This window comes from Ursus americanus, chromosome 24 (assembly GCF_024610735.1).
Source record: "Ursus americanus isolate L20-20 chromosome 24, mUrsAme1.1.p, whole genome shotgun sequence".
In the NCBI taxonomy this organism is placed as follows: domain Eukaryota; kingdom Metazoa; phylum Chordata; class Mammalia; order Carnivora; family Ursidae; genus Ursus; species Ursus americanus.
The window spans coordinates 19,396,642-19,653,563 of NC_142150.1; the positions used below are offsets into that span (position 1 = coordinate 19,396,642).

Consider the following 256,922-nt stretch of genomic DNA (forward strand, 5'->3'; position numbering starts at 1 on the left):
TCATACTGTATATGTAGCTAGAGATGGACGATTCTTAAACTTTCAGCCAAGATATAAATCAAAACTCACTCCAAACTTAAAAAGTCATTGCCTAGCTTAGAATCTATTGTTGTGGACTGGATTTCATGGATTTTTCTTCTTTTCTCTTTAGAGGAAGAGATATACTAATCTAGACAGGTGGAAAACTGGCATCTCTGTTTTCTCTGTTTTTGTTTTCTGTATTTTTAAAAATTATAGATCAAGGGAGCTGGCTTCAATTTTCCACTTCACTTTGAACATGAATACCCAAATTAATGAAAGAAAAGACTTCAAGAACAGTCATGTTATATTGGATAAATGTAAGCGGAAACAATTTTTAAATCATTCAAGAAATCACTTTTTGTAAAATTTCCAAAGTATTTGTGTATGATAGGCCTGAGGTCAGATCGTTTGAACTATTCAGAGACCAAAACAACTAAATTCATAGGCTTTCAGACATAAATTCAAAGGCTTTCAGCAAACGGACAAAGCAAACAAACAAAACGATAGAGGATAGGGCAAGGGACAAGGAAGGGAAGAGCAGGATAGAACTGAAACGACTGTCTCTCCCTGGGAAGGTTTCTCTTTGGAGAACATTTAGAGCTGTGAGGGAGGAGGGGAATATCAGCTTAGCCAGTATAACCTATCCAAGGGATCAACAGTAGAGCAAATGATGCAGGAGGATGACCTCAGTTCCAGTTATTTACTGCTGTGTAACAAGCTATCCTGAAACTCAGTGGCTTAAAACAATAGCTCTTCTTATTGTATCTTGTAATTTTGTGGGTTAGACTTTTGAGAAATGCTTGACTATTCCATGTGGTGTACAGAAGTCACTTGGGGGTATTCGTCCAGTGGATGGTCTTATCTGTAGGATCCAAGATGGCTTCCCTCCCAGGTACGGTGACTGATAGGGATGGCTGAAATGCTAGGCTCAGCTGGGATTTTCAACCAGAATGACTTCACGAGGTTTCTCCAGCATGGCAGCTTGAGGGGGTCAGACTTCTTACAAGAGCCAGTGTCCCAGTGAACAAGGTGGAATCTGCATGGCCTTTTATGACCCGGTTTGGAGGTCACACATATCACTTCTCTATACTCTTTTAGTTGAAGCAGTCATAAGCCTGCCTACTTTCAAAGGAAGGGAACATAAACCCTAACTCTTAAAGGCAGAACTGTCAAAGAATTTGTGACCACTTTAAAAACCGCTACACCCTACATGAAATACTTCTAGAAATGGTAGAAATCAGTATTTAACTACCAGCTACTGTAGTGAATGGAAACTTAAGCAAATGTGCCTTTTCTGCATGCAGGTATAAAAGGCTGCATTTGAAATGAAACCCTCATCTCCTTATTCATATTATATTCAGATGTATGAAGTCAATCTTCTAAAACTTTATTATTCATTTTGGGAATAACCCAGTTACGTTTTTTTTTTTTTTAAGATTTTATTTTGGGGGCTCCTGGGTGGCTCAGTTGGGTAAACATCTGCCTTTGGCTTAGGTCAAGATCCAGGGTCCTTGGATCGAGCCCGACTTCGGGCTCCTTGCTAGGCGGGTAACCTGGTTCTCCCTCTCCCTCTGCCTGCCACTCCCCCTGCTTGTTCTCTCTCTCTCCGTCAAATAGAAAAATAAAATTTTATTTAAAAATATTTTATTTTTAAGTAATCTCTACACCCAGCATGGGGTTTGAACTCAAAACCCCAAGATCAAGAGTCACAGCACTACCGAATGAGCGAGCCAGGTGCCCCATCAGTTACTAGTTTTTACATTACCCACTACTGATATTGTATTCTATTGCCGCTTACTTTGTAAAGCACGCAGATATTGGTAACCATTGTCAACTACAAGACAATATATTGTAGCTCTTGCTAATAACATACACTGTCAGTGAACTATAAGGTATTTTTCACATTAGGATTTTTACTCAATTCTCCTGAAAAATAGACAATAAATGGTTTGCAAAGTCTTTTTTTTTAATTGAAGTATCGTTGACACACCGTGTTACATTAATTTCAGGTGTACAACATAGTGATTCAATAAGTCTATTCATTATGATACAATCTTTCTATATCTATGAATTCAATATTTCATGGGGACACAAATTATTATTGTTAGTAATGTGAAAATTAATAAAAGGAAACCTTGTTTAAAATGGGAGGCTGACAGGGGGAGCTCTCACACCCCGCCATTCGTCATCAGCCGCAGACCCCACCGGGAGAGAGAAACTGTGCCCTTGAAGAAAGTCTCTCCTCCCCCACCGTCTATAGTCCAGCCACTGAAAGGCCGGCACAACTCAGCCAATGAAAAGCCCTTATACTTTGAACTCCCCCTTTACTCCAATAGACTCTTTGTTTATAACAGCCCCGCCCCTTTTCCTCTATAAAAGAGCGGTCCTCACCTCCGTTCTGCGGGCTTAAGCTATGATTTTGCCGTCGCTTGCACTTCTGGGACTGCGGTTTTCTGCTATTCCCAAATAAACCCATTTTTGCTACTGAAGTAACTGGCGGTTTTATTTTTTAAGGTTAACAGAATGGTAGTCATTGTGTGTTTGGTAGCTTTGTGCCAGATACTGTTTTAGATCATTGACCTACGGTTTCCAAACTCCGGCCCACAAATGTGTAAGTAGGCTATTAAAGTGTTATCAGTACTAGTAACTAGTAAAATAAATAAAATCCAGGGAAGATTTTTTTTTAATGAAAGGGAATGACATAAAATGATATGTGGAACTTTTTGTAAACCACTCATTATCTCGTATTGCTTTTCTCTGTTCTGGCAACAGCTGGGATTTGCACGCAGTTAAAAAAAAATGAAATTGGCAAGAATGTGAAAAACCAAGGGCCTGGCGCACACTGACTTATCAGAGAAAGTGGCACCCTCACACCGTCTTAAAAGTATGTCGTAAGCCCCTGATTCTCATGGGTGACGTATTCCTAAACAACCTCTCTTTTTATTTGTAAGTCAATGAAATATAAATATATTTGGGGAATGACTGGTAATGGGTACTGGTGATGGTTTCACAAACTTTGGGGGCAACCCTCCCAACTGAGCTGTATATTTTAAAAAGGTGAATTTTATGGTACGTGCGTTGTATTTTAACAAAAAATGTAATTATACTACTATAAATGTATGATCCTTATAGAAAAATTAGGGAAAGGAATATTATTAACGACTGAAAACCTTAAAAAATACTTTAATTAGCAAGTGGAGTTACTGTATACAAGATGTGGTAGAGCTTTAACTGATTTATATTTTCTATCATTGTGTTGACAGCCACAGTGGGGTATTAAATTCTGCAGAAGGCAAGATGAATAGTGAGTTAATCTTTGCCACTTGTCCCCACTTACTATCACCACACCAGCCACACTCCCTAATCTGCTCATTAAAATGTCATGGAAAGAATGTGACCCAACCTTTTCAGCCTGGCTCTAACAAGACTTCGAAGGCTACCAAATCAATATGTAAACTCACTCACTCCATTTGATCAACTATTCAAAGTAAGTTTTACTTTGTAACTCATTTGAAACCAAAGCACCAAAAAACTCCCACCAAACTGAAAATTGCTACTTACAGTTGCTAGGGTTTTCTTGTTTGTTTAATACAGACGGCTTCTTTTTGTTGTTGTTGGTTTTATCCCTTATTCAGGCTCATACTATATTAAAAACACAGTTTTTATTTGACCCTTTTTTCTGAGATGCTTGCCAATAACTAGTACTCAGCGGGTATGACAGTGGTACTAAAGTACTGAGATATTACACACAAAATGCCCTTTAAATTCCAGACAAATTGGTAAAGAAAAGTTCTTGCATGAAGTTACCAAATAGTAGGGTTGTAGCTGTAATTCAATAGTCCCCACCATATTCTACTGCAATAAAAATATTGTCCCAGATTTTTGCCCCTGGAATCAATATATGACAGATTTGCCTCTGAAAACAGCTGTGGTCTGGTAGGACACAGAGAGAGTAGGTCAAAGTCCTAGCAGAGCAGCAAAAAGAGTGTCAACAAACACCTCCCTCTGAGTTGTGGGGTGCAAGACACTCGAGCAGTGAAGTCATCTAGCGCGGGCTCCCCTCGACAGTGCCCGCTCTCCTGGGCTTCTCAGGCCCCTGTTGGCCCCGAGCGTCCTTGTGACGCCTGCAGCCCTCTGATGTGGTGCGTCTCTCCACTCAAGCTGTCCCCTCTGACCATGCCCTCTGCTCCCAAATTAGTCCTCCCGTATCTCTCCATCAAAGCTCCTCTTTCCATCCCAACCTCTCTCCATAAATGTTAGAAAAACGATATGGAATATTTACAAGATGATTCTTTGAAAACTGCACAGCTCTCTAGAAAAGGCCTTTGTTATTATCACTCAGTATGGTGTATTTGCGTGTTAACAGAGGCTGCTTGTGGTGATGTTGTGGCCCAAGGTAATGGTGGAATGGTAAGTGAGATAGAGGTTTTGGGGAGGTCGAGGTTTCCCACCCATCCATCCAGACATTACATCATATGGCCACTATCTACTCTGCGGTATTATTAAACGTATAAGGCTTCTGAATTTCTGAATAGTTAGAGGCTGAATCTTGCATCTTTAATGCTGAATTGCTTATTATTGTATGTTCACGTCCATGTGACTGAGAAAATGTGGATCACTCACTTCAGTGAGTTTCTGTGTTTATCAGAAGCTTAGCATTACACCAGGAGGTTCATTGTCCCATTCATCTGACCCTTTAAATCGCCTGTCCCACCAGGCAGCACACCCTAGCTCTTCCTAAAACGAACCCACAAACAGCAGATGCCTCCGGGACCCTCACGAGCACCTTTCCCCAGATTCTGTCGTCACCGTGTTATTTCTCTACGGTCTCAGATCCCTGGCTGCACACCCTTCCTTCACCCTGACTCCCCCTTCTGTTTGAAGACACATCACATTCCCTTCGGGCTTTTTGAACTTCAGATTCTCACCAGATTCTAGACTCTGGTCCCTCTCCCAGTTTTGGTATCCCACTTAGTTTCAGAGGAGGACCTCCACCTGCACAGAATCTGACGGCCCAGCTCAGTGTCCCAGCAAAGGGGTGGTAGAATTCACACCTCCACACTAGTAATTGCTATATAAGGTAATCCTTTGTTATCCAATGGCTTACTTAGATTCAATTTTGCTGAGACAACTTGAGAAAATGATTCTTTTATTTTGTAAGACTACGAATCTCATTTAGCCAACCTTACTTAGATGATGCTAGAAACAGGACATATTCTTGTGTGTCTTAAAGAGAATGTATATTCCACAGCGTGGTATTCTATGCCTTACATTTCACTTCAGGAGCCATACTGCCATGTGCCGTCAAAGGCTGCTGTGCATATAGCAGTAGAAATGAAGAATACCCAAGATTTTTTTTTTTTTTACAAATATAAGATACCTTCTGATGCTTCATAAACTAAGATTAATTTGGACAAGTTAAACATCGCCCAAAACATTGTTCTTTAAAAAGGAAGGACATTGCTATTGGCACCGCACATTACATGTGTGCAGTTGCTGTGGATCCATTTAAGGGCATGACACGAAGGCTGGACCTGTAGACTTTTTTTTTTTTTTTTTAAGATTTTATTTGTTTATTTGATAGAGAGAGAGACAGCCAGCGAGAGAGGGAACACAAGCAGGGGAAGTGGGAGAGGAAGAAGCAGGCTCATAGCGGAAGAGCCTGATGTGGGGCTCGATCCCAGAACGCTGGGATCACGCCCTGAGCCGAAGGCAGACGCTTAACCGCTGTGCCACCCAGGCGCCCCGATCTGCGTCCTTTCTATTTCCAAGTGGTAAGCGTGGTAGATTAGCCCTCGGCATCCATCCACCCTCCTTGTAGGAGTGTTCTTAGATGGCAGAGGCTGGAAAGCTGAAGAGAAGGACACTTCTTAGAGTCACTTGAAGCTAGATGTATTGTTTCCTAGGGTTGCCATTACAAATTGCCACAAATTAGATGGGTTAAAACAGTGGAAATGTATATCTCACAGTTCTGGAAGCCGGAAGTCCAAAACCAAGGTGTTGGCAGGGCTGTGTTCCCTTGAGGCTTAGGGCAGAACCCCTCTTCTGGCCTCCGGTGGCTCCAGGCGTTCCTCGGTTTGTGGCCGCGTCACTTGCTCCCATCTCTGTCTTCATCTTCTCATGGCCTTCTCTTCTCTGTGTCTCTTACAAGGACACTTGTCATTGGATTTCCAGTCCCTCCAGATAATCCAGGATAATCTCATCTTGAGATTCTTAACATAATGATTTCGGCAAAAACCCTTTTTTCCAAATAATGTCACAGCCTCAGGTTCTGGGTGGACATATCTTTGGGGGAGCCACCATTCAATCCATTACGCCGGAGTTTCTGGATGTGAACTAGGTTATGTCCATTCGATGTATCGTGTAGAAGTTGGAATGCAGAAGTGAGGAGGGGGCCATCTCTCCACTTCCTTGGGTGCAGCTGTTGGTAGTCATAGTTACAAAGATCTTGGGATTTACTGCAGCAAGTTAGGAGGGGACAGCCTTTGAATGTGTGCAGATCAAGGGCAGTTCCTGTGCAGTGGTTTCCTGATCTCTAGCATGTAGCTAGAACCCTGTGTTCTCGAGGGCAGCAAGAAGGAAGGTGATTCCCACCTGCCCAGCTGGGGCAGAGGTAACAGTATTCCTGGTGGGTCAGCTCTTTGGGGGTTGTTCTGGGAGTAATTCTGGGTGTCCAACCTACAACCTTATATTAAATTGCTTTCTGTTTCAAGTATCAACTTAGGCAACTAAACCCTGCCAGTTCATTCCTGTTTTGCCAATACATTCCTATAAATTTTTTGAAAAGAAAATACTATCATTCAAAATGGTATCACTTAATTGAGCCCCATACTATCTCTTACGTCTGGCTCGTGGTGACTAGACCACAGTCATTTGGACAGAGAAGCGCGAGGCATTTTTTTTTAGGGCAGTGAACTAGTCTGTCTGATATGGTACTGGTGAACAACTGATACAATACATTTGCCAAAACCCATAGAACTTCACGGCACAAAAAGTGAACCCTAATGTATGCAAAATTTTAAAAACTCATTTAGGGGGCTAGGGGATTCTCCTGGAGAATCTGACAAAATTATCAACTCCATTACGATTGTATGAGACAACCTTGCTGAAGGAATGGGGGAGGAACTTGCTGACCCCAGTAACTTTGGAAATGAGGAGTCTGTAAGATCAAAGGCCAAAAGGCCTTTTTAAAAAAAAAATCACTTAAAATTCCCTTTTGAGTGATTATTTTCCTTCTTCATTCTTACCTGGGACATTCTGTATAGAAGATATAAGAGAATCCTGGCCTTTTCTTATAAATAACCTGCATATTCTCAAAAAGGCGAAATTTGTTCTAAGCTAATGCAAAAGATATCAAGTGGTGGCCCCAGGGCCTGATTCCGCCCACAGACACATTTTGTTTAGTCTGCACAGTGTTTTAAGAGTACTGGAATTAGTTGTTTATATTTAAAAATCTCAAGATTACATATAAAAAATATGGATTTCCGGCTTTTGAAAAAAAAATCAGAAGCTCTAGCAAGACTAAGCCCATATCTGCATCTGGCAATGTGCATGGAGGCAATGGGCTGCAGCTAAGAAGACGGCTTCTTTACAGAGACCTGTTCTCCAATTTGCCATGGTCTTCGCCACCCACTTACGTTACCTTGTAATTTAAGATGCCGCCGGGACACCAGAGTTTGCAACTCCTGAGATGATGGAGAGACTCGGGGCAACCCTCTGAAATCCTGTGAACAGGATGAAGCTCGTCCTTTCGGCCAACCTCCTTGCCCCTTTCCACACCTTTCCCCATCTGTCAGCCTCGCTTTACCCCTATTTCCCAAGTCTTCCCAGCTTGCTTCCTGTTTCCCCAGAGAAAATTAACCTGACCATGTGTGACTCAGCATGGCGTCCTATGCATTTGCAGAGAAGAGAATCTAGAAAAGTCCGTTTTTAACGGAAAGCAGTTTGTCTTTGACGGCACGGTTCTAGGCACCAGGAGGCACATACTTGGCCAAAGCCTTTACATCACTATTTTACCCATTCAGACAATAGGTCTTGAGACGGTCCATTAAAGCTTGAGAGGTATGTCAGTTAGCACTGAGATTCTTTTGTTTGTTGTTTTCAATGTGAACATAGTAGCAGTGACACATGCTAGCTAGTGAGTCTGGAGTGTTGGAAACTACTCATTAAATTTATTGGTTCTTTGATGTCCGGCTCATGGCAAACTCTCATGGTTATTTTGCCAAAGAAGTCAAAGTCATCAAGTCAAACACATCAAGTTGTGTTTTTTAATGGGGATTGATACACTTTTATGAAAGGGACTTTGTGGAATTTTAAAAGGACGTCCATTTCCCTTCTTCCTAAGTACAGTAACCTTGCCGTGGCCCCTTGAGGCGGCTCAACACCAGCGTGAGTCTGCTGCTCTTTTGTGAATTTCACAACCCATCCCAGAGAATGTTCTGACTTTTTCACCTAAATATCAAAAACTTTCAGTTAGCCAAGAGAAGGAAACATCATTATCAAAAGCCTTTCTCATTCTCGATTCTATGGAAACCACTGACCATATATAGGAAAAATAGCAGGCAGCCGAAGTTGAGATTGGGGCATTCATCTTTCCTTTGCGATAAAAAGTTAGGCTGGTGACTCGGGACCTCGCTACACGCTTCATTGGCAGAAATGCTCTGTTTCTGCTTGAAAGCGTGGGCACTTCAGAAGTGCCTCCCCTCGCCAGGATGAGTAAAAACAAGATCATTTTCCCTGATAGCTGCTGAATTGAAGTGAAGGATTATTTATTTAAACTTTTGAAGCATGAAGCAAAATGCCGCCAGTGTCCGTCCCAGAAACCATAAGTCAGAGGGAAGAGTTTACGAAGCGTTGGGTCAGCAGGATGATTCCCACTTTCTCGCGTAAGCCACACACACACACACACACACACACACACACACACACACACACACACACGCATGCAGCAGCAGCCTCCGAACCCCTATTAAAAAAGCAATAGTTTCAGCTCCTTAGTTTCTACTACTGCACAATCCTATTACCTCCTCTTTCCTCACAAAAATACGTTTTGAATTACTCCACTGCTGATAGGTGATGAAAAGCTCTTTTATTACTTGTTAACAGTCATTGTTATTACCCAGAACAGCGCGTCTGAAGCCTCTGCAATCCCCACCTCCCATCCTGCTGCCAGCCCCAAGTAACGCCTTGGGTTTGCCAAACCCCATCACCTTAGCCCCTCGTTGCTCCTGTGAGTTGCACGCGTTCCTTAAACCTGGCTGTGGCTCCCCGCATTCAGACCTCCTGCCCTGGGGCCTCCAAACACCTTCTCTCCAGAGCTGCTCCAGACAAGACAAATGTGGAAGGTGAAGTTTAACAACTGCCCTGTTAACTAGTCCTTTTACTTTCATCTAAGCACAAGCCCTTCCCCCAGATCCCAGAAGCCTCCTGAGGCTTGCAACTTTTCTGATTTTCTGTTATACTCCAAGATGTATGGCCCTACTTCCTATCTCTCATTTTAAGATGAGGCTCTGTGTTTCCTATTGTCGATCTAACAAATTACCACAAATTTAGTGGCTTCAAACACAGAAAATTTTTTCTCTTACCATTCTGGTAGACAAAAAAAAAAAAGCCTTATGGAGCTAAAAATCAGCGTCAGCCAGTCCAGTTTTTTCTGGAGGCTCCAGAAGAAGGATCTATTACTTCTCTTTTCCAGCTTCTGGAAAATAATAATATTGTTATTATTTGTGTCTAGATAGTATGTTTTCTTTTTAAATTTAGATGTTCCAAGAATACAGTGCTTCATCAAAGTAGTGACTCTTTCAGGGGAAAAATCATCGGGAGTCTCGTGAGCTGCTTTAAAATGGGTGGTTCTCTAAATATCCACTTTTTTTGATATTTGAATCTACAAAGTTTTTTAGTGTTTTTTGGTTTTTGGTTTGTTTTTGTTTTTTTTTTTTTTACATTCAAAGAAGTCCTATTCCCCATAGTTCTCAGATTATGGTTTCTAAATACCATTTTGCTCCAGAATGACTCAGAGCTCCTTGAATAAATAGTTGATGCCAGGAGTAGGGGGTGGAGAGCTACTAGATGAGCTGGAAACATTTCAGATAAAAGCTAGAAAAGACTCCTGAAGTTGTCAAGGGCCATTTGCCAAAGCTCCCACTGGCCAATAATCACTGGCCAATAATTGTAAATATATCAAATGTATATAAATCCATGAGTTTTAGCTGATATGTAAAAGGTATCTCCCTTGTCATCTTTAGAGGATGCTAGGGAATCAACTTACTATTTTAAAATCTGGTAAATGGAAGGAAAGAATCAGACATTTGTCCTGCTTTTCTTATATGGGCTGCATCCCAGGATAATCACATAGTTGAACAGAGAGAGTTTGTTTCTCTTTGCAGGACGATTTTAGCTGATAAATAATGAAGGAATTCTGGAATTAAGAAAATCAAGGTAACCTCTAGGGAATTAGTGGATCGTGCAGCCCCAATGAATTAATGGATCTATGTAATGATGACCCATGGTTGCTAATATCACAAAAACTAAATAACCGAGTATAAATGCCTGCTGATAGAACACACTCATGAACCACTACTTATAAAACATCCTGCCAAAATGAATCTAATCAAAACTCTAGATCTAATAACCAATTCACAGGAAATGGAAAAACAAAAGAAACTCGTTAAATAATAATAGGTTAGGTACACTTTGTAAAATCTACATGCGAGATACGCTATAAAACTAAAATCACAAGAAAAAAGCACTGGGTGTTATACGCAACTAATGAATCATCGAACTTTACATCGGAAACCGGGGATGTACTGTATGGTGACTAACATAATATAATAAAAAATCATTAAAATGGAAAATAAAATCACAAGAAAAAAAAAAGATGGGATGGGTTGTGAAAGTCACAAAAGAGCGGGGAACCCTGTAAATTATGCCTGTAAATAAATTGCCATGTCAGTCAATCACAAGGTATGGAATCTGGTTGCATCTTTATTCAAGCAAACTACAAAAATCAAACAATAATAAGGGAAGCTTGAATTCTGACTAGATATTTGATGATGTTAAAGAATTAGCATTAGTATTTAAGGTGTGATCAGTTTAAAAAAGAAGTTCTCATTTACAGCTGTATACTGAACTATTTATAGTCAAATGACAAATAGGATTTGCTTCAAAATAATCTGGAGTGGAGTGAGGATCAATGGATGAAACAAGATTGGCCACAAATTAATAACTATTGAAACTGAATGATGAGTGCATAAGAATTCATTGTACTCTTCTCTCCACTTCGGTGTGGGTTTGAATTATTTTCACAATCACCTTTTGGTTTTTGCGGTAAAATCTTGCTTTTGCTTTTAGCTTTAACCTAACTATATCAATAGCAATAATACTAAACACAGAATATTTAGAGTATTTTATTTTAAATTAAACACAGTCAAATGTCCTTAGCTACAGTTCCTTAGTAGTCCCAAACTCCCCGTGGACTTGTTAGTAGGGAACATACGTTCCAAGTTCAAGCACTGGGGCACTAGCTAGCTATTCTATGCACCTTACATCCTACGTGAATTTTTCTTGAATGTCCCACTGTGTTTAGTTATATATCAAGGCTAGACACAAGATTTAAACATGCTATAAATCCTACCAAGTTCATAGATTGCTCTTATTACCTGTTCTCAAATATCTTGATAATATTCAAGGCTGTAAATCTCAGATTGCTTTCTGCCCTAGTGCACCTTGCCACTGGAGAGAAAATTACAAGCAAGATTCAGCCCATCTCCTAAGGCAGACTTTTCTGGGAAGGAAGGCTGAGAAATGTACACATTTAAAAAAAATAATAGCATGGTTATTGGTCTGTAAGGATCGTCCAGCTAAAGAGTTAGCTTTGTCTCCAGAGCTACGTAATTCTCAGTAAACCAGATTCAACACCTCGGAGTCATCACCAGTGTGTCCCGTGTGCTCTTTTGGGTGACTGTTTTTGAGTGGCTGCTATGGGCAGGGCATTGTGCTTGGCGCTGAGGATATAGGGCATATACGACACATTCCTGTCCATGAGGAAATCAGGCTGGTGCATGGGAGAGAATGAATATGAATGAACATATCTGGTCAGTGCTCTGATGGAAATCGTCAAGTTCTCAGCTTTTGTGTGTCTTCTTTCCCTTCAATTCCCAGTGGACCTTGTCTGAACCATCCTCTGTGACTGTAGATGGCAAGGTCCAAGAGACATTAGAGCTCAATAGTTAAGAGCAGAGACTCGGCTGCCAAACTCCCTGGGCTTGAGTCCTGGCTCCACTACTTCCTAGATGTTTTGGAGGACTTAAATTTCTCTGTGCCTCTGTTTCCTCATCCGTAAGCAGGGGTAATAATGCTGTTGCAAGGATTAAAGAGTTCATGCCTACAGAGGTCTCAGCATAGTACCTGGTATAATAAGGACCTTATTTGCTTAAGTGTCTTACGCAGTGCTTCAGACTCCTGTTTTCCCATCCTTCCGTAGCCCTTCCAGCAGTCACACTTGCTTCCCTTAATCCCACAGAGCACTGCTAATAAATAGCCTCATGTTTATGAAAACACTGCTAGACCTAGCGTCCCTTAATGACGCCCCTTTCCGGGAAGCCACTTACAGTACCTCTCTCTGCTCAGCCCTCAGTCCGCCGTGGCCTTGCCTCAGCCAGCTCTTAAACCTCTACAGCCTGTCCTCAGCCCCCACCCAAGTCAAGCACCCCAACATCTCTCCCTTGGCCCCAGCAAGCAAAAGCCCTATGTAAATAATAATTTCTATAGAAATGCTCTCTCCTCACAGCAAGACTGTCCTTTACGTGTTGTTCTGCAAAGTAACTCAGCAACTCACTCTGAATTGCTCTACCCCAGGTAGGATTTCCTTTTACTCAAAAGGAACATTATAAGTTGCTTTTCTTACAAATAAACAAGCCATCTTCCCTCAAAGAAGAATTCTGCATAGGTATAAAATATTATAAGCACAGAGGATGAATCCAGCATGGAAACCCAAGAAGGCTTCCCGGAAGAGGTGACCTGTAAGCTTTAAATCATCCTTATTTCAATATTCTCCCCCAAATGTCTATTAGGGTAATGAATGTGGAGGGACTCAGAAGAAATATGGCAAAACATAAGCAATGAGTATCTCGGGGGAAGGACTTTGGGTAATTATCTTCTCCTTTATATTCGAATACTTCCCAACTTGCTACAACGCATGTATTACATTTGGCATAAGAGGACAAGATGGTACTTTAAATGTCACATATCTGGTTTTTCCTTTCCATTTCCATTGTGCCCACCATCTCCATAGTCTGTCACTTTTACCTGGACTCTCTCCCCTGCCCAAGACCTAACAGCGGCTTCCTCCTCCTTTCTCCTCAAGCCCTCTTAACTCTGTCAGACTTTCGTGCTTCTTCATAATTCATCCCTCCCTACCCACCTCATCATATTCCCTGCTGCACCCTCTCATCGCCCGAGGATAGAATCCTACCTTTCAGCAGGAAAATGATTGCCTTTTCCCTGTGTCTGAGGGCTCTCAGGAAAATACCTCACAATGGCTAAAAATCCTTTCTTGGGTAGGTGGTAAGAAGTAGAACTGAATACAAGGATGTTGGCATGTTTATCTTCTTTCTAGGAATTGCTGTTGTTTATTTTCGAGAGTCCTAATTGCTGCAATTAATAGCTGCATTTCATGGATGGGGTTAAGTAATTTCCCACGGTCACATGACCCTGAAAGGTATGAGGGCCCAGATTAGGACCCACGTCCGCTGGACGCCAAAGCCGTGCTCTTGTCATGTTCCAACACGCCGCACCCTTGGCAAGGAGAACTCCTCATATTTATGTTCACACATTGACACATTGGCATTGAAACTGAAAAATGGTTTCTAGCCAAGCTCATTCACTCCCATAGCTCTTTTAGCTTATGGCTCCTCATTTTGCTCTTTTTACATTGTACTTTTGCTAATTGTTTCTTACGTATCAATCTTGTCTCCTTAATCAGATCACTGGTTTCGGGAGATGATGGCCATGTGCTAAGCACATACTAAGTACATACTAAGAATTCAGAGACTAAGAACTTCATTTCAGTTGAAATCTTGCTTTATCAAAATAATATCTCAAAGGTTACATAATTCCTAACTAAAAACCTTGAGTAAAAGGATAATTTACCAACTTGGGACATGTTTAATAAATGAAAGAATATTTCTGCAGAGGCCAAGAAGAAGCTAATGTATCCCTTCTTAAACTATTTATTATATCATCCTTTCTCAGTCTTTCCCAAACATTGAGGGTTCTGCCAGTCGTACAAAGATATACACCTTGTCATTGTAATCTACAAAAGAAAGTACAGGTGGACATAAAAATTTTCTTTTTTTAGGGGTGCCTGGGTGGCTCAGTCGTTAAGCGTCTGCCTTCAGCTCAGGGCGTGATCCCAGAATCCTGGGATCGAGCCCCGCATTGGGCTCCTCCGCTGGGAGCCTGCTTCTTCCTCTCCCATTCCCCCTGCTTGTGTTCCCTTTTTTGCTGGCTGTCTCTATCTCTGTCAAATAAATAAAATCTTTAGAAAAAAATTTTTTTTTCTTCTTTAGATTTAATTTAATTTTTTTGGACAAAAAATTTTAAGTGCTATATATTTACAGAACAATGAGGGCTAGCTGGAGATAGAAAATTACCATTCAAAATGGGTGAAACTAACTCAAACTTGCATTCAAGAAGGAACCTAAAGACATAATTTCATATGCCTAGGATCTGTTTTTACCCACCAAATACCTGGAAAGGGAACAGCACTTGGTAGACTGACCCAAGATATTTCTGTAATGAGGCTTTCTCATGCTGGTTACCAAGTAATTCATAATTTTGAAAACGTCGAACTTCTGTAACTTGTTCATTAGCATTATTTTTGGGGAATAGATTGCATGCTGCCACCAAATATGAAATAAAATTTTCTACCTGGAGAAATATTTTCCTGGTTCCTCTACCCATTCTGCCCCATAAGAGGGAGTGGAATGACAGATGGGCTGTTATTAGCAAATCGTCATCTCCATTAGGACAAATTTCATGAGTGTCTTTTCTTGTAGGGAGTCTCAACTCCTTCAGTCTCTGCCCCCTTCCAGCATTTTCCTTTTGGATTGGATCATATTTTCCTGCACTTGTTTTCATTTCCTAGAAGGATTATGCCTCTCCAGGTAGACTCTACGCTCTCCAGGAGTGGTTTTCTTTATATTCTGTAAGCCCCCTTAGCTCTTTGTAGTGGAGAGCTGACATCAGCAGTCAACAAATTAGAGCCTTATTGGATTTTATTCTTTTAGGGAAACAGAAGTGGGGTCATCCCTCTGCTTTGCTCCTTGATTCTTTGGGTTTCTGTAAAACCGCATTTCCAAACACAGCACAGCTGAAATAACAACAGCTCCAGCTTGCCTTTTTACAATACCATATACTTTTCGAAGTGTTTCCATGTCTCTTATCTATTTCTCACCGAAATCCTAGGAGGTACGTGAGCAGATATGGCCCATCTCATTTGATAGATGGTAAAACAGAGGAAGAGGGAGGTTAAGTGACTTGCCCAGACTCTCACCACTCCAGTACATCTGCCAGAATTATCTTTTTAAAAATAAATATAAACATGACATTCCCCTGCATAAAATCATCAACAGGACCCCGGCTGTCTACAGGGTAAAGTGCAAACTCCTTAGTGGGGCATGCAAGTCCCTTCACATCCTGGCCCCGTGCTCCTCACCAGCTTCATCTTCCACTCCTTGGGCGGGCACCCCACACTCCCCAGCCCCCCATGACTGCCCCCCCTCCCACATACATATCGTTAGCACTCAAGACTGCGTGCCTTTGGGTATGTGGCTTCTGCCTGGAATGCCTTTTTGGGTTTAAACCTCTCGCTACACCTGAAATCCCTATTCAGGCCCCCACATGTAAGTCCCATGAAACCTCCTTTATAATCTTGCTTCTGGCTTCCTTTCTCTTGGGTAAATTGGTCACTCTTTGCAAGCCACCAGCCCCTACCTGGTTGCTCCCCTTTACCCTGCTCTATTTTTTTTTCTTTTTTATCTCCATAAAACTTGTTACCTTCTAACGTACTATGTGATTTGCTTATTTATGAAGTCTTCCTATCTGTCTCCCTCTGCTAGAATGTCTGCTCCTCTCAGGCAGGACCTTTGCTGATTTTACTTACCAATCTGTATCCCAAGCAGCCAGGACAGAATCTGACACATGGTAAGTGCACGGGAGATTCAGAAAGCATTAATTAAGGGACCATTGTTCTGACACCGAGGCTGCGGAGTTGAAACACAGTCCCTGGGCTAGGAGAAAGGGAAGTGAACTACAGCATTGCGGGTCAAGGGTGGGGAGTGCAGTGATGGTGATATGTGGGGGGGTGAGATGAGAACACAGATAAGCGGCAGCCAATGTGGCAGGAGCCTGGCAGGTGTAGAAGAAAGCCGCAGACAGGAAAGGCTTAGGCTCCATCCAGTGGGTGATAGAGAAAAAAAGCCTTGACAGCAAAACGCAAGTTCACCAAGTTCAGAAGGAGGTGGGGGAGAATCTTTGCATTTGAGAAATTACAAGTCACTTTTTATAGCTTGGTCTTAGGATGCATATGGGGGTAAGATACAAGGCCAGAGAACTAATAATTGTGTAGGAGAAACGTAGAGCTCTCGAACATAAAAAACTACATCTTTGCCCCAGATTCAAATGCGACTAGGTGGCTTATGCGTCCCAAACAACTATGCTTCAGAACACACTTTTTCTGCAGTGAAAAATTGCCGACGTTATTAATTCCGATGTTAATAGTTTAGAGAGGAAAACAGTCTGGAGTCTGGACATTTCACCCCGATCTCTTGAGACTGTAGAAGAAAATTCTAGAGTACATACCTTGAAATATTAATCCTGCTCATTCATGGAGCTTCTGGATCAGCAGAAATTTGATATGTCTTTCCTTATTAAACCTATTTTTTTTTTTTTTTGCCCTTTCAGAGTTTGAAAAGAATTTTTGTAGCTAGAGTATATCCAGTTAGAGATGAGTTGTGGTACTTGGCTTAACTTCAGGAGAGTAATATTTTTATTCTTTGAGTGGCTCACTGTTTTAAACCATCTAATAATGTATCAAGCACTGTGCTAGGCCCTTTGCTGCAAAGACTAATAACACAGGGTCATGACTTTTCAGGGGCTCGCAGACTGGTCGGGATAGGCAGACATATACATACAATATAATGTTGTAGAGGTCGATTATGGAAGTTTGCATGGGATACAGAGGGCGGACAAAGAAAAGAGTCCTTTATTTCTCTAGAGAGAGGGTGAGGAGTAAGTGGGCATACAAGGTTTCCCAAAAGAGATGATGCTTGATCAGAGTCTTGAAAGTTAGTGTGTGTTCATCTATGGACATTGGACAACAGACATTCAAGGTAAATGGAGAAGCATAAGCAAAGGCTCGAGGATATGAAACTGGCTGGTGAATTCAGGAAAGTACAAATAGTTCAATATATCTGAATCTGGGCTCTGTGTGCCTGTGAATGTGTGTGGGCAGTGGGGCATAGGACTCTTTATATGGCATGGTAAGGAGTTGGGATTTCACTCAATAAGCCAGTGTTTCTCAAACTGTGATCCAAGGAACACCTGTCTCAGACTACTGTAGAGCTTCCTCATTAAAATGCAAATCCCTGGGCTCTTAGGATTCCGAATCTCAAGAAAAATGATGGGTGAGGTTGAAAAGACCTCTAGGTGATTCCTATGTACAATAAAGTTTGAGGACTGCTATTATACCCATGTAAATCATTCATTCTCATTGCATATGTTACAATGGGAGACATTCAAAGGTTATAAACAGAGGACAATCAGATCTACTTTTTTTCCCTTAAAGATTGCACTGATTTATTTGACAAAGAGTGAGAGAGCACAAGCAGGGGGAGTGGCAGAGGGAGAGGGAGAAGCAGTCTCCCCGATGACGTGCGGCTCCATCCCAGGACCCTGGGATCGTGACCCAAGCCAAAGGCAGACGCTTAACCGACTAAGCCACCCAGGTGCCCCAATCAGATCTACTTTCACAAAGATTTTTTTTTTTTTTTAAGTAGTATCATGAAAGATCCTAAACACAGGTGCTTCCATGGCCTAGGCATGTGGGATCAATGACTCAAGCAGGCCAGGTGTAACAACAGGGAGTAGCAGGCCCAGTGGCAAACGCAGAAGCATAAGCCTTGGCTAAAGGAACAGCCTTTGTGCAGTTTCAGTCAATTGCTGACAAGCAGGAATTTTAACCCAGTGCTGTCAGATTGTTCACTTTTCAAAATAAAGTGGATCATCTATATTTTAATGTAAAATTCCCTAGTGTTTGAATGGCAATGTTGTCAGTAAGGTACTTAGTTAGCTGCAAGGAGTAGAAAGTGATTCTAGATCATATATATATATATATATATATATATATATATTTTTTTTTTTTTTTTTTTTTTTTTTTTTTTTTTTAAGTAGACTCCATGCCCAGTGTGGAGCCCAATACAGGGCTTGAACTCATGACCCTGAGATAAGGCTTGAGCTGAGATCAAGAGTGGAGCGCTTAACCGACTAAGCCACCCCAGGTATCCTGAGAAAATACATTTTTTGAAAAAGATATTTAGCACAGTAAAGCCACTTTGGAAAATTGTTTGGCAAACATATATATGCCTTGTGTTCCAGCAACCTCTTCCCTAGATATACACCTAACTGAAGTGTGTAGGCATGTTCCCTACATACTAGGATATGTAGACTAGACACATACTAGGATATTCACAGAGCTGTTGAGAGATGGAAATTACTCAAATGCCCATTAACACTAGGAAGGATAATACAGTGTAATATGTTCACGCAATGGCACACTATATATAATGAAAATGAATGATCTAACTCCATGCAGCAATATGGATAAATCTTACAAAAATGTTGAGGAAAAGAAGCCAGAAACTGAAGAGTACATTCTGTGTGATTCCATTTATATTTAACACAAGAACAGGCAAAACTGATCCATGCTGTCTGAGATCAGAATAGTGGTTACCCTTGGGAAGGAGTGTTGTGACTGGAGGGAACACAACAGGATGTTTTGAGGTTCTCAAAATATTGTCTCTTTATCTGGCTCTGGATATATTGGTATATGTTCAGTTTGTGAGCAGTTATTGGGCCATACGTTTATGATATGTGCAGGGGTGTCCCTAGTGTATTTATTTGTTTTAAGTATTTATTTATGTATTTATTTATTTAGAGAGCACAAGCTGGGAGGGGTGGGCACAGGCAGAGGCAGAGGGAGAGATGTGGGGCTTGATCCTACGATCGTAAGTTCATGACCTGAGCTGAAACCAAGAGCTGGAAGCTCAACCAGCTGAGCCACCCAGGCACCACGCCCCCCCCAGAGTATTTATTTTAAACACCTCCCTCCTCTACGTGACAAAATCATTTTCAATAATAGTCATGAAATAAAACTAAAATAATCATAGCTATAAAAGAAACTTAGACCGTGAAATCTTTTTGAGTTAAATTTTACGTGTGTGTGTGTGTGTGTGTATGGGTGTATACACACATACACATTATATATAAGGTTTTAAATAATTTTGATATTGTGATTTATAGTGAAAAACAAATGTTTTGGTCTTCATCCCCCTTTCTGGCACAGAGCTCCTAAAACCCTTGGAATTTCCTGTGATCAGAGGGATGAAGGTGTCTCTTGTTATGTTAATGAGGTGACCTACTGGCTAGGGGCTGGTTGCTTGGAGAGCCAACCAAATGATTAAAAGATGGAAACTTCCAGTCCCCCCACCCGTCTCCTCTCCAGGAGGGGAGAGGGGCTGTAGATTGAGTTCAGTCATCAATGGCCAATAGTGTAATCAATCACGCCTTTGTCATGAAGCCTCCATAAAAACCCAAAAGGACTGTGTTCCAGGAGCTTCCGGTTTGGTGAGCACGTGGTGGTGCTGGGACGGGGGTGCTCCGCATGAAAGTTCCCTGCCCTTGCCCCCCCCACCCCCCTACCTTGTCCTACACATCTCTTCATCTGACTGCTTCTGAGTTATATCCTTTTATACCAAAACAGGGATCTGGTAAGTGAAATATTTCTCTGAGTTGTGCGAGCCACTGTAGCAAGTTAAAGCTGAGGAGGCGGCTGCTGGAAACTCCAGTCTCCAGCTGGTTCAGCAGAAGTGCAGGTAACAAGTCACCTGGACTTGGGATTGGCGTCTGAAGTGGAGGATGGGGGTGGGGGGCAGCCCTATGGGACCGAGTTCTTAACCTGTGGAATCTGATGCTGTCTCTGGGTAGGTGGCTGGTGTCCGGAATTGCTTGCTGGTCTAGGGAAACCACCCCCTACACACACACACACACACACACACACACATTGGAAATGATCAGAATTCTATCAATAATTAACCAACTTTTTAAAAAGAAATTTCAATGTTAAAGACATTATTCAAATTCAATAAAATATATTACATATGAAGTAAAATTTGGAAAATAAAAATTTTTATGAAAGTATCTTGCAGTCCCCGTTTCACTGTTCAAATTTTGAATACAAAATAAAACTTAAAGTAGTCATAGATTGACAGAATTGAAGTAATTTCAGTTCTGTTTCTCTGTCTTTGCATTCACCACACCATTAGTTGTTTATTTTGAACCCCTTACTTAAACAGAAATATGTAGGACCACGGGGGTTAGAAACCCAATCTGTGCAGAAAGCCAGCTCAAAAGATTTCAGACGTGGAAGAGTTACTTTCGAGATGTACCCACGTAGCTGAGCCCACATATGTCGCGGCCCAGCTATATCACTGGATGGCCTCCAAATTCAATTCCTTATAGAATATGATGCTTATTAAAAAATAAGAAATTATAGTGTGCTAATTTGATTCTCATATGTATGGTAGAAATATATATTTAATGTTTTATAAATATATATAATTGCATCAGAATAATATATCAATGTATTTTCCTATAAATTAATATAGTTATAAGAATGTAAGATAGCATCAGATTCCACAGGTTAACATATATATTTATATATTTTAAAAATATTTATATATATTTAATTCAATAGTAACTGCACTGATTACTTAAAACTTAACCATCAAAAGGTTTTTTCAGGGAGGACTATTCTATCCTCTACTTTATTTATTTATTTATTTATTTATTTATTTATTTTTAAAGATTTTATTTATTCATTTGAGAGAGAGAGAGAAAACACAAGCAGAGGGAGAGAGAGAAGCAGGCTTCCCACTGAGCTGGGAGCCTGATGTGGGGCTCCATCCTAGGACCTGGAGATGGTGACCTGAGCTGACCATCTGAACCCCCCAGGCGCCCCTGTCCTTCACATTATTTAGAAGGAATTGTGCATGGCGGTAGTAAGAAGCGGGATCAGCTTTGTTACTGTTTTTAAATGATCACAGACAAGGTACCTCCATATTGTTTGTACCTGGGGGCGGACCCCTCCCAGACCCCACCCCTGTTTTGCTGCCAAATTTGTGTGCTTTTCTGTATGCAAACTATGTTTCAATAAAAAGGTAAAAAGAAATAAAAGGAATATCTGGGGCCGCTCACAGAAATGTTGGGTGAGCTGGACAAATAGGCTTGAGGCTGTTCTTAAAACAACACCCCAAACTACATGGCCCGCCTGGCCTACAAAAGCCATAACAGCTGCTGCTGCCCCAGGGGACATATGGGGACAGGCCACCGGCACTGTAGCGCCTGAAAGCCAGGGGCCTCTGCTGCAACCTTTTCCAAGCAGGTTATGCATAGATTTCTCTTCTTCAAGTCGCTGGTTCACAAATAGTAGATTCAAGTGGGTCCATCTAACTGATGGAGCCTGAGGTCAAATGTTGGGGAATTTGTTTCCTGAATTCCCCCTCAGGGGAGATAGCCATCAGAAGGCTGGAAATCACAACAAGGATGTCCAAAAAGTGATAAATAGCCAAAAAACATGAGAAAGCCCACTACAACATCCTTCTTAGCTGTTTAGTATCGGTACGTCTTTGTTCTATGCTTAGTAATGACACATGAACAATCATACTAAAATTCTCAGGAGAACATAATGCAAATATCTCTCAGGCAACTAAGCATGCTACCTCTCCATCCAAAAGGGAGACCACCTTAAAGAAAAAAAAATGTCCATCCAAGTACTTCATACAGTTCAGAATCTTAGCCCCGGATATGCACAGTTCCAGATGTGTCTCCTCCTTTGGTGACCTTAACACTAAAAGACACGGTGACTAAATGTGCAATAGAGAGAGACCAGGATTTCAGTAACAACTTCAGTTCAGGAAAGAGGAGAATGGGAAATATGGCAGACAGAGCAGACATCAAACATGGTGTTCTGGTGGCAGGACTGAGGACTTCTTGCCTTGGTGGTGGTATAAGACCTTGGTTAGCACATCTGATTGCTTCTGGTTCTGCTTTCTGGAGAAATCGTAGTCCATTATCCTCCAGGGCATCCTATGAGAAGAGCTTTGGAAAGGATGCCTTCCCTGGGGACCTCACAGAACCTCATAGCCCATTTCTATCTCATAGGTGTGAGTTTAGGGTCCTGGGGTGGCCTTAAGGGTTGAACACTTAGTGGCTGTTTCCAGACAAGTCTGGAGTTTCTTTGCCGATATACTGCTGAGACAACTTTCCTTGGGCTTCTTGCGTCAGTACACGTCTTGTATGCTGAAGCACTGATAACAGCCTTTAGTTTCCAACTCTCTTTCCAAGAATGTCTGTGTAGAAGACAGTCCCGTGGAAGATAACAATAGTGCTTCTCTCCAGAACAAGGGTCAAGCATGCTTACAGCCCCTTATCAAATATTTGGGTTCCCTAAGCTTGGGGTTCCTTTCCTGTGACACGTACGTCTGACATACATCTGGGCCCATCCACACAGTCTGAATTCACCCCTACCCTTTGGCTCTTTGTAGAAAGTGGCAAGAAGTCACCAGCATATGTCAATATGAATTATATCTACTCTTTTCCTCTAACAACAACCTAAAACACCAGGGTTTATGTCCCAAGAAATAGGAGAGAGTTTTCCATGGGGAATGCTTTGATACCATGCAACAAGGTTCATGCTTTTTCTAGCCTGCAAAATCTGTCCTCATCGTCAAGGGCTTCTTTCTGTAAGCCACTGCCATATTTTAGGTTCTCTTAATTAAAGCACTCTACTTCTGGTACCAAATTTGTCCAGTGAGATTGGCTCCAAGTAATAAAATAAAACCGCCATACTGTGTCTTAGGCAAATAAGTGGTGAATTTCACTCACAAAACTAGAAATCTAGAGGTGATTTTCCCAGGGCTGAGAAGGGGGTTCCGTCTAGCTGCCTTATCCAATGCTGTTAGCGTGTGGCGCTAATCCTCAGCCTGTTAGCCCGGGGTTTCGAAGGGCTTGCCCCACCTTCGCCTCAAGTCTGCAACCCCGGTAGCAGGAAGGGGAAAGACAAAGGGGTAAGGGCTCCTGCCAGTGAGTATGCCTCCATTTAAAGAACTCTTGAGATAGCCCCTCATAGTAACTTTCTTTTCATCTTATCAGCCGAAAGAGGTCACATCCCCACCCCCAGCTGCACACAGAGGCTGGAAAACAGTTCCTTAGGTGGTCATGATGCCACCCTGAACCAAAGCAGCATTCTGCTAGTAAAAGTAAACAGAGAAAACATGTATTGGGTAAATTACCAGCAGTGTCCACCACAGCAATTTATTTTAAAAAATGTTAATGCTACCTGGACAGAACCAATCCTTCAGCTCTAACTGTCCTGTGGGTCCTAGGAGTACAGTCTCCGAGGGTCAGAGGCAGGGCAGTGAAAGTGGATACAGGGAGAACAGACGGGAGATGCCTTCAATAATCTAGACAAGAAATAATGAGTCTGAATAGAAATGTACATAAAAAGGATAGAAAAGCCATTCAGGGGACACCTGGGTGGCTCAGTAGGTTAAGCGTCTGCCTTCGGCTCAGGTCATGATCCCAGGGTCCTGGGATGGATCCCACACAGGGCTTCTTGCTCGGCAGGAAGCTTCCTTCTCCCTCTGCTTGTGCTCTCTCTCTCTGTCTGACAAATAAATAAAATCTTAAAAAAAAAAAAAAAAGAGAGAGAGAACAGAAAAGCTGTTCAGAATTGCGGGATATGGTCGCCTCCCTATCCCCGATGTTTCCTTCCATGTGAAGAGAGCTTTACAAAGTGTCCCTCTGGTCTCTGCCTATCTTCCTGTGCCTCTGCCCAATGGGAAGTGGAGTGATTTCTCTGATCAGTGCTTGTGGGAAGAACAATGAGGCTCATTTCACATCCACCATTTTCCACTCAGGAGGAGCGGGTCTCCCATAGCGTGCAGCCTTGTACTAGGAAATTGGAGGTGTCTTTCTCCACTAGCCCCGCGTAGTGGGGACCCAGTGTGTTACTGCCTCTTTTTCCCCTGGGGCAAGTTGGCCACAGAGAGCATCAGTTCAGTCCTCTTCCAGGATCTAAGTCTTAACTAGTGTCCGAGGCCTCCCTATCCAGCCTTGCCTGTGGCCAGGTAGGTAAATCTGCTAATTCTGGAGTTGAGGTTTACCCAGCATATCTAGTTAAGAGGTCAAAAGCCATATGACCTACTTCTATCAGTAATGAAGATGCTATTTTGTCCCCCATCTGCCTCTGCTGTGCATTCTTTATTTCCTTTTAAAAAACAACTAACTCTATTGGTATAATTCACATACCATAAAACGTACCCATTTCAAGTCTGTATTTCAATGGATTTTAGTACATATACTCACAGTGTGTGTAGCCAGTACCACAGTGATTTTGGCAACACTTCCATCACCTCACAAAGAAACCTCTCCCCTTTTAGTTATCCCTCCCCATTCTCTCCCCTGTGCCCCCCTCCATGGAATTGTACAGTATGTGCTGTTTCTGGTTTCTGTCTTCTTTCACTTAGCATCAGACTGTCCACGTTCATTCATGTCGGAGCATGTATCAGTCCTCCATTCCTTTTTACTGCCGAATAAAATTCCACTGTATACATATACCACATTTGGTTTATCCATTCATCAGCTGATATCATTTGGCTGTTATGAATGTTTTCGACTATTTTGAATAATGCTGGTATGAATATTTGTGGACATGTTTTTGTACATAGTTTTCAATTCTCAGGATATATACCTGGGAGTGGAATTGGTAGGTCACCTAACTGTATGGTTAGCCTTTTTAACGAAACTGCCAGACTGTTTTCCAAAGTGGCTGCGTCACTTTACGTTCTCATCCTCAGCGTATTGAGGGCTCCAAGTTCTCTACGTGCTCATCAACACTTGTTACTCTCTTTTTATCACAGCCATTCTAGCGGATGCACAAGGGTATCTCGTTTGGGTTTTGATTTGCCTTTACCAGACTAATGACTAGTCTTCCGTTGACCTGGACGGCGGTGACACGTGTGTGTTCCCCGTGATGATTCATCAAAGTGTGTACTTATGATTGGTGCATTTTTCTTGGCATTATTACACTTCAATACAAAAGTTAATTTAAATGTATATATTCCACATCGGGGAAAGACGTCTTACATTTTATTTTAAAAATGTAATCATCACCAACCAACAAAAAAGAGGAGATAAGAGCAGTGCTTCTAACGTGAGAATCCATGCTCGCCGATGCTCTGTGTCTCCTGGTGGCAAAGCTCCCTAACTCTTCTGAGCTTCTGTGGCTTCATCTTCAAATACAATTATTTAAAAAAGTAATAATACTTTACAGGATTATGGTTAGTGTGGTTCATGTAGGAGCTCAAAATAATGGGGTTTTTCTAAAAACATCAAACTTATTAGCTCATAAAGCTCGTCTTGCATTCGCATTGTCTATAGCTAATAAGCCTCTTGAGTAGTGAGTGCATTTCCCCCCTCTGGTGTAGACATGCCTTTCTGAAGTCATTCAAAAACATAAATGATGAACGTGTCTTCCTTAGATTCAACAGATTTATGAATGTTTCGATGATTGGTTATGCCATGGGAAGTGAAGAAGTTCACCTTATGAATTTTCTCTTACTACAAAGACTAATGGGAAGATTAATGTTTTCTATTGGTCAAAGTGTTTGAGATTTAAGGCACTGTGTTGTTTCACTGCTCAAGCTACAGCTCAGGTGCAGTATGTCCCAGTGAGTCACCAATCAACTGGCTTCAAAGGTTGTTTCACCTATAAAGTCACTATGATCGTACATTGCATCACTAGCGTAAAATTTAATTATTAGCTGTAAATCTCTGAGATCCTGAGATGACAGTTGCTTTGTAAATTCAATGTTACACCACAACAGCACGAAAAGAGATTGCAATTCCCATCACAAATACACGTTATAAAAATTTGTGAATTTACACTTATGTAAACTTTTTTTACTTACAAAATTATGACTTTAGATTTTAGGCTTTTCTCTTTGTGTCGGTCAGGATTAGGTTCCGCTGCACATAAGAGAAATCCAACAGAGTGGTGGATTAAACCAGTTGGAGGTTTATTTTTCTCTTAAGTAAAATAAGTCCAGAGGTAGTCATGAGCAGGCACCGCATCTTCCTGATGTTATCGGGGACATGGAATCCTTCCATCTTTCCTCTCCATCATCATGGCTTCCATCATTAAGGCCACCTCTTGGTTTTCGTTTGGTTGCTGCAACTCTCACCATCAAGTTTCTGTTTTAGGCAGCAAGAAGGAGAAAGGGGTAAGGGCAAAAGAATCAGCTTCCAGGCCAAATCTGCTCCTTTATTAGAGCTTTCCAAAAAGCTACTCTCAGAATCCCCAGTTACATCTCATTGGCCATCCCTCGCCATAATCAGGCTGATAACTTTAGTTGCACAGAAGGGTACACTGCCATGCCTGTGCCACAGGGAGGGCTTTGCGACCAAGGAGGAAGAAGATGGGTAGCAGGGTGACAAGTGGTAGTCTCTGCCACACTTTTTTTTTTTAACTCTTTTATGTCTTTCTAGAATGTTATAATTATCTATTTTTCATTCACAATTAAAATTTGAGGCGATTATCAGGATTTATTACAAATCGGTTTAGTTAACTTTTAAAGTATCATTCACTAATATAATTATTTATCGAACTTTCTTTTGTCTGACACTTTGATAAGTGAAGAGATGCAAGAATGAACACATCTCACCTTCTTAAAGGTCAGTGTAATCAGTAAAAGGATAATGATTATTAATTTAAATGATGCCCGTTTCAAACGGGTTATCCTTGATAATATAGCATTACTATTAGGTAATCAACTACGTGTACTATTTTGACATAAAAATATACTTTCCCTTATCAGATGAATAATTCCATGGTGTTGAGATGCCTGATATAGACTTGAAGATAAATTTTGGATATAATATGCAAAGCATTCTCCTTATAGAAAAATGATAGTTTTGGTCCAATAATAAAATTTCAAGTGAATATATTAATATGGCCCTTGCAAATAGAATAATTAAAAATATAACTAAATCCACATTTTCCAGAATGCTTGATCAGAACGAACAAAGAGATAGCACTAGAGGAAAAGCAGATAAATTAAACAATAAAGAAAAACTATAAAAATTTGTTAGTATTTTTCAGGTAAAAAATCAGCTAAGAGAATGTTGTCTTGCAGAAGATCGGAGCTTTGTTCAACTTCTTGGCAATTCATTTTTTGAAAGTTCCTAGATATGTTTTTAAGAAACTCTGAAGTCCATGATAACAGGATGTTAATGTGGTGGTATAAATGACAACTCTTATTTTATTGCCTTTAACACACTAGTGACATGTATTTTATTTCAGGCATAGGATCAAGTTCAAATCAGCCAGCTCCAATTTCAGCTGGCTGCAGATTTCTTCAACTGGCTCCAAATTTCTTTATCTCAAATATTTGGAACATATGGAATGTGCCATGTATAGAATCTTGTCTAAGTTAAGGAGACCTAAGTGAAAAAGAAAAAAAAAGTCCATAGAACTTATTTTATTTAGCAAAAATGAAGCTAAAAATTTTTCCATTCCTGTAAAAATCAATTTGACCTGAGACATCATTCTTTTTTTTTTAAGTAGGATCCATGTTGGGCATGGAGCCCAATGCAGGGCTTGAACTCATGACCCTGCGATCAAGACCGGAGCTGAGATCAAGAGTCAGCCGTTTAACCAACTAAGCCACCCAGGTGCCTCATTTTTAAATGACTGTAAACCATAGGAATATACAACATACACTTTTTCACATGAGGTTGGTCCCTATAACCCACTTGAAAGTGGTTCTCCTACCCAGTAGCTATTAGGAATGGAACCCAATTCCCTGTTTTGAAAATTAGGAAGAAAGTTTAGAAAAATGGATTTCAAGCTGAGGCACATAAGCTTCCTATCCCCATTCAAGATGCATCCTTGAGTTTCACTCTTTCTGGTATCCCACATACCTAAGCAGTACCTAGTACATAACAGAGATAAATATGTCTGTATGAAGGAATGAAAGGTTAAATTTAGTTTCAAATGATTTTGCCCATATCCTTCACCATCTCCCTCTCAAGAACTTCCCTTGAAAGGATGTTCTTTTACTTCCCAAGGACCATAGAATGAAGAAAAGTGGTAAAAAGGATAAGACTTAGAAATGTTTGACTTAATGGCACGTGCATTTTTTGTATTCTTAGAACTTAGTTGGTATTCTTAGGACTTGGCTATAATAAGGAGGAGGAACTCAGGGATTATTCCTTCAGGACCAATCTGCGGACTACCTGCTGGGTGCTGGGCGCTGAGGGTGGGAGCAGGGAATGCAGTGCACACATGACACCGAGGTTCCCTGCCCTCAGGTTCAGTTTCTACATCATCAAGGGTATTCCATGCAAGAATGAATCCTTTTAAGTTTGGTCTAGCCAGACGGCTCTGCACTTCCCAGCCCTCTCTTTTTTCCCTCTTTATGTGCCATTTTTTATATTGAGATAGACTCATAATATCAACAAACTACATTTTTCAAGTGTACAACTTGATAAATCTTATATATGCTTACAACCATGACACAATCACCACAATCAAGGTAATGAACATGTCCATAACCTCCCCCCCCCAAAGCTTCCTTTTATGCCCGTTGGTAATCCGTCTCTCCCTCTCCTTGCCTAGTCCCCTGCACCCAGGCAATAACAATCTACAGAGCCACTACTTAGGTTAGTTTGTATTATCTAGAATTTTATATAAATGGAATTATATAGTAAGTCTGGCTTCTTTCATGCAGTAAAAGTATTTTGAGATTCACCCATGTTGCATATATCAATAGCTTATCTTTTTTTTACTTGCAGAATAGTATTCTATCACACGGATGTATAACAATTTTTTTAATCTATTCGGCTATTGTGGAACATTTAGGTTATTTCCCATTTTTGGCTATTACATAGAGAGCTGCTGCCTTTTTGGAAACTAGTTCCTCAAAAAGCTTAACATAATTACCACATAACCCAGCATTCCACTCTTAGGTATTTGCCCAAGAGATATATAAAACTATGTCCACACAGATTCTTGTGCATGAGTGTTCATAGAAGCATTATTCATAATAGCCAAAAAAAAAAAAAAATGGAAACAACCTAAATATGCATCCCTTGATGAATGGATAAATAAAATGTGGTATATTCATAACAATGAAATCCTATTAAGCAATAAAAAGGAATGAAGGACTGATACATACTACAACTTTGAAAGCATCATGCTAAAAGAAAGAAGCCAGACACAGAAGGCCAAATATTGTATGATTCCATTTATATGAATTGTCCCAAATAGACAAATTCATAGAGACAGAAAATAGCGTAGTGGTGGCCAAGGGCAACTGTTTCAGCACCATTTGTTTAAAAGACTAAAATTGCCTTTGCATCTTGGTCAAAAGTCAGTTGACCATGTGTGAGTCCGTTTCTATTCTCTCTATTCATTTCCTTTCATCTGTTTGTCTGTCTTGATCACTGTTGCCATTCTGCATTCCTATTAGAGCTCTAGTTGTTCCACATCCTTACAGCATCTGGTATTGTCAATGTTTTCTTTTAATTAGCTATTATAGTAAGTGTGTAGTGGTATCTCAGGTTTTTAATTTGCATTTAAATTGGGTTGTTCTTTTTGATTCTCTCATTTTAAAAATTTATTTTTCCCTTGCTTCCTAAAAAATAACCATCTCAGGTGTGTACCGTGGGCTTCTTGTGTTTTCTTGCAGTTTCAAGGAATAACCATAAATAGTTTGCACCAGAATATTAGAAGGCATTGGCTTGAGTTCAGGACAAAACTTTGGAGTCACTTTGACTGTGTCTTTCTCTCACACCCCACATCTGATTGTCATTAAATCCTAACGGCTTTACAACTAAAACATCCGAATTCAGCTTCTGACCGCCATTCCACCATCTTCTCTCACTCCACCTTCTATACTAACTTCCTAACTGGTGTCACTACTTTGACCTTGGCCCAGCTTACCTCAAAGAGCAATACACCTGCTAGAGTGATCCTTTGGAAAAAAAAAAAAAGTTAAGTTTGATCTCCTCACTCTTCTGCTCAAAACATGTCAGAGGCTTGCTAATTGATTAAGTGTTAAAGCCAAAATTCTTGTTACGGCCTAGGGGACCATGATCTGGCTGACCATGGCTATTTTCATTTTTCTTTTTTTTTTTTAAATATTATTTTCATCTTTTCTTTCCTCTTCTCTTACTTAGATCAGCCCACAGGCCTGCTTGCCCCTACCTTGCATCCCTACCTTGCTGTTCTTATGAATGAAATGCTTTCCTGCAGGTTTCTTAATTCATACTTTCCTTATTTTCTTCGGTTCTCAATATGAATTGAGCTATTTTCTTTCATCACCCTACCTAAGAAGGCAGCCACCCTTTTCTCTCTGGTTTTCTTTTTCTCTTTTTCCCCTTCCCTCTTTTTCTTTTACCTTTTTGGTAATGCTAGTTAACATATTACATACAGTAGTTCTTTAGTAATAGCTAATACATTCAGGGCTCACCATGTTTTAAGCGCTTTATATATTAATTTACTTAATCCTCACAACATCATCGAGGTAAGCACTTAATTATTCTTGTTTTTCCAAGAAGCTGAGACAGGGATGTTAAGCAATTGCCGCAAATCACACGTCTATCAAAAGGTACAGCGGGGATTCCATCTCTAGGAGTTCTACTCTGGAGACCATGCTTTAAAACACGCCATCCAGGGGTGCCTCTCTAATTTGAAATATTTGTGTTGTGTGCGCCCGCTGCAATGGAAGCCGCAAGCGGGAGCTCCTTTTGCAAAGTACGGCTATCCCTGGCTCAGAGAACACTGCCTGCCAGCAGGTCCCTCAATAAACGCTGAAATGTGGGATAAATTTTAACTCGAAAAAAATTGTCGGGCTCAGCAAAAAACGTAAACCCTGAAGGCTCTTCTCGTACTGCCAAGAGTCAAAGCTCGGCGGCTGGGGGAAGCAACAACAGAGGCGCGTGCAGTGCAGCCTGAGAGACTGGCTGGCAGAGGCGGCTGTGGCTGCAAAGAACAATTTTAAGCAGAATTTTCGTAGACCGGACTGGCTTAAGATTTCAGGGAGGAGGTGAGGTAAGGTGCAAGAAGTGAGTTCACGCGAAGGATAAATAGGCGACACCATTCTAAAGGTTGGAAGCGAGAGGTGGTGTCAGCACCTGGCCCTGTACAGAGCGTCCGCGAGACTCGCCCTACCGCGTGCGCTCCGTCCCCCGCGCGCCGTGGGATCGACCCCCTGGCCCCGCCTATCTCGATGACCCCGCCCCGCAGGGTAACCCGGAAGCGGTTGTGAGGCACCCCCGCGAGCTGCCGCTCTCTTTCCGGTCGGCGTGGTTTTGCGAGTGGAGCGACCGCCGTGCCCGGGCCTTCAACATGAGCGTCCCGGCCTTCATCGACATCAGTGAGGAAGATCAGGTGTGCTCTCAGGCCCCGAGTATCTCCGGGGTGGGATTGGGGGAGTCTCAGGAGGGGCTGAGCCAGGACCGGGCGGGCGGAACGCCGCCCCGCGGAGCCCGCTCCGGGGCTGAGAGCCGCGGCTCCCTTCCCACACACTAGAGTAGGGAGGCTGTGGGGCTAGTTTCCGGCCTGGAGCTGAGTTAGCCCGCCGACCGTCGGTTCCAGCCCTTGGCCCGAGACTTTACGGCCAGCTTCGTGGTTGGCGTCAGGACTCTTCTAGTCCGTGTCACTTCTGACGACACCACTTTTTGACTGGGAATGGTGTCTGCTTCCGTCTCCCAATTGCAGCCACATCCGGAGTGGGAGGTTGCGAATCTTTAGACGACGTAAGCAATCTAGGAAAAAATTATTTTGTATTGAAGCTGAAAATAGTTTTATTTTGTGATCACAGAGGCAAAGGTGACCCTATTTTAAACGGAGGCCATATTATATATTCTTTGTTGTGCAAGAGTGAGAGTTCTGAAACCTGAAAAAAAACGTCCCTTTCATAAACCTCATGCTTTGAGGCATACATCTGGTGAACCATCGTAATATTTTAAAATTTTTTATTTCGGGCTTGGTCTTTTGTATGCCTGGCTGATACTTCTCATTTTTCCCATAACAAAAGTTAAAACTTCAGTTGATGGAGTTAAGCGAAACCTGAAATTATTTTCTCTAAGTTAATTTTGTAGAACTGAAAACCATATTCTGTGAAGTCGTAGGTGTTGTTTTGTATTTTTTGCTACTCCACTAACATGGAAATTTGGTTTTCATAAAGGAAAACACCATTACTATTATAAGATAACTCTCAGAATTACAGACGTTGCTCCCCCCTCCCCCCCCCATGGCAGAAGTGCAGATCCTCAGTCCAGAAGGACCAGTAAGAATGGGAAATGAATGGCCGGGTGGGTGCAGTGGATAAGGTTGGGAAGGAGTTGAGCATATTAGAAAGGAAAATGTGGAAAACAAGGAAATAAGCATATATGGTTATTAGCGGAATCATGTTACCAACAAATTGGCTATTAGATTACCCCAAAAAAGAATTTGATTTTAACATAGGAAAGAATTTGTAGATGTAGGAAGTTGTTGGCCTTATTTTAGTTTTAAAGAGTCATTTCTAGTTAGGTTATGCTGCTTTTGTAATACATCAGTTTGACACCAGCCATTCCTTTCAGGTAGATATGTGATTGCTTCAGAAGTTCAGCTTTGGTCAAATTCTGTGTTTGAGTAGAGTAGGAAATGGAGTTCAGAATTTCGTCTTTTCCTTTACTTGTCCTACACCACAACTACTTGTAGCCAGTGAGGATGACAGATAAAAACAATAAACTGTTGATTGAATGGTTCTTAGGAAAAGTTTGCTTTCTATCGACAAAGCAGAAGCTGAAAAAAATGCTTTCTTGTGGGGTTTTTTTCTTTTTTGACCATATTGTGTTTCCTTCATAGAAAAACATGTTCCCCACTAGCGTTTTTATGCTCTTTGATATGGTGATAGTTGTTCCATGAAATCTAGTTTATAATACCAACTCATAGGTGAAATTACTGTGTTATGTGAAAGGATAGCGTCATCAGATCTACAGATTTAACGTACCTTTTGTAGGTAGCCAAACATATTTGTGGGTTTAGAAAATGTGATACCTGTGCATTTACTAATGGTATCCTTTCATCTCCTTGCTTAGGTTTTTCATTTTATTACCTTAAGTACCATCTACATTCACATTTGGCTGCCATAAATACCAAGCCCTCAAAAGAGCACCTTACTAAATATTATGTATATGCTTTAGAGTATAAAATATCTCAATACCTGGATGTGGTACTGTAGTTATAGGTCCCAGGATGCTCTCAGATCTAGATAGGTATTTTGCATTCTAAAAAATTAATTACAAAGTAGATCCAATTTGAAAAGTACTATATTCAAGACAACATTCAAAGGCATCACCTTTTTATCTTTGTGTGTTCCAAAATGCTAGTCTTGTATAGGTTCTCAAACATTTTAACAAATGATTACCTTCTTGCCAAGGTAATGGCAAATGTCTGTAACTTTTTAAAGTAGCTCCATTATGTATACTTGAGAGCAATAAAATTTCATTTCTTTAAAACAGGTTGAATTTGCCAGGTGAGATTAATTATCCTCCACACACAACCCCCTCAGAAACACTTTGGTATATATTAGAAGTTTTTGCTGTTTACTGGAAGTTCAGCAGCATATAGGTGATGAGAGAAATTCTGAAGGTGATCCTTGTGGGTCATAGTGGGTTTGTGTAGCCGCTTGGTTTTGTAGAGGAAAACCTGTGGCTCCTGTGGGGTTGTGATGGGACTGAGGTGAGGGAGAGGCACTTCAACATAGTAATTTAAAGTTGTTAAGTATAGTATTTTCTTCCTACTTTTTCAAAGAAAGAATGGTTTGAGATCTTGAATTTTGGCATTGTTGGTTTTAGAGACGTATAGCAATCTTACTTGATTCAACAGGCTGCTGAGCTTCGAGCTTATCTGAAATCTAAAGGAGCTGAAATTTCAGAAGAGAACTCCGAAGGTGGACTTCATGTAGATTTAGCTCAAATTATTGAGGCCTGTGATGTATGTCTGAAGGAAGATGATAAAGGTTTGTTTTTAATTTTTTTGTAATATTTCTTACTAATCAGAAAGGATCTACTTTTACATTTTTCTTATAAATTATATTTGTCTTAGAACTGTTAAGCCCTGTTTTTTTTTAATCTTTGCACGTAGTTTCAGGTTATTCTAATCTGTTACACCTGTGAAGTAAGCTTATTTTGAGAAAACATCTTTTTTAATAGGTCATGTTTTTTGAGTGTTAAGTGCATATACTCAATACTGATAATTTCAGAATGAACTGAAGAAAAGTGAAGCTCTTATTTCCTTTTCATAGGTTTACACTAATATCAAATGGGATATAATTTCAGGTAATCTAAAAGACAGTTATTTAAATAATTTAATTATTTGGCTGATTCCCTATTTATTTACATAAAATGGGAAATTTTGAAAATTCGGAGTCCTGTAATCTTAAGTTAAAGTTTGAAATTAAATTTGGTTTGTAGTTAATATCTTACAGTCAAAAAGCAATCACCCAGCCAGGAAGTTGACTGCTTTCATTTCTCAGTAATTTCCTATTGATATGTAAAAGTTTTCTTTACTTGGGAAAGCATTCTAACTTAAGACCGAACCAATAACTTCCAAATGATTGAATATCTTGCCAGTAAAAATTGAAACCATATATATAGACATGCATATCAGTCTTCTGTTTTACAGGTTGAAAACCAAATCTTAGATAATAATTTCCTTTTTCTTTAATAAAATGTACACAGCCCTTTCTGAATGTTAGCTGTACAACAGAACTGGTTTCATGTATAATATATTTTTAGCATAATGCACACCATTGAAGGAAAAGTGTCCTCTGGAACTGTTTTACAGTAGCCAGATTACATCTTCCTAAAGTGTCTTATGTTTAATGGTCTTTGATATATTAAAACACTGGAAATTCATATTTAATTAGACACATTAAGTATGATAGTATCACTGTTGTGTTATCCATACATGTGTAGATGTTGAAAGTGTGATGAACAGCGTGGTGTCCCTCCTATTGATCTTGGAACCAGACAAGCAAGAAGCTCTGATTGAAAGCCTGTGTGAAAAGCTGGTCAAATTTCGGGAAGGTGAACGCCCATCTCTGAGACTGCAATTGTAAGTTAAGAACTGAAAGAGGCTCGGTTTTTCAAGAGGCTCTTTTTACGTCGCTGTCATTTAATGGTTAAAAACAAGAATTATGGAACTTGACTGTCAACTGTGACTCTTAACTAATTGTGTGACCTCGGACAAGTCATTTAACCTTTCTGCGCCCCATTTCCCTCCTTGTAATGTGATATTATTAATGGTGTCTCAGGTTTCTTGTGAAAGCAGATAATCTCAATCATCATAGTTACTGATCTCAAACACTGTTTTGTTTATTTGTTAATCAGGCTAAGCAACCTTTTCCATGGGATGGATAAGAACACTCCTGTAAGATACACAGTATATTGCAGCCTCATTAAAGTGGCAGCATCTTGTGGGGCCATCCAGTATATTCCGACTGAGCTGGATCAAGTGAGTTACTATGTGGAATACTACTTGTTGTGCTTATAAGAAGTGTAGAATATGTTATAACTAAAATAACAAATATGTATGTTCTAAATGTTACCTTTTAAATGACGAAATTGTATTCAGCTGTGTCATTAAATTTCCTCCTCTTGTCAACCTTGTAGGTGAGAAAATGGATTTCTGATTGGAACCTCACCACTGAAAAAAAACACACCCTTTTAAGGCTCCTTTATGAGGCACTTGTGGATTGTAAGAAAAGGTATTCCGAATTAACATACTAACTTAAAACTTCACAGACAGTCTAAATTGGGGCTGTTTTTAAAAACAAGTAGAGTGATTTGGCTCTGTTTTGTTCTCCACAGAGTTGCTGTAAATGTATTTCTGTAAATTTCACCTACTAAGTTAAACACACCTACAAAGTTTAAAATAGTTTTCTATTTTCTATTTCTCTAAACGTTTTAAAAGCAGAACTTGCTTTTGTTCTAAAAATGGTACAGCTGATGTCTTAGTACGGGGTAGTGCTACCACTTTTGTTTAGTGATAGTGAGGGTCTATTAGTCAAAGTTTCCACAATCAGTCTCTTATATAAACAGTGCCCCCAAGATCAAATTTTGCAATAGACTCTACTAAATGAGTACCTCTTGGGCTTCTGCAAGGTCTTGGGTTTCTAGGGTTTGTAATTCAGCCTAGCAAAACTTCATGCCTGAAATACGTATTCTATATATCCAGTTTTAGGATGCTTACCAAATGATAGGTTTGGCTCAGTTTTCAGAACTTGGGTTAAAAGATAATCTTACCTTTTTGACCTAGCTTTTCAATTTCTCTCTTCAGATAATGGATAAATACTTTTAGAAAAAGTAAACAGTCTTCCCTTTAGTTTTATTATTGTGCAGTTTTTATACTGGCTTTTAGTGCTGGGTATTTAATGTATTAGAGATGGTCAACAAGGTTAATAAGTTTCTGTTATAAGTAATGTAAACTTTTTGCAACTATTTAAATTTAACAATATAAGAGGAAATTTTTGTTGTGAAAGTTGGAACATTTTATTATAGAAGAGAAGCAGTGGGTATTGCACGAATAGCCTGTTTCATTCTGATCAGTGGCTACCACCTATTGTATGTTGGCAGACTTAGGACAGCATTCTAGCCAGTAGTCAGTAAAGTATTAAGAGTAAATAGTTTATAACAAAGACCATTTCAAATGGAGAGAATAAAGCTGTTAGAGAAAGAATCCTTATTTTCATTCACACTTCAGATGGGCAGGCTGTGCATCCAGACTACTGGGATTCAAATCTTGACTTTCCTACTTGTATGACTAAGTAAATTTCTTACCATCTCTGTAACTCAGTTTCCAGTTTCAGAGTGGAAATAATAGTAATACTTACCTCATAGGGCTGCTGAAAAACAAGATGATAATATTCATAATAGTTTTCAACACAGTGGTGCAATATTGGGATAGCACTCAGTAAAAGTTAGATATTCTTACTATCCTTTTCATTTTTAGAGCTCACCTTTAAGAAGTTAGTCTTTTTTCTGGTAGAGTATTTTAAAATGATGAGTGTTATGGTTTCCCTCTGAATGGCTAGTGCTTATCAGAGATAATGACTACTCCCTGGGTGATTTCTCTAATTGCTGTTTAGTAGGTCCTCAGTCTGGTATAAGTAGAAGGGAAGTGACTAATGTTCTAAGGAATTCCAAATCTAATTTTCAGAGAAATTGAAATAGGACGTCAGTACCCATCAATGCTCTGCTGGACATGTCCTAATGTTAACATACTAGAAAACACTTACAGTATTTGGCACAGATGATCACTTTTTCCTTCTTGAAACATTTTCTTCAGCTGGTTTTTGGGGACTCCTCCCCCTCATTTATTGAAGTGTAGTTGACATACTATATATTTCAGGTTTACAGCATAGTGATTCTGCATTTATCTACAAGGGGCTCCTCTCTCGATTCTTCTCTCTCTCTCTCTTTTTAAAGATTTATTTGAGAGAGAGAGCACACATGAGTGAGAATGGGGGTGGGCAGAGGGAGAGAATCTTCAAGCAGACTCCCTGCTGAGTGCAGAGCCTGAAGCGGGGGGCCCAATCTCAAGACCCATGAGATCCACCTGAGCCAAAGTCAAGAGTCAGACACTTAACTGACTCAGCCACCCAGGCGCCCATCAAGTCTTCTCTTCATTCACAACTTGTTTGTGGGTTCCTCCTTGGGACTTTTTCTGCTCAGTTACATTCATTCCCTGTGCACGTTGTTTGTATTTTTTTTTCTTTTTTGCTGAGGTGAGGCTGAATACATGCAGGACCGTTTTTTGTATTGTTGAGTTATTAAAGTTCAGTACGAGATACTTCCCATCCCTGTCCTCACCTACTAAAATGCCAGTGGGGCTTCCCAGTCGTTAGAGCAGCTGCAGCAGCTCCCGAGCACTTGCAGAGGCTCTGGAGGCCACCCGGTTGAGAGCCACTGCTGCCTAAGTGCTTTCATTCAGTCGCGTGCCTTTAAATACTGTTTGTATGCCAGTGATTTTCACATGTTTATCTCCTATATTTCTCTTCTGGACTCCAAATATCTTATCTATTCCTGTTTAACATCTCTATTTAGATACTCAAAAGACATCTCGTACAACTACTGCAAAAGTGAACCTTTTTTCCTTCTAAATCTTTTTTTACTTTCTCCAACTCAGGAAATGCCATTTCTGTGCTTCTAGTTGCTCAGAACCCAAAACTGGGATTCCTTTATGGTTTCTCTTTTTGTCTTAAACTCCATATCTTATCCAGTATCAAATCTTGTCAGCTCTGATAAATCTAAAGTCAGTCCAACTTCTCACTATTTCCATTGCCGCCTTGTGGTCCAAGCTCTCATTATTTCTTATTTAGATTTTTGAAGTAGCCTCTTTAATGGTCCCTGTTTGAGTCTTGTCCCCCTACAGCTTGTTCTTAATACAGCTTAATAGCTAATACCACTGCCAGAAAGTTCTATTTAATATGGAAGGTCAGATTGTTTTTCCCCTTTATTCAGAACCCTCCAGTGGCTTCTTTGGGAGTAAAGGCCAAGCTGGCTCCAGAATCTTAGTGTACTGGCCTTTCTGCCTGGAGCACTCTTCTCTCGTTAGCCATGTGGCTCCCTCCCTTCTTCAAATGTGTTCCCTTGTTATTTCATCAGAAAAGTCTTCTGTGGCTGTCTGTGTATATAACAATATCTTCCCTACACCCTTGCGTTGTTTTTGTTTCTCTCATCCCTATTTCATTATTTCCCCCTTGTGCTTCTTACTAACAGACTTACTATATTTTAATGTTTATTATCCGTCCCGACTAAAATATAAGTTCATGAGGGCAGGGACTTTAATTCATTACTCAGCATCTGACACATGGTAGATACTCTGTATTTGTTAAATGAATGACTGTTTATGAAATATGTTGCAAAAGCAGTGGCTACAAAAGTAGAGATGTACAAAAGCACATGAAGTGGTGATTTATGGAACTAGAGTGCATGCCCTTCCCAAAGGCTCTCAAAGGCTTTTAGATTAAAAAATGTTAAAACACTTTGCAAGTATAAGATTCCTGGCTTTTCCCCCTATTTCTGATGTTACGGAAATTAGTGTTCAGTATTTGAGTGTTGGCTCCTTCATTTCTAAGAATAGATGCAGTCCAGTGGTCACTGTACAATCCCTGTTTTCCTCCACCTCTCAGCACCATGTGACCATGGTACCCCTTCCCTCATAGAAACTGCTCTTGACTTGGATGATGCCTCTCCTTGTTTTTCTCCAATCTCTTTGGCAGTTCATTCTCAGGCACCTTTGTAAATTATTCTTTCTCTGTTCCATTAAATACTGTTACTCAAGATTTTGTCCTAGGACCCTTTTCTCACTCTGCCTGGGTCATCTCATCTATTCCCATGGCTTCTGTCATCTAATGAATGGGCATCCATGTCTTTTTTTTTTTTTTTTAAGGTTTTATTTATTTGACAGCGAGAGCGTGCACACGCATACACGAAAGCAGGCAGAGGGAGAAGCAGGCTCCCCACTGAGCAGAGAGCCTGACATGGGGCTCGATCCCGGGACGCCAGGATCATGACCTGAGCCAAAGGCAGCCGCTTAACTGACCGAGCCACCTGGGCACCCTGACATCCATGTCTTTAACTCAGGCTTCTCTTCTGTACCTTGGATCTTTGTGTTCAAGCGCTTTCTACCTTTTTCTGCATGTTTCCACTCAGACATGGCACATAGCTGCCTCAAACTCAGTGTGACCAAAATGAATTTGTCATTTTCTCTCTCTAAATTAGTCTCTTTGTTTGAGTGAAACATCTTGAAGTGTAATCTGTTTTCTCCTGTCTGCAACCATAATGATTTTGTGAAATAACAAGTTTCAGCAAATTTTTCTTTAGGATGTATTACAAAATTCATAGCATGTAAGACCTTTCTGATACGGGCTCCTAGGTTACCTACTGAGGTAGCTTGGGCTTGGTGAATGTGTTGATAATCATCATGCCGTTTCTGTGTGGTGTGTTGACAGACTACAGAAACTTTGCTCTGTTTAATGGATATTCCCTCCCTCCATTTTCTCCCAGTACACAGACCTTTCGTTTTGTTATCGCACGCAAGACAGTGAACCTGTGTTAGCTGTAAGAGCACCCTGCTCTTTCCCAGTCTAGACCAGGGGCTGGCACCTTTTTGTATGGCCCACAAGCCAGAAATGGTTTTTACTATTTTAAATGGTTAAGAAAGAAAATGAAAGGGAGAATAATATTTCATGACATAGGAACATTATACAAAATTCAAATTTCAGTGTCCATAAAATTTTATTGGAACACAGTCATATTTACTCATTTAGGTATTGTCTGTGGCTGCTGTTGCCAAGACTAGAGTAGTTGAAGCAGAGACCATATGGCCTGCAAAGCCTAAAATACTTACTGTCTGGCTCTTCATAGAAAGTTTGCCTACCCTTGGTCTAGATGACCTACATTCAACTTCATTTCTCTGCCTAAAGTACTACTCTCATGTTTAGATTAAATGCCTCTCTTCTACAGCACCCTCTACTTTTATCATGGCGCGTAACAGCCTTTGTTTTGAGAGGTTTGAAAGGTGTACGCTCAGTGAAGGGTGAGGAACCTTACCTGTCAACCATTGTGCATGCCCAGGGTGTTTGGCACATTATGGGCCCTGGATGGATAAATGCTACCCACCCTAAGGAAGCAGAAGAGAATAGCTACTTTATTTAAATACAAGTTTCTTTAAATAAATAAAGTTTCTGTCACACTGCTGATTTAAATCTTAAGATTTGATTTTTGCCCAGTATAATAAAATGTAATTTTCTTTCCTGCTTCTCAGAATTCTGAGATTCACTTTGCCCTTTTAGTAAGAATACTTATATTCTTACTAATACATAAATATTTATATACTATGGGTTTCCTCCATTATTTTACTTATATTAGTGGTTGGTAAGTGCAAATCGTGGAACATTTTTTTGAGCCCTGATTGTATGTCAGATACGCACTTTAAATGGATTCTTTTATCTGATATCTGTGAATTCAGATTTCTTTACCTGATAAGATATATCAGGTTGAAATATATTGTGGCTGTTAAAACTGGAAAATGAAATTCACATGTGCTTGTAGAGTATCACAAGATTATGAACAGTGAGTAAAACAGGTTTTCATTAAAATTTTCTTCAAATTCTTATAGTTCTATCACTATATATAAGATGCTGGTTACCACGTAACCACTCCTATATTTACTTTTTTTTTTTTTTTTTAAGATTTATTTATTTTAGAGAGGGGGAGCAGGAAGGGAGAGAGGGAGAGAGAATTCCAGGCTGACTCTACACTGAGCACAGAGCCTGTCGCAGGGCTCGATCCACGACCCCGAGATCACGACCTGAACTGAAACCAAGAGTCAGACACTCAACTGACTGTGCCACTGAGGCGCTCCTACATTTGTATATTTTAATAAACCTTAGGTTTGTAGGGAGTTTTAAAATACTTCTTAACTCTTTAAAATAAATTATACAGCTCCTACTGATTTTACCCAAATTGAATTGAGATGTTTGCGGGGGGGAGTGTTTCTAGGAAACAAAAAAAGAAAAAAATTATTTTTCATAATTCAGTAAGTTTTCTATAACTGTCAAGTGATTCATCAGTTTAAAGGAGGAAATAAAGGGTGAAGGTAAACATTTTCTAAGACTTCAAATCGAATGAATACATATTGTGCTTTTCACTGCAACTAAAATCGATCATCTACATAATTTTAAGGATAGTGTAATTGGAAGGATATTTTTAGTAGAGTTATTTAAATATATGGTGTTGGCTCAACTTCAGCCATGCTGTTCTAATAATTTCTAGAACACAAAACTGTTTTCCCACCCAGGCTCTCTGTACTTGGTCTTCCCTGTGCCTGGAAAGTTATCCAGCCTTCCACCTCCAACACACTGTGGCCAATTATTTTACATCCTTTAGATATCATCTTATATGTCATTCCTTCAAAGAGAGACTTTCCCTGTGTACTTCCCTGTCTCTGTTTCTGTTACTCTTTTACATTACCATTTATTTCCTTCATTGCACTTGCGGTGTATGTGTGTGTGTGTTTTTTTAATCCCCCCCCCATCATAATAAGTGTACTCTAATCCCCATGTCCTGTTACACCCATCCCACCACTCACCTCCCCTGTGGTAACCATCAGTTTATTCTCTGTGGTTAAGAGTCTGTTTCTTGGTTTGTTTCTCCCCCCACCCCTCCGTTTTGTTTCTTAAATTCCACGAGTGAGATTATACAGTATTTGTCTTTCTCTGACTTATTCACTTAGTATTTTCTAGCTCCGTCCATGTTGCAAATGGCAAGTGGGTTTTTTTTCTTTTTTATGGCTGAATAATATTCTTGGTGTGTGTGTGTGTGTGTGTGTGTGTGTATATGTATGTATCTTTCTCTTTATCCATTCATCTATTTATGGACGCTTGGGCTGCTTCCATAGTTTGGCTGTTGTAAATTATGCTGCTGTAAACATAGGAGTGTGTGTATCCCTTTGAATTGGTATTTTTGTATTCTTTGGGTAAATACCCAGTACTATGATTGCTAGATCATAGAGTAGTTCTTTTTAACTTTTGGAGGGACCTCCATACTGTTTTCCATAGTGGCTGCACCAGTTTGCATTCCCCCCAACAGTGCACGAGTTCCTTTTTCTCCACATCCTCGCCAACACTTCTTTCTTGTGTGTTTGATTTTAGCTATTCTGACAGGTGTGAGGTAACATCTCATTGTAGTTTTGATTTGCATTTCTCTGACGATGAGTGATGTCAAACATCTTGTCACGTGTCTGTTGACATCACCCATTTTTTAATTGGATTATTTGTTTTTTTGGGTGTTTGAGTTATATCAGTTCTTTATAGATTTTGGATACTAACCCTTTATCGGATATGTCATTTGCAGATATCTTCTCCCATTCTGTAGGTTGCCTTTAGTTTTGTAATTTGTTTCCTTTGCTGTGCAGAAACTTTTTATTTATGAAGTAGTTCCAGTAGTTTATTTTTACTTTTGTTTCCCTTGCTTTGGGAGACATATCTAAAAAAATGTTGCTATAGCTGATGTCAGAGAAATTACTGCCTGTGGTCTCTTCTAGGATTTTTATGGTTTCAGGTCTCATATTTATATCTTTAATCCATTTTGAGCTTATTTTTGTGTATGGTCCAGTTTCATTCTTTTGCGTGTAGCTCTCCAGTTTTTCCAACACCATTCATTTTTCCCCATTGGATATTCTTTCCTCCTTTGTCAAAGATTAATCATCCATGTGATTGTGGGTTTGTTTCTGGGTTTTCTGTTCCATTGATCTGTATGTCTATTTTTATGCCAGTAATGTACTGTTTTACGTTTTTATTTTTATTTTTTTAAGTACCGTACTGTTTTAACTGTGTCTTTGTAATATAACTTGAAGTCTGGAATTGTGACACTTCCAGTTTTTTTTTTTTTCAAGATTGCTTTGGCTGTTTTGAGGTTTTTTTGTGGTTCCATACAAATTTTAGCATTGTTTGTTCTAGCTCTGTGAAAAATGCTGTTAGTATTTTGATAGGGAGTGCGTTAAATGTGTAGAATGTTTTGGGCGGTATGGACAGTTTAACAGTGTTTGTTTTTCCAGCCCATGAGCATGGAATGTCTTTCCATTTCTTTGCGTCGTCTTGAATTTCTTTTATCGGTGTTTTATAGTTTTCAGAGTAGAGGTCTTTCACCTCTTTGATTAAATTTATTCCTAGTTATTTTGTTTTTTTGTGTGATTGTAAATGAGATTGTTTTCTTAGTTTCTCTTTCTCTTGCATCATTATTAAATGTATAAGAATGCAGCACATTTCTGTACGTTAATTTTGTATCCTGTGAATTTACTGAATTCATTATCAGTTCTAGTAGTTTTTTGGTAGAGTCTTTCGGGTTTTCTGTATATAGTATCAGGTCATCTGCAAATAATGAGAGTTTTACTTCTTCCTTACCAATTTGGATGCCTTTTATTTTTTTATGTTGTCTGATTGCTATGTCTAGGACTTCCAGTACTATGTTGAATATAAGTGGTGAGAGGTGGACATCCTTATCTTGTCCCTGGCCTTAGGGGGAAGGCTCTCAGTTTTTCACCATTGAGTATTTTGTTGGCTGTGGGTTTTTCGTATAAGGCCTTGTTTATGTTCAGGTATGTTCCCTCTCGATCTGCTTTGCAGAGGGTTTTATCACAAATGGATGTTGTACTTTGTCAAATGCTTTTTCTGCATCTATTGAAATCATATGGTCTTTATCCTTTCTCTTATTGGTGTGATGTATTACACCGAATGATTTGCAGATATTGAACCACCCTTACATCCCTGGAATAAATCCCATTTGATCAGAGTATGATTTAATGTATTGTTGGATTTGGTTTGCTAATATTTTCTTGAGGGTTTTCGTATCTATATTCATGAGAGATACTGGCCTGTAGTTCTCCTTTTTTGTGATGTCTTTATGTGGGTTTGGTATCATGCCTCATAGAGTGAATTTGGAAGTTTTTGTTTCCTATTTTTTGGAATAGCTTGAGAAAAATAGGTATTAACTCTTTAAATGTCCCGTAGAATTCACCTGCAAAGCCATCTGGTTCTGGACTTTGTTTTTTGGGAGTTTCTAAATTACTGATTCAATATCATTGTTGGTAATTGGTCTGTTCAAATTTTCTATTTCTTCCTGCTTTAGTTTTGGTAGGTTGTATGTTACTAGGAATTTACCTATTTCTTCTGAGTTGTCCAATTTGTTTGCATATAAGTTTTCATGATGTTCTGTTACAATTATTTATTTTGTGGTGTTGTTATTTTTCTTCTTAGTGATTTTGTTTATTTGGGTCCTTTTTTTTTTTTTTTTGATGTGTCTTGCTAAAAGGTTTATCAATTTTGTTGATCTTTTCAGAGAATGAGCTCCAGGTTTCATTAATCTGTTTTGTTGGTTTTTTTTTAAGTTTTTATATCATTTATTTCTGCTCTCATCTTTATCATTTCCTTCCTTTTCCTGGGTTTGAGTTTTATTCTTTTACCACCTCCTTTAGGTGTAAGGTTTAGGTTGTTTGTGATTTTCTTGCTTCTTGCGAGATAGGTCTGTATTGCTATAAACTTCCCTCTTATTACCACTTTTGCTACATCGCAAAGATTTTGGACCATTGTGTTTTCATTTTCACTTGTTTCCATGTAATTTTTGATTCTTTGATTTCTTGGTTGACCGATTCATTGCTTACAAGCATGTTATTTAACCTCTATGTACTTGTGCTTTTCTCAGATTTTTTCTTATGGTTGATTTCTAGTTTCATAGCATTGTGGTCAGAAAAAATGCATGGTATGACTTTTTTTTTTTTTTTTTTTAATTTGTCGAGACTTGTTTTGTGGCCTATTCTGTGATCGGTTCTAGAGAATGTTATTTGTGCACTTGAAAAGAATGTGTATTCTGTTTTAGGATGGAATGTTCTGAATATAGCTGTTAAATCCATGTGGTCCAGTGTGTCATTCAAAGCCACTGTTTCCTTGTTGATTTTCTGTTTGGATGATCTGTCCATTGATGTAAGTGGGGTGTTGAAGTCTCCTACTATTACTATATTATTATCGTTTTTTTTTTTAATGTTATTAACTGTTTTATGTATTTGGGTACTCCCATGTTGGGTGCATAAATATTTACAATTGTTATATCATCTTGTTGGATTTTCCCATTGATGATTATATAGTGTCCTTTTTTGTCTCTTGTTATGGTTTTTGTTTTTAAGTCTGTTTTGTCCAATATAAGTAAGTATTGCTACCTAGGCTTTCTTTTGACATCCATTTGCATGTTGAATGTTTCTCCGTCCCGTCTCTTTCAGTCTGTGCAGGCATCTTTTGGTCTGAAATGAGACTCTTGTAGGGAGAATGCAGATGGGTCTTGTTTTTTTTTTTTAATCCACTCAGTCACCCTCTGTCTTTTGATTGGAGTGTTTAGTCTCTTTTAACATCCAGAGTAATTATTGATAGATATATATTATTGCCAATTTGTTACTCATTTTGTGGTTGTTTCTGTAGATTTTCTCTGATCCTTCTCTTTCTTTCATGGTTTGTTGGCTTTTAGTGATATACGTGGATTCCTTCTTCTTTATTCTTTGCATATCTCTTCCTGGTTTTCATTTCTGGCTGCCGTCATGGCACTTACTTGTTAGTTGTTATTTTTCCTTAGTCCTCAGTCTTTCCTACTAGAAGGAAAGTTCCATGATTTTTCCCATAGGGCAGGACATGTCTCTTGGTCACCATTGTATGTATCATCAGCATAGTATTTGGCATTTAGTAAATATTTTTGAGTGAATGAATGGCAGTAATGATATTCTGAAATTCCTAAAGCAATATTTCTTTTTAGTGATGCCGCTTCAAAAGTCATGGTGGAATTGCTAGGAAGTTACACAGAGGATAACGCTTCCCAGGCTCGTGTTGATGCCCACAGGTAATGTTGAACACGGTGTCTGTGTGATGGAAGCTACCTGCAGTTTGGAGATAGAGCTACAGCAGAAATTATGTTTGTGTCTCCCAGTGATCCAGAGCCATTTGATACTGTGTGCTCTGTGGTGATTCCAATGTAGATACTAAAATCCAGGGCTTGGTATTGGAATAACCACGGATTGTATGTGGAATAGCCACATAATATTTTCTGTTTAGGGTATTGCTGAATTGGTGTGATGACCCCAACCTGAGAAGTAGAACCTAATATTGGGTTGATTTTATCTTGATATTAAGGTATAGAGATGAGGAAAAGTTGGCGGCATGCTGAAAGTTAGCCCATTGCTAATGAGAATAAGGGCTTCAAACCATCAGTAGCAATATTAATGGAATCAGTTTTTTAAATCTGTGAAATGGAAATAATAATTTCTCTATAGGGTATGGCTTCACAGGGACCTAGGTGTTGCTAGAAAGTGTACTAGTGTATGGGAAAGATCTTTAACTCTGAGGTAAGACTGCCTGCATTCAAATACTCTATTACTTAATTAGTACTTATCAGACAAGTTCTTTCTGAGCCTGTTTCATCATTGATAACAGGTATGATAATATCGTATGTCAGGGTGTTGGGAGGATTAAGTAAGGTAACACACGTACCGCACTTAACTCAGTGTCTCGCATATGGGAAGATGCTGCTGCTGTTTTAGTTACTCTTTGATTATTTTGGTCATGTTTTCTCTCCTATGTTTTTGTCTACAGATACTTTATTATTTTGTTAAAACAGATATACTTGATAAAGAGATTTATTGGCCTATTTTAATGGCAGTCCTGTAGCTTTTTTTATGTTGTGTATATTGACCTCTTAGATATTTTACTGAATTAAATATATTTTGCAATCTGTAAAAATTGGTGAAAAGTTCCTGAATCTCAGGAGTCTGAGCTTGCATTTTTGTTTTTTAATAAAGGTGTATTGTACGAGCATTGAAAGATCCAAATGCATTTCTTTTTGACCATCTTCTCACTTTAAAACCAGTCAAATTTTTGGAAGGCGAGCTTATTCATGACGTAAGTACTGTATCTTTAATGTGGAAAATGTTCTCTTTTCCTAAATACAATATACTGAAGCAGAACTCTTTTTCTTTGTATTCATGAACATGACAATTAGATCTGGAAAGAGAACTGTTTATTTTTTTTGTATCAAGAACAGAATAAAATTTAGGACCAGCCTTTTTTCCCAATCACTGAGCGTACCTGTTCTTTCTCCCTTTCGTTCATCTCCATACTTGCCTGGCTGTTAAGAACTTAAATAATACAAATTTCTTTTTATATGTAGTATCAGGTAGCCCCAATTAGGAAGATAAATCCTATACTTAAAAACACATGAACACACTTTTCAGGTATAAGTATAAATACATTTTGGATCAGTTTCCGTTTGTATTATGCTGTTCCCACCATCTTTCAGGGTCAGCTCACTTAGAGCTCACTGTATTTACTGATTCTTCATCTAAGTGAGTCTTAATGAAAGCACATGGTTTAGATGGTAATTTGATCAAACCAATTGCTGTTTCTGCACTGAAGGAGAGCCTTACTGCTGAGTTAATAACTTAAAAATATCTTGAGTATAAATCTCGATTCTGTATTGAATATTATATCTTTATTTTCTGTCTGTAGCTTTTAACCATTTTTGTGAGTGCTAAATTGGCATCATATGTCAAGTTTTATCAGAATAATAAAGACTTCATTGATTCACTTGGTAAGTTTTGGAGTTTATTCTTTGTTGGGGTATAAAGAAAGATGGGAACATGCTGTTCTAGAACTCTCATGTACTGTAAAATCCAACAAATAGGACTGGCCTTTTGTTTAGAGTACCCTAACCAGTGGTGTATGATAGAACAGCAGCAAACAGGTGGACAGTTTAAAAGATTACTCGGAATGAATTGGGAATCAAAAATACAAGGGTAGGAAGTAGCATCTGTAGTGGAAAGAGTATAAAACTAGAGTCAGAAAACCTAAGCCATTTTTTCTCTAAGAGTTTGTTGGACTTTAGGCCCTCCTTCCAGGTCTACTGGACCCTGCTTCTTTGAGGTAAAGTTCTAGCAAGAAGCAGGTGTTAGAGGAGATTCGGATAGAAATAGTTCCATTGATACGTGTGTTTTTAAATTGTGGAATGGAGGGTGGAGCAGAAAAGCAGCTTAAAGGATCACCATTACTTTGTTCATAATGGCGACTTTTAGAAGTACTCATTTTAACAGCTGACAAAATTTGATGAATAAAAGCTGCTTTATTATTTAAAATACAATTATTTGTTTGTAAAAGACCCTTATTCCTTTTGTTTTTGGTGATTTTTTTTAAAAAGCCGTAGTTACATAATTGAAACAAATTTTTTTCCCCTGTAATATATTTTATGGTTGGTGCACACTTCCTCCCCAAAATTAACAAATCTAGAAGTGTACATATTGTTAAGCAGATCTTAGTGAAGCTGTAGGTGGAATTAGAAATGGAATTACGTGATGGGAGAAACTTTCTTTACAATTTGTTGAAGACAGCGTTGTCTTAGCTTTATATGATTTTAACCTTTGAATTTTCTTTCTAGAGCATCAGCCTCTGTTTGCCAAACTGAATTTAATCTTATCTTCATTGAGCAAATTCCATATCTATTCAGTATTTATAATTTCCTTCTGGAGCATGTTTTTAACATACTAAAATTACAAAGAGAAAAGTTAGAAAATCTGTAGTTGAACAGATTTAAATTGTTCTAAAACTACCAGTTTTTTGAAAGTGAAGTCAACTATGAAACTGAAGTGCTTTGTTTTTCTGCTAGGCAATAATCAAGACACCTTAGAGGTTGGTTATATTTTCCATGTTAATATTGAATTGTTAGTCTCCTGGTTTGAGAGATAGATGAACTCATTTATAATCTATTTTGATTATTACTATTAGTCCTCAATTTGGCAATCATTAATTCCTATCACCTGTATATTTTGTGCAGCCATTGGAATTGGGGAAGATTGAATTATTCTGAACATAATAAGGCATTTAAAATATACCAAGATAAAGTAGATGCAAGTATGTTTGTGTAGAATGCTTTGCCAGGTGCACTAGACCCAGAAAACCACATTCTGTCCCAGTTAATTTGTTTTGTGGCATGAAGCTATGTGATGGAATGTTAATGTCAGCAACCTCTTTATTTACGCACCAAGGAAAAAGGAGTAGTAATTAACACTTTGACACTCCCCCATTGATGTGTAATTGACTGTTTCAAAGGAGCACTGGTTCATAAGCTATTGCATGCATTAAAATTACGTTTTCTATATTGGAGCATTTTAAGACAGGGGTCAGTGACAATGCAGAAATTGCTCAATGATGCACATTTTTTTATTACTGCATTAAGGTTTTGACATATTAGTAATGAATAAATGTTTCCATAAAATTAGATTTTTTTATAACTTTAAAATTGAAATATGACACAGAACACTGTGACTTCCTCTTTGAAGGTAATGTTCTAGTTTCATGAAACAAAGCACATCTTTCTACTAGTCTTTAACTCATACTTCACTGGCTTAATAGTTTTGATTTTGAGAATGAGTTCTAACGTGCAGGTTTCCACACGTAAGATAGATAATGGTTTTACATAATTCACTCTAGAAATAATCTTCATTTCTCTGATAAATTCTTAAATGTGTGTTAAGCTTGTAACTACACAGAGCAGTAAAACAGTATTTTAATTATATCTTACAAACTTTAAGAGTGAGTATCATTTTATCATACTGAAAGCGAAGTATATATGCCGAGAGAACTGCGAATGTTAAGGAATTTTCTTGTATATGAAAATACTGAGAAAAATCTTAAGTAGTTGTTCTCTGTGATAGGAAAAACATAACATTTCTAATTTATGGTGCGAACCGGAAGTCCAGTTTCCTGTTTTGCCTTTAGTTTCTTGAACATGTATGCAAAAAGCTATCTTTTATTAGAAATTTATAAAAGATGCTTTCGGCAAAACATCTTATTAAATGTGTGCATTTTTGGTTTTGCATGTATTGCTAACATTTATTAAAACTGAAAGTCTGGTTACAAATGTCTAGACTCTACAGGTGGCATCACTTTATCAAAACACTTTGTTTTATTAACACTGACAACTTAGGCCAACAGTAAGCATTCTCCTGTGTCAACTGAATTGCCCTAACATGTCTACATGTAATCTGGTGTTATACAGTTGCTACCTTCTTGCTTCAGAAAGTTAATCAGCATCTAATTTGCATTCGTTAATTAGGGTTAATGTGCACTAATTGATTTTTTGATGCTTGTAGATTTCCATTAAACCCAGTTAGCAATACTTACTTGGATACCTCATTCATTTGAGTTATGATGATCATGTTTTTGTTGAATCTGTGCCAAATAGAAGGCCTGCATCATAATTACAGCTAATTAACAGATGATTATGTCCTGTATTAATGGGCTTCCCTTGTCTTCTGCTAATATGTGTTATAAATTTCAAATTTATTTATGGAGTGCTTAGAACTTTTTTAACAATAGAAACTTGGGGCTCTTAATTATTAGAGGGTACATGATCAGTCATTTGCTCAGTTTACATAATTTGAAATTTTAGAGAAAAGGAATGTGTAATTTTAGATTAATTTTTAGAAATTTGTTTTTATAATTAATAAGTTAGCATCAAATCAAGTATATATGATATATTGTGTTATAATTCAGTTTCCACTTAGGAACTGGTAATAATTTAGATAATCAGGATTTGTAAATATGTGTATTACTAGTCATTTATTTTATAAGCAAATGTATTTTTTAGGCCGAGTACTGCCACTTGACTAATGAAGTCATTTAATCTCTTTGCTCTTCACTTTTCTTATTTTTTAAAATGAAAGAATCAGGACTAGGTAATTTTTCTTTTGCGTCTAACAGTTGTTTGTGATCTGAATAATTGTAACAGCATGTTTCACTAGAAGGTATAAGGCAAAATTTGAATTATTTGTACTGTTTTCTACTTTAGGTATCACTGTTAACGGTACTGTTTAATTTTATCTGGTACTAATCAGTGCAGCCTGTAATTGTTAAGTGATGAACACACTTTTGACTTAAGTATTAAATCCAAAGTGAACTGGGAAATGGAATGTTTTCATAACTAAATGTATATGGAAATATTTTAAGGGTTCATGTTTACTAGTAATACACCCAACAAAAAGATAAGGAATCCTGTGTTTAAATGGAGAGCAAATAGCAAAAATAAGCTTAAGTAATTAAAAAAAATGTTCTTATGAAATGAACTCTGTATATTTTATCTCCTAAAATGTGTGACTATAAAAAATGTAAAATGTGCAGAAGTTCTAGGGCTTAAAAAATAGCATTTTATAGGCCGTTCTTAACTTTGAACCTATGACTTGTAGCACTGTAGCAAAGAAATGTAGTTCTAGAAAAATAATTGTAATATTCTGTAATTTTATTATGGGGTCAGTTTATGGTTTGCAAATATAAGCAGCTTTGTCAGAATTAACGCTGTAAATGCTCAATGATTTTTGCCATAAGAGTTGTAATTGTGCGGATCTTTAACTAGTATGGGTGTTCATCAGGCTTTACCCACTGTGTTACTCAGGTCTATTACATGAACAGAACATGGCGAAAATGAGACTGCTTACTTTCATGGGAATGGCAGTGGAAAACAAAGAAATTTCTTTTGACACAATGCAGCAAGAACTTCAGATTGGAGCCGATGATGTTGAAGCATTTGTTATTGATGGTAAGCCAATTAGAATATTTTCATTTTTTCCCTAGAATTTCTCTTTCACCTTGTGGAATATAAGATTTTGTATCTTGGAGTGCCTGGCTCACTCAGGAGCTCATGCAACTCCTGATCTTGGGGTCATGAGTTCAAGCCCCATGTTCAGCATGGAGCCTGCTTAAGAAAACAATAAAAAAAGATTTTGTGTCTTGAAACTGAGTCGTATTCTAACAAAGCTAGGTTCTCTTGTGGCAGATGTGTATGTTTAGACTTGCTTATATTTGTAGTAGAGTGAAAATTCAGTGGAAGTACAAATTGCTTTGTGGTTTTGGTGTTCAGTCCCTCAAAATCATACAGAAGAAAGGCCTTTAGGCAGTATATTATAGTGGTTAAGAGCCTTGATGTTAGTTGGGGCACCTGGGTGGCACGGCGGTTGAGCGTCTGCCTTCGGCTCAGGGCGTGATCCTGGCGTTGTGGGATCGAGCCCCAGAACAGGCTCCTCTGCTATGAGCCTGCTTCTTCCTCTCCCACTCCCCCTGCTTGTGTTCCCTCTCTCGCTGGCTGTCTCTATCTCTGTCAAATAAATAAATAAAATCTTTAAAAAAAAAAAGAAGAGCCTTGATTTTAGTATCAGACCTGGGTTTGAGGACCACGCCTTCCTCCGTGAAACAGGAATGGAGGAGTTACTACGTGGTTGTGAGGATTAAATGAGTTAATGCAGGTAAAGAGTACTTTAGCCTAGTGCCTGGTACATAATGAATGATCTGTAAATATGAATCATCAGTTTTTTATCATTGGCTAGAAGCAGGACCTTTCCTAACAATTACATTGTAATATATGATTTACTTGTTACTCAGATTTTTTTTCTGGGCTTTTTAAAAAAGTTTGAAAGTTGGGGGACTTGTCCAGTCAAGATTAATAAAATGTACAGAACTATTGACATGGTTTCTTTTTAATGCGCTAAGTCTCAAACTGCCCTGCAAAGGAGTAATATTTTATTAGGAAATTAGTGTTTTCCCCCATATGCAATTGTAGGGGAGAACATTTAGAATTCTTAATAAAAACTGTATGTGGTATTTAGTATAGATTCACCCGGCAACCATAGCACAAATGCATAACCTTCCTCTTGGTTCCATCACACTGCTGTGCTTGTTATTAGATTCAGAGGGCCAGTTGATAAAATGTTTGAAAATTGTAACGTTTATTATGGTTTAGTTTTATATCTTAGCTGTTTTTCTTGGGAATTTTCCATATAACATATCATGTAAAATATCTTTTTTCAGCAGTAAGAACTAAAATGGTCTACTGCAAAATTGATCAGACCCAGAGGAAAGTAGTTGTCAGGTAAGACACTTATTAAGACTGCAGCATTCTGTAGAACAATTTAGTTCCGATTATTTCACTTAAATGTTTAGAGAACCAAGGTGGTGTTCTTATCAGTTGACTGTAGTTAAATAGTTGCTATTTATCATAATTTTATTAAAGTTCAGACTGAATGTGATTAGCTTATTTAATGAAAGAGTCCTATTTTCCAGCACATTTCATTTAATGGCTCAGCATTGGCCAGAATACTAATGACTTCTGTGTCTGGTTTATGTAGTTCGGGATCAATATGATAAAAGATTTTTTAAAAAATAATTTAGAATTGTAAGAGAAGAATTAGAAGCTTGGGTCTTCCGTGTATATTTAGCCTTGTTGTTTAACTAGATATGAGTGTGTAGTACTGTAAAAGAGTGCAGGAGGATAAGAAGTTGACTAATAACTTTGTTTCTAATTTTTCGATTTTTAGTCATAGTACACATCGGACATTTGGAAAACAGCAGTGGCAACAACTGTATGACACACTAAATGCCTGGAAACAAAACTTGAACAAAGTGAAAAACAGCCTTTTGAGTCTTTCTGATACATGAATTTTTATGCTATATATAAAATTTTGTTTTTTGGAAAAAATCTAAATCATAGTAAAACAAACTGAAATTTGATTACAGTCTGGACATTTATTGTCTTAAGTTGAAATGTAAAAAGTCACAAGTTTCAGAGGATATAAAGTAATCCATTACAAAGGGGGTCACTATCTTGTGTAATTCGGAAGTTGTGTTCTGCAAGGAAAGGGGTTAAAGGTGCAACAAGAAAGAGCTTTGATGAAAGGATATATGGAGGAAAGCAAATTTAATTAAGGGGAATTTGATGCTAACAGCCATCTTAGCTATCTTACCTGAAGCATTTGTAAAACCATAATGGTAGTATAATTTTATCACATCAAAAGAAATTGGAAAAGTGAGTAACTAAAGCTTTAGGTGCAACATTTTGTTCTAGTCAAAACCTTATTACTGGTATTTCAGTTAACTCAGTTCACCACTGAAAGCATTTATCAACATTCTTTTAATCTGTCATTTTTTCCAACATCTCTTCTGCTTTTCTTTTCTTAGGTTGGTTGTCATTTTCTAAGCTTAGGAAGTTTTCGAGTTCGTTAATTTGATTTCTTACCAGGCTCTGCCAGTCATCTTCACCAGTAGAAGATGCACCCACATCAGTAGGATCTTTAACCCTGGTTGCCTGAAAATGGCTTTGGAGCGGAACTGACTTCAGAGGCTTTATTTTCACCTAGGAAAGACCAAACTTGTTTTGCTTACCATTGAAATAACTTGTTTTTTTTTAAGTTATCAATATGAGTTAAAAGAAAATCCTCACGGCTCTGCAATTATGAGTGTGTGATAAAGCCATCGTTTTTCTTGACTAATTTTCAACAACTACCTTAATTTGGCATGAAAAACCAATAAAAATGTGAATCTGGACGCTTACGTCTATGTAATAGTAGCTCCTTAAGATCCCTAATAGAGTCCAGGGATACCATGAACATTTTCTAAAAGGTCTTGAGCTTACACTGAAAGAAAAGATAATTAAAACAATTGCAAATCAAAATCTGTTTTGTCTGCTGCTCTTCCCTTCCCAAACATGTCTATGTTTTGTATCTTCTGTCAAAGCCAGGGGAAAATTAAAAATGCTAACGGAGGTGAGGGCACCTGGGTGGCTCAGATGGTTAAGTGTCTGCCTTCAGCTCAGGTCATGATCCCAGGGTCCTGGGATCGAGTCCCGCATCGGGCTCCCTGCTCAGCCGGAGGCTGCTTCTCCCTCTCCCCTTCCCCCCTGCTTGAGCTCTCTTGCCCTGTCAAAATCTTTTTTAAAAAATGCTAATGGAGGTAAACTGCAATATAGAAGCTGCCTTTTACTTCGTTTCCTCCTGCTTCAGAGCACCACTGGTGCACAAACAGGAAAGGGCAGTGAGGTATTTAGAAGTTGGCATGTCTCCAAGACACTGCATTGGGTCATACACTTACTTTTTAACACAGTATTATTTTTTTTCCTGATAATAATTATATGTTTTCCTCTATTATCTAAACTTCCAATAAAGAAACTAAAATCACTAGTAATCTATCCAGTAATCTATCCAGAGAGACTGGTCAGCATTTTGGTATTGTTTGCTATTAGTCTTTTTTTCTATTTTTAACATATTTGATCATTCTATAGAATTTTATATCTTGGTTTTTCCCTCTGTGGGCTGTTTCCTAGGTCGTTAAAATTTCTCATAAACCATTGTCAGTGGCTGCACTGATTTTCTTGAAAAACATCTTCACTGGTCTTCTCCAATTCCAGATAAAATCTGGTAAAAGGTTATTATATATAAGAAATAATAAGAATTAGAAATAAAGAACAGGGTAAGAATTACATTAAAATTACTTAAAATCTCAACTACTATTAAACATTTTGCTGTAAATATTCTGCTCTCTTCTGTGGGTATATATACTTTCAAAATCTGGATCATAATTATATCATCATTTTCTGTTCTGTGTTTAAAACATTTATAGCATTTTCCTCTGTTTTTAAAAGTCTAAGAACATGGCTCCATTATATTCCATGTTCCATGATGTAACATGTAATATGCTGAACATTTAAGTCGCTGGGAAATGCTTACTGTTGTGAATTAGGCTATAATGAATATAATTTGTTTACACATCTTTGTGAAGATCTTTGAGTATTGCCTTACATTAAAATCTCCCCATTAGACTGGAAAAGGTGGCATATGCATAACATTGTTGTTTTCAAAGTGAGATTAGATAGTAATAATTTTTCAATGAGCTTAAATGTTTACATTTAAACCTCAGTTCCCTAAGGGTTGCTCCTTTTGGGTGGGTCTATTTGGCTCCTGAGAATCGTACAGTCAGCCACAGTCCCCTTGAACTCTTAGCCTCTGATCCTTGTGGTGATGCTGTGTTCATAGCTGATTGCTTATGGTCTTATGAAATAACATAAACACGAAAGTATCAGCACAGGACTGCCCAGAGACCATAGGCAAATCATTTAAGTTTTATGGCCTCACTCGTATCAGCACTGTTTTGTTGCAAAATGCTATTGTAGAGTAACTGGTAATAGATAACAATGTGCATAAATGTATATTTCTGATAATGTCTGGCATGTAAGTACCCAACATATGTCACTTAGCTCACAGGGCCAAAATGAATGTCAGTCATCCATGCAATATGGATCTAGAGAAATATATCAAATCTAAATTTAGGTTGCTGATTTTGAGGTAAACTGATGGTCTATGATTTAATGGGGTCTCTCAATGCTTGATGCATTTTGGTGCATTTGATATCAAGTTCACATTACCTAATTTTCCAGAGTCCTTGACTTTTTATCTTGATGAAAGAGAAAAGAGACATTTACACATATCTGCTTTAGTTTCTTTCCCCTTAACTACCTACTTGGTGGGACGAGCAGGGATTGGTTGGAGAAACAAGATGTAGTGTTGATGAAAGTTTACACTCGTCATATTTGGCTTAATTGAGGTTTTGCAGCCCACAGCAGTAATTCTAGTTCCAGACATGTTGCTACCTATCTTTGCTCTTTTCCTTTTCTATCACTTCCTTTTAAAAATCACTTCATTACCTCTGTACCTCCTCTTTCTGCCTAAAAGCTCTACTCTCTTGGCCTAAAATTTCCCCAGGCCAGGTTACCGTCTTCTTTATTTCAGCCTGGGGTTGCATTTTAAAATTTAAATGAACTTAATGGGAAAATAAAATACATTGTTAAAAGCTGTTATTTGTTAAGGCTGTGTTAGTGCGGTAATTTTTGTTTTATAGGTGCTAAGGGAAAGTTACTTAATGTGTACCTCTAAAATTTTAAAAATACACAATTACTTTAAAATCTGTCACTGTGCAGTTGGTTTTTTTCTGTAAGTAATCTTTCTTTAGGTGATGCCTTCTAGCAGTTAACACCTATAATTGTCTGTTTTTAAGATTTTGAACAATACAGGCTTTTTCATGCTTAAGTTTTGCATGCTAAGATAAAAATAACTTGTAAATTTTTCCAAAAAACTGGTCAGTTATAGTTGCTTTTCATGACAAATGGACTTGTGGAGCCATGTAATCTCTACACATACTTTGCTTAAAATATATATACATCCATGCTTGATATCACATATATTAAGGATATTTGATCCCTTCACATACTGTGTTCTAACGGAAATAATTTAAGTTTCTTTCTTTGCACTAGTTTCCCAAAATGATGTAATTAAGCACTATCAAGAAAAATGGAACTTAATTGCATTATTTTGAGGCATCTTTTATTAAGATAAAATTTTAAATGCTCAGATGCCACTACTCCTAAATTTAGGTGACTAAAAAAATAGAAGTACATACATAATACACTACCTCACGCTGTCCTTCCTGAAACAGGCTGGATTATATCTATTTGATTTATACACTGTGACTTTTTCCTGCTGTTTTCCATCAACCTTAATTGTGAAAAATGGTGCCATGTTGCCCTCTTGATATTATTTTGGAGATCAGTTAGGTCTTAAAGCATCCAGATGCATACAGTTCTACACATATCTGTAGAATTAGCTCACTAAGGTCTGCTCGGCTGTATTTTTAATTGACTTACGTGTTCTGTGGGAAAAGAAGAATCGTAAAAAGTCTTTGCAGTTGCATTCCTCTCTTCACTGGGCTCTCCCTTGGGATCTGGATGGATACTCGAGTTATTCAAAGTGTCAGCAACTCTGTTAACGCTGGTAGTATCTGGTTGACAAAGAGGAAATGGCAACAACTGAATTTTATTCTCCAGGCACTCATTTTAGTGACTGAACTTGTTTTTCTCTGATCCTATCTATGCTTTTGTATTTAAAAGTAACAATTTCTATTTTGTTTTTACTTTGAACATTTTACAGTTTTCACTGACTTTGCTCTTAATATACATTAGGTATTTCATTTCAGAAAACATTTTATTGCTACTTTCTAAAACCTGCTGGTTTTCACGCTAAAATGAGTGAAATGGCATAAATATCTTCTAAAACAAAGTAACTCCCATAAAATGTTACCCTTATTCCCCTGGTTATTGCATTGCCACAGATGTAAACATATTAAGTGAGCCATCTTAACAGTTAAGATTGATGGAGAAAAGTCTGAATCAACTAAAAGTCAGATTTATAAAATATATTTAAAGAAATTGGCCGCAGTAAGAAACCCAACAAACGGGCTGACTAGTAGGGGTCACTGGAATTTAATAAGTAGATAAAAATGATTTAGAGAAACTTGTCAGCTTTCAAGGTTAAAAGATACAAGTATCTTTTATGAGTGGATATTTTACAAGTTGAATTTCTACAGAATTTTAGATCTCCCCTTCCATCCTTATTTCTATCATTGAGATTTAACTTAGAAGAAAGGCCCTGTGAGAAAACGGTGAACATGAGACCAGCGCCTTAACTAACAGCACTTGCCTAGCTGCAGCATTCAACAGATTCCAAATGAATGCAATCTGAAGTTAATACATTTTATTAGGAAAGTCATAGTGTGCACAATGAGCTTTTACTGTATTTTGGTGGGTTCTGTTTTTCCCTGTATTACCTCTCCATTTATGCTAGTAAACCTGATATGCTTATTTTGCTTTTAATTCCCAATTTTTCTCTTCAGAGTTCTATCAGTTGCCCTTTTTTTAAAGAATCCGGTAGCTCTGAGGTCCATTCAAAGCTTTCCTTGTAATCTGCATTTCTTTAATGGGTCTAAAAAGCACACTGTAAAACAGGCAGAGTTCCCTTAAAATCTAAGAATATCTTTAACAACCTCAATAACTTTCGTTATGAGATTGCTATTAGCAAAGTAAACTTTTATCATGATAAACTGCTGTTCACTGTTCAAATTACATCTGTACAGCATTTATATGATATCTAGTATATTTCTACTTTAAAATATTTTTGGTAGGAAAAATTTCAAATACACAAAAATAGAGTATGAACTTAGGACCGTCACCCAGCTTCAACACCCATCAATGTTATAAGTCCTATGTATTTCATCCATTTACCTCTCCCCCCTTTCTGGAATATTTTTATAAAGCAAAACTTGGGCACTGTTATTTCATGTGGTGGTTAGAATACACTGTTCTCTGAAATGTTGAATATTTTAATGTTGGTACATAACTAAGGGATTGTGTTTAAAGTGTTTGACAAATATCTTTATATGAAATGTATTAATGTTACACTTCAGCAGTGCTTGTAAAATGAAGAAAGCTGGATTCTAGAGCTAGTGAAGGGAAGCTTAGAAATAGAAAAATCAGGAAAAGGAGGAGAAAATTGGGAGAAGAAAATGAGGGAAGTTTTTTCAGTATAGAATGAAAAGGAATAAACGTGCCCACTGGCAGAAGCCTCATCAACAACTGTGAGACTCCAATTAGATAGTTGTTGCTATTTTAAAATTAATGACCTGGACCTGTGGTTGTTTCTGCTATTTCCCGTTCCTTGGTGAAATTCTTTTTAATTTCCAGTATGCATCTGCATGCACCTCAGTACGTGTTGATATTAGTGGCTCAGATTTATGTGAAAAGAAATCCACTCATTTAAATAAAACCTTTCCTACTTTTACATATATACATGTGTAGAGTATCCTGGGCTTAGGTAACAAAAAATATATATAAATGGTTTCATTTTAAACATAAATAGCCCCTTTATCAGGAATAAGGTGTAGAAATTCAAATTTTAAAAGCAAACATAAACATTGTTTTCTTACCTGGTCCAGTATCCTTCCTGATATCATCATCGTTTTTACACAGTGTTACTGAAACGATATTTTTGTTTTCTGATGGGCCTGCTGGTCTCCCCTTCAACAAAGGAATGCTCGAAGTAGAAGTGCCCAGTGTTTGACTTTCAGTTTGATTTACTTTTGACCAAGGATTGGGGTCTAAGAAATTCACATATACTGGAATTTTCTCAGTTTTTTTATCTGAAGTTGAAAGATCAAAGGCTGACCTTCCACTTCTGTTTACTAAATCTCCAGATGGCTTTATGTGAAATGAACATGATTCTTCCAGCTGTCCTTCACTGTAAATTTTTCCTGAAACGATGTTGTTTAATGACTCTGTTTTCTCTGTATTTAACAATGAATGCTGTCTTTCACTGACATTCACAAAAAGGAAGAGGTCATTTTTTGTGGCGTCAGTTATCTGATTCTCATCAATCTGACTCTCTTTATTAGAAAACTGTATTTCTGTGCAAGTCTGCGTAGGAACAGCAGTCTTCATGTCTTTGACTTCTGAAGTGTGTATATTTTCATTTTTAACCTGAAGACGGGAAGTGGTCACACTGTTTTCTAAATATCCCAAACAGTTCTTCAGTTGACTAGTGTGCATCTCATTCAGATTTTTCCATATAGTTCCTTCACCAGGGCTTGAATTGGGTTTCATCAACATAGGCATAATATTAACATTTTTATCTGAATTCTTAAGTACTTTCAAATTCTCACTGAAAGCAGCCGATGAAATGGGATGGTTAGCTGCTGTATCAGAGGGAATACTTAGTTCAGGTTTCTCTGAAGGATCATTACAGATTTGCTGCAAAACTGAAGTTTGTTTAAATGGCGATACACTGCACTCACTATTTTTATTTAACAGTTGCATTTGGTTTGTTTTACATTGCTTATCATTACTTGACTCCTGTAAACTGTATTTCTGACACTGAACAGCATTCTTGTTTATATTTAGAGATGCACCCAGATCTGCTTTGGTTTGGTCAGTATTTGTAATTTCCTTGTCTGTGGCATTTTCTTGAATCCCTGGAAGCAATCTGAATCGTTTGAATGGTTCATCTTCAGAAACATCTTTCTTTTGATTTGTATGGTAAGCCGTCTCACTTAAGGTAGTGTTAGATGGTCTGGTATTTTCAACCTCCGGATGGACATCTGCATGGTGAAGATGGAGCCCTTCAGTGCTTTCTAAGCGTATCTTTCCTGTTTCTGTTGATCTGTCTGCCACTAAAAAAGAACTGTTTGGTGATTTAAATTCTGTACATCCATTGTCTTTTCCTGAACCCACCTTGTCTTTTATTTCTGAAGTAACTGCTTTTCTGAAGTCAGTAACATTCAAGGTTTGTCCTTGGCTAATTAGTTCATTTTCTGTGCTGAGGGTTTTGCTTAGGGAGGTTTCACTCTGATTTTCAGCCTGAGATATAGCAGGATCAATTTCATTCTTGGCGTTTTTTTCTAAAAGCTGTAAATCTGTCATGATGAGAACACAGTAAATTTTTATATTACACACTGAAACCTGCTTTTATAAGACATAATGTATTACCTATTTTTGTAAAAACATATTTAGGCTTAAATATTTCAGTGGCCATTACACAAACATTATGATACCAATTTTACTAAATATTGAGTTCCCTTGGTCATAATATATATTTAGCATGCTAAATATTTGGCTCTACTCATATTAAATTTTTATTTCATAACAGCAGAGGTATTTTTGGTTTAAAAAGGAAAGTAACTTGAGGGTATTAGAAAATGGTTTTTAGTTTTCTAGTCTGTTACACTTCCTTTTGAGCATACAAAACAATTCCATGTAAACACAGCCGAGTAAATAAAAATGAATTAATCATAACGAGTTAGATTCTAATTATTACTACTGTCAAATATTTAACCAAGGAAATCTGAAGATCTAATTAGCTTTATTAAATGATTCACTGAATCAGACAGCATCCTATCTAGCAAATAGAAAAGAGAGCTACAGAGAAAAGGAAAGGTTTTTAAAGGTAGAGAATGAGTGGAAAAAGGAAATTATTAGCAAAGAATACATTGTTTTAGGCAAGGTTGCCCTCCTAAGGGGAAAGAAAGGTCTATCAATGTATTTCTTATTTCTGACCAGGAAATTCCAGGTTGACTGGCTAAAGGTTATATTCCTGGGGGTTGAAGCTGCAGTTTAGTTAGTTAAAGTTTTGGTTTGCTGACATGGGGCTCTTAACATGAGTGACTCCATTTTGGGCTTGTGGTTTTCTTTTTACCACTATTTAGGATCCAGAATTGCTAGCTGTTTCTTCAAGACTGACAGTCATCTCTTTTTATTCCTTACCTTCTAAGTATTTTAAAGTCTGGGGATACTTTTGGGCAAATGTATAGAATACTTAAGACATATATTTTATTCATCTGGGTTTTAACCATAGATTTCAAAATTTCCATATATTTAAAATAACCTAGAATACAAAATTCAGGACTTGAAGGGCTTTAGTCCATTCATTCTCTCTACAACATCTCCACCAAGTGGTTGTTCAGCCTAGGTTTGAACACCTTCATACAATAAGTTTATGGTCTTTATAAACAACTCTTTTTCAAGATGGACAAATTAGTAAATTATTTCATTGGTTACAGAAAGGCCGTTTGAACTAAGGGAAGTGTTTTAGGTCTGATCAGAAGGTTATCTGTAGCCCAGAGAACATTCCACAAAACAGTGACTACAGACAAGAGGATGCAAAAAGCCATGGAGTAAGTGATAAGGGAAGGCAGAAATAGAATTTTCCCCAAAAATACTGACTGTAAAGAGTAACTCAAAAGAAGCCTGTCTTAAGACTAATACAAATGAAAAAGTTTTTCTTCAAATACAGTACAGGATCCTCAAAGCAAAAACTATAACTGACATTCCCCTAAATCCCACAGATAGCCTAGCACAGCACTTTGACAGATCCTTTATTTGTGGGAGAAATGTGTGGGGGCTCAAACTATGAAATTAGAAAATAGCAATATGCTGGGTACCTTCTATAATGCCGCCTTCTATAAACGGGCCTTCTTTTTTCTCCTCCTTTTCTCTATAGTTAGTATCTGAATGAAAACTCAAAGTATCTTCCTTTATTTCTTGCCCAGAGTTGTATTTCTGTATGATGATGTTTTCTGATTTTTCCATTGACAGTTCATGGTTTTTAGTATTTACTTCTGGAATATTCTAATGGAAAATGGAAAAAAAATACCTTTAATGTAAAAACATATTGTTAAATAGTATGAGATCTGAACAAATTTTGCTGATAAAAGTAGAGTCTGTTTCAGGTCTTACCATTCAGCAATTTCTATTTGAAAGCCAAATGACTTACTAAATTTAATATGCTACTCTTTGTAACAAGACCACTTTAACCTCATTTTGTATAATTTATCATATTTAAACAAAATTGAGACCCTTTGAGGTTTTCAAACATGCGTTCCACATTATTATGTACTCTCACACTATATGTAATAAAATAACTGCTTTTTTATTAAAAGCAAGGTAGTCATGGCAAGCAAACTGTTTTGAGTATTTGGTATTTTTATGTATCTTTAAAATAGTGAATCGATGCAACATCCTTTTATTCCCCCTGTGTATTCAGCACATGCTCCATGGAAACACTGCACTAAGCTTTTGGATACAATGATGAGCAACCTACAGACGCTAGCCTCAAAAAACAATCCAGGAGGAAGACAGGAAAAGAATAATCTAGATAAGGATAAGGAGGCACTCCAGGGAAAACAAATGGCATATACAGATGCTAAAAGCGAGCAAGATTATAGTCTTTTCATGGAACTACTCGGGATTTATTTCATCTAGAGCTTAGATTGCTGGGAGAATGGAGAGAGATGAGGCTTGAGGTAAGCTACGCCCAGGTCATTAAGGGCCAAATACAGCTTGCAAGAAGACCATGAGAAGTCACTGAAGGGTTTTAGACAAGGTAATAAACATGATCTGATTGGAAAGACCATTCTGGCTGCAGCATTAAGAATAGATTGATGTTTTCTAAACTTTATTGATAAAGACCTGCAAGGAGAAATAAATGTTCTACAACACAGTGAGCATACCAGATATCTACTCGTGATGAGATTACATTGTTTTCTATGCTACTTTATTTCATTTTTAAAGGAATGCTGGTCACAAACCACTAAACTAATTTCCGTGAACCACTAATAGGCTGCACCTAGAAGTCTGAAAGATAATTAAAGGGGGGAGACAACATGAAGCAGAGATGCTTCAGAAGAGTGTCATAGTGCCATAGTCCAGGTGATGCCAGTAGAGATGAAGAACTGAATAGATACACAAATTATTTATGAGCTAATCAATAGCACGTGATGAATGATGGCATATGAAGGAGAGTCAAGACTGATTAGCAGAGTTCAGATTAGGTATGTAGGTGACTGGGGGTGTTATTTATTCAACTAGAAAACAGGAGTAGTAGCAGGTATGAATGAAAATGTCATGGGTTGTTTGAACCTGCTGAGCGAAAAGTCAGTGAGATAATGAGGTGGAGATGTCTAATGAACATCTAGATCTATGAGTCCGGAGCTTGGAAGCAGATTAGAAAACCATTGGTAGATAGATGGCAACTGAAGATGTACAACTTGATGAGACTAACTAATGAGAGTTTATTTTGAGGGCAAAAAGGGTAAAGGATAAAATGTTAATGAAATCCACAAAAGAGGCAGAAGAAGAGAAACTTGCAAAGGAAAAATGTAAAGGAGACTGACAAAAATAGTATGGTAGTTACCAGGAGCTTTGTAGTCTTGGATAAATACGGGTTCAAATCCTGCTTGCAGTACTTAGTGTGAAATCTTAGAAGAATATATTAGTTATCTATTGCTGTGTAACAAATTACCCAAACTTAGTGGTTTAAAACAGCAAACATTTATTATGCCATAGTTTCAATGAATGAGGAATTCAGGAATAACTTGTCTTGATGACTCAGGGTCTCATGAGGTTCTAGGCAAGCTGTCATTATTGGAAGCCTTAACTGGGGCTGGAGGGTCTGCTTCTAAGAAGGCTCACTCAATGGCTGGCCATTGGTGCTGGCTGTTGGGTGGGGTGCCTAAGTTCTCTTCTATGTGGCCTTTCTTCCTCCAGGACCTCTCTTCACAATGTGGCATCTCTAGCAAATAGCCTGGACCTTCCATAGGCTCAGAGAGGAAGAGTGTGTGTGCACCTAAGACAGAAACCACAGTTATCTTAAAACGTAATCTCAGAAGTGATACCACATCACTTCTGCTGTATTCTATTAATTAGGAACAAGTCAACTAAATTCAGCTCAGACTCAAGGGGAGGGGATTACAAGAACATAATAAATGGAGTAGGAATCACTTGGGGCTGTCTTAGAGGCTGCCTACAATACTTAAAACACCGTGAGCCTATTTTCTCATCTATAACATGAAAATGTGAATATTAAGTTCAGTTATGTATATAAAGCATAAAACTCATGGTTGCTTAATTAAGGGTAGGAATAACATTATTTCCACTTTAAAGAGCAGTTTGAGAGGTAGGAAGAAAACAGATGAGTGAAATATGACAGAAGAAGAGGAGAAACGGTATTCAAGAAGGAGATAGTATCAGTGTATTAAAGGGACTGAAAAATGTCCATGGAAGTGGTGTCCATTGGATGGAGTGGGAGGGTGAAGCCAGATTGCCCTATGTTGAAGGATGAATGGGAAGGAGGGGAGTAAAGAGTACGAGTTTAGACCACTCTTTTCAGGTTTAAAGAGTATGAGTTTAAACCTGACTCTACAGGTGGAGAACAGACTTGTATTTACAGATGGACACAGGATTAAAGAAGTTTTTTGTGTACTTTGTGAAGTGGGAGAAACCTGAGCATGTTTAATTGTAAATGGGAAAATATAAACTAGTAACTCACAAAAGAAATATAACTGACAAACATAAAAAAAATATGTTTAATATGAGAAAAATGCAAATTAAAACAAAGTAATCAGAGAGTTTGGGTATACAGATATTTTTATATGTGGTTGGTGGGAGTATAAACAATCTTTCTGGAAGGCAATCTCGCAATATGTGTCAAAATGATAAGTGAGCAAGCTCTTTGATCCAGCAATACTATTTCTGGAAATTTATCCTAAAGAAATAATCACAAAAGTACACAAAGATATTTGTATAAGGATGTCCTACAATAAAGGAGTGGATAAATTAATTATGGCACATCTCATTCATACGATTGGAACTGTGATATATGTCAATTTCTACTGACTTTGAAAGATATCCACTATTTAAGTTAAAACAAAAAAAGGCAGTTCCTTGAAAGGTTTAATATAGACTCAAATCCACTCCTAAGTATGTACCTCCCAAAAATTGAAAACAGAGACTCAAACAGATGGTTGAATGCCAGTGTTCAGCAGCATTATTCACAATAGCCAAAAGGTGAAAACCCAAGTGTCATTAACAGATGAATGGATAAACAAAATGTGGTATATCCATACACTGAAATATAATTCTGCTATAAAAAGGAATAAAGTTCTAATACAGGCTGTTACATGGGTGAACTCTGAAAACCTCATGCTAAGTGAAATAAGCCAGACAAAAAGGAGAACTATTATACAATTCCAGTTTCATAAAATGTATAGAATAGGCAAATTCACAGAGTCAGAAAGTAAATTAGAGGTTACCAGAAGCTGGGGAGAGGGGACGTGGGGAGTCATTGATTAATGGTTACAGTTTCGGTTTGGGATGATGACAAAGTCTTGGAAATAGTGGTGAAGACTGCACAACACTGAACTTATAATTAATTGTAATTAATGCAATTGAATTGTAATTTTAAATATCAACAGAAAGGACAGAGATGATGGATTTAGCCAAAAAAAATTTTTTTTAAACAACTATTATAAATGTTCAAGGATTTAAAGGACAACATGAATGTAATAAAAAGAAAAAATATCCCCCCAAAAGAATCAAATGGAAATTCTAGAGATGATATATACACTATCTGAAATAAAAACTCACTGTATAGGCTTAACAGCAAGATTAAACATATTAGAACAAAAGATAATTGGACTTCAGGGCACAGAACAATAGAAAATCGTAATGGGAGAAGACAGAGGAAAAAAGCCTGAAAACAATGTGCAGCACCTGATAACCTGTGGGACACTACCAAGCAGTTTAAAGTGTGTGTAGTTGGTCCCATAAAAGGAGAGGAAGGGGACAGAAAAAAATCTTTGAAGAAGTAATGACCAAAAATTCACCAAATCTGATGAAAACTGAATCCACAGATTCATGAATCATTCAATAAATCCCAAGCAAAATATGCACAAAGAAAACCAAACCAAGGCAGAGATTAAAAAACACACTTACAAAGAGGGCTGTGACTATAACAACTGTAGGCTTGACAGAAGCAGCAATGGAACAGCATCTTCCAGTGAATGGAAAAAAAACTGTCCATCTGGAATTTTATATCCAGTGAAAACACCCTTTAAAAATTGAGAAATAAACACTTTTCCAAATAAAAGCTGAGAGAATTCCTCACCAGATGTACGCACATGTGAACACTTGCGTGCGCGCGCACACACACACACACAAATACTAAAGGAAGCTCTTCAAGCTGAAGTGATAAGATACCAGCTAGAAACCTGGATCTACACAAATGAATAAAGAGTGCTCGAAATGGCAAATATGAGTGAACGTAAAAGACTTTCTCTAATTCTTCATTTTCTTAACCAGGTAATTAACAATTTAAAATAAAATACATAACAATATATGGTGGAGTTGATAACATATGTAAAAGTAAAGTGTATTATAAAAATAACACAAAGACCAGGAAGGAGAAAATATAGTTTTGTAAGCTTCTTACTAATCAGAGAATTTGGCATAATATTATTTGAAAGCAGACTATGATCAATTTCTCTAGAAAAGTACTTGGCAAACTATGGCCAGTGGGCCAAATCTGGCCTACTGTTTTGGGAAATACACTTTAATTGGTACACAACCATGCTCATTTATGAATGAACTTAATGCCGCTGAACTGCACACATTAAAAATAGTTTAAGTAGTAAATCTTATATTATGTATACTTTACCACAACAACAAAAAATACAAGAAACAGTTCTCAAAGAGAAAATAGAGGACTTCCTCATGTTATTACTCAACATAAAGGAATTATGAATATTCCCATTAGAAAAAGTCACAGGATGAAAAGGATACATAATGCAAACACTACTGATAAAAGATGGAGCAGCTGTATTAATATTATACAAAATAGATTTCAAGACAAGAAATATTACTAGGAAAAAGACGGATATTTCATAACGATAAAAGGATTAATCAGGAAGTCATAGCAATCATAAATGTCTATACACCTAATAACAGAGCTTAAAAATGAAGTTCTGACAGAACTGAAAAAAGAAAGATAAATTCACAGTCGTAATTAAAGATTTCAATATTCTTCTCCCACTAATTGATAGAACAAGTACACAAAAAAATCAGTAGGAATAGAAAAGACTTAACAACATTATCAACCAGCCTGACCTGACATTTATAAAACATTCAACCAACCAATAACAGAATACACATTCTTTTCAAGGGCACCTGAAATATTCACCAAGATAGGGGCACCTGGGTGGCTCAGTCGTATAACTCTTTGCCTTCAGCTCAGGGTCATGATCTCAGGGTCCTGGGATGGAGTCCTGCGTCTCTCTCCTGCTCCCCGCTCAGCAAGGAGTCTGCTCCTCCCTCTGTCTCTGCCCCTCCCCGCCTTGTGTGTGCTCTCTCTCAAATAAATAAAATCTTAAAGAAAAAAAGTATTCACCAAGACAGATAATAAGCTTCGCTAAAATACAAGTCTTTTTTAAAAGGATATTTATATTTAAAAGGATATATTTATATTTAAAAGGATTAAAGTCTTACAGAAAATGTTCTCTGACCACAACTAAATTATATTTGAAATCACTAACAGAAAAATATTTGGAAAGTTCTCAAATACTTGGAAATTAAACAACAGTTATAGGTCATACCCATATAATTTATGCCCATATCAATGGATCAAGGAAGACCTCACAAAGGAAATTTTAAAATATGAATAAGGATGAAAACACTACATATCAGAATTTGTGGGATGAAACTGTACCTGTGCTTAGAGGAAAATTTAGCTTCATATGCTAATATTAGAAAAGAAGAATGATCTAAGTTTCCATGTTAAGCAGCTAGAAAAAAGCATATCGAATCCAAAGTAAGTAGGATGAGGGAAATAATAAAGTTAACAGTAAAAGCCAATGAAATAGTAAACGAACAAACATGAGAAGGGAATCAATGAAGTCAAAACCTGGTTCTTTGAAAAGACCAATAAAACTGGAAATCTAGCTAAACTGATGAGAGAGAGAGGAAGAAAGAGGGGGAGGAGGAGTGGGAAGAAGAGGAAAGGCAGGATAACACAAATGAAAGAGAGGACATCAATACGGATCCTAGAGAGGAATGTAATAATAAAGGTATATCACGAGCAACTCCTTGCCAACAAATCTGAAAACTCAGATGAAAAGGACAAGTTCCCTGAGAGACAAAAATTGCCAAAAATGACTGCGGTGTAAGTCTCCAAGATTCTCCCCTGGTTCCCTGATTTGCTAGGAAGGCTCACAGGACTCAGCACACAGTTGTACTAATGACTAAGATCTATTACAGCAAAAGAATACAAAGCAAACACAGCACAGGGGAAAAGGCACATCACGGTGAAGTCTGCAGAAACCCAGGTACAAATTTTCAAGGGTCCCATCCCAGTGGAGTCACACAGGACATGCTTAATTCCTGCAGCAGTGAATTGTGACAACAAATGTGAATTTTCGTCCACCAGATAAGCTCATCACTCAGTGCTCAGGGTTTTTTGGGGGCTGGTCATGCAGGCACCATCTGCCTAGCATGTGCCAGAACTCCAGACTCCTGGTAAGAAAACAGATGTTCAGAGTAAACCACAACGTCTGACTTAAGGTTTAGGCACAGTGAGCCACTCCTGGTAGTTAGGAAGCAGTGGGGAACCTTCTCCAGATCTAAATTTCCAGGTATCAGTCAAGGGCCAACTTTATAAGCAGGCCTAAGGATAGCATTCACAGGCCTCTCTGTTAACTATTTTCTTCTGCACACCAACACAAGAAGAAACAGAGAGTCTGAACTGCCCTATAAATAATTAAATATGGAATTTGTTACTGAAAATATTCCCACTTGGGAATGCCTGTGTGGCTTAGTCCGTTAGGCGTCTGCCTTCGGCTCGGGTCATGATCTCAGGGTCCTGGGATCAAGCCCCACATCAGGCCCCCTGCTTGGTGGGGAGGCTGCTTCTCCCTCTCCCGCTGCAGCTCCTCCTGCTTGTGCTCTCTCGTGCTCTCTCTGTCAAATAAATAAGTAAAATCTTTTAAAAAAAATTCCCACAAAGAAAAAGCCCAGATAGCTTCACTGGCAAATTCTATCTAATATTTATTAGTAAAGAAATAATACCAATTCTACACAATACTCTTTCAGGAGGAGGGAACACATTCTAACTCATCTTATGAAGTCAGTATTACTCTGATACGAAAACCGGACCAAAAGAATACAAAGAAAAAACAAACAAAACCTACAGATCAGTATTCCTAATCAATGCAAAATCCTTAACATAGCATTAGCAAATTACATCCGGCCATCTATAAAAAAGATAATACATATTCCACGAATGCAAGTTTATTTTAAATTTGTAAATCAATTAATGTAATTCATTGGTTAATAATAACATTAACAGAATAAAGAAAAAATGATTATCTCAATAAATACAGAAAAACCATTTCACAAAATTGAATACCCATTCATGATAACAACTCAGCAAACTAGGAACAGAATGAAACTTCCTCAATCTGCTAGAAAACATACACAAAAAACCTATAGCTAACATCATATGAAATGGTAAAAGACTAAAAATTCTCCATCTGAGATGGAGGAACAAGGCAAGCAAGTCCACTGTCCCAACTTTCATTCGACCTTGTACTAGATAGGGTCTTAGCTACTGCAATAAATTGAGAAAAAAAGTAAAATTCACACAAAGCAGGAAAGAAATAAAACTTCCTCAAATTCACAGATGACATGATAATGTACACAGAAAACCCAAAAATTAGAAAAAAACCCTACCATTACCATAAATTTACAAGATAATAGGATATAAGGTCAATGTATAAATATCAAATTTTACTTCTATATACCAGCAAGAAACAATTAGAAAAATTAACTTTTAAAATACTGTTTATAATAGGATTCTAAAACATGAAATATTCAGGGATAAATTTCACAAAACATTTTAAAGACTTACAACATAATGAAAATTACAAAGCATTTTTTAGGAAGATATTAAAGAATGTCTAAATAAACGTAAAGATATACTGTGTTCATGAATTGGAGAACTCAATATTGTTAAGATGTCCATTCTTCACAAATTAATCTACAAATTTGACACAATCCAAAATCCCACAGACTTGTTTTTTTAGAAATTCACAAACTGATTCTGATCCAGAAATACAAAGGACTTAGAACAGCCAAAACAATCTTGAAAAAGAAAAAAAAAAATCAAGGACTTGCACTACCACATTTTAAGACTTCTTACAAAGCTACAGTAATAAACACTTGTATATTGTATTGACTTGTATTGTATATTGACTTGATAAGCATAAAATCAATGGAACATAATAAAGAATTCAGAAATAGATCCACACATATATTAGATCAACTAATTTCCAAAGAACGTACCAAGGTACAATGAGAGGAAAAAAACTCTTTCCAAAAACTGTGTGTGTTGGAACAACCGGAAATCCATGTCCAAAAAATGACCCTCAACCCTTATATCATACTGTGCACAAAAATTAACTGAAAATGTATGAGACTACGTGCTTATACTCATCTTTTAAAAGTTGAGACACTGAAAATATAAAGCAGAGAGAAAATCATCAGTGATGGTCCTAATTTAAGTTTTGTACCCCCCAAACGCTTGAATGTTACCTCAAACTTCTGGTCTTCCTCAAACTTCTTCTGATCACATAATTCATTGTAATGTTCTTGTAGCTTAATATGAGTTTCATTAAGTGATGATAGCTCATTTTTAATTTCATTAATTTCTCCATTAAGTTCTTCAACCTAATATAAAAAATTCAACCAAAATGAACAGTTACGTAAATGTGTCTGTATGGGGGCGCCTAGGTGGTTCAGTCAGTTGAGCATCAGACTCTTGGTTTAAGCTCAGGTCGGGATCTCAGGGTCATGTGATTGAGCCCTGTGTTAGGCTCTGCACTCACTAGGAGTCGGCTTGAGATTCGCTCCCTCTGCACCTCCCCCTGCTGGCATGCGGTCTCTTAAATAAATAAGTCTTTAAAAACATATGTTTAGTATGAAGATATTTTATTAACACAAGTTTTTGGAAATAGTAAAAAAATAAAAATGATCCCAAAGTAACTACTAATATTGAGAGCTACCATTTATTAAACTGTGCTGAACACTTAATAAATATAGTTTCATACTCATAAAAATCCCCAATTTACAGGTGAGAAATGTGAGGCTCGCAGATGTTTAAGTAATTTCCCAAGATCACGTGGGTGTAGTCAGGCTCCAAACCCAAAGCTAAATCTAGGGCTTGTATTCTTAACTACTACATTAAATGACCTTTTGTTAGAAATGAAAAATTATTATTTTTAATCATAGCAATTCTCTAAAAGTTACGACTTCATTACTTCCTTGAAGTTTTATTTTCTTGTTGCAAATCAGACATACAGATTTTAACTCCACTCAGTGGCAAGTACTGAGCACTAAGCAGTGCAAAAGTAACGGTCACTGCAGGCTAATATTTACATCTATAAACCGGGCTTTCACTGACGATTTAAAATTTCATCATCTTTTTTTGGGGGAGCATCCTTTATGGGAACCTCAAATATAAGATAAAGTAAGTGCCACTGAGTCCCAGAGGCTAACAGATATGAACTCATCTATTACTTTCCCTTATCTCATCTATTTTTAACCTTTTAAAGATCTATCTGTGTAAGGTACTTCTCTTCCTAGGCTCAACTCTCCATGAATTTTTATACCATCCTTTTCTATCCCCCTCAAGGCCTAGTTCTAGCACTAATCTCTTCTCTGCTGCTTATTTACAATCCTTCCCGCTATACTGGCGTGTTTTCTTCGGCCTTACAAATAGAACAAGAACAAGGACAAGCCTTATAGAAAGAACAAATGTGCTCTTCTAATAGTCTTAATTCATTTTTCTCCTTGACCCAATTACTGTCCCTCTCTCCTCTTTTTAAAAAAAGATTTATTTATTTTCGAGAGAGGAGAGAGAATGTGCATGGGTTAGGAGAGGGACAACAGCAGAGAATCTTCAAGCAGACTCCCCACTGAGTGTGGGGCATGACACGGGGCTCAATCTCACAACCCATGGGATCATATGACCTGAGCCGAAACCAAGAGTTGGACACTTAATCAACTGAGCCACCAGGCATCGCTCCCACTTCTTTAAAATAAAAGTCCACACTTGGCTACTTTCAAATTCTAACTTCCCATCACTCCTTAACAACCTGACTCGTGCCCTCATTGTTCTTCAGATTCCCCTCCCCCCCATATCACCTGCAAATTAGCAAAAGGATTTTTCCCAAGTTTCATACTATTTAACAGCTCAGCAGCATGACTATGTTGACTACTTGTTCTTGAAACAGCCTCTTTTCTTTGTTTTCATGGTATTACTCTTCCTTTATCCTCCTACCTTTCTCACTGTTCTTACCAGGCTCCCCCTCTCACCCTGCCCCAATACACAAAACCCTACTCTTTCTTCTTTAGCCTTCTTCTCTAGTCCTCCACTCCTTCCATACGTAATTGTAACTATACCTTCAAATTTCATCTTTATGCTAATAAAACTTAAATCTGTATCTCATCTCCCAACTTCTCTCCTAAGAGCAGATTCACATTTCCAAATGCATGGTATGCATTTCAGGCTGGATGTCCTGCAGGCACTATACATTCAACAACTTCCAAATTAAACTCATTTTCATCTGCCAAATCTGCTTCTCCCTTCACATTTCTTATGTCAGATATGAACAGTTATGTAAAATGTCAGTTATGTAAAAATGATAATGACATTATCATTCTACTAGTAATACTACTCTCAGAGTCATGTTTGACTCCTTTCCTCTTCCAATACTTGTTTTATATAAAATATCACTAACTCTCCCAATTCTACTTTTAAATGTTTTTTTTTGCATCTATTCCTCTTATCTGTTCTATTACCCTAATTCACACCCTCATGGGTTCAAGGTTAGATTATTTACAGTATTCTTCTTGCTGATCTCTCTCCATAAAGCCATCCTCCATATTGCTCCAAGAGTTATTCTTCTAAAACCTAGATCTATGTCACTTCTCTGCTTTAATAGTCTCAGTGGCTTTCCATTACTTATAACATTCAACTTCCTTAGTAAGGAGCCTTTTGGAAGATGATCTCAACCTATTTTTCAATGTCACATTCCACATATCATATGCTTTATTCAAATCAGACTGCTCACACCCTTGAAAATGCAGCTTCATGCTTCCATGATTTTTCCCATTCTTTATTAAATGGAATGCCAATAAGATGAAAAGAGAAATGCAGGAAATGGGCACATACAGTGTGGTGAAATCTTATTTATCTTTCGAGGCCAAACTAGTGCCATCTTTTCTCTAAAACTTTCTCCAACCTAGCTAACTGATTTCTTTTGTTCTTTCACAGTAATTTGTTAACACCACTAAAACCACCCCATGCTATTGTGGCCAATTTCATAGTTATCTGTCCATTTGAGTGTGAGCTCTTCATTGATCTTTGTATTTTAGGCATCTCTGAAAATCCAGTACCCAGAATAGTGCCTAACACGCAGTAGATGCTCAACAAATGGTGCGAACGGAATTCCTTTTGTGACCTGCCCTTTCCTCTAAATAATTTCTGAACATCCTCATTACTGTCTTTTTGTCTATATATACCCATTAGCTATATAACTATTCAAATGAAAACAGATACACGTAACACTTTTCTTTGTAATATTTCAATGAATTTTAACTATACTGTCTAAAAATATTCACAAAATTTTGTTTGTACAATATCTCTTTCACGGTTTGCTTTTCGGGAAAATAGCAGTTTGTATGATTCCATCTTATTTTTGTCTGTATCTTTTTAAGTTTTTAAAAACCCATTTCGATCCAATCTCAGTAGCAATACTTTCACTGTTCTTCACTTTCCAAGAATGGTGAAAAACTTTACATAGAGATAGAAATACAATTAAAGAGATCTGGCCTCCCATTCAAGAAAACTCTTACATAGAACCATAGTAGCTTTTTCCTTTTTTCTTTTATTAGATTATTTACTTATTAGAGAGAGAGAGAACATGCACGAGAGAGAGAGAGAGCGAGCGAGCATGCGTGCGCCCACGCACTAACAGGAGGGAGGGGGAGAGGCAGAGGGAGAGAGAGAAGCAGACTCCCCATTGAGCAGGGAACTGATGCAGGGCTCGATCCCAGGGCCCTGGGATCATGATCTGAGCTGAAGGCAGATGCTGAGCCACCCAGGCGCCCTCAGCTTTTTCTTACTTAACTATGTTCTGTTTAGTACTAAATCATATAGAAGTGAAATGACTGTAGAAGCTGAAAAATCCTAAGACAAAACCAATTTCATACAAATTTATAGACTGAGGCCTCACCAGTGAAACTGAATGCTTACTTTTCTTAATTCAGTTGACTTTTCCTTGTGGGAGGAGCATGGTTAGCTTAATTAGTATAACACTCCAAAATATAATCTTTCTTTCCCAAAATATAGTTTTGATAAACTCATAGTGACTTTCTACTGTGTTAATTCTTTTAGAAAAATTGAAAGGAAATAAAATACATATTAAAATAGAATAATCAATTTTTGGGTCCACCAATCTTTAAAGTGAACCTTTATATTTTACGACTTTATACCATTTCATACTTTTATTATCTACTTTATTAAAATGAAAATTTAGTGTAAAATAAATGGATGTGGGTTAAGGAAATAGCTGCATTTATAACATATCAACTCTTTATGTTAAAATGTTAATATTACAGAAGTCATGTTCTAAACATGGCTTTAATACATCTCAACAAAACTGCTGAGGAAAGCTAAATAGATCAGCTAATAATAGTACCTATATAATTATTTTAATCATTTACTAAAATACTATGCAATTCTTTTATGAAAAGGTAAATTAATTTTTCTTTGTCACATATGGGAAGTCATTCAAATTATAGGTATATATCAATATTTATATTAATATAAATATACACACACATATATGTGTGATTTTTCATGCAAGAAAGCATTACAGGCAATTTTATTAAATTTAGCTTTTCAACAGCATTTACTTCTTGGAAATACAAGAAGAATATGTGTCTGACTTTATTCCTATATTATTTTTGCAATATTTTCTTAGCATTTAATAGTTATTTTAAATGTCTACAACTACTTAAAATATTTTAATATTTTACTATTTAATAAACCTACATGCTTTTTCCAAGTTCCCAGTGCTTTCTCATGCTCATTTCGAAGATTAAGGAACTTTTCTTCATTTTCTTTTACCTTCTCCCTTTGCAGCTCATTATCTCTTTCAAGGGTCTGCAATAAAATTAATTATCCAAAAAATAATCAATACCACATTAATGAATTTTGATGTGTTTTATGTTGCTTGGACCTTTGCTTCTAACATGCTGAAAGTGCCATACAGATCAGTGATAATGTGCTATCTCAACAATAATTTTCATAAATTAACAGAAAGGTGCTTATAGTTTAGTTAACAGGAAATAGGGGGAGGTTATGAAAAAGAAATGGCTATAAAAGGGTATAAAAACATTGCCATTATTCAGTTTCACTGCATAAGTTTTAATGTACTGAAAAAGTAATATAAAGTACAGCACTGAAAAATCTGAACTGTAGCATAATCCAGCCTAACTCTACTACAAAATTTTAACTACCTCAGAACATTTTTTCCGTATCCGTTTATTTTAGAAATTAACTGGCTAAAAAACCCTTAAATACAATTTTAATTTTTAATTTCAGATTAATACTTTTTTTGTAGAGCTTGGATATTTACCATATCAACTTATTACTTCATAAATTAACATAATATAATCACCACTTCACCACCCTCTCCCCCAAAAAACCTTTAAGAGTAAAAATACTGTTTTCTAAGACAAGGGTTTTAAAGCTATTAAATTATTGTCACCAATATTATTAGGTTTCTTCAATGTCTGCTGATAATCCAAGTAAACTTCCTTAAAAAGATAAACAGTTAAGAACTCTACCCACATGTCTAATATATCTGGAATTTTTAAGTTCATTTGTTCTATCATTACGAAAGCTATTTACATTCAGGGTAAACATTTCAAGCCACACAAAGGACAGAGAAAGAAAGGTCAAGTGTCCCTCTATCAACTCTCTAGTTCTCCGCCGCCAGAGGTAACCACTCTAGCAGTTTCTTGTATAGCCTTCCAGAAATTGTCTCTAAGCATATAAGTACACATATCTTTTTAAATACAGAAGAGACCATACCATACATACTGTGTTCTTCTGTAATCTTTCTTCTCTTAAAAAAAAAAATGAGTATTTCTTGTTTACTTTCCAAACCATTAAGTACAGATCTATCTCATTGTAAAGGCTTCACAGTATTCCATCTATTTAAAGAGTTCTCAATTATATCTACAATACCAATATACAATGACAAGTAATAATGTAAAACTATGGAAATATCTAATAAAAAGCATTTTACAGTTTTAACATTAAAATTCTCCTCTAGCACATAAAGAACATTATTGTACTTTGATAGCCTGCAATGAATACCTATTTTGACTGCTTTTACTTCAAGATAATGTAAATATTTTTACAGAAGTCATGTTCTTCTTAATTTATAGGCAAATATAACAATAGAACAGTTTCTAAATATTTACAATGTGTTTATTTAATAGATGCTTACTATTTTAATATTCTAACTAATACAGTATATTTATACTGATAACACCATATTTTGGAAGATATACAAATCAAAGTTTAAAGGAGATGTGAGAGAATATATTATAGTATCTATTTAGTAATAATAAATGACCAAGAACATTATTTTCTTAAAACAGTGTATTAGATATGTCAATCATTTCCTGTCCTGACCCATACCCTCATCTAAAAGAAACTGCCTATATCAGATACTGTTTCCACAGTTTGGAGACCTTCCATCCTTCCATTACAATTTGGACCTATTGCTTTTTCTGTCTGATACACTGATCAGGTGACCTCTGAGGGTTTCCTCCTCTCTTCTGGGGTTGGTCTCTTGGTTCCTAGATCCTATTGTTTCCTCTTTCCTGGTTTATTCCCTTGTCTTGGTAAAGCAAACCTTCCATTACTTCTTGATAAAGGTGGCACAGATGGCACATTTCTTGAGGCCTGCATGTCTGAAAATATTTTTTTTCTACCAATATATATAATGATTCACTTGGCTGAATACAGTACAATTCTGCGTTAGAAATCAATTTCTCGGGGGTGCCTGGGTGGCTTGGTCAGCTGAGCTTCCAAATCTTGATTTTGGCTCAGGTCATGACCTCAGGGTCCTAAGACTGAGCGCTGTGTGGAGCTCCACACTCAGCGAGGAGTATCCTTATTCTTCTCCCTCCCCCTCAGTGCCCTCCCTTTCTCTCTCAAATACATTTAAAAAATGTTTAAAAAAATCAATTTTTCTCCAACCACTGAAGGCATGGTTCAATTATCTTCTATCTTCCAAGACTACCAGTGAGAAACCTGAAGTCATTCTGTTGCCATTCTTATTCTTAATCCTTTGTATGTGACCTAATTCTTTTTTCCACAGCGTTTTAGAATCTTCTTTTAGTATAAAATTTCATAATGATATGCATTGGTGTTGAGCAAAACAAACTCAAATTCTTCAGTTCTAGGTTACATCCTAATATTATTTCTTTGGTTTTCACCTCTCCTTCCATTTTCTGTTATCTCTGAAACTCACTAGACTTAGACTTGGACTGAACCCCTAATATTCTTTCCCTTCTGTTTTCCATATTCTTGTCTTTTGGTTCTACTTTCTGGAAAACTATCTCAATATTACCCTCCAAACTTTTCATTGTACTTTTTATGTTACTAAACTATTTTAAACGTTCTTTTTTTTTTCTGAGTGTTTCTTTTTCTAAAGACTCCTAATTTTTGTTTTTTGTGGATTAATAAAACTATTTCTCTTAATGGAGTATATTTTCTTAGTTTCTCTAAATTTTTTTCATTACCCTATCTGTTTTGTCTGATTTGCATGGTAGAGACTTTGTCAAGTGCCCAGTGATCTTTAACTGCATGTTCATATTAAAAATGAAGTATTAGGGCACCTGGGTGGCTCAGTCATTAGGCGTCTGCCTCTGGCTCAGGGCGTGATCCCGGCGTTCTGGGATTGAGCCCCACATCAGGCTCCTCCGCTGGGAGCCTGCTTCTTCCTCTCCCACTCCCCCTGCTTGTGTGCCCTCTCTCACTGGCTGTCTCTCTCTCTGTCAAATAAATAAATAAAATCTTTTTTAAAAAATGAAGTATTAAAAAGTTGGTTGAAAGTTTTGTCAAATGATGGGCTTCACGGTAGGCTGATCTGGTTGAGTAATTTCACTGGGAGAGTTTAACTGTAACAGCCTGTGCAAGTTAGTTCCCCCAGAAAGGAATCTTTTTTTTTTTAAAGATTTTATTTATTTATTTGACAGAGAGAGAGAGACAGCCAGTGAGAGAGGGCACACAAGCAGGGGGAGTGGGAGAGGAAGAAGCAGGCTTCCCATCAGAGCAGAGAGCCTGATGCAGGGCTCGATCCCGGGACCCTGGGATCACACCCTGGGCCGAAGGCAGACGCTTAACGACTGAGCCACCCAGGTGCCCCCCACCCCCCAGAAAGGAATCTTCATTCTCCTGTCTGGAAGTGGTAAGGCTAGCTGTCCTCTAAATGGGGAAACAGAGCAGGAAGATCTCAGATTTCAGTATTTAGATTTTTCACCCTGTTTTCAATATAATTCTCTCAGGAACATACTGGCAAACTGGCTCCAACAATTTTTTTTTACAGCATTTGCCAATTTTAAACATTCCAACCATGGGCAATTTCAAGCTACCACTAGTTTCACAACCAGCTCACAAAATGACAGCAGCTTTAACAGATCTCCCTGGTATAAGCTGTCTCGAGAACACGACTGGATTTCCCAATCTCAGCTGTCCCTCAAACTCTCCAACATAAATCTTCTGCCAAGTAGAAGACAGGCAGTGCCTCTTTGTGCAGGGTAGGGAAGAGAATTCGGAGACATGAGAGCTTCTACCTTCTTATATACACCTTCTAGCTCTTGGCTTCAGTTGCACATCCAGCTTCTAGAGGTGATGCTTGCAATTCCTGAGCATTTCTGCACCTTTGACTTGGTTTCTACTTTCTTTAATCTGCTAAGTAAATTACTAATTTTCCACCTGGTTCCCATTTAAAACTTAATTTTTATTGTTTCCTCTCTTTATTTACTTGTCCTTGAGGATTTATTAATGTCATTTTATTGCAGTTTCAGGAGGAAATCGGAAGTTAATGTGTAGGCTCAATTCAACATGTTTAACCAGAAGCCCAGATCTGACAATATCTGAGCTTAACAAAGATTCTGAATTTATTCATTCATTAATTTAATACAATTTAATGAGCTCCTACTGTGTGCCAGATACTCTTTTAGACTCTTAATGCTACATGCATGAAACTGTTACTGTTCTCATGGAATTTAGACACTATCAGAAAATTATTTGCATTTGGATTAATAAACCCCAAAACCATTCTGAAAAATTGGATACTGCATCAAGTCAAAATAGAATCATCTGTTAATGTTTTAATATACCAAAAACTAAGTAATTTATCCTGGTTAATACTATGACTATAGGAGCAAACTAAGTACATTATTCTTGTGAACACGATGACTACAGCAGCAGAACTACACTTAGGTTTAGACTGAACTATGATTAAATCATAGTAGAAAATATTTTCTATCATGGAAATTCAGGTCTCTATGCTCCAAACTGTACTATTAAAAAAATGAGACAGATGGACAGCATGATTGCACGGCACTGAAAAAAAGTAGGCCATTATGAAGAGTAATGATCCCTTTTAATACAGGTGGAATTAGAATGCTCCTCAAGAAAACACTTGAGATATCTATGCAGCATAATCCTCAGCAACAGTTCAACATTAATATTTTGTTATACTATATATCAGTAGTTCTCCAACACCAGTCTGTAAACAAGTACTGATCCATGAAAAATTTCACTAGTTAATGGCAAAGTCTATACAAGTCACCAAATGTCTTTTCTTGTAAAGAACTGTATCTATTCTGAGATTATATCCTTAATATGTGGCGTTAAAATATTCTTTTTTATAAGATGAAAGTGATGACAGATGGTGTTGCTTATTTTTAATGTCCTTATTTATCAAAATAAAAAGCTGACAATTCTATCCTGTTCTTGCTAATACTCTGCATGAAATTTCCATATGAAATCTAGTTTTTCTGTGTACTATCGAGGCTCAAATAATAATGGTGCTAGTTAAAGAGGCATCTGGATTATACAAGATATTGGCACTTACATCTAAAAGATCCTGGGACCATAGTTACAGGCCCTGTTAACTCAAAGCAACACGTGACTGTCTGTCTCTGACTACTGCACACGCCGCAGAATTCAACAACACATAAACATTGCCTTTAGAGCTCATGAAGGGTAATTCAAAAGTTGTGGTTTTCGAATAAGTGATCTAACAAAAGTTGGCAGGTCTCACAGATCTAGGAAGAATACACTAACAATGTAATGTTGTAGAAATAGTGCTAGAGCAGAATGAGGTCAAAAATTTAATTTGGGGTTTGCCGCTAATTAAGAAGCCTTGATTACACTTTTTGGATCTCTAGTTCACCATGAAATGAAATGAGTGGATTGGCTGATAACTAATATTTTGTTCATCCTAAAAAATCTGTTTCAACTCCTTTAAATGGACAAGAAAACAATCCTGATTCTAGAGAATCAGGGTAAATTCGGGGGTATTCAGGGTAATTCAGGGTAAAGAATTTGGGTAAATTCTATTCTATGTTTCTTGGGAGAAGGTTCAAAATGTTAGAGAAAGCCCCAGTCATCTATCTGTAGGGTGGGTAAAGGAGGTGGGGGGACACTTACTTATGGCTGGACTTCCAGAGAAATTTTTTTCACTAGTCTTACTGGAGGAGGTGAAGGGTTAAGAGGAAGGAAGAGTTTGGGGGCGCCTGGGTGGCACAGCGGTTAAGCATCTGCCTTCGGCTCAGGGTGTGATCCCGGCGATCTGGGATCGAGCCCCACATCAGGCTCCTCTGCTATGAGCCTGCTTCTTCCTCTCCCACTCCCTCTGCTTGTGTTCCCTCTCTCGCTGGCTGTCTCTATCTCTGTCGAATAAATAAATAAAATCTTTAAAAAAAAAAAAAAGAGGAAGGAAGAGTTTGATCCAGCATACTGCTTCCCTCTCCCAGGTCTAAGTTTTACAGTACTGGGGGCAGGCAAAGAAGGCAAAACTCTCTTTACATGATTAGTCAGAGAACATCAATGGTGAGGAGGCAGATCTTGCATTGTTCAGGTTAAGTGTGGTTCCATTCAGTGATGATGAAGTCAGCATAATTTGTGGGGCCCAATGCAAAACAAAAAAAGCAGGGAAAACACACTATTGAAGGTACTAAAATACAAAACCTTTTCCTTCCTTCATGGTTACTGCACCCCCCCCCCTTCTCTCTCTCCCTGTCAACTTATCAGGGTGCTTTTTATTTTCTATTTAATGTCATGAATCTCTGGGCAGGCGGATACTCACAGGGCAAATGCAGACCCTCACAGATGCCTAAGAGTCTCACCACACAACTCAGCACATGCAAGATCCACCTGCGATGGGGTTCTACCTCCTGTAAGCCGCTAGACCCATGTACTATGTCCAGGATGGAGGTGGGGAAGTCAATCTTTCTGTCCCATGGGACCTCTGCCCCAATCCATGGCAGATGGGTAACCCCCAACTGATGGCAACTGCCAGGCAGGGATATACCTCAGTATCTGGATTGAGGACTCACTCCCTGCCAAGTCATCTACCCAAGGTGCCAGCGCATGGCCACCCTGAGACAGAGGGTGCCGCAGGGCGCATGCAGTGGACCCAGACCCTCCCTGTTATATTCAGGCCTGTTATATTTGTTCCTTACCACCAAAGGTAGGAACAACAGAACACAGACCTTTCCCCATCAATGTGACCACAACAGTGGTGGGGCAGAACCAGAGAGGATGAGGCCAGGCAGGGCCCAGGATAACAAAGCCTGGAAGAGCCAGCAGTCAAAAACTGGTCCTAAGAGGCAGTAGGAGACAGGAGAAAGCTTAGGCTCCAAACCCCCAATGCTCCATCTTTCCATCAGACTTAATTTACAAAACATAAATTCAAAGATAAAAATTAATAAACATTTCAACAGCGTGAACACAGAACATTAAAGCTGAAGCACAAAGCCCTTCTGAGTATGGGTCCCTATGCAACTGCACTGATTACATACCCAGGAAGGTGGCCTTGGCCTCTGCGGATAGTGGTCTTTACATGGGAGGCAACTGTAGTTTTCTTGAGGAATGTTCAGCTTCACCTTCATTACCAAGAATCCCTTCAGAGGAGCACAAATATCTTCCACTGGTCACCACAGTGGAACCCGTCCCCAGCTCCTCTTGAACTGGACATCTCATCACTTGGCCAGTGGCACACAGGACAGTTTCTGTCCTTCCTAACCTCCATGTTCCATCATGTGGAGCCAAGAAACCACCAAAGTTCTCTCTTCTGCAACTTTCCTGGGCCATATAGCATCAGACAAGTGTAATACACTTCAAGCCCCATTGGTACATATCACTCCAAAAACCTGAAATCTCTGGACCATAACTGTGCATTAGTCTATATGTCCTTGGTATAATACCAAACTTCAAGAAACATATGCCAAGTTCTTCCATATGAACTTACCACAATTTACTCTACTGGCAACACCAGAGTGGACCGTCAAGTTTCTACAGCATCTCAAGCATCCATCTCTAAGACAAGATGGCACTTTCCCCTTTTTGTACCCCAGTCTTTACATGATTTTCACATAGAGTCCTTCATTTAGCTTATGCAGGAAAATGTACTCCCCCTCCCAAGTAGGGATGTAACAGAAAAGCCTCTCTTATTGAACTCTCATTCCCAAGACATCAGTGGTGATAACTTCTTCCCCCCTCCAATCATTTGTTTGGATCTGCCCTCAATTTGTGGAAGTTCACTAACTGCTCTCTTCTACTTTCAGTTTTGGTCTTGGTCACAATTCTAAGACAAAGAAAAAAAAATCCTATCCAATCTGTTACAAAATTAAGTCAGATACTTAATAAAATCGAATATTAAACTAGTAACTTAAATGTTAAAAAAATATGTTCATTACTTCAGACATTGATACCAAGTTGATGAAGAAGGCCATATCTTACCCCTAAAATTCAAAATTATCTCAGATAAAGTTGGGCAGATAAATGCAACTAGACAGGTAAAGCTCATTAAATGGAAATATACTATCTGTATCTCTATATACAACCTGATTATTTTCTTTTAACATCTTCAACTTTGCTTCCAGTTCAGTACTAACTTGAGTTTGATGCTGAAGTAACTGTTGCATATGTTGGAAAGAAATGATGATACCCTTTAAAAAAAAAAAGTACACATATATCAGTTGAAAGAATTTTAAGTTAGTAGGTATGTTTCTAAATTCATTCTTAAACTACATTTTCTGATTTCTTCACTTATTATCTTTATAGTTTAATTTCAACACCATAATAAATAAGACAGTGAAATAAACTACTAGCACTTTTTACTAACTTAATATATAAAATAATTACATTATATGACTTCTTTCAAAGTACTATATCTAAGAGTTTTTCAAATAACTAACAGTTTTTTGAAATGGACCATGAATTATGGGACACTACTGGAAAATGTGAAGAATTTAAAACCAAAACTTTTGTTGGCTTGTCTTAAAAACAGTAAATGCATCGCTACTGAAATGTCATATTGCTAATGAGCTAGGATGTCATGGTATATATTCAGAATGAAATGGAGGAAAAACAGAAAAGAAAAAAAGAAACAGAAGAACTTTTCTTTCACAGACCTTTTTTAAATAGAAGAATTATAAATATCGAATAGATCCAAATGAGAGCATAACATCCTATAAATGCATGCTCTAAGCATACAGACCTTTCAATAATTATCTGCTAGGGTACCAATGGTCTAAACCATCAAGGAAAAAACTGATTTATTTTTATTCTTTTTATTTATTCATTAAATATTTTTATGTAATACTTTTCCAACTTTATTAAGATACAATTGACAAATAACATTCTGTAAATTCAAGGTATACAACATGATGATTTGATACACATATATGGTGCTAAATGATTACCCTAATAAGATTAATTAACATTTCTATCACTTCACATAATTACCATTTTTGTGTGTGTGGTGAGAACATTTATGATCTACTCTTAACTTTCAAATATATAACACAGTTTTGCTAATTAAAACCATCATGCTGTACATTAACTCCCAGAACTTACTCATCTTATACCTGAAGTTTGTACCCTTGGATTTATTTTTTAATGGAGGAAATGTCCGGCCCGGTTAAAAAGGTACACATGTATCCATTCAATAGACCCTAACCAAGAGCTTACTATGTGCCAGGAATTGACCTAGACATGATTCCATTTGTTAATTTAATTTTTTATTTCCCACATTATACCCGGTTTTAAAAATATTTACTGGCTCCCAAAATGTCTTAAGATTGCTTGCCTTTTTTTCTTCTTGAACATGTGCGATCTCTTCATTAATCTTCTTATTTAATTCCAACTCCTTTAAAAAATTGAGTGATTTTAAAGTTATGATATAAAATTTAGCAAATTCTATATTTAATTCAGTGCTCAATACGTTTAGGAGAGTCATGGCCCCTTCCTGCCCGAGAGTACCAACGTTTGTTTGCTGGTGAAGGAGTGGCACCTAGTGAAATAGAGGTGGTACGAGATACCCAGCACAGGCTGCTGTGCAAATTTTAAATACTCACATTAAAAAATCACAAAATTCCTCATCTCCAAAAGCTTTTCTGGAGACACCACTGTACCATAAGATTACCTACATTATATTAAAGTGGAAATAAAATGGTTATAGACAAATTGTATTGTCTTAAATTCTTGCTGATAATGGCAAAAAATTACCTAATAATGAAAAATAATTGGCAATACCTTTTTTTAAACTACGTATATTAACTTTACAAAGGAACGTTTTTATATTATAATTCTGAAATTCTCATTTTACAAAAACAATTATATAAACATGAATACATTTAATTAAATACCATGTTAAGTCTTTCTTGAAGTTCTTGAAATTTTTGTTCTTTAATTGTTAAATGGATGTTTTCTTCTCCCATCTTATGTTGACATGTGACCTTGGACTTTATCAAGTCTGAGGTAACTTTTTTTAGTTCCTAAACATAAGAAATATAAACAGTAAATTCAGTATAAACAGTTCATCAAAGAAAGGTACTTTTCTGACAGCTTTAAAGTCCATTTTAAGCCTATCATTATAATTTACTGCATTCCACATATCAAGATAATACTACTGGTCCACCAAGGTCTATTTCCCCTAGTTCCCTTGCAAGACAATTAGCCAAGGTGGGAATGCTACAGGGATAGAATTCATGATTTTCTTCCCCTTAAAAAGTGCATAATACTAACCAAATGAACTAACCAGCCAGAAGCAGGGTGTTTTCATTTATTACTTATTTAACAAAAATCTTCTGAGATAAAAAAATAATAAAAGATTATCAATTTCCACGTTCATTAGCATCTAGTAAAAAATATATGTGAGAATCATAATCTAATATGATGAGTGATATATTACAGAAATGTACAGAAGCATAAAGAAAAAGATTGGTTGAGGGCATCAAGAAGGCATTATTAGGAAGAGTGGTTTCTGAATTGGGTCTTTAAAGAAAAATTTGCAAAGAGGACAAAAAAGTAGACATTCCAGACAAAAAGGTTGTACATGCACAAACATATACAAACATGAAAGAGTATGATACTTTTCAGGAAAAGAGATTAGGATACGGTTGGAGCTAATATGTTATGGAGGAGGAGAAAGAGCAGAGTATTCATGGTTGTGGCTAAAAATCTGACAGGATTCAAATACTGAAAGGCATTTGTAGGCCAAACTAAAAAGAGCTTTAATTTTATCCTATAGGCAATGAGGAATTAATAATTGAAGGATTTTGAGTAGGAAAAAGACATAAAATTTGTAATTCAGAAAAATAACTCTAGCATCATTACAGATTATTAGAATTGAGGAAGATATAAAAGAAGTCTTCGTTGTAAAGCTACATGTCCACTGAACTTAAAAGATGTCACCCAAACACGTTATAATTCTGAAATACCAACTTCTGAATTGGTGTGTAATTTATTATTCTGCTGTTCTGTGTATACTGACTATATTAAATACTTAAGAATCTGATTTTTCACATTCTTAACTACACAGTATCTGAACTCCCTTTGAATTTTGGAGGAATTCTACATTATAAGAATCCACTGTCCACTAGAGGACCCAGAAATGCCAGATACTAGCTTTATAAGCATGAGGCCAGATTCGGCTAATCAGACGCACCTGTCCCGGATATTGGATCAGGAAGTAGTATCACAAAGAACAAGAACTGCTGCAAATCCTTCTATGGGTAGGCTTTAGGGGCAATGCTAGTAATACCACGTTTCCATGGACAACAACGGTACCACTGGAGCAGGAGCAACATCCACCACAGTCAGCAGTGACAGTACAACCTACAACGTACAACACTCAGGAGTGGAAGTTGCCTTTATGGTATGGTCTTGGATACTGCATAGCTTCCCTTGTTTCTGACCATTTTCCAAGTCTGAGATGACCAACATCCAAATTCCTTTGCTGACAAAAATCATCTTGGAGTTAAGAGTCCTAATATACTTTACTTTTTAAAAGACTGTATGTAAGAACTGAATAAATAATAATAACAAACAACTCTTTTGTAGAAAAAAAGTTAATTCATTAGGGTGGTGAGATTACAGGAAATTGTTATTTTCTTCATTGCACTGATTAGTATCTTTTTTTCTAAAGTAAACATGTATTTCTCAATATCAGTGCATAGGAGATACATATATATAGTATATAATAGTATATAAAGCTATGGAAACAGGGGCAATCACTTAGAGTTATTAGTTAGAAGAAAGAAAATGGCAAATGCCCGAGTCCTAAAAAACTCCAACACCTATGGATTACATTAGAAGCTCATACAGAAGGCTGAGAAGTACGGTCAGCTAAGGTAGGTGGAAAATCAACAGTGTAATATTCAGGAAGCTGAAAAAGGAGCAGCAGAAAATAGGGCTGTCAACATGTCCAGAGTTCTACATGTTATAGCTTCAGGTGCCACATTAAAAAGTCACCCAATTATAACTCAATACCTAGTTCGAAATCCAGGAGAAAGGATGAACAGTTTTGGTTCACGTGTCCCTCTCAGATATGTACATTGCATAAGAGGACTGCTAAAGTAACCGCACGTGGGTCAAGAGATAGGACTTGACACTTAGAAAAGCAGGCAGACAAATTAATAGCCGGTACAAAGAGAACAATCATTATGAACTGAATAATGAAAGAAGTCTGAACAAAGTAGGTAGGCCTTGAAGAGTGAGTAGTTTCCTGGATATCCTCCATTTGTCTGTCCTCACTCTCCACCCTTTCTTCATACTGCTCTGTCCCCTGTGTGCTGATATCTGTGGATATAGCAAACAGTTTTTCTTGCCCTCTGGCTCCTGGTTGGGTTCAATCTCTGGATGGCACCAGCAAATCAGTATGCTGGGAAGACAAAGAGATTGAGGTATTTCCCTGGTTCCTCCCTACAGGGCCACAAAATGACAACAGCTCTCTACCAAAGGTCACAGCTTCTGAATTCCGCTTCTTCTACAGCTGTACCTACAGCTGTCTCCAGGTTCCCAGTATCTGCTTCTTTCCCTTACCCCCTCAGGTTTATGTGGTATAATCATTTCCCCATTCTTTCTATCCCTGTGGTGCTTTAGTACTCCTCATGGTTTCCCTGAACTCTGAAAACTTACCATAACTTTGTAAATAGCTTCTGCATCAAACTTTTCTCTTTTACCCGTTCCAATGCGCCACCTGTTTCCTGACTCAATCCTATTTAACACAAGTAAACTGAGAGAAGGGATTTTAAGTGTGGGAAGGGGATATGGAGGAAAGCAAAGACAAAAAGGAAGGAATAATGAAGAATTATGACAACCGCAGCAAAGATTTTGCATTAAGTAGAACAGAAGATGCTTAAGAAGTAGCAGGAAACGATGCTGAAGATATAGAATGGGGCCAGACCATGGAAGCTGTGAAAAACCAGTTAAAGAAGTATGGGACTAAATCAATATGTTGTACACCTAAACTTACACAATGTTATACATCAGTTATATTTCAATAAAGCTGGAAAAAAATTGGGACTTGATTCGGTAGGCAAAAGAGAACTATTCCATCTACCATTCCTTCTATACATACTAAGTATCTAGCATGTCAGGCACACACAAGCAATGTATCGAACTAATGACCTAGTAAAGTTAGTTTGGCAACAAGAATGAATAAAAACCAAGGGAGCCCAGGTGCTTCAGTCAGTTAAGCATCTGCCTTCAGCTTGGGTCATGATCCCAGGGTCCTGGGATCGAGCCCCATGTCAGGCTCCCTGCTCAGCGGGGAGACTGCTTTTCCCTCTCTCCCTGCTCATGCTCATGTGTGCTCTCTCTTGCTCTCTCTCTCTCTCAAATAAAGAAAATCTTTTTTTTAAAAAAAAGAATGAATAAAACACAGATAAAAGAACACTGGCTAAGGGGCTATTTTATTAACACAGGCATGAGATGATAAATGTCTATACTATTAAGAAACAAAGAATGGCAAATATGAGATATTCTAAAGGAAGTTATAACTGAGTAGACAAAGGGAATGAAGAAAAAAGATTATTCCAGAGTGTCTAGGTGAAGCTAAAAGAAATGAAAAGAAAAACCACGAAATATGAAAGAGAAAGCATGACAATGGAAAGGAAATGGGAAATCTGCCTCACTGATAAAATAGATGAAAATGTATTAAAACAATAAGAAACAAGAGATGAACAATGTTCTCAGACTGACTGTTAAGAAAGCCAAAAAAGCACAAATTACTATACCTGAGCCATAGGTTGTTATTTAAAATTTTAAAAGTCCTTCATTCATATTTTTTCAAATTATACAAGGCTACATGTGATGAATTCCCTCAAATGAAGTTTCAATGTCCCAGCAATGGTTCATCTTCATAGCCAGCAAGAGGACTTCTTTGGAAGGAGAGTTGCATGAATTTTGGGGGATGTGGAGGGAGAAAGGAGGGATATGGAGAATGAATAATTAATCCAATGTGTGCCCTGCTGACCCTGAAATTACAGTAAGTCATAAAAGGAGAGGACCTGCAGGCAGTTGAAAATACAGAACTGAGATTAAGGGAAATGTGAGGCTGGAAATATAAAGTCATCCGCATGAAGTGAATGACTGAATCACAGAATATGAGAGCTCACTGAAAGAGACCTTAGGATAGAGTTTTGGATGAATGGATGAAAAAGGATAATCAAGGAGCCAAAGGAATTTGAACCAAAAGACCCTTAAAAAGTGAGCTATCAACAGATGTTATAAAATGAACACATTTTATATTTTAAACATCTATTATTTCATACAAAACACAATATTCTGTAATTAAAAACACAAAGGGGCAGTATCAGGATGCTTTGGTTACAAGTACCAGAAAACCATACAAATAATGACATTTATTCTTCCACATAACATGAAGTCCAAAGTTGGGTAGGTTCTCCACTTTTATTCAACATAGTACTAGAAGACCTAGCTCCAGCAGTCAGACAACAAAAAGAAATAAAAGGCATCCAAATTGGTAGGGAAGAAATAAAACTTTCACTATTTGCAGATGACATGATACTATAGATAGAAAACCTGAAAGACATTACCAAAAAACCACTAGAACTGATAAATGAATTCAGAAAGTCACAGGATACAAAATCAATGTATGGAAATCTGTTGCATTTCTATACACTGACAATGAAGCAGCAAAAAGTGACATTAAGAAAACAATCCCATTTACGATTATACAAAAAAAAAAAAAATCTAGGAATAAAAATAACCAAAAAGGTGAAAGACCTATACTCTGAAAACTATAAAACATTGATGAAAGAAACTGGAGAGGACACAAAGAAATGCAAAGACATCCCATGCTCATGGATAGGAATAACAAGTATTGCTAAACTGTCTATACTACCCAAAGCACTCTACAGATTTAATGCAATCCTTATCAAAATACCAAGAGCATTTTTCACAGAACGAGAACAATTCTAAAATTTATGTGGAACCTCATATACTCTGAATAACCAAAGATTCTGAATAACCAAAGCAATCTTGAAAAAGATAAACAAAACTGGAAGTGTCACAATTTCAGATTTCAAGTTATATTACAATGCTGTGTAATCAAAACAATATGCCACTGGTATAAAAATAGACACAGATCAAGGGAAGAGAATAGGAAACCTAGAAATAAACCCACAGTTACTTGGTCAATTAATCTTTGACAAAGCAAGAAGGAATATATAATGGGAAAAGGACAGTCTCTTCAACAAACGGTGCTGGGAAATCTGTAGAGCTGCATGCAAAACAATGAAACTGGACCACTTTCTTACACCATACACAAAAATAAACTCAAAATGGATTAAAGACCTAAATGTGAGGCCTGAAAATATAAAAATCCTAAAAGAGACCACAGGCAGTAATATCTCTGACACCAGTTGTAGCAACATTTTTCTAGATCTGTCTCCCAAGGAAAGGGAAATAAAAACAAAAATAAACTATTGGATCTACATCAAAATAAAAACCTTCTGCACAGCAAAGGAAACAATCAACAGAACTATAAGACAACCTATGGAATGGGAGATTTTTGCAAATGACATATACAATAAAGGGTTAGTATCCAAAATATATAAAGAACTTATAAAACTCAACACCCCCAAAACAAATAATCCAATTAAAAATGGCAAAGACATGAACATACATTTCTCCAAAGATGACATACAGATGGTCAACGGACACATGAAAAGATGCTCAACATCACTCATTGTCAGGGAAATGCCAATCAAAACTATAATGATCTGTTGTTACCTCACACCTGTTAGAATGGTTAAAATAAAAAACTCAGGAAACAGCAAAGTGTTGACAAGGATGTAAAGAAAATGGAATATTTGTGCACTACTGGTGGGAATGCAAACTGGTGCAGCCATGGTGGAAAACAGTATGGAGGTACCTCGAAAGTTAAAAAGAGAACTATCCTATGATCCAGTAATTGAATTCCTGGGTATTTACCCAAAAAATACAAAAACACCAATTCAAGGGAAATGGATACATGCACGCCTATGTTTATAGCAGCATTATTTACAATAGTCAAGATATGGAAGCAGCCCAAGTGGCCAATGATAGATGAATGGATAAAGAAGATGTAGTGTGTGTGTGTGTGTGTGTGTGTGTGTGTGTGTGTGTGTACACAATGGGATATTCAGCCATAAAAAAGAATGAAAACTTGCCATTTGCAATGATATGGATGCAGCTAGAGAATATAATGCGAAGCAAAACAAGTCACAGAAAGACAAATACCATATGATCTCACTCATGTGAAATTTAAAAAACAAACAAGCAAAGGCAAAGAAAAAAGAGAGAGAGAGAGAAATAGAGACAAACCAAGGTAACTGATGGTTACCAGAAGGGAGTTGGGTGGGGGGGATGGGTGAAAGAGATGAAAGAGATTAAGAGTACACTTATGACGATGAGCACAGAGTAATGCACAGAATTACTGAATCACTATATTGTACACCTGAAACTAATAAAACACTGTATATTAACTATACTGGAATTAAAAACTTAAAAAAAAAAAGTTGGGCAGGTTCTTGTGTTGGTTGATTCAGGCACTCGATGATTAGGTTATTTAATAAAGACTGGGTATTACCAAAGACTAGGATATTTTCATTTCTCCACTTTCCAGTCTTGGGACCATCCTCTTTCTTCCATTGTTGGGACTATAACAAGAGACCAATTTAGGTACTGCATAGCAACTGTCTCTTCCTGGAACTCTTCTAAAGAGTAAGAAAATTTTTCTTTGAACCACCTCCTACTGTCCAGAACCAGATCACAGGCTCATTCCTGAACCAAACACTGGAATGAAAAATGGATCATTATATATATATTTTTAAAAGATTTTATTTATTTATTTGACAGAGACAGTGAGAGACGGAACACATGCAGGGGGAGTGAAAGAGGAAGAAGCAGGCTTCCCGCTGAGCAGGGAGCCCAATGCCGGGGCTCAGATTCCAGGACCCTGGGATCTTGACCTGAGCCGAAGGCAGATGCTTAACAACAGAGCCACCCAGGCATCCCAAATGGAGATTACATTAACTGTCTTAGAGACACACTGATCATATAAGGTGGACTGAATATTGGGGGAATTATCACAATGGCCACTACAAGAAAAATTTCAGCTAACATTGTATAATACACAGGTTGTTTAGAATATTACTGACTACAAATATTATATAGTATAATAGAAGATAAATGGAAAATATTTTTTACAAGTTGATTGACAGTAATTCACCTACTCTTTTCTTTTTTTAAAGATTTTATTTATTTATTTATTTATTTATTTACTTATTTATTTATTTGAGAGCAAGCAAGTGAGGAGAGGCAGAGTGAGAGGGAAAAAGAATCTGAAGCAGATTCTGCACTGAGCCCAGAGCCCAACACGGGGCTTGATCCCATGATGGAAAGATCAGACCTGAGCTGAAACTAAGAGTCACTTAACCAACTGAGCCACCCAGGCGCCCCTCATCTACTCTCTTTAGGTTTCGGTTCTCTTTACAAAAAAAGAAGAGGTTGGATCCAGTTACTGGTTTTTAAATTGTGCTCCAAGAAGTCCTAGAATTTCCATGGAGACCAATCATAGATGCTAATAGAGGAGAAAGAGCCCCTAGGTATAGCGCCAGTGTTCCTCCAAGCCTCCTTTCAAGCAAAACCAGCCCTACCTTACTCGTTTTAATATTGAGCTTCCACATCTTGAACTGAGGGTTCTGCAGCTCAAAGAAAGACAAAAAACAAGATTAGACGATCTCTATGATTCTATGAAATGTAGAGATGATCTGAAGAAGATAGTTTGGAGAGAAACAGATGCTGTAAAAATAGAAAATAGTTCAAGCATGAAGAGAGAAAGAGCAGTTGATGAGTCAGAAGGAATTTCAGACTTTCCTATCTGATAGGGGAATTTAAAGGCAAATGAGTCTGTGTTTCAGTTGTCTTGAAAGACAATACATATAAACCCCCTACAGTCTGTGGGGCAGAAAAGCTGAATCTAATAAAACTGCCTTAATCCTAATCTTAACTTAATTTTACTTGCAAGTAAAAATAATGCCATAAATGTCTATGGCATTTTTAACTTTCTGAAGTGCTTTATTTAATAAATAAAATATATTTATTACACATATATAAAACAAGAAAGGCAGGGATCATTCTACTCATATTAAAAACAAGAAAACAAAAGGGGGAAAAGAGAAAAGCAACACCCATATAGGTTTGGGTCAAGCACCTCTCTTGAGATGACCGTAGTTGAAAGGTTTAGTTTTAAAGAAAAAGGTAAAGTGATGAGTTAAGATAAACAGAATAAATCAGAAATATTATGCAGGGAATGATGTGTAGGCAGGAAAAGACTAAAGGACTGGGTGAATTACTGGGGACTGAAGGACTAGAAGCAGAGACAACAGATTTGAGAGTATAATGGTACAGATGGTAGAAAAGGATGCTCTGGCTGGAGAAAGAGGAGGGCCGAATGAAAGAGCCCCAAAGAAGCAGTGTTTCACGGTAAAGTTTCAGGGTAGGGACACTGTTGTCTATAGATCTTTAGAGTCAAGGCATATAAGGAATTGGTATTTCAGGAGTATGAATAGTTAACAATTTCCCTTTTTAATAAATATATGCTTTCTAATGGGGAATAAGAAAGAGAAGAAGCTTATGCAGATGTAAATTGCTTATGCTACTATCACTATTAGAATGGTTAAGATTGTAGGTTCTGGAGTCAAATTTGTCTAGGTTCCAGTCCTGATTTTATTTCCTTGTTATGTAACTTTACGTAACTTATTTAACTTCCTTCTGTCTCAAGTTCCTCATCTGTAAATTAGAAATTTAATTTGTTTAAAGGTTTTATTTATTTATTTGACAGTGTGAGACAGTGAGTCTTACACAAGGGGAGTGTGAGAGGGAGAAGAAGGCTTCCTGCTGAGCAGGGAGCCCCATGCAGGGCTCGATCCCAGGACCCTGGGATCATGACCTGAGCCGAAGGCAGATGCTTAATGGCTAAACCACCCAGGCACCCCAGAGATTTGACTTTTTAAAAACAGTGTGTGTGATACTCCACACAACAAGTATTTGTTGAGCATCTACTATGTGCCAGGCACTGTTACCTATTATTACTACTAAGGTGAATCCAAGGGAATTCTAGGAATATTTTTTCTACTTTCAAAATAGTCTAAAGTCTTAATAATGATATAATTAAATATCCTTTTATTTATTTAAAGAATTAAGATTTCCTGAATATCCTGAACTTTTAGTACATTGTCTGTTTTCTAACCATTTTATTCAAAGTCTTAATAATGATATAATTAAATATCCTTTTATTTATTTAAAGAATTAAGATTCATTCTTTCATAGCTAAAAACAATAAAAATTTTCTTGTAGACCATGAGCTCCTCAAGGAAAGGTGCCATGTTTTATACTTATCCCATAGCAGCTTAATATATTCAAGGAATTTAAAGGAACTAAACATTATAATGCCTATAAAAAGAAAAGTGATTAACATGATTATGAAAACAAATGTGACTTATCTTTACCTAAAATAAGATTTGATGAAAGCAAAGGTTGATTTATTCAGGATAAAAAAAATGGCAATAAAAATACTTGGTGAGAGCAGTCGATGTCAGCCAGAGTATTATTAATGACACAATAGTTCACAGTCAATTTGTAAGACTGAATAGAAAGTGGTAGGTTTAAGTATAGTGCTGAGGGTTTAGTCACTGGTTGAACCAGCTGGTTTCACTCCATTCAATGTTAACAGCCACAGCCCTACAGATCACCATGTTATATAGACAGATGCTCCTGGTTTAAATGTGAACAGACTAGTACAATAATGGAAAAATGAAGCTTAGTAAGTGGTGAGTCACTAGCATTATGTTAACTTTAAAAGAACAGTATTTTTTTGGCTAGAAAATAACCTCGACTGTTATAATCAACAGCCCTAAATTTGTGAATTTAAAATAGGTTAATTCTTCATTATAAGTACAGATCCAAGAATATGCTAGAAAACAACAATTACAGAAATAAGACAGTATACTAAAACATTACTCTAGAACTAGAGAGTCTTTGACTTAACAAACTTATTGAACAAATGAATGCACTGACCTTATTATTTCCACCCTGGAGAAACATTTAAAAACATGGGATGGTAGTCAAATTGACTATGGCTATTGAAGGATATATATTTTTAAAAAATCAGTAATTTCAGCAATTACTTTAACTTCTTAAAAATTTAGGAGAGTAATTCAAAGGAAAAAATGTCTGTTAGAGGAGCTCAAAGTTTTAATCTCAACTCAGATTTATAGGATGTTCGGCTAATTTTTATAGTTACTCAGTATTTAGTCAAGTATCATCTGAGTATTAAAAGCAAATCTTTTGTACTCAACTAATTCTACTTTTTATTTTTTATTTTTATTTTTTTTAAAGATTTTATTTATTTATTCGACAGAGATAGAGACAGCCAGCGAGAGAGGGAACACAAGCAGGGGGAGTGGGAGAGGAATAAGCAGGCTCCTAACACAGGAGCCTGATGTGGGGCTCGATCCCATAACGCCGGGATCACGCCCTGAGCCGAAGGCAGATGCTTAACCGCTGTGCCACCCAGGCGCCCCCTGATTCTACTTTTTAAAAAAGCCACCAATAATACTGGGCTTAAAATAATGTACATCTTTCTTTACACAATGGTGTTTCCAAAAACTTCCTTTCAAGCTGCTTTTTTTGTGTACTAAAATGGTAGTTTTAAAACTTGTAACTTTGAACTTTTAATTTTTTTATATTGGGTTTTTCTAAAGCAATATACACTTGTCAGAAATAAACATTCAAACAACTTAGAAATTATTAGATGCCTTTTATACTAATTTTATATTAGTGATCTATTCTAGGTTCAATCATAAGATGAAATGTTCTATTGATAACAGTACAATTAAACTGAAGTATATGTTGCTGAAACTTCTATTTATATCAAGGGGCTTATAATTCTCTGAATTAATAAAAGCGGATTCATTTTTCTAAAAGTTATTTTTTCTGTCAAGGTTACAAAGTGCAACAAACTTCTATGACTTTCTACACTTTCAACAACTGAAAACATGGAGCTGTTGTAATCAGCTAAGTTTTCCAGGAGATACTCTAAAATGCATCAATTTCTATTACAAAAATTGTTATGAAACAACAAGGAAGTGGGAAAGGGGACAGTAAGAGTGAAAACTCAGGATATGGCTGACAAAAGTAAAAACTAATCATTTCTACGTCTTTCTTTTTCTCTTACATATTAATTACTTAATCTTAAGAGCATAATAAATTAAAATCAGAGACCTCCACGAAATGATTTTCCACTGAAAATATGCTTTTGATTTTATAGCCCTTATAGCTTTTAAATATCCTGAACTTTTAGTACATTGTCTGTTTTCTAACCATTTTATTCAAAGCTGTTAGTGCAGCAAGTAAACAGCACATGCTTTGATCTCATTAAATTACAACTTATAGTTCCTAGAGTCATAAATATCGTGTTCTTTTTTCCTTTACCCCTCCCTTTTCTGGTACAGGGTAGTCTGTTAAATATCACTATCTCCTTGAGTGCTCTGACGTTTACTCAGACAAATAGCAGAGGTTATGAATGCTGTTCACAGATAGTATCAGGAATTCTTCATGATTGCCATAATGCTGAACCCAGCATTCGGAACTGTAATATCTAGTTTAATCTAACAACTAAGTTTGGTCTGTTTAACTTCGCTCCAAAAAAAAAGAAAAATCCATCTTATCACAAACCAATAGCTTAACTGTTCTGAACAAAATCATAAAACAGAATAAAAGAAAAGAAAAATTATCTTTGGGAAAATTAATGATTAAAAGTTTTAAATGAGTGATATAACCAATGTTACTAGACTGGATTAGCTTCTAAAAAAGACAATAAAAAATGAAAAAAGCTTTCTTAAAGTTGAAAATTAAGACTACATACAAAATACAAAATACTTATATCTAGAATGTCTGAAGTATTAAAAATGGCTGTTAAAATATATTTTAAAATTTTCACTCGTTTAGCTACTTAGACTTGGAAATCTCAAGGTAAGAAAATTCTCTCACTTTACCCTTTCATACACTCTCTCTCTTCCAAGAACTATTTGGTAGCACAGTCACTGACTATAATGCTCTCTAGAGAGACAGGCCACCACTGCATGACATATCAGTACATTTAGTTAGCCCTGGCAGGGCTCCAAGACCTGAGGAAAAAGGGGTAAGTGTGCTCCTGAGCAACACTATTGTACTTGTGCAAAGAAAGAGACATTCTTTTTATCCTAATCTGCTAATGGGATCTCTCCAGGGATTTACATGAGCACCGTCTCCATCTACAGGTCAGTCTTAAACTAGACGTTATTAGAAATATAATATTATAATGAAACATTTGTCCTTACTTAATGAAAAAAACTACATAACTTAGTACAGAAATTTAGGAGGTATAATCCTTTCATAATGATGCAAAAACAACTAAAAAGCATATGAAAATTTTAATATAACCACTTAATATGATTAATCAGTTAACTCATGGATAAAATATTAAAAAATAAATGAATGTGCTTATTCACTGAATATGTGCTTATTCACAACTATTCAGTCTCAGTATTTAGTTATTTATATCTGCATTTGAAGTTTACATTGAAAAAAATGAATGGTTCTTTTCACAATCCTCTAATTTGAGACTACAGGCAAATTTTTAAATTACAGCTTTTCTCTTTATATTAAAAAAACATTTGTAATATTCTAGGATGTGACTGAAAATAAATATTTTCTACATAAAAACTGTCTAGTTTGCTAGGGATAGGAACATATGCTTATTACCACCCATTCTTTTTTATACTGAGCTACTCCTATGCTCTTCCTTTCTGATCCTTCAGAATATAAAATCAATTTATTGGCAGTTATAAGACCAAAGAAATAGATAGAATAGTGTTACAAATATTAATGGCCTTGGGACGCTGGCTTAGCATTTAGAAGTCACTTCAATCTTTATCCTAAGTAATCCCACTTTCCTTGAAATGATGCTAAAACAGAATGTAGTAAAATTTCCTGATTTCTTGAATTATGCATAAAAGTATATGTTATTTATCTCACAGCACAAAACACTCCTCTCCAAAACTTAAATCTGTTACTCTAGATTCTTCATAAAGTTTTAATTTCAGTAAAATTATAGATAAATATAAAACCAGGGGGACTTATTTCCAGTCTAGCAAGTAAGGAGCTTAAACTTTGTCCTGACAGCACTTTGTCCTGCCAACAAGTAAAAGCCGAACAAACTGAAAATCAACAACTCCTCTTAGATCTGTCAGAGAAATGAGGTCATAAGGCAAACAGCTACCTCAATAATTGGAGAGAGAGACTGGTGAATATAAAGAATTATAAATTACCAGAGCAGAAACCCACAAACAGAAACCTCTGCAGGAAATAGTGCCAGTGCAGGAAAGCATGAATTGTGATTGACTAATTGCTAAAGGCTCAATGTAGAAAACTCTGGGAGTTAAAAAAAAAAAAAAATCAGGGGACACAGTCATAGGGGGAACCCCCCCCCCACTTTTGTGAATTTCACTTCCAAGTCTTCTGACAGTATCAGAAAAAAATTCCCTCCTGCTTCCAGGAGGAAAAGAGGAAAAGGAACCATTTTGAAATATGCCGGGGCATTCTGTTCTTCTTAACAAGGCCTGACGTAGGGAAAATTATTGGACCTGAGCCTAAACTACTTCGGGAAAGGGTAATACTGAAATCTAGCCCCCTCCAACCATGCTGTACCACCAAAGAGAGGGAAAAAACTGAGATGTACTGTGAAGTTCACAGTCCAGTGACACAGGCTCACCAAAAGACTGAGACCTAATCACAGAACACTTCACACACCCATCCCGACTGAACCTTACCATTACATTACTAAAGGCTATTTATTACAGGTCCTTTCATATGTATGTCATGTCCATCTTTCAACAAAAAATTACAAGGCATACTAAAAGGCAAGAAACACAATTTGAAGAGACTGAACAAGCATCAGAACCCATGTCAGATATGGCAGAAATATTAGAATTATCAAATCTGGAATTTAAAAAAAAAACCTAATATGCTAAATGCATTAATAAAAAAAGTAGACAAAACACAGGAGAACAAATGGATAATGTAAGTAGAGTAATGGAAATTTTAAGAGAGAATCAAAAAGAAATGCTTTAGATCAAAGCCACTGCAACAGAAATGAAGAATGCCTCTGATGGGCTCAACAGTAGTATGGACAAGACTGCGGAATATCTGTGAACTTGATGTGATGGCAAAAATTCAAAAACTGAAAACAAAGAGAAAGAAACTAAGGAAAGCCGAACAGAATATCCACCAACTGTGGGACAGCTACACAAAATGTAACATATGCATAATGCAAATAACAGAAGGAAAAGAAAGAGAACAAGGAAGAGAAGCAATATTTCAAACAGTAAGGACTGAGAATTTCCCTAAAGTAATGTCAGACACCAAACCGCAGATCCAGGAAGCCCAGAGAACACCAAGAAGGATAAATGACCAAAAAATTTATACCTAGGCATATCATATTCAGAATTCAGAAAATCAATAGTTAAAAAAAAAAATACTGAAAGAAGCCAGAGGGGAAAAAACACCCTACCTACAAAAGAGCAAAGGATTACATCTGACTTCTCAGAAACCGTACAAGAAATGAGAGCGACATGAAATAAAGTGTTGAGATAAAAACTACCAATCTAGACTTCTGTATCCTCTAAAATTATCCTTCAAAAGTAAAGGAGAGGGATGCCTACATGGCTCAGTCAGTCAAGTGTCTGCCTTCGGCTCAGGTCATGATCCTGGGGTCCTGAGATTGAGTCCCACATCACGCTCCTTGCTCAGTGGGGAGCCTGCTTCTCCCTCTGCCTGCCACTCCCCCTGCTTGTGCATTCTCTCTCTCTCTCTGACAAATAAATAAAATCTTTTTTTTAAAGTGAAGGAAAAACAAAGACTTTTTAAGACAAAAATTGAATGAATTTGTTTTCAGTAGGCCTGCTTTGCAAGAAATGTTAAAAAAAAGTTTTTCAGAGAAAAGGAAAGTGATATAGGTCAGAAACTCTGATGTACCTAATAAAAAGAAGAATATCAGAGAAGGAATAAGTGATAGTAAATAAAATATTTCATTTCTATTATTCTAAATTGAAAAAATAATCATTTGTTCAAAATAATAACAATGATGTATCTGATTATGTAAGCTTATGATACAAGTGACAGGAGAGAAGAATCAGGACTGTTTTGTTGTTATAAGGTACGTGCACTACCCATGAAATGGTATGTTATTTGAAAGTGAACTTGGTTTAATGCAGATATACTGTGAACTCTAGGGGTAGGACTAAAAACGTTTTTTAAAAAGTATGATTGAAACACTAAGAAAGGAGAGAAAATGGAATCATAAAATGCTCAACTGAAGCCACAAATAGCAGAAAAAGAGTGGAAGACAAAAAAAGAGGAATAAATGAGGCAACAAATAGAAAACAGCAAAAAAATATGGTATATATTAATCCAGATTACATCAATAATCACCTCAAACATCAGGAGTCTAAAATACAACAATTAAAAGATGAATTATCAGAGTGGATCCAAAAACAAGACACAATTATATGTTGTCTACAAGAAACCCATTTTAAATACAAAAACACATATCGATTAAAAGTAAAGGGATGGAGAAGGATATACCATGCTAACATTAATCAAAATAAAGTAGGAATCACTATATTAATTTCAACCAGAGTAGATTTCAGAGCAAGGAAAGTTATCAAGGACAAAGAGGGGCATACATAATGATAAAGGAGTGAATACTCCAAGACATAAGAATGTCTTAATGTGTATATGCCTAGAGAGTACCAAAATACAGGAGGCAAAAACTAACTAACAACTGCAAAAAGAAATAGAGAATCTACTATTATATTTGGAGACATTAATACCCCTCCATCAGAAATGGACAGATCCAGCAGGCACAAAATCAGAAGGGTAAAGTTGAACTTACCACCATCAATCAAATGGATATAACTGACATGTATAGACTACTTCATCCAAAACTACTTCATCCAAAAACACATTACAAATTCTTCTCAAGGTCAAATAGAACATTCACCAAGATAGACCACATTCTGGACCACAAAACACACCTTAACAAATTTAAAAACATAAAAATGACACAAGTTCTGTTCTTAGACCACAAAAAAATTAAACTAGAAATCAATAAAAGGTAGCTTGAAGAAACCAAAATACTCAGAGATTGAGTAGCACACTTCTAAAGAACACATGGGTCAAAGAAGAAATCTCAGGAGAAATTTTAAAATATTTTGAGCGAAATGAAAACATAACTTTTCAAAATCTGTGGGATGCGATGAAAGCAATGCTTACAGGAAAATGTATACCACTGAATGATGATATTAGAAAAGAAAAAGGACCAAAATATAGAAGTAACCCAAGTGTCCAATGATAGGTGAATGGATAAGGAAGTAGTCTATACACACAATGAAATACCAATCAGCCATAAAAAAGGATAAGATCTTGCCATGTGCAAAAACACAATGGACCTAGAGGATATTATGCTAAGAGAAATAAATCAGAGAAAGACAAATACCATAAGATTTCACTTATATGTGGAATCTAAAACACAAAACAAACAAATAAAAAAAGAAGAAACAGACTCATAAATACAGAGAACAAACTAATGTTTGCCAGAGGGGAGGGGAGGGGTGTGGCTATGGGGAAAATAGATGAAGGGGAGTAGGAGATACAGTCTTCCAGTCACAGAACAAGTAAATCACAGGGATAAAAGATACAGCATAGGGAATATGGTCAGCGGTATCATAGTAGCATTGTATGGTGACAGATAGTAGCTATAGTTGTGGTGCACATAGCATAATGTATAGACTTACCAAATCACTATTTTGTACACCTGAAACTAATGTAACATTACATGTCAACTACACTTTAATTAAAAAGAAAAAAAATCTAAAGTCAAATATCTAAACTTCAAACTTAGGAAATTAGAAAAAGACCAAAGTAAATTCAAAGTAAGCAGAAGAAAAGAAATAATAAAAATTAGAGTAGAAATCAATGAAAATGAAAACAATAAATCAATAGAGAAAATCAAGGAAACCAAAAGCTGATTCTTTGAAACAATCAATAAAATTGATAAGCCTCTAGCCAGGCTAAGAAAAAGGGACACAAATTACAATATCAGAAATGAAAAGGTAGATATAACCATAGATTCTATGGACATTAAATGGAAAATTTTAAAAATGCTATGAACAACTCTATGCCCACAAGTTTGATAGCCTAGATGAAATGGACCAATTTCTTGACACAATATGCCAAAACTCATACAAGAAGAAATAGACAATCTAAATAGACCTATATCAATTAAAGAAATTGAATCAATAACTAATAATCTAACAACAGAAAGCACTATGCCCAAATGGGTTCACTGGTGAATTCTATGAAACTATTAAAAGAAAAAATGATACCAATTCTATATAATCTCTTTCAGAAGACAGATGCAGAGGGACTACTCTGAATTCATTCTATAAGGCCAGCATTATCCTAATAGCAAAACAAGACAAAGACATTACAAGATATAAAAATCCTCAACAAAGTAACAGCAAATTGAATATAACAATGTATAAAAATAATTATACACCATGACCAACTGGGATTTATCCCAGTTATGCAAGGCTAGTTCAACATTCAAAAATTAATTAATGTAATCCATTACATCAATAGGCAAAAGAAAAAAATCATATAATCATATCAAAAGATGCAGAAAAAGCATTTGACAAAATCCAACACCTATTTATGATAAAAATTCTTAGCAAACTAGGAATAGAGGGGAACTTCCTCAACTTGCTAAAGAGCATCTAAAAAGAAAACCTACAGCTAACATCAAACTTAATGGTGAGAAACTTCACACTTTCCCACTAAGATCAGGAACAAGCCAAGGATGTCCCCTCTCACCAAACTTTTCAACACCATACTGGAATCCCCAGCTAATGCAACAAGACAGGAACAGGAAATTAAAAAAAAAAAAAAAGATATACAGATTTGGGAAGGAAGAAATAAAACTGTCTTTGTTCACAGAGGACATGATTGACTATGTAGAAAATCTAAAAGAATCAACAGAGACCTCCTAGAACTAATAAGTGACTATAACAAGGTTGTAAAATATAACATTAATATACGAAAGTCCATCACTTTCTGTACTGGAAAAACCTACAGTTCTTCCCTCTTGTATAAGGAAAAATCCAGTTCTTCCTCCTGTGTTTTTTTCCTGTGTGTCTCCTTTAAACGGAACACTTCTGACACTTCTGGACACCAAATGTGTGGAGGCTTTCCCCCACCAAGCAATTCTCTGCAACAACACCAGCTGAACGTCCTACAATTTAACTCACTTCTGACACCATCTACTTGAAGGCAGGGTCAAATCCCAAAGGTTAAGGGCTCAGTCCCATAAGACTGCTCCCATCCCACTTCAGATGCCAATTCCAAGTCCAGATGTTTCTGACTGATTGGCTATAAATAGAGGTTCCCATGATCCCCCTCTTAGGTTCCATTAATTTTCTAGAACAGCTCACAGAACACTGGGAAACACTTAACTAGTTTTTTAACAGATGTGATAAAGGATACAGATCAACAGTCAGATGAAGATATACAAAGGGCAATATCTGGGAGAGTCCTGAGCACAGAGGATTCTATCCTGGTGGAGTTGGGGTGTATCAAGTCTGAAATGGTACTATTAGGATTTTATGGAGACTTCCTCATGTAGACATGATCAATTATTAACTCCATTTCCAGCCCCTTTCCCCTTTGTGGAGTAGAGGGAGGTAGGGGAGATGCAGGGCTAAAAATTTTAAGCTTCTAATCATGACTTGCTCTTTCTGGTAACCAACCCCCATGCAGGAGCCATCCAGGATTCCACCCAGAGTCACATTATTGAAATAAAAGATGCCCCTAGCGCTCTTATCACTTACGAATTTTTTTTTAAGATTTTTTTTTTTTTTTGACAGAGAGAGAGACAGCCAGCGAGAGAGGGAACACAAGCAGGGGGAGTGGGAGAGGAAGAAGCAGGCTCCCAGCGGAGGAGCCTGATGTGGGGCTCGATCCCAGAACGCTGGGATCACGCCCTGAGCCGAAGGCAGACGCTTAACCGCTATGCCACCCAGGCGCCCCCACTTAAGAATTTCTAAGGGTTTTAGGAGCCCAGTGTCAAGGACAGGGTGAAAGACCAGATACTAGAACAAGAGATATTCTTAGTGCTTTTACAACTTAGGGAATTGCCAGTGATAGAAAATGGGGGCAGATATTTTCTATGATCTCACACTTTGCTATACACTAACAATGAATAAATATAATTTGAAAATAAAAATGTATTACTGTTTATATTCACACACCCCCAAAACTAAATACTTAGGTAGAAAATCTAACAAACTATATGTAAGATCTATATGAGAAGAACTATAAAACTCTAATGAAAGATATCAAAGAACTAAACAAATGGAGAGATATTCCGTGTTTATGAATAGGAAGACCCACAATTTTCAAAATGTCAGTTCTTCCCAACTTGATCTATAGACTCATTACAATCCCAATCAAAATCTCAGCAAGTTATTTTGTGTGTATCAGGCAAACTAATTCTATGGAGAGGCAAAAGGCCCAGAATACCTAACTCCATACTGAAGGAGAACAAAGTTGGAGGACTGACACTACACAACTTTAGCACTTACTATAAAACTAAAGTAATCAAGTCAATGTGGTATTGGTAAAAGAATGGACAATTAGATCAATGGAATAGAAATGAGAGCCGAGAAACAGACCCACATAAATACAGTCAACTGATAGTTGACAGAAGAGCAAAACTAATCTTTTCAACAAATGATGATGGGACAACTGGACATTCACATGGAAAATAACGGGGGGTGGGGAGACCAAGACCTTAGACCCTTCATAAAAATTAACTCAAATGGATCATAGACCTAAATGTAAAATACAAAACTATAAAACTAGAAAATAACACAGGAGAAAATCTAGCAGACTCTGCATAGGCGATGACTTTTTAGGTACAATGCCAAAGTTACAATCCACACACACACACAAATTGATAAGCTGCACTTCATTAAAATTAAGAACTTCTGCTCTGCAAAAGACAATATCAAGAGAATGAGAAGTCAAATCACAGACTGGGAGAAAATATTTTTAAAAGACATATCCAATAAAGGACTGTTATCCAAATTATACATAGAACTCTAAAAAGTCAACAATAAGAAAACAAACAACCCAACTAAAAAACAGATAAAAGATCTGAAGAGACACCTCACCAAAGAAGACATACAGATCACAAGTAAACATATGAAAAAATTTTCAACATATGATGTCATTAGGGAAATACAAATCAAAACAATGAGAGATACCATTCACACCTATTAACGAATGTGCAAAATCCAAAACACTGACAACCCCAAATGCTGGTGAGGATATCGAGCAACAAGAACTCTCATTCATGGCTGGTGGGCATACAAAATGATACCGCCACTTTGGAAGACAGTTTGGCAGTTTCTACAAAACGAAACATACCTTACTATACAATCCAAACGATCGTGCTCCTCGGTATTTAGTCAAAAAAGTTGAAAACTATGTGCATACAAAAACTTGTGCATAGATATTTATAGTAACTTTATTCATAGCTGCCAAAACTTGCAAGCAACCAAAATGTCCTTCAGTAGAATGGATAGTTCCTGGTAAATCCAGGCAATGGAATATTGTTCAGGACTTTTAAAAAAGCTACCAAGCCATGAAAAGACATTAGACAAAACTTAATGCATAATACTAAAAAAGCTGATCTGAAAAGGCTACATTCTATATGATTCTTTTCCTTCTGGAAAAGGTTCCAAAACTGGAAATAGAGTAGTGATTTCCAAGAGTTGGGGGAAGGGACAGATGAAAAGGTAGAGCACAGAGGATTTTCAGGGCGGTAAAACTATTTTGTATGATACTATAATGGTGGTTACATGTCACTAAACATTTGCCCAAACTCAGATTGAGTACAAAACCAAGAGTGAATCCTACTGTAAACAATGGAATTTGGATGATACTGCTGTGTCAATGTAGGTTCATCAATTGTAACAAATGCATCACTCTGATACAGGATTTTGATAGTGGGAGAGACTGTACATGTGTGGGTTAGGTAGTAAATGGGAACGCTCTATACTTTCCATTCAATTTTGCTGTGAAGCTAAAAATGCTCTAAAATATAAAGTTTGTTAATTTAAATAAATAAAAATAGTGAAATTCAATGGACACATATAGCTGTAAATGCTTGGGGTGTTTTTTCTTCCCTTTTAAAAGCAGACTCCATTTAAAACTACGATGAAAATACTGACCCAAAATTTAAATTTTCCTCAAAAGTTATGATGTATCTGAACAATATCATCCATATTCATTTATTTATTAAATCTACAATATGTGTTGCAAAAATGACTTGTTGAGGTTTGGGGCGTAACTCTTGTAAAAAAGAAATTTCTCTGTACTGAATGAACCAACCAGCTTATACAAAAACTGAACTGAGAAACTTGGCCTCACTAATATTAACACTCTAACCAAGTGTGTCATCAGATCCCACAAGAAATAGATGGTACACATAAATTAGGATAATTTGAAGATGATTTATTTGCAAAAGTGTGGGCACATTATAAAGGAACCATAAAATACGGTGCAAGTTCCAGGGGCTAACGGTAGACTGGACCCCATGCTGGACCCAAAAAACAAGAAGGTAAGTTACTGAACCCAAAAAGAGAGCATCACGCAGGGTAGGCCAATTTGAGAAAACTAGGGATAGGTTGAGGGACAAGGCCACCCTGAAGTGATCTCAAAGGGAGGGAATGGGTGGCAGGGGGAAATATACTGATTCACCCTCTTTCTTTCCTCCTGTCTCCTGTCCAGGCTGCTCCCCACTGGCCCAACTCAACGGGAAGCTGGAAGATGTGGGACCACTGACGGAATCCATATAGATAAGCCTTACATGGAGAAAAGGATGTATACATCTGAATCTGGAGGGACAAATGGAAGGTATGTTGCACACTGATAAATTAACTATTAAGTGTAATTTATTTGTAAGTATTTAAGTGGCACTTAGTAAATGTTAGTTTAAAGCATTTATTCATTCATTGAGTGTCAGTAAGGACAGGTACTCAATTCTCTCAGGGACAGGAAGATAGTCCAAAGTGGTATTATTTCAGATGGGGCTTTGAAAGGAGTAAGGAAAGGAAACAAGGTCATTCTCCGAGAAAGTAAGAACAAGGCCTTGCCTACTTCTTCCTCTCATACCACTCTCGCCTTGTATCAGTGAAGATATTTTTAGTTGCAAATACTAGAAAATTAAACTGGCTCAAACCAAACTAACATAAATAAAAATGGAGATGTACTGACTCACATAACTGAAAAGTCTAGAGGTGGGGGAATGGTAGGGTTCATCAAAGAATAGGTTTCTTTACTTCACACCAATCTGACATCCACATCGTCAGGTTCCTCCTCTTTGGTTTCTCGTGTAGAGAAATGACTGACAACCACAGTGGGGGTCATATGCTTCCTGGCTTATAACCACTAACTAAGGCCACTTGTCTACTTCTGAGCTAATGACTGTGACATGAGGAATAAAATGTTTATGGCCTTCTGCCAATTTAGATCTGAATGTCCAATGTACTCCTTCACTCATGATGCTCCAGCCATACCAGACTTTCTCCTGTCCCTCACATATACTAAATTCTTTTCTATACTTAATCTTAGCCAAAAGTCTGAGAAGTGATTACTAAAACTCCTTTCTGCCTCAAGGCTTTTGCACATGCTGTTCTCCTTGTCAGAGTATTACCTACTCTGTGTGATGCTTGCTCTCTGGGTTCCAGTAACTTATCTTTTTGTTGTTTTTTTGGGTCCAGTATGGGGACATCTCTATTGCCTGAAACATTATTCTCTTCCCTCCCTATCCCTTTACCTCTAATGTAATAAATTCATTGATTATAATGTCATCACATCCTTTACTTTTTCTTTAAATCATTTGTAAGTTTTAAATTATTTGGTCTATGTGATTATGTATTTTGTGTCTAACTCCTCCACTGGACTACAAACTTTAAAAAACCAGGAAAATGTTTTATTTTCTTCAGACCTGTATCCTCAGTGCCACATAGTACCTGAGACATACAGTCATTCAAGTCTTGAATGAATGAAGAATGAACGAATAAATGGTGCTAATGAGACAGACATACAGTAAATATTGGCTATTCATGTCACCACAAAAAGGCATGCCACTGGTGACATAGAATATTTTGAATGGGTTAGAACAAATTCATTCATTACATTAATTGGAATCATAACTCACAGTTTATGAATCTGTATTTAAAACATTTTTTCTTTATACCAAAAAATATCTACCCAACTTTTTCTAATACTATTTCATAAACAAATTAGACTATAATTTTACCCAGATACTATGAAACTGTATAAATCCTACCTTTTTTAAACTGCATATTTCAGATTCTTGTTTTTTATTTAAAGCCGAAAGTCTTTTGTTTAACTGTATTGCTTCCTGTACTGCAACATGAAAAACATTTAGAAAAATATTATATTCAACACCCATTTTAAGGAAAGTATCACTAAAATGGACAGGGAAAATAGCCTTAATGCAATGTATGTAATTATTATTGAATTTAAATAATACTAAAATGCCACTTAGTATTACCGGTAGCAGATAAGTTCAATTTATTCATTATAAACAAGCCCATTTAATCACTCCCTATTAAATATATGTTGAATAAGATAGTACCTACCATTTTGCTCTAACTTTTCATGATTCTCTTTTACCAATCCAAATTGACCTGTTATTGTGCCATAATATTTCTCAATTTCGTTCAGTTGCTTCTGATGATCTTCTTTAGCCAGAAGATGTAACTGGACTTTTTGTTCCTATTTTGAAGTTATTTAAAATGTTATAAATATATAACACACATATATACAACATGTATGCACACATATATTTAAACATACATAAAAATTGTTTTTAATAAATTTTGTTATGAAATAGGCCATGAAAAAGCGCTGAATACACCATAGGGAGGAAATGTTAAGGAGATATTTCTAAACCTATGTAAAATTAAAGCCTTTTTTGTCTTGTAACAAAATAGTCTTTTAAATTTATACTGCCCTTGTTTACAATTTCTTTTTAAAAACCAACTAGCTTCAGGCACGCCTTGGTGGCTCAGTCAATTAAGTGTCTGCCTTTGGCTCTGGTAATGATCCCAAGGTCCTGGGATCGAGTCCCACATCAGGCTCCCTGCTCAGTGGGGAGCCTGCTTCTCCTTCTGCCTGCTGCTCATGCTCTCTCATTCTCTCTGGCAAATAAATAAATAAAATCTTTAAAAAAAATCAACTAGTTTCATTTATAGAAAGTTAATTAGTCCAAGCCAGCACTAAGCAAAATCACGGGAATATTAAAGCAGTACTTGATAATTTAGGAAAGAAATGATTTCCTCTAATTTGGGGGCACAAATTATGAGTGCAGTATTGAAACTCAAGTAATTTTTCTGATTTTAATGAGTATAGCCCCATCTCATTGCATTAAAAAATTGAATTATGAAGATAATATCCATCAGAGACAGGGAAGAAATACAGTAATAGCAGATAGTCTACTTAGGCTGAGAAACATACTTGGTAAAAACTGGACCCAACATATATTTTAATATGGGCATTCACTGCTTTTGGCTAAAGCAGCTTGTTTTGTCATACTTAGAAATTTGACCTTAAATTTTAAAAAGAAATACTATGCTGATAAAATCAGTAACATTTTTTTTAAAGGTTTTCATCTTGACTTGGCATTGGTAGAATCACTGATTGGTTTCACAACTTTCATTCATTTTTGCCACACACTTCAGCATCCGTAATGAGCAGTGATAAAGAACAGTGTGAGTCCATTCGCCGGCACTGATTGTTTTCTGAATGAATTGTTGTCCTGTGGAGTTGCAGCAGTGTAAATCTGTTAGATTTACCTGGCCTGTATCTGTTTCTGTTATCCAATATTATCACAATTTCAAGTATTTACTTGAAGTATTTCTTCCTCATTACAATCTAGTAGAATTGAAATTCACATGCTCTATTTTCCCCTCGTCAAGTGAAGGGCATATTACTCAAAATAAACCAATTGATTTCTACTTTTTCGGAATTTGAAACTTGAACAAAATGACTATAAAACTAAATAATGTCAGTAGTGATTCTATCCAGACTGATGAGACTTCTTTCCTGGGTTCCTACATCCTGCTTCACAAACTCTGGAATTACCCTGGTCTTTGCTCATTCTTGAACCCATTCTTCACTCAGATTGATTCTCAGTGCCTCCACTAAATTTCCCTTTGCATGAATTAAACAGAGCCAGTTTCTACTGCTTAAAACCAAAGTACAGGCAAATATAGCAAAGTAGTCAAAAACTAATCTGCCTGTGTTTAAATACTGTCTCTGTAATTTAGTTGCTGTGTGACCTTGCAGAAATTATCCACTGTATCTTTAAAATAAAAATTCTCAAAGTATCTCCCTTATAGGGTTGCTCTGAGGATAAAATTAATTAATACACATAAAAAGCAAAGAACAGATGCTTGCCACAGAACAAGTACAATATGTTGTCATTATTATTCCTTAAGTGATAAAATTACCTTCAATAGTTTTAACTAATTTTATTTAGAAAAAGAAAAGCCTTAATATTAAGAAAGAATACACATTACAATTTAAATTGTACCTAACTATATTCTCTTGGCAAATTTGATAATAATGTTAACTTTTCTTTTTTTAAAGATTTTATTTATTTATTTGACAGAGAGAGCGAGCGAGAGAGGGACCACAAGCAGGGGGAGCTGGAGAGGGAGAAGCAGTCTCCCCACTGAGCAGGGAGCCCAACACAGGGCTGGATCCCAGGACGCTGGGATCATGACCTAAGCCGAAGGCAGACGCCTAACGACTAAGACACACAGGCGCCCCCAACAGTCGTAAGTTTTTCGAAGATTTTAAGCAAAGTGATAATATTGTTAGTAATGATCACAAAGGATTAATTGAAAGTTTCTCATATACTTTTATGGGCTTTTCAAATTCACAACTTAGTCATTTGAATTAATCAAGTAATAGTTACAAACACAAACAAGCTGACAATTGTACTTACCCTGAAGATCTTATGTCTACCTGGGTAGTTACTATTCTCAAAAACTAAACAATGAAAAATAATGAACCATATTCCATTCCTCTAAAATACCACTTAATTCTTCAATCTAGAGAATTATACTTGCTTTCAGCAGATGTGTAGAAACCTAACACAATTTCACTTAAATTAGTCTAAAAGCATTACTTCAATCCAAGGAATTTTTTTTAAAGTTTTTATTTTAATTCCAGTTAGCTAACATACAATCTAATATTAGTTTTAGGTGTACAATATAGTGATTCAACAATTCCACACATAATCTGATGCTAATCATGACAAGTACACTCTTTAATCCTCATCACTATTTCACTCCCCCTCCCCCCACCTTCCCTCTGGTAAATCATCAGGTCTCTATATTTAAAAGTATGTTTCTTGGTTTGTCTCTTTTTTAACTTGGCTCATTTGCTTTCTTAAGTTCCACATATGAGTGAGATGATACAGTATTTGTCTTTCTCTGACTTATTTTGCTTAATATATACCTTCTAGCTCATCCATGTCCTTGCAAAAGGCAAGATTTCCTTCTTTTTTATAGCTGAATAATATTCTATAGTATGTGGAATATTTTACATATAGATAAAGAATATCTCACATCTTCTTTATCCATCTATTGATGGACACAGGCTGCTTCCATAGCTCGGCTATTGTAAATAATGCTGCTATAAACATAGGGATGCATGTACCTCTTAGAATTAGTGTTTTTGTATTTTTTGGGTAAATACCCAATACTGTGATTTCTGGATCATACAGTTCCTTTTAATCTTTGAGGAAACTCCGTACTGTTTTCCACAGTGGCTGCACCAGTTTGCGTTCCCACCAACAGTGCATGAGTGTTCTTTTTTCCACATCCTCCCCAACACTTGTTGTTTCTTGTGTTTTTGATTTTAGCCATTCTAACAGGTGTGAGGTGATACCTCATTATAGTTTTGATTGGCATTTCCTTGATAATCAGTGGTGTTGAGCATCTTTTCATGTGTCTGTTGGCCATTTGTATATCTTCTTTGGAGAAATGTCTTTCATGTCTTCTGCCCATTTTTTAATTGGATTATTTGTTTTGGGGGTGTTGAGTTTTATAAGTTCTTCATATATTTGGAAACTAACCATTTATTAGGTATGTCATTTGCAAATATCTTCTCCTATTCCATAAGGTTTTAGTTTTGTTGATTGTTTCCTTTGCTGTGCAGAAGCTTTATTTTGATGTAATCCCAATAGTTTCTTTTTGCTTTTATTTCCCTTGCTTTGGGGAACATATCTAGAAAAATATTGCCACAGCTGATGTCAGAGACATTACTGCCTGTGTTCTCTTCTAGGATTTTTATGCTTTCAGGTCTCACAGTTAGGTCTTTAATCCATTTTGAATTTATTTTTGTGTAAGGTGTAAGAAAGTGGTCCTGTTTTGCCAACACCATTTGTTGAAGAGACTGTCAACAGTTGGATATTCTTTCCTGCTTTGTTGAAGATTAATTGACCATGTAGTCGTGGGTTTATTTCTGGGTTTTCTATTCTGTTCCATTGATCTGTGTTTCTGTTTTTATACTGGTACCATACTGTTTTCATTACTACAGCTTTGTAATATAACTTGAAGTCCAGAATTGTGATGCCTCCAGCAATTTGCTTTTCTTTTTCAAAATTGCTTGGCTATTCAGGGTCTTTTGTGGTTCCATACAAGTTTTAGAATTGTTGGTTCTAGTTCTGTGAAAAATGCTGTTGGTATTTTGATAGGGATTGCACTGAATGTGTAGATTGCTTTGGGTAGCACAGACATTGTAACAATATTTGTTCTTCCAGTCCAGGAGCATAGAATTTCTTTGTGTCTTTCCATTTCTTTGTGTCATCTTCAATTTCATTCATCAGTGTTTTATAGTTTTCAGAACATAGGTCTTTCAACCTTTTTGATTAGTTTTTTTCCCTAGGTATCTTATTTTTTGTGCAATTGTAAATGGAATTGTTTTCTAGTTTCTCTTTCTGCTGCTTCATTATGGGTGTATAGAAATACAACGAGTTTTGCACATTGATTTTGTATCCTGAGACTTTACTGAATTAGTTTATCAATTCTAATAGTTCTTGGTTGAGTCTGTCAGGTTTTCATTTTATAGTATCATGTCATCTGCAAATAGGGACAGTTTTACTTCTTCCTTGGCGTTTTGGATGCCTTTTATTTTGTTTTGTTGTCTAATTGCTGTGGCTAGTACTTCTAGAACTATGTTGAATAAGTGGTGAGAATGGACATCCTTGTCTAGTTCCTGACCTTACGGGAAAAGCTCTCATTTTCTCCCCATTGAGGATGATGTTAGCTGTGGGTTTTATAAGACTTCTATTATGTTGAGGTATGGTTCCTTTAAACCTACTTTGTTAAGGCTTTTTTTTTATTTATCATGAATGGATATTGTACTTTGTAAATGCTTTTTCTGCATCTATTGAAATGATCACATGGTCCTTATTCTTCTCTTATTGATGTGATGTATCATGTTGATTTGCAAATATTGAACCACCCTTGTATCACTGGAATAAATCCCACTTGATCGTGGTAAATGATTTTTTTAATGTATTGTTTAATTTGGTTTGCTAGTAACTTATTGAGGATATTTTGCATCTATGTTCATCAGGGATACTGGACAGTCATTCTTTTTTTAGTGGTGTCTTTATCCAGTTTTGATATCAGGATAATGTTGGCCTCACAAAATTGAATTTGGAAGTTCTCCTTCCTTTTATTTTTTGGAATAGTGTGAGAAGAATAGCTATTAACTCTTCTTTAAAAAGTTTGGTAGAATTCGCCTGAGAAGCCAGTTGGTGCTGGACTTTAGTTTGTTGGGAGTTTTTTGAATTTCTTTGCTGGTGATCAGTCTGTTCAAATTTTCTATTTCTTCATGCTTTAGTTTTGGTAGATTATGTTTCTTGGAATTTATCCATTTCTTCTAGATTGTACAATTTGTTGGCATATAGTTTTTCATAATAATCTAATTGTTTGTATTTCTGTGGTATTGGTTGTTATTTCTCCTCTGTCATTTGTGATTTTATTTGAGTTCTTTCTCTTTTTTTCCTGATAAGTATAGCTAGAGATGTATCAACTTTGTTGATTTTTTCATAGAACAAGTTCCTGGTTTCATTGATCTGTTCTACCGTGTTTTTTTTTAGTTTCTAGATCATTTATTTCTACTCTACTCTTTATTTTTTCCTTCATTCTGCTGGTTTTAGGTTTTGTCGTTGTTCTTTTTCTAGCTCCTTTAGGTGTAAGGTTAAGTTGTTTGAGATTTTTCTTAGTAGTCTTATATTGCTAAACACTTCCCTATTTGAACTGCTTTTGCTGCACCCAAAACTTTTGGACTGTTGTGTTTTCATTTTTATCTGTTCCCATGTACTTTTTTATTTCTTATTTCCTGGTTGACCCATTCATTATTTAGTACCATGGTATTTAACCTCCATATATTTGTGGTCTCCAAATTTTTTTCTTGTGGTTGACTTCCAGTTTCATAGCATTGTGGTCAAGGAATTTTTCACTTTTTTCAGCTTTGATCAATTTTTATGTAGCCTTTATGAGAATACTGTCCACTACATATTAATATAGGCCTCTTTAACCTTTCAGTTAAAAAATGGTAAATATAGTAGGCTGTCAATGCCTGTAAAGATGAATAATCCTGATAACTAAAACTGTAGTAAAGATTAAAGTGATTTAATTGGTTTTCTCTACATAGAGCTCTATACACATTGGAATAATTTGTGATATACTCTTATTCCAACATCCTTTGTTCAAAGCCAAAGTCAATTCAAGTAAAATGAAGTTTTATTTGTTTGCATGACATAATTCTGATTTTGAAATACATTAACCAATTCAATGGCCATGATATTATAAAGACTTTCAAATTACATGGGCACACATAGCTCATTAGCCCATACAGGCCCATACGGGACTGTTCATATATGAACCTACTTGGCCGCTCTGATTTCGTTTTGATAATAAGATGAAGAGGCTAGTTGTCAAGTTTGCCACTAATTGCATGTCAGAAAATAGCTTACATTCTTTGGGAAGCAACAACAAAAACGGATTGGTATCACTTGCCTGAGAACCCAAGAACATTTTAAAGAATAATATAAATAACTGTATAGCGTTGTTATTAAAACTTTAATATTACATACTATATCATAGTAAAGATAATTTTATTAAGATGACTAAGAAATAGTTAAGTACATACTGGTTTTGTTCTTTTTACCTCTGTGAATTGGCTCAAGCTATTTTCTTCTTTTACAAAATTTTGCTACTAAATGCAAAGACTCTATACACAGAAAATGTTAGGATTCACTGCTTTCCAAATACAAACTTAAATTTTAACAATCTATGAAAAACAAGATTAGAGGAAAAGAAGACAGTATCTGCATAATTAAAAGTGAAGTGTACAGGCACATGTGTGTGCACATGTGCGTGATCTAAAGATTATATTAAAGCTTTGAGGCATTTAAAATAGGAATAATTTTTAAATAGTATTTACAAACAACTTTTTACAATTACATTTACTAATAAAAGGTATAGCTGCTCATTTCCTCTTATCTCCATATGGAGACCGATTTGAAAACCTTTGGGAATAAAATTAATTTCCCTTAAAATAATTAATTCATTAAAGTAAATTTTAGAGAAAAAGATAAAAACTCAAAAAGAAACTTCATACATTCTTCAAATCTATTTTGCAACTTACCTTTCAATTTCTTCAATATGACCCCGAAATAAATCAATGGGGTTATAAAACTCATTTTAAAAAACCTATGGCATCTTTCTTAAGATATTTTTACCTTTTTTAGTCATAAAGATAAGACATATAATACTTCAAAAACCAACTTAAAGTTACACAAATACTTTGTGTGTACAGATACAAATTATCTTTATAATTATGAAGATTATTTCCAGACAAGTCTTTATTCTAAAAACTTTCTACTATGAAAGGAAAAAATTTGGTAATTTTAAATCATATGAAACCTTCATATTCAAACTTTATTTTAATTTAATAAAGAAAAATAAATCTTATGTCTTTTCTCTAGAAGAAAGTGATATACAAAAAAATAAACTATAACTAAGAAATGGCTGAACTAAGAAATGGTTGGATTTGTTTTTACTTCATTAATTAAGTCCTATCAGCTACTCATTACAAAACACAGTCACCTAATACAGTAATGATGAGAACACAATAGGAAAGATTTTCATCAATCACCAAATCACAATAGTTAATTTGATGTTCTTTGGTTTATTTTTATTTTTTATTTTTTTGCATTCCTTCTACTGGTAATGATCAATGTGATCATTTGTTCAATAGAAGGTTAGGGTACTTTTAGAGCTAGGTGAATCCTTCAATTCATAATTGTGTTAATTTATCTAGAGACATATTACCACCTTTACAGAAAAATCAGCTTACTGAATTCCCAAAAGACAGAAATTCACTAATAATTAAGGGCTCGCCTATAGGAGATCATGAACTTCTTTACAATTTTCTTAATACTGTTTTTTAAATTATTTCTTTTTGGACACTTAACTTTATCAGTTGCTTCCCAAAATCCTGCCTTGACACAAGTGACCATTTTATTTCCTGTCTTGCCCATAGAATTAAGTTACATAAAAGAAAAATGATTTGAATAAAATAAGGTTAACTTAAATAACGAATAAATAAGGTTAACTTAAGTACCGAGTACTTTGAATAAAGGTCATTTGAATTATATAGGAATAATGTAAAAAGAATAATGTAAGAATGTTTAGAAAAAAGATTATTTTTAAATCTTAAATCAATTATCTAAAACACATTTAATTTGTTTAGAATGGGCATAAAATATTAATTGTACGTATCAGTATATAAATTATTTTAATGCAAAATTTAATGCTTTGAGTTGTCAGAAAAAAATGTCACTATAACTCAAATATCGTTTTAGAAGGTTCTTAAGAGGTTGTCATTCACATTAACAAAATACTCAGACGTGACTAAAAACTTGTTTTCATTTTTTCTAAGACTATAAGTATCTGTTTGATGAAATTTTAAAGTGGAATAAAATAAAACACATTTTATGTCGCTTTTGATCTTTAACTTGTAGCCTTATCTCCCAGGTCAGAGGGCACATTATTCAATTTCACTATATTTTGTGTAAAACCACTGTAGCGTTGAAGATGACTTTCAGTACAAATGTCATGGTACTTAAAGCTAAACCAGAATCTAGTTTTTCAGCTTCTTAATTAAAATCATAGTTTAAAATAGTCTGACAATATTATCTTTAGTCTTTCCAGTTGAACAGCGACAGAATTTTCACATCTTTTATCCAATCAAGCTTAGCAATCTAAGGCTCTTTTATTTTCTAACACACCAAAAACAATTTCAAGAAGCAAAACAGTTACTTTATTTTTCTGTAGTTAATAAGAAGTGATCTCTCGTTTCTTACTTCTCATACATACAATATGTAAACTTCACTCAAAAATTACTTTTACTTGTCTTATAGTCTGCTCCAAAGAAGGAATATTGAAATAGCATAAGTCCACACAAAAAGCCCTCAGAGAATTTAAGTGGATATGGGAGAATTTTGCTCAATCAAAAATACAGGAAAAAAAATTCTTCTGAATTAAATAGGAATAGGAAGAGAGAATATCAAAGTAAATATTCCATAAAATATTATGCTGTAAAAATATAAATATTAATTTTTAATATACTATAGAAGTGGAAGGCATAACAATCACTTGTTGAATGATAAAGAATGAGTACCATATCCCAAGTGACATATTCAAATGCAACTTTGTATTATTTTAATTTTTCAGGCAATCAATAATAACTACATGTTTGCATAAATACCTAGAAAAGATAATAAAATAATAGGTTTATTGTTCTTATTCCCTTGTTCTTTGATATTAAAATAAAACCTCTATCAATAATCTGGGAACTGGGTTAAATTTATTTTATAATATATAAACACCATGTAATCCAGAAATAAATTTATGAAGTAAATTCATTTAAGCCATATTTGAAATTGTAATTCAGTCCTTTAAAGGGAATATTAATATCCAGTTTCAACTTTCTTTAATATAAGTGCCACATTTATATTGACCAAGATACTACACACATTATGTGCTAATCTGGGGAGTGGGTGTATATTTTGTAATCTCCTTACCATTTCACTTATTTTCTTCTGTAAAGAATATTTAGAAACCTTGAAAAAACAAAGAGAAAATTCATCATAATTCTGCACTCATCTGTTACAAATTCCTTCTGATATTAAAATTGTATGCTATAAAATGTGGTGTTTATTTCCTATGTACTATTTTTTCCTTGGGACATTTTTTTCAAGATGGTGGTTACAATAACTTTCTTCTGTATAACAAAAACAATATATTCATTAATTATTCAACACATATTTATGGAGCACCTACCGTCACTTTCCTTAGGACTCTGGGATACAGCACTGAACTAAACAAATCCCTGCCTTTAAGAAGCTTTCTGTCTTAGTGAGGGTAGTGGTAGCCAGACAATAAAATATAGGTAAAAAGTAGAAAGGCTAGAGAGTGACAACTACTATGAAGGAAAATAAAGCAAGCAGGATAGCAAGAGCAGTCTAGGAGAGTTTGCTACTTAGTATCAGCTCCTCATTGAAGAAAATTTGGTAAAATGGAAAAGCATAGGGAAAAAAGTTTTAAACAAATCATCTCACAACCCAGAAATGACAATCATTAATAATTCAGTACTTCTGGTTATTTTTCTATGCATTTATACTTTAAAAGAGAGCCAGTGGGGAGTGGAATAATAACATATGTACTATTTTGTGACCCATTTTTACTTAATATAAAACAAGCACCTTTCTATGACAAATTGATCCATAATGCAACTTTTTAATGGTTACACAGTATTCCACTGTTTACCTTAATATCATTACCAAATCACTCTCATTTTTGTAGGTTTACCCAGTTTGTAGTTTTATGACACTACTGTGAAATAAACATGCTTGTACCAAGAACTCGTAGCTACTCATTTTAGCAGAATAAATTCCAAGAAGCAAAATTCCTAGTATTTGTTCCTTTTCGTAGACTTTTAAAATTTCTTACATAGTCCTCTAGAGTAGCTGACCAAGTTAAACTCCAACCAGCTGTGGATGAGTGCTCATTTTCTTAAACTGTTTTTGTTAAATTTTAAGCAAAAATAATTACTTCACATTTCCTATGAAATCAATCTAGCATACAGCCTTGAATAAGCTGATAATTTTATTTCATTTTTGTGGAATAGGTCATATGTGTTCTATTTCTTCAACAAATATTAAATATATACCATAAGTAAAATATTAATATACACATTAGGGGTATAATACTGAACCAAAAAAAAAAAAAAAACCCTGTCCAGATTAAATTCTGGGGATTGTAGAAAATAAGCAATATAAATAAGCTAAGATATACAGTCTATTAAATATTGATAAGCACTAAAGAAAAATAAATCAAGGAAGGAGATTACATAAGATGCTCAAGAAAATCCTTCCTGAGATGGCATCTTTTGAGTCAAGACTTGATAGGAGTGAGGAAGATAATTTCAGCAACTGCAAAGACCACAAGGTAGGAGGACATGTGGAGGGTTCAAAGAACAACAAGAAAGAGTAACTGGAGCTTCTTGCAGACGTGTGTCTGCCCTTGTTTCGTGGGCTTTCCTCATAGCATGACCCCCAAACACCAGTATTCAATCCTGCCTCAAACAAAGAAACTGAGACTGCCTCCTGCCCCCAAGCCAGAGGAGACATCGACCTCTCAGCACTTGCCGAAGGGAGAAACAGAACGGCAAGAAGCAACTGAACATACTGATGAAGTACAAGATGAAATAGACAGACTTAATGAACAAGCCAATGAGGAGATTCTGAAAGTAGAACAGAAATATAACAAACTCCACCAACCATTTTTTCAAAGATTGGAACTGATTGCCAAAATCCCAAATGTTGGGGTAACAACATTTGTCAACCATCCACAAGTGTCTGTACTGCTTGGGAAGGAAGATGAAGAGGCACTGCATTATTTGACAAGAGTTGAAGCGACATAATTTGATGATATTAAATCAGGTTACAGAACAGATTATTATTTTGACGAAAACCCTTACTGCAAAAATAAAGTTCTCTCCAAAGAATTTCATCTGCATGACAGTGGTGATTCATCTTCAAAGTCCACTGAAATCAAATGGAAATCTGGAAAGGATTTGACAAAACTTTCAAGTCAAACAAAGAATAAAGACAGCAGGAAGAGACAGCCTGAGGAACCGGAGAGCTTCTTCTGGTTTACTGGCCATTCTGATGCAGGTGCAGATGAGTCAGGAGAGGTCATCAAAGATGATATTTGGCCAAATCCATCACAGTACCTGGTTCCTGATATGGATGATGAGGAAGGGGAAGGAGAAGATGATGATGATGATGATGATGGATTGGAAGATATTGATGAGGAAGGTGAAGAAGATGAAGATGATGATGAGGGGGAGGAAGAAGGGAATGAAGGAGAAGATGACTAATGAAACACTGACGGATTCCACCCTTCCTTTTTGAATTTTCTCCAGTCCCTGGGAGCAAGCTGCAGTCTTTCTTCTCCCCCTCCTCTTGTGTTTATTTGCCCTGTTTTTTGAAGTCTCTTTTCTCTCCCTTTATCCCATGGTTCTTAACTTACTTTGGGGGGAAATACCTTGAGCAGAATACACTGGGAAAAGAATCTCTCCCCCTTTCTGTTCCAAATTCATTTTTATTCCTTCCTGTCACAACAAAAATTTTATGGAATCAACACCCCTGTGCTCTGTGGGAAAAAAAAAAAATCTTCTGCTCTCTTAGCTCTGCTGGAAACTAGAGGGTGTAGGCCCCTGTGTAGTAGTGCACAGAATTCTAGCTTTTTTCCATCCTTTCTCTGTATACTGGGCTCAGAGATTACACTGTGTCTCTATGTGAATATGGAGAGTTAGCACTTACCAACATGTATCTGTCTGCTTTCTGTTGTTTAAAAAAAAAAAAAAAACTTTAGGGGCGCCTGGGTGGCACAGCGGTTAAGCATCTGCCTTTGGCTCAGGGCATGATCCCGGAGATCTAGGATCGAGCCCCACATCAGGCTCTTCTGCTATGAGCCTGCTTCTTCCTCTCCCACTCCCCCTGCTTGTGTTCCCTCTCTCGCTGGCTGTCTCTATCCCTGTCAAATAAATAAAATCTTTAAAAAAAAAAAAACTTTAAAAAATGGGGTTATAGAGCGTCAGCAAAAGGTAAGTTTGAGAGGTTTGGGTAGGTTAAGTAGACATTTTGACAACATGTCTTCTCCTTTGGCACATTTAATTTTGATGTTTAACGACATCCTGGAGTTAAAGTTGACACTTTAAAAATAAAATTCTCTCCTAATGATGACTTGAACCCTGCCACTCGATGGGAGAATCAGCAGAACCTATAGGATCTTATTTGGAATTGATATTCTCTACTATAATTTTGTTCCTGTTTATTTTAAATATCTTTTTGTTTCACTGGAAGGAAAGATGATGCTCAGTTTTAAATGTTAAAAGTGTACAAGTTGCTTTGTTACAATAAAATTAAACGAGTACACATACACAAAAGAACAAGAAAGCCAATGTGGCTGGAAGGAAACAAGCAAGGGGAAGAACAGCAATAGAGGAGTTCAGAGAAAAGGAGGCAAGGGGGGCAAATCACTGTCTGTCTCATAATGCATGATATAGATTTAGGTTTTAGGTTTGTTTCTATTTTAAGATTTTATTTATTTATTTGACAGAGAGAGAGCACAAGCAGGGGGAGCAGCAAGCGGAGGCAGAGGGAGAAGCAGGCTTCCCACTGAGCAGGGAGCCCAACGTGGGGCTTGATCCTGGGACCCTGGGATCATGACCTGAGCTGAAGGCAGATGCTTAACTGACTGAGCCACTCAGGCACCCTAGATTTAGGTTTTCACACTGACTGAGACAGGAAGACAATGAAAATTCCAAGCACGAGTGTAACATAGCCTGACTTACTTTTTTTAAAGGATCACTCTGTTAACACTAACAGGGAACACAGGTGGAAGCAGGAAAACCACTTAATAAGCTACTGTCATAATTCAGATGAAAGAGGAATGAAAGAGGACTAGGGTTTTAATAATGAATGTAGTGAGAAGTGGTCAGATTCTGGATATACTCAGAGGAGAATGCTGAAAAAAATTGCAACTGGAATAAAGGAAGCTAAAATTAATGAGGAAAGAAAAGACAAAGACGTTTTCAGGAGGGGGATATTTTCTAAAGCAAAAAAATCATGTTCATGGTTTTGAATATATCAAATTTCATGTCAATCCAGGCAGGATTTGGGGCTGGAGATATATATTTGAAAGTCCTTTGCAGCACGTAGATCCATTCTGAAAGACACGAGATGGTATGAGATCAGAGTATTTTTTAAAGCATACAGACAAAAGAAAAGTAAAAGGGTAAGAAGTCATCTAGAAAAAGAAGAGGAAAACAAACTTCAGAATACTTTCACTTCAATCCTGAATTTATTATTTGTTACTGTAATATTTAATTTTATGTGGCAACTTGACTAGAACAAAAGGTGTCCAGATAAAACATTATTTCTGGGTGTGTCTGTGAGGGTGTTTCTGGATGACATCAGCATTTGAAGCAGTGGAAACAGTAAAGTAGAATGTGACACTTCTCTGCTTCTATAATTGGGTAACCCGACCCCTCATAATAAATCTCTTCCTGTATCTATATACTATTGGTTCTGTTTCACTGAAGAACCTTCACTAACATAGCTACCATTTGCCAAAAGGTAAAATTCACACATCTAGAGCAAATTTACAAAATTCTTTCAAGTCACTATTTTTCATACATTAACAACTCTGCATTTAATTCTTTCTGAATCATAATTCACAGCTACATTTTTTTTAAGATTTTTATTTATTTGACAGAGAGAGAGACAGCCAGCAAGAGAGGGAACACAAGCAGGAGGAGTGGGAGAGGAAGAAGCAGGTTCCCAGCGGAGCAGGGAGCCCAATGTGGGGCTCAATCCCAGGACCCTGGGATCACGACCTGAGCCGAAGGCAGATGCTTAACGACTGAGCCACCCAGGCGCTCCCACACCTACATTTTATCAACATCTCTAGAGCACTTCCCAACTTAAAAAGCTACCACACAGTGACATTCCTATGAAACATAAGTAGAATTTGAAAGTAATATAACTAGACTGACATGAAATCATTTTATGGAGGCTATTATATACATTTTTTTTCATCCTAAATTTACACAGAAGTAGATTACAGTATAAGATACAGACATCTTTCTAATATAGAAAAAAAACTATACTGACACTAATTACTTTATTAAGTACAGAAGACAATTTCAAAAATAAAGTACAAATGTCTTCCTATTATAGCTATCCATCACTTTATGAAAAATTTTATTAAAAGACTATAAAATACATTTCTTTATAGCAAACCTTATTTTCCCATTAATTTTCCATTAACTGGCTTTATGTTTTTGGGGAATAAAACTCCTCAAAACTATGTTTAAAAATATTTAATCTTGGGGTGCCTGGGTGGCGCAGTTGTTAAGCGTCTGCCTTCGGCTCAGGGCGTGATCCCGGAGTTCTGGGATCGAGCCCCACGTCAGGCTCTTCCCCTGGGAGTCTGCTTCTTCCTCTCCCACTCCCCCTGCTTGTGTTCCCTCTCTCGCTGGCTGTCTCTCTCTGTCAAATAAATAAATAAAATCTTTAAAAAAAAAAAAAAAGAAAAATATTTAACCTTTTCCCCTTCCTAAACAATTCAGTCCTAAGTCCATGGGGCAGGATAGGGCAGGGTAGGTGTCCACAGGGAAGGGATGAAGAGGTCACGGTGGCAGCATTCCAGAACAGGGTATCAGGCCTGAATGAGGAAAAGAGGATCCCAGTGAGAAGGAGAGAAATCTACTGTGGAGAGTAAGAAGCTGAGTAAGGTACTACTTGCAGATGACGTGATACTATATACAGAAAACCTGAGGGACACCTGACTGGCTCAGTTGGAAGACCATGTGACTCTTGATCTCAGGGTCATAAGTTCGAGCCCCATGTTGGGTGTAAAGATTACTAAAGAAAAGAAAAAGAAAACCAAAAGACTCCACCAAAAACTACTAGAACTGACAAATTAATTCAGTAAAGTCTCAGGATACAAAATCAATGTGCAAAACTTGCTACATTTCTATACACCATAATGAAGCAGTAGAAAGAGAAACTAGAAAACAATTCCATTTACAATTGCACAAAAAATAAGATACCTAGGGAAAAAAACTAATCAAAAAGGTTGAAAGACCTATATTCTGAAAACTATGAAACACTGATGAATGAAATTGAAGATGACACAAAGAAATGGAAAGACACAAAGAAATTCTATGCTCCTGGACTGGAAGAACAAATATTGTTACAATGTCTGTGCTACCCAAAGCAATCTACACATTCAGTGCAATCCCTATCAAAATACCAACAGCATTTTTCACAGAACTTGAACCAACAATTCTAAAACTTGTATGGAACCACAAAAGACCCTGAATAGCCAAGCAATTTTGAAAAAGAAAAGCAAATTGCTGGAGGCATCACAATTCTGGACTTCAAGTTATATTACAAAGCTGTAGTAATGAAAACAGTATGGTACCAGTATAAAAACAGAAACACAGATCAATGGAACAGAATAGAAAACCCAGAAATAAACCCACGACTACATGGTCAATTAATCTTCAACAAAGCAGGAAAGAATATCCAACTGTTGACAGTCTCTTCAACAAATGGTGTTGGCAAAACAGGACCACTTTCTTACACCTTACACAAAAATAAATTCAAAATGGATTAAAGACCTAACTGTGAGACCTGAAAGCATAAAAATCCTAGAAGAGAACACAGGCAGTAATGTCTCTGACATCAGCTGTAGCAATATCTTTCTAGATATGTTCCCCAAGGCAAGGGAAATAAAAGCAAAAAGAAACTATTGGGATTACATCAAAATAAAGCTTCTGCACAGCAAAGGAAACAATCAACAAAACTAAAAGGCAGGGGCGCCTGGATGGCACAGCGGTTAAGCGTCTGTCTTCGGCTCAGGGCGTGATCCCGGCGTTCTGGGATCGAGCCCCACATCAGGCTCCTCTGCTGTGAGCCCGTTTCTTCCTCTCCCACTCCCCCTGCTTGTGTTCCCTCTCTCGCTGGCTGTCTCTATCTCTGTCAAATAAATAAATAAAATCTTAAAAAAAAAAAAAAACTAAAAGGCAGCTTATGGAATAGGAGAAGATATTTGCAAATGACATACCTAATAAAAGGTTAGTTTCCAAAATATATGAAGAACTTATAAAACTCAACACCCCCAAAACAAATAATCCAATTAAAAATGGGCAGAAGACATGAAAGACATTTCTCCAAAGAAGACATACAGATGGCCAACAGACACATGAAAAGATGCTCAACACCACTGATTATCAAGGAAATGCCAATCAAAACTATACTGAGATATCGCCTCACACCTGTTAAAATGGCTAAAATCAAAAACACAAGAAACAACAAGTGTTGGGGAGGATGTGGAAAAAAGAACACTCATGCACTGTTGGTGGGAATGCAAACTGGTGCAGCCACTGTGGAAAACAGAATGGAGGCTCCTCAAAAGTTAAAAAGAGAACTACCCTATGATCCAGTAATTGCACTATTGGGTATTTACCCCAAAAATACAAAAGCACTAGTTCAAAGGGATACATGCACCCCTATGTTTATAGCAGCATTATTTATAATAGTCAAACTATGGAAGCAGCCCAAGTGTCCATCGACTGATGAATGGATAAAGAAGATGTGATACACACACACACACACACACACACACACACACACACACACATAATGGAATATCATTCAGCTATAAAAAAAGAATGAAATCTTGCCATTTGCAACGACATAGTTGGAGCCAGAGTGTATAATGCTAAGCAGAATAAGTCAGAGAAAGACAAATACCATAACATCTTTATATGTGAAATTTAAGAAACAAAACAAGCAAGCAAAGTTTAAAGAGAAAGAGAGAGAGAGAGGCAAACCAAGAAACAGACTCTTAACTATAGAGAATAAACTGATGGTTACTAGAGGGGAGGTGGATGGGAAGATGGTGACGTGATTAATAGGTGACTGTGATTAAGGAGTGCATCTGTCATAAAGAGCACTGAGTGAGGCATGGAATTGCTGAATCACCATATTGTACACCTGAAACTAATAACACTGTATATTAACTATACTGGAATTAAAATTTAAAAAGAAGCGGAATAAGGTGAGGAGGCAACCCTGAAAAAGAGCAACCCAGTTCATGGTGTCAGAGTTCAAGCAGGGAAAAGAGGGCACCCATATTAGGAAAGAAGGCATGGCAAAATGGTAAACTGGTTTTATACAGGGTAGTTTATCAAAGAAGTACATATATTAAGGATAAAGAATGTCACATTTCTCACTGTAAGAGGAAAGAAATGTATAAACACAGAAAGGAAATAAACTAAAATTAACCTCAGGGTTTTATATTGAAACTGGGGGTAATGTGAATTCAGGGTTTTTGATATACATAGGTTGTTAGGGAAATAAACATTATAAATTATAAATAAACATAAATTATATTTGTATGTAAATACGTAGATCTCCGTTCACCAAGAAAGTCTAAGAGCAGTGATGTATCAATAGTAATGAGCACAACAGTGCCCAGATCTTTGCTTCTACATACCATTTTCCATGGAGAATGGAGAAATGATTCATTCCAGTGCAAGGTCATCACTACAAAATGATCCTGGCACATTTTGCTTTTATCTAAAAGCAGGAAAATGCTGAAAGAATGAAGACATACCCAAAGGACTCAGTAATCAGCTTTATGGACTCTCACTAGCCAAATCAAGGATAATTTGAGCAACAAAATAAATGATAGTCATAGATTTTAATCCGTTGAAAAAAACAAACTGAGTCTATACTGATATAAACAAATAAATGAATATAGTAAAAGTCTGGTGAGAAACAGAATATTTACATAATTTCAATTTCAAAGTATCTCCTTACAAAATACTCTGATTACAAAGGGGAAAAGAGTACGTTTTTTTTTTTTTTTTAAGATTTTATTTATTTGACAGAGAGACAGCCAGTGAGAGAGGGAACACAAGCAGGGGGAGGAGTGGGAAAGGAAGAAGAGGCTCCCAGTGCAGGAGTCTGATGCGGGGCTCAATTCTAGAACGCCAGTATCACGCCCTGAGCCAAAGGCAGACGCTTAACGACTGAGCCACCCAGGTGCCCCAAAAGTACATTTTCAATGGAGAAATTTGTCAGATACTACCTTAATCAAATGATCAAAGTGGACATCACCAATAGTGAAAATGAAATCATGAACCATCTGATAGGATTCAGTTAAAAGAACAAGACATTTCTTCTGTAATATTACGCCAAAGATATACAACTAATTCTAATCATGAGGAAACATCATTATAAACAGACATTGAGGGACATTCTACAAAAGAACTGGTATGTAATCTTTTAGAGCAAAGTCATAAAAATTACTCAAAGACTGAGGAACTAGTCTAGATAAAAGAGATTAAAGAGATAAGACAAATAAATGCACCATAAGATTCCAAACTGGATCTTTTTGCTATAAAACACCTTATTAAGATAACTAGTAAAACCTTACTGGAGCATGAGAATCAGATTATAATTATGTATCAATGTTAACTTACTGATTTTGATGGTGTTGTTATGCTTTTGTAGGAGAACATCCTTGATTGTAGGAAAGATAAACTATAGTTTTGGAGGTAGTAGGGTATCAGAGTAGCATACTACTCTTAAATCATTCAGGAAAAAATAAGTTCTTTATATTGTATTTCCAACATCTCTGTAAGTTTATGATTCTCCAAACTACAAAAGTATCCAAACGTCTAAAAATTCCTCAAGGATAAATTTACACACTACAGGAATATAATTCCCTTTGTCACTGTGGTTAAGGCCTAATAAAATTATGTTTCAATGGTACAAGCAATACATTATGTATTAAATATGCCCTCGGTTCTGCAAGAGTAATTACGATCTTAATTTATAAATTCAGTAAGTTTAAAATTTAGTGAAATAACATTACGTCATAGAACTATAGAGCTGAAAATCTGACAGGTCATTCATTACTCCCAATCCAAGTTTTACCATTTTCTATCTATGCTCTCTTATTCATGCCTCTACTGGGTGACTGAATGAAGACCTCTCCCCAAATTCCTTACTCCTGACATCCAGAGTAATGTACTTATGTTACTGGTTAATAAAGTAAGTGATCTTGTTTGGGAAATTCTTTTTTTTATTGTTTGGGAAATTCTAATGTTTTCAATTTCTTTTCCCTTTTACCTGAAGGGAAATTGAGGCTCAGGAAGACAAAGTGCCTTACCAGAGGATCATGTAATAAGTCATTAATAGGAAAAAACAATTTACTTAAAACCTATAGATAGAAAAATCAACAAAATCAGGAAAATACTCTGCAAAAATAAATTCAATACAGAAATAGAAATAATTTTTAAAAGAACCTTCCCCAAAATGTAGAGCTGAAGAATGCAATGAATGAAATTTAAAAAATGCTAGAGAGAGCTTTAAGGCCACTCTTTATTGAATAGAAGAACCAGTGAACTCGAAGACAGATCATTTGAAATTATTCAATCAGAGAAGGAAAACAAGTGAAGGAGGGTGAAGAAAGCCTAAAAAATTTATAAAACAGCATCGAAGGAATCAATATAAGCATTGGGGTGTACCAGAAGGAGAAAAGACAAAGGGGCAGAAGAAAGCTAATTCAAAGAAATAATGGCTGAAAACTTTCCACATCTTGGGAGGGAAATGGACATCCAGACTCATGAGATTCAGAGGACTACAAACAGAATGAACCAAAAGAAGAATATGCCAAGACACATTATAATCAAGTTGTCAAGTCAAGGAGAAAAGAGACTTCTGAGAGTAGCAAGAGAAATGCAGTTTGTCAAATGTAAGGGAACTCCAATAAGATTATCTGAAGACTTCTCAGCAGACATTGCAGGCCAGAAGAGAGTAGGATGATATATTCTAAGTATGAAAAGAAAAATCTGCCAACCAAGACTACTATACCTAGCAAAACTATCATTTAAAAGATGAAGGAGAGAGAAAAATCTTTCCCAAACAAACAAAACTAAGGGAATCTGTTACCATTTGACTTGCTTTATAAAAAATAATGAAGGAAGTTCTTCAAATTGAAACAAAAACATGCCAAACAACAATGCAAGAGCACATGAAAGTATAATTCTCATTCGTAAAGTATAGAGACAAACATAGAGAAATTCAAGACTGAATGAGTAGTACATAAATTACTTTTAACCCTTATATAAAAGTTTAGAAATAAAAATGTATTAATGAATACACAATATAAAAAGATGCAAACACTGGTTATGAGAACACAAAGTTGAGGAGGCAAAGTGTAGTACTTTTGTATGCAGTTAAAGTTACTATCAACTTAAAATAGTTATAAGTACAAGATATTTTATGCAAGACTTCAGATAACCATAAAGATAAAAACCTATAATGCATACACAAAAGATAAAGAAAAAAATCAGAGAAAATCACTACAAAAACATCAAATAAAAAAGGCAGACAAGAGATGCACAAAACTACCACAAAACAGACAGAAAACAATTTACAAAATGACAACAGTAATTCCACACCTATCAATAATTACTATAAATGTATATGTATTAAACTTTCCAACCAAAAGGCACAGAGTGACAGGATAAAAAAAACAAAATCAAGTGATACACAGCTGTTCCCACTTATCTGTGGTTTCACTTTGGATGGTTTCAATTACCCATGGTCAACTGCAATTTGGAAGCAGATGAGTTCTCTCCTGATGTGCCATCAAAAGGTTAATAGGAGCCTAACACTATATCACTCACCTCACTTCATCTCATCACATAGGCATTTTATCATCTCACAGCATCACAAGAAGAGAAGAAGGGTGAGGTTTTTTTTTTTTTAATGTATTTATTTGAGAGAAAGAGAGCAGGGGGAGAGGGAGAGAATCTTCAAGCTGACTCTCTGCTGAGTGTGGAGCTTGACGTGGGGCTCAATCTCACAACCCTGAGATCATGACCTGAGCCGAAATCAAAAGTCGGATGCTTAACCGACTGAGCCACCCAGGTGCCCTGAAGGGTGAGTTTAGTATAATAAGATATTTTAAGAGAGAGAGAAAAAAAAGAAAAAGAGAGAGATCACATTCACATAACATTTATTATAATATATTGTTTATAATTGTTTTATTTTATTATTAGTTATTGTTAATCTCTTACTGTGCTTAATTTACTTTATCATAGGTATTTATGTATAGGAAATAAGCAGTATATTTAGAGTTCAGTACTACCCATGGTTTCAGGCATCCAAGGGGGTCTTGAAACATACTCCCCATTGATAAAGGAGGACTACTGTACTATCTACAAGAGACTCACTTTAGATTTAAGGACACAAATAGGCTGAAAGTACAGAGATGAAGTAACCAAAAATAGGCTGAAAGTACAGAGATAGTAACCAAAAATAAAGCACAGGTGACTATATTTATATCAGACAAAATATCCTTCAGGTCAAAAGGAGACAAAAAAGTGGAGACAAAAAAGTCATTATATAATGCAAAGAAGTCAGTTCAACAGGAAGCTATAACAGCTGTTTATGCACCCAACATCAGAACACCTAAATATATAAAGCAAATATCAACAGATCTGAAGGGAAAAATTGACAGAAATACAGTAATAGTAGGAGACTTTAATACCTCACTTAAATAATGTACAAAACATCCAGACGAAAATCTATCAAGCATTTAATCTTTAAACCTCACTATGGATGAGGTCCTCAAATAGACCTAACAGATGTACACAGAACTTTTCACCCTACAGCAGAAGAATACATTTCTTCTCAAGTACACATGAAACATTCTCCAGGACAGATCATGTTAGGTCACAAAACAAGTCTTTGCAAATTTAAGATCAAAATCATTCCAAATATCTTTTCCACCTACAATGGAAACAAGAAAAACAGTAAGAAAACAGGAAAATTCACAAGTATATAGAAATTAAACAACACTCTTGAATAATCACTGTGTCCATAAAGGGGGAATTTAAAAAGTATCTTGAGACACATAAAAACAATAATACAACATAACAAAACTTATGGGATGCAGCAAAAGCAGTACTAATGGGTAATTTGATAATGATAAATGCCTACACTAAAAAAGAGAAATATTTCAAATAAACAATCTAATCTTACATCTCAAAGAACTAGGAAAAAAGGTAACAAACGAATCCCAAAATCAGCAAAAGGAAATAATAAAGATTAGAACAGAAATAAATAATAAAAAGAAAAACAATAGAAAAAAATCAACAAAACTAAGAGTTATTTTTTTGGAAGGACAAATGAAATCTACTAACCCTTAGCTAGACTAACAAAAAGAAGATTCAAATCAATAAAGTCAGAAACGGAAGGAGACATTACAGTGATGCCTCAGAAATAAAAAGAAACAACTATATGCCAACAAATTGGACAACCTGGAAGAATGGATAAATTCTTAGAAGCGCACAACCTGTTAAAATTGAAGAAAGATGACATGGAAAGTCTGAACATACCCATCACAAATAAGGAAATTGAATCAGTAATTAAAAACCTCCCAAGGAAGAAAATCCCCAAACCAGATAGCTTCATGGATAAATTCTCCTAAATATTTAAGGAATTAATATCCCAAACCTTAAATTCTTCCAAAATACAGAAGAGGAAGAAACACTTCCAAACTCATTTTATGAGGCCAGTATCACTCTGATACCAAAGTCCGAAAAAGACAATACAAGAAAAGAAATCTACAGGCCAATATCCATGATGAACATAGATGCAAAAGTCTTCAACGAAATTCTAGCAAACCAAATTCAACAGCATGTTAAAGGTTCATACATTGTGACCAAATGGGATTTATCCCTGGGCTGCAAGATGGTCTGGCATATGCATATCAATCAATGTCATACATCACATTAACAGAATTTAAAAATCCATATGTTCATCTCATAGATGTAGAAAGGGTATCTGACAAAATTTAAAATCTATTCATGATAAAAACTCTCAACAAAAGAGGTACACAAGGTAACTTACCTCAACACAATAAAAGCCTTATATAAAAAGCCCACGATAAACATCACCACCAATTCAGTAGAAGGCATGGATACTCATTCTTACCACCTTCTTCAACACAGTGCTGAAAGTCCTAGCCAGAGCAATTAGAGAAGAAAAAGAAATAAAAGGCTTCCAAATCAGAAAGAAGTAAAATTTTCTGTTTGGAGATGACTTGATCAGATACGTAGAAAACCCTAAAGACTCAACAAAAACACTGTCAGAACTAATAAATGAATATATTAAAGTTGCAGATACAAAACCAACACACAAAAATCAGCCATATTTCTATACACAAACAACAAACTATCCAAAAAGGAAATTAAGAAAACAATCCCATTCACAACAACTAAAAAAAATATGTAGGAATAAATTTAACCAAAGAGGTAAATTATTTGTACACTGAATATTATAAAATATTGATGAAGGAAATTTTAAAAGACAGATAAGTGGAAAGATATCCTGTGTTCATGGATAGAAGGATATTGTGAAGATGTATATATTATCCAAAGTGATCTACCAATTCAACGCAATCTATCAAAATCACAATATGAAACTCTACAGAAATAGAAAAAAATCCTAAAATTCATACAGAACCATGAAAACCCCTAAAACCAGAATAGCTAAAGTAAACTTGAGCAACATGAACAAAGTTACAGGCATCATGCTTCCTGATTTCAAAATATATTTCAGAGTTACTGTGATCAAAACAGTATGCTATTGGTATAAAAACAGAGATATTGGTTAATGGATCAGACTAGAGAGACCAGAAATCCAGGCAACTACAGCTAACTGATCTTTAACAAGGGTAACAAGAATATACAATGGGGTAAAGATAATCTTCAATAAATGGTGTTAGAAAAACTGGACATCCACATACAGAAGACAAATCAGACCCTTATCTCACACCATATACAAAATCTCATACTATATAGAAAAATCAACTCAAAATAGAGTAAAGACTTAAACATAAGACCTGAAACCATAAAATTACCAGAAGAGAAAACAGAGGGGAAAAGCTCCTTGACATTAGCACAAGCGGTGATATTTTTTAATATGACAACAAAAGCACAGGCAATAAAAGCAAAAATTGTCTACTGGAACTACATAAAACTAAAAAGCTTCTGCAAACAAAGGAAATAATCAATGGAGTGAAAAGACAACCTAAAATGGGAGAAACACTTGTAAACCATGTATCTGATTGGGGTTAATATCCAAAATGTATCAGAAGCTCATACACTCCACAGCAACAAAACAAAACCAATATAAAAAATGGGCTGAGGACCAGGATAGACTTTTCTAGAAAGACATACAAATGGCCAACAGGTATATAAGAAGGTGCTCAAGATCACTAATCATCAGGGAAATGCAAATCAAACCCAAAGAGGTTATCACTTTACACCTATTAGAATGTCTATGACTAAAAAGACAAGAGATAACAAGATTGGTGAGGATATGAAGAAAAGGAAACCTTCTTACTACCTTAATCAACTAAAGAAAGAAAGTTTATTATATGCTTAACCATGAAGGAAATCCACACTATGATGTGAATTACCTGATTAAGGTAGTGACCATCAGGATACTTCCATTATAAAAATATATTTTGGTCTTTGTAATTAATGTTATCTATAGGGTGATAACTTCAAAATCCTGTATCTTCTCCCCTAACAATCTTTATTTTACTTTGTATCTCATTTTATTGCTTGTCTTCCCCCCACCTTGAATGGAAGCTCCATAAAAGTAAATTATTTTTGTCCTTTTTATTCATTGCTATATCTCCAGTGCTTGGCACATTGTAGACCTTCAGTAAATACGCTTAACGAAACATCATTAGCTATATACGTCTGTATTCTATAGGAGACTGTGTACAGCCTAGAGGCAAATGTGATGCTTTTGGCATCTCTGTATTTGCAGAAAATAAGCACAGTACATAACAAATAATCATGACTAGCTTAATGCTATTTTATTTTCACTTTTAAGGACCACAGGTAATCAGTTATAATATATAGGTCTGACTTGGTTTGTTCGTTAATAAAGTGTTAAAAATAACAATTATATTACAGTAAGAAATAATGAAGCTATTTTAATATTTCCTTTTAAAATAAAAGATGAGGAAAAATCCTACTAATTTGAAATTCAAGGCTTTCAGGAAAAAAATACAAAGTTACATGATATATGAATTTTTGTCAGCTTTGTTTTGCTAACTTACATGTTTAGTGGACATTTTACTAATATAATGCTAATATGCCAAATTATTTTTTAAGCAATACTAAGTTACTTTACCTGTAATGCTTTTAATGTTTCCTTCAATCCTTCTATTTCTTTTTCTTTTATTTCTGCAGCAAGTTGGTATTTTCCCTTTAAGTAAAAAAACTGTATTTCAGTACTTTCCAATGTAAGTGATATTATTAATGGGGAAGATACAAAAGCTCAAGAACCAAAACCTCTTCTTTACAAAACTAACACTCCACAGCTTTAAACTTGGATCTGCAACACAACTTACATTCCCAATGACTTCAAAAAAGATCATGAACATACAATAAGGCCTCTATAAGATTACAAATATCATGAAATGAAAATTATAACAAAACATTTTATCAGTATAATATTATAACAAATATTTATGGTGGCTTCAGTGCATGATAATCATTTTATCAGTAGGGCATTCCTGAGAATTTATGGATACTATGAAATTATTTAATTCACACAGCTAGAATAAATGTATTCTAATTAATAAGTTACAAGTATATTTCTCTTATAAAGATATGGGAGAATTTTTTTAAAGGGCTTTGTAAATAGTATACCCACTGACATAATAAAAACATGTATTAACTATTAAATAATTAGAGAAAATATTTAATGCTAGGTGAATTTCTAGTTCAGAGTTGTGTCTTCTTTTCCAATTGGTCTGCATCCAGACGCAAATCATTTTAATGTTTAAACAGGTAATTACACTGAAAAAGCACTAAAAATATACTTAATAGAAACACTGCAGTAGAATAGAAAAAAACATTAATTTGGGGGCTGAAGAGATCTGGGTTCTAGTCCCAACTTCACCACTTCAGAATGAGAGCTTCAGCTCAGCAAGTCATTTAGTCTTGCTAGGCTTTAGTATTCCAACTGTAAAATGACAGAGGCAACATGATTTCCTTGGCTCTTTTCAATTTCTAAGACTTTAAGCAATTAACAGTCTCCATTAATCTACTGCTAATACTCCTTTTCATTGTGGTAAACAACTGATAATTAAATGCATTTAACTATGCTTTAAATTATTAAAAAAATTAATAAATACCTTTTCTTCTTCCAAGGCACACATCTTCATTTGCAACTGATAAATAATTTTAAAAATGAAAATACAGGTAAGTAAACTGTTAGCAGTGATTTACACTGGTCGGTAAGACTATAAAAGTATTTTACATGTCTATCCTGTTTGAACCTAATACAATGTGAACGTGCTACCTCTACACTGAGAAAATAATAAAAGATATACAAGAGGGTAAAAAGCCAGTCACCAAAAGAAATGAAAAATTTAATCACAGGATTAGGAATACCAATCATCCTTGAAAATTTAGTTTTTCCTTCCACGAGTTTTTTTCTTGTACGTGTCAGTACTTTGCCATCTACTCTTAAATAATAACATATAAAGTTTCCTGAAGGCACACTTTGATGAAATCAGTATCATCTGTATTAGCATTGACAGTATTTTCTGAAAATTTTTTTAAAAATGCATGTAGGTGTCTCATAAATAGTGGTATTTTAAAGCAGAGTAAGTAGGGTCAACATGCCAAAGAAAACAAAATATTATAAACAACACAAGAATAGGTAAAACTGTCAAGAAATAAAATTTTTCTTTGGAACTTCTCCTTCTCATTTTCCACATCCCTCATTCACATTCAAGAATCAGGAAGAGGAGAGGAGTAGTTGAAGGGAGGGGAGGAAAAAAGGAAACAAACAACAACGGGGTGGGGGGAGAGCCCAAGAGCACTTTCTCCATTACCCTTCAGATACCCAGATATTCTTATTTTGCCCAAAGTCCCTTGTGATAAAAGAGACACAGACTTGCCCTCTCCTAGAGAATACTATCTGGCATATTTGGCTTCTGCTTCCTTAGTCTTCAATTAAAGCCCCCATACCTTTGGTGAGGCTAATCTCAGACTAATAGGAAGAAAGTTTATCCTCTGCTTAAACAAATCTGCACTACAGTGTGGACTACAAACAACCTCAACCAACTAGTGATTTACCTTACATAGGTGTATTTCCCTTTCTAAACATACACACTTGTGTGGAGAAAAAGGCAAAAAGAGAGGGAAGGAAAAAGGAAGAAAAAATGGTGATGCTGGAATGACCATAAGGAAAAAATTTCTTGAGAATATTTTTCAGGAGCACATTTCTTACACTTATATTTTCTAAAGAGGGACTGAAGAAAAATTTGAGGTAGTAAAGAAGAGCTGTATTACTCAAAATAACTGAAGAAGTTGTTATTCATTATATATATATATATATAATGTTTTTCTCTGCTCTTAGCTGCTGATAGTATTTATGAAGGCCTCAGTGCATGATAAATGCATCTCGTCATCCTTCACATCTCCCCCCTTGCATCTCAGCTTTTCATCAGTATTCTATTTCTTGCTTGGGTAAAGGAGGAAAGCAGAAAAGGTGAGATCCTAGGATATTCTAATCAAAGGGAGAAAGGGGAGAAGGGAGAGAAAGAACAAGAGCACACACATCACTAACCTTATTTATTTAGAACAGATGAAAATACATCTCCAAGAAAACAGTTTTCCCAATTTCTCTCCTTAACTAACTCATTCTACTAAGTGTCAGTTGTGATTCAAAATAACTTTATCTCCTGCTTCCATTAATACTCTGTTTGTCTTCAGTGAGTATGCCGTAATAATTCATATGGGGCAGAGGGGGTGAAATATTTGAAACTGTAGTGTTTGTCTATACTTATAAAATTACCTGCTTTTTGAAAGCTGCCATTGCTTCTTTGTGTTGCTTTGCTAATGTTTCCTTTTGATTCTGAAGAGTTTCCTATTTTACAAAATTATGAAAAGTTAAAACATAAATTTGAATAACTTTCAGTTTTAACTTTTAATTAGGTTCATAATTTAAATAAAAGTTAAACATTCATTGCATATATTATTGTATGCTCTTGAAATGCAACTTTAAACAATTCTATGATTTTTTTACCTGATTAGCATACAATAATTATTCTTTCAGTTACTTCTTTATGATAAAACACATTTCTTTAAAATTTTAAACTCTAAACATGGCTCAGGGTACCTGGATGGCTCAGTCGGTTGAGCATCCAACTCTTGATATCGGGCTCAGGTCATGATCTCAGGGTTATGAGATAGAGCCCCACATGGGGCTCCGAGACTCCATGCTGAGTCTGCTTGAGATTCTCTCTCTGCCTCTCCCCCAACCCTGCTCGCACGCGCACGCTCTAATAAATAAATCTTTAAAACACACACACAAACACACACACCCACACACACACAAAACTCTAAACATGGCTGACTCCAACACTTTCTTCAAGAAAATATTTCATCGAAAGTTATTAAAATTAATAGTCTTTTTTTTTTTAAGATTTTATTTATTTGACAGAGACAGCCAGCAAGAGAGGGAACACAAGCAGGGGGAGTGGGAGAGGAAGAAGCAGGCTCCCAGCAGAAGAGCCTGATGTGGGGCTCGATCCCAGAACGCTGGGATCACGCCCTGAGCCGAAGGCAGACGCTTAACGACTGCGCCACCCAGGCGCCCCTAAAATTAATAGTCTTAATATACAAGATGTCTATAGTCTTTTAGAGTTCCCAAAGAAACCCATTTTATTTTCTAAGCGCAAACGTTCACATGAGGACACAATTCTTTAAATTCACTGAAGCAATTTTTTTTTTAAATAAAATCAAAACCACCACAGGGCATTTTTTAAAATCCATATATATGATTCTATTTCTTTTTTTTTCTTCTCTCCCTCCTTTTTTGATAGAAGTTGTGTGTTCTGTTCTTCAGATTCAAGATGACTTCAAACTTTTTTTTCTATGTTTAGTGAATAATTCTCACAATTGAAAAAAATTAGATCTAAAAGTGGGAACTGCTTCAAATGTTTCTGTTATTTGACTCCGTGTTTCTAGATATATGTTGATTTACCAACTTAAAAATTTTATCGGACTTCTATTATGATAGTTGGGAGTTTGTCTTTCTTGTACAACCATTACCTAACATCTGCTCCCTCTATTCTTCCAACAGAGTTACATAAAAACTGACTTAAATCAATCTTCAGTATTTATACTATCATGAGTATGCAATTTTTATTCAATGCTCAGCCATATAATATACCGTAATTACATTTCTATTTAACAGAGCTTTTTATTTTTTCTGAAGTTAGCAATTACTTTAAAATATTTTCATTCTTGGGGCACCTGGATGGCTCAGTCTGAAGAGCATGTGATTCTTGTACTCTGGGGTGTGAGGTTGAGCCCTGTGCTGGACATAGAGAATACTAAAAAATATATAATAAAATAAACTTTAAAAATATTTTAAATCTTATAGCTAATTTTTAAAAATAGTACTATCAGTTCCCAGATCTGTACCAATGGTTCATATTCTCAAATGAAAAAAAAGAATGGAAAAAGCATAGTGAGAAAATCCCAAGAATGACAAGAAATGACAAAATGCACAGGAAACCAGACAGGTTTAGAAAAGCTATAGAGTTGGAAAAAATCTTTCAGAGGTTATTGTCCAGTTTTCTGTGAAAATAAATTAGACTCTATTCCACTCCTGCAAGCAAGGAAAGAATTTATTGAAGACCTCGGGGATAGGTTCTCTGAAGAGTGCATTCTCAAGTAAATGTGACCTCTAGCTTTCTCCTTACTTTTTGTGACCAGCCTTAAACCTGGAAATAGGAGATTTAACATGCAACAAAAACTGGAATGGGAAATAACCCATTACTAGATCTCAAATCCAGATGTTCAAAAAGCCTTTGAACAAAAGCAGAATAAACTGGAGGCCTTACAGATAAAACAACTTAATGCTCCCACTCCAGTCATCAAGCACTGAAGGAGTGAGCCTTTTGGTAAAGACACTTGTAGATATTTATTATAAACAGAAAGGACACTGGGGAAAAACTTTCCTGAACTAGCTAAGAAAATGAAGAGGAAAAAAATCAAGTGGGCAAATCAATGATACTGCTCTGAGGGCAAATCATGCACCCAACTTCCCATTTTATCCTCAAACTGGCAAAGAGAAATTTCTCTAAATATTGAAAGAAATTTTGCAAATATTTTACTCATACCATAAATCCTGCCACCATCACATAACCTCTTCCTCAGAGTCAATGAGCTAGTCAGATAGTGAATATCTCTAATAATCCAGAGATACTCCCCACTGTTTCAGCCTCCAATTGTTATCTCGGATCCTCAAGTGAGACATATTATTTTCTCCTTTGTGACACCACACCCATTAGCATAAGAGAAAGAAATCTACTATGTAAACAGAACTGCAAAATTAAATTCTTCTCCGATTTTTTTTTTAAAGATCCCTGAGGATTTTTCTATTGTAATCAGATCACAGCTAATTTCGATACTAACTTTGTGGTACTTCTCTGTATGATCAAACCAAATTAAGATTTCTTTGAAGTGGCACTCTTTGTGGGCAAAATGTCTTTCTGATACTAGCAGAAAACCTCTATCTAACTTTACATAATATCTCTAAAACCAGAAGAACTAAAGCCAATAATAGTCTAAAAGCCTAAAAGAGAATGGTTCAATCACATTTTATACCCATCTTTGAATACTGCTGTTTCCCAGTCAAGAAACCCAATGGGTGAAGATAAAGATCTGTTCAAGAAAAATAAATAACTGTGGCCCCAATTCTTTGTAGTACTGAGCCCAAATACTATTTTATCTTCAGTGCTCTCTGACTCTACATTTTACCACTGTAAATATAGGTCTGCTTTCTATAGTGTTCCTTTAGATCAAGATGGTGTGACCTGTTTGTTTTGTCCTGGGAAAGTCAACAATTTACCTGGAGAGCTATGCCTCAAGGGTTTACTGAGGAAACTTAAGGAACTTAAATTTCTCTGTAACTCCACTCTTATACAGTATATGGGCACGTTTTTATTGTTCTAAAGATGACAGCTTTAACACTCACTCCACATAACTACTTACTGTTTTAGATCAAAAAGGACATGAAAATTCTGAAGAAAGTTTACAATTTTGTCAGAATAAAAAAAAAATGCCACCTTTATCACTCACTAATTTATCTTAAAATTTGGATCTATTTCTAGACTCTATTATGTTCTGAGGAATACCTATCCATGTATGCTACACCAAGCTACTTTAATTACTGTAGTTTATAATAATATATTTAAGAACCTAGTGTAATTATTTGGCCCTGTTCTTTTTCAAAAATTTCGCAGACACTCTTGTACATTTATTTCTACATAAACCTTAGAACAGCTTAAGTACAGCAAACACACTCTTAGTACTGGATTGTATTAAACATACTGATTAACTTAAGGATTTGGATAACTTTATACTGTTGACTCTCTCTATCCAAAAATAAGATATGACTTTACATTTTGAAATCTGTTTGGAGTTTCAGTTTGTGCTTGGTGTTTATCTGTTTTTCCTTTCTGCAGAGAGATTTGAGACCTGTGCCTCATAAAATCCAACTCTAGTTTTACTTCCACATTCTACACAACCTTGTGGGCTTGTCTGGTCTCAAAATTCCCATCGTTTCTAGGTTGAGCTATCCTCTGTCGCTTGAATTCTGATTCTGATATGTTACCTCCAACTTCCTGTTTCAATATTGCCAAACAGTGAAAAGAAGGGGGCCACCATAATTAAGATTCAATTTTTAGCTATTAAGATTACTTTAGTGGAAAGGCATGAGAAGTACTATCAAAAATGCTTCCATATAAATAAGGCTAGAGAGAGAATCAGATCTGATGATACTGGTGATTGTTTTTCTCTTTATTTTAAGCAGTCTCCACACGCCACACGGTGCTTGAACCATGACCCTGGGAAAAGGGTCACAGGCTCTACCGACAAAGCCAACCAGGTGTCCCTCTGATACTGTTTTTTTTTTTTTTAATATTTGATTACAGTATGTAATAACAGTCTGGGAAAATAAAGAGGTTTCACTTCTTAAAAATATTTTGACTTCTTTGTAATACATAATGTGTGTCTCAGACACTAAATAGATCATAGTAGTTTTCAGCATTATTATCAGAAAGCCTGGGAAAAAATTTCATTCTCAGTGTTCTGGTGGCCCAACTATTATTAAAAACAATTGTAGTCACAACTCTCTTGAGACTTTGTTTAAAATGATGCACACCCCCTGCTTGTGTTCCCTCTCTCGCTGGCTGTCTCTATCTCTGTCGAATAAATAAAAATCTTTAAAAAAGGGGGGGGGGGCGCCTGGGTGGCACAGCGGTTAAGCGTCTGCCTTCGGCTCAGGGCGTGATCCCGGCGTTATGGGATCGAGCCCCACATCAGGCTCTTCCGCTAGCAGCCTGCTTCTTCCTCTCCCACTCCCCCTGCTTGTGTTCCCTCTCTCGCTGTCTCTATCTCTGTCGAATAAATAAATAAAAATCTTTAAATAAAAAAATAAATAAATAAAATAAAATGATGCACAATCCCCAAATATGTTTAGGAAATTTAAAAATTCAAACTGCAATTAAGGATTACAATACTTCTTTAAAAGGTAAAAAGATGCTAAAGATGCTAAAAAGACTAATATGAAATAAAAATTAAAAATACTTAGTTTGAGGATACCTGGGTAGCTCAGTTCATTAAGCGTTCAACTCTCGATTTTGGCTTAGGTCATGATCTCAGGATGGTGAGATTGAGCCCCACATCAGCTCTATGCTCAGAGGAATTGGCTTGAGTTTCTCACCCCTCTGCCCCTCCCCAACCACTCACGTGCACTCCCATGTGCACTCTCTCTGGAGTAAATAAATCTTAAAAACAAAACAAAACCTCACCTTTTGCCATTTGAGTTCCTGTGTCTCTGCAATAATTTTACTAATCTGCTCTTCATATTGAGTTTCTGCTTCCTAAATCAAAAAGAAAAATGCAAGGGAAATTAGGACTCTAAAATTTTACATTTCAGCTCTTTCCAGAGCGATAAAAAGAGCATCCTCTCTTGCTTACAACAAGAAAAGAATCTGGACAAATTGTCAATTAAATAGACAAACCCATCAGAGAACTGAGGTCCCAGATCATTCAACTAATCCAAACTCTGGATAACTCTCTACTGCAGGGAGAAGAGAACCACAGCATTTGCTTACCTGGGACATAAATCACTGAGTCCTGATAAGAAAATTCAGCTGAAAGTTCTTAATAAATTGCTAAAGGCAGAATGTGGACCAGTGTAAGAATGTGAATTCCCAGGGACCCCAGAAATAAGGAGTTTTTATATTTTTTACAAGGTCTTTCTTCCAGGAAGCCCACAAAGGGCTTACAGGGAAGGATGGGAAGAATCCAACAATCTTAGAGGCTCTCCTCTGTAGGACTGGCTGGAGAAGAGAAGAGCAGTCACAACGCATCTTCCCTATTTCCCCTACAGACCAAGAATCTTAATCTATAAGGGAAAGGGAAAAAAAAACTATACTTAAGAACACTAGTGGAAATCCCTGTACAGCTGGGAAAGGGGACCAAGAGCCACCACTGAAAAGTCTACCTAGACAGACCAGTCTTCCTCATCTCCCCTAAGGAGCAAGAGCTTAATCTACAGGGGGAGGGGCAATAAAAACTACAGTGTGAGAGCTGTGGAAAGCCACTGCAGCTGGAAGCAGGCCAGGAAAATAAAATAACAGCTCTATCACGGGGGGAGGAGCAGAAAAACAGCAGGAATTAAGGAATACAGTAGGCCCAGCATTAAAAACAAAAGAAGGATCAGAACTCTTATGAAGACCTCACACTGAGACACGGTTTCACCTAAGAACTGAAGCTTAATGAAGTCAGAGAATGCCCGTATTCCCCCTACCTGCAGCCACGACCTGACAAACAAGCCTCAAATAAAAAGAACAGGGATCAGCTGGGAGGCTGCAAAGACAGACTCTCTCTGGGAGGCAGCACAAAGGGAAGACCCAAAGTCAAGGAACAAAGCCAAAAGCCAAGCAGGAAGCAGTTATTTAGAAAAGTCCTCTGATTTTGTTTAAAATCATGGAATACTCCTGAATTAGTCTACACCATAAATACAAGGTATCACTAGAGAAATCTGAACCTTCTGTTGAAAAATTCAACAGGTAGACTTAAAAAGTGCCTGTATACAGAGCTGAAGCTATGCCCCAACACACAGAGAGAGTCCTTCTGCAAAGCCTGGGAGGTTTTGTTTTGTTTTGTTTTTTTCTTTTGGCTCCAGGTATTTAAGGAAATCTCTGCCAAACAAAGCACTAGCTGATCGTTAAATTAAGAGCACAATGACTTCAGTGGCCACACCTGACAGAAACAGCCGACTTCACAAAATGTTTTCAGAAAAGTCACTAAACAAAAAATGACAACAAACAGCAACCCTGGGAGAAAAAATATCTGATTTCCAGAGTTACCACATATTCAAAATGTCCATGTCCAGTTCTCAACAAAAAATACAAAGCATAAAGAGACAAGAAAGTGTGATCCATACACAGGCAAAAAAAAAAGTTAAAAAAAACTGTCTCTGAGCAAGTGCAGACAATGGACTTACCAGACAAAGACTTCACATCAACAATTTAAATATGCTCTAAGAGCTAAAAGAAACCATGTACAAAGATACTGCACCATTAAAAAGTTAGTAAGGGAATGCTACAAACAAGTTTATGCTCATAAATTTGACAACTTACAGAAATAGACCAATTCCTCAAAACCCCAAACTACCAAACCTCATCCAAGGTGATACAGACAATCTAAATAGCCTTATAACCACTAGTTAAGAACTCCCCCCCCCAAAATGTCCATGCCCACATGGTTTCATCTTTAGAGAATTCTACCAAACATATAAAGAATTAACGCCATTTTTACAGTCTCTTCCAGAAAAATAAATGAGGAAGGAGCACATCCCAACTCATTTTATAAGGCCTGCATACTGTGACACCAAAACTAGATAAAGACAGCACAAAAAAAGAAAACTAAGACCAATACATCTCACAAGTTTTGATGGAAAAATCCTCAACAGCATATCAGCTAATGGCATCCAACAATATATAAAATGTGATACACCACCACCAAGTAGAATTTATTCCAGATATATAAGGCTGATTCAACAACAATATTGATATCTCACCATATCAACATGCTAAAGAAAAAAAATCACGTGACCATAACAATTGACGCAGAAAAGACAATTGACAAAACCCAAAACTCATTCATAATAAAAACCCTCAGCCAGTTTGGAATAGAAAGAATTACCTCAGTTGCATAAAGAGCATTCATAAAAACACTATACTTAACATCATATGTAATGATAAAAGACTGAATGGATTGATATGTCTATCATTCCTTGTCAGAAAAGGCAAAAAAGGAAAGAGAGAGGAGAGAGAAAAAAAAGAAGGAAGGAAACAAATCAGACAGAAGTAAATGGTCTCTATTTGTACATGACATGATTGTATACATGGGAAACCCCAAGGAATCTATAAAAAAATCTCCCAGAACTAATTAATTGAGTTCAACAAGGTCTCAGGATATAAGATCAACACCCAAAATATCATGTTTCTATACACTAACAATAAAAATGCAGAAAATAAAATTAACAACACATTTTATAATCACTCCAGAGTAAATGAAACTAATAGGTACACACTTAACAAACATGAATCTGTATGCTGATAGACACAACAACATGGATGAATTTAAAACATGCTGAGTGAAAGAAGCCTTACCTAAAAGAGTACATATGTATGATTCTATTTATATGAAATGTCAGAACAAAACAAAACTAATTGACAGTGGAAAATAATCAAAAGAGGGGTTGCTTCTTGGGGAGAAAGTAGGACAGAACTGGCCTAGGTGGACGGAAACATTTTATATCATGATAAGGGTTTATATTTCACAGATATATGCATCTTATCAAATCCCAAAGCAGTTGGATGGGAAATGTGCAAGATGCTGCTTTCTTCATGTGAGCCTGGTTATACTTTTCTCTTTTAAATGGATTCTGAGATCTTACTGTGATTTAGATACTGTTCTAAGCACTTTTTATGTATTAATTTAATCATAGGTATAATTTTTCGAGGTAAGTACTCTTATTATCACCATTTTATAGATCAGGAAACTACATTAGCAAGAGAATAAGTAACTGCCTAAACGCACATAGCAGCTAAACAGCAGAGCTAGTATTTGAACTTAGATGATCTGTCTCCAGCGCCTCTTAAACATGCCATTTTATTACCTATAAGAGATTTGGGTGCTGTAGGACAATACGGATTGTTATGATACACCCCTTTCCTTCAAAAACCTCAGAATGTAATCTTCATATCCCACAGAAGATAGAAAAGCATTCAAAATCATATTACCTATTTTAAATATACAACTACGTTCTGATATTTGGTAAAACATTTCAAAATAACAACTAGAAATATTTGTTGAATAGAAAAAGAAAAGCATTAAGAATTGCTACAAATGTTCTAAGAATATTTCTCAGAAATCTTTGTAATAGACTAAGTTGAATAATATGAAAACAGTAGCTTAAATACTAATTAGGAAAGAGGTTCTTCAAAATATGAACTTCTAGGCTATTCCATGCATGTTAGTGATATTTATCTTGAATACTTTGTAGCTAATCAAACTAAAAAATTATCTGAAAGAACGATTAGTATTTTAATTGATAACATGAGAAACTGAATTGGACAATTTCGTAGGAGGTGGATTATGAGTTTGAACAGGAGACTAAAAGTACCCAGTTACAGTTTTGGCTGCTTGGACATATGCCTGCTGTATGTACTGTGTCCCTAAATCTGTTCCGGGTCAAGAACTGAAGAGGCCTGACCAATACACAGCACATCTTGTAAAACTACAGCCTGAAGCAAGCATTTTAAAAAAAGCATGACACGTTCTAAAGGTTATAAAGAGTAAATAAACCATCAAATTACTCTTCTTTTATTGTTTTTGTAAAAACACTTAAATCCTTGTAGTCCTAAGGCAGATAATAAAAAATAAACACTTTTAAGGTTCTATATTCTTGGATACTTTATTGAAGTTACAGATGGGATTTTCTTATCAAATTTAATAGATTTTTTTCATTGACAGTAAGGATTTTTGTTAATTTTTGAAAGCTGCTTGAAGAACTAATGAAAGATGAAAATGAAAAGTTCCAATAAAAAGAGAATGATGCTTACTATAAAGCATGTAGTTAAATTAAAATCCTAATATAGTAAAAGTGTATTATAATATTACCTTTCAGCATTGTAGTAACACCCATTTTATCAGTTTTCCATGTGGTATAGAGATATATATTCTAGAAATCATTATAATTATAAAGGGGTATGATTCTACCCATAACATAACTAATCTTATGGGGCACTGAAATGCTGCTTAATGTTATGTACCACATATTATACCATTATTATACCCAGTTTTCCTTCACAATTTCCTTAGCAAATCATTGCTATTTTAGAATACCCAAATTTCCTCTGGCTTTTATATATTGCTAATTCAAAATTCTAAGATTTCCTTCTGTTCACATATTTAATAAATTTAATGTGTCCTTTCCCTGAACTCCCATACTACTTTCTTCGTAATTCTATTATCATACATAATATATACGATGTGAGAATATAGTAATTAATTTGCATGGTATTAGGTGATGATTAAACTTCAAATTCTCTTAGGGCAAGATTGAGTAATGGTTTTTCAAAGGTTATCAAATGAATGCATATTTTAAAAGTGAAAGTTCTATGGTAGAGTTCTTTTATCCCCATCGTATAGATGATTTGGCTGAGAAATATAGTTTGTTTAAAAACTTTCAACCCACTTCCTATTTTTACAATCTAATAGATTTCACGTTAAAGTCTGGATTTCTAGTTTCTCTTCAGTAATTGGAAGAACTGATAATATGGAGCCCATTATTCTTATGGCAACAAGTTTCTGGAGCTGAATAGCAAATATAAGATGAACCGAAGACAAAGGCAATTCCTACCCTATTCATATCACATGCCAACTGTCTAAATCCTGAAGGGAAATGAATTTGTGACCCCTCTGTCATTTGTTCACCCCCACTCATCAGTTATTATGTAATCTGATAAGGGAATCACCAGAAATGTTGCCTAACTTCTAAAAAACATACATTATGGATTCAATGTAAACTTATCTGTTGCCTCAGATTGTTTATTTAAAGATCATTAATTTAAAACATTCAAATTTTTAAAAATGTCATTACCAATTTAGGTCGATATGGAAAAAAATGAGTAACTTCGCTAAACAGCATAGTTAGGTACTTAAATACAGTTTGGTGGAGTAAGAAAGTCTCTTCCTTTGACTTTTATTGTCTATTGTGTTTTGCTTCTTTAAAGAAACTTTACTATCTAACCCTTTATAGTATGGCCCAATTTTATGTTGACTGCATTAGTCAGTCCAGTTAATTTATTATATATATTAATGGAAGAGCTTTAGACAAGGAGTAGAGTGATCAGAGTACTAGTATCTTAAAAGCTCTGGGCTTTAGGTTGGACTACAAGTTATCTCAAGTCACTTTCACCTCTAAAATTCTACTATTTCATGATCCTGAAAAAAAGACTGATCATTAAGAATAAATCTCTGGGGCGCCTGGGTGGGTCAGTCTGTTAAGTGTCTCACTTTGGCTCAGGTCATGGTCTCAGGGTCCTGGGATCAAGCCGTGTCAGGGTCTACGCTCAGTGGGGAGTCTGCTTGTCCCTTTGCCGTTCCCCCTACTCGGGTGCGCTCTCTCTCTCGAATAAATAAAAATCTTTAAAAAACAAATCTCCAAGATCATAGAGAGAAGGAAGTACAGAAAGATGATCCTGACAATCACCATTTATCAGATCACTAGAGGCTGACGAATTGAGGCGGATCCACCAGCAGTCTTATGGGGATTGACTTACTGTTCAGGATACACCAAGAAGGAGGGATTCTGGAAAATACCCTAGAATTTTAGATGAAAGGCCAAGGAGCTACACTCTTAGAGTAGAGAATGGAAATAAACTAGCCCTCAAAGGATACTCAGCCTCTAATAAGCTCAGTCTCTGATGGGTAAGATTATCTGCCCCATCCTAACTTCCAAAAGCAAAAATTAAACTCTCTGGATGAAGATAACATCATCTAAAGCCTCAAATTTTCTTTGCAACTTTTCATGCACAAATGCAGTCATTCAATCAAAATTTACCCTACAACCTGGGGGGTAAGTTAAATGACCAAACTCAAGAGGAAAAAAGAGACAACAGAAATGGATCCATAAGAGGTCCAGATATTGGAGTATACACAGACTTTAAAATATATAAAACTAGGGGTGCCTGGGTGGCTCAGTCGTTAAGTGTCTGCCTTCGGCTCAGGGCGTGATCCCAGGGTCCTGGGATTGAGCCCCGCATCGGGCTCCCTCATCCGCTGGGAGCCTGCTTCTTCCTCTCCCACTCCCCCACTTGTGTTCCCTCTCTCGCTGGCTGTCTCCCTCTCTGTCAAATAAATAAATAAAATCTTAAAAAAAAAAAAAGAAAAGAAAAGAAAAATGTCTTTAAAAAATAATAAAATAAAATATATAAAACTAATATGCTCAATAAATTATATGACAAAATTAATTTCAGCAGAGGACTGAAAATTATATAAGAAAAACCAAATGGAAATTTCAGAACTGAAAAAAACAAGAAGTGAAATTAAGAACTCAATAGATGGACTTTATCAGCAGATTAAATAAATTAAAGAGATTAGTAAATTGACAGAAGAAAATAACCAGATTGAAACATGGGCAGAAAAGGAAAAAGGAAAATAAAGACAAAAAACTCAATAATGATATAGGAGATTTGAACAAGATTGACAAAATTGCCCAAATTCAAATTCATAGAATACTGCATGCAAGAAATATAGAATATGTATTGTTTTCAAGTTCATTTATGTTGGCATATTTACCAAAATTGATTATATGCTTGGATATGAAGCAAAACGCCACAAATATTAAATTATTGAAATTATATAAAAACATATTATCGATATAATAAAATTGGGCTGAAAATCAATTGTTTAAAGTTAACAAAAAGTAAAATATTTTTAAAAGAAGCAATACACTTCTAAATAACTCATGAATCAAAGAAGAAATTACAGTGAAAATTAGAAAATAATTTGAATTGAATGGTAACGAAGATAAAATTTATAAAAATTTGTGGGATCTAGCTAAAGCAATGCCAAGAGAAAGCTTATAGCCTTAAATGTTTTACGTTAGAAAAAAGTTTCAGGGGCGCCTGGGTGGCTCAGTCGTTAAGCGTCTGCATTAGGCTCAGGGTGTGATCCCAGAGTCCTGGGATCGAGCCCCACATCAGGCTCCTCTGCTGGGAGCCTGCTTCTTCCTCTCCCACTCCTCCTGCTTGTGTTCCCTCTCTTGCTGGCTGTCTCTCTGTCTGTCAAATAAATAAATAAAATCTTTAAAAAAAAGAAGAAAAGAAAAGAGTTTTAATTAGTTAACTAAATATCCATCTCCAAAAGTTAAAAAAACTAACAGCAAATTAAAAAGGAAATAGAGGAGATATTAATATAAAACAAATATGCAATAGAGAGAATCGGCAATGCCAAAATTTAATTCCTTAAAAAGACTAAGACAATTGATAAACCCTTAGAAAGACTGACCCAAAATTCCTATTCATTCATAATGTCTCTGCATGAGTTACCCCTTCCATGAAGCCTCCCTCACTACCCCCCGGGGTAAAGCTAACCATGTCCTTATCCATATTCTCAGGGTATATTGTACACCCCTTTGTTATAAAGTATTATAATCTCTAACCTGGCATAGTAAATGCACATTAAATGTTAATGACCAAATACAGTCTTGCATGCCTAATATCTCTAAAAATTAAAAAGAATCAATTTGTACTATAGATTTTCTTAAATATTCACTGTTTCAAAGTCCTAATTATTTTTATAAACTTTTTATTTTGAAATAATTTTAGGTTTGCAGAAGACTTGCAAAGATAATAGAGTTCATGTATACCCTCTACCCCCCTTTCCTAACATTAAAATCTTACATAAGTACATTTACCAAAGTTAAGAAAATAACATTGTTACAATACCATTAATTAGACTACAGAGTTTATTCAGATTCCACTAGTTTTTCCACCAATATTAGTTCCCGAATCCAATCTGGGACACCATGTTACATTTAGTCATCATGTCTCCTTAGGCTTCTCTCGTCTATGATAGTTTCTCAGTTTTCTTTCTTTCTTTCTTTCTTTCTTTCTTTCTTTCTTTCTTTCTTTCTCTCTTTCTTTTTCTTTCTTTCTCTTTTTCTTTTTTCTTTTTTTTTTTTTTTTTTTGAGAAAAGGAGAGAGACAGAGAGAGAGGGAGGGAGAGAATCCCAAGCAGAGTCCATGCTCAGGGCAGAGCCCAACACAGGGCTCAATCTCACAACCCTGAGATCATGACCTGAGCCGAAATCAAAAGTCACCCACTTAACCAACTGAACCACCCAGGTGTGCCCAAAATAGACTTTTAAACAAAGACTGTAGACAAGAGACAAAGAAAGGCACTATGTAATGATGAAGGGAACAATCCAACAAGAAGATATGACAATTATAAATATTTGTGCACCCAACATAGGAGCACTTAACCACATAAAGCAATTATTAACAGACATAAAGGAAGAAATTGACAGTAATACAATAATAGTAGGGTACGTTAACATATCACTTACATCAATGGATAGATCATCCAGACAGAAAATCAACAAGGAAACAGTAGCTTTGAATAAGACATTAGACTAGATGCAACTAACAGATATATACAAAACATTTCATCTGAAAATAGCAGAATACACATTCTTTTCAACCGTACAAAGAACATTCTCCAAGATAAGTCACATTCTCCAAGCTATGCCACAAAACAAGTCTCAATAATTTTAAGACTGAAATCGTATCAAGTATCTTTTCTGAGTACAACACTATGAAACTAGAAATCAATTATAAGAAAAGACCCTGAAAGAACACAAATACATGGAAGCTAAATAACATGATACTGAATAATGAATGGGTCCACCAAGAAACCAAAGAAAAAATCAAAAAATAGATGGAGACAAATGAAAATGAAAACACAATGGTCCAATATCTTTGGGATGCAGTAAACAGTTCTAAGAGGAAAGTTTACAGCAATACAGGCCTACCTTGAGAAACAAGAAAATCTCAAATAAACAACCTAACCTTACTACCAAAGGAGCTAGAAAAAGAACAAAATCCAAAGCTAGTAAAAGGAGGGAAATAATAAAGATTAGAGCAGAAATCAATGAAATAGAGACTAAAAAAAAAAATAGAAAAGATTAATGAAACCAGGAGTTGATTTGAAAAGATAAAATTGATAAACCTTTAGCCAGATACATCAAGAAAAAAAGAGGATTCAAATAAAATCAGAAATGAAGGAAGAGATAAAACATAGAAATACAAAAGATTATAGGAGAATATTTTGAAAAATTATATGCCAACAAATTGGACAACCTAGAAGAAATGGATAAATCCCCAGAAACATATAATCTCCCATAACTGAATCAAGAAGAAATAGAAAATTTGAACAAACTGATTACTACTAATAAAATTGAATCAGTAGTCAAAAAACTTCAAACAAATAAAAGTCCATGACCACATGGACAGGACAAGTGAATTCTACCAAATGTATAAAAAAAGTTAATACCATGGCACCTGGGTGGTGCAGTTGGGTGAACATCTGGCTCTTGGTTTCAGCTCAGGTCCTAATCTCGGGGTTGTAAGATGGAGCCCTGCATCAGGCTCCATGCTCAGCATGGAGTCTGCTTGGGATTCTTTCTCCCTCTCCCTCTGCCCCTCCCACTCATGCTCTCTCTCTAAAATAAAGAAATAAATCTTTAAAAAAATAGTTAATACCTATTTTTCTCTAACTATTCCAAAAAAATAGAAGAGGGGGGAGAACTTCTAAATTCATGCTACAAGATCAGCATTACTCTGATACCAAAGCTAGACAAGGACACTACAAAAAAACAAAACAAAACAAAAAACTAGAGGCCAATATCTCTGATGAATATAGATGCAAAAAATCCTCAACAAGATATTAACAAACCAAATCCAGTAACACATTAAAAAAATCATTCACCAGGATCAAGTGGGATTTATATGCAAAGGAGTTCAATATTCCAATTCAATCAATGTGATACATTGCATTAACAGGAGAAAGGATAAAAACCATACAATCATCTCAACAGATGCAAACAAAGCATGTGACAACACACAACATCCATTCATAATAAAAATTCTCAACAAAGTGAAGGAACATACCTCAACATAATAAAGGCCATATATGAAAAACTCACAGCTAACATCATACTCAATAGTGAAAAACTGACAGCTTTTCCTCTAAGATCAGGAATAAGACAAAGATGTCCACTCTCACCACTATTATTCTACATAGTCCTGGAAGTCCTAGTCACAGCAATCAGACAAGAAAAAGGAATAAAATGTATCAAATTGGTAAGGAAGAAGTAAAATACTCATTACTTGCAGATGACATGATACTATATACAGAAAACCTGAAAGACTCCACCAAAAAACTACTAGAACTGTTACATGAATTCAGTAAAGCTGAAGGATACAAAATCAATCTACAGAAATCCACTGCATTTCTGTATACTAATAATGAAACAGCAGAAAGAGAAATTAAGAAAACAATCCCATTTACAATTGCACCAAAAATCATAAAATACCTCAAAATAAATTTTTTAAAAGATTTTATTTATTTATTTGACAGAGAGAGCAGAAGCAGAGGGAATGGCAGAGGGAGAGGGAGAAGCAGGCCCCCTGCTGAGCAGGGAGCCCAATGCTGGGCTCGATCCCAGAACCCTGGAATCATGACCCAAGCCGAAGGCAACCGCTTAACCAACTGAGATACCCAGGCACCCCTTAAAATAAATTTAACCAGAAAATTATAAAACATTAATGAAAAAAAGTGAAGACAACAAAACAAACGGAAAGATACTCAGTGCTCATGGTTAGAAGAATTAAAAATGTTGAAATGTCCATACTACTCAAAGGAATCTCCAGATACAATGGAATCCCTATCAAAATACCAACAGCATTTTTCACAGAACTAGAACAAATAATACTAAAATTTTTATGGAATCACAAAAAACCTTGAATAGCCAAAGCAATCTTGAGAAAGAACAAAGCTGAAGGTATCACAATCTCAGATTTCAAGATCTACTACAGAGCTGTAGGAATCAAAATAGTATGGTACTAGCACAAAAACAGATACATAGTTCAATAGAACAGAATAGAAAGCCTAGGGCACCTGGATGGCTCAGTCAGTTAAGCGTCTGCCTTCAGCTCAGGTCATGATCCCAGGATCCTGAGATGGAGTCCCACATCAGGCTCCCTGCTCATCGGGGGGTCTGCTTCCCCCTCTATCTTTCCCCCCTGCTCGTGATCTCTATCTCTCTCAAAAAAAAAAAAAAAAAAGAGAGAGAGAGAGCCTAGAAACAAACCCATGGATATATGGTCAATTAATCTACAACAAGGGAGGTAAGAATATACAATGGGGAAAATACAGTCTCTTCAACAAACTGTGTTGGGAAAACTAGACAGCTACATGCAAAAGAATGAAACTGGACCACTTTCTAACACTATACACAAAAAACTCAAAATGGGGTAAAGACCTAAACCTGAGACATGAAACCATAAAAGTCCTAGAAGAAAACACAGGCAGTAACTGGCTTTTGATTTTTGGCCTTTTTCTAGATATGTCTCTTCAGGCAAGGAAAAAAGTAAAATAAACTATTGGGACTACAATAAAATAAAAAGCTTTTGCATAGTGAAGGAAACCATCAACAATACTGAAAGGCAACCTACTGAATGAGAGAAGATATCTGCAAATGATAACACCCAAAATATATAAAGAACTAACAGTGTTACATGGTGACAGATGGTAGCTACATGTGTGGTGAGCACAGCATAAGGTAAACTTGTCAAATCACTATGTTGTACACCTGAAACTAATGAAACATTGTACCTCAACTATGCTTCAATAAAAAAAAAAAAAAAAGAATGCATACAACTCAATGCCAAAAAAATAATTGAATTGAAGATGGGCAGAAGACCTGAAAAATTTCCCAAAGAAGACATGGAGATGAACAACAGATACATGAAAAGATTCTCAACATCATTAATCATCAGAGAAATGCAAACCATGCCATAATGAGGTATCACTTTACATTTGTCGGAATGCCTAGAATCAACAAGACAAGAAATAACAAGTGTTGGTGAGGATGTGGAGAAAAAGGAACTCTTGCGCACTGTTGGTAGGAATGTAAACTGGTGCAGCCACTATTAGGAAACTGTAAGGAGATTCCTCAAAAAATTAAAAATCATAATACTATAAGATACAGTAATTCCACTACTGGGTGTTTACCCAAAGAAAACAAAACACTAATACAAAAAGGTAGATGCACCTCTATGTTTATTGCAGCATTATTCACAATAGCCAAGATATAGAAGCAACCTGAGTCCCCACTAATAGATGGATAATGAAGACGTGGTATGTATTTACAATGGAATATTACTCAGCCATAAAAAAGAATGAGATCTTACCATTTGGGACAATGTGGATGGGCTTGAAGGTATTATGCTAAGTGAACTAACTCAGATACAAAAGACAAATGCCACAGAATTTCACTTACATGTGGGATCTAAAAACAAAACAAATGAACAAAGAAACAAACAAACAAGACTCTTAAATACACAGAACAAACTCATGTTTGCCAGAGGGGAAGTGGGTGGGGATGGGTGAAATAAAGGAAATTATGAAGTATTAAACTTCCAGTTATAAAATAAGTCATGCACATGAAAATTACAGCATGAGGAAAATAGTCAATAATATTGTAATAACATAGTATGGTGACACATGGGGACTACATTGATTGTGGTGAGCACTGAGTAATATATAAGATTGCTGAATCAGTATGCTGTATACTTGAAACTAATATAACACTGTATGTTAATTATACTTCAATTTTAAAAAATCACAGTAACTTGCCAAATAAATTGGGGAAGATACTCCTATGCAACTATTCTGTTTCATCTATAAGTTTCACCCACTAATTTTAGCATTCCTCAGTGGACCTTGACTGTAGTAATTATTACTATAATATTCTAAGGGCAATTTTCTATTTCTCTCCTTCCTTCTACATTAATTAATTGTAATCTCCTGTAAAGGAGATTTGTTCTGTCTCCCCCCATTTATCTATTCAATCATTTATTTCTATCAGTAGGAAATAATGGATATTTACTTTATTCTTTGGGTTATTATCCAATACTATCATTATTTATTTTGTTGCTCAAATTGTTCCAGCTTTGTCCATGAGGAGCTCTTTCACATTGGCTTCTGCATCCTTTTGAGATGTTGTTCCTTACTTTCCAGCACTACAGGATATCCAATCCTGGAATAAGCCATTTCTCCAAGAAGTCCTGGTTTCTTTTATTAGATAATGATATTTAGAACCAAGATCTGGGCCCTAGATATGGTTGCTGATACTGGGGTGTCACTATCTCTAGGCCTTTTCAGCAGAGCTAGAATATACTAATTCATATACATATATACTTCTGTATTTATGTATCTTTTCGTCTGCATATCATGAAATCATGAGTTCATACTGTATCTCCAACTCCAATCTAGCACCACAGGGCTCAGTCATGCTTATTTGTAACTTCCCCCTTCAACAGAGATAAACATTCTACCCAGCTCTCATTATCTACAGTTTTTGCTTATTTGTTTAACCCTGGTATACCTGTAGTTTCAGTCTTATTCCCATGAGAAACAAATTTACCAACCAGAGAGAGTGTTTGTGTACCTTTTTGGTGTAATCCTTACAGTATCTTGTCAAATACTGTTTTCCAAAGTTACTTAAGTCAGCTTCTCTTCCCACCCATTTCTTTCACTAAAGTGATGTCATTTGGTTAGTAAAACAGTTACATATATTTTCACAGTCTGCATTCCATCTTGGAATTCTCCTGAATCCTGACTGAATTTTCACATACTGTATAGTTCAGTCTGTGGCATAGTTTTAGGGGTTTTGACAGACATGCGAAGTAATGCTTCCACTGCTACTTTACCATACACAATGGTCTATCACTCCCCAAAATTCTCATGCATTCCATTTATAGTCAATGCCTATCAACACCTGGCAACACCTGATTTGTTTTCCATCCCTATAGTTTGTCTCTTCCAGAATGTCATAAAAATGCACTGGATATTGCACAGCCTCTGGGATCTGGCTTCTTTCACTTAGAAAAATTCATTTAAAATTTAATTAAGATTCACACCTTCATTTTTGAGGATATTTTAGGAGAACAGAATTCTAGGGTGGTAGTTATTCTTTTAGTACTTTAAAGTGTCACTGCATTGTCTTTGGGGCTGAATAATTATTACTGAGATGTCCACTACCGATTGTATTATTGTGCCTTTGAAAATATTGGATCTTTTTCCACTCTGGCTGCTTTTAAGATTTTCCATTTGGTTTTTCAGTAGTCCTTCTATGACGCCTCTGAGTGTGATTTTCTTTGTATTCATCACATTTGTAAGTTTTGCAGAGTTTCCTAAATCTGTAGGTGGCACTTTATCATTTGGATATTTTCTCTTATTCATTTCTCTAATCCTGTCTTCTGCTATCTAAGCAGCTGTTAAACCCAGGGAGTTCTTAATTTGGGGTATTATATATTTTACTTCCAGAATTTCCTTTTGATTATTTTTTAAGATTTCAAGTCTCAGATAAAATTCTCCATCTCTTCCCTTATTTTCTCAATTTTCTAATTTCTTCAATGAATTAATTATAACATTAAATTTCTTTTTCTATTTAAAATGCACCTTTTGGGGCACCTGGGTGGCTCAGTCGTTAAGCATCTGCCTTCGGCCCAGGGCGTGATCCCGGAGTCCTGGGATCCCGGAGTCCTGGGATCGAGCCCCACATCAGGCTCCTCCACTGGGAGCCTGCTTCTTCCTCTCCCACTCCCCCTGCTTGTGTTCCCTCTCTCGCTGGCTGTCTCTCTCTCTGTCAAATAAATAAATAAAATCTTTTAAATAAATAAATAAAATAAAATGCCCCTTTTTTCATATCCATATAAAAAAATACTGTTTTTATTGTCTGGTTTTTATATTGGTGTTGATCATATAGCATTTCTTGGCATGCCGAATACTTTATATCATGTTAAATCTTTTATTGTAAAACAGCCTCAAATTTACAGAACAGGTACAAAAATACTATGAAGAACTTTACTCTTCTAAAATAACTGTAGTTAATGATTTAATATATATCTTCCCAGAACTGTTTTTTTTTTTTTTTTTTTGGCTAGACAAACATTTACTTTAATTCTTTAAAAAACAACCAGCATTTTTCATTTAACAATATACAAGCAGCCCTCACGATTCCAATAAACATGAATTTCAGTTACCTTGTTTGGTTAAACGCCACCAGTTCCCTAAAAACATGGTTCAAATTTCAGTTACCATGGTACAATATCCTGGGTAATTGCACAAATTTCACTGCTAACTCTTCAATCCACAAATCATTTCTAAGTAACAGATCAGGATCAGTAATCAATCACATCACTTATTTCACAGTCTGTCAATGACTGGTCACGTGTATCTGTTATTCAGTTTATGCCAAGACAGTAAAGCATGTAAGGTGTTTTCTTTCTTATCTTCTAGTGATAAATCCACATAACATTTTACAAAAATAGATAATCCAAAAAGGGAATTGGCCAACAAAGATGAAAGTGCAGAAAAAGAAAAAAGAGAGAGAATAACATTGGAAGTGAAATTCGAATAAAATATAAATGGAGTTATAGAAGAAATAGCTACACTGTCAGTCTATCAATGGGATATTAATGAAATTTGAAATAATTACAATATAGTTATATGTTTAACAAATGAATGTGATTTTTATGATCCCCTAAGTTTTATTATAGTTTGAGTACAAATATAATAATATTGTCTCTGTGTTTGGGATTTTTGGAAGATATTGTAAAATACACATTTAATACTTCCAATATAAAGAGAATACTCTGAGAGAAAAAGATGAAGCAGAAGTGAGAAAATATATGTAAGTCAATTCTGATTGCAGTGATATCTTATATATTAAGTATTAGCCTTTGGTTATGTAGGACTACTTAGGTTTCATATAGTTTATTCTTATCACTTTTCATTTGAGTTGTGGATGTTTGTTTCTCAATAATTTTTCAAAATAAAATTAGATTTGTCAATCCAGTTCATAAAACAAAAATTTAAATTAATGTCGTATTTATTCTCCAAAAGAAGACTTTTAAAAATTAACATTTTATTTATCTTTTAGTTCAACATGGAGAGATTTCTTTAGAAAATTCCTCTGGCCAATTGGCCAGTGGGCAATACATATTTTCATGCTCCTTTAATTCTAGTAGACACAAAATTCAATATGGTCATATATCTCTCTATTTTTTATATTGACTTGAGTCTTATTCATAAAGACTACCTGATACCTAAGCTGATTTCCATCTTTGTGCTTTTATATTTCATTGTGTGCTTAATTATAATTATTTCATGTGAAAAAATATTCAAATTTAAATATAGAAAATGTGTCAACCATTTGTGGAATTTTTCTTAAGCTTAAATGTGTTTCTCTAGAGAGCTTTGTTATAATTATTTCATACATCATTGTACATCCATTCAAAGTATATAGCAATTTTCTAAATATTGGAATAAAAATCAGATTGTTATTTTAAAAAAAAGGAAGAAGAATAGCTGACCATAAGAATGTTAACACTACTGCCATTTGAGAGACCCTAGTAATGCAGCCAGAAGAACAGAGAGAAGATAAACATATGAACATAAACAAAAAGTGACTGTGGAAGGAAAGTGATTGTGATGAAAAGGATGAAGATGTCCCAGAATTAGTAATGCCAGCAAAAACAGCACACTGAAGGAGTTCTCAAAGGTATCTGACAACATTGAAAATACAAAGGATAAAAGGTGGGAAGCTGATCCAAACTTGAATAGGTGTATTATAATTTGCAAAGGCAGAGAAATAACACTAACTCCATATTGTAAGTGACATGACAAGCATAAGGCAAGCACTGCTCAAATTATCTGAATAAGTGTTTCACGAAGAAATAAAACACATTAATTCTCAATGTATCTAACATTTTAAATTATAGTATACTAAGGGGTGCCTGGGTGGCTCAGTCAGGTAAGCATCCAACTCTTGATTTTGGCTCAGGTCATGAGCTCAGGGTCATGAGATCAAGCCCCGTGTTGGGCTCCACTCTGGGTGTGGAGCCTGCTTAAGATTCTCTCGTTCCCTCTCTGCCCCTCCCCCCATGTGCTCTCTCTAAATAAATAAGTAAATAAAATGCTTAAATTATAGTATACTAAATATTTTTTTCATTTTCCTTTACATTTATAATGAAAGTGAGAGAGTATATAATGTTTTCACAAATATTTTCAAGTCACAGAACAATCACAACTTGTATTAATTTATTATTAAGATCCTTTTGCATGTTTTCAGCTTGCAGGGTTATTTTTATGGTCCTATACCACCACAGACCATCTACATCTCCCATGTTAGTACATATGTACCTACCTTATTCTTTTTAAGAGCTACATTAAATATTCTACATATCTGATTCAGTCACTAATTCTGCGTATGATACTACCTTAAAACTTAGCGATTTAAAATACAATTTATTAAGCCTCACAGTTCTACACATTGACGAAGATCAGTTGGGCAGTTCTGTTTCACACGCTATGGGTCAGGTTACTCATGCAAATGCATTCACTTGCTAGCTTGACTGAGGCTACAATTACCATAATGTTCTCTCACTCCAGTGTCTCTCCTCAACGCAGCTTCTCATCATTAAATAATCTATTCTAGGATTATGGCACGGCAGCTGACTTCCAAAAGGGTATGTTCCAAGAGAATAAGCCCTCATGTGTAAGTATTATCCAGCCCCTGCTTTGTATCATGCTTGTTAGCGTCCTGCTTGCCAAAGCAAGTCACATGACCAGGGCTAAGCTAATATGGGAGTAACTTACTCAAGGGTATGAATACCAAGAAGTATGGCTTATTGAAAACTACTAATGTAACAGTATCACTTGTTTACCTTCTGTTGACAGACATTTATATTGTTTATAATTTTTCCCATTACAACATTATAGGATATATCACTGTAAAAATTCTTTACTCAATTAAGCCCACATAAGAAATTATCCTAAAGTGTAAATTGTTCATACTTAGTGATCAGGAAATTCTACATTTTAAATTTAGAGACACAGAAGTCAATATCTATTTATCATATGTACTAATTCACATAAGGAAAGGGTATAACAATACTCATTCCTGAAAAACCTTGCCAACACTGGTATTGATATTTTTTCAGTAATTTGCATTTATTTTTTCAATAATTTGTATTTATTTTATTATTAGTAAGCATAATTTTGTATATTTTATGATTATTAATATTTTTCTTTTTTCTATTGTGTTGTCTTTTGATTTGTATAAATGTTTTGCAAATAAGATATTGATCCTTTCTTCCATTTGGCATGAGGCAAATATTTTCTCTCAGCCACTGGTTTGTTTTTTTTTTTTTCAAAGATTTTATTTATTTTACAGAGAAAGAGAGCACAAGCTGGGGGTGAGGCAGGCAGAAGGAGAGGGAGAAGCAGGCTTCCCGTGCAGAGCAGGGAGCCCGATGTGGGGCCTGATCCCAGGACCCTGGGATCATGACCTGAAATGAAGGCAGTCACTTAACCAACTGAGCCACACAGGTGCCCCTCAGCCACTGGTTTTTAGACTTTGTTTAAGGCAGCTTTTATCCCACAGAAGCTAATAATTTGTATGTCATCTTATCTAGCCATCTTTTCTTTTAGGTAGGGTAATCTCTATTCCTGAGACTATAAAAATTAAGTCTCATATTTTCTAACATACATATACGCTTTTCCTTTGCATTTGATTTTTTTCTCCTAAATTTATTTTTGTGCATGAACTATTATGAATCATCCAAAGCCATTTATTGACTGACTGTCCTTATTTTCCCCATTGGATTGATTTATTCTTTTACTGATTTGCTTATTCCTACAACAGTGTCACATTTTTAATTATTATAGGATTAGAGCATGTTTTAATATCTGATAAAGCATGTAGCACTTCATTCTTATCTTTTGAAAAGCTTCTTGTCTATACTCATACTCTTTTTCCAGTTTTTAGAGATAAAATTGACATATATAATAATGTATTAGCTTAAGGATTTGATATATGCATATATATCAACATAAGGATTTGATATATATATATATTTATACATTTTCTTACAGATATAACTTTAGAATCATCCTGCCAAATTCTGAAAAACATACCCCTGGGTGTTGATTGGCATTACATTAAATTTTTAGATGCTGTCTTAATCTGTTCAGTTTTCTATAACAAAATACCACAGACTGAGTGCTTATAAGCAACAGAAATTAATTTCTCACAGTTCTGGAGACTGGAAGTCTAAGATCGAGATGCCCACATGGTCAGATTCTATTTCTGGTGACAGATGCTCTCCAGTTCATAACCTCACATTGTGTATGGGGCTAGGGAGCTCTGTTAGAGTACTAATCCCATCTATGAGGGCTCTATACCTCATATCTTTTTTTTTTTTTAATGATTTTTTATTATATTATGTTAGTCACCATACAGTACATCCCCGGTTTCCGATGTAAGGCTCGATGATTCATTAGTTGTGTATAACACCCAGTGCACCATGCAATACATGCCCTCCTTACTCCCATCACCAGCCTATCCCATTCCCCCACCCCCCTCCCCTCTGAGGCCCTCAGTTTGTTTCTCATAGTCCATAGTCTCTCATGCTTCATTCCCCCTTCTGATTACCCCCCTTTCTTTATCCCTTTCTTCCACTCTATCCCTCATATCTTAATCACCCCTCAAGACCCTACCTCCTAATACTGTTACACTGGACATTAGGTTTCAACATTTGAATTTTGGATGAACAAAAATATTCAAACCACAGCAGATTCTTTGAAGGAACACAGAAATAAAAACATAGTCATTGAAATGTAAAACTCTAAGCAAGTTAGCAAACAAGTAAAAACATCTGAAGAGACAATTAGGAAACAATAAAATGAAACACCCAGAATGCAGTAGAGAGGCAAATACACGAAAAATATAAAAGAGTTAAGAATCATAAAAGATAAAATGACATGGTCCAATTTAAGCTCTCTAATGGGAGTTCCAGGAGAAGATAACAGAAGAAATAACGGAGAGGCAATACTCAAAAAGATCATGGCTGAAAATTTTCCTAAGATTCAGGAACCAAAATGAGTCCCAAGAAATGTAAATAAATTATCATATAGACATATTAAAACTGCAGACCATTAAAGATAAAAAGAAGCTCCAACGAACAAATAGAAATGATGGATTACCTATAGAGGGACAATTAAATGAACATCAAACTTCTCAACTGCAACAAAAGAACTCAACAGAATCTCTTCAAAATACTGACAGAACATAAATGGCAATCTATAAATCTATGGCAAAATAAAGACATTTTCTGGCAAGGCAAGGGGAGGGGAGAGAGAAAAGAGAAAAGAAAGACTTTAGCTTACCATTAATAAACCTTACAGTATTAAAACTAATTAGAAAAAATGTAGATTAGCTGGGCCAGTTTCTGGAATACAGAGAAGACAGCACCAGTATTTTTAACCAGGATAAAGCTTCGGAGACAGCTAAAACCTAAAATTACTCTTTCTTTATGGCTATTTCCAACATCAAATCAAAGATACCTTATTATGATTGCATATTTTCTCTCTATTATTTGGGATGATACAAACCCTATTCACTTGCTGATTAACCTGAAATTTTTAATATGCCTTCATAACTAAACAAAGTCTATTGCTGGCCAAGATCTTACCTCCTGAACAATACAAGGACCTAAGAATCAATTCCACCCAAGCATATCAATAATTGTAGCTCAGTATTTTAGTTCTACTCCTTTTAGCTTTACAAATTAAATATAATTATTACTTTTGATTGGATCTCATTCTTTTTTGCTTTCTTTTTAAAATGCTAAATAAAAATATCTCTTCACAGACTACCAAGGGGAAATATTAAAATTTTTCAATGAAGATTCAGGAAAGCAGGGAGGGCATGTGAGTTAATCAACATCTCATAAATTGTTTCCAAATAAGATCTTTTCTTGCTTAGCTGTGTCATACATGCCTTCCCAACATTTTGTACAAAAATATTCATGTAGCTTTATTTATAAGAGCCACCAACTGAAAACTGCCCAGGTGTCCATCAACAGATGGACAAATTGTGTAATATTTATATAATAGAATAGTACTCAACTATAAAAAGGAAAAAAACTACTGATATTTACAATAACAAATTAATCTCAAAAATATGCTGAGTAAAAGAAAACTTATATAAAAGAATATATGCTGTAATGATTCCATTTATATGAATTTTTAGAACATCAGTAAACTAATCCCTGGTGGAAAAAGGAAGGAACAATGGTGGCCTCTGGATGGATAAGGATGAGGAATAAGTGAAAAAGGACATGAAAGAACTCTCTGGGGGAGTTAGTAATAATCTGTATCTTGATGAAGATTTGGATGACACAGTTATACGCATTTGTTAAAACTCATGAAATGGTGCACTTAAGAACTATACATTTCATTGTACAGTTGACCTTTGAACAACTCAGAGGATAGGGGCACCAACTCCCAGGAGAGTCAAAAATCTGTATATAACTTTTGACTCCCGAAAAACTTAAGTACTAATAGCCTACTGTTGACCAGAAGCCTTACCTAACGTAAACAGTTGATCAACACATATTTGGTATGTTACATGTATTATATACTGTATTCTTAAAATAAGGTTAGCTAGAGAAAAGAAAATGTTAAGAAAATCATAAGAGAAAATATCTTTACAGTATTGTGTATTTATCAAAAAAAATCCATACATACGTGTACTTGTGCAGTTCAAGTCCATGTTGCTCAAGGGTAAACCGTACGTACATTTTATATTAAAAGAAAAATACATAAATACTGAATTTTAATGATATGCATGCTGAAGTATACTAATTTCAAACTTCCATGGAAATGCATTATAAAAATAAGACCAATGATAGATGGATGTATATGAGATCAAGTGTAGAATCTGGGTGGTGGGTGTATTAGATTCTCAGTGCTGCTATAACAAACAAATTTGTTGGCTTAAAAGAATTCAAATTTATTCTATTATAGTTTGGGAGGTCAGAAGTCTAATATGTTTTTAACTGAAATCAAGATGTTGTCTGGGCCACATACCTTCTGAAGTCTCCACAGAAAAATCCCTTGCCTCTTCCAGCTTCCATCTGCATTCTTTGACTCATGATTTGCTTCTGCCATCTTCAAAGGCAGCAGCACAACATCTTCAAATCTCTCTCTGACCATGCCCCTTACTTCTGTCATCACATCTTTTTCTCTGATATTGAATATCCTGCTTCCTTCTGATTCTAAACCCTTATGAATACACTGGGCCCACCTGCATAATTCAGCATAGTCCCTCTATCTCAAAATCCATAACTTTATCATACCTGCAAAATCCTTTTTTTTAAGTTTTATTTATTTGAGAGAGAGAAAGAGAACAGGGGAGAGACAGAGGGAAAGAGAGAGAATCCCACGCAGGTTCCATGGCCAGTGCAGAGGCCATTGTGGGGCTCAATCCCACAACCCTAAGATCACGACCTGAGCTGAAACCAGAAGTTGGAGGCTCAACTACTTGAGTCACCCAGGCACCCCTGCAAAATCCCTTTTGCCATGTAAGGCAACATATTCAAAGGTTCTGAGGAGGAGAATGTAAACATCATTGGGATGCCCTCATTCTACCCACCATGGTGAGTATATGGGTGTTTACTGTGAAATTCTTTCAACTATTGTGTATTTTCAAAATTTTCCTAATAAAATATGGGAAGAATATTAAAATTTCACAATAGGGATAAAGTATTACCATCATGGTAAATGCGAAAATCAATACATCTCTTTTTCCAATAAAAGGGAGGAATTTTCCCCTTCATAAGAGAAAAGTTCTTCTTTCAGCGAAGAATATTATTAAAAGTAGCATATACCTCTGCACTGAGTTATTAAAAACACAGTTCCTGTTGCTATCCTGAAACTTTCAAAAGATTTTTAAAGGAAGCTTATTTTTTAAGTTGGGAATATAAACAGACCAAATATAATGCTTGAAACACAGTAAAACAGAATATGAAGTTCTAAATAATTACCTAAAGTTGCTTTAACTTAGAAAAAATACCATTTAAAGCTATTCTTACAAAAATCATTTTTTACTGTTTACCCAACATATCTTTTTTTAGCAGGATTTCTCTTTATTAAATAGGCCTTAATTATACAGATAATAAGTCCCTTTATATAGGATGAACATTGTGGTAATTAAATTTTCTTATTATGATAACAAGTTTCAATATTTTTAAATCCTGGAACAAGAATCCCATAATAAAAATAAATCCTGGAACAAGAATCCCATAATAAAAATGTTGTTTCAGATCTTTTTTCTCATAGCTCATTTTCAGGAAATCACCAAATTCTATTGATTCTCCTCCGTGTCTCTTCTCCTTTTCTTTTTTTTTTTTTTAAGATTTCTTTTTAAGATTTTATTCACACAAGCAGGCAGAGCAGCAGACAGAGGAAGAGGGAGAAGCAGACTCCCTGCTGAGCAGAGAGCCTAACAGGGGCTTGATCCCCAGGACTCTGGAATCATGACCTGAGCCAAAGGCTGGCGCTTAACCAACTGAGCCACCCAGGCACCCTCTTTCCTGTCTCTTCTGTTCTATTTTCACAGTTATATATAAATCCTAATGACCCCATCCCTAGTTCATAATTACAGTAGTTTTAGAATCTATTTTCTTCTTTCCATAATCGTACCAACTCCTATCTGTCTTATACAAAAACTGACAAGAAAAGCTTCAAATTTAGACCCATAGAGTCTCAGAAATGAAAGGCTTTTAGGGGTTTTGAACGATACAGATCTGCTGAAACCAAACAACTTTTATAATTTTATATAGGGGCACCTGGGTGGCTCAGTTGGTTAAGCGGCTGCCTTCAGTTTAGGTCATAATCCCAGGTCCTGGGATCAACTCCCGCACGGGGCTCCTTCCTCAGCGAGGAGTCTGCTTCTCTCTCTGTCCCTCCCCCCTACTCATGCTCCCTTCCTCCCTCCCAAATAAATTAAAAATCTTTCTTAAAAATCTTTTAAAAAACTAATTTTATGTAGATATTTCCTTTCTAAATAAATACCTCAAGAGTTATCACTTTAAAAAATAAGGACATTTTATTCTTTGAATCAGAATACTTACTACATACATTTACTTTGTCACTTAAAAATGTATTGCCCTGTTTCATTACTTAATCATTCATAGGCACTTATCTCATAGCCTTTAACAAAAATGTAATCTCCTGAAGAGCAGCTCTTTTTTATCAGCCAGCGTCTAACCATGTGCTACCTACGCTCTCCAAGGTACTCGGTAAATACTAGCTGACTTATTAAGTATTTAACAATCTGAATCCATTTTACTTTTTGCTTATAAAGTCTTCTTTTTCCTTCTGTGATATCAACTGTATCTGCCTTTTTCTCTTTTACTTCATTATCTGGACTGTATTTCTTCTTTCAAAATAAGAAGTTATTTTGTTAGGCCTTTTTTTTCCCCCTTAAACCAAATGGCTGGACAAAATCAAGTTCCTTGATTAAAAAAACATTTTAAAAATGAGCTTACCCTTCTCATACGTAACTCTTCTAACGCTTCCAGTAAACTTGTTTTGAAATGTAACAGCTGAATAGAAAACATTGTCTCCGAAGAACTTTGAAGAGCAAAGGTAGAGGATGACGAATCAGTCTTAAAATCATTCTCCAAATTAACATGTATTTCCTGTAATATAAAAAGGTTTTAACTGAAGTTTTTAAAGTACAAGTGCAGGTACCATAAAAATGTAACAACGTGTATCCTATAATCCTCTAGGTTTAACACTGAATAACAGTTTTGTCATCACTCCTATTCTGATCATGATACACAAAACACTGAGCAATGATGATCCATCCACAGTTTCTCTGTGGCTCAGACTTTCTGTTATTTTAGTATCTGCAGGGACTAAATTTTTGGCATGCCCCCAAGCCCCATGTCCTAAAAGCTAGATTCCTAAAGTTGCAGGCAAGGCTTGACCCTTCAGTAATTGCTTCGTACCAAGGTTGCCAGACACAATGCTTCCTAACTTTGCCTTGATATACAGCATTCTGTAAGGATGGTATGAATACTAATAGTAATGCAATCTTTAAAACCTACAAAGTAGAAAGAGAAAGAATGGAGTAGCTGCCTTTTATTAAAAACCAAGGCACTTATATATCTTTCTCAACCCAGCTAGTGTATGAATCAGGCTGCAAGAAACTTCTCTTTTCAACTTCTCATAATAATAATCAATCCATAGATAGTTGGAAAGAAATGTACAGGGAGTCCTATACACCATTCACTCAGCCTCTTCCAGTGTTAATATCTTGCAGAATAATAGTACAATATAAAAACTGTATATCTGACATTGGTACAATCCACAGAATTTACAATAATTCTACCAGTTATACATTCACTCATTGTGTGTGCGTGTGTGTATGATTCTTTGCAAGTTTATTATATCTATAGCTTCATGTAACTATCACTGCAATCAAAATACAGAATTGTACCATCAACCATGGTTCCCTCATGCAGCTTCTTTGTTTCCATACCCACAGCTACACTAATCTGTTCTCTAGTTCTATAATTGTTATTTCAACAGTGTTATATAAATGGAATCATACGTCATGTAACATATTAACTGAATTTTTTCAGGAGGGCCGGGCTGGCTCAGTCGGTAGGACATGTGACTCTTGATCTAGGGTTGTGAGTTTAAGCCCCACGTTGGGTATAGAGATCACTTAATTAATTAATCTCCCCTAATAAAAAAAAGATTGGATTTTTTTTTCACTCATAATAATCACCTTGAAGTTCATCTAAGCTCTTGTACCAACAGTTCATTCCTTTCTATTCCTGAGTCATAGTCCATGGTATGGACATACTATGGCTTGTTTACCATGCACTCACTCACTGAAGGATATCTGAGTTGTTTTCAGTTTTGGCTTTTATGAATAAAGCTGCCATGAATGAACATTCATATACAAGTTTCTACATGAAGTAAGTTTTCATTTCTTAGAGATAAATGTCTAAGAGTACAACTGCTGGGCTGAATGAACAGAGTCCACTTTTGGTTGTGAAGGAAACTGCCAAACTATTTTCCAAAATGGTAGTACCATTTTCCATTCTCACTGGCAATGTATGAGTGATCCAGCTCCTCCAAATCCCCACCAGCATTTGAGGTTATCAATATTTTTTTCTAGTCATTCTGATAGGTATTATTTTAGTAAGCATTACCCAGAAAAACAGAGCCAATAGGATGTATACATACAGAGAGAGATAAATTTACTTTAAGGAATTGGCTCATGTGTTGGGGAGTCTGGCAAACCTGAAATGTTCAGGGCAGGCCAGCAGGTTGAACACTCAGTGAAGAGTTGATACCGCAACTTGACCAAAGGCAGTTCAGAAGCAGAATTCCTTCTTCTTTGAGGAACTTGAGTCTCTTCCTCTTAAGGCCTTCAACTGTTTGGATGAGGACCACCCACGTAATGGAGGGTAATCTGCTTCACTCAAAGTCTACTGATTTAAATGTTACTGTCATCTAGAAATTACCTTCACAGCAGTATCTAGACAGGTGTTTGGCCAAATACATTTGGTCAATATATTTTTTTTGTATTTTTTAAAATGATTTACCCTTCATAACCTAGCCAACTTGACCCATAAAATTAACCATCACAGATGTGTATGCAAGAAACTTTCTAAAAGGGAAACTTCCACTCCTAAAAATGATGGGCTATGTTACCTGGATGAACCCTCCAACTAAAAACAACTAATAATTCTGAATAAAATATTTTTAAACTTTCTTAAAAGTATCAAAGACCTAGCAAGATAATAAAAAAAAATCATGAAACCAAATTCTAAATTCCAAAAAGACCATGAGCCAAGAAATAAACTAAACACAAAAAGCCAATTTTACCCTGTGGGCATTTGCCAAATTGAATACAATTAAATAACAGCATCGATGATCTCCGGTTTGAGAGATAGGGAATACAAACCTAGGGCCTGCCAGAATAGGAAGTCCAATAAGAGACCTATTAAATTAAGTAGAATTTAGAAGAGTTAAACTTAGGAAAGACTGAAGCAAAAATAACCCACCTTCTATATAATAATTGCCTAAGTGCCAAGAAAATGAAACATAAAGAAGAAAGGGAGCAGGAGACAAGGAGGAAGAAAATAAAAAATGTCACATCCCAGAAAGTTGTAAACAACTTAATTTCAGATGAGTTTGTTAACAAAGATTGTTTCATAGGATGGTGAAAGAAACTTCAACTTATGAAAAGGATTTCAATGTTTCTAGACTGGCAGTGCCCATAAGAATCTGACAGAACCAAATAAAAATTCTTTCCAGAGAAACGTAACTGTATTGTAGGTACTCAAGAAATCTTCACAAATTATTTTTCAAGGACAATGAGTAAAACATAAAGATAATCAGGCATGGAATACAACAATGCATTATGAGAACAAGCAGGAAAAAAAAAGATAATGGAAACAAACACACAACTACAGATTTTGCCATTATCACAAAAAAAATTGAACAACTATGCTTACTATGTTTAAAGAAATAAAGTCAAGTTTGAACTATCTGCAAAGAAGATTTTTAAAAGATCCCAGTATAATTTCTAGATATGAAAAGTATATAACCAACTGAGAACAATATGTTTGGCAAAGACTAGACATAGCTAAAGAGAGATTTCGTGTACTAGAAAACAGATTAGGTATAAAATCAAGGATGCAGCAAGGAAATATAAAAATGGACAGTACAGCAGAAATGTTAAGAAAGATGGAATATAAAGTGAGAGGCTATACCAGTTCCAGAAAGAAGGATGAAATAAAGAGACATAAACTATATTCTGAAGAAATAACAGCTGAGAATTTTTCAGAACTGAAGAAAACACCAAGATTCAGATCAAGAAGTCCAGTGAATCCAAAAATACTGCATTTAATTCTGACTGAAAATCAAGAAACATGTGGGTTGCATTGAGAAACTGAAGAGAAAGGAGTCAATTTTTTGTTTTAATTTCATGTTGAATTAATTGTACTTAGTTCATGGCTTACAAACATCTTTGGTCCATGCAGTCTCCATCCTTTAATATTATTTTATGCTTTTTAGTACTTGTTTTCTAGTTCCATCCCCAATCTTTACAGACCACCCCTAATACTTTTGATATACCTTCCTGAATCTATGGTTATCCTTTTAACATACATAGTGTTATGTGTGTATATATTTAATTCACATAAATTCTATTATGCTGTATAGAAAAAAAAGAACTGCAGGGGTGCTTGGGTGTTTCAGTTGGTTAAATGTCCGACTCTTGGTTTCAGCTCAGTCATGATCTCAGGGTTGAGAGATCAAGGCCCACCTCGGGCTCTGCACTCAGTGGGGAGTCTGCTTGAGTTTCCCTCTCCCTCTGCCCCTTTCCCATGTGTGCACGTGCTCTCTCTCGTTCGCTCTTTCCTTCTAAAATAAATAAAATAAAACAAAATAAAATAAAAATAATTGAAGTGAATCCAAAATGGATTTTAAAAATCTTTATCTACAGATATCACAGTAAAAAATATGAAAAAAATCTTAAAAGAATACAACTAAATCTCAAAGGACTTAAAGCATATGAAATTACCAAAACAAAGAATCAAAGAAAATATGGGAATGAAAAATTACAGGCCAATATAGCTCATGAAAGTAGATCTTAATTCTAAACAAAATAATAGCATACTGAAACTGGCAATAGATAAAAATAATATATCATAACCAACTTGGGTTTATCACAGAAATCTAAGGTTTAACGTTAAAAAATAAATTACTGTAATTGTCTACATTAAGATGGTAAAAGAAAAACAATCACATGATCATAAAGAAAAAAGCATCAGAAAATACACAACTCATGATTTTTAAAAAATTCTCAGGGGTGCCTGGGTGGCTCAGTCAGTTAAGCATCCGACTCTCAATTCTGGCTCAGGTCATGATCTCAGGGTCATCAGACTGAGCCATTTGTTGGGCTCTGAGATGACCGTGGAGCCTAAGTAAGATTTTCTCTCCCCGTCCCTCTACCCCTCCCCTCTTGTGCTCTCTCTCTCTCTAAAACGAAAACCAAAAAACTCTTAGAAAACAATAAGCAAAAGAGAACTTCCTTAATTTGATCAGCAGAATCTATAAAAATGTTTCAGCTACATCATACTTAACAGTGAAATGTTGAAAGCATTCACCCTTAGATCGGAATAAGGCAATTATCACTACATTTTATTAAAGGTAACACAATACGAAAGAGAAATTAAAAGTATATAGACCAAAAAGCAAGAAATAAAACTGGTTCACTAACGAAATAGAGAAAACAGAATGTCTTTTGAAAACTACACATTAAGTATTAAAATTAATAAGAGGATTTAACAAGCTAGAAGGAAGCAGAAACAATATACAATAACCCAACTGTATTCCTATACATTAAGAAAAAAGCTTGGAAATAAAACTTAAAATAACATTTGCAACACAATCAAATAAATAAAATACCTCACAATAAATCTAATAAAACAAATGCAAGATCCCTTAGGTAGAAAAATATAAAACTTGATTAAATAATACCTAAATAAATGAAGATATATGACATTCATAGACTGGAAGCCTTGACATTGAAAAGAAGTCAATTATCCCCAATTGAAAAATTCAATTCAGTGCAATCTCAGCCAGAATCCCAACTTGCAAAACTTAATAAGATAATTTTAAAATTAGTATGGAAATGAAAATGAAAATGACCAAGAATAGTCAAGATACTCTTAAAAAACGAACAAAATGTGAAGACTTGTTCCATCAATTATGATGACCTATTGTAACACTACAGCAATTAAGACAGTGTGATAATAATGCCGGGGAAGACAAACAGACCTATGAAATGAAACTGGGAACCTAGACCCCCAGATATGTGCGTGTGTGTGTGTGTGTGTGTGTGTGTATCATATCAGAAAGGGAAGGACTATTTGTTTTTAGTAAATAGTTCTGGGATGACTGTATCTATTTTAGAAAAAAATTAAATTTAACCCTTATTTCATATCATATACAAAGATAATCAAATTTTAAAGGCAAAAGTACATAGGCATACCTCATTTTACTGCACTTGGCAGATACTGTGTTTTTCACAAATCAAAGGTTTGTGGCAACCCTGCATTAAGCAAGTCTATCGGTACCATTTTTCCAACAGCATTTATTCACTTTGTATCTCTGAGTCACACTGTGGTGATTCTCACAATATTTCAAACTTTCTCATTATTCTTATATTTGTTATGGTGATCTGTGATCACTGATTATAACTCACTGAAAGCTTAGATGATGGTTAGAATTTTTAGCAATAAAGTATTTTAAATTAAGATATGTACATTTTTTTTAGATATAATGATATTGCACACTTAATAGACTACAGTATAGTGTAAATGTTACTTTTACATGCACTGGAAAACCAAAAAATTCATTCAACTTGCTTTATTGCAATGTTCACTTTATCATGGTGGTCTGGAACTAGACCCACAGTATCTCCTAGGTATGCCCGCGATGCTGTTGGAAGGTAATACAGAATATATTAGTCACTTTTGGATTAGGAAAGGATATTTTAAACAAAACATAAAAAGCACTGGTAATGAAGCAAAAGACCAATAACATTCATTATTAAAATTATGAACTTCTGTTCATCAAAGAATGTCATAAAGAGAATAAAAAGATTAATCACAAAGCAAGAAAAGATACTTTCAACACATATAACCAAAGAAGGAGTAATATCACAGAATATATTTTAAATAAAAAGAAAATGACACGGGGCACCTGGGTGGCTCAGTCGTTAAGCGTCTGCCTTCGGCTCAGGGCATGATCCCAGAGTCCTGGGATTGAGCCCAGCATTGGACTCCCTGCTCTGCTGGGAGCCTGCTTCTTCCTCTCCCACTCCCCCTGCCTGTGTTCCCTCTCTCCCTGGCTATCTCTCTCTCTCTGTCAGATAAATAAAATCTTAAAAAATAAAAATAAAAAATAAAGAAAAATCAAGCAGGTCTGAAAAGACCTTACAACATTAAAAAAAAAAAATGACAGATAAACCAATAGAAAAGTGTGCAAGATATTTAAACAGACACTTAATAAAAGAGGATCTCCAAATAGCCAATACACACAGGAAAAGATGCTCAGTCTCATTAGTAATCAGGAATATGAAAATTAAAACCCCCAAGATTTCACAACATACTCCCCAGATTGGCAAAAATTTTAAAGTTTGACAATATCAAATATCACTGAAAAAATGAAGCAATGGGAACTCCCAGTCACTGTCAGTGTGTAAACTGGCAAAACCACTTTGGAAAACAGTTTGGTAGTACAAGGCTGAAGATATAAATCCTTTATCAGTATAAAAAGCCCCTCAAAACATAATAGCTAAGGGGCACCTGGGTGGCTGAGTCAGTTAAGCATCTGCCTTCAGCTCAGGTCATGATCCCAGGTCCTCGGATAGAGTCCCATATGGTACTCCCTGCTCAGTGGGGAATCTGCTTCTCCCTCCACCCCTCCCCCCTGCTCATGATCGCTCTCTCCCTCTCATTCTCTCTCTCTCAAATAAATCTTTAAAAAAAACATAATAGCTAAAAATGACAATTAAAAAATAAAACAAATACCTCAACATAACAAAAGCCACATATGAAAAGCCCATAGCTAACATCACGCTGAAGGGTGAAAAATTAAAAGCATTTCTTCTAAGATGAGGAACAAGACAAGGTTGCCCACTCTCACCTTTTATTCAACAGAGTAACAGAAATACTAGAAGTCCTAACTAGAGCAATTAGGCAAGAAAAAAGGAGTAAAAGGCATCCAGATAGGAAAAGAAGAGGTAAAACTATCACTATTTGCAGATGACATTTATACAGAAAACCCTAAAGGCACCACCAAAAAATTATTAGAATAAATTAATTCAGTTAATCTTCAGGATACAATATCAATATACAAAACCTGTTGCATTTCTATATACTAATAACCAACTATTAGAAAGAGAAATTAGAAAGCTATCTCATTTACATTTCATCAAAAAAGAATAAAGTACTTAGGAATAAATTCAATCAAGGAGGTGAAAGACCTATACACTGAAACTATAAGACATTGATTAAAGAAATTGAAGATGACAAAAATAAATGTAAAAATATTCCATGTCCATGGATTGGAAGAATTTTATTAAAATGTCTATACTACCCAACAATCTACAGATTTAATGCAATCCTTATCAAAATTTCAATAACATTTTTCACTGAAATAGAACAAACATCCTAAAATTTGTATGGAATCACAAAAGAGCCCAAGTAGCCAAAGACCTCCTGAGAAAGAAAAACAAAGCTAGAGGTATCATACTACCTGATTTCAAACTATTTTACAAAGCTATAATAATCAAAACAGTATGAATATGAAAGATATAAGAGGAGAGATGAACTAAAGAAAAGAAAATTAAAGAAAATTTGTTCAGGTTCATTAAGTCAAATCTGTGGAGAATATGAAGAGTCCAAATGTTCTGGGTTGGAAAATAAAGCAAATTCACATTTCTAGTATATCTCTAATCAACAAAAATTCTCACACTAAGAAAAAGCTCAAAATAAATATCAAACCAAGGGCATGGATGTAAAGACCATTTAATGCCTCAGAAAAATACAAGGCAATCTTACTATATAAGAATCTCAAGAGAATTATCTCACAGCAGCTTGATATGTCCCAGGTAGAGACAGGTCAGGATTGAAAAGAATTATGGATGTGGCTTTGGAGAAAAAAATTCAAAGGAAATCCAGAAAATTTTGTGGTGTTTTTTTTTATTGAAGTATAGTTGACACATGCTGTTATATTCATTTCAAGTATACAACATAGTGATTCAACAGTGCTATATGTTATGCTATGCTCACCGCAAGTATAGCTACCATCTGTCATCATATAATGCTATTATAACACCACTGACTCTGTTCCCTATACTGTACCTTTCATCCCCGTGACATTCATTCCATTATTAGAAGCCTGTACTTCCCACTCCCCTTTACTCATTTTGCCCATTCCCCCTACGTTCCTCCCCTCTGGCAATCATCAGTTTGTTCTCTGTATTATGTCTGTTTCTGCTTGTTTGTTCATTTTCATTTGTTCTAACAGGTACTGGTAGAAGCACTGCTAGCTTAAACTAAACGGACTGAGACAATTCAAAATGAAGAGGCTTCTGGGCCACCAAAGTTCTACTGGTAGAAAACAAGACTGAAACAACTACTCAGTGACAGAGATGATTTCTTATGGAAAATGAAACCCTTTCAAAGAGCTGAGCCAAGAATCCAGAGGTAGAGCCAAAAAGAAAAAAATTGACTAGAAGGAACACCCTAGGGGAACAGAATGGAGAGTGTAAAGAACACTTCTACTGTCTTCCTTTACACTACACACAATACTTCACTTCTGATACTTCTGATCACCGAATAAATGGGGGGTAAATCCATCCCAGACATTTCTGTGACACCACCATGGCACTCCACAGCTTGGTGAATTACAATTCAACTCAATTCTGACCCTACCTACCTAAAAATATCATCAGATTGGATCCCAGAGGTTGGGGGTTCAGTCCTACAAGACTTGCCCCCTCACCACCTCAAATGACAACTGCATATCCAGGTGGCCACCTCTACTTCTGACCAACTGGCTACAAATTAGAGGTTTCCATGACCCCCTCCCTCCTCAGGTTCAATTACCTTGCTAAAGCAGCTCATAAAACTCAGAAAAACAGTTTACTTACTAGATTACCAGTTTATTACAAAAAATATTAAAAATTACAAATAAAGAGCCAGATGAAGAGATATATAGGGAAAAACCTAGAAGGGTTCTAAGCACAAAAGCTTCTGTTCTTATATAGTCTGGAGTACACTACCCTCTTGGCTCAGAGATGCATTCTCTTAGTGGGGGGCTACAGAGGGAGAGAGAGAATCTTAAGCAGGCTCCATGCCCAGCCTGGAGCCCAACACAGGGCTCAATCTCACAACCTTGAGATCAGAACCTGAGCCAAATCAACAGTGAGACGCCTAACCAACTGAGGCACCCAGGCACCCAGAGGTGCATTCTTGCTCACCAACTCAGAAGTTCTGCAAACCCCTGCTGTTCAGGGATTTTTATGGAGATTTCATTACTTAGACATACTGATTACATCATTGGCCATTAGTGACCAAGTTAATCTCTAGTCCCTCTCCCCTCCTGGACTAGGATGGTGGGAGAGGGAACCTGAAAGTTCCAACCTTCTCATCACATGGTTGGTTCCCCTGGCAAGCAGGCCCCATCCTTAGGAGCTTTCCAAAAGTCACTTCATTAACATAAACTCAGATGTGGGTGAAAGGGCTTGTTATGAATAACGACATTTCTTTCACCTGTATCTCTACAGCTATTTTCAAGAACAGAAAACAAAAAACCAAATACTAACAAAAGATGTTCCCACTGTTCTTACTGCTTAGAAAATTGGAGTTCTGTGTTAGGAGTTCTGTGACAGAAATAAGATGAAGACCAAATTTCATCAATACATTCTTATTATAAACCACAATATCACAAAAACCTAATCAGGGAACATTCCATGCCCATGATAACATGTGCCAACCTGCATTTCAGAATTGCTACGTACTAATGACTACCAAATGTTTTTTCTCCTCTTTTTAAATGAAAGTGTCTATTGTGGTTACCTGTCCCTGTCTCATCAGTGTATATTGGATTGGGAGGCAGATGATTTTTTTACTTGGCAGATCCCTAGATCAAGAGAAGCGATATCTGAGAAGCTACAGCCCAGGAGACTCAACCACATTTATACCTGGTAAAGATCAAGTGATTCTGGATATTGAGTCTGATACTGTTCTGGAGTGAGATTCTGGAGGTCTTGGGAGGGGATGGGTATATTTTGCTTATGTGAAAAATATAAAACAGGTAAATTCTGTTAAATTGCTTAATGGCCTCAAATTTTTCCCATCATGCCTATTAAATGTGATAATGGTCATTTTTCCCTTCTAAAGGCGGAATCTATTTCCCCTTTAGGGATTGCCTTAGGATTCCTTTTGACCAATAGGCCTTGAAGTCTTTGCTCTCTTAGAATGCTGCTCTGAACCTCCCTTGCCTTGCCTTATCATACCATGAAGAAGCACAAAACTACATGGAGAGGGAGAGGCCCAGCCCTCCACCAATCGACAAGCTGAATGCAGCTGTAAGCCTAGGCAAGACCAGAAGAAAAAAAAACAACACCCATCATACCTACAAAATTATGAGAAATAATCAATCGTTGTTTTAAGCCATTAAGTTTGCTATGCAGCCATATATTCAAAATTTCTTGTTTTAACATTTTAATTCTGCATTGTCTCTTTCCGCAAGTTCTTTTTTTCTATTTGGTTTTCATCTCTTTCATGTTGTTCTCAAATGTCTGCTGATCCTTTGCTATCTGTTCATATCTAAAAGTAATGCAAATTGCTGGAGCACCTGGTAGCTCAGTCAGTTAAGCTGAATGAATTATACATTTTGAATGAATGAACTGTATGGCATGTGAATAACATCTTCATAAAGCTGTTACTTTTCAAAATGGAGTAATATGCTAGAAAGCTGAATGGAAGCTCTGGGGGAGGGCTTACTAATAGCCTTCACTACCGTGTGATCATATGGCAAGACAATCTTTTCATTAGGGGACTGCCTCCCCAACATCAATATGTAGACATCTTTTCTCTTGGGCCTTTCATTTTTTCCAAAGAAAAACTCTCCATTCTCCTGTCTTGGAGTGCAAAAGAATAAGATAGAGGATTTTATCTGGCACATCCATTCCGGTAGAAGTATGACAGAAGGTAACTTAAAGAGATACATGTTACTATATATACAGCATTTTAACACTATGACAGATGGAAGGTAAGGATCCCACAGTTCAGTGGGTAGATTTTTACTCAATATTTATTTGCAAGCCCATGACTCATCCCTGTCCATTATGCCTAGTATAGTCCTGATTGGAATTGCAATGGTTCGATGTTTTTCAGAAATTTTTAAATTTCCCATCCTCTCTGGGAAAGGAGACCTGGGGAGGTTCAAGTATTCTACACATAGATTTGCAACAAATCTTCCTTTTTATGCCCAAGCCTTATTCCTGTCTTTCAGGTTATTTGGTATTTCCAAGTGCTAAGCATACTTCCAAATACTTTTAAGTCAATCACCACTCCTCTATTTGCTTTCTGACAGGCACCCATTTTCCCTTGTCTCTGTGAGTCAATACTCTTTCTATGGATTTTAATGACAGTGAGAAAAACAAATGTATGTGGTTAATCCATCATGTTTAGAATCCTCAAACAAGATTTCAAAGCCCACCTCCAACATAACTATATAAATTCTGCTGGGCATAGAACACCACATTGAACAATGTTAATCCTAAAAAAAAGTACATGATGAATTGCACAGAGTAGATGATTACAGAAACTTTATGGTTAGGTTCCTAGCATACTGCGGAGCACTATGGAAGTTTCTCAGGATATGAGCTCACAACCTGGCTGGAAAGACAGACACAGAAACTAACAGTGTGAAAATAGAAGCATATACAAAATACCTATGAAAATACAGATAAGAAAGCAATTGATTCTATCAACAGGGCTTACAAGGAATGTTACAGAAGAGACAGCATTTGTGCTAGACCTTAAATACTAGTCTCGCAAAGATGAAAGGGAGAAAATAACAAGCAAGACCATAACTATATGTTTACACTGTTCATCAATTTACCAATAGAAATGTGTACCAGGTAGTCCAAATCTAGATGATGTGCCACTCAGTTGTGAGAGCCAGTATTTCTATCTTATTCATTCTTGTCCCCCAGAGCCTAGCATTACGTCTGGCACATCGTGGTACTAAATAAATCTATCAGTTCAAAACACAGCAAATTTATTCCAGCTTTAATGCCTATATACTTGTCTTTCCTTCTTCAAGGAATGCTCTATCTCCACATTTACACAGAATTTCCCTCATGTTTTTCAGGTCTCGGGTCATATGTTACCTCTTCAAGAGCACCTGGGTGTCTCAGCCCATTGAGCATCCAACTCTCAGTTTCAGCTCAGGTCATGATCTCAGGGTTGTGAGATCAAGTCCCACATCGGGCTCCACACTCAGTGTGGAGTCTGCCTGAGATCTTCTCTCTCCCTCTGTCCCTCATCCCAGTTGCACACTCTCTCTCTGTCTCTAATAAGTAAATAAATCTTTACCAAAAAAAAAAAAATGTAAGCTCTTCAATATGCACCACACATTATTCTTCAGTAATTATCTGTTAATTATCTATTAATTTCATTATATCTCCTCCTTTAAAAAGTAAGCTTTGAGGGATGCCTGGGTGGCTCAGTTGGTTGGGCATCCAACTTTCAGTTCTGGCTCAGGTCGTGATCTCAGGGTCATAGGATCGAGCCCGGCAGTGGGCTCTATGCTCTCTGCAGAGTCTGCTTGAGATTCTCTCCCTCTCACTCTCCTTTTGCCCCTTCCTCTTTGCCCCTCCCCCTTTGCGCACATGCATATACACACACATGCACTGTCTCTCTCTCCCTCCCTCCCTCTCTCGCTCTCTCTCAAATAAATAAATAAAATCTTTAAAAAATAAGCTTTGTGGGGCGCCTGGGTGGCTCAGTCGTTAAGCGTCTGCCTTCAGCTCAGGGCGTGATCCCGGCGTTATGGGATCGAGCCCCACGTCAGGCTCTTCCGCTGGGAGCCTGCTTCTTCCTCTCCCACTCCCCCTGCTTGTGTTCCCTCTCTCACTGGCTGTGTCTCTGTCAAATAAATAAATAAAATCTTTAAAAAAAAAATAAAAAATAAATAAATAAAAAATAAGCTTTGTGAGGGTACAATCTCATCTATACTGGCCATGCTATGCCTTCAGCACCTAGAACAGGGCCTGATAATAGAATAATATCCAAGATTACATAAATATTTTTTGAATATTGAATGAATTTACTTCATTTCCCTAGTCCTCAAAGGTATTTAGGTTAGTAACTCTTGCTATAGGCACATAATCATTCCAAGAGCAACAGACTGAGAATCAGCTGACATTAACAAATCTATTAATAGGTAGTCACGTGATTACAGACAAATTGCTTGACCTTTCTAGATCTACTTTCTTACTTTATCTCTAAATTTACTTCCAGCTAAAAGTTCTATCTATTGTCTACCATGTGAACAATTCCCAATGCATCCTCAGTCAACTATCTCAAAAGTACTCATTTTTAAGCTCCAATTTAACAGATCAAAATTTGTACTTTTTCACCCTCAAATCTTTTAAACTCCAATTCTGTCAGCAATATCACATAGTTATTTAAATCTCCAAGATGAAGGCTCACAAAACCTTTGATCTTTGTCTTTCTCTTTCTCTCTTTTACTCCCCTTCATCTCCTAAATCTAATATCTAAATAGACCTGTTTGTTCTTCCTTCTAATTGGCCCTTAGATTCATTCTGCATCACTACTCCTACTACTATCAATCGAGGCAGACCCTCATTACCTCAGACGAGTTATAATCACCTTTTCCTGTTATCCCTTTAATCTTCTCCCCCACTTCAATCTAATCTGCATATTTCTCCAAAATTATTTTTTAAAATACCACTTAAATCTCATCATTCTCCAAATTCAAGAGGGCTCCTCTTACCTACAAACCAAGTCCAAATGCATCTACCTGACTTTTAAGGGTTCTCCACTTTCTAGTTTCATCCTCCTTTTCAATTTTCATCTTCTGTACACAGTAGAGGTCCCAACAAAGGACCAAAATGCCCCCTACTATAATTTCCTTACTGTCTCCTACCTAATCCATGCTCAATCCATGCTCATTGCCACTTCTATACCTACAATAAATTTTCAACCCCTCCTTATCGAAATTCTATCCATATTTTATGTCCAATTCAAGACCCTTTTCCTCCAAGAATCCTTCCCTGACCACTCTATCCCATTCTGACCTCTCCATGATCTAAATTCCTGTTGTGTGCTTAAATTCAACACAAGATTTAATAATAATTCCCCGGTTTTTTTTTATCTGTGTTCAATTTGCCTCTTCAAATGGGATTTTTCTAAGTGCAAAAGCTATTCTACACTTGTTTCATTTACGATCCTGCAGCATTTAATACAGTTCTAGGCAAAAAGTAAGAACTCAGTGAACTGAATGGCAATTAAAAGAGTTTTTGTTTGTTTGTGTTTTAAGTAGCCTCCACACCCAACATGGAACTCAAACTCACTACCCAAGATTAAGAGTCAGACACTCTACCAACGGAGCCAGCCAGGGGCCCTTAGAAAAGAATTTATTTATTTATTTATTTATTTATTTATTTATTTATTTAAGATTTTATTTATTTATTTGACAGAGAGAGAGAGAGAGAGCCAGTGAGAGAGGGAACACAAGCAGGGGGAGTAGGAGAGGAAGAAGCAGGCTCCCAGCAGAGGAGCCTGATGTGGGGCTCCATCCCAGGACTCTGGGATCATGCCCTGAGCCGAAGGCAGACGCTTAACGACTGAGCCACTCAGGTGCCCTAAGAGTTTATTTTTATACAACTTCTTACATATTACAAAGCAATTTCAACTATATTTTCCACTTGATCCTTAAGTTGCTTCTCTGACGTGTTCAGGCCTACACTTGCATAAAAATTGGATGGCTCTAGTGCACCAGGGTGGCTCAGTCAGTTAAGTTTCTGACTTCAGCTCAGGTCATGATCTTGGGGTCCTAGGATCGAGCCCCGAGTCAGCTCCCCACTCAGCGGGGAGTCAGCTTGTCCCTCTGCCCCTCCTCCCCCCTCATGTTTTCTATCCCTCTCTCTCTCAAATAAATAAATAACATCTTTTAAAAAAAACCAAAAAACTTGACTAAACTGACAATTGTGAAACCTTGGGGTAAAAGACTAATTTTTCTGAGAACCAGTTTCCTAATCTGATAATAAACTTCAAGTTTAACCCAAAAAGAAAGGCTCATATTTTAAGAGATCAACACTGTTGAAAGCTCGAAACATATTTTTTGATGGATTAACAACCCCAATGAGTTAAATTAATAAATATAAAGAGAATGCAGGAAAAATCTGTAATATGTCTGATGTCAATTTCTACACTATTGAAACTAAAAAATATTATCCATAATAATACAAATGTTTTAAGTATTATTACTATTTTACCAGAACGCTGTACTTCTTTAACAGATCTTATCTATTACTTACATACACACATATCTCAAAAGGGATTTAAAGTACTGACTGAAGACGTTTGCTACGTTTTCATTTGTGATTTTTATTTCTAGAGAAGACTAAATTATTTCCATCAGAATGATCCTTCCATTTTATATGGGGAGTCAATGTCAAAACGTTATTCATTTATCAGAAATACACTGTGTGGCACCTGAATGGCACAATCAGTTAAGCATCCATCTCTTGGTTTTGACTCAGGTCATGATCTCAGAGTCATGATATCAAGTCCCTTGTGAGGCTCTGTGCTCAGTGCTGAGTCTGCCCTAGATTCTCTCTCCCTCTCCCTCTGCCCCTCCCGCTCATGCACACACTCTCTCAAATAAATAAATAAATCTTTTAAAAAAATAAATAAATACACTTTAAGTACACTTATTTAGTGACTCAGTATTTGCTACATATAACATTTTTTTTTAGAGCAAGAGAGAGACAGCACACATGCACATGTAGGAGGGGGGCAGGTTAGGGGAAGGGCAGAGGGAGAGCGAAAATCCCAAACATCCTCCGTGACCAGTGCAGAGCCCCATGTGGGGCTCAATCCCCATGACCCTGAGATCATGACCTGAGCTGAGATCAAGAGTTGGATGCTTAACCAACTGAGCCACCTAAGCACACCTTAATGTTACTTATCTTAAATACTCAAAGTTCAAAATCATTAGCCAAATATTTACAAATTTGGGAATAACATCTCTATTCAAAAGCAGAAAATTATATTACCTGTTTAATAATCGACAGTGTTAAACAAACAACAAGAGCAATGAAATAGATCAGTGGTTCTCAAAGTGTGGTTCCTAGATCAACAACAAAAGTCTAAAGGACTTTTAGAAATACAAATTCCAGGGCCTCAGGTCTACTGAATCAAGAACTGCAGATGGGGCCCAACATACCTGCTTTAACAAGTCCACTAAAGTGTGAGAACCACTGATACGAATTAACCTGAGCATGCCATAATTACTTGGTCACTAAACATTTTCTAAATATATAGGAAATTTAGGTCCTGTCTAGGAAAATTTTTTTTTTTTGCTTCCTTGTTTTAATTTACCAAATGCTGATTTAAAGCCCTATTTAAAATGATGAGCACTGTAATCAGGCCTCAAAAATGAAAATGGGAAACTTGGTGACAACTCTAATCTTCTGTATAAAGAATCAGAGAAAATTAGTGCTAAATACCCCAAATCTGCAAATATTCCCAAAATCTGAACCAGGGCATATGAGATTTGTTTCCCTATTCAGTACACTCTTAAAATTTATGATCAGAGTCAGGAATGTTGTAGAAGAAGCAAAATAAGCAAAGCATATGAGAATCAATCCCAGCATCTTAAGTTTATAAATATTCTGTCCTAATCCAGAGATTCCCAACTGGTGTGGTAGGACTATGTGCTATGAAGAAGTTACTGGCTATGAAGAAGTTACTCAGTTGTACAAAAGGCTGGGCACAGCCTGGGAAAGCCCAAAACACCCAGAACTGGTTGCAATTGGCCAGGATTAACTTTGTCCACATGCCCCTCTGCACTGTACAAATACTGTGTTATCATGTTCCAATTGTGCATGACATGAGCTGAAAAAAGTAGGAAGCGCTCTTCCAACCATTTCTGTTAACTCGGTGAGGAGAATAACGGTTGCAGTTACAGCAAACACAACTCAACTTGGATTTAAAAAGAAAAGGAAATGTACTGGCTTATCTGACTTAAGAGTCTAGAATCAGGTTTGACTTCGGGCAAGCAATGTAACCAGCACCTGGACTGTTATTCTTGTAATTTTTGCCCATGTTACCTTGATGTTGGCTACATTCTCAATAGGCTAAGACTTTAATAATGACAAAATGGCTGCAGGCGGTTACCAGAGCGACATACTTCCTTGCTCCCTCTTCCCACAAGGAAGAGAGAGTCTGCACCCTGATAAAAGTCCTAAGGTTGCCTATTTGGGGCTGCATAGGTTACCTTTCCAACCCTGAACCAACTCCTGAGCTCAGGCCTGACGGAAGCGCAGCGCAACAAGCTCAACCTCGGGAGCTGCAGGTGAAGTCAATCCAGGTTAATCTCAGCAACTCACAATGCCTGAGGAAGTGAGACTATTTAGGGAATTTCAGGTACTGTTAGCAGGAAAAAGGAAGAAGGTATGGGGGTCAAATAAAAACGGCTTTCCATAACAGCTTACCACACTTCTCTGGGTTAAAATACAAGAGCAAACGCACTGCTTTTTATCTTTGGATTAAAGGCAAGTGCCACACTAGTAATAATAAAAAAAAAACTATATTAAAATAACATTTTTACTTATCAAATTAGCACAGATTTTTTTAAAAAATTACTATCTAAGGGCCCCTGGGTGGCTCAGTCGATTAAGCATCCGACTCTTGATTTTAGCTCAGGTCATAATCTCAGGATCCTGGGATCAATCCCCACTGTGGGCTCTGCGCTCAGCGGGGAGTCTGCTTAAGATTCTCTCCCTTTCCCTCTTCCTCTGCCCATGCCCTGCCTCTCACGTGCATGCTCTGCCTCTCTCCTTCCTTCTCCCTCTCTCTCTAAAAATAAATGAATAAATAAATCTTTTAAAAATACTATCTAGTACTAGTAAAGGGATGGTGAAACTGGCATTCAATCAGTTCTGGTAGAAATACAAGTAGAGGGGCACATTAGTGGCTCGGTCGGTTAAGCATCTGCCTTTGGCTCAGGTCATGATCCCAGGATACTGGCATGGAGCCCCACATTGGGCTCCCTGCTCAGTGGGGAGCCTGCTTCTCCCTCTCCGTCTGCCTCTCCCTACCTCACCTCCAATTGTGTACATGCTCTCCATCTCAGCTCTCTATCCCAAATAAATAAATAAAATCTTAAAAAAAAAAAGAAATATAAGTAGAAACAATCCTTCAAAAAACAATTTAGAATGTCTCAAAGTCATAAACTATACAGATGTATACTAACTTTAGAGAATCTATTCAAAAGAAAAAAAATCCTAAATGTAGAAAATTTCCACATTAACAGATATTTACTACTACTTATTAATAAAAACAAGACAGAATAATTGGAAACAACCTAAATGTCCGGGAATAAGAAAAAGTCCATTACGTTAACACTACCTGGTACAATATATGCAGCCACTTAAAATGAAAATAGCTAATATTTGTTGAGCACTTAATATATGCAAGACACTCTCAACACTATATTTAGTTCTCCAAACAACTCTATGAGATATTTACTCTTAGTATTTCTACTTCAGAAATTAAAAAACTGAGGCATAAAGAGATTAAGTAATTTGCCCAAGGTTACACATAAGAGATGGAACCAAGATATGACCCCAATAATCTAGTTCCAGGCCTGTATTCTTAACCACTACATTATATTGTCTCTTAATATTGTGTTTATGTAGTTTACAACAAAATGTTTGTTATGTTTTATAAAAATCAAACAATCAATAACAACAAAAACAGAATTTAGAGTCTTCCAGTTAAAGATAGTGGGCTGGGGAGATGCCTGGGTGGCTCAGTCAGTTAAGCATCTGCCTTCAGCTCAGGTAATGATCCCAGGGTCCTGGGATCAAGTCCTTCATCAGGCTCCTTGATCAGCAGGGAGCCTGCTTCTCCCTCTGCCTGCCACACCCCTGCTTGTGTGCACTCTCTCTCTCTCTGACAAATAAATAAAGTCTTAAATAAAGTCTTCAAAAAAAAAAAAAAATCATGGGCGCCTGGGTGGCTCAAGTTGGTTAAGTGTCTGCCTTGATCTCAGGTCATGATCCCAGGATCCTGGGATCAAGTCCCGCATCAGGCTCCCTGCTCTGTGGGGAGTTTGTCTTTCCCTCTCCCTCTCCCCCGGCCCCTGCCCATGCTCTCACTCTCTCTCACACTGTCTCTCTCAAATAAATAAATAAAAGCTTAAAAAGAAAAAATCATAACCATTCTCTAAAAAAAAACGTAGTGGGTTGCGGGGCCTGGGTGGCTTATAGTCAGTTAAATGTCTGCCTTCAGCTCAGGTCATGATCCCGGGGATCCTCGAGTCCCATGTCAGGCTCCCTGCTCAGCAGGGAATCTGCTTCTCCCTCTTCCTCTGACCCTCTCCGCTGCTTGTGTGCACTCTCTCTCTCTCTCAAATAAATCAATAAAAAAAATTTTTAAAAGATAGTGGGTTGAACACAAGTATTTAGTTCAGCCCCACTAAAATAACAGCAGGCAATTTTAGGCATAAACCTTGGGCAAAGCGAATGAAAACTATGACAAAAACAAAAAATACTGTTTTTTGGCAGGCAGATAGAGGAGTAGTAGCATTTACAAGACCTGAGAAAGCAAAGCCAGTAATACGGAAAATTGGGAAGCAATCTGACTTACATTGCTCACCAACCCCCTTCCCCATACCCCTTCCCTGGCCCCTCCCCCTCACCCCTGCAAAGGTCTAGTGATACCAACACCACTAAAGGTGAAGGCAAATGTGAGGCCAAAAACAGGACAATTGCTTGGAAATCTATTTAAGAAGAGGTTAGATCCCAGAGTCCCTTTCTCTTTCTAGTTAGCCAGATGACTGCCCTTTCCTCATCTGGACAGATTAGAAGCTGTTCTAAAGGTGATAAAAGCAGAGTCTCTACAATAAGGAATAACAGCTCAGGGGTTGGGGGGACCTACTATACTGAAAAGTACATACCAAATGTTGAGAGAGCCCTGCCTGACCAGCCTTCTTCCTCTACAGGGCTCCCACAGCTGCTGGGGACAGCTCTCGAAGCAGGAAACTGGAAATGTGTTTTCAAGAGAATTTGGGCCAAGAGAAAAGACATAAGTAATATGATACCGGGAGCTTCTGCACAAAATGTTTTAGTTGGATTACCTTATAATAAAGACCACAGTCCATAAGCTGTACCCGTACATTTAGAGCTTCCAAGCACTTTTCTGGTGCCTCATTCTTAAACAGCAGCAGAGAGCTAAAGACCAATAGACTTTTGAGGGTAAGTGTCTAATTTCAAACACAGAGACCAAAACCAATGAAAAACTTTTAAATGCAATTTAGTGGAAGCGAAGATTAAGCAGAGGGAACACTTTCGAAAGAAACATCTTTAACATCCTCATTAAAAGACCATATATTACATTTATGAAAAAAGGAAGATGCTATGATAAAAGGAAGAGTCACAGAAATAAACCGTTTTTTTTGATTTAGTAGAAATAAAGACAAAATTAAAGAAATCTTACAAACAGAAGAACAAAAAGCCAAAGAAATATAGAATTGATGGAATAAAGTATTAGAGGATTAATTCAGAAGGTCCAATAACTATACCCTAGAAATTCCAAAAAAGCAAATACGGAAATTAGAGAATAAATCATGACAAGTTGTCATGGTGGCTCAGTCGGTTAAGAATCGGCCTTTGGCTTAGATCACGATCCCAGGGTCCTGGGATTGAGTCCCACATCGGGCTCCCTGCTCTGCCAGGAGCCTGCTTCTCCCTCTGCCTCCCTTCCTCTCTTTCTCTCTCTCTCTCTCCTTTCCTCTGTCTCACATGAATAAATAAAATCTTTAAAAGAAAATAAAATAAATCATGACAAATTGTCAAGATTGATTTTCTCAGAATTAAAAAATATAAGTTTGCAGTTTGCAAAAAGTTAATGAAGTGCTGGCACCAAGACATATCATGGTGCAATAACAGAACACTGGAGAAAATGGAGAGGTCCTATAAGCTTCCAGAAAGAAAAAAAATTCCATACAAAGGATGAAGAATTAGAGTTTTCAATATCTACAATAAAACCTAGAATAAAGAAGTTAAGTCTTCAAACATAAGGGAAAGTTATTACCAAACTGGAATTTTATTGCCATGCCAAGTGTGGAGGTAAAAGATATTTTTAGACATGCAGTGTCCTAAACAATTTACCTTCCATGCATCCTTTCTCAGGAAGCTACTTAAGGATTTCTGCAAGGAAGAGGAACATATGGAATCCAGGAAACAAGGGGCGTTAAGCGAGAGAGAGAGGAAACAAAGTCCTGCAATGGTGAAGGGAGCTTGTGGGGCAAGCAGTCTAGACGGGTGTGCTTTAGTAGGCTCTGGTAGGAAGCTACTCAGTAGGATGAAATGAACAGATTACCAACTGTTTTTAAATCACTAATAAGAGTTTTATATAAATGAGAAAAGTCTGGGGTTGAATTAGTAATGAACAAATCAAAAAGCAAGCAATGGAGGAAACAAGACAATGGTTGGGGGATGTTGTACAGGAAAGGAAAAATAATCATAGCATACTACAATGGTTCAGTTATGAATAGCATTTATTCAGTCACAATAATATAACTCTAAATACTGATATAGTTGAGATTATGACATAACTATCATAACATGGATAGTTGGATAGTATGTGAAGGGAGAGAGATTAGGGCACAGGATGAAAGAAAGTTAAATCTTCACCTTGAATCATGTATAGTCATTAGGTAATGCCTAAAACCGGAAAATCAAGAAGTAGCAATGGTAAGTATATTATTTAGACATGTGGAAGTAAATGGCTAGAGAATAAGCTAAAAGAGTTTAAAAGTAGTTGCTCTGGAGAAGAAGAAATGGCAGTGTAAATTATTGGGTTTTTTGAACAAAACTTGTAAAAAATTTTAATTATATACACACCACTGATGAAGTACATACTAAATTTTTTTAAGATTCAAGGGGCACCTGGGTGGCTCCATCAGTTTAGGGTCTGACTCTTGATCTCAGCTCAGGTTTTGATCTCATGGTTGTGAGTGCAAGCCCCACTTTGGGCTCCACGCCCAGCATGGAGCCTACTTAAAAAAGAAATATGCGGGGGGCACCTGGGTGGCTCAGATGGTTAAGCATCTGCCTTCGGCTTGGGTCATGATCCCAGTGTCCTGGCATCAAGCCCCACATTGTGCTCCTAGCTCAGCTGGGAGTCTCCTTCTCCCTCTTCTTCTGCCTCTCCCCCTGCTCATGCTCTCTCTGTATTCTCTGTCTCAATAAATAAATAAATAAAATCCTTTTTAAAAAACGGGATTCAAAATTACATAAACATCATGATTAAAACCATACCCATATAAATGTCATCAAAAAAAACACTGAAAGGGAATACATATGAAAACTGTAGTTATCTTTCAGTGATCAAAGCACAAGTGATATTTTCTCCATTCTGCTTTCTGTAAAGAGCATATATAATGGAGGAAATAAATTTATCATGTTTTAAGTTGTTACAGAATATTTCAGTTGAGAACCCTCAGAGAGATATATGAATTCAGTTTAGTTGCAAGCAGCATTTTTATAAAAGAGAAGAGAAAAGAACAGGATTAGACTTTTTTAAAAAATTTATTTTAGAGAGAGATTGCACAAAAGAGAATGAGTGGGGGGAGGGGCAGTGGGAGAGATTCTTCAAACAGACTCCCCGCTAAGCACTGAGTGGGCTCAGTTCCACAACCCCTGAGATCGTGACCTGAGCCGAAACCAAGACCAACTGAGCCACCCAGGCGCCCCTAGATTAGACTTTATTGGCAATCTTCACATGTAGTAAGTTTCATTAAGCTTTCATATTAATTATATATAAATGTAAATTCATGCATGTGTACTGGATCACAATGTGAAATGTATTTCATACTGTCAGCCAGAGTCTAAAAATAGTTTTGTTTTGTTTTTTAAAGATTTACTTATTTTAGAGAGAGAGAGAGAAAGCAGGAGTGGGAGGGGCAGAGGGACAGAAAGAATCCCAAGCCGACTCTGTGTTGAGTGTGGAACCTGACAGAGGGCTCAGTCTCACGACCCTGAGATCATGACCTGAGCCGAAACCAAGAGTTGGATGCTTAACTGACTGTGCCACCCAGGACCCCCCCCCAAAACAGTTTTACAATACTATTAAAAACAGCTTGAAAATGTGAGGAACAAGAGTTTTGAAATTTTGTGCTAAAATATAGATTTTTATTGTGTGCTTTTGAAAAAGACATATGCATTTTTATCAATTCCTGTAAGACTCCACAACAGATGTGGATTCAAATTCTGCCTTCTCTTACTAGCTGTGTGACCTCTTTGCGTTTCCGTTTCCTCATTTATACAACAGTGATAACGATACTTACATTACAGGGTGTGAGGGTTAAAGGAGGTAATGTATTAAAGTCCTGGCAAATAGGGGTTCAGCAACTAGTGAACAAGAAATGAGGATGCTAGTATGGACAAAACATGCCTTTTTGATCATTTAAAGGATATACAAAATATTTAATTTGAGGTTTCATTTACTTTTCACTCTACAGATCAAAATACTCTCACATTTCAAAACTGATTTTATTATAGCAATCTCCAAAAATGCATGTGCTTTTCCCTATTTTGAAACTCAATTTGAATAAACTCAAATAATGATTCCATATAGGAAAGAAGTCATTAAAAGATGCTGACTATATCTTCATTTTTAACATTTGGCACCAAAGCGTTAATAACAAACTCTTAGAAATAGTTCATTTAATTATAGTAACTTATAATAAGTTTATTTTTATATTTGTAAATATTTATAATAATATGCTTATAACATAATAAATATATTTATAATATTTCATTATTAAAAAGTCTTAAAAATAAAGCCAATATAAAATGTTTATAACATTACCTCAGCATTCACCCCATTACTGATTTTATATTTTGCAAGTATTGTCATTCTTTTAAAAAGAGCTTTTTTCAAAACTACATAATAAAAATCTATATTTTACCACAATTTAGGCATTCTAAAGGCTTTTATATCTTTGAAAGTATTTATTAAAAATTACATCTTAAATACTCTACAGGGGAAAGGAAGTTAGCCTATAATCCTGATAGGGGTCAGGGTAATAACACAAAATGGACAAATTACACTGTCATTCTACTTAAATTATTTAAGTTATTTAATTTGACCTGTAGATAGTCTCTTGTCTTCTCATCATGCCTGACTTTTAAGTGGGAGGTCTTCATTCATGATGATCCTTTAATAGAAGCAAAGCTTTCTCCATTTAACCCATGCTGTTATCAATCATGTACAGGGATAAATGAGCCTGTAAGATTTTGCCAGTATCACAAATGACACTGTGACCTGAGGCCAACATCTTTATTTGCTTCTCCAGTGATTCACTTCAGCAGATATTAACCAATTTTATAATCCATGAAAGGCAAAATTAAAGGACACCATCCATAAAACAGAATAATTCCTATCAGCAACAAAGTGATGTGTGTATTATCTTATAAATTATATGGCCATACAGTGTGGTAATGTAATGAAGTAAAGATGGTAATAATCAAATGCCTAGGGCAAGCGCTAATATGCATTTAATCACACAGCATGAAGCTATTTGTCACTACAGTTGAATGCATGTGTACATAAAATACATGAGTCACGTCCTTATTGTTATACTATAACAGCATCAATTTCACACTATCATTTCACATAATAACAATTGGTAGGATTTGACATTAGCTAAAACATTCAAGAGTATAAGCAAAATCATCAACTACAGCTTTACAAATATAAAAAACAATTTGATTTTTCAGTAACTAAAACAGAAAGAATCCCCCCCCCAAATTCTTTGTTAAAGAGCTAGAACTTCCAAGTTTCCTTTCCTTCCTTAAATAGCACTTAAATTGGTTTCATCATATTGCCTTTTATTCTTAGGAACACTCTTTTGACTTGAACTGAATGCTAAATCAGTCTCATAAGCCTATCTCCTTCATAAATAATTATTAATATTTAAATGTAAAATATGGATGACATTTGTCACCAAAAAGTGAATGTGTGAAAAACTGTATTCATCAATTATACACATGCTGGTGTGTGTGTAGACTGGAAAAGATTGAGAAAAAAAATGCCATAACATGATCTAAAAATATACAAACATTATTTAATGATCTGATCTTGGATTGGGAACACTCAATGGGAAACCACCTTAACTCCATCAAGATGCTTTATTATACAATAGTATTATAAATACTACATTTCCGAGAGTGTATCTCCTCTAAAAGTGAAGGACCAAAGGGTCTTTTACATATAGGATAGTGCCAAATAGGAACTGAGTACATTTGCACTCCTACTCTATCTTATATTAGCAATGGTTACATTAGCCATTGTATCGTAAGTTCCTTGACTAGTGGCCAAGTCTCTCTCATTTCTGTATCCTCACATTGACTAATACAATAATATACAAAAGTCAGGCATTCAACATTTGTTGCATTGCATGTTGCAATGAATTGACTAGATAACTCCTACCTTTGAAAAAGGTGAGGAGGATAATATTTGGAAACCATGAGTCAAATAACGTAGGATATACAACCAGTGTGCCCTGTAACTGTGATAAACTTTAAAAGAAATATATCACAACCCTAGAAAAACCTACGGAAGAATAATTGTGTAATGGAGGAAAATGGAAAATGTCCACAGATGGATTTTTTTTAATTAGACTTATTATCTAGAGACAATAAAGAACCAAGACTGATATAATTTAACACATCTGTTTAAGAAACTGCAAATGATACAAATTTGAGTGAATGGTCTTTATCTTCAAAGTCTAGAAAGGTAGATAAAGCATTCATTCAAATAAATGTAAGCCCAGACATGATAATAGTAGGAATGATATAAGACATAGTAGAAAAAGAGGTGTGCTCTAAGTGTTCAAAGAATTCAAAGCACATAACGTCCAAGCCTCAATTACTTCACCTATAAGATAAAGATGCTAAACTGTTTAAATTTTTATTTAATTTATAAATATGTGTCATTACCAAAATAGTTATAAGTATAACAAAAATTGGAGAACATGATGTCTAACAATTCTTCTAGCAGTAAAACTCTGATTTATCTATGGAGAAGAAATTTCAGGCTATTGAGGAAATCAAGAAACAACTCTCAAAAAAGGATTTTGAGACAGACCCTGAGCAAAGGAAAATCAAATCTGGCTGAAGGATAGGAGGGTAATTCTTACACAAACTGATTTAGAAAGTAGGAAGTCATTGAGCAGTTTTCACAAACTGAGGTGGGAAGCGAGATATAGGAGAGTCATAAGTAATCAAGGAAAGGTAGGGGAAAGAGAGAAATTGGAACATACATTTTACAGAAAGAAGTCAGTAAAGACCAAGGAATTAAATGAGGAGAGAGGGGATAACTGAAGAAGTGACGTCTAAGAGTTGAGTATTGAGTAGAGGGGAAATACACTGATGAATGATTAGCCTTGGTTGGGTGGGGGAAGGGATAGCATTTCTTTCTTTCTTAGAAAGCAAAATGAAGAATAAAGTGAAAGGGCCAAGATACAAAAATTACCGAGGTTCTTCTTCTCCCTCCCCCCCCCACCTCATGCTCTCTCTCTAATAAATAAAATCTTTTTAAAAATTTTTTGAAAAATAAAAGTACTGTAAATTCAACTAATCTAAAGCAATACAAGAGATTTTTGTATCAAATACACAAACACTAATTTTGGTCACCTATACGTAAAATGTAAGAAAATCCTTTAAATATTCTTAACCACTTAAAATCTTTAATTATACTAAACTCCAAATTTTTTCAAATATGAAAAAACAAGAGTAAATTTCCAAAATATTCTAATAAGAGGGATTCTAACATAGCTAGAAATTTATTGCTTATTGAATTTAAACTGAAAATAAAGTTTTAGTTTATATGAATCAGTGCCAGAGATTTTTTTTTTAAAGATTTTTTTAATTTATTTATTCGACAGAGATAGAGACAGCCAGCAAGAGAGGGAACACAAGCAGGGGGAGTGGGAGAGGAAGAAGCAGGCTCATAGCGGTGGAGCCTGATGTGGGGCTTGATCCCATAACGCCAGGATCACGCCCTGAGCCGAAGACAGACGCTTAACCACTGTGCCACCCAGGCGCCCCCAGTGCCAGAGATTTTCATAAAGGCTTTTCTTATTATTAAGAGAAAGTTTCCATGGGTCATAAGAAAACTAAGAAAGCTGAACAGCTTCCTGACATACTTCTGTCACGCCCCTATTAGTAAACAGAAGAAATAAATGATGAAAATTACATGAATAATTTACAGTAAAAATTCTCACCCAAAATACATACAACAGACATTTTCCCTTAATTATCTACATGATCATTTTCCAAAGTAGAGGGCAAGAGGTCCACAAAACACATCTCTAAAAATAGGTTCCACTGTCAAATAAATCTGGGAAATGCTGCATACTACCTCCTCATGTTAGAAATTAACAGTTAGCAATAGTTAGAACCTGTTAAACCTCAATTTCCAAAGTTGTCTTAACCATGGAACACTTTTTTTTTTCGATAATTCAACATTCAATATTCTGGGGAACATGTGTACCAAAGAATGTATTTTGGGAAATTCTAACAATTGGCACATGAAATTGTTCTATGTTCTTACTAGGCTAGTGGCTTGAATTGATTATAAAGGTAATTTCCCAACATGAAATGTATTACCAGGACTGACAGAAGAATATTATCTTCAACAAAGATATTTATCATTTAAAAATAGACTAGAAAAAAATAAAATAGAAAAAAAATAAATTGCTCATACTAAAGGTAAGTAATCGTTTTGTCTGTCTTATTCAGTATTTCAGGTGTATATACACATTTATACTGGCCTGCATGTAAAATGTATTTCTTAATATAGGCTATAATCAGAAAGTTTGAGAATGCTATGAGTTCCAAAAATGCTGTGAGTTGGGTTAGACAGATTCCTTTATTACAGGACTTTGGAAAGCCTTTAATAAATCTCCGAGAGTATTTCTGGCCACAGGAAATTTCTTACTGAAGCATCTCACAGGACTAGTGTTCCTCGGAGCACAATTTAGGAAATACTTCTTGTTGGAAACCATGCACCCTCAACAGTCTTGAAGCACATTATATAAAACTGATATTCAATTCTTACCTCTTTCATAATATCCACAGATTTCTCATGTCTTAACTCCAAGTTCTACACTATTTGGTGAAACTTAACAATAACCTTAATTTGATTTACATGAAGTAGTAGTGAAGCACCTGTGTGTCAATTCTGTCCCTACTACTTACAGGTTGTGTGGTTATCAGCCTTGCATTATTATTTAGTCTCTTTCCCACAGCTTCCTCGTATGGTATAAAGAGACATGAGAATCCTTAGGTCACTGACATGGGATTTTTTTTTTTCGTTTTAAATAAGATAATGCTCATAAAGCATTTAGTCCAGTGCCTGGCATGTAATAAACTTTCAACATATGAAAGAGGTCTATTACTATCAGAAAAACACTATTAGAGCACCAGTAGTTAGGAAATCCAGTCAACGCTGAAGAAACTTAAAACGCTATGCTGCCACCCAGTGGGCACTATGATATAAAAACTGATAACCAGGTTCCTTCCTGATACTATGGTATGAAGCAGTATAAAAATTAAAATACTCTCTCAACTTACATTAGCACACTTGATAAATCATCGAGTGGGGAATATACGTCAAGAATTCAAGAACTACTGGGGCACCTAGGTGGCTCAGTCAGTTGAGCACCCGACTCCTGATTTCAGCTCCAGTCATGATCTCAGGGTCCTGGGATCAAGCCCTGGTAGGGGCTCTGCCTCAGTGTGGAGTCGGCTTGAAATTCTCTCCCTCTGCCCCACCCCCCTCTCGCACTCGCGCTCTCTCTCTCTCAAATACATAAATCCTTTAAAAAGAAAAAAAATAAGGAATTCAAGAACTACTTCAAGTCAACCCTGAAACCAAGGAGGGTTTGAACACAAAAACTGGCTGAAGAAATGGCTGGAAAAGACAACTGTGAAAGACTGTAAAATAAATTCCACCCACATAATATTTGCTGATTTTCAGGTTGGACTATCTCATAAGGGTTTTTCCTTCAAGGTACAAAACAAAGCAGCCACAGGCATTTATCACAACTAAGGCAAAACAGCAAATAACCAAAAGTAAAAGCATCTCATTAGTCTAAGTGGAAGAGTCTTAATGGAACCTTCACATTCTCTTTCTAAATTAGTGTACTGATTTTAAAGGTTCCCATAAATGCCTTTAGTGTTGTCACTGATTATTTCCAAAAGCAAAGGTAAGTGGTAGATAAAACAATGACAGGAATAATGTAAATCTATAATTCAGCATTATCGGGATTGGCAGGCCAGTCATTTTATTCCCAGGGAAATTCAGTTTGCTTGTGCAAGGCACTTCAGAAGGAATAACATTACTATAAGAATAAAGAAAACTGGAGACATTTTCCTCAGGGATTTGCACACTTCCGCAACTGCTAACTGCGGCCGAATTTTGCACCATGCTTCAAACATTCTGCAAAGTGACGCCCACCAAAGAACGTCGAGATTCACTAGTAACAGTTCAAAATGTTGCAAACTTTAAGCACCAGACTTGTTTGAAATTTTTCACAGAATGACGACCATTATTACATTTATTCATAATACAAAAATGAGGTTTAAAAACAAACAAAACCTAAAACACACGTATTGGAGGCTCCCGCGCATCTCTGTAGTGAACAGACAAGACTCACATTACTAACCGGCAGCCTTGATACCGATTCAGGAAAAGCCATGAGAAGCCCAAGCGAAGACGGCGAGGTCCAAGGGTGAAGGCTTCTCCCTGGTCGGGTGGGTGGAAGATTCTAGACACCACCAACCCAAGTCAGGAGACTCCCGGCGAAGTCAACCCCTGGGCGGCCAGAGAGAAGAAGGATGGGTCGGGCGGCCAGAAATGCAGGTTAAACCCTTAAATGGGCGCTGGTTGAAAAGATGAGAACCGCTTCTGAAAAGCGCAGGCTAAAAACCGCTCTGAGTCACGTCAGCCGACGACCTCTCACTCCCACAGCTTCCGGTTCACCTTTCCCCACCCTGGAGAACTTCCGGTTTCCAGGCCAGAAGCTGGTCGTAGGCGCACCTGGGGCAAAATGTGATTGATTAAAAAAACAAAAAACAAAAAAAAAGCTTATGGAAAGTTTCTCTGCTTGTTCGGGGTTTTTCTTTGTTTACTTTAAGCAAAATATGTATTGGCTTATCTATCCGTATTTTTTTTTTTTTTTTAATCTTTGTAAGACTAAAGAAAAATCTAATGTGTTACCTTTTGGGAGCAATGGGAACTGTGTGGAGCCGGACAGGAAAGACTAGAAGACCTCACTGAACTCCTTTTTATAGTTTTTTATGTTGAATGATGTGAAAGTGTTAGTGTTCAAAAATTAAATGTTGATTTTTTTTAACGAATTAAGAGAAAAACTATGGCTCTAAACATACTGATGATCAAAATAAATAAACAAACATATTGATGATTCCAGCTACTCCAGCACCTAACACAGAATGGAATATATTTCAGGCCTCCTGCATAGTTTTTGCTGCGCTGTCAAAATCTGAAAGAAATTATCTTCATCCTCAAAAATTTAACCATATATCCAAATACAAATCTGTTTGAAACTCTTTTTCCTGACTCCCTTCCTTCAGGTCTTTGTCCAGATGTCACCATATTAGCAGAACTTTCCCAAATATTCTATAAAAGAAGTAGCACCCATACAATATACTCAACCCCTGCCTTACTTTGTTCCATGTAGCACAATCGCCATCTAACATAGTATATCTGTTTATTGTCTATATTCTAGAACATAAGCTCCACGAAAATAGGAACTACTTTTGTTCAATTTTGCATACAAAATTCTAGCACAATGCCTGGCATATAAATGCCAATGAATATAACCTTTGAATTTGATGTATGCTAACTATAACAGCTATACTCTAACAATGACTAATATTTGCTGATAATTCATTGTGTGTCAGATAATGAGCTAAGTGTTTTACATATATCATCTCCTTTTATTATCCACAACAACCCTATTATCATATTATATATGATATTATTATAGTATTATACTTTTTGCACATTTGGCAGCAAAGGTGTAGAGAGGTTAAGGAGTTTAACTTAATATCCTCTGATCCCCTTCTAATTCTACGCAAATTTTCCAATGCCTGGTAAGTATAAAATACAACTTGTTCCTAGAAGAGAGATTTAAAATAAGTTTTAGAATTTTTTTGTTATATCTCTTTTATTAACTATTCATTATAGTTATGTCTAGTTCAATGGAAAATACCCTGGTTTCAACTGAAGTGCTTATTTTAAGAGTTTAGTTAATCACTGAAAAATAACCTCATCATTATGTTAACAGGAACAATAATACTAAGTGTATCTTTTCACCCACTTCCCACTTTGGAGATAATATTCCAAGGGGAATAATCAACTAGAGACAGGAGAAGAAAGAATAACAATTTTTACAAAGGTGTTTAGAGCTGAGCTATTTGTAGTAGTGAAAATTTTGAAATAATAATTCTGAAATAGCTGGATTTTCTTAAAAAACTTCATGGTACATCAGTACATTCAAATCCTTCATAACCTATAAAAAATAGATTTCAATGCACAAAAATGTAAGAGAACTCAAGTGTAAAAGACAGAATCCAGCAACTGGTACAAAGATTAAGGCTGTAAATATATCTTTGAATTCTGAGAAGGATCAGAGAAAACTTTAGCACAATGTAATTCAACATTTAAATTCATGAAATTATTTTTTCAATTGTCAAAGTATTTAAGAAAACTTGATAAATTCTAAAGCTTTATTATTTCAAGTTACAACTATGTAGACTTGCTTTAAGCTGTAGTAGAAATTTTCTTTTACACACAGTAGGAGAAGCCATGAAATGACCACTCTTCTGGTTCCTCCAAGAATTCCACATAGTTCAGCCATTTGCTTGGCATATCCTTGTAGTCTTCCTCCTCACACCGCCCCCCCCCCACTACCTCACCCTATCATGAAGTTCTCTTAGTCTGTTCACATGCTGATCCCTGTACCTTTTCAATCACTCTGCCTGCCTAAAAACACTTTATTCTTTAAATCTTAGCTCACATATCTCCTCTTTGAAATTTCATCAACCCTCCACTCCCATCTAAGCAAAAATTAATCCCATTCCCTCCTTGGTACAATCACTGCGTTCTACATATCTTTGTTATAGTATTTATCACACCTCATTGCAATTATTTGCACTTTCTTTCTCCTAACAGACTCCTTGAGGACAGGGACTCTGATCCTATTTACTTTTAAATATCTTAAAGGCTAGCACAGTGAATGGCACATACATAGTGGTTAAGAGCAAATGGCTTGATACAAATCCTGACTCTGCCATTTACTACTTATGACCTTGGGCAAGGCCCTCGATCTCTCTGTGCCTCAAAATCCACGTCAGTAAAATGGGAATAAGGGTAATACCTACTGGGGTACCTTAGTGGCACAGTCGGTTAAGTGCCCAGCTCTTGGTTTCAACTCAGGTTGTGATCTCAGGGTCACAAGATCGAGCCCCACATTGGACTCTGTGCTCAGCATGGAGTCTGCTTAAGATTCTCTCTCCCGCTCTCTCTGCCCCTCCTGCTCATGTGCTCTCTCTTTCTCTAAAATAAATAAATAAATCTTAAAAAGAAGAAGAAGAAGAGGAAGGAGAAGAAGAAGAAGAAGAAGAAGAAGAAGAAGAAGAAGAAGACGACGATGACGACCTACCCCTAAGGTGTAAATATGATAGAGAAGGTGCATAAAGTGCATCATACCATTTCTGGCAAATAGTAAGCATTCAATAAGGGCTGACAGTTATTGTTATTATTGTTATTTTTATTATAACTACTATTATTATCATGACTATTGTTTCTAAGAACTCAATAAATATTGAGTGAATGAACTAATGAATGAGTGAGCTGTATTTCAGGTGACCATCTAGCATCTAAATCCAAGCCCAGCTGGTGGTTAAGATCTTTCTCTTTCTCCCACACTCTTCCATTTTGGTCTTTTATTTTATTTATTTTTATCTTTTTTTTTCCGTGAGAATGTGAACCGGAAGGGGCGTTGGGGGAGAGGAGCAGAGGAGAGGGAGAGAGAGAATCCTAAGCAGGCTCCACACCCAGGACAGAGCCCAGCACAGAATCCGACACAGGGCTCCATCTCGTGGACCCTGAGATCATGACTGGAGCCAAAATCAAGAGTCAGCCACCTAACCAACTAAGCCACCCAGGCACCCCCCATTTTTGCCTTTTAGCTCTTGGTCTTCATTTCCTCCTCTCATTCAATCTCATATAACTTTACATGTTATGAAAAGAAAAAGCTTTCCTCACTACAAAATCTGTGTTCTTTTTTATGAATAGAATGTGAATCTATTATAATGTAGAATAATTTTTACACCTGACATAGATTAAAGCCTCTAATCCAACCCTGACCCTAACCATAATTGTCAGAGAGTGAACGTATGTCATTTTTACTTGATGTAGCAAAGGGAGTGAGCATATTTACATGTCTCCCAAACTAGGTTCTCTATAATCAGAGTTTTCATATCTTATATTAATAGGCCTGGAGCTACTTGGAATTTGTCATGAATAAGCACAATGACTCCCTGGGAGAATAACAGGAGATAATATCTGCATCAGAGAATAATGTTATATGCACAGAGTAAATGAACAGGTTTCTACAGCCTATGGTAGTAAAGGCTATAGTGAAAACAAGTGCTTATAACTTGTTACAGCTACAGCACTTACCACGTTTCATTATAGTTATTTGTTTCCATGCTTGTGGGAAGGGATTGTATTTTATTCATCTTTGTATCTGCAACCTCAGCACAGTGCTTGGCCCATGATATACATGTAATAAATGTTTGTGGATATATACTAAAATTTAAAGTCAAAGTTGCATATAGCTCAAAGAATTTCATGTAATAGTTGGTAGTGCCACAAATTGTGATAGAAATCTCTCTAAAAAAAAAAGAAAAGAAATCTCTCTAAAATGGGCTGGATATATGGGTTTTCACTCTGGCTTTTTGCTTTGACAATACATAAGAATGTAACATGTCCATTAGTTGTTGAATTTTAGTTGTCAATATCGGGATGATGGATTAATCAACCACAAGAGGTAATACATGTATTACATATACTGTGGGAGAAGTTTATTCTGAGCTTATGATTTATTGATTTTTATTTAACTTTATTTTATACACACTACATAGAAGAAAAAAATTACAAATTATTTCTATTAGAAAATTTGCATTTTCTAATTAAACATATTAATTAAACATATTCTCCCCAAGACTTACTTTTTTCCCCTAATATACTGGGTTTTTCTTTTTAACTTGTAATTCAAATCATAATGAAAAGCAATGAGACAAATTCAGTAAGTTTATGAAATTTATCTTCTCTGTCCTCTCAACCAGATCCTCTTCCTGACCCCTTTACTTATGCCATGCTGTTATCATTGTACTATTCTCCCAGTTAATCAGTATAGAAACCTCAGAGTAATAGTATTCTACTCTTTCCCTCTCTTTTACTTCTCCGAGTTGCAATACTTACTGATGAAGTAGGTGAGGGGAAGTAAAACAAAGAATCCCAGAGTTTCCACTTGAGCTACTAGGTAGGTCACGTGTCCATTTAGGGAAATGGAGAAGAAAGGAGGTCAACACTTTAGGGGTAAAAATTTTTATCAGGATAACTTTGGTTACAAATAATAAAGAACTTTGGGGCACCTGGGTGGCTCAGATGGTTAAGCATCTCCCTTCAGCTGTGGTCATGATCCCAGTGTCCTTGTATTAAGCCCTGCATCGGGCTCCCTACTCAATGGGGAGCCTGCTTCTCCCTCTCCCTCTGCCACTCCCCCTGCTTGGGCTCTTTCTCTCTGTCAAATAAATAAATAAAATCTTTTAAAAATAATAATAATAAAAAACTTCAACTTCAATTGAGCCATTCAACAGATACCAGGAAGTTAATCTCAGATAAAAGGAAGTCAAGAGAAGGAGGACTCCAGATATGATTTGTTAAGTCTTCTGCTTTACTTTTCAGTGGTTCTCTTTGTTTTGCTTTCCTCCGGTGTTTGCTTTATTCTCACAGTGGTAGCAAGATAGCTTTCAGTTCTGAGCATCACATCCAGGGACAACAATATAAGGACGAAGTAGAAGGACATATTGTCTAGTAACTACTTGGAAGGGAGAAAAATCCTGCCAGCAGACATCTCTCATCGGCTCAAACTCACATGCCTATCTTAAACCTATCACTGATGTGAGAAATGAGATAATCATGATAAGCTTAGATCAATTAAGAGCTACTAGAGCTGGGAACAGGGTCATCTTACCCTGAGCCACATAGTACAGAGGATATAGAAGACCCAACAAAATCAAGACTCTAACAATAAGAAAAAAGGAGGAAAGAGAATTGAATAGACACCCAATACCATCACCTACAACCAATGATTCTGTTTTTGCAAAAATTAAGTTTAAGATATCTGTGAGACATCCACATGAAAAATCAAGAAGGCAACTGAAATATGAGTCAGAAGCTCAGATAAGGATCTCGGCTGGAGATACAAATCTGGGAATCAACAGTATAAAGTATTTAATCCTGGGGAATAGATAAGATCACCCAGAGTAGGGAAGAGGGCCTCAATTTGGTCATCTTTAAAGCATAGATAATAACATCACCTACCTTTTCGGATGATTATGAGAGTCAATTGAGGTAATAAGCATAAAGCCCTGGATGCATAGCAAATACCCAGTATCTTTAATCATATATGTTAACCAATATCTCTGATGACCACATTTGAACCACAGTAACACCACAAATAGAAAGATATTTTCCATTAGGCAGGCCTCCCAAATATGGGAGTTCATGGTTGATTGCCTATTGTTCTTTCTTTCTCTGGTATGATTGCTATATGGAATATCTACCTATTTCAATATTCTGTTTATAAAGAGTTACTAATAAATGCACAACCATTTTTCAAGCACAGTAAAATGTGCTTAATATCAGGACTCATCAACCATAATTTAATCTTGTTGAATGACTCGAAATGTTTGTCATCGTCTTGATAACTCTGAGTCTTCATTAATATCTCCTGTGATATTATTGGTATAACTGTGATGATATTAGTTAGTGTGACATGACATCATTATCACTATAAAGAAGTGACAGAAGATCAAGGAGAAAATTTTACACCAAAATAGAAAAGCAAGTGACAAACATCCATAATATTTAACAGGCTTACATATACACGGAATTCTTCCTAACAGAAACTCACTCTACTTTATAAAGGTTTTCTAACAAAAAATTCCTAGTGATTAGTATGCTAAAGTTTGCGGACCACTTTCTAATAATTACTGTTGTAATAACTACTCTTGTTCTTATCACAGCTTCAGATCATCCCTTTTTTCTGAAACTTTATTTACCATAACAACTTCTGATCCTACTTTGTCTTCACCAGTAGACTAATACACTAAACCACATGAACCTCTTTTTTTTTTTTAAGATTTTATTCATTTATTTGACAGAGAAAGAGAGAAAGCACAAGTAGGCAGAGCTGCAGGCAGAGGAAGAGGGAGAAGCAGGCTCCCCGCCCAGCAGGGAGCCCAATGCAGGGCTCCATCCAGGACCCCGGGGATCATGACCTGAGCCGAAGACAGATGCCTTAACCTACTGAGCCACCCAGGAGCTCCCCACATGAACCTCTTATTGAATATTAATGATCACTTATTGATTTGGTTCATATGATTCAATTCTTTAGTCAAATCAATTTCATGAGAGAACATATAAAACTGAACTTTTACACCTTTAACTTAAGAACTAGACATTGAACTTTGTATGTTACCATTAGATTACAGCTATCCTGTGTTGCAATGACCCAAATAGTATCCATTAATTGATTCTACTAGATATTATAATGTGACATAATGTTATAGATTTATATTTGTAGACTAGCTTCTAGATACGATGACTCTTTAATTCAAGTATGACCTGAAAGTCCATTATGTGACCATTTTATGGGTAATTCACTAGATACGGTATTCTTGTTAAATTGAAGATACCATTTCTCATATCTCTTCTCTTCATGGTCATAATTCACTAACGAGAGCTGCTTAAAACACAAGAGAGGAGGGGCACCTGGGTGGCACAGTGGTTAAGCATCTGCCTTTGGCTCAGGGCGTGATCCCGGCGTTATGGGATCGAGCCCCACATCAGGCTCCTCTGCTATGAGCCTGCTTCTTCCTCTCCCACTCCCCCTGCTTGTGTTCCCCCTCTCACTGGCTGTCTCTATCTCTGTCAAATAAATAAGTAAAATCTTTAAAACACACACACACACACACACACACACACACACACACACACACGAGAGGAGCAAGGGATTTAATCAGCTTCATGTTCACAGTGACAGTCAATTGACCCAGAAGGGAGTTACCTTTTGCTTAGGGGTTCAAATACTAAACTATTCCTCTCTTCCGTAAGCCAAGTATTTTCTCAGAAATGGTGTATATTTTTTCCTGCTTTATCAAATATTAGTTGCCCAAAGAGCTGAGGGTCCATTTCTGGGCTCTCTATTCTGTTCCATTGGTCTATGTGTCTGTTTTTGTGCCAGTACCATGCTGTCTTTGTGATCACAGCTTTGTAGTACAGACACTTTTCCAATGAAGACATACAAATGGCTAACAGACACATGAAAAAATGTTCAAAATCATTAGCCATCAAGGAAATTCAAATCAAAACCACACTGAGATACCACCTTACGCCAGTTAGAATGGCAAAAATAGACAAGGCAAGAAACAACAATTGTTGGAGAGGATGTGGAGAAAGGGGATCCCTCCTACATTGTTGGTGGGAATGCAAGTTGGTACAGCCACTCTGGAAAACCGTGTGGAGGTCCCTTAAAAAGTTAAAAATTGAGCTACCCTATGATCCAGCCATTGCACTACTGGGTGTTTACCCCAAAGATACAGACGTAGTGAAGAGAAGGGCCATATGCACCCCAATGTTCATAGCAGCAATGTCCACAATAGCTAAATCGTGGAAGGAGCCGAGATGCCCTGCAACAGATGACTGGATTAAGAAGTTGTGGTCCATATATACAATGGAATATTACTCAGCAATCAGAAAGAATGAGTTCTCAACATTTGCTACAACATGGACGGCACTGGAGGAGATAATGCTTAGTGAAATAAGTCAAGCAGAGAAAGACAACTATCATATGATTTCTCTCATCTATGGAACATAAGAACTAGAATGATCAGTAGGGGAAGAAAGGGATAAAGAAAGGGGGGGTAATCAGAAGGGGGAATGAAACACGAGAGACTATGGACTATGAGAAACAAACTGAGGGCTACAGAGGGGAGGGGGGTGGGGGAATGGGATAGACCGGTGATGGGTAGTAAGGAGGGCACATATTGCATGGTGCACTGGGTGTTATACACAACTAATGAATCATCGAGCCTTACATCGAAAACCGGGGATGTACTGTATGGTGACTAACATAATATAATAAAAAATCATTATTAATAAAAAAAAACATTAAAAAAAATAAAATAAAATAAAAATTCTGAATAAAAAAAAAAAAAAGAAATGGTGTATATGAGTTTCTCTGAGCCTTCCACACTTTCTCCCCTCTTCTTTTATCTGTAGTTAAAGATTTAATCCATAACTTCAAAACAAAGGTTTACTTAAGCTGTATCTGTGTTGAATACATTTGATGCATGAAATAGGGATATTCTTCACTGAGTTTTTACATTGAGATTAAAAAAAAATCCCCACTTTTGCTAAATGATGCTGTGGAACGTTAATCTCTGCCGACTGCCTTCTTCCTCCAGAACTAATTGTAGAATACAGATAAGACATCTACCTATTTTTCCCTGACTCAAACTGTGAGATAAGGAAGTGCATGCAGAAACAAACCATCTTAAGAGGACAGAAAAAAAAAAAATTAATCAGGAAAAAGTAGTTCTGTTCTTGGAACCCTGGATATACCAACTCAAACTCAAACTTTTTTTCTGAAAGAAGGCATTTCCATTACCCCACCTGAATAGCAAGCTTCTTCCAATGCTCTGTCCCAAACTTATAGTGAAACAATGAGTCTGTTACCCAGATAATTTATTCAATTTTCACTCCAATTCTCTTCAGTTGTTAATGTAGACATATTTTCAACGTCTTATTTTATTCAGTTCATGCTAATGCTATTTAAACTTTTATATGACGGTCATAAATAGGTAATACCATTTATATACCTAAAGACTGCTGACGGACTTTTCAAGGACACAGCCTTCCTTCATTTCAATCACCGTAAAACTTCATGACATTTGTAGGAATTCCACATAAGTAGGAAAAGGATGAAAGAGCTCTTAAAACATATACTGCTATAAAATATACTAAAATGCTTGTTGGGCCCCTTTATTCATAGAGTTCAGTAAGTCAAATCAAGTGTATGAAACTGCATCCAAAACATGGATCTGAGTTAAATAAAAAATTAAGCACAAGGCCAACTTGAAGTAATTTTCCGAAAAAAATTCTTCACATAAAATTTACCTAACATAGAAATTCATGTTCTAGCCAAATGTGGCTTAAAACATCCTTGTAAAGTCAGGTAGGAACAATTTCACAAGACCTAGTAAAAGAGATCAGAACCAGTCCTGGGGGAAAAAAATGTACCAATTTTCAGTTAATTTCTGCATCTTTATGCCTTTGCCCTTCTATTCCCCACCCCCCACCCTGTTCGTGAGTAGCCCCCTGAACCACCGCAAGCTACTCTGTGGAGACCCACTGGAAATAACTACTGTTAGGGACTCTAAGAGTGCTCAAGAGTACCATTAAAGAATTTTAGGGCCACAAGGAAAGAAAATCCTCGATTTCAACTATAATTCTGATGGTAAGACCAGAAAATTCAAATACTTTTCCCAAAGTCACATGAACTAATCCTAATTCCAAATCTGTGGTTCATTCTGTGGCCTACTCAGGGTCTAAGACTCATTTTTGGAAAGTCTTCTTTTCTTGTTATGAAATAGTAAACTAATTTGACCCAAGATAATAATGTTTAACTGACATTGCCCTATGTGAACTTCCTAATATGCATATAATTTATGTTGTGAACAGAAAACCAGTTAAAGGTTAAAAATTCAAGTTTATTTCAGTTACCGATTGTAGCTATTTATGTCAAGCCAAAAGAGCTTAAAATAACATTTTAATTCCTATCAGTTTGTGTTAACATAGAGGAGAAATCAGCAAAAGCATGGAGAAAAAGAGTTAGTCTTCCAAGTAGACTTTTTCCAGGCAGGAGCCCTCACCCACCCTCCCTCCCCAGGTTCAAATCGCAGAGCTGGACATACAGGCAGAACGGTCAGGACATCTTCAGGACAGTGTGAACAACAGAGCCAGAGCAGTGTGAGGAAGAAAGGAGGCACAACAGAGAATTCCGATTCGGTAGCTCTAATGTGGGCTGAACGCTGGAAACATTTGAAAAGTCCCTCCCCTCCCCCCCCCATTTGATTCTGGTACTAACCCTTTGTTCACAGTACTTACCGGTATGCAAATAAAACTCTCTGGATCTATGAAAACATTCTGGAATTCAAAACTAAGAAACCACCTAGAAAAAGGGGTCAGCTTTTCCCATAAACGCCCAAATAATAAAATCTTAAGTTTTCCAAGCCATAAAGTCTGTGGCAACAAGAGAGTGTTGCGTTGTAGCAGGAAAGCAGCTACTGTAACGGCTATGCCGCAAAAGCGGCCGGAAATGCTACGAAAACGAAAGTGTGGCTGTATTACGATAACATTTTATTTACAAAAACGGGCCCCTTGGAGCTGTAGTTTGCCCACCCTTGACCTAGAAGAATCAGAGAAATGGCTCCTTCTAAAATAAATTCGTCTCAAAAACAAGAGAAAAGTTTAGAAAATTTTCCGATTCTTATTCCCAGTAAGGTCCAAGAATAAATTGCAATTTATGAGATCAAAATAGACATGCTTAAAAATGAAACAATTTGAGAATAAAAAAGATTGGATTTTAAACATGATCACCAAATTTAAAATTGCACTGAGAGCAGGACACAACAAAAGTTGGAAGTGGAATTTGTAAAGTAGGGAGCAAACTTAGAAATTAAACCAAACTAAAGAAATAAAGGATAAAGGAAAGAAAAATATAAGAATAAGGAATACAGCCATGGAAGAAAGAGATAATGAATAAAAATTCCTAAAAGGAAGGGTAACATATGGGAGAGAAGAAATAATCAGTGAGATGAAAAACATCTTTCTAAGTTGATAATATAGCATTAGTGTGGAGTAGGGATATGTGTCCTGACAAATTGTTGAAGCTGAGTGGTGACTACTTTTCTTTCTATGTTTGTAGGATAAGAACTATTTTTTCCATTTTTGTAAATTTTGTAAATTTCCGTAAGAAACAGAATTTTAAGTTATTATGAGTTTTTCATCATTATGATTAATACGTGTTAATTTTTTAATTGTCAAAATAAAGCACAAAGAAGAAATCTAACCTATAATCCTACTACCCAGATGTTACCCCATTAATATTTTCATTGTTTATCCTTTTCCAGATAAATGTTTATAAAATTAAGATCATTTTATACATACTGCTTTGTATCTTGCCTTTCCTTGCTTGATATAATGGAAATATTTTCAATCTATGATTCCATTTTAATTTTACTGATTAGGTCCAGTAGAAAATACATGTTTGGCATTATTCTAAAGGCTATACACACAGAATTCTTATGATTTTGCAGCTAGGCTTCAACTAATACGGTAGAAAAAAATTTAAATTTAATGCAAAACTTAAGTATATAGGACAACTCAGTGATTAAAATAAGGTGTCTTGAATAGAGGGAAGATTAAGGAAATCTATGTTCTTGTGTGCAAGCGATTGAAATCAACTCTGGCCAACATAAGCAGAAAGAGAATTTGTTGGAAGGGAATTGAGCAGCTCACAAAATCGATGAGAAGCTGGAGGAGATTCAAAAAAGGGCAGATGCCAAGGAAGCCTGAATGGCCAGAGCCACAACCCAGACAAAACCAGAGGAGCAGGTTACCGAGGACGAGGACGTTGAGAAGAGTCACACCACAGACACAGCTGACATCAGACACAACACCATTGTAGACTCTTGCTGTCTTTGCTATTACAAGTAATTCATTCCAAAATTGTTTCTGCATCTGTGTGTTATTCCCTCAGGATTCAAACCCCTGAGCAGGAGTGCCAAATTCTGGATCGTAGACAAAGTGTTTTTACCCTGGCTGCCCCAGGCTTGGGAAAGGGAAGATCATCCCTCTTTTCCGTGTTAGTAGTGGAAGGCAGGCCCTTGCTTCCCAGTAGGGTTATACACAATAGGGAATTGCCCCTCAGTAAGAAGTGGATGGGGGAGGAATATATCTGGGAGGGAGAGAGTATAATATAATATACATATATAATACATGAAATATTGTATGTATATATAAAGATCTAGCCCTAAAATTCATGACCAAAAAAATGGCTATATGATCATGACCTACTCTTTGACTTTTAATACTCTTCTCTAAATTATGAGAGTAATATTTGTTCCTACTAGGTTCATTAATATGTTGTAAAGACAAATGATTTAATATCTGCTAACTACCCTGAACACCTTAGGAAAAGAATGCATTATAGATACAAGTGATTTTAATTAGCAAAACTATAATTAATAGAGTTCATAATATCTGCTGTGCTTCAGACGTAGATAACACTTAATAAATGGTACAAAGTCAAAGATACCGGCAACTGCCTGCAGGCATTTTGCTCTAACTACATTACTATATACAAACTGAGTTTTTAAACTGCACTAATTTTTAGTTAACTTTTTAAACTTTATTTATATAAAATACAGCTCTAGGGCTTGGAATTGGAGAAGGGAAGAAAGATGCATAGACTGTTCAGTTGGCTGGATCTGTTACATTAATTTCACAATCTGTGAAGGAGTGGATTGTCCCTTGAATGGTAATGGAAAATTAGTTTCTTTATTTCTTCATTAAGACTGTGGGAGGAAAATTAATACTCACTTCGGCTTTTCCAAATTAATAGAATATATCTTTATTAAAATGATGAATGTACATGCCCACTTTCTTTTTGGTTGAGAGGCTCTCTAACTCATAGAATGACTGAACTTAAAGCTGAGCCTTAGAAATCATCTTGTTAAGGGAAACCGAGATCCAGTGAGACTGAATTAGTAACCCAAGGTCACACAATTAATTAAGGACAGAGCAAAACTAGCAACTTGGGTCTCTGACTCTTAATCCAGTGCTCTTCCAAATTCATCAAGCCACTTAAAGGAGAAGAAAAGAAAATTCCTTTATTATGCTTTTTCACATTGTTAGTGTATGTAATGTCTTCGGTTCTATGCCCCGAGGGGTAGTAATCTCTTGTGCAAAATAAGAAAAGAAAATATACCTTTTCCCAGTTTTCTTTTTGTGAGGCTCAGATGGAAAGAAATACAACCCCTATCTTGGAAAAGGCCAACCTTGGGCAAAACTCTGAAGTGATCCCTCCCTCCCCATTTGACACTTCCACACACACCAGGTTCCCAATTAACTCTTCCCCGTCCCCACTGTCTTTCTTCATGAAAACTCCTACAAGATTTTACTTCACTATTTCATACATAAACAGTGTGTTTAATACACACATATGCACCCACCTTGGTGTACCCACTACATTTTTTAGGAGCTAAAACATACCATTGGTATATCACCTCTTCTTTATCTTTCCTTGAATTCATCTTCTCACCCATGCACAGAAGTAACCAACCAGCCTCCTGTCATTTCCTCCTTTTCTATCATTTCTTTGGTTTTCTATACAGTTTTCCTACATGTGAATATATCCCTATTCAATACATTGTCTAGTTTGTGCATGCTTTTAAACCTTATGTAATTCGTGTAAATATAAATACGTTCCCATAACTTTTTTTCATCAACATTTCATTTGTTAAACATTGCTTTGTTACCTTGATATGCAGTAGACCTTTGAACAATATGAGTTTGAACTGTATGTCCTCTTATATGCAGTTTTTTGGATAAATACAGTATAGTACTATAAATGTATTTCCTTTTATGATTTTCTTTCCAAAGTTATATGTAGATTTTTGACTATAGAGAAGTGGGGGGTGTTACCCCAACTCTTGTGTTGTTCAAGGGTCAACTGTATTTGTTTTCAGTGCTGTATTGTATGGCATTAGATGAACATACCAAAATGTATTTATCCACTCTTCTGTTGATGACCAACTCAATTTTTTTACTATTACAAACGAAACTGCCAAGAATATTCTTGTAGAGGCGCCTGGGTGGCACAGCGGTTAAGCGTCTGCCTTCGGCTCAGGGCGTGATCCCAGCGTTACGGGATTGAGCCCCACATCAGGCTCTTCCGCTATGGGCCTGCTTCTTCCTCTCCCACTCCCCCTGCTTGTGTTCCCTCTCTCGCTGGCTGTCTCTCTCTCTGTTGAATAAATAAATAAAATCTTTAAAAAAAAAAAAAAAGAATATTCTTGTACTTCTATCCTGTTGCACGCGGACAAAAGTACTCCAGTAGTGGAACCACTGAGTGGTAAGGTTATAGGCATCTTCAAATTTAAGATAATGCCAAATTGTCTTCTGAAGTTATTTTTACCAGTTTTACTCTTCCTAACAGTGGTCATGAGTTCCCATAGATCTTGCTTGGAACTTGGAAGTGTAAGATTTTTTTCATGTCTTCCAATCAGATAATAGTTTTATTTTGCATTTCTCTGATTAATAATGATATTGAGCATGTTGTCATATATTTATTGGCCATTCTGACCTCCTCTGAACATCTTTATTGGGTTGTTTGTCTTTGTCTTGTTGATTTGAAAAAATTATTAAAATACCAATTGTTTGTCAATTATCTGTTTTGAAAATACTTCTTATGAGTTGTCTTTTCAAATTTTTTTCGTTATGTCTTTTGCCGAAAACATTATTTTATGTATCAATATTCTTCTCTGGGGATGTGTTTTTTGTGTCTTGCATAAGAAATCTTTCCCTTCCTTGATGTGATGATGGTATGTTCCTTGATATTATTCTACATGTATTTCTCAATGTTTTAAACTTGGGTTTTTATGTGTAAATCTTCAAACAGCCTAAAATTTATTTTCATTCTCATATGTATCATATGAGAACTGAATTTTTTCCTCATATGAATAACAAATTGTCCCAGTACCATTTATTGAAGAGTCCTTTTTATCCTTATGATTTGCAATGATGTATCTATTCATATATTAAGTCATAAATTTCCCATGTTTCTGTTGCTGGCCTCTAGATTTTGTTCCATTGATCTATTAGTTTAATGTCACACTATTTTAATCACTATAGCTTTATGTCATGTGATAATCTGATAGGGCAACTTTCCTTCTACCATATTCTCCTTGAGATGTGTCTTGGTTATTCTCGGGCCTCTGTTTTCCAAATCCATTTTAGAATTATTTTGTTAAGTATTCATAAGTAATCCTGTTGGAATTCTTATTGTATTGTACTGAATTAGATTCTAGGAGGGAGAACTGAACCTTTCAAACCTTGAATATATTATTTCTCTTCATTTATTTAGGCCTTCTTTGATTTCTCTCAATAACCTTTTATAATTTTCCCCATAAAGTTTATGTACCACTTTGGTTACATTTATTTCTAAATCTACTTCTATTTGGAATACATTGTATTTTGCTCTGAAAGTCAACATTCAAAATTAAATTATGCCAAATGACTTTAACCAGGAACTGCAGGGGCGCCTGGGTGGCTCAGTCATTAAGCGTCTGTCTTCGGCTGGGGTCGTGATCCCAGGGTCCTGGGATCAAGCCCTGCACCTGGCTCCCTGCTCAGCGAGCCTGCTTCTCCCTCTCCCTCTCCCTGCTCCCCCTGCTTGTGCACTCTCTCTGTTAAATAAATAAATAAATAAATAAATAAATAAATAAATAAATAAAACTACAAATTCAATTATCTATGGAGCCAGGTTAAAAAAAAAAAAATCAATGTGGAAAGCACACCAAAATGTAAGACTTAAGAAGATGATGAAGATTACAGGGTCCCTACTCCACTATGACTAAATGTTGCCCAGTATTACCAGAACTTCCAAATATTCCAGGCTTGTAGAAATTTCGTGATTTTTTTAAAACATTGTGTGGGCTACCAGTTTCAATCATCTTCAGATGACTTAAAATAAAGAATGATGAGTGAAATATCAGGTTTCAGCCAGCAAGTGAGAGCAGAAAGGAAAGCAAGCCATGATAGTGGCTATAATTAAACAAACAAACAAGCAAACAAACAAACAAGTGTTAGCAAAAATGTGGAAAAATTGGAATCCATTGCTAGTGGGAATGTAAAGGGGTGTGGCCACTTTGGAATACACGTTGGTAGTTCCACAAAAAGTTAAACATGAAGTATGAACAATAGTATTGCATTGTAATTCTCAAACTTGATAAGACACCGGATCTTGGTTATTCCTACCTCAAAAAAGAAGTGATAATTACGCGATGTGGTAGAGGCGCTTACTATTGCTCCAACGGTAATCATATTACAATATATATGTGCATCAAATCAAAATGTCCTACACCTTAAACTTACATAATGTTATATGTCAAACGTAATTCAATTAAAAAAAAGAAAGCTGGGGAAAAAAAGTGAAACACAGAGTTACCATATCATCCAACAAGTCCACTTCTAGATATATACCCTGAAAGAGTGGAAACACCATCCACATAAAAAATTGTAAACAGATGTTTATGGCAACATTAGTCACAAAAGTTTAAAAAGTGGAAACAACCCAAATACCCATCAAATGATGAATGGATAGATAAAATACGTCATATCCATACAGAGGAATATTACTTGGCCATATAAGGAGATGAAGTATGTACTGATATATGATACAAATATGGATGAATCTTGACAACATTATTCTAAATGAAAGAGGCCAGTCACAGAGGGCTACATATTGTGATTTTATATATATGAAATATCCAGAATAGGTAAATTCATAGAGACAGAAAGTAGATTAATAATTTCCAGGGACTGGAGAGAGGAAAGTTGGGGAGTCACTGTTAATGGTATGGGGTTTGTTTGGGACGTGGTAAAAATGTTCCAGAATGAAATATTTGTGATGGTTTTGCAACCTTGTGAAAATACTAAAAACATTGAACTGCACATGTTAAAAGGGTCAGTTTTGTGGTTTATAAATTATACCTTAATTTCAAATGTTTTAATACACACACACACACAAAAAAAAAAGAAGAAGAAGAAAGGGGGGCGCCTGGGTGGCTCAGTTGGTTAAGCATCCAGCTGTTGATCTCAACTCTTGCATCAGGGTCCCAACTTCAAGCCCTGTGTTGACCTTCACACTCAGATGGAGCCTACTTGAAAAAAGAGAGAGAGGAAAGTAAATATATATTGGGCCTTCCTCCAAAATTATAATCTGCCAACATAAAGCTAGTTCTGACTTTGAGATTAAATAAATTCACCAATTACTAAACGTAAACATTTGTGTTACTATTATCTTTCCTTTTCTAATCACTGTTTTTAATAGTAACACCTTTGATACTGTACCTTTAGCCAGACCTATTCTTCCAGATGGGATAGAAAAAGTTTTGTAACATCCCCTTGTTTATTAAAAGACTGTGACTTGCACTGTTGCCCTGTGTTGGTATGATTTTTTTTTTTTTACTAGTATTTCTAAAAAGAGGTGGCCTGGGGCACCTGGGTGGCTCAGTCGGTTAGGCATCTGCCTTGGGCTCAAGTCATGATCCCAGAGTCCTCAGATGGAGCCCCACATCACATTCCCTGCTCAGTGGGGAGCGTGGTTGTCCCTCTGCCTCTGCTGCTCCCCCTGCTTGTGCTCTCTCTCTCTCTAATAAATAAATAAAATCTTTAAAATAAAAAAACAAATAAAGAGATGGCCTATGTGTTTCCCTCAGGTTCCTGGTTAGGGTCCCAACAGAACTTACTGCCTTTGTTCTGAACCCCGTTATCTCCCACTTCTCCACCACCTCATCTTCTTAAAAACACATGGACCTACCACCGCCCTGTACATCTGTAGTTTCCTTGGACAATCCAGCTCTCTTAAGTCTCTACTTTTACATATCATATGCTCTCTGTGTGGAAACTCCTTCTGGAGTGGGGGTAGCAATGCATGTGAAAAGGGGTTGATGACTCTGTCTTGAAGGCAGTTCTAAACAGACTTGTTAATGAATTCGATATGGGGTAGCAAAAAAGAAAAGAATCAAGGATGCCTGCGGTCTGACTTTAATAACTTATCAGATGGCACTGCTGTTTTTCAAGTTTGGGAAGACCAGAGTGGGGCAGGACCAAGTTTAACATGGTAAACTTGAGCTGTCTGTGAGACATCAAGTGGAGATATCAAGTATAGATGCTAGTCTGGAGTGAGATAATATGTATCTGGAGCACAAAAGAAAGATTTGTGCTAGAGGTATAAATCCGGGGGTTGTCAGCACATAAACAATATTCAAAACCATGGAAGTGAACACACTCACCTAGGGAGGAACTGTTTCTAAAGAGTGAATAAGTATTAGTGAGTAACAGGCTGTGCCATAATTTGTTTAACAAATTTCCTTTCTTTTCTTCTTTTTTAACATATGTGTTCCCAATGTTTTGTGTAACTTGTGAGTAATTTTTATATCCTCCACAAATATTTACAACAATTTTTTTTCTAATAGAAACCAGCTTTTCAAAAAAGAGCTTAACTCAGAATAGACTTTGAGACCCAAAGTCAAAGCAGAAGAAATAAGTCTGAACAGTAAAAGAAGGAAGGGGGGTGGGTGGCAAGGCTAAGTGCTATGTGGACAAGGATTGGAGAGATGAGAATTCTTGCCCAGCACTGCAGAGAAAGCAGAAATGTCTGAGAGTAATCTATCAAGTTTGCTGAACATTTTTCAATTAAAAAAAAAAAACTCTCTTCCATCTTTTCTACATAATCTTTAGTAAATTCAACATAGCTAACTAAATGCAGTGAGTTCTCTACAGTGAATTAAATGCCAAGTCCTGACTCAGGTGGGATGGTTTCAAGAGGAGAAACTGGGGGCTCCTGGGTGGCTCAGTTGGTTAAGCGTTTGCCTTTGGCTCAGGTCATGATCCTGGGGTCCTGGCCCCGCATCAGACTCCCTGCTCAGCAGGGAGCCTGCTTCTCCCTCTCCCTCTGCCGTCCCTCCGCCGCCCGCCCCCCCCCCCCCGGCTTGTACACTCTCTCTCTCTCTCTGTGTCAAATAGATAAATGAAATCTTAAAAAAAAAAAAAGAGGAGAAACTGTATAGCTGGTATCTGGGCTACATTTGTTTTGTTCTGTTTTAAATGGTAATGAAAGGAACACCTTTAGAACTACATCTTTGCAGATGCTCAGGATTACTTTGTTGGCATAAATTTCTTGATACTAAATTAAAAAGAATGGACCATTTTTAAGGCTTTTTGTTTTAAGGCCTTTTTATACATGATGCCAGACTGCCCTCCAGAGAAGTTGAACTAATGTATCACCAACATAACATTAGAGTGTTCATTTCCTCTCCTCTACATTTTAATCTTTCTCAAATTAATCAGAAAAAGTGGTAGCTCCTTGTTTTAATATGGTACCATCCACACCCATTAAATTTTTTAAGATGACCCTAAGTGGTCTCCTCATTTCTAATTTTTTTCCATGTGAGCTCATTCTGTATGTCACTGCCATATTAATCTTATAGTAGGGTTCCTATGGCACTATACCCTGTTCAAAAATCTTCAGTGACTCCTTACTCTCTGTGGAAGTAAACACAAACTCTTCAGTCTGTCATTTAAGACACCTTGCAATACGGCCTCATCACATATTTCCAGTCTTATTTTATCCTCCACTTTCCTGCACATACCCTACAATCCAGTTAAAATCATTTAGTATGGGGCACCTGGGTGGCACAGTCATTAAGCGTCTGCCTTCGGCTCAGGGCGTGATCCTGGCATTCTGGGATCGAGCCCCGCATCAGGCTCCTCTGCTGGGAGCCTGCTTCTTCCTCTCCCACTCTCCCTGCTTGTGTTCCCTCTCTCGCTGGCTGTCTCTCTCTCTGTCAAATAAATAAATAAAATCTTTAAATAAATAAATAAATAAAAATAAAATCATATAGTAGTCATTGTTCTCCAGAATATGACCCATAATTTCTCATCTCTGTGTCATAATAGTCCAGTGGTGATGAAAACCCATATCACGAGTGCTTGAAATCTCCCCTCCCCTGCCTTTAGCAGATTCCGCTAATTAATCATCATACTCTTTCCACTGAGCTGGATACAATGTCTCAGTACAGTGCTGCAGACAAGCCCTACCAGTGAGCCGGAAGTGGCACGTGAGGTGCAGCCCACCTGCTATCCCTGTAATGGTCCTTTCACCTCATTGGCCTTCACACTAGTTCTTCTTCAATTGGTTGCCATACATTAAAGTTCACTTCAAATGTTTCCCCTCCTTGGTTCCACGCTCCACCTCCAATTCTCTAGGCACAGTACATTTCACCTTGTTCTGTTACTCATGTGTTGTTTCCTACCCATTTTGAACCATCTGTGTCTTAAGACAATAAGTAAAGAGCTCAGGTTCTGGAGCCAGACTGTCCTAGTTCAAATCCTGGATCTGTCCCAACCAGCTTGAACACTTGAGCAAGTTGTTGACATCTCTGAGCTGCAGTGCCCTCATCTGTAAAATGGACATCATATTTGGACCTACTGAAGAAAGCTGTGGGAATTCAAGGAGACAGTGGAAGTCATGTGCTCAGCTAAGTGGCACACCACATTAAGCTTTCAGAAAGTTTACGTACTTCTCAAAAAGTTAAACACAGAGTTACCATATGACTTAGCAATTCTGCTCCTAGATGTAGACCCAAGAGAACTGGAAACACATGTTCACACATGAACACAGGTATGTGAATGTTCATAGCAGCATTATTCACAATAGTAAAAAAATGGAAGTGACCCAAATGTCCATCAACTGATGAATAAACAAAATGTGGTATATCTGGCATAATGGGATATTACTCAGCCATCAAAAGAAGTGAAGTGCTGATACATGAAAACCTAACGCTGAGGGAAAAGTCAGTCACAAAAAAAAAACATGTATTGGGACATCCGACTGTTGGTTTCAGCTCAGATAGTGATCTCAGGGTCATTAGATGGAGCCCCAAGTTGGGCTTCGCACTCAGCCTGGCATCTGCTTGAGATTCTCTCACCCTCCCCCACTGCCTCTGCCCGGCCTCTAGCTCATGAGAGTGTATGCACTCTCTTCCTCTCTCTTAAATAAATAATTTTTTTAAAAAAACCATATATTGTATGGTTCCATTTATATAAAATGTCCAGAAGAGGCAAATCAATAAAGACGGAAGTAGATTAGTGGTTGCCAGGGTGAGGGAAGGGGAAATAGGAAATAAGAGCTAGTGGGTACAGGGCTGCTTTGGGAACAATGAAAATGGTCTACAATCAGATAATGGTGATGGTTTGTTTGCACAATATTGTAAATATACTAAAACTAATTGAATTGTACATTTTAAAATGATTAAAATTATTCATTTTGTGTAAATTTTTGAATTTTATGTTATGTGAATTTTATCACATTAAAAAAGTGTTATTTATATTACTACTCAGCTTTGTATCCCATAGAGTGTCTAAGGAGATATCATTAAGAAAATTATTTTCTTTTAAAGGAAAAGATATTAAATATGGCCTTAAATGCAAAGGTGAAATTATATGAGTAACTTCTATAAATTATAGTGACTGCAATTTGCATACAGAACAAACCATAGGTAAATGGCACTTTATTGCTCTGTAGAAATTCCAGTAGATTAGGTCAAACTAAAACAAAACAGTTCTAACAATCTTGGGATTACACTTGGCTAAAATACAATCTAACAAAAAATATTAATAGGGAACTCAAAAAGGAAGAACTGTAAAAAAACTATTGAGTATGTTAAAAAAATGTTAATTAAAATAAGAGGCTATTTTAACCATTTTCTGAATGTTAATATCCACCAACCACAATGGGAAATTATGGTCTGGTTTGTCATTTCCCGTTATATGTAGATGAGCAGATACATTTATAACCCTTTCTAGAGGTTAATTTGACAACACGTATAATACAGATGTACATTTACAACTAGAAAAATGCCTGAAATGATGTATTCCAAGTACTACACCTGCAAGTAAAATTAGGGATTTTTTCCCCTTGTCCTTCTCCCCTACATTCTTCTACAATAAATGTAAGTATTGCCTTTGTAATAGAAAATAATAAAAGCATTTCTTAACCAGTTTACTTTGTTGAAGCCAGCTTAATTTTTTAAAAACTTTTATGAATAGACTAGAAATTTAATGAACTTTTTAGTGATATATCTAGAAAATGATAAATAGGTAAAATATAGAAATCACTGAGGAGACATTAGATCTGCAATTAGAGAATGATTCATGAGATATTATCTTTACAAATCAGCAACGCAAAAGTACAATAGTTAGGTCGATGAAAATGGATGAGTCAATAATCTCTTGTGATGTTTAAGGACAGAATCTCTACACTTAATTGAAATGAATTGCTAAATTACCTTCTAAAATGGTTATTCCACTAGTGAGCAGAGAATGCCCTTACCACACCCTTCTTAGTACTGATGTTACCAGCAAAAAAAAAAAAAAAAAAAAAGAAAGAAAAAGTCTCATTTTACTTCCCATCTCTTTGATTATTAGTGAAACTGAATGTTTTCTAAGGCTTATTAATTGGCTATTCATATTTCTTCCTTGAGAAATTGTCTGTTCATGTATTGCATGTTTTTTAAGTAATCTTTTTCCTTGTTGATTTGTTATGATATTTTAAAAAGTAAAGATCTTAACTCTTTATCTGGCATATTCGTTTTAAATATTTTTCCCAGTTCGTCATTTCTTTTCAACTTTAATGGTGTCTTATAATGTGTAAAAATATTTGATTTTTATGAGGTCAAATATATTAATGTTTTTCTTTCGTATTTTTGCTTTGCTTTTATTCTTAAAGAGTCCTACTCAGGGACACCTGGGTGGTTCAGTCGGTTAAGCGTCCCACTCTCGGTTTTGGCTCAGGTCATGGTCGCAGGGTCTTGGGATTGAGTCCTGCATCAGGCTCCCTGCTCAGCAGGGGGTCTGTTTCTCCCTCTCCCTCTGCCCCTCCTGCCCAACTCCTATCCGTTCTCTCTCTCTCCCAAATAAGTAAGTAAAATCTTAAACAAAGGGAGAGTCCTTCTCAATTTTAGAAGTAGATGTTATCCACCTACATGATCTAATTCTTTTATGGGGCAATTTTTTTCATTTTGTTCTTAAAGCCCTCTGGAATTTATTTGGGAATAAGATGTGAGAGAGGCAACTAACTCTTAAAAACACATTTTTCATACAACAAAATTTCCTGTGACATAAGCATTGAAACAGATCTTCAGAGTTCATTTTAAAAGGACTAGGTTCTGTGGAAACTTATGTTAAGATGTTCGTTTGGAAAAGGTGTCTTTTAACTAATTAACTTCTATATTACGTGGATGTTTTACAAAGGCTAGGCATTGCTTTGCTGTTAAATGTATGGAAATTTAGTTTTTTAAAAAGAAACAAAAAGTATGCTCCTCATTGCATGAGAGGTTGATGCCATATGTCAGAGTCAGATCTTGAACTTCACCTTTTTGTGACTAAAAGAACAAAAGAAACTCTTCATGATTCATAGGGTGTGAATCAGAAGTGCTAGATGATTAAGGGAAATTCTAATACCAGTGGGGTGAAGTGGAAATCCTACTGGGTAGAAACCAGAAATCCTAGTTTCAATGCTCCCCTGGATTCAATTACTAAATTTCTTTGGACGAATTTCTTAAAATTTCTGTATCTGTTTGTCGAATCATTGAACAAAGATCTGAGCTGTTAGAAAAGACGAGCTTATGAGTTAACACACCGAAGTATTAAAGGCAACTTAAAGTAAAAATCTTCATCGGCAGTGTTAACAATTCTAGTCATCCAGAAACTCGGGAAGCCGAAAATGTTTCTTTAATTAATAAGTCTCCTCTCAAGGGCTCAGCTGGTATTTCAGTGTGCATAAATTCTCAGAGGCCCATTGAAGGGGATGGATTATTAGAGGTGAACATTCTGGGAATAACAGACATTTCATGTTACTGCTGATGAGACTGAAATAATATTGCATTTTAAGAAACCTAACCTTTTTTCAATTTATGCTACTTCTCTTTTAACATATTTCAGCTTTTTGACATGCCAATCACACACACACACACACACACACACATAAACACACACACAAATGCTCATAAACAGATGCATACTAGATAAATTTATGCTTACTAACATTCATGCAAATTTGTTTATAATAATACGAATACAGGTAACCAAATGCTTGCTCACAAGCATATCTTCAAGTTTATCTTTAGCATGTTGATGAAAAGAACTAATAAAATCAGGCAATAAGCAAATCTGGTAAGATGATTAAAGACTTCTGAGTCCACAATTGGTAAAGAGCTCTCTGCCTAATGTTATCTAGGCCCCCAGAGAAACTGATGAAAAGGAGGATATATTTATTATTTCTTTCAACAAATATTAATTGGGCATCTTCCAGACACTGTGCTAGGCACTGAGGAAAACTGTTAGGTCGAACCACATGAAATTGTTGATATTCAAACATATTTTTTATTCAAAACAATGGCAATTTCATATGGTTCAACCTAAGAAAGTTACAGAAATTCCTTAGCGAGGGGAAAAAATTAGAAACAGAGTTGAAAATTTTGAGAAAAACAATTTTTTCCACAATAACAACTTATAAGAAATAAGAGAGAATGAAAAGGAAAAAGATATCACTGGGGAATGGGAAATGGGAACATACAGACAAAAACAGAAGAGAATGGCAAAAATGTACCACAATAAAAACTCATATAAATTCTTTTTTAATTTTTTACTGAGGTATAATTGACACACAACATTATATTAGTTTCAGACTAATCACATAATGATTCAATATTTGTATACATTGTAAAATAACCACCACAATAAGTCTAGTTAACATCCAACAGGATACACAGTTACGAAAAATTCTTTTTTTCTTTTGATGAGGACTCCTAAGACCTACTCTCTTAGCAAATGTCAAATATGTAATACAGTATTCACTATAGTCACTGTGCTGTACACAACATTCCCATGATGCAATGGGGATGTTTATACTTTTTGACTCCCTTTACCCATTCACCCCACCTCCCACCCCTTGCCTCTCTCTACAAACCACCAATCTGTTCTCTGTATCTATGAACTTGGGGGGTTTTGTTTGTTTGAAAAATGAATACATTCTTAATAATTAATTTAATTTATCCAGTATGCAATCAGCGTCCAACGCTATATAGATACTTTTATGAAAGGCACAGTATGTGCCTCAAAAAAACAAAAAAAATAAAATATGGTTCTCCTTAAAAAGGAAAGATAGACCAAAGTGCCCCATGTTTTTAAATCCTAAAATCTGAGGGGGGAAAATGAAAAAAAAAATACTGATGTGGTAAGAGAGCTATAATAAAGGAAACTGCAGTAGAAATATAAAACTATCGATAAATTCAGTACAAATCTGAGAAAAAGATAGTAAAGTTGGAAAGAAATAAAAACAGGAGTTCTGATAATAGAAAAAAGATTCAGCAGCAATGTCACCTGATAACATAAAAATGAAAAGCATAAATCAAGTTATCAGAGTAGAGAGGCCAATAAAAGTAAATCTAAAAATGGTTTAGTATCTCTTTTGCCACATAGAAAATTATATCAATTTCCCATTTTGTATAAGTATGGGTGAACAAATTATAAAATACACAATTTGGGTATATAGCCAAATTCTAAAATTTATAGCTTAACGTGATTACTCTCCTTTTAAGCATCATAAATTATATAAAAGCCAGTCATGCAGGACTATTTAGAATGGGAAAGAATAATTAGAAAATTACTTAAATATAGGTGCATAGCTGGCTCAGCTGGTGGAGTGTGCAACTCTTGGTCTCGGGGTTGTGGATTTGAGCCCCATGTTGAGTGTGGAGATTACTTAAAAATTCAATCATTTTAAAAAATTACTTAAGTAAATGCCCCTTTACCCTTCTATTATTAAAGATGTTCAAAGAACCATAGGATTTTAGCATAAGAAGAAATCTTAGAGTTCATTCAGGCCAAACCCTCAACGTCTCACAAGAGGCAGGGAGAGTTCAGAGAAGTGATTTGTTCAAAGTGATCAAGCGAGGGAAGGATGAATTTATTCATTCTTTCATTCACTGAGCAGTCAGGAAAGCCTGCTATGTGTCAGGTGAGATACAGAGATTACTGAATTTTGTTCCTGGCTCTCAAGGACCTGTCAGAGTGGCAGTGGTCAGGGTGGATAAAGGAGAGCCATAAGCTTCACTAAAGCCATTAGTGTACATCGGTAAATGAAATAAGACTTTAAAATCCACATTTTAGGGGTGCCTGGGTGGCTCAGTCGGTTAAGCATCTGCCTTCTGCTCAGGTCATGATCTCCTTGTTGGGCTCCTTGCTCAGTAGGGAGCCTTTTCCTCCCTCTGCCTGCTGCTTCCCTGCTCCTTCTCTCTCTCTCTCTCTCTGACAAGTAAATGAATAGAATCTTTAAAAAAAATAAAATAAAAATAAAATCCACATTTTATATGTCAAAACTCAGTTATTGAGGACTCTCATTTGAAAGCTTCAAGCCAGGGTGGCGCATAAAATAACAAAGGAGAATCCATCACCAAAGAAGGATATATGGGACCCTGGTTTCTAGATTTCTTAACAGTTCCTCCATACGATGTGTGTCTTTATCAGTACCAGCAACGTGAGTACTGTGTTATTGATCCTTCTTGGGGGCAAAATAAATGAAAGATACTTAAATTTTATCAATTGTATTGCTAAAAATGCATGATTTGTTTGAACTCCCTCTGCACATATGTGCATGGAAAGTATGGTTTCGCAACTGACGTCACAAAATTTTGTGTATGAAACAATCTATCATGATTATCGGAACATGAGTTTACAAAAAAAAGAAGCAGAAAAAAATTGTATATCAGTCAGAAAGTAAGATTATGATGATGAGCTGAGCCTGATGAGTGAAAGAATTATAATTGTAAAAATACTGAAGTCTGAACAAAGAGTGAGAGTTTTGTGACCAACTGTGACACAGGTCCCCGTCACAGGCCCCTGAGGGCAGCTTGGAAGCACGTTGATTCAAGTTTGGATGTGGCCTGTTACGACTATAAGGGTTACTAGTTTATTAAAGCACGACATATAGCTCTTCTTACCACCCACAGCATGACGTGGGACCAGATGACCATGAAATTGGATTACCTTTCACGCAGCTTTTGATTTTTATTTAATTTTGTTATTAATCATTGTTCTTAAATGATAGAGTTAAATACAAGCTGTAGTCCAAAGTTCCTTTAGAGGGTTTTAAGCAAATGTTTAAAATTAAATCTTTAGTCCCTTTGCCTATTTGTTGAATCTGAACACCCCTGCACTCGGATATATAATCAACTTTGAACAGGAGGAGTCTTTCATTTTCCACCTACTGATTTTACTGAGACAAATTAAAACAGCAAACAATTGCTGTTGAAATGTCAAGGCTAAAATGTCACAGAAACATCAAGTTCAGTAAAGTTGCAGCTCCTGCTCCCAGTAGGCTAATGACACAGTCATCAGCGTGTCTTTAAGGATGTGGATGTGACCTTACATTGCAAAGCTTCGTGGCCACAACCTTCACATTTCCTGTCACAGTCCTTAAGTCAACCCTCATGCCCACACAGTCAAGTGAGTTTCCATTTCATTCTTGAGTTCACACAGGTAAATGGGTGGGTGTAAGCTCAAACTCGGAGATGCATTATCACATTAATCCGAGCCCATTCATCTCATTGCTCTGACTTTTCTTTTTCTTATTTCTTTTGAAATCAAATAATGCTTTATCTACTGCCCTCCATTGCTTGTTAATAACTCAAAAAACCACCGGGAAGCGTCAAGAGCCAGGCAACAACTTGGCCAATGACTCTTCAAGACCCTTTGCTTCTTCATGCTTCAGTATCCCTCTTTGCAAAATGAGAATGATAATATCTGGCCCAACTCCTCAGATGGTCAGATTAAAAGTGCTTACAATTCTTTGGAATGAAAGCATAGGAAGACTGTGACTTTTAAAAGCAAATGGCACAAAATAAGAAAAAGTAAGTAACAGAAGAAATCGTCAGTTGTGGACAATGTTGTTACCGGTATTCTCTTTCCTTTCTTTGTTATCTGATCTCAAAATATTCTGTAATTCTATAGTGGCTGAAGTTTGTATGCATACTGTCAAATGCTGTAATATTCTTTAGGGTCCAATTATTACAGGGAAACATGTAGGGATGTAATTCACCACTGAGAAACACTTTCATTTCTGTATCTGACTCCCCTTTCAGACTATAAACTCTGATATTTGATGAGAGCACAAAGCCTCATTTGTTTTGGTCCAAATATCCAGATATGTGGGTGGATGCATTCTACCAAGGATGTCACCAAAGTTCACATCTGCTTTTTCCACAGCATGAGGCATCTGACCATTTGCCTCTCCCGATATAGCGTGAAGCACTTTTCCTACATGAAAATAAATTGCTTCCATCCAAAAAAAAAAAAAAGTATTGAGCATGAACAACATAAAAGGCGCTCTGCTGGGTACCATGGAAGATGCAAAGATGAATAAATCAGTTCTTGCCCTTATGAGAACTTTAGAGGCCCACATTCTTAGATACACATTTAGATTAAATTTTCCTCCAGAACAGAAACCATGGTATTTATCTTTGCATCCGCAGGGCTTAGTGATGTAATTTGGCTACATAAATGAATAAGCAGAAGAATGGGTGCTCTAATAAAGATGTTTCCTGTTCTAGGATGTCAAACACAAGAAATCATTTCTGGTCTCTTCTTCTGATCCCATTGCTTAAAAACAACAAAAGGATTGTAGAGAAGAAGGATCTATCACAGAAACAAGTTAGAGGGGCGCCTGGGTGGCTCGGTCGGTTAAGCGTCTGGCTTTGGCTCAGGTCATGATCCCAGGGTCCTGGGATGGAGCCCCACGTAGGGCTCCCTGCTCAGTGGGGAGCCTGCTTCTCCCGCTCCCTCTGTCCCTCGGCTCGTGCTCTCTCTCTCTGTATATATATCTCAAATAAATAAAGTCTAAGAAAGAAAGAAAGAAAGAAAGAAAGAAAGAAGGAAAGAAAGAAAGAAAGAAAGAAAGAAAGGAGTTAGAGACAAGGTGGACACATGGAAACCGAGGAGGAAAAGATTAGGAGAAGGGAAAAGAAAGAACACTATCTTGAAGGAAATCAATGAAGACAAAATTTCTGCAGAAAACTTAGGAAGAATTCATTTAATTCTAAATAATTAGAATAAAATAGGCTATAGCCTTTGTGGGGAGAAAAAAGAATTCGGTGGAAACTGAATTAAAAACTAGAAAGGGGAGGGGCACCTGGGTGGCTCAGTCGTTAAGCATCTGCCTTTGGCTCCGGGCGTGATCCCAGAGTCCTGGGATCGAGCCCCACATCGGGCTCCTCTGCTGGGAGACTGCTTCTTCCTCTCCCACTCCCCCTGCCTGTGTTCCCTCTCTCACTGGCTGTCTCTCTCTCTGTTAATAGACAAATAAAATCTTAAAAAAAAAAAAAAACAACTAGAAAGGGGACCATATGCACCCCAATGTTCATAGCAGCATTGCCCACAATAGCTAAATTGTGGAAGGAGCTGAGATGCCCTTCAACAGATGACTGGATTAAGAAGATGTGGTCCATATATACAACAGAATATTACTCAGCCATCAGAAGGAATGATTATACAACATTTGCAGCAACATGGATGAGACTGGAGGAGATTATGCTAAGAAAAAAGTCAAGCAGAGAAAGACAATTATCATATGGTTTCACTCATTTATGGAACATAAGAAGTAGGAAGATCGGTAGGAGAAGGAAGGGAAGAATGAAGGGGGGGTAAACAGAAGGGGCAATGAACCATGAGAGACTGTGGACTCGGAAACAAACTGAGGGCTTCAGAGGGGAGGGGGTGGGGGACTGGGATAGGATGGTGATGGGTATTAAGGAGGGGACATATTGCATGGTGCACTGGGTGCTATATGCAAATAATGAATCATGGAACATTACATCAAAAACTAAGGATATACTGTATGGTGACTAACATAACAAAATAAAAATTATTATTAAAAAAAAAACTAGGAAGGGGAAAAAAATGTTTCCTCTGATTTCCAGCAAGTGCCAAGCCACTTTGGTCAAAGCATGGAATTCTAAATAATGTTTCAAAGAATGTTAACATGTTATTTGGACAAGGAAGGATGTGAATGTTACCTGGTACAGGTCCTCTGCCTGCGGCCTTCATTACTTGAGGCAACAATACCCAAACTCTTGGCTCTTGGGGTCTCTTTACACTCTAAGCCTATCAAGGCCCTCAAGAGCCTTTACTTATTTGAATTCTATCTAATGGTATTTATCATATCACATATTAACACTGAGATATTTTCAAAATATTATCTCAAATCAAGACAACAAAGTGTACTTTTTTGTTGTGTTTCCACATAAGGAAAAGTCCAAGATGTCAAGATAACTATTTATTTGAAAATAATGAGGTTATAGGTCTCCTGACAGGTATGATCAAAGAGCTAATTACAGAAGTACTGAGAACATAAAAATTTTATCAATCTCTATAAAAATGTACATATTGATACTTAAGCCTACTACCATAGAACATACTAGAAAACACAAGAATACCCATTCTATTAGCAGAGTGATGACATCATTCACGTCAAATGGTCTCTGGAAATTTCCACTGTACAGTCATGAGACAATGAAAGCGAAAAAGGCAAATCATGTCTTATTACCTAGTAGAAATAGTTTTGACCTAGTAGACAAACCCCTCCAAAGATCTTGGAGACGGCCCAAGACCTGTCAGATCATAATCTGGGAACCAATGTAATCGATTCATTCTAAAGTTACTTCGCTTTCTTCTTCCTAATTGTCTTTTCTCTGGTGAGTATTTGTCCTCACTCCCGAACCACCCTCTGAGAACCGCTGACCTGAGGTAACCACAAGACAGACCCCTAGCCCAGGGAAACCCAAAGCGAAAAGCCCGCGGGAAGAGCCGGGGGCGCTCTGCTTAGCACCGAAAGCTGAAAATGCCGAGTGAATTCTCAAGCAGCGCCGGCTCTAGAAACGAGTCCAAAACCTGCCACCCGCGCGCCAAGGCGGGGCCAGAACTGGCTGCCGGCGGCGGGACTCGCCCGAGGCTCAGGGCCGAAGCTGCGGAGGCTCTGGAAGCACCTGCCAGCCTCCCGCCCGCCGCAGGTAGGCCGGCCCCCGGGGGGAGGAGCGCGGCCAGGTGCTCCCCAGGTGGCCGCGTCCGCCCTCTCCCACAGCCTTGGGCCGCGGCCTCCCGGGATCAGGGCAGGAACTTACTGCGCGCGTCCTCTCGTGGTCCAGGCGCCCCACCGCCGAGCCCGGCGCTTCCTCCGCCCGAACGCGGGAGCCACCCCGGCCTCGCGCACAGCGAGGCCGGGATTGTCGCCGAAATTTGGGGGGCGCCGAGACGGAGGGTCTGGCGGCCGCGGGGACTACCCAACGACGGGGCTCCGGCCCGGGAGCTGCTGGAACATGCGCCCGGAGCCGCAGGTGCGGGGCCCCGCGGCTCGGCTCGGGGGGGGGGGGGGGGATGGGTTCCTCGGAGGGGGGCCACCTCGGCGGACCCGGCCCGATTGGAACGAAGGCGGAGGGCCGCCCGCGGCGACAGGTGTCTGCTCAGTCGTCCGCAGAGTCCCGGGGCGCGGCATTTGTCCCTAGGCACTCTCGGGCTTTCCGGGCACGGGTCGGGCCGGGAGACCGAAACCCGCGAGCCGGGCGCAGTCGGGCGGCTGCTTGGAGCGCAGCAGGTCGGTGACTCAGTCCCCCCAGGAGCTCAAAGTGCTGAGCCAGAGGCTTTTTTGACTTTTTGTTGTTATTTTGTTTGTTTTAGTTTGTTTGACAGTTACTGGACTATGTTTACACTTCTGGTTCTACTCAGCCAAGTGCCCATAGTTACCTTCGCGTTTCCTCATTGCACAAGGAGTCCGAAGGAGTCCAGGCATGCTGGAGAAGAAGGTAAGCCTGGCTCCCGTGTGCGAGAACACCCCCCCCCCCAGGAACCCCAGCCAGGTGTTACAGACCTCAAACGAGAAAGTGTAGTCTTTGAAAGGACATGTCCCCATCAATCATAGAAGCCTTAAAATATCCTCTAGTTTAGTTTGTGGTCTATTTGGCAATGTTGTGGTTATGTTAGGTACAATTTATACAAATTTATTTCTGTGAGTTACTTTTGATAAATATATATTTAAGACCTGGTTTGTGGTTCACTGAATGGAAAATTTATTTCAACTTCTGAAAAGCAGAGAGTGCCGTTTTTTTAGATGAGGCTATGTGGTAATTATAATGAGCATAATTACTTGTTTTTCCTGGAAAGATGGACAGGGAGTCCAGGATCTAGTCTGGACTTGTTATGAGACCCCGGGGCAAGTTACTTAACCCCTTTCTGCTTGAATTTCTTCCTCTATAAAATGATGGGGTGGGGAGCGGAATGATCCCTGAGGTCCTTTTTGACATCAGATTGTCTGGTTATCTGGATAAAGTCAGATGGTTGTGGAAGATTAGGTTTGGGGCTTGCTAACCTAGAATTTCATACCTTGTGGGTTCCAGGTCATAAATAGACTGGTTCCTGTCCACATTTCAAAAGTCTAACCTAGAAACCAGAACCAGCAAAGAAAAAAAAATGGCTTTGGCTTCAGCATCCTTCTCCCTCCCTAGTCATTGTGCTTCCCTATCCCCACAACATTCCTGTCCCTTAATCCTTTTCATCAGATCTACTCTCAGGTCATTTTCATTTGGGAAGGATCTGTTACACTAATACTCCTAGATAACTTATTAATGATTAATACAGCTTGGTGTACTAAACCTTCCAGGAAGGGGTGTGTGTGTGTGTGTGTGTGTGTGTGTGTGTTTTAAGATAGGATATCTTAACCCAAAGGAACCAAACCCTGATGGCAGAATTCTAGGCAATTGGATAAGCTAACTAATGAGAATAGGGAGAGATTTTGGAAGGAGATCCTTCTTGTTACCTCCCAAGTTCCACCATATATGGGAGTCCACGCGTATATAAGGTTGAAGGTCCATACTCAGTGGGACCAGATGCTGATCCCCAGTATCCTGGGGAGTATATTCATTGATTCACATAATGCAGACATAAAAGACATTCTCAAGGACATCACAAACTATGGAAGGAATTCAGAGATCATACTTAAGTGCAGCTGGCTGGAAACATCTATGGAAAATTAAATGAGGAATCCTATTTGTTTTAAAAGCTGATTTGTTCAGTTAGTAATCACTTTATTAACACATACTATGTGCCCGGCCCTATTCTAAGTACTGGAGGTATAGCAATGAAAGACGATAATCCGTGCCGCAGAGGACCTCTTCATCTGATGAGGGGGCGAGATGTAAAGAGATCATCTCCATAAGCTCTGTGACAGAGGTAGGAACAGAGAACTCAAGAGCAGAGCAGTAGCAGTAACCCTGTCCCCGGAGAGCTGTATGGCACAGAAGCCAGTAAGCGGAGATATGAAAAGTAACTAGGAAAATAAGGGACCTTCAGCTGAACTCTGGTAAAGCCCAAGGGTGGAGTTCAAATGACTCAAAAGGAATTCATTTAGAAAACATGGAGGGTCAGGAGAGATGAAGAGAATGGAATATGTGGGTTGGTGGGTTTGAAATAGCGGAATGCACAGACGGCCTCTTGGGATGGCCTAAAATGGGAGAAATAGAAATGGGAAGAGAACCTGAGGAGGCAAATACAAAAGGACTAAGGACAGTGTATCCTCCAGCAGGGGCCAGAGGGCAAATAGGAATTCTCACTGGAAGCTCAGGGTGCTCCCAGAACAAGAAGGTTTGCTTCTTTGGATAACAAACAAATTCAGAGTTACTTAGGATCCCAGTAACAAAGGACAATATTTCATCTAAGATCAAAAGGGAGACAGGGAAAAATTTAATAAAGCGCCAAAGGTCTAAAGTCAACCCCTGACTAAATTAGCACTTTCGCGCTCAGGGATGTGACACACAGCAGCCCCTGGAGGGCACATTTAATTCAGGGGTGAAGACTTTTACTGGCATAAGTATCATTTCAGGAACAATAAAAATGTTTATGATTCTCTCTTTCTTATTTCCAAGTTGAAAGTAGTTCTATTGAGTCCCATCCGCAGGGCACAGAATATTTTTATAACTCACATAACCTACTTGAAGGGAAGACCGACAATGAGCAATTTGGCGCTACTTTCTTACCCCATAAAATGTCAAGATCGGGCCCTATCTGAGAAGTAGCAATACAGAAGCAGATTTCTACTTCTCCATTCTGAAATCAGATTCCATGTAGTGAATTTAGCTGTTAGGCAGGCCATGAGTTACTTCATCACTGGTTTAGTATTTTAAACCTACAACAAGCTGAGTAATACCAGACTGTACCTATGAATTGCTTTAAATGGTAGAATTTAGGTCCAAGAGTTTCTTCCCAATGTTGAAAGGTGAGTTCATTCATTCATTTAGTAAATCATTTTTTGAGCGCCTCGCATGTGTCAGGCACCACATGCGTACTTTAGTGGAACTTTTCCTTCTAGCGAGGGGAACGGAGCGGTCACGAGTAAGTGGTAACACACCACTTGGTGCAAGACACATCAGATGGTGGTGCGTGCTATGGAGAGAAACCAAGTGTAGTAGGGACAGGGAGCGCCAGAGGTGGGAGGGGGATGAGGCTTCAAGGTAACATTGAACAAAACCCTAAGGGAGGTGGAAGAGCGAACTGCAAGAAGAAAGTTCTGTTCAGGGGACACAGCCAGTGCAAAGGCAGGAGAGAAGCAGGTGTGTTGGAAGCCAGTGTAGCTACAGCACAATGTTAAAATCAGACCGCAGGGGAGCAAGAGAATCCTAATGAGAGGTGACGGTGACTTGGAAAATCGTTCATTTTGTCTCCATTTGGCGGTAGTATAAAATCTGTAGGAAGAGAAGGGAGAAGAAGGAATGGAAAGATTTTATCCCACTGGTTCATCACACTGTTCTTAAAACAGCTATCACCAGTGATTGCATTCTAGCTTCCGCCTTGGTTCAAACAGCGCATATAGGTTATTCATGACATAGAAATGTATATGCTGGAATAGTGCAGGCCAAGAGAAATGTAATGTAAACCGCATACATAATTTAAGATTTTCTAATAGCCACATGAAAAAAGTAAAAACAGGGGCACCTGGGTGGTACAATTGGTTGAGCATCCAGCTCTTGGTTTCAGCTCAGGTCCTGATCATAGGGTGATGGGATCAAGCCCTGCATCAGGGCTCACACTCAGCACAGAGTCTGCTTGAGACTAAATCTCCATCTCCCTCTGCCCTGTGCGTGTGCGTGCTCTCTCTCTCTCTCTCAAAATAAATAAATAAATCCTTTAAAAAGGTAAAAAGAATTGGTAAAATTATTTATATATTTTTATTATGTATTTAACTTAACCCATTCTATCCAAAATATCATTTCCAAATATAAGCAATAGGAAACATTGAGATATTTTACTTTTTAATTAAATCTTCCAAATCCAGTGTATACTTTATATTTATAGCACGTCTCAATTCAGACTAGCCATAGTTCAAGTGCTCAATAGCCGGATGTGCCTAGGGGCTACTGTATTGAACAAAACCGCCCTATAAGATTCAGAGCTGTTTGGAAAAGTGATTGACTAGTGGAAAAAAATATCTTGGACAAGGTGTGACTGTTCTCACAGGGCTAAGAATAAATGGCCAAACTGAGGACATTCATAAATCAGAATTAGTCTTTCAGGCCATGCTCTCTCATCAGTCCTGAGCTGTCTTTCAATTGCCCACTTTAATATACTCTTCCTTTACAGTAATGGTTAGCAATGTGAAACAGCAAATTCTTGAAAGCATTTGATGTAGTTTTCAGAGTTTCTGAATTCCAGTCTTGGTAATGTGATCTGGAGCAAGATTTCTTAAGCGTTCTTTGTGTGATACCAGAATGAGTTTAAAGTTTGTAGGTTTTGAAAATACTGCCAGGGTGGGATATTTTGGTTTTGTGTTACCCTGTGCTTAACTCTATCATGTTTACCATTTACCTTCCCAGTGAAGGTAGAGGGAGTCCTACAGAGCATTGTAGGCACATATTTGGGGGATGGAGAGAGAGAGGCAGCCACTTGCTTAGGAGGGGCTGAATGTCTGTTAATTAACCTTATCATTCCCTTATAATTTTATTAACTTAGAAGTTTAAAATTTTATAAGTTTTTAGTATAAACTTGCTCTAAAATTTTTAACATAAATCTATCCATTGATAGTTTTAAAACATAAAGAGAACTTGGTAATTGTTTAGTTCATTTTCCAATTTTACAAATGAGGAAATGGCAACACAGAGATGTAAGTGATTTATCCCAGATAAACAGGCATTAGCTGGGCCAAATCTCAACAAGAATCTCTGCCTTCTAACTCTTAGTCCAATACTCTGTCCGTGACACCAGCCACATTTTTCTCAGTCAAGATAATAGAGAGCCAACCCTTTAGAAGAGTCTGACCTGTCATTTCCTGGAAATATAATTGTCTGGAGGGAAAAGTGATATTTAAATAATTTTCATTTATACTAATAATTTTGGACATAACCAACTCGAGTATTTTCTGGGCTTATGCTAATATTTGTATCTCACATTTAACAGACATTATTTTTACCAATGGCATTCTTTTTGTTAGAATTTAAAATCATGCAGGTGGCTCAGTCAGTTAAGCAGCTGCCTTCGGCTCAAGTCAAGATCTCAGGGGTCCTGGGATTGAGCCCAGCAGCCTGCTTCTGCCCAGCAAGGAGACTGCTTCGCCCTCTGCCTCTCCCCCACTTGTGCTCTGCGTCTCTTTCTCTCTCTCAAATAAATAAAATCTTAAAAAAAAATTAAAACCATACAGAAAAGTTTGTTTTAATTTTACATAAAAAGAATTATTCACTTTTTCCACAATTAAAACAGGAATGTTCTACCCTATTTTTATCAGCCTTTGAAATCTTTCTATTTCTTTATTAGTCTTCACAGCAAAAGAAGAAGCAAACCTTTTCATACATAGACACCTGCTATATAATAGATTTGATTTGGAGCTCTTCACGCCCGGTGACCTAGAAAGAGAGTGCACAGAAGAACTTTGTAACTATGAAGAGGCCAGAGAGATTTTTGTGGATGAAGATAAAACGGTAATTTGGTTGACAGTGTTAATTGGCTGGAAATTGATTAAATCATACTTGAGAAAATGGCACTTTCAGTCATCAGAGGTTTTATGCTTTATTTTATTTTATTTTATTTTTTAAAGATTTTATTTATTTATTTAACAGAGATAGCCAGCGAGAGAGGGAACACAAGCAGGGGGAGTGGGAGAGGAAGAAGCAGGCTCATAGTGGAGGAGCCTGATGTGGGGCTCGATCCCATAACTCCGGGATCACGCCCTGAGCCCAAGGCAGGTGCTTAACCGCTGTGCCACCCAGGCGCCCCCAGAGGTTTTATGCTTTAAATAAAATCGAGATTTTATACCTGTTGTTCCTTTCTACTTCCTTAAAATGCTAATTAACCTATTTAGACTTGGCTTTATACTTAATTAAGTAGATGTACAATAATTGGCAAATTATCAATTGGTTGTGATTTTGTGTGTGTGATGTTTATTATATTTAAAAACAATCATGAAGTAGAGTGAATTACATTTTAGGATATTATTTGAGTTAGTTCTTGGACTCAGGCTTCAATCATTCTAGACTCAGAGCAATTTTTCCTACCAGTGACCTTATCTTTTCTGATTACTGTATTTATTAACAATCTACTATGTGCCAAGTGCTCTGCCAGAGACTGAGGATACGAAATATTTAGTCTCTGCATTCAGGAGCTTCTTGTTTGGTGTATCTGTGTAATTTAAGGGAGAAACTTCTAGCAGTTCTCCTTTGAAATGTAATTAAATCCTGTCCATTAATCTTGGAACAGTACAAAACCAACAGCACGGTTCCTGTTATAATCTGGCATCTTCTTAAAGAATGTTAAGTGACTCAAATTCTTTACTTTTGTAAATTAAATAATCACAGCTCCTTTTCCCTTTCCTGAAGAGTTCCACTTTACTCTTTGGTCAGTAAGAACAAGGAACTCTAGGTAACCTTCAAACGTGGGCATTAATGGAACTTAGTTATTTTTTTCTCCCCAAATTGTGCCCAGCCTCTCATTCCCTGCTAATATCTGCCACATCTGCTCGAGAAGGAAAACGAAGTCTGTACTTCGTAGTCGTGCCTGCTGAAATTTTATTCTGTTTTTTCGCAAACACATTTTATGATTTTATCTGCCTTAAAATCTGCCTCATTCTCTCAAAGGACACTAAACTTAAAGAATCTCGGGGATGTCTTTCCCAAGTCAATCCCTTTCAGTACAATCTCCTAGCACACCGAGGGTGCACCGAGCAGAGAAAAATTCAGACTCCTTTTCAAACTTGCTAATGGGGCCACGGCTTCAGCCTCCGCCTTTGGTGCCGTCACGGACTAACGTGATCATTTCACCGCATGCCCGAGCAGGGACTCTGAGCAGGTGAAGGGAGAGTGGCAGGGGACAGTAGTAGAGAGCTGGCAGTCGTCCTCTGACCAATTCCAGAGTCAGGAGAAACCGTGGTGGGTGGCAATGCTTTAATTAAAGTGAGTCACTCTCTCCAGCTTGAATAACCTTGTATTCTAGCTGTGGCACATGCCAAGAATTTACCACCCCAGTCCGGGTCATTGGGATCACGTGAAATGATAATAAAACAATGAAATAATCTTGGAAAATTCACCTTTCTCTCAGATGGCGTTCTGGCAGGAATATTCCATCAAAGGACCAACCACAAAATCAGGTAAGGCAAGAAGTGATGGAATTTAATGCTCTTCCCACCCTCTCTCTATTATAATCCATTTTAGTTTCATTGTTTGAGTTTGGTTGTTGCTCAACATACATGCCTTGTAAATCCAGGGATGATTTCTCAATTATACACTGGGCTATCTAAGACGGAGGAAGCCACATTCATCTTTACATACTGAAAATCAAGTTTGGTGAGATACTAGGGAAATGAGATAATAGGCTTAAAGCTGTTTTAAACAACTCAGCTAAGTCAAGACTTACACAGAATAAAAGTAGGACTCCACTAGTTCCAAGTGGTAACCTATTTTAATTTTTTTTCTCTTTTTTACCATTACAAATAAATGGAATACTTCTGCTGCTAGATAAATTAAAGGTGTTAGAATTAAATAAGTTCTATAGAGGGGAGATCTTTATTTTATCTGTATTATCATCTCTAGCTGCTTTTTAGTCAGATCTTTTTTTGCCAGATCTTCCTTCATTCCCATCAGGTAGAGCCCCAGCTGTGAGGAGACTTTATTACATTGCTATGCTAGTGTCGCTTAGTACAGTTATCTGAGTATTTAATACCAGAATACGCCTAGTTGAACAAAGAATATGTGTACTCATTTTTAAGTTTATTTTTTTAGTATCTCTACCCCATCATGGGGCTCGAACTTATGACCCTGAGGTCAAGAGTTGCATGCCCTTCTGACTAAGCCAACCCAGGCACCCCAGAATATATTTAGTCTTGAATGCTATCCATTTAATATGACCTATTTATTTTTTATTTTTTTTAAGATTTTATTTATTTATTTGAGAGAGAGAGAGAGAGAGAGGGAACACAAGCAGGGGGAGTGGGAGAGGGAGAAGCAGATTTCCTGCTGAGCAGGGGACCTGACTGGGGGCCGGGATCATGACCTGAGCTGAAGGCAGACACTTAAGGACTGAGCCACACAGGCACCCCTAATATGACCTATTTAAGGTAAATGAAATTTGGGGGCACCTGGGGAGCTCAGTGGGTTAAGTGTCTGCTTTCGGTTCAGGTCATGATCCCAGGACCCTGGGATGGAGCCCCACATTGGGCTTCCTGCTCAGCAGGGGAGTCTATTTCTCCCTCTTGTCCCCCACCGGCCCCTCTCTTCCCCTCCCCCCACTCATGCTCTCTCTCACTCTCTCCCTCAAATAAATAAATAAAAACTTTTTTTTTGAAGATTTTATTTATTTATTTGACAGAGAGAGCACAAGCAGGGGGAGCAGCAGGCAGAGGGAGAGGGAGAAGCAGACTCCCCGCAGAGCAGGGAGCTGGATGTGGGGCTCGATCCCAGGACCCTGGAATCATGACCTGAGTGGAAGGCAGATGCCTAACCAACTGAGCCACCCAGGCGCCCCTAAATAAAATCTTAAAAAAAATAAAATAAATGAAACTATAACTAGGGCTTTTAAGAAGTATCATTTACAAATTTTTGTCACTAGCGCAAAGACTTTTTAAAGAAATCAATATTATTAGAGTCTTAATTATTAGATTATTATTAGATTATTATTAGATTTTTATGATTATTAGATATTAGATTATTAGATTATTATTAGATTTGGTGTTAAATTAATTGAAATCATAGGCAGTGCTTTTCAGTTGTTATATCTACGTTATTTTATTGATTTCTCTTAAGATGCTAACAGAGAGAAAGTTGATGTCATGGGCCTTCTGACTGGATTAATTGCTGCTGGAGTATTTTTGGTTATTTTTGGATTACTCGGTTACTATCTTTGTATCACCAAGTGTAACAGGCAACAACATCCCAGGTAAGTACCAAGTAAAAATATTGAATTCACTATTATACATTCTATATTGTTATTTTCAAATAGATAAAAATGGCTGCCTATTTTTTAAATAAACATTTTCCTCTAGAATAATTTTAGACATACAGGAAAGTTGCAAAGATCACACGGAGAGTCCCCATCCTTCACCCAGTTTCCCTCATTGTTAACATCTCACATTCCCACAGTACGTTTGTAAAACAAACCAGCCCACACTGATACGTTACTGTTAACTAAACTCCAGGCCTTATTCAGATTTCACCAATTTTGCCATTCGTGTCCTCCTTCTGCTCCAGGCCCCAGTTGAGATAGTACATTGCATTTAGCTGTCATTGTCTCTCCAGTCTCCTCTGGTCTGGGACCGTGGTTTGGTTGCCTAATTTAACACTTACATAGACAATGAAATGATGCTATTTCTAAGATCCTTCGAAAGAATACAAGAGGATTCACACGTGTCAGCTTGATTTTTTAATATTTTCTTCTTAAGCAGGAGGTAGATACCAGTGTCCCCACATTGTTTCCAGAGGTTAAGAAGTCCCATCGGTTACTCTAAGTCACAGCATTAGCAGATCTAGCCATGTGGTAACCCAAATAGAAACAGTGTGATTAGCTTTTAAATTCAACCATTTTTATTGATACTTTAAATAAAAATGAATGAAATAAAATGGTTGCCACTTAAAGATAATAGCCCATTAATAAAGCTCGATAAAAATTCATAACAGCCATAATTGTTTGGACAATAGAACCTCAACATCCTCATTAAAATAAAAAGTTATTCTCTATTATCTCTATTATCTTCTCAGTAAGTGTAGATGAGTAAGTATAAAAATAACCTTATTCAAAAAAAGTACCGGGTGCTAAACAGGCTATTCAAAATTGATGCTTACATAGTCCTCATTGCGCTTTCAAATTCTGGGAAAAGCTCATCATGATTGTGACCAGGTGACGAAAGGGTTATGGAAACAGTGGTGATGGTGGCACAACATTGTGAATTTAATTAATACCACTGGGCTGCACACTTAAAAATGGTTAAAATGGGGGCGCCTGGGTGGCTCAGTCGTTAAGCGTCTGCATTCGGCTCAGGGCGTGATCCCGGCATTCCGGGATCGAGCCCCACATCAGGCTCCTCTGCTGGGAGCCTGCTTCTTCCTCTCCCACTCCCCCTGCTTGTGTTCCCTCTCTCGCTGGCTCTCTCTCTCTGTCAAATAAATAAATAAATAAAATCTTTTAAAAAAATGGTTAAAATGACAATTTTTATGGTATATATATTTTACCACTATGCATTTTTTTTCTTTATGCTAAATTAAGAGTTTAGGGCAGCAGACATGGAATTAGGATTCATCTATTGGAGGCTAAAACTAAAACCATGGGGCGCCCGGCTGGCTCAGTCAGTAGAGCATGCGACTCTTGATCTCGGGGTCATGAGTTCGAACCCCACGTTGGGTGTAAAGATTGCTTACAAAAAACAAAAACAAAACAAACCGAAGACATGAGAGTAGGCAAGTTGTCTGAGTGTGATGAAAGGACAGAGGGAGAAGGACGGAACCCTAAGGGGTACCCATAGCAAAGGTGCAGAAAGAAGACATGCCAAAAAGAGGGCAGAGGACAGGGGCAACATAAATTGTATTCTGTCCCCAAGCTGGAATTCTTGAACAGCACCCTGAAGCATTAACCTGACCTGTGGGCATGGACAATTGAGTTTGTCACAGACCTCGTAAATCCTATAAAAATCTGAGAAATGAGAGAAAGTAAGGAAGAACTTGCCTAATTGTCTTAAGCCACCGTCTTTTAAGCTGAGAGACTTTTGTTAACTTCCCTTATTTAGCGGGTAGGAAATGAGCAAGGCCTTTCCATTTTCTAGGACTTTTGACTAAAATTTTATTCAGTGTGGCTTTCTCTACAAGTGGGGGAGGAAGTCCTGGAAACTCTCAGACTAATGAAGATCGAGGCAAAATTTGTCTTTGGAGACTCCTCTTTCCTTTTATCTTTCTTTTCCTCCTTATTCATAATGTCTCTCCAGAAAAGTCCATGTGTACCCTCATGTGTAATAATGGTGCTCAGGGCCCGTGATAGCACAGTCATCATTCAGTGTCCTCACGCATGGTATTTTCTTCTCTCTTCTCTGCCCTTCGTTTCATTTTTCTACTTTTCTGCACCACTACATCTTCTTACTTTAGGCCTTTTTATTCTGAAACCTTCTAGCTTCTTGCCTGCTGTAGGTTAGAAGCAGAATTCAAAGGCACAGGGAGCAAATTAGTGCCATTATTACATATGTTTTCTGTGTATGTTATTGTAAAATATTAAAACCCTGAATATCTCTTATTTTATTTTGTTTTACGATTTTATTTATTTATGGGGGGGGCGAGGGAGAGGGAGAGACTCTTAAGCAGATTCCACACTGAGCACAGAGCCAAACACAGGGGTTGATCTCACGCCCCTGAGATCATGAGCGGAGCCAAAACCAAGAGTGGGATGCTTAACTGACTGAGCCACCCAGGTGCCCCTGAATATCGCTTATTTTAAAAGTTAAGAGTAGTTGTACTTAATGTTGGTACAGTATAATGCTGTATAGATCACAGATCATTTTTACACCTATTGTCTTACTTTGATTCTCAGAGCAACCCTTTGATTTTAGGGGACATTGAACACTACGTTTATAAGACATTCTCTTACTTTGGGATTAACTTTTGAACACTTACTAAAGTACTTTTCATCTATTATCCCCAGAAATTCTTCTAGCAGAGTTATTTGTTCTCTTTCTGTATTTTGCAAGTCTGGAAGTGGGGGAAGTGTGAGGAAATATTTGAGAAAGAAAAGAGTAAAAAATAAGATCATTGTCAGAAAAGTTTGTCTCATTCCTCTGTCAAAACATGCCAAGAAATAGGAGACAAGACCTTTTCATTTCTTAGTTCTTATATTTTATGGAGGAAAATAGGCATAGTATGATGTTGTGGGTTTATTTGAATTATTATTGGTGCATACTTTCCAGTATCAATCATTTAAGATGTGTGTAAGAAATCACCATGTAGGTTATTTAACAACTTTGATGTAATTATGATATTGTTCCTATAGCTCACATTTGGAAGTCAACATGGAAGAGTTTATTGGTTCAACTAAAACATCTGTCTCTCCTGTTCCCTATAAGCAAACAAATAGAACTTTTCGTCCTAAGTTAATGAATGTGGCAAGTGACTAGCCTACCAGGAACCTGTTCCAGATTTCTGACAGAGGAGGAATTGTGTCGAGCCCTCTAAGTAAACTCTGTGACGGATGCTCTCAGTCACCCCCACCTATTGCTGGGCTGACTATCCAGTTCCTAGATTTACACGGATCTCCTTCACTTCACTTCACTTCACTCTCTCTTCAATCACCCTCTCTCCTTTCCTCCAGTTTCATATCTCATGATTACCTCCAAGGAAGAGGTGTTCTGAGGTGCAAATTGACTGCCGTAGTTTGGAAAGTGTACAGTATTTTGAGTCTGCTTAACTGTCTCTTGTCAGGAAAAGTATTGTAAGTATTGACGAGAAGTTGGGGATTACCTATGAATTTTAATTATCTTAATTAGCAGTAGTTCTAGGAACTTTATTTATGCATAAGTACTTCATAGACAGCCAACTTTACAATCTAAACAGATCGATTTACTAATGTTTAAATTAGAATTCATAATTCAATAGTGAGAAGGGACAACACAGGCTCAAGGCACCAGACCCCTAGTGCATTTCAATTTTCATTGGCTGGTGTAGCTGACAGTTTTGTGAAAATGGTGGAACTTGAACTAGGCCATTTTTTTTTTTTTTTTAATTTTTGGCCTTGGGTCAACGGAGTGGGGAAAAGACAATAATCTGAAAAAGCAAGCACAGAGGCAAGACAGAGAATTCATTGCACATATAGAGGAGTATAAAGAGAGTATTTTGCAAGAGCAGAGAGCTGTGAAAAATAAGGTGAGGCCAGAATAAGGAAGGCTTTAAAAAGGAGGCATGGGAGTTGAACTTGACTCAGCGGAAAGTAGGCTGCAGGATAGACTTTTGCAAAGAAGAGGGACGAGACAGAAGTGCTATTTAGGAGGGATAGACCAGGCAGCAGGACTGTAGGGGGAGCAGAGGAGAGAGACAGGCATCACCTGCCGTGATTATCTCTGTGACATCAGTCTCCTTGGCTCGGAATAATGCTGCCTTCCGACAAGAAAGGATTTGGTTTCACGCCATCTTTTGAGAAAGTTCTCATTTAGGAGTGGGAGAAAAGGGAATTAGCATGTTTTGAGTCCTTATTATATAAGCGTTCCAGACACTGCTTAGTTGCTTTACATACAACATTTTTCTGAATCCACACAAGACAACTCTGCTGAGGTAGCTCTTATTGTCCCCAGTTTACTGCGAAGGAAACAGATAACTTGCCTTTGGCCACATAGCTATGAAATGAGAGGATCCAGTTTCACATCCATGTCTGAATCCAAAGCTCTCAATCTCTCCCCTATACCAAGACTCTTTCAGAGTTTATGGGTAAAATAAAACTGTTGTTATATTAATAAATTGGGTTCAAGGGCACCTGCACGGCTCAGTCGGCTAAGCGTCTGTCTTCAGCTCAAGTCATGATCCCGGGGTCCTGGGATCGAGCCCCACATCGGGCTCCCTGCTCCGCCAGGAGTCAGCTTCTCCCTCTCCCTCTGCCCTGCTGGTGCACTCCATCTCTCTCTCTTTCAAATAAATTTTTAAAAATCTTATAAAAAAAATAAATAACATAAATAAATAAATTGGGTTCAACTTCTATCAAAATCGTCAGTTGGGTTTTTTAATATTGCCATTTTAACCTAAAAATGCTGCCTCTCTAGACCTAAATGCTATCTCTCTGTTTAGTTCTTCAGCCACCTATGTGAGAGGGGGCAGGCACACTCCCTCCATCATTTTCAGAAGACCTGAGGAGGCTGCCATGACTCCTTCGCCCCCTGCAGTGGAGGACACAGGATTACCTTCTTATGAGCAGGCAGTGGCACTGACCAGAAAACACAGCGTTTCCCCACCACCACCATATCCTGGGCCTGCCAAAGGGTTTCGAGTATTTAAAAAGTCTATGTCGCTCCCATCGCACTAAGCCCGCCATGGTGGTTTAGGAGATTCCTGTTATTTGAATGGTTCGTTCTCCCCGAACCAAAGAGACATGTTCCTTCAGCCCTTTATGACAAACTGCAAGGAGCAAAGAAAAAATAAGCAGGTGTATACGACACCACAGCAGTTCCGTTGGCATCTTGGACCCGAACTTGATCATCATCAGCTTGATAAGTAACTTACCATTACCAGTTGGATAAGAACCTTGGACTCCATATCCTTGCAGTAAAGAAGAGAGCACTTTTTTTGTTTATTTTAATGGTTCAGAAAATCTGTGTTATGGGTGTCATAGCTAGAACCGCTGAACTATCTTTTGTACAGATAGAGGTTGTACATTTCTCGTCTTATATGTAAAAAAAGAATTTCTGATCGTTAGGTTATCCGAAGTCAGAATATTAGGCCCACTCTTTATTAAATAGGATTTCTTTGTAGTTGAAAATAGTTCATAAAATTGGACATTTCAATATAAACCGGTGGCCTTAATATAATCACTTGGTTTAACGTTTTAAATTATTACATAGCATTCACCATAATTTGTAGGTTTTAGTTGTTAACGATCGCTATCAGTCATGTTTTGTTATGGGAGTGGAATAAGTAATTTTAAAAAGTCACTTGCTAGGGAGTTAATTCTTCAGAGGTTACAGGGTTGCAATGGCAAGGATTTGCAAGGGTTGTTATACTATCAAATACATAGGCTTCACATCTAGGAGTGACTAGAACTTGATAAAGTTGCCCATGCTACTGAGGAGTAGACACATCCATTTTCATTGCTAAATTATCTATATACAACTACATAGAATTGTTTCTCTTGAAAATGCGTTGAAGTTTATAAATAATAGTTCGAGAACCTAGAACAATTAATTTACTTTTCTGCTATTAAAATAATACTAACTAAAGTTACCCAGCAATCCCTTGTATCTCTTAATGACAGGACCCAAAACACCGTAAATAATCATTTTAACCTATACTTTGTCTCTTCTTTTAATTGTATATATGACCAGTCTTCCTTAAGAATGTGGTAGAAAATAAGCTATAAACCTCTAGAGCGAGTGTGTTTGCACACATTTATGTGAGTGGGTGTGGATGGAGATGTGAATTTGTTTTCTCTTCACAGGAACTCAAGAAATAACATACTCCTGATAAATAAAACAGAAAATTCTGTTCTTGTTGTTTTGCTAGGCACTGCATTTTCCTATTATTTAAGACCATTTGTAAAATTGTATTTTGTTTTATAATTTTTACACAAGTGAGACTAAAACCCACATGTATTTGGTAATTCCTTCCGATTAAATGTTTTGAAAGTATAAATCATTACAACGTATGTATGAGTGTTCATGTCACTTTTAAGACAACACGATCTTAATTAAGGCAGATGTAAGCAAGACAATCATTGCAGACTGCCAAACACTTTATCCTCTAGATTTTGGGGTCTCTTCAATTGCTTATCACAAAAAAATCATCTAGCAACATTTAGATATAATTAGGAAAAGTGGTCTTTTTATTGTTTTTAAAGATTTTTAAACGTGGAGCTTGAACTCAAAACCCTGAGATCAAGAGTCACGTGTTCCATGGACTGAGCCAGCCAGGCGCCTCAGGAAAAGTAGTCTTTTTAAAGCCACCTACATTACCTATAAAAATTTTACTACTATAGGGCACCTGGCTGGCGCAGTCGATAGAGTATACAACTCTTGATCTTGAGGTCATGAGTTCAAGCCCCACTTTGGGTGTAGAGATTACTTAAAATTAAAAAAAAAATGACCATTAGTCATACCTTGACTTTACACAAGGACTATTTTCTCATGTAACTTTGCACTCTGCCCTTATTTTAATTCTCTTTAAAAGGTCAGAGGCAGGGGTGCCTGGGTGGCTCAGTCGGTTAAGCATCTGTCTTTGGCTCAGGTCATGATCCCAGAGTCCTGGTATCCCTGCTCAGTGGGGAGCCCGCTACTACCTCTCCCTCCACCCCCTACCCCTGCCCCGACTCTGGCTCTCTCTCTGGCTCTTCTCTCTCTGTCAAATAAATAAATAAAATCTTAAAATAGAATAAAATCTTTAAAAAAAGAAAGAAAGAAAGGTCAGAGGCAAACTCTATTTTCCTCACTTTGTAGAAATCAGACTAAGGCATAGAAGTATACTTTGTCCTAAATCTAACATGTTGGTGAAAGCTAGGTTTAGAAGAAACAAACATACTTTTCCAGGCCCATCTCAAACCTATAGAATTATGGTATGTTAAATTATGAAGAACAGGGATCTTATTACTTAATTCTAGGTCTGTATGAGAAATGTATGACCCTCTGTCATACGTACGTAAATGTATATAGGTTCATATATTACATATATGTATATGTATTCTCACACACATGTATTTCTTAGGGTGAATAGAAATATAAGACAGGGGTATCCGGCTGGCTCAGTTGGAGGAGTATGCGACTTTTGATCTCGGGGTCGTTAAGTTCAAGTCCCATGTTGGGTGTACAGGTTACTTAAATAAATAAACTTAAGGGGTGCCTGGGTGGCTCAGTGGGCTGGGTCTCTGCTTTCAGCTCGGGTCGTGATCCCGGGATCCTGGGATCAAGTCCCACGTCAGGCTCCCTGCTCGGCGGAGGGTCTGCTTCTCCCTCTCCCCCCTGCTCATGCTCTCTCATGCTCTCTCATGTGCTCTCACTCTCTCTCTCTCTCAAATAAATAAATAAAATCTTTAAATAAATAAAAGGAAAAAAAAGAAATATAAGACAGGATGTATCAGGCACCTGGGTGTCTCAGTCGGTTAAGCAGCTGCCTTCAGCTCAGGTCATGATCCCGGGGTCCTGGGATTGAGCCCCGCATCGGGCTCCCTGCGCAGTGGGGAGCCTGCTTCTCATTCGGCCTCTGCCTCTCTCTCTCTGTCTCTCATGAATAAATAAATAAAATCTTTTAAAAAATAAAAAATAAAATAAAACCAAGACTTGAATTGGCCAAATGCAGGGACCTCACTTGGTCCAATTTGTGAGCAGGCCTGGTACATGTGCCCATCTTATATTCAGAGTACAGAATATTATCTCTGGAAGTTGGGGAGAGACAGTTCCCCAAAAGAAGTTGATGCTGTTACCAAATCAGGGGCAAATAGATGTCGAACAGAAAAACCAACAGCTCTCTACATCGCACATCAAAAATCATCCTGAGACAGGTGACTAGACCGATCAGAATTTCTTGTACCGAACTCGATGAGCTGGGGCAGGGGCTAAACAGTCCAGAGCCAAGAGGATGGTCAGAAAGAAGGCTATAGTAGCCCTAACCTCGTTTATTCAAACCCATTAACACTTGCTGAGCACCGTAGTAGTTTTATTCTGCTGTATAATAAATTACCATGAATTTAGTGCCTTCAAACAACACATTTATTATCCTACAGTAACTATGAGTCAAGAGTGTAGGCACAGCTTACCAAGGTCCTCTTCTGGGTCTGACAAGACTTCAGTCAAGGTGTTGAGCAGGCTGTGTTCTCCTCTGCAGGCTTCAATGCAGAAGAATCCACCTTCAGGCTCACTCAGGTTGTTGGCAGAATTCATTTCCTTTCCTCTGTAGGACCAAAGACGCTTATAGGCTGGAAGCGAAAGGTCAACCTCAACTCCAGAGGCTATTTGCAGGTTCTAGAAGGTGCTTGCACATAGGATTCGTCAACATGGCCACTTCCTCAAGCCAACAAAGAGATCTCTGGAGTGTGTCTGCTAGCAAAACCAAGCCTTATGTCATGTCACACCATCCCAACAGTGATATCCCATTTCCTTTGCTACTTTCTATTGGTTAGAACAAAGTCACAAGTTCCACCAGCATGCAAGGGGAGGAGAGTTAACAAAAGTGGGAATACCGGAGGTGAGGGATCATTGGGGATCACCTTAGGGTTTGTACACCATTAGCATTTATCATGTGCCGGTTCCTAGGCCAAATACTTTCTCTATGATCTTTCAGTTCATATGAGCATGTTAAAAAGTCATATAAATGCAAGTTAACACCTAATACTAATATTATTGCTGTTTCTTGAAAACTTTGTAATGTCTCATTATTTACCATTTTCATTCATCTTGTTCATTTTCCTATAATTCCTATAGTCTTGAACAGGTTAAAGTACTCATATCAAAGACAATAATATCGAGAACAATTTCAGGAAATTGGGCCTATTCCGTAGCTAGCCAAGGCATACCCAAAGGAAAAGGAACTAAAAGAGTGGGTCAAACCCTAGTCCTTGCATGCCTCTGAATGTCTTCTTTACTTTCACATTTGATTTATAATTTGGCTATGTGTAGTGTTCTAGGTTAAAAATCATTTTCCTTGGCATATTGCAGATATTGCTCTAATATCTTCTAGCATCTGATTGCCATTAAGAATTGGAATAGCATTCTCGGCCTGTCTGGCTAGCTCAGTCAGTGGAGTACGCAACCCTTGATCTCGGAGTCATGAGTTTGAGTCCCACGTTGGCTATAGCGATCGCTTTTTTTTTTTTTTTTAAGATTTTATTTATTCATTTGACAGAGAGAGACAGCCAGCGAGAGAGGGAACACAGGCAGGGGGAGTGGGAGAGGAAGAAGCAGGCTCCCAGCAGGGAGCCTGATGTGGGGCTCCATCCCAGGACCCTGGGATCACGCCCTGAGCTGAAGGCAGACGCTTAATGACTGAGCCACCCAGGCGCCCCTATACTTTCAATTCTTTTGGGTAAATCCCTAGGAGTAGAATTGCTGGTAATAGGCAGGTCTATGTTTAACTTTATAAGAAACTACCAAATTGTTTTTCAAAGTGGTGGAACTCCCAGCAGGAATGTATGAAGGTTCCCATGGCTCCACATCCTTGCTAATGCTTGCCATTACCAGTCCTTTAATTTTACACTCTCTGGTGGGTGTGTAGTGGTATTTCACTGTAGTTTTACTTTGCATTTTCCTGATGACTGATGATATTGAATATCTTATTATGTGCTTATTAGTCATTCATGTGACTTCTTTTATTAAGTATTTGTTCAAATCTATGGCCATTTTTTAAATTGGCTTGTTTACCTTCTTACTTTTGAGTTAAAATTTCTTTATATATTCCGGATATAAGTCCTCTATCAGGTATGTGCTTAGCAAATATTTTCTCTTAGGTCATGGCTTACCTTTTCACTTTTCTTTCTTTTTTTTTTTTTTTAAAGATTTTATTTATTTGACAGAGAGAGACAGCCAGCGAGAGAGGGAACACAAGCAGGGGGAGTGGGAGAGAAAGAAGCAGGCTCCCAGGAGAGGAGCCTGATGTGGGGCTCGATCCCATAACACCGGGATCACACCCTGAGTCGAAGGCAGACGCTTAACCGCTGTGCCACCCAGGCGCCCCTACCTTTTCATTTTTCTTAACATGTCTTTCAAAGAGTAGAAGAGTCCAATTATCAGCTTTTCTTTTAATGTTCATTGTTTTTTTGTGTGTATCTTGCCAAAAAATTATTATCCCCACAGTTGTATATATAGCCCCACCGTTATAGATTTCCTCCCATGTTTTCTTCTAGACATTTTATAGTTTCAGCTTTTACATTAAGTCTGATTTTTGTGTGTATGTGAAGTTAGGATCAAGATTCCTTTTCCTCCGTGTTGAACTATGCAGTTATTTTAGCAGGATTTATTTAAAAGATTACCTTTTCCCCCACCAAATTATCTAAATTATCTTGGAGACTTTGTTGAAAATCAATTGATGATATATTTGGGGTTCTCTGTTCTGTTCCATTGGTCTCTGTCTATCCTTATGCCAATACCATACTATTTTGCCTGCTGTAGCTTTGTAGTAAGTCTTGAAATTAAGTAGTATAAGTCCTCCAACTTTATTCTTTCTCTGAATTATCTTAGCTACTCAAGGTACTTTGCATTTCCATATATATTTTAGAATCACCTTGTCAACTTCTTTTTTTTTTCCTTTTTTAATGATTTTTTATTATATTATGTTAGTCACCATACAGTACATCCCCGGTTTCCGATGTAAGGCTCGATGACCTTGTCAACTTCTTAATCAAAATACTTCTTGGAATTTTATTGAGATTGCATTTAATTTATAGAAAAATTTAAAGAGAATCAACCTCTTAATGATTGTGAGTCCTCCAGTCCATAATATATTTTTCAAGGTATTGAGGTCTTTTAATTTTCTCTTGGCAATGTTCACAGGTTCCAGTGTATAAGTGTTGCATATATTTTGTTAAATTCATCTTTAAGTAGTTCATGTATTTTTATACTATTCCAAATGGTATTTTAAAAAATTTAATTTCCAACTCCTGGATATAGACCCAGGAGAATTAAAAATATACACTCACACAAAAACTTGTGTACAAATATTCATAGCAGCATTATTCATAATAATCAAAAAGTGGAAACCCTCAGATGTCCATCAACCTGTGAATGAATACACAAGTGTGGTGTGTCCCTGCCATGGAATATTATTCAGTGGTAAAAAGGCACAAAATACAGACATATGCTACAACATGGGTGAACCTTGAAAACATTATGCTAAATGGAAGAAGTTAGACACAAAAAAGCCATACAGAACAGGTGCAGCCACTCTGGAAAACAGTATGGAGGTTCCTCAAAAAATAAAAAATAGAACTACCCTATGACCCAGCAATTGCACTACTAGGTATATATCCAAAGGATACAAAAATACTGATTCAAAGGGGCATATGCATTCCAATGTTTATAGCAACATTATCAACAATAGCCAAATCGTGGAAAGAGTCCAAATGTCCACTGCCTGATGAAGGGATAAAGAAGATGTGGTATACATATTACAACGGAATATCACCCAACCATCAAAAAGAATGAAATCTTGCCATTTGCAATGACATGGATGATGCTGTAGGACATTATGCTAAGTAAAATAAGTTGGTCAGAGAAAGACAAATACTGTATGATTTCATTCATGTGGAATTTAAGAAACAAAACAGATAAACATAGGGGAAGCGGGAAGAAGAAGGAAGCAAACCATAAGATTCTCTTACTGTAGAGAACAAACTGAGAGTTGATGGAGGGAGGTGGGTGGAGGATGGGCTAATGGGTGATGGGTATTAAGGAGGGCACTTGTGATGAACACTGGGTGTCGTTTAGTGATGAATCACTAAATTCTACTCCTGAAACCAATATTACCCTATAAGTTGACTAACTAGAATTTAAATAAAAACTTGAAACAAACAAAAAGGCCACACATAGTATATGATTCCATTTATGTGAAATGTCCAGAATAGGTAAATCCATAGAGACAGAAAGTACATTAGTCGCTGTCAGCAGCTAGAGGAAAGAGATACCGGAGAGTGTTCGCTGATGGATATGAGGGATTTTAGGGGAGGGATGTAAATGTTCTAGAATGAGATAGTGGTGATGGCTGCAGTATATTCTTATGAATATACTGAAACCCACTGGATTGTATCCTTTAAAATAGTGAATTTTATGTTTGTGAATTATGTCTCAATTTTTTAAAAAGATTTTAATTATTTATTTTGGAGAGAGAGCAGGAGGGAGAATCTGCAGCAGACTCCATGCTGAGCATGAAGACCAATGTGGGGCTTAATCCCACAATCATGAGATCATGACCTGAGCCCAAACCAAGAATCGGACCCTTAACCAACTGAGCCACCCAGGTGCCCCCATGTCTCAATTTTTTAAAATCTCATTTTGTAATTGTTTATTGTTACTATATAGAAATACAATTTTTTAAATTCATTGACCTCGTATCCTGTGATCTTGCTAAATTCAATTATTCTACTTTTTTTTTTTTAAGATTTATTTGTTTATTTATTTATTGGACAGAGATAGAGACAGCCAGCGAGAGAGGGAACACAAGCAGGGGGAGTGGGAGAGGAAGAAGCAGGCTCATAGCGGAGGAGCCTGATGTGGGGCTCGATCCCCTAACGCCAGGATCACGCCCTGAGCCGAAGGCAGACGCTTAAAGACTGCGCCACCCAGGCGCCCCGCAATTATTCTACTTCTTACAGTAAATCCTTAGGATTTTCTACGACATAATCATGACATTCCCAAACAAAGAGAATTTTACTTTTTTATTTATATTTTCGTCACCTTATCGTGCTGCTAAATGTCTAGGGCAATGTTAAATAAAATGGTGTGTGAGAGAGAGATTGAAAGAAAATGTGGCAATGTTAACACTTATGAAATGTTAATGAATGATATAAAGGTATTCTTCATACTATTCTTTGACCTTCTTTATGTCAAAATAAAAAGTTTAAAGAAACCAAACCCCAAAACTACATGCCAAGCACTGTTCAAAGCATATATGAAATCATTTCATTCTCTCAACACTCTGTGAAACAGCTGTTATTATCTAGTTTTACAAAAGAGGAAACTGAGACACAGAAAGGTTAAGTAGCTTACCCAAGGTCACACAGTAAGCAGCAGAAGCCATATTTGAATCAAAGAAGCCTGGCTTCTGAGTCTATACGCTCTGAACCTCTATGGTGTTCCATCACTCCAAAGAGTACATCTTTAGTTTTCGTTTTGTTTACAAGGATAATCATAGGTACTCTCATAATGTCAGCCCCTCTAACCGATTTCATTTCTATTAGGTTAAGTTTCTTAAGTGGAATTGCTCTTAACCTCAGGTTTTCATTTTGTTTATTCATTATAGATCGGGACAGCTAGAGAAGAACCACTGAACTTTACTGACTTTGATAGATAGTGTCTGAAAAAATTGGTAGGCAATTTTTGGTAGTTGGTAGGCGTCCCTAATCAAGATGGCACAGAAGGTGAGGATGCTGAGGTCACAAGGGTACCTCAGATAGGGCTTGGGGCAAAGGGACTTCGGTCTAAAACTAACTATAAAGAGAAAAGGAACCAGTTGTGATTCTAAGCTCCTCAATACTATAAAGCAAAGTGCACAAGTGTGGCTGCTGTGACCTTATTTTCCACACGGTAAGGCTGAAAGGACCCGTGCGTTCATGCTGACGTGGGTACACACAACATAGTGTTCTCATGGACTGTGGGCGGAAGACAAATTGATACACTTTTTCTGGAAAATAATTTGACAATATGCATCGAGGACATGAAGGATTATTGAGGAGCATTTGTGTTCCATGACAAAGAAAGTCCACTTGTAGGACTGTCCCTTAAAGCATCAAAGGGATTACATATTTTTAGAAAGTTGCTCCTTGTAGTGTAAAAACTAAAAAAATTGAAAATGAATGTCCAACAACAGATGAAGACTTAGTTGAATGATGGCATTCCAATACAGTAGACTATGATGCAGCTATGGAATTTTCACAAAATGAGAAAACTCTTATAGATTAAATTCTAGCACCAAGAGTTAGGCAGCCACCTTCCCATTTCCTGAATATCAGCAACTCTTATTTTTGGGTCCAGTTTTTGCTTTCTACCTGGGCTCTAGCTACTTGTCTAGCCCCAGAGTTTTGAAACTGTCTTCCTAGAGGCCTCGGAGTTTTATAAGGTGTGTTGGTAGTTGGACATGGGGAGCAAGGGAAAGGGCCAGCAAGACTCAGGATTCCACTTTTATCAGTATTATATACTAAGGAGGCATGTAAGCGTTTGTTTGAAAGAACTATGGTGTTTTTTAAAAAAAGACCTAAGCTCACTTGTCTCACACTTTATATTGATAACCTCTTTGGGATTGTTTGTCCCAGTTCTGACCTCCTGAAGATGACTTTAGAATGTAGCTTTTAACACTTTTCACAACACTCCTTCACTCTACCTTGTCCTCTAAGCCAATCCCTACCTGACAGGAGAAGATTCAATGACTGCTTTGACTTGGGGACAGGCATTTATGAAAAGACATACATAAAAATCAAAAGCACTAACATTAAGTAGTTATATCAAATAACAGTATAAGACATGTTTCCCCGAAAGCAGAACCTGAGACAATGATTTGAATGCAGGTAGTTAATTGGGAGGCAGCAGGAATGACAGAGCAGGGAGAGAGACTGGACAGAAGGACAAGCCAGAGGGCGTTATTATCAAAGTTGCTGTTGTTAGCAGCAAGAGTTCCCTTCCATGAGGACCACTGAGAAGGGCACAAAATGCCTCCCCCGTAGCAGCCACCTGGAAGCCAAGAGGCTGACTTACCCATTGACTTCCGTTCTCCATTGATTAAGTGTTTCTCCTGATGGGGAGATGCAAACTTCCCTACACTCTGGAGAGCTCCAGTGGTGTCATAAAAAGCGGAATAGAGAAAGACAGATGACAGGGTCTTGGGATAGGATGCTGTGAGCATGAGGTAGGTCAAAATTGTCTCAGAGGTGAGCCAGGGTATGAGACGTGAGCGCCAGAGGGGTCTGCTGCAATAGGTCATGAGCAATGCTTCCTCTGAGTTTTAAAGTTGTAAGCAAGCAGCCGTATTGCATGAGCAGCAGAAAAATGAGTACATACACATAAGTAACAGAAATATAAAACTGGTACAATGAATAGTCCAGTGCTTACTTTGTTACTTTCACAAATGTTCTCCATGAGCACACGCGCATATGTGCTCATGTAACTATGAACACACTGTGTTTCAGTTTCTACCTTGAACAGAGCAATCACTCAATGGAAGAAGCAGAAGAAACTTGAAGACATGTTGAACAAGAGACTATAAGTTTCCCCAGAATTTGCAGAAATTTGGGAGAGGCTTTGGACTTCCACAAGATATTTGAGCCTGCCATATCTGAATCTTAAGTAACTGAGAAATTCCATACGACAAAATTAAACCTGACATCAAATAATGAGATGCTAGTAGTTAGTATCTATATACTAACATTATCATGCATGATAATTAGGTGAGGTCTAGACCACTCCCAATAAGCTTCCTTTACCATCACCATATATAGGGCTTTGGGACAAAGGGAACAGAGAAGTAACAAGAGAAGTGGGAGGGTATAAAGCAGTTTTGCAGGTGGCTTTCTGCTCAGGCAGAGTGTGCGTTAGTGTCTTATGCTTAGGCTGTAGCTGAAGAATCTGCAGCCTTGAGAACACATGCTCTACCACTGTCGGTTGAAATCCTTCAGCAGCAAAACCCCTGGAAAGTACGGGCCTCAAGTTGTATTTGCATACAACTAGGACGACAGGAGGATAGTGGGACGGTCCTAAGTAGTGTGTACACATGTAAATCTATGAAGGGATTGTGCTTCTTGTGTTGGCACGCCCACGTTCCATCTAGCCTGAAGATGCAGACCAGAGTGGGACATTAGGAAGGGCAAGGGAGTGTTTTCCATGGTTTTGATCATGTCATTCCCAGCTTAAG

General features: G+C 36.9%; 4 protein-coding genes across 7 annotated transcripts; 3 read left to right on the forward strand and 1 right to left on the reverse strand.

The window, feature by feature from the left end:
* Nucleotides 1-31,663: 31,663 nt before the first annotated feature.
* On the forward strand, nucleotides 31,664-54,560 carry EIF3M (eukaryotic translation initiation factor 3 subunit M). The gene is made up of 11 exons (XM_045808550.2): nucleotides 31,664-31,810; nucleotides 34,298-34,430; nucleotides 35,389-35,527; nucleotides 35,803-35,926; nucleotides 36,085-36,179; nucleotides 46,774-46,857; nucleotides 47,813-47,912; nucleotides 48,519-48,600; nucleotides 52,453-52,596; nucleotides 53,862-53,922; nucleotides 54,368-54,560. The coding sequence occupies exons 1-11, from the start codon at nucleotides 31,769-31,771 to the stop codon at nucleotides 54,486-54,488; spliced, it is 1,125 nt and encodes a 374-aa protein (XP_045664506.1). The 5' UTR covers nucleotides 31,664-31,768; the 3' UTR covers nucleotides 54,489-54,560.
* CCDC73 (coiled-coil domain containing 73) lies at nucleotides 54,556-210,567 on the reverse strand. Of its 4 annotated transcripts, none has more exons than XM_087854731.1 (19): nucleotides 210,397-210,567; nucleotides 199,577-199,950; nucleotides 169,519-169,671; nucleotides 144,562-144,633; nucleotides 139,533-139,604; nucleotides 137,863-137,898; nucleotides 136,854-136,928; nucleotides 120,564-120,602; nucleotides 111,031-111,166; nucleotides 110,715-110,794; nucleotides 87,055-87,183; nucleotides 86,496-86,555; nucleotides 85,249-85,353; nucleotides 77,144-77,254; nucleotides 72,619-72,753; nucleotides 63,642-63,828; nucleotides 60,636-62,117; nucleotides 58,522-58,655; nucleotides 54,556-55,182 (listed from the first exon to the last, which is right to left on the reverse strand). In XM_087854731.1, the coding sequence occupies exons 2-19, from the start codon at nucleotides 199,607-199,609 to the stop codon at nucleotides 54,961-54,963; spliced, it is 3,261 nt and encodes a 1,086-aa protein (XP_087710857.1). In that variant the 5' UTR covers nucleotides 199,610-199,950; nucleotides 210,397-210,567; the 3' UTR covers nucleotides 54,556-54,960. The 4 variants fall into 4 exon arrangements, with proteins under 4 accessions (XP_087710857.1, XP_045664510.2, XP_087710858.1 ...); XM_045808554.2 differs by having other exon boundaries at nucleotides 199,568-199,950; XM_087854732.1 differs by lacking the exon at nucleotides 77,144-77,254 and having other exon boundaries at nucleotides 199,568-199,950.
* Nucleotides 121,874-123,036, forward strand: LOC123799446 (protein SET-like). The gene is given in 1 exon segment (XM_045808553.2): nucleotides 121,874-123,036. A coding segment is annotated over 1 exon segment (924 nt). The 5' UTR covers nucleotides 121,874-121,999; the 3' UTR covers nucleotides 122,924-123,036.
* Nucleotides 210,568-231,266: 20,699 nt separating the features above from the next.
* Nucleotides 231,267-247,012, forward strand: PRRG4 (proline rich and Gla domain 4). Its single transcript, XM_045808549.2, has 6 exons — nucleotides 231,267-231,524; nucleotides 231,865-231,989; nucleotides 236,983-237,146; nucleotides 238,759-238,807; nucleotides 240,459-240,591; nucleotides 245,460-247,012. Exons 2-6 carry the CDS (start codon nucleotides 231,887-231,889, stop codon nucleotides 245,692-245,694), a joined length of 684 nt encoding a protein of 227 aa, XP_045664505.1. The 5' UTR covers nucleotides 231,267-231,524; nucleotides 231,865-231,886; the 3' UTR covers nucleotides 245,695-247,012.
* The last annotated feature ends 9,910 nt before the right edge of the window (nucleotides 247,013-256,922 follow it).

What these genes read in the sequence shown, in the direction of transcription:
- EIF3M (XM_045808550.2), top strand. Translation starts at nt 31,769, where the DNA reads ATGAGCGTCCCGGCCTTCATCGACATCAGTGAGGAAGATCAG. An exon ending in ACATCAGTGAGGAAGATCAG is followed by an intron (nt 31,811 to 34,297) that starts GTGTGCTCTCAG and finishes TTGATTCAACAG; the next exon opens with GCTGCTGAGCTTCGAGCTTA. An exon ending in TGAAGCATTTGTTATTGATG is followed by an intron (nt 52,597 to 53,861) that starts GTAAGCCAATTA and finishes ATCTTTTTTCAG; the next exon opens with CAGTAAGAACTAAAATGGTC.
- CCDC73 (XM_045808554.2), bottom strand. Translation starts at nt 199,609, where the DNA reads ATGGCTTTTCCTGAATCGGTATCAAGGCTGCCGGTTAGTAAT. An exon ending in AAACATTAAAAGCATTACAG is followed by an intron (nt 120,603 to 136,853) that starts GTAAAGTAACTT and finishes TGTTTTTTCAAG; the next exon opens with GTTTCTAAATATTCTTTACA. An exon ending in TGAAAAGTTAGAGCAAAATG is followed by an intron (nt 110,795 to 111,030) that starts GTAGGTACTATC and finishes TTCATGTTGCAG; the next exon opens with TACAGGAAGCAATACAGTTA.
- PRRG4 (XM_045808549.2), top strand. Translation starts at nt 231,887, where the DNA reads ATGTTTACACTTCTGGTTCTACTCAGCCAAGTGCCCATAGTTACCTTC. An exon ending in CAGGCATGCTGGAGAAGAAG is followed by an intron (nt 231,990 to 236,982) that starts GTAAGCCTGGCT and finishes TTTCTTTATTAG; the next exon opens with TCTTCACAGCAAAAGAAGAA. An exon ending in AGGACCAACCACAAAATCAG is followed by an intron (nt 238,808 to 240,458) that starts GTAAGGCAAGAA and finishes ATTTCTCTTAAG; the next exon opens with ATGCTAACAGAGAGAAAGTT.